At 44.3% G+C, this 278,014-nt stretch overlaps 5 protein-coding genes across 18 annotated transcripts; 1 reads left to right on the top strand and 4 right to left on the bottom strand.

The window, feature by feature from the left end:
* The first annotated feature begins 68,104 nt into the window (after nt 1-68,104).
* On the top strand, nt 68,105-70,013 carry LOC147898794 (F-box/kelch-repeat protein At5g15710-like). The gene has a single exon (XM_087379495.1). It carries the CDS (start codon nt 68,185-68,187, stop codon nt 69,358-69,360), a length of 1,176 nt encoding a protein of 391 aa, XP_087235621.1. The 5' UTR covers nt 68,105-68,184; the 3' UTR covers nt 69,361-70,013.
* Nucleotides 70,014-91,812: 21,799 nt separating this feature from the next.
* Nucleotides 91,813-218,212, bottom strand: LOC147898793 (Pseudouridine synthase family protein). 13 transcript variants are annotated; one of them, XM_087379778.1, is made up of 18 exons: nt 217,887-218,210; nt 217,717-217,758; nt 212,563-212,725; nt 212,334-212,387; nt 211,479-211,719; nt 204,716-204,776; nt 202,652-202,697; nt 191,692-191,802; nt 191,286-191,451; nt 185,118-185,217; nt 168,185-168,245; nt 167,950-168,080; nt 159,016-159,133; nt 127,457-127,580; nt 113,250-113,351; nt 113,081-113,155; nt 92,352-92,459; nt 91,813-92,163 (listed from the first exon to the last, which is right to left on the bottom strand). In XM_087379778.1, the coding sequence occupies exons 3-17, from the start codon at nt 212,653-212,655 to the stop codon at nt 92,398-92,400; spliced, it is 1,545 nt and encodes a 514-aa protein (XP_087235904.1). In that variant the 5' UTR covers nt 212,656-212,725; nt 217,717-217,758; nt 217,887-218,210; the 3' UTR covers nt 91,813-92,163; nt 92,352-92,397. The 13 variants fall into 13 exon arrangements, with proteins under 13 accessions (XP_087235904.1, XP_087235903.1, XP_087235906.1 ...); XM_087379777.1 differs by having other exon boundaries at nt 217,747-217,828; nt 217,944-218,210; XM_087379780.1 differs by having other exon boundaries at nt 217,747-217,828; nt 217,956-218,210.
* A 21,406-nt stretch (nt 218,213-239,618) lies between these two features.
* LOC147898792 (cytochrome P450 704C1-like) lies at nt 239,619-243,069 on the bottom strand. The gene is made up of 6 exons (XM_087378742.1): nt 242,493-243,069; nt 241,862-242,077; nt 241,489-241,779; nt 240,986-241,366; nt 240,662-240,862; nt 239,619-240,173 (listed from the first exon to the last, which is right to left on the bottom strand). The coding sequence occupies exons 1-6, from the start codon at nt 242,817-242,819 to the stop codon at nt 239,973-239,975; spliced, it is 1,617 nt and encodes a 538-aa protein (XP_087234868.1). The 5' UTR covers nt 242,820-243,069; the 3' UTR covers nt 239,619-239,972.
* Nucleotides 243,070-256,449: 13,380 nt separating this feature from the next.
* Nucleotides 256,450-259,936, bottom strand: LOC147898791 (cytochrome P450 704C1-like). Its single transcript, XM_087379910.1, has 6 exons — nt 259,324-259,936; nt 258,693-258,908; nt 258,320-258,610; nt 257,817-258,197; nt 257,493-257,693; nt 256,450-257,004 (listed from the first exon to the last, which is right to left on the bottom strand). Exons 1-6 carry the CDS (start codon nt 259,648-259,650, stop codon nt 256,804-256,806), a joined length of 1,617 nt encoding a protein of 538 aa, XP_087236036.1. The 5' UTR covers nt 259,651-259,936; the 3' UTR covers nt 256,450-256,803.
* Nucleotides 259,937-273,724: 13,788 nt separating this feature from the next.
* Nucleotides 273,725-276,271, bottom strand: LOC147898790 (cytochrome P450 704C1-like). 2 transcript variants are annotated; one of them, XM_087379434.1, is made up of 5 exons: nt 275,875-276,271; nt 275,244-275,459; nt 274,871-275,161; nt 274,368-274,748; nt 273,725-274,244 (listed from the first exon to the last, which is right to left on the bottom strand). In XM_087379434.1, the coding sequence occupies exons 1-5, from the start codon at nt 276,199-276,201 to the stop codon at nt 273,990-273,992; spliced, it is 1,470 nt and encodes a 489-aa protein (XP_087235560.1). In that variant the 5' UTR covers nt 276,202-276,271; the 3' UTR covers nt 273,725-273,989. The 2 variants fall into 2 exon arrangements, with proteins under 2 accessions (XP_087235560.1, XP_087235561.1); XM_087379435.1 differs by having other exon boundaries at nt 273,727-274,244; nt 275,244-275,454; nt 275,875-275,999.
* Nucleotides 276,272-278,014: the final 1,743 nt, after the last annotated feature.

Here is a 278,014-nt window from a genome sequence, read left to right as displayed (position 1 = left end):
AATTAAGATTTAGTGTAAACTACGATAAATGTGTATCCTTCAAGATGGAGAATATGAATGACTTGGATAGTGTCTTCATTTGGCTTGGTTGGTTTAAAAAAACTTTGCTAGCACTATTGTGCATGGATTGTGCTCACACAACTCAAGCACATGTGTGTGTGTGTGCATGTGCGCGTGCACATACATGCATACACCTCGCATACACATGACACAAATGCATGTCTAGGGATGATCAAGACAACTCAATCATCCCACTAGACTAGGAGGCTCTCAATCTAATCCCATTAATAACCTTAAGATCCTCAAGGACATGTTTAATGATCATTTAGCAACATATCAGTACTCATCTGACACTCCCCTCCTATGCTTGACATAGCATGAGGCTCATCTAATCATTTAGGATTGGTTATTTTAAAAAAACTTTGCTAGCACTATTGTGCATGCATTGTGCTCACACAACTCAAGCACACGTGTGTGTGTGTGTGTGTGTGTGTGTGTGTGTGCACACATGCATGTGCGCATATGTGCATACACACAACACAAATGCATGTCTAGGGATGATCAAGACAACTCAATCACCCCACATGACTAGCAACTTCTCAAGCTAATCCCATTAATAACCTTAAGATCCTCAAGGACATGTCTATTGATCATTTAGCACCATATCAGTACTCGTCTAATCATTTAGGGTGACCTATGATAGGTATACATCCAAAGGACATATATATTTCCCCCAGAGTCCTCGTGCAACCAAGATGGCCTTTTATAGAGAGCATTTTCTCCACCTTAGTGAGGGTAGCCTCGTCTTGCCACCAACATACCTATAAAATGACATTTCACATGCAACACGAGTTGCGATGTGTCAACTCTCTACCTCGTCTCATAGATTCCAAATTGAGGCAATACAAGATTGTAGCTACACGACATCTTAGACATGTGAGATCTTTGTGGCACAAAGGAAGTGGAGCATTTAGAAATACGACGCAACAGAGAGATCGTTTGACAACAACGATAGTACAATAACCAAAGAATAGACACAATAGAGCTGAATAAAAATTTTGTATCGCCAAATAAGATACAACTGATTGTGGGAGAGGAGAGCACACACAAAGGGATAAGGAGAAGGGGATTGCTTCTGGCCATGGAGGCACTTACAAAGCAAACATATCAATAATTCATGCCCATGCGCAATATGACCTGAGTTAATAACTGCAGAAACCACATCTGTCCTGGCATAACCAGCCAATGGATCATACCGGGCATCATTAACCAAGGTATCCTCCTCACTGTGCATAGCCTCATCCTCATCTGCAAGAGGCACTCCGCATCGTGGGAGCAAACTGTAACTGTCCATAGAAGATGCATCAACAATCTCCATAGGAGTATAAACCTGTGCAATACTTGAGACATCTAACCGTCTCTGACCAAAATCAGAAAGTAATTGTGGCTGTCCCTGAAGAAATGGAGGCCATACTAGAAATGGTAAAGGTACATTGAATAATATTTCATGCATTATGGTAAGCCTAACCATTTGTAATTAGATTTTATCCATAACTTCGTAGGAAATACATAGTGAGCAATCATGGAATGACAAAACCATGGATCTCCAAAACCACACAAATTAAATCTTGATTATTACGCATTCACATACAATGGTAGAAATGGTAAAGGTACATTGAATAATATTTCATGCATTATGGTAAGCTTAACCACTTGTAATTAGATTTTATTCATAACTTTGTAGGAAATACATAGTGAGCAACCTTGGAATGACAAAACCATGGATCTCAAAAACCAAACAAATTAAATCTTGATTATTACGTCTTACATGCCTCAGCCCAATAGCATTCGGTAAGACCTGGATATCATAGCATGCTACCAATCCTATCCAATAGAATCCGATTTATGCCTTCTGCCAAGGCATCATGAACAGAAAGACGAGGAGTGGTCAATACCCTTTTGATACCAAGTGTATCACATAGATGCTGAAATCTAGGAGAGGTAAACTCTGCATCACCATCAGTCATCAAGCTCAATAGCTTCTTTCCTGATTGATTTTCAGCATTACCCAAGAAGCGCTGAAATGTATCATATACATCATGCTTCTGACGAATCGGATATACCCATATGTACTTTGTAGCAGCATCAATAAATGTCACAAAGTAAGAGGCGCCACCTAGTGAAAATGTAGGCATAGGCCCACAAACTGCACTATGAACCAACTGCAATGGCTCAACATACCTCTCACTGCATGTCTTCCTCACAAAAGAGGATCCTGACTACTGACCATCATGACAATCATGACATAAAATCTGAGAGACATCCATAACAGGAATGTATCTCAATGTTATAAGGGCTTCCATACCTACAACAGACATATGTCCAAGTCTGGCATACCATAAACTAACTGATGGCTGCTTACTAATCATAAGCATCTGATCCTGAACACATGATACATGCAATGCATAAGAGAATCCAACCCGTGATCCCCTAGCCATAACCAAATTGCCTCTAGCAATCTTCCATGCATGATCACGTAAAGAGACATGATAACCTGCCTCAACCAATTGTCTAGTATTGATCTTGCTCATAGCAAGTCCTAGTATATGTCTAGCCCTTTGCAGAGCAAGAATAGAGTCACTAGGCATAACAAGGTGGATATCCCTGTAACCATAGACATCCATAGAATGATCACTGCCCATTAAACTGTCCCCTACAATGCATTCATGATATGCACTGAACCATGACCTATGAGGGGTCATATGACATGAAGCACATGGATCTAACATCCAATCAGCGAGAATGGGTACATTAGTGGCCAAGAAGGAGGTGTTAAAGGTGCATTCATCACTACTACTCTTCTAGCATTTTCTTAGCCATTTCCAGCAGTACTTTTCCATGTGGCCATACTTTCCACAATAGAAACATCTAACACAAGTCTGAGAGCTAGACTTGCTCTTGGAATTCCCCCTTAAACATGACTTGTTTCTACCAATTGATCTACCTCTGGAGTGCATATCAAGGCTGTATTTCAGCCCATCAGGGCATTTCAACCCATCATGCTATAACATAACACTATCATGGTCATATATCCGGCATATACGAGTATAGAACTCATATGCATGGCAATCTACACCCTGTACACCATCCTGTACCTGCAAGTAGACTGACTTCGAGAGTGATGACTGAATGATAAAGCATGCTTGCTCATCCATGTCATCCCAATCACTCTGTTTAATGCTATTAGGCTTGACACCTTTGCATTGAATGGGCTTATGCTGCCTCTTCTGCACTAACACATCATAAATCTACTCTTTTCAATACTGAAAGTTTGATCCATCCAACCTCTCAATATCAAAGAGGGCACTACCAGCTGTAGATGCCGAATCTGTGGCACAATAGCATACAAATAAAGAGCAATACAGTGCAGTAGGCAACCCAAATGACCAAAAGAAAATATAGTGCAGCCCAGAGCAATCAAGTCTCCAAATAAACTGGCTGATCCAATGCTCAAAAGCACTCAGCCATAAAGAGGCATAAACAGGAATATATGCAGCCCAGTAACCTGTCAATGCCTTGCAATCCAAGTAAGCAATGCACTAAACCAAATGAGCAATGGCAGTAGGAGCCTAGCTCAACTATCCATAAACATCAGTGCGGCATCCACCAATGCAAATCCATAATGCATCAAAATGGCATTTATTGCATCGCCAATGCATCATCTCAAGTGCGCAACCCTTTGGCATCAAAATCAAGCATTCACCACTTACCAAATGTGCCACAGTGACTTGCCAAAATGCCAATAATGCCCTTGGACTGAAGTGAGATCCCAATCACTTTATGTAATTTACTGTGAGTTCCCAATTCACTATTGTGCAAGAGAAATTCCTACAATACCTCACAACCACTTTGGGCAAGATAACACGCTGCCCCTATTTTTGAATAGCGATATCTTTTTACCGAAAGACCATATGCCAAAGCTATAAATAACAAACTTGTAGCTTGTAGAAAGATCTACAACTTGTCAGTTCATCTCAAGAGCCAATTCTTGTGGATTCTCAGATATTCTCACTTGAAAATAGCTTCTTGCACATTGGTCACAAATAGACAGTAGACTGCAACTTTTGTGGTTTTACAGAGGCTGTAACTCCTGTAGTATATACCGGATCAACTTGCTTCCAAAAGCAAAGTTAAAGTCTGTTCTGCGAACTACAACTTTTCAGTTCGGCACAAAGTGTAATTCCGCACCAAAGAAGAGTTATTCAATCCTAAAAATGATTGTTTTGTCATAAAAACAACAATAGCAGCTTCCTTGTATGCTCGTTGCCCTTTACAACACTCATCTGCTCCGGCAAAACAGCCCCAAAAATGGTCAAAATACATCCAAAAGATCACCCCGTATGTCAATTGCAACACCAACAAAATGGCAAGTACAATGCCCAACCAAATCAGCCCCAAGAATGCTCATAGATCAGTAGTAAAATAGCCCAAAAGCACTGGCAAAACAGCCCTGAAATGTGCTCCAAACAACGGCAAATCATTGACAATACGTCCTCAGTTGCTCAATGAACTGACATAAACACCACCATACATGTAGGTGTAAAACCGTCAAAATGTCCATTGAATCACTGTCAAAATGACCTCAAAGCATGTGTCCACAGTCAACAAAAGTATCTGCAATGGCCTTTGAATCACAGGAAATAGTGCCTATTTAGGTGTCCAACATGGACATAAGCACTAGAAAGATAGGCAACATGCCTCAAATGCACTGATTTGAGCACGAAGCTTTACCATGTAGGGTGACAACTACAACCTTTGATGACCGGCTCCTTACTATTATGCCATACAAGCGACTCCTACAAGCACTCCACATAAAACTGCAATCTCTACGACCTTGCTCACCCAAAGCATATTTCACGCCATCGTCTCAAGGGCACCTCCAGTGTCCACGGCTCCATCAGCCCTAACAAGTGCCTCAGACTTCAAATACTCTCCTGCTCATGAGCCATCTGCAGTAGCTGCATCTGCAAAGAGCTTCCCTACAGCCCTCCATGCAACACCTCACCTCCAATGATGAGCAAGCCTCACCTGCAAGGGGATCTATGGCCGCTCCACGGCTCCATAAGCTAGCAACACACAACATCATCGATGATCTTCATCGACAGTCTCCTTCCAACGCCAGGCAGGTGACTCCACAACCCTTCTCCTAAATGAGCTCAAGGGCTCACAGGCAATCTGAAATGCCACCACCAGCTGCTTAACAAGCTCTCGGATGGCTTCCGAACAAGCTTCGCAAAATGGCAAAGAAATATGCCCAAAACAAGACTTGAGGAGCTCCAAGAATGGCAATGTGCCTAAACCGAGATGCCTCCAAAACTCAACAAGATGCAATGTCGCTTGTTCGTGGCTTGATAGCCTTCATCCATGTGCTCTGATGAAAGTGATAGCTTGCGAAATGGTGAAGAAATGACCGTGCTGTGAGCAAAACTGTCATTGCCTTGCTATAGCAAAAGGCGCCTGGTCTGGGAGCTCTTTTCCTTCTCAAATAAGCAAATGGCTGCAAATCAGCTCAAGACCAACTGGAAAAGAGCTTGACAATTGATTTTAATGAGCTCCAAGCTCAAGAAACTAAGAAAAAACAAGCACACCCAAAGGCACCTCCGACACACGATTTTGTTTGTCAGTATTCTTCTTCTCAAAATCGATTTTGCTAAGGCTCAATTTGTACCCAAATCAGCCCTTGTGCAAAACTTGATTCATGTGCTCAAAGCTTCACAAGCTTCCTTCTTCTCCTCCTCATAGCTCCTCCAAGCTCCGATGCTCTTGTGCAGTAGCAGCACACCAACAAAGATAGTGCTCGTGAGCCAAGTTGCCTCTGAGCTCCGAAGCTCTATCATCCAACCAACAACGCCCGTGGATGGGTTCTGCAGGTTGCTGGAGCACTGGAAGATAACCCATAACGATTCTTGCAACTACGTTGTAGAGCAAATAGATCTAATGATGTCTACCAATAATCTCCCCGTGAATGAGAGAATCGAGCTCTCCAAAGCTCCTAGTAGATCTCTCGAAGCAGTGCCTGTACTCCTCACAGATCAAACGCCATGGGCTCTGATACCAGTTGTGGGAGAGGAGAGCACACACAAAGGGATAAGGAGACACCAAAAGTGGTGGAGCAAAAGCTACTCTAGCTTATTCCTCTATCATATATATATGAGTATACATGGGCACTGTACAAGTGGGCGGGCACACTGCCCTTTACCCCAACACTAATGGTGTTGTCCACCCATGTGCTCTCTAGTAGAGCTTCGATGGCGATCTAAACAAACTCTCAATGGAGAAGGACTTGAGGTAGCAGTATTGGCATTTGATGTTGAGGCTTGAGAAGTGGCCTCCTTATATTGCCCTTCGTAGCAGGCCGATTCCACCACACTAGTGGGCTAGTGGTGGCACATACATATTGACTTAGCACATTGTGTGACTAAGTGTGATAGTGGCATATGTTTGCTTGAATTTTGCCATCGGCCAAAGACCATTGACCACTAACCATCGACCACGTGCGCGTAAGCAAAGTCACACACAAATGCTCGTACACATGCAACAAAGGGCATCCATCACGGGTCGAGGCCTATTAGTAAACCTCAGACCTCGCCGCTAGGGGTGTTGCCCTTACACCCCCAAGATTAAGGGCACTGTCCCCGAACCCCTGAGAAGTACGTTGTTCCTTCTACCATAAAACGGTCACCATGAGACCTCATCTAGTGTCAAAACTAGGATCCTACCAATGTTTAGTGCTCACACCATGGCTTCTCATCATAATGGGGGCCTTACAAAGGGCACTATGGAACATTGGTGGTTACATATGAGAGGTGGGCATTGCACGTATACCAACACCCCCTTTCAATGTCCACATGAAGGTGAACTAGGTTCTTTGGCCCAATGCCAAGCTCATGAAGATGCTGAATAAGATGTTCCTTCCCTATAGCATTGATGAAGACGTCAACACAGTTCTTCTGAGTGCAACAGTACTCCAGATCAACGATCTCATCCTAGATCATCAGCTCCTGTACATAGTGTTACTGAATCTCGATGTGCTTTGTCCGAGCATGAAACATAGGGCTCTTAGAGATGGCCATGCAACTTTGGTTGTTGCGCCTTAGTGATGCAAGCCCTCTCTTTGGAACTCCTATGTTTGCAAAGATCCTTCGAAGCCAAACTGCCTCGCATGCAGTGAAACAAGCCACCTTGTACTCTGCTTCTATAGAAGAGAGGGCCATAGTGGGTTGCTTCTTGCTTACCCAATAAAAAATCCCAGATCCAAGTAAGAAGCAATATCCAGAAACTGACTTTCTGGAGTCAACGTCACCTGCCCAATCCAAGTCGCAGTAGCCAATCAAGGAATATCCCGATTCATAAGTGATGCCATAATCAAGAGTTACTTTGAGGTACTTAAGAACTCACATGCCTACATTCCAATGGTTCTCTTGGTGCTTAAGACACCAACTGCAAAACTGATGTCATGCCTGGTATTGTAAAGAAAAATCAGACTTCCCACTAGCCTTCAGTACTTCTTGATGTCGACCAATGGTGAGGCATCCTCTGTAAAAAGCCTTGCATTCACCTCCATGAGTGTGACCACATGCTTGCACTTAGTCATGCCAAATGCCTTCAAAATCTCTTGAGCATACTTTTGTTGAGAGATGAAGATTTTAACCGGCTCTTGCTAGATCTCAATCCCCAAACAATAGTGCATGAGCCCCAAATCTGCCATTTCAAATTCAGAGCTCAATAGCTGGCGTGTTTGCTGGATCATCTTGTCATGGTCACCTTTGATGACCATGATCATCCACATACAAGGTCACCTGTGATGACAAGATCATCCACATACAAGACTATAACAACTTGTTTTCCATCTTGCTTCATTACATATAGGCTAGCATCAGAAGCACTTCTCAGAATACCACAGTTTACGAAAAAATTATCTATCCTTTGATACCATGCTTGTGGGGCCTGTTTCAACGTGTACAATGCCTTCATTTTAACTTGCACACTTTATTATGTAAACGGGGCAACTTAAAACCTAGTCACTGAGCTACATACACCTCCTCCTTGAGATGCCCATTCAAGAATTCAGACTTAACATCCATTTGAAAAACTACCCATTTGTTATGAGCAGCGATAGCAAGTACCATACAGATAGTGGTCATTCTAGCCATGGGCACAAAAGTTTCACTTACATCAAAACCTTCCAGCTGTGAGAAGCCTTGTGCAACAAGACGAGCTTTATACTTTTCTAGACTACCATCAGCTTTATATTTGGCTTTCCATACCCACTTTGTACCAATTACCTTTCTATTCGTAGGTTGACTTACAAGTTTCCAAGTGTCATTCTTCATTACATTGTCATATTCTGACTGCATAGCCATCTTCCATTTTGGATCTGCCAGTGCCTCCTCCAAGTTTGCTGGCTCCTTGATTGTCTCTATAAACTCAACCATCAAGGCCATGTTATGAGATCAGCTGATCGGGGTTGCTCCTCTATTCTCTTTGATCTTTGAGGCCCATCTGGTTGTGGACTTTCTTGCACAAATTTTGGGTTTCTAATCATCAAAGAGTTGCTGCACCCACCTTGGTTGTGGTTTTTTTTGTGGCGTGATTGGTGCAACAAGCTAGATTTCTTGGTCGTCACTCTTAGAGAACACCTCCTCCTTGATAGTTTCTTCATACTTTTGGGTCAACAAAGGGCGAGTTATTTCTTCAGTTGATGATGAAGTGGATGGAATTGTATCCAACACTGAGTGTGGTCGCTCAACAAACACCACATCTCGGCTTACAATGATCTTTGTTGCCTCTACATCATAGAGTCAATAGGCCTTTGACTCCATGCTATATCCCAATAAGATACATTTCTTGCTCTTGCCATCTAGTTTGGTTCTCACTACATCCGAAATGTATGTATAACAGTCACATCCAAATGTATAAAAATGAGAAATTGAAGGTTTCTTACTCGAGTACGCCTCTTGTGGAGTCATCCCTTTGAGAACCTTTGTATAGCACCAATTGAGAATATAGACTGATGTATTTATTGCCTCAGCCCAAAATGTGTTGGGCAGTCCCTTTGCCTTCAACACGTAGCATCCCATCTCAATGATTGTTTAGTTCCAACATTCTACAACAATATTTTGTTGAGGTGTATGGGGAGCATTAAGTTGTCGCTTAATTCCATGCTCATTGCAATACTTGTCAAATTCCTTTGCCATGAAGTCTCCTCCTCGATTGGTCAAAAACTTCTTGACCTTCTTTTATGTTTCATTTGCTACAAACTTGTGTCACAATTTAAACTTTTTAAGAGCTTGAGCCTTATCCTGAAGGAAATACACCCACATCTTTATACTATAATCGTCGATTATCAGCATAAAGTAGAGAGATCCACCCAAAGTTGTAGTAGACACCTTACCACATAAAGTAGAGAGATCCACCCAAAATAGTAGTAGACATCTTACCACAGAGACCAGCATGTATAAGTTCTAGAGGTGCCTTTGCTCGATTTTTGGTCTCATGTGGAAATGGCTTCCTGGCTTGCTTGCCGATCAAACAAGCTTCACATGGGTCCCACTTATTTCTTTCATACCTGTCATGTGTCGGGTTGCACTGCTGTCCAATACCCATGAATTGTTGCTTGGTGAAGATTGAGCCATGGAGCACATCTCCTCAATAGCCATAAATAGCTCGAGCTCAACTTTAGCATTGTTGATAGTGTCCTTGCCCTTCCATGAAGCTTTCAACGTCCCATTCTTCTTATCGTATTGCTTCTTTTTCTACAATCTTTTGCAGCATGACCTTTCTTGTTGCAATAGTAACATGACCCTTGAAACTTCTTCTTCTTCGGCTTCTTCTTTTCTGAAGAATTGGCACTTCTCCCTTTGGTAATGATAGTGAAAGCAGCATCGCTCCCACCATCATGAATCTTCAGCCGCATCTCCTCCTCAAGTAGTAATGCACAAAATTCTTCAAAATTAAGTGCAAGAGTTTGAACTTGAGTGTTAAGTTCAGTTACCATACCGTTAAATTTATGTGGAAGAATTCGAATGCACCTCCGAGCTAGCTCTTCGCTAGTCATTGCAATGCCCATAGCAACCATTTGATCATGCAAATTCTTGATCCTCGTGATGAATATCTCAACAGTCTCCCCTTCTACACGCTTTTTGGTAGCAAGTTGATTTTCCAAATTTTGAATCTGAGTCTGATTGTAGGTCTCATACCGATTCTTCAAGATGTTCCAAGCCTTGGATGCATTGTTGGAACACTGAAAGGAAAGAGTAGAGTGGACACAAAATCAGAATACTTGCATATAGAATGAAGAAGAAAGAGGTCCTTAAGTAGGCACCTCATACAAGGTCACTGACATCACTGATGACCTCAAAGCTCCACAATCATCTCCTCAATCTGCTCCTAGATTCACTCAATCATCCTATGTGGCTTTTCCACCACCTAACTGTGCTTGTGGGCACCTAACTGTGCCTCTAGCACTCACACATAGAAACATAAGGTGTGCCTGAGGCATACACCTTGAGATATCCCAACAAACCCCCCCTCAAGGGAATGCCTCAGGCTATGTCAAGGATACATCTAGTCTCATAGTTTCTCATGCCATCTCATGGTGGTCAAGGATAAATCTATGGCTAGGTTCTCATGCTAGCAAGGGTTTCCTTGGGTGTAAGGTAAACAGAAAGGGATACAAACAAACCTTCCAATGGTTATCTCCCTTGCATGTACATGCACACAATGTCTGCAAGAGGTACCATGGAACAAAACATACACATGGCCTACATCATAAGGTGACCAGAGGTGTTTACAAAACACACACAACACAATAGTTTATTTTCATTCATTTTGGAGGACTATCCAGGCTGAGTACCTTGACATAAAAAGAGAGATCTGGAGCATACATAGAGATGATTTAAAATGCATAATCTTCATGGGATGCCTCATCTTGTGGAGGCAAATTCACTGTAAGTAGATTTGCATTTTCTGTCTTTGCTTTGTCTCTGCAAAACTTCTCACTATGGTTGTTTTTGCCACAGTGCTTGCATGGATTAACTTTGAAGCAGTCCTTTGAAAGGTGATTTGTCTTTCCACAGTGATTGCAAGGAGAATACTTGCCCTTCTGGAATTTCATAACATAAGCAGTGTCATTGCCTTTCCTTAACTCCATATGTCTTTCTTCTTCTTGGAGAGCTGAGATAATGCCTTCAAGGTTTGGATTGGGAAGATTCTTCAAAGTGCTAACAATGTGATCAAAACTTTCAGGCATACTCTTAAGTAGCACTGCCATAGCATCATCAGGGGTGATAGGAGAGTTGATAGAAGCTAACTGAGTCATAAGACTCCGCATATAGTTGACATGAGCAGCTAAAGTAGTATCACTTGCCATCTTTAATTCAAAGAAAGAGATTTTAAGTGATAGTTTAGATATGTGAGAGCTTGCACCAAAAATCAAGTCTAGCTTCTGCCATGCTTCCGATGGAGATTCCAAGTCAGATATATGATGTATGTAATCATCACCCAAAGCTAAAGCAATTATACCATATGCTTTTTCTTCTCTTACTGGATCCCTTGCCGATCGTGTCGGAGCTGAAGATTCTCCAGCATTTGAGGCCGTAGAGGAAGCGGTAGGAGTAGGTTTGACAAGTCCCCATAAGTTCTCCCGCATCAATGCAAATTTTACCTTCATTTGCCATGTATGGAAGCCCTTTCCATTGAACTTCTCAAGATTATATAAGGTAGCCATGAGAGGGTCTAACCCAGATATTGGGCAGTGTCTATCTCTCTTACAAGGCAAAAAGAACTGAAATACTTCCAAAGTATAGGCACTTGATGTAGCAAATAGTAGTGACTAGTTTTCAAACAATGATGCTACTTTTTGCATGCTTCATAGAAGTGGATGAAATAAACACTTTCCAATCACAACCAGGCCTAGCAAGTCAAAACAAAACTGAAGCAACACTTGTAGTGAAGTTATTGAAAACTTCAAAAGACCAGAAATGCTAGAGTAGCATTTTATGTAGCATCATTTTCAAAAGTATGTCAAAACTGTCAAAACTAGAGAGCTGAACTTGGAGGGCTCATATCACACTCTTCAAAGCAAAAGAAAGGGGGCTTTCTGAGGCAAAAGAAAGCTGGTATACCACAGTAGATCCTCTGGGAAGAAGAGGCGAAAATATGCGTCAGGTCACCTTCACCTTCTTGAACAAAGTCGACTGGTTTTTCTCTGTTTTCTCCTTCAATATGTAGCCATTGCTACTCAGATTTCAGCACAAGGTAGCTCTAGGTATAGAGAAGCTTGCCCTGAAAGGAATTAGACAAAGACAAAGCAGGCGCAGAGAACTTGTAGGAAGAAGAATCGATGATTTTCATGCAATGGCGACCAGCAGCGCATTTTATTCTTCAATTCCTTCCAGCCCGAAACTCGCCCCAACAAGAGGGATCTCCAGCAGAAAGGGCGTGGGAAATGGGTGAGAATCAGAGGAGAACAAGCTCAAGCAAATTTTTGGAAGAAGAGGGAGAGATGGTGAAGAAGAAGAAGAGGAAGAAGATGATGATGTGGCAAAAATGGGCTCAAGGGGGATCAAATGGCTCTGATACCATGTTGGAACACTGAAAGGAAAGAGTAGAGTGGACACAAAATCAGAATACTTGCATATAGAATGAAGAAGAAAGAGGTCCTTAAGTAGGCACCTCATACAAGGTCACTGACATCACTGATGACCTCAAAGCTCCACAATCATCTCCTCAATCTGCTCCTAGATTCACTCAATCATCCTATGTGGCTTTTCCACCACCTAACTGTGCTTGTGGGCACCTAACTGTGCCTCTAGCACTCACACATAGAAACATAAGGTGTGCCTGAGGCATACACCTTGAGATATCCCAACATGCATTAGATGTGTGTTGAATTAATGTGAGCACCGAATCAAATACACTTGTGATAATGGTGCAAAATGCTGCATTTTGTGCCACTTGCATGCTCAAAGAAGAGTAGCATCAGGAGGAATTATGTTGCTAGGATTTGCAAGATTGGTAGTGCCAACTGGTTCCGGATCACTTCCAAGAATGGTTTCCAGCAACTCATATGAGTCTAAAATTGGACTTCCAAAGAGTGTGGTTTGTACCATCAAGTTTGCCTTCCGTGAAGGCGGGTGGCCAAATCCGAATTGTTGGAGTAAGAGCAACATCAGCAGGAGTAGATCCTCTAGAAGTTCCACTAGGAGCACCCATCACACCAAGTGCTAAAGTTTTGCAACTCTTGCACTATTGCTACCCAAAGCACCTAATGCTCAAATACAATATAGACATATGACACAACAGAGAGATCATTTGACAACCACATGGGTACAATAACCAAAGAATAGACACAATAGAGCATAATGAAAATTTTGTATCACCAAATAAGATACAGTTGATGGTGTTGTCCACGTATGTGCTCTCTAGTAGAGTTTTGATGGCGCTTTAGCTAGACTCTAGATGGAGAAGGACTTGAGATAGGGGTATTGGCATTTGATGTTAAGGCTTGAGAAGTGGCCTTCTTATATAGCCCTTCGTAGTAGACCGATTCCACCACACTGGTGGGCTAGCAGTAGCACATGCATATTGACTTAACACATTGCATGACTAAGTGTGAGGATGGTGGCACATGTTTGCTTGAATTTTGCCATTCACCAAAGACCATTGACAATCGACCACGCGCGCGTAATCAAATTCACACACGAATGCTTGTGCGCATGCAACAGAGGCCTACCAATAGACTCGGAACCCCACTGCTGGGGCATTGCCCGCAAACCCCCAGGATCGAGGCCGCTGTCCTCAAACCCCCGAGGAGTACGTTGTTCCTTCTACCATCTCCTAACCATCAAAAGATCACCATGAGACCTCATCTAGTGTCAAAACAAGGATCCTACCAATGTCTAGTGCTCACACCATGGCTTCTTTGCATAATGGGGGCCTTACAAAAGGGCACTATGGAACATTGGTGGTTATAGATGAGAGGTGTCCATTGCACATATACCAATAGAGCATGTCCTAATGTCATGCCATATATACTATAAGATCCATGGGAAGATATCGCTATCAATACATATAGGTGCCCATACTAACTTTCTAAGACAAACCCTTGTTTGTGGACAAAGAATGCGTAATTACACAAAGAATGCACAATTACATGGGGGCACAAGGGTTAATCCCCAAGCTCCCATGGGAAAGTAGGCATTCACAAAAAGACATGAACTATGATGTGGCCCTCTCAATGATAAATCAACATTAATAGTACGTATTCAAGACAACCAAAACTAAGAGGAAGAAGACAATTGGTTGGAGCTAGGTAAGGATGAGGTTGCTCTTTCCACAAATAAATTGTTTATAGTAACGGATTTCATCAACATTTTCATGTTTGCATTAATGCATCATTCTTGAACATCAATCTCACTCACAAATAGTCTAAGAATAACATCATGACAATGGTCACAGGGAAAAATAACCAGTAAATGAGATAAATATACCATCGATATATTTTCCATTAGTATATGCATAATACTGGCCGTAGGATGGCTTTTATTAGTAGTAATATTTCATGGTTTCCTACCAATTTTCTACTTACTAAAGGCTTGTGAGAGCTGCACGTACTCTTCATGTGGCAAGATTGTATTCCATAGCTCCTGCACTGAGCATGTTTGGGTAAGGTGGACTACAATTGAGTCATAAGAGGATGAGGGTGAGGAAGAGTGTTCATTGTGTGATTGTTGCGAAGTGGTCGACTACTCCACTATCTAGCATATTGGGGTAACGGTTTCCGACAAATACAAGCCAATGAATATGATGGGCATCTACAACCTATTCTATTAATTAATTTGTTGTTTCTATTCATTTGCAAATTAACCTAAGCTCCTAAGCTATCAATTTGCATTTGTGAATTAATGTAAGTCCCTCCCTACCTCTTCGTCTATGCGCCTCCCTCCCTACCTCTGTGTTTTGCTGTTGCTCCTTCTCTCACCTCTCAGCCTCTCCTTCCCTCCACTCCCTCCCCTTCTAGCCTCTTCCTCCCTCCTCCACCTCGCTGCCTCCCTCCTCTCTCTCTCCTCCCACTCCTCCTCCCTCTCTTGCCTCTCAGCCTCTCCTTCCCTCCACTCCCTCCCCTTCTAGCCTCTTCCTCCCTCCTCCTCTAGCTTGCTTCCTCCCTCCTCCCTCTCTCCTCCCACTCCTCTCCTTTCCCCTTGCCTCCCACTCAGCCCCTCCTCTCTCCCCCTTCTCTTCCTCCTCAGAGAGAGAGATATACAACACTAAATTTATCACCTCTGTGTCGTCCCTCCTCCGCTCTCATCTTTGCCTCCTCTCCTTTGTTCTCAATGCCTCCTCTCCCTTCCCCCAGCTTCTAGTCCTCTCCTTTCCCCTTTCCTTCCATTTCACCCCCTTCCTCCCCTTCGCTTCCTCGTTGAGAGGCTTTTACAACCCCCGTCTTTGCCTACAATTTTATTGTCTCCCTTCCTCCTTTTATTGTCTAGGGTAGAGGCTTATGGATGCAGAGGATTCTCCAAGAAGCTCTTGAGTCCTTGGAATCTGTGCAGATTCTGGAAATCCGAGAAAGTTATCGAACTGCATGTCGCGTTACTTAGCTTAATTTTTTTGTGTATGCCTCCCCTGTAAACTACAAACAAATTAATTAATGACAGTTTTCTATCGATGGGGGGCCCTATTGGCAAGAGAGGTGATGAGATTGCAAATATTTCCCCCTGCTTTTTATTGGCTTTAAATCCTGGTGCAACTTATATGCACCACAATATGTATTCATGTAAGGCGTCATAGTATCTAAAGAGATTGGGTTGATATGTGCCTATGCTTCCGGCCTTTTTGTTTGAAAATCTATAAGTATGGAGACAAGAAATAGATAAAATCTTTTGAGCAGGCCATGAGGATAATAATCATGTCATGATTGCATTGAGAGCCTTGGAATCAAACACCCTAACCATTGGAAAAGCTTAGATGCACTTTTAGAGCATAGAGCAACCCTCATTTCTATAAAATTAGTAGATGCATCTAGATGAGCAAATGCTAGAAGACCCTTTAACATAAAAATTGAGGGAGCTTTGAAATTTCTTCTAAAAAGAATGGGAGAAAGCTCCTAGTTTGTTGCATAGTACTGGGTACCTCCTTGATCTAGGTGGTGCAACTGGAATCACAAAGCAATTCTTGGAGTCACGAATGACTTCCATAAGCTAGTTCCAACACATTATCCATACGATGCTACATTTATTAAGTATTGTTATGAGTTAGCTGAGTACAATGCAAATGAGGTTTTATTTTCATTTGCAACAACTGTGCAAGCACTAGCCAAAACTACACTTGCATGGAAATGGTGGATGATGAATGATGCTAGTTGTGAACTCCTATCCACTTGCCATGAGAATTTTGGCACAACCATGCTCCAACTCAGGTGCTAGAATGAATTCAAGCCACTACAAGTACATCCACAACGCTTTGAGTAACAACTCCTAGAAGATAAAGTAATAACTTTTATACACCTGTTGTAATAATATAAGGTTAGCTATCTTAGGAGATGTGGGATATGAGGTGTAACCTCCAAAATGGGCATGTGATGTCATTCCCAATTCCAACTCTTGTAAAGAGGTTCCTCCCATCATTGAAACTAGCATTGAAATCCAATTAAGTGATGAGGAGCAAGAGGTAGAAAGTGACACTACTGATGTAGACAACGAGGAGGACCTCATCGGCCTTCCAAACCACAGTGATCAAAGCAAGAAGATGATGACTTTGATAGTAATTTTTGTGAGTTCAGTAAATATTTGAATTCTTTTGACAAATGAGATAAATGTTTTGAAAGTTGAATTTAATTTTGGTCTTTTTTAGCTCATTTGTTTTGAAACATAAAACTTTAGGGTTTACTTTTCAAAAAAAGTCTTTTCATTGTATTCAATAATTAAAGAGATAGATGTTTTAATGAAGCATGTTTTTCGATACCAAATTGATCATATTGTACATGTTATCACTAAAGCCAAAGTTGTGACTTGCAAACAATAGTTTAAAGAGTGAATTGGCAATCCAATAATGATATTTTTGATGCACAAGGCTTGCTCTAGCGATGATATGCACTAGTGACTAGACTAATGGGTTGGTTAATGTCTATAATAGATTATTATGAAAGATTATCATTTCAGCCTTGAGGGATCATGAAAAAATCTCTTCAAAATCAACTAATGCAACTTACACATTTTTTGATTGTATCATGCATATTCTTGTGTATGGTGCTAGTAATATCTTAAGAGGTTGGATTATTAGAGGTGAGTGCTTCTATGTAGTGTGTGCGCATTGGTTCAATGTTAGCATGCATGTTTTGATGGTTTTCTCTAATGTCTTCATGTTTGCTTTAATGGGCTAACTTCAATGGGCTTGCTTTCATAAATAATTATATTAAACAAGGAATAAATCATGGATAAAGTTCAATATTTAGAACTCAAGACACATTATCTTGTATATATTCAAATGTTGGAAGATGCGGCTTTTTGGAGGACCTTCAAATCTAGACAAATCTATCAAATATTGCTTCCAAGCAAGCTGTGTAGTAGCGAATGGTTGTCAATTAATGTATTTTGAAGATGTTTATTTATTTATTTACATACCTTCATAAGATCTATATTATATGCAATCTTACAGATTCAATTTTTTTATAGAATAAGCAAAGAACAAAAGGACATAGACAAAATAGTAACCTGAGTATGTGTGTACATGCGCACACATGCTGGTGCCATTCTCCTAATCTTTGATGCATAATTAAAGTAGTCACTAAAAATCATTACAAGGATGTGAACTATATCTTCAAGCATTTTCTTACGTGGTGGGTGGGAGGGATCTCCCAAGTTTTGAGTGATGAGACATGTCTAGTTTCTTTTCAAGAGAAGATAAATTGGGCATGTCTCATTACTCATAACTGGGGAGAATGCTCCCAAGCACCACACTCCATAAATGCCTAAATATATAATAACATTTCTAATAGTGATGAAGAGCATTAAAGATGCAACACCAAGGGCATCGGAAGGCTCACATGGTGGGTTACCTTACTCTTCTCACATAATCTATATCACATTCATTAAGTTGTAGTTATGGTTGACCCTTTCCCCAAGACACTAGATATTAGAATAGTCAACCACGTCCACAACCACAATGGACACTCTCTCCCTTTCCCTCTTCTTGTAATGACTAAATTATGGTCCACCTTACCCCATGACACTAGGTGTAAGAGCTATAGACCACAATCTTGTCGAATGAAGAGCACTCATGGCTCTCACAGTTCATGATGTAATATTGTTATATATACCTTTATTTTGGTGATATATATGATCTTACCACTAGTAGAGATAATTGGATTTGCTGATATATTTGCTATTTATGCTAGTATAAGAACTAATACCATGTTTTTTCAAGTTACCAATGTGACACAATGTTATTTTCACTATATTTTGGGACAAAAATGATGATCGTGAATGACACCTTAATGCAAACATGAAAATGTCTATAAAACTCGATGTATGGTCTATCTTGCCTCTCATCTCCTCTAAAGCTTACATATGAAGGAACCAATAAGAAAAGGTACGGAGAAGCACACAACAAATGAAAAATTTATAAAAAAGTTAAAGGTTTGGGAAATAATTTTGATAAAGAAATGGTAGATGGTGATGCTTAAAGATGGACACAATATGAGTAGATAGGTGGATTGATGAGTTATGATTAGGAATTTGCACTTGTCCAAGACAAAATCGACAAAAAATGGGATGCTATTTTAAACATCCCATAAGGAAAATTGTATTTTTGTGTGTTTTATGCCAAGATTTGTCTCTCATTGATAAGTTAGTTTATTTGCATGTGGTTTATGCATGGATCATGAAACCTATCATGTGCTAAAAATGTTGAAGCTCTTGTATCATGCATGGGAGTATGTGGAGGAACTATGAAGCTTTGTAAAGACACACAACTTTCAAGAAATGAAAAAAAATTCCCGATAACATCTCCATGGGGGTGCAAAGACATGAAGGATTTTGTCCAATCATGGCAAAAATTTGTTAATTAGGCATTGGGATCTTTCAAAAACTATTATTTGAATATACCATAAATTTGGAAGTTGAGCCTAATGTGTGAAATTTGAGAGCACATGTTTGGAAAATGGCACATATCTTAGAAAAGATCTTGAGAAAGCCTTCCACAAATGATGAGGATGTACAATTGTATAAAGCTCTTGGGAAAGAGTTCACTAAATCCATGGTGGATGGATGGATTGAATCACAAATTATTAATTACATGGTGTGCTCAATCTCCACATGGTTCATTCAAAAATATGCTCATGCCATGCTTCGTTTGAAAATATGGTTCTTTGAATGTTTGGCATGCCCAACCATGTAGAAGTCACATTATAGAGCAAGAGGTGCATACTTCAAAAGTATGTGGCAAGGGGTGTTGAGAGTTCACGCTCAACATCATGTGATCATGTGTGCATAGCACCATCACGTGATCATATGTGCATAGCACTAACCTTATAGAGTGCTATAAAGGAAAGGGTTAGATCCCCTAACCCTAACCCTAAAAGGGTTTGTATATATTCTATTTTTTCAACTAATTCTAGTGTACAGTTAGTCATTTGTGGTGTGCTCTCTAGCTGTGCCCTCTCTCCTCATCTCCACTCTTCTCCTCTCCCCTCTTCATATTTTGTCATGGTATCAGAGCTCCCTTGTCTTCCGTTGAGACATTGAGATTCTTGAGAGTGTGAGAGAGATTGTGAGATTGAGAGTTCTCTTGAGTGATTGTGAGATCCTTCCCTTCACTTCCGTTGAGAGAAAATTCCGTCCGTTCATCTCCTTTGAGTGGTTCTTCATAGTGTGAGAGATTGCTGAGAGTGATTTCCATCTTTGAGAGCTTCAAAAGAGACATTTTTGAGTTTTGTAAGGTACTTTGATTGTGAGAGAGACACGGAGAGATCTTGTTCTTCTTTTTGAGAAGTTCTTGAAAGGTTTGAGGACTACTGAAGCCTGCAAACCTTCAAGAAGCATACTCCATCGAGTTCTAACTACGTTCCAGCAGCTTCCAACGACTGCATAACGACCAGCCATTCAGTGGAGCTCCTCAACTCCTCAAGGGACGAGCGCGACTAGGGGCCGAATGCCCAGATCGACGGACTGCATTCCAAGCTCCTCATCAGAAGCTCAAGAATCTCCACAGTATTCTTGCTGCCGTTTCTTGGAGTGTTTTTCTCATCGTGGGAGCTATGGCGGCTCAGTACCTTACGATCGGCACCCCTGAAGCTTGCGCTGCGGCAAGCCACGCCATGGCGCGGGCGACTGTGTCGTCCACGTTGTTGTAGAGCCACACGGAGCCGTCCGGTGCGTGAGGAATCACCAGCATGGAGAACACCATGCTGGAGCTCGCCGACGATTAGCTCCATCTTCACGGCGGGCACCTCTGCGGGGACCTCGGCGGTCACCACGACCTCTGTCGCCACGCCCCGCCGCCGCTAGCCTCACGCCTCGAATGGCTGTCTACAAGCCTACGCGGCTCCTCCATCGACTCTGACGCAGACTATCTACTACCTCGTGAGCCTCTACATACGGCAGCTCTACCTCAAAGCAGCCATCGCCATCTACTGCAACACGGGCGCCACCAACGAGCGGAGATCTCCAGAGGGCTCCATCGAAGAAGAAGACAGAATCTTTGAGATTCCGTCAGAATCTCAAAGATTCCGATCGTCGTTCTTTTGACACGTGGCACTTATCCACTCACCCTATCACAAGGGTCACCACACAAAGGTGTGGTCAATCAACTGACACGTGGCACTTATCCATTTGCCACATCATCTTATCTGACATGTCATCAGTGACACGTCACCAGGCCACGTCATCATTGCCACGTCAGCTGCCACGTCATCATTGCCACGTCATCACTGCCACGTCAGCTACCATGTCATCTCTGCCACGTCAACACTACCACGTCATCTCTGCCACGTCAGCACTGCCATGTCATCACTGCCACATCAGCACTGCCACGTCATCTGCCATGTCAGCACTGCCATGTCATCTGCCACGTCATCTGCCACATCATCTGGCCACGTCACCTGTGCCACGTCATCTGTGCCACGTCATCAGTGCCACATCATCAGGCCACGTCATTAGTGACACCTCAGCACTGCCACCTCAGCAGTCCAGTCAGCACTGACCCCTGCAGACACAGTCCCTTGCCAGGCACACTGTGCACACACTGCATGTGCACACTCCTGCCACCTCAGCACAGAGCTTCACTGGCACACCTCTTGCTAAGCACAGTGCCACATCATCACTGCATGTGACTCACAGTGACACATCATCATTGAGCACCATTTGCACTCCTTTTGCCCCTCCACCTAGATCAAGTCATATCTCTTGATCCAGGAAGAATTTGAGGGTACTCCAAAAAGAAAAGTCGCTCGATTTTTCGTGCTCTACACGCTCGTTACATCACGCGCACATTTCGGCGCAAGTTACACTCACATTTGAGCCTCGCCGGCAAAACCACTTCCTTCACGCACATTTGCCTCTACATCGACGCATCTGACCCAGCACTTAAAAAGAACAAAGGAAAAGGAATTATTTGCTGCTCTTTCATCGATCGACGGTTGGTTTAGATCTAGATCAGAGTAGACTAGATCGCCATAGAGGGGACGCTTTGAATTCCCCAAGTTGCCAATCTAAGCCATGCCCGAAATTCCCGACTAGTACCTACTCGGAGTCAATCCATACGCTCACATCCGTTTTCACATCATTACATTACCTGAAACCTTACGTTCATCAGTTCAGTGAGCAGACTTCAGAGTTCAGAGGCATTGCAGATTGATTCAGTGGGCAGATAGCACTTGATTTCACATACACATGCCACCATTGTAAAGCCTATTTGGCTATCTCACGGCATCGTGCACATCATTTTTCAGCCTTGTAAAGCCTCTTGGCTATTCCCGGCATCATTGCCACAAGCCTTGTAACACAGGTCAGATCTTATTTACTGCAGTTCTATCTTCACCGACGGTACAGAGATTTCACTTGGCATCTTCAGTGTATTTGCAGTTGATTCATACAGAGTTTTTTCAGGACACTTTTGAGTACATTGTTTGCACCATGTCGACTAGCAACCTCAATCTGGAGGCATCTGCTAAGTTAGACAACTCCAATTACGGTACATGGAAATACCGAATGGAGACCATTCTTGTGCTTCAGGACAAATGGGAGTATGTCGATGGATCCATACCTAGACCATTGGCCGATCCAGCCACCAGTAGCTCTGCTCCATCTGTTGTCACAGCACCAGCAATGGGATCTACATCGGGATCTACATCTACACAAACAGTTTCCGCACCAGTAGCAGATCCTGCCATTGCCCAAGCTCAAGCAGGCTCAAGCAGAATGGGATAAGAAAGACAAGTATGCCTATCACCTGATCAAGCAGAATGTGCAAGATGTCACGCTAGGACAGCTCAACACAGTCAAGACATCAAAAGAAGCATGGGATATGTTCGCAGCTCTCTACGAGTCCAAGAACACATCCAAGATTCTCACCCTGAGAAACCAGATCAACCAGAGTTTCCGCAACAGCAGTGAAACCGGTCATGCTTATGTACTCCGCATCAAAGACTACAGCAATCAACTTGCAGTAGCAGGAGAGACTATGAATCCCGCAGAAATGGTTCAAGTAATCCTGAATGGACTAGGAGAAGGATATGAGAATCTGGTCCAGAGTATTGCCATCCAACGGCAAATTCCAACACTTGAAGAACTTCAGTCAGTTCTACTTAGTGAAGAACTCAGGACTCAAGCCATTCAAGCACGTAAAGGTCATTCTAATGATCAGGCATTCACCGCTTCAGACAGAAGCAGAGGCAAAGGCAGAAACAGAGGTAGATCATATCAGAAAAGTGGTCATCATCATCAACAAAATCAAAATCAGAATCAGCATCAGCATCAGCAGCATCCTCAGCAACATCAAAATCAGCAAAGAGGAAATCATTCCAACCGAGGAAGATTCCAAGGACGAGGGAATGCATCCACCAATGTGTCAAACATTCAATGCAACTATTGTCACAAGTTTGGACACTATGAAAGAGATTGCCGCAAGAAGCAGTATGACTAAGGCGGTCAATCCAGCAATTCCAGAGGAAGAGGAAATCATCGTGGTGGACATTCTAGTCACAGTCATTTTGCAAATGAACATGGGAATATGTTTCTTGCAAGTGAGGAATTGCATCAGACTGATACAATGCACCTAGACCCTGATTTCAATCCCAAAGAGGATTTCAGTTATCAAGTCGACCAAGTGGAACAGGATCCTTGGTACATCGATAGCGGTGCATCATCTCATATGACAAATCATCAGGAATGGTTCACAGAAATGAAACCATTAGAAGGTCAAAAGAATGTCATCTACACAGCAGACATACAACGAATCCGGTTCAAGGGACAGGTGTTATCCCTATGAACAATTTCACTGGTACAAAAGGATTAGTCAAAGATGTGCTCTATGTTCCGAAGCTCAGCAAGAACCTTTTGTCAGTAGGTCAAATGACAGAACACAACTACAAAGTCATCTTCGACGGTGATGAATGCACTATCAGAGACAAATCCAAAAGAGGTCAGCTAGTAGCCAAAGGTGTTAAGGAAGGATGCTTATACAGGATGCTAGCTACAGTACCGGATAAGCATGCCATGTCAGCTCAAATGCAACAGATGCCACTATCTGCAAAATGGCACAAGAGATATGGTCATGTCAACTTCAAGTACTTGTTAGATCTCAGGAATCAAAATATGGCAATTGGGATTCCGAAGCTACAGTTTCTTGGAAAGGTTTGTGAAGCATGCTGCTTCGGCAAACAAAAGCGAACCAACTTTGTCAGAAGTACCTCTCGTGCACGAGGTATTCTTGATTTAATTCATACAGATGTATGGGGTTATGCCCAGACCCGCAGCATCAATGGTTCACTTTATTACTTGACCTTCATCGACGACTACAGCAGATATTGTTGGGTCTACTTTCTGAAAGAGAAATCTGAAGTGTTTGCCAGATTTCAAGAATTCAAAGCCATGGTAGAAAACCAAATAGGCAGAAAGATCAAGGTCATGAGATCAGACAGAGGAGGTGAATACATGTCTTCAGCCTTCATGAACTTTTGCAAAACTCACGGCATTCGAAGACAATTCACATGTGCAGATACTCCTCAGCAAAATGCAATAGCTGAAAGGAAGAATGGGACTTTAGCAGACAGTGCTAGAGCAATGCTTAGTGAAAAGCATCTTCCGAATCAGTATTGGGCAGAAGCAATAGCTACAACTAACTACTTGCTTAATCGGCTTCCTACCGAACCGATACAAGGTATGACTCCTTATGAAGCATTCACTGGACGCAAGCCACGCATTGGGCATCTCCGCATATTTGGTTGCATAGCATATGCCCACATACATGATGATCATCGCAGGAAATTGGATGCGAAGTCATGCAAATGCATCATGGTAGGCTACAGTGAAGAAAGCAAAGCATACAAATTGTATGATCCCATCAACCGCAAAGTCATTATCTCCAGAGATGTAATCTCCGATGAGGAATCAGAATGGAAAACCTCACCTACACAGGAGATAGAAGCATCGACTTCACAGTCAACTACAGAACAAGTTGATGAAGAAGAGCAAGAATTGCCAGCAACACCCCAATCAGTGCCACAGCAGCTCAGACGGTCTACTAGGGAAAGCAGACCACCAGCCAGATTGACATATGCTTAGAAAGGAAAAGCAATTCAGGTGGAAACCACCAACTATGCTCTTATGACTACCATCATGGCTACAGAAGAGCCAGTGTACTTCGAAGACGCAGTAGATAAGCCAGAATGGCAAACTGCTATGAATGAAGAAATGGATGCTTTGTATAAAAATAACACTTGGGAATTATGCGACCTTCCACCAGGAAAGAAGGCCATAGCCAACAAATGGGTATACAAAGTGAAGTACAATCCAGATGGCAGTATTCAGAGATACAAAGCCAGATTAGTTGCAAAAGGATTTGCACAACAATATGGCCAAAATTATGATGAGACTTATGCTCCAGTAGCAAAGATGGATTCCATACGGTTCTTGATATCACTAGCGACACTCAGTAAATGGAATGTGTATCAGCTCGATGTCAAGAATGCATTTCTCAATGGTTATCTAGACGAGGATGTCTACATGCAACAACCAGCCGGTTATGTTGAACCAGGAAAAGAGAACAAGGTTTGCCATCTCAAGAAAAGTCTCTACGGCTTAAAGCAAGCACCCAGAAGTTGGTACAGCAGAATTGACAAGTATTTTGCTGATCTGGGATACATGAAGTCCAATGCAGATCATACTCTCTACTACAAAGTTCAAGGGGAAGATATTACTATTGCACTTTTGTACGTAGATGATCTGATTGTGACCGGAAGCAAGGATAGCTTCATCAGAAAATTAAAACAAGACTTACCTACAGAGTTCGACATGAAAGATCTTGGACTTATGCACTATTGTCTTGGAATTGAGTTCTGGAGAGATTCCGATAGCACATTCATGAGTCAGCTCAAATATGTTGACAGTCTCCTGAAGAAGTTTCATATGGCAGATTGCAAGATTGCAGCCACTCCCATGGAACAGAGTTTCAGAAAAGCCTACAGTCAATGACAGATACTACAGGCAACTCATTGGATCTCTTATATATCTGACAATCACACGGCCAGATATTTGTTATGCAGTAAGCTCACTAGCACAGTTTATGGCAAATCCAAAACAGTCTCACTGGAATGCAGCCAAAAGAGTCTTGAGATACATCAGAGGTACAAGACAATTTGGGATAGAATACAGAGGAAGTCATCCACGGTTGCATGGATACTGTGACAGTGACTATGCTGGAGATCATGAGACCAGGAGATCGACACAGGGATATGCATTTTTCCTTAGTCAAGGTGCTATATCATGGTTGTCAAACAAACAGCCAACTGTTTCTTTGTCTTCGACTGAAGCAGAATATAGAGCACTCACTACAGGTGCATGTGAGGCTATATGGCTCAGAAGACTATTGTCAGAAACAGATTACTTTGATGAGTCAAAGCCAACAACAATATACTGTGATAATCAATCGGCTCAAGCATTGGCCAAAAATCCAGTATATCACTCCAGGACAAAGCACATTGATGTCAGAGAGCACTTCATCAGAGAAAGAGTGTTACTTGGTGACATCACACTGCAGCATTGTGATAGCAAAGAAAATGTTGCAGACATCTTTACCAAACCACTCGGTAAAGAGCTATTCGAGAAACACCGACTAGCTCTTGGTTTGATGCAGAGGAAGGACATTCCCATTAAAGGGGTGTGATGGAATGTAATGCTCAGTCCTTCTTCGATTCCCCAGAATCATCATCTTGAGGGAAGGCCTACTTCATGATGTTGATCTTGAGGGAAGGTGTTGAGAGTTCACGCTCAACATCATGTGATCATGTGTGCATAGCACCATCACGTGATCATATGTGCATAGCACTAACCTTATAGAGTGCTATAAAGGAAAGGGTTAGATCCCCTAACCCTAACCCTAAAAGGGTTTGTATATATTCTATTTTTTCAACTAATTCTAGTGTACAGTTAGTCATTTGTGGTGTGCTCTCTAGCTGTGCCCTCTCTCCTCATCTCCACTCTTCTTCTCTCCCCTCTTCATATTTTGTCAAGGGGTGGAAGTACTCAAAGTAATCCTCTTTGTGAAATGCTTGAGTAGTTCTATTGTGGAGTAACTAGTTCATTTGATGCAAGGGAAAAATATTTGTAAATAGAGTTAGCTCAAGCCATTCATCAAACTCAAATAAGGAAGATGCAGCTTTCTTGGAAATCTTTGGGAGTTGCCTAGAAGCACAAAGCATGGATAACAAAAAGAAGTCATCTTGTAAAGTGGTGGATCAAATGACATGTGAATTAACATTTCTCAGTGTTGATCTTAGATTTTTCCCCTAATTCAACATTTTTTCAATTTAGTTTTGGATGTAATACTTTTTTATGATGCTTTTAATGACAACCTCAATATTTTTATTCTTTTGAAGAATATATAATACTAACGATTAGATGATATCACTCATCAACCCAACGTTTGAGCAAGATAGCCTCTTTTGATATCATACAACTTCAATACTATGCATGTTTTAGCAATAATACACTTATTCTAGCAATAGTGTGGCCATAATCAGCAAAAGGTTAAGATAGCTTTAGTACACATTCATATAATTGAAAGGAGTTGTCAAGTGCATGGCCAAAGCCAAGGCCCTTGGAGAGGATGGACTATCAATGGAATTTTATGTGATTTTTAGGATCTCATTGGTCCCTTGTCCATTTGTGGAATAAATTACTGGTTGGAGAGGGGTCTTTTGGACGATAGGATCAACACAAGGATGGTTAAATTAATTACAAAGGGGGTACCAAGGAAGGGCCCCATAACGGAGCACCTCTAACCATGTTAAGCACTTGTTATAAGATATTTTCTAAGGCTCTAGCAATTATATTAAAAGATAAGATGCGAGTTTGGGTAAGGGAAGTGCAAAAAGGTTTCATAAAACAAAGGCATATCTTAAAAACCCTCTTGACTTTATGGGATGGTTTGGAGCTCATTGATGAGAAGGGGTAGGACCTTTGCTTTCTAAAGGTGGACTTTGATAAAGCTTATGATCCAATGGAATGGGGTTTCATCATTGGTTCATATTAGGATATGAGGACCTAGGTTCAGGAAATTTTTGAAATTCCCTCTCATACAATTGGTGGCTAAAGTAGAAGTCAATGGCTGGAATTATTTCCCCTTTGCCATCAAGAGATCAATTTATTAGGGTTGCCCCCTTTCCCTCCTATTGTTTGCAATAGTCATAGCCCAGGATGGCTTATTCAAAATAAGGTAGAAGATGATCTAATTAAGAGAATTCAACTAGAGGATGGGAGGCAAATTGTGAGTCAGCAGTTTCTTGATGAAACGGATCCAATACCCCAAAACAATGCTATTCTAGTGGGGAGTGCAATGTAATGCCTTCATAATATTGCTTTAGCAACATGGTCAAGGTATTTAGGGGACAAAAAGGAACCTAGCTAAGCTTTTGGTGAACAAGGGATGCAAAATAATTAAAGAGGGGGATTTTTTAAATCACTCAGCATACCCATGGGTCTTCATTATGTCATAAAGACACTGTGGGATTAGAATTTTCAAAGAATCAAGGACAAGATTCCAAGTGGCAAGGGTCGCAACACTTTGTGCTTAACCACTTTATTTATCCCTGAGTCATTTATTTTAAACCTTGTTGATATACAATAAAAAAGGGGGTGGGTCAGATTAAGGCACTTTTTAGAACCACCTTATGGGGAGAATAATTCGAACAAAGAAAGACATTGAAGGTCAAATGAGAGTCCTACACATTGCTAAAGAAAAAGGGTGGGCTGAGGTAAAGCTACTACGAAAAGATCCTCATCCAAGTTCATATGGGAATGGATGATTAAAGCATTGTAGGAAAAAGAATGTGTATGGGCTTCTTTGACCAAGAGAAAGTTAGCAAAGGTAAAAACATATGGTGCTAAAATTAGAAAAACTGCCCATAAGTGGTTGATTCTTTTGCAAGGAAACCATGTCTGAATACGGATTTTGAGCTATGGAGAGCAATATGGAAATTTGGGGATCTCTTTTCATTGGAAACGTTTTTTCTAAGAAAATAGGTACCTTTACAAATAAGAATTTTATATGGTTCTCTATCAAATATACAGGACTCGCCCCTAGAGACTTCTCCATTAAGGGTACCTTACACCTCAATAAAGAGGAGTAAGGTTGTGGTAGAATTGTGGAATATAAGCTCTCAGGCATGTATAACGGGTAGAGAAATTCAAAGGTAGTTTAAATTAAATTGTTTTGACATTCAATTATTGCAGGAAAGGATGAGTTTATGGGAGAAAACATATTCTTGGATGGGGGGAAAGCAATATAATTATTTAAAGAAATTTATATGGTAAGCACATAAAAACCTCTCCCTATTCTAATCTTGGAGTCAAGCTCCTTGGAGCTATTAAATAAGAGATGGCATAAGCAGGACCTAGCCAAGTTTGGATCCTATCTTTTGAAAAAGTGTGGGATAAAATAATACCCAAAAAACACTCATGCCTTCTAAGGTTAATCGTCCACAACATGATGTGAATGGATGTCTAGTAGAGCCCATATAATAGGACGAGGTGATGGTGAATGCAAAAAAGTGTCATATAACAATAGGAGGGCATTCCCAACCTTCTTTGCAAGTGTGGACTCTAGTCATAGAATTAATCAGCTCTTTTCTTTTTTATTATTATTCTTTGTTACTAGGAGACATACATTGCAAGATGAAGCACAATTGGAGTCTAGTGAAGTACTATAATTTGGAATAGATGGCTACAAATGAATGCTAATCTTTTTAGAGGTGAAGTTTTGTTTTGCCAACTTACTCTTTAATGGCAGATGACAATAGGAACATGGTGAGAGCCTTCATCTTTGTGATGTGTTGGTTCAATAGCTCCACTACAATCTCAAGAAGGATGCCCACATGGATTAGGAACACCTAGAGATGGCCAAAGATGTATGGAATCTCCTTGCAAATGTTCCTATGTCTAACCTAATGTTGTTACTAGTACTATTAACCTACCTCATGGTGGTGTTGGCAATGTTGCGACATTGGTGGGTTGTTATATTCATACCTATCTTATTTAATTTTTGGCTACCACTATTACTGATCTACATACTCCAATGCCTCCACTTGGTTTTGTTTTAGGGGAGGAATATACATATTTTTATAAACTCTATATTTTTCATGTCAACTTAATACAAGCCCTTAATTTAAATTAAAAAAAGGAAGAAGAAAATATTGATATAGTAAACATTGCTATATAAAGCTAAGCCCACCAAACCACTTTGATGATCTTTACAACCACCAAATATAATCTCTTCATGTCCTTGTAATCACAAAACTCTCCTTCCACTTATTGCATGCTTGAAACTCTTGCATGGCAAGGACAAGAAAATACAAAGAGTAGTGGTGTCAAGGACCAAACTAGGAGTATGAGAGGCTTCTTAAGCAACGATACAAAAGGGGAGAAGAATGCACACCCTTATTAAATACCTTGAAGAGGAGATAAGAAGGCGAGCATGAACATAGATTCTCTAAGAAAAGATTAGGAGGTACCATAGAGGCAAGCAATTAAATTACTTTAACACATGATGAAGCACAACAAGGAATATTGATAGAGACAACATGAGGAGAAGGAGAATCCTCATGTAAGAAACTACCTTAGAGGGGAATCCATTTAATATGGAGACATGGAAGCAACATTGAGAGGGATAGAGGCAACTCAAAATTCTTGCTAATCAAGCTATAAAGAAATTAACTTAGTTATGGCAAGTGCCATGGGTAACTAACTATCCACCCGAGTTCCCACAAGCTTAGTATAAGATCAAAGGAAAATTTATACCACTAAGAGTGGAAAACCAATGGTGCCCAATTGAGGAGGCAAAAGATCTAGAGAAAGAGGTAGTAGGAAAAGGAGTTAGAGGCAATATGATGGTGACTATGGAGGAGTAGGTGGAGGTGGTGATGGTGAAAATACTAAAAGGACAACACAAGAAATCAAGAATGAAGCATTATGGAGATTTGTAAGCACAAAAGAGTGTGAAGCGATTGATTATGAGAGCTCCATTCGCTTGTTTGGTAAGTATATAATTGACGAATTTAAAGATGGCCTCCAAATTTAATCCATTTCTATTTTTGTCTTGCAAGTGGGATCTGAAATGTCTATTATATCCCTCGTGGAGGATACAAAGTTGTGCATAGTGCATGCAAAAATGGTTCTCATCAAGCAAGGACATGCATCTTACAAGGTGCTTCAATGATTGTGAATTACATAATTACATAAAATTTTACATGATTAACTAGCATGACTTTGTAATCACATTAGCAACCATGAATCATGGTGTGTTTGATGATGACATGGTAATCTAGTAATATGTTGTTTGCATAAGCCTTTTAATGACGGATATGTTATACTACTAGTATATGAACATATTTACCATTGGTATAAGTGTTGTTATTAATGGTGTATGTTTTTAATCTAGTGGTATGGAAGATTATAATGCCTATATATTTTGTAAACAAGAAAGCAAAATGCTACCGGTACCTTCATTTGTGGAGAGCTTACTTTGTGAGTTCCTCTATTTGGTTTAGGGCTTCCATAATGGTTGACCACTCTTTGTCCAATCCTTGGATTGGGAGCGGCATGAAAGCCATTATGGAAACCTCTTAAATTTTGATGGATATGTGATTTTAGATGTTGTTAGTGCCATTGGTCTGTCTATCTTTGGTGGGGTACAAAAAGCATGTGATTGCACTTCTATTATTATTTGGGCGGGGTACCGAGAGCATGTGATTGCACTTCTATTATTATTTGTATGCAAATTTAAAATGACAAAATCATGTCGAGTGTCAGTTCTAGTCCTAGCCTCCAAAACCAAAGAGGGGAGATTTTTTTTTTAAAAGCTTCATCTTTTAGAGAGTGGATGAAGGGAAAGTTAAAGTAGTACTGCTCTTTATAGGAGCATAGAATTTTCCTTTCCCTTTTCCTTCCATTTCCCTCTATTTTGTCTTGTATTTTTATCCTTTCTCACTGGTAAATGTTGTGAGAGCATGCAAAAAATGCACGAAGAATATTGCATTTACACATGCTTGTACTGCAAACATGCACTTCACTATTTTTAAGTCTCTTGGCAAATGTTACTCAATGTTAAAAGCTTCAAAGCCTTCCACATGACACTTGAAATTGGAGATGCTTTAAAGACCCACTTCACGTAAGACCATGTCTCTTTAGGGAGTTTTGATGCAAGCAAGCCAATAAATGTGTTTCTTTTACTGCACACTAAAATCTCTTTGAATTAGGTTGACCAAGAAGTGGATTCAAGTATTCATGCCATCCATCACAAGCTCAAGGCATAGCAACTTAATAGACTTCTTTATAAACTTTAGACATTTGTTATCTATATACTTCTATGATACACAAATTATAATTGTTGGGGTAACTTATAAACTACCACGTGATCAAATTTTCTCTGGACTTACATCTAAAAATATGTTCCATTTGATCAAATTGAAGTCCTTTACTGGGATAATCTTTCTCCAAGAGTCCTATCTATAATGAAGATCCCCAATGTTGACCTACCTGCTCATAGTAGAAGATGCAAAAGATAACGAAGGACAACCTCTTCCAAACCATTAGAGCTAAAAAAAAAAACTGCCTCGTTCCAGGCTCAAACCAACAAAAGTATACATGACCTATCTTGAGCTTCAAATCCAAAAAACCAGGATTTGATACCAATGTAGTAATGCATAGAAAGAGGGTTGTTTGCCTTAATTCCACCTAGCCATGAATTCCACAATGCTCCTTCTATGGACTTCCTTTCATAGTGAATCTCTAGTCTCCTACCTTGAGATCTTCTTTCCTCATAGAGCTTCTTTGGAATTCTTCCTCATGCCTGATGCTTGCCATGTTAGCCTTGTTGTGCCATGTGTCCCCTAAGGGACCCTTCCAATAAAGTCCTACCATAGATTTCTCTTTGCACCTCTAGGGATGACCCTAGACCCAAACCCTTTAGGCCTCACTTATGTAGACATTATCCATCGCTCTGGTTTACCGCCTTGCCATAACCAATTGGAGTCGCCATGATTATGGATGATGTAACAATATTACTCCAAGAAAGGCACTACTATTACTCCCAGAAATGCATATGGGGTAATTGGCAATAAAACAGTGGAAAATGGCACTAGTGCCATTCTCCATAACTCTAATAAAGGCAAAGTTGGGGGGGAATAGCACTAATTTCCATTCTCTAGTACTCTAAGAAAGACATAGGGGATCATTTGGAATAGGGTAAGGGATCATTGGGAAGAATGGCACTAGTGCCATTCTACATTGGGTTACTATTCTCCCCATTGGGTATGAATGGTGCCATTATTCATAATCACAAGGGGAGAATTATAGTAGTTCCATTTTTCACTACAAGTAACAAAGAATATCATAAGCACCATTCTCTACTATGGGGTTATGTAGAATGCCACTAGCTCCATGAACTCCCCTATGGCTAGGGAGAGAATGGCACTAATTCTATTCTCCAACATGGGTAGTACCATTCTTCTACATGGGGTTATAGACAATGTTTCTACTATATTTCTCAATAACCTCAGGTTTCTGGAGAATGGAAGTAGTAACGTTCTTCTCCATGGGGTTACAAACAACTCACTACTATCTTTCTTAATGATGTCATGAGGGAGAATGGCACTACTATCATTTTTCATAGTTTGAGTTGGGTAGAATGGCACAATTTCCATTCTCCATAATCCCGTAGTCTTCATGAAGAGAGGATTAAGTTCCTACATCATTGGGAATGGAATGAGGGGTCATTATGAAGAATGGTATTATTATCATTCTCCATAATTCCATGGGAGAAATGGGAGATATGGGGCAAAAGTGAGAATCATGAGTTTTAGTCAAATCATTTGTTAATAGAATCTTTTGTCTTGTAACTAGGACCTTGTGAATTTCTATTTCTGATGTTGGGTTTTTTGTTTATATGATTTGTAGATATGATGAAGGCAAAGGGAAGCGTCAAGAAACTATTATATGTGGATTGTAATTCCAAAGGAATGGTACCTAGATTTTTCTAATAATGATCTCTAAAGCTCCATTGTATACACCTGTTTATGAATCTACATGAATCAATGTTTGATGATGTGAGACATGTTTCAATACTAGGCCAAGCCGAAGTTGTGGGCAAGGAAATTGTATCTTGCCTAAATGTTCATGCAACAAGTGGCATAGTTTACCAATAAGATCCCACATGTTATATACATGCAAAATGATATCCATAGAAGATTATAAAAAGACAACACTGGCTAAAAGATTGAGCATGATAATGTCCCATAGCTACAACAATGCACAAATTTTAGATGCTTTCCATATAGTAATCTAGAAGAAACATGGAGAATGACTATTGACAAATACCCTCTCTCTATTGATATATGATTGAGAGGCCCAATCCCATCCTCTTAGTCTCCTTCCTAATCATGGACCATCCCCACCTCTTACAGCAGCAAGCTTCTTTCATTCATGCAATGATGTTTTTGCTTAGACTTATAATTGTACTAGAAGAGGTGCTAAAGTGACATTGGATTGCACACTATCCCATCATAGGAAGGAACCATGTTAGTTAGAAGTTGGGCCTACAAATTCTAACCAAATTATGTAGAAGTAGTTAAAGTGGAACTAGAAAAGATGGAGAAATACCACATTTCTCACAAGTAAAACAGTGAGTTCTCTTGTCTGAGCAAAAACTAATCTTTCTCTGATTTTTTTAGATTCATCAATGCATGTAGTACCCAAAACCTGGTGTGGGGCTGAACCACTTGACATTGTTAGAAGCTTCTAGTAATAAGATCTTGAAAACAGGAGCTACGAGCTACTGCTCCCCATGACACTGTGCCTCCCTTGTTGCCCCGTTGCCCCCCTCTGCACTCCTCATCACCCCTTCTGCTCCCACTACCCTTCCTATGCCTACTGCTGCGCCTCCTCACTCATTGTCTTCCTGCTCACCTTCGTTGCCTCCCCACTCGCTTGCTGCCCCCCCCTCCACTTGTTGTGCCTCTTGTCACCCTGCTTCCCTTCACCTTTGCCTTCTCTACCTCCATCTCCTCCACCTCTTCCCCGGGCCACCTCCACTTCTTTTGCCTCTTGCACCCTTCTCCTCTCCCCTACTGGCTGCCCTCTCTGCCTCCTCTCTACCCTCTTGCCTCTCCTCCCCTCCTCTCCCCCCTCACCTTCTCGCCCTCCTTCCTCTCCCGCCCTCTGCCCTCCTTGCCCTCCTTCCTCCACTTCTGTCCCTACCCCCTCCTTCGCCCCGCCTTGTCTTCGCCTCCCCCCTGATGCTCTTTTTCCCCTTTTTCTTTTTCCCTCCTTGCAGCAGCGAGAGCACTTGTGCTTATGAAGGTGAAAGAAAAACCTTGGTGGTGACCCTTGGTCTAGCTAGAGGAGCTCTATGGCAGCACCCTCGAATCCCACAGCCGTCGTTAAGGTTCTTCTTTCTCGAGCTGACAAGCAACAGGTACAGTAGGCAGTTCAGTCCCTTCAAGCCAAGGCTCTTGTGGGCCTCAGGCCTACACAGAGACAGGTGCAAGAGTAGATCTAAGTGAGCTTGGCATTAGAAAAAGACCACATCTAGGAGGTCACCATCTATGGACGAGGCATTTTCCTCATACAGCTGAGCTCCCCTGACACTACCTTGACACTTGTGGAGCAAAGCCCCATAATCCTTAGCTCGCACCTTGTTTACCTCTTTCCTTGTTATCATGGGTTCATAGTGGAGGATATGGATACGGCACACCATGTTCCACGATTTTTGGTTACACTTCGCTTCCCAGGGCTCCCCAAGGAGTATCGAGCCATCCTCCCTTCCATTGGTTGGTCATTTAGCATAGTGCTTGAGTCCTCGCCAGAGACAGCTGCCTTCATTCTAGCAGATGATGGAGTCCCCATGATCAAACTGGTGGTTGAGAGCCCGTAGTCCCTCCTAGAGTAGATCCACCTCGAGACCCTAGAAGGGGGCACACTTCGCTAGAGGGTGGAGATCTCCAGGTTACCAAGCCAGTGTCTTTGGTGTAGACATATGGGTCACCTTGCCAGAGATTGCCCCTGTGGCCTCCCTCATGCACCTCGCCCCCTCCTCCACAAAGCAGGCAAAGTCAGTAGGCCCAAGTTCAGCGCCCTCTCAGGCAAGAGAAATAAGAGTCTCAGACCCCATGGGTTACCCCCTTTGCAGGGGACTGGACATAGGTTAAAAAGAAAAGGAAACCAAGCAAGCAGGCCTGCAAATGCCACAGGCAGAGGGTCAATCATAGAGAGAGGGACAGAGTTGACTGAGAGGCCTCGAAGGAGGAATAGAAGGAGCCACCTCCTTCGATGGTAGGGGCCATTGCCCACTCTGCCATTCCACCAGCTTCGGAGGTTCAGCCTTCGCACCCACCCTTGCTGTAGCAGTGAGCCCCAGGAGCTCCAGATGCGATGATGGCAGAAGCCACAGTCGCTAGTTTGATGAGGACCACGGAGGAGCCAATCCAAAGCCTTGGCGAGCTTGATTAGTAGGGGGGCCCTGATGTCATCCTTATCCCTCCTCCTCCTCCTCCTCCCCCTCCCCCCCCTAGACCCCTCCCCCTCCTCCTCTTCACTTCCCCCTCCCCCTTCAGGGTTCCCCCCGTCCCCTCCCCCCCCAGCCCCCCCTTCTACCCCCCTCCACATGTCCCCCGCACCCCTACCCCTCCCTCTACCACCGCCTCCCCCTCCACTTCAGCAGTAGGTTCTTTTGCTTCGACACCCCTACTAGTAGGAAAGGGAATGATGATGCCCCCTCCTGCTTCCTCATCAACAATAGCAAGTCCGTCCAGAGAGGGATCCTGAGGGACAAGGCTCATCCTCCCGATTTGAGGGATGAGGCTCATCCTCTAGGTCAGTAGCTCCCAACCTCTAGCCTGGGCATCCCCTATCGTGAGACTTCTGGAGGTTAGGACCCTAGAATTATCTGGAGATTCCGGACTCATATCCTCTACCATTGGAGGTAATGCTCATGGTCCTTTAGCCTCGAAAGGGGGGTTTGATCAGTGTAGTGGGATCTCAGACACACCCCATTTGGAGATTTCTGTTTGCCTCCACAGGGTTGGAGAAGTGGTCCCCGGAGGTGTTTGATGCTATTTTCGGAAATCACATTACACTCATGATGGATGAGTGGATGGGGCCACAGGGATAGACCTTTGGTACACCCATGGTGCAGAGGTGAACTTCTTACTGAGCTTCACTCATGAGGAGTCGGTGTTCAGTTTGGCGACACGAGTTATCAGATTGCTACTAGAGGCAAAGGTGGAGCAGGCACACTTTTGGCCCCTCCAAAAGTGTGCGGAGTTGTTCGGGGTAGAAGCCTCCTTCATGATGAAGTGGGCATGGTAGATTGGTATTGAGCTGGTTCCCATCGTACGGCACCACATAGATACTAAGTACTCACCCTCTAAACCCTTGGCAAAATCGCACAAGGAAATCTTTCTAAGATAGGCACCCACTCACAGGAGAGCCTTGTTCCCGATCGCTCCATCCTCATGAGTTGGACCTTAATGAGTTGGAATGTACACAGGCTCCACAGTCGTGTTCATAGCCAGCCGCAATACCTGATACTCCAATAGGAGTTGCAAAGGGTAGTGGTAGGGCAGGCAGTGGACATCCTTATGATTCAGGAGCACATGTTTTTAGCTACAGACATTAGACCATGCCATCACCTTCTCCCAAGGAGAGGTCTAGAGTTGTGGTCCCCTGCAGTAGGACAGAGCGGAGGGGTTTGCATCTTAGTTTCATAGACTTTGGCTTCAGAGGTCTACGATCAGGGTGAGCTCCAAGACGGGCAGTTTGGATGGGAGTTCGGACGAGAGAGTCTAGGATTGGGATTGTGAGCGTGTATGCCCCAGCGTGCAGGCAGCATCGCCCGGCCTTTTGGAGGAGGCTATCAGAGTGTCTTCTAGATGTAAACTCTTGGATTGTTGGAGGTGACTTTAACAACTTGGAGTTTGGGGAAGACAAGCAGGGCGGCGCCTCTTTCTCAGAGATGCCATCAGCAGAGCGTAGCACCTGGGAGTAGTTCATCTTCATGACCAATGGCAGAGACCCATGGAGAGAGCCAGATTTTAGCAGGACACCTGGTAGCCTTCTCTTCTCCTTTGGACAGAGGAGACACGATGGATTGCTAGAGAGATTAGACTATTTCTATGTTGGGGATTGGGCACTACACAAAGGCGGATCTATTGGGATTCTAGCAGGTACCACGATGTTAGACCACTCTCTAGTGGTACTTCACTTGGATCAGCCCTGTCGAGGTCTCCCCCAGAAGGGGGTCCACATTCTAGAGGACCTCCTGCAGGATGAGGAGGTTCAACAACAAGTCATGGCAGGGATCTGGGAGCAGTCACAGGTGGCACCATGTGAGAGCTTGGCTGGGTGGCCGATGCAATTTAGAGGAGCAGTGAGGAGCTATAGGCTCACACCCTTAGGTGGAGGAAGACCCTTCAGAAGCATGAGCGGGCTTTAAGGTGAGACCTCACCTCCATTGAGAGGCTTAGGGAGCAGGACCCAGTTTCTCAATGGCTTGGTGACAGATTCGAGAGCGCTCATCTCGAGCTTTAGGACATGGAGTTGGGGTGGGTTGAGTTCTCCTATCACTCCTCCCGGGCCCCGATGGGTGCAGTAGGGGGACAAGATGATGAAGCACAGTTCTTTCAGACCATTGGGCCTTGATCGATAGGCACATAGCTACAGCGTCTCTAGGACACGCAGGGCACCATGCACACTAACCCGCAGGAGATTCTAGACATGACTACTGGATTTTACAACGAGCTCTTTCAGACGAAGAGGATGACCCTAGCTAGTCGTGTGGTCCGAGAGCTAGTTTGGGATCATGTTTCGACAGTAGTATCGTAGGACTTATGTAGCAGGCTTGAGGAGCCTTTCATAGATGAGGAGCTCTAGGAAACTCTCAAGGTTCTCTCGACCCAGAAGTGCCTGGGTGAGGATGGCTTGACTCTGACCTTCTTCCAAAACTTCTGGGAGATTATCTCCATCCCTTTCCATTTAGCTTGCCAGGATATTTTTGACACATGCCTTCTCTCGCAATCCTTGAGCAGGGGGTGGATTTGTTTGATTTCGAAAGGGGAAATAGGGCAAATATCTGATAGTGGAGGCTGATCACCTTGCTTGATACTGCCTACAAGATCCTCGCCAAGGTCTTGAGTTTGCGGTTATGGCCCCATCTTACTGACATCATCAATGACACATAGACTGGGTTTGTCCAGGAGCGCAGCATCCTTGACAATATCTTCACGCTCTGGGAGGCAATGCATTGGTCCAGGGAGGATTCACAGCTGCTAGCCATTCTTCTCTTGGATTTTGAGAAGGCCTACGACAGGGTGGAGTGGTCTTTTTTAGAGGGCACTATGAGGAGATTGGGTTTCTTAGATAGATGGGTCAGAGGAGTTTCAGCACTATATGCAGGGGGCTCTAGTTAGATGCTCATCGGAGGACACACAAGCGAGTCCTTTCCTCTCTCTCGCTCGATCTGCTAGAACTGTCCACTCGCTCCCTTCCTCTTCTTGTTTGTGGCGAAGGCTTTGGGTTACTATTTGAGATCACAGGACGCAGGTCTTACAGGGTTGATGCTCCCAATTAGACAAGAGGAGGAGCTGCTTGACACGGCCTTGTATGTTGAGGGCACTACAGCGAGTCTAGAGAGAGTCAGAGGTGCCTTGGCTACCTACTGTGAGGCCTTGGGGGAATGGATCAATTGGATGAAATCCATAGGCTTCTTCACAGTCTTTAAGGAGACACAGGAGATCCGTGAGTGGAAGAGTGACTTTGGCTTTAGATGGATACCGTGGGGCCAGACAGCGAGATACCTTGGATGCTAGGTGGGTATTGACATCATAGTAGAGCAACAGATTGCCTTGATCCTTAAGAGTGTTCAGTGCAAGCTTCTCTATTAGAGCTCAACCGAACTCTCCCCTAAGGGAATCAAAGTATTTGGAATGAAAATTGGTTATCATAGGCATTTCATCCAAAAATAATCTAATGCTTGCTCTTCCACTCACCTACCTAGCGAGCCATTTTATCCCCTTCCAATGGTCCACCTCTAGATTGGTAGCATTTTTTGACCTCAAAAGCATCTCACAAAAGTACTCATACTCATTCCTCTTGGCTAGTTTGCAATTTTTCATGTCCACACATATGTAATTTAGACTTTAATAGGAGTTGTCCTCATGCAATAAAATAAAAAATTCCATGTGAGCCTAACAATCTCTTATGCTAGTCATCTTCCCAACAATGTTGAGAAGAGCTATGGCACCATAGAGTATGAAGGCTTGGCTATTGTCAATTTTCTATAGAAATTTAGCCACTACTTGTGCTGGGAGTTCACTTGATCACACCTCAAGTATCTGCTCAACAAGCACAATAATGTGACAGGTTGTGTTTGGCAATGGTTACTCCTCTTCTAAGAGTGTGACATTTGAAACTATCCTCCAACCAAGAAAACACCTTGCAATGGTGGATCAACTCTTCCACATCTTATCTATTTTAGATCCATCGATACATATTGATGATGACCTTCCCAACATTGACCTTTTAAAGGATGACATTGCCCCCATCTAGAATGGAAATGTAATTGCCTTGATTTCCCATACTTGGCATGTCTCCCAAAGACAAGAGATATCTACTCTATAAGAGTCAGCAGCCTTGGGTAGTAGGAGGGTAGCTCTACCAAGGTAATTTTGTGCATATTTGCTAGCCCTCATGAGGTTCTACATTTGTTTAAATATTCTCATGTGATGATGCCAGGTGGACATTAGCCATGCCACATTATAGCTAAATGCATATTCCACTCAGGCATTTTGTGGTCAATAAATTTCAAGTCAACGCATTGCATCCATGTCATATTGCATCTATGGCCTATGTGCGCACATTGCACCATATTTGCATTACATTTAAATGTTCACATATCATATGGTTTAAACCTTAGGGTTCTATGGCTACATCCAATTTGTTGTAATTTGACATAGAGCATATGCCTTTTTTCCCATATTAAGAGAGTAAGGTGTGTATATAGTTAAGGTCTTCTTCTTCTTCTTATGTTTGAGAAACACACATGCTTGAATTGTTTCTTATTCATGAGAGGCATTAGGTTTTACTTATTCAAATAGAATTTGGTTGAGGCTCCTTTGTACATACTCTAGCATCAAGAGAGTAGCATAAGATGTGCTTTGAGTTGCATACCTTTCTTCTCTCTAGGGAATCCTCAATATTGATGAGATTACTTATCCATTTTCATGTGACATGTCCCTCTTCCTTTATCTTATCAAGATAAAAGATGAGTAGAGCCTTAGGGTGCAAAATCTTGTGTGCTGTGAGCAATGAGTAAGTCTTGTGCTCGCTAGGTTGTCATGAGACATGTTGAGAGTGGTGTTGATTTGAAAAGAAGTGAAAGAGAGAGGTGAGTCCACTTCACTTTAGATAATTTCCCTTGTATTTTTTTAAATAATATTTTTAGGAACACGATGTAACGAATCACTTAACATTGGTTCCCTTGTCAATCAGTTTGCAAGGAGATAGCAAGTTAAGGAAGACTAGTTTGTGAGCAAGGAGTAAATGTAGTAGAATTCATAGCAAGAATAACTTTAAGAGATGGATGAGAGACAATTGTTGGTGCCACTCTGATGGTGTATCACCTGTAATGACAAAAGTGATCTTAGTGATGATTAAGGAGTATCTTGGACTTCAATCTTGGGTACATTGACATATCCTCATCGGTCACATTTTTCCCATTGGGCCATATTGCCTTATTTCCTTATATTTTCTGCTCACATTCTGAGGACAAAATGTGCTTTAGAAGTAGGGGCATGACAACCCATTTAAGGCTCGATGCATTGGCCATCCATTTTGAATTGTAGCTAGCGCTTATGTGCAAACATTGCACCACATTTGTATTACATTTAGATGCGAAAGTATCATATGGTTTAGACCTTAGGGAAGGAGGACGATAGACATATCTACATCCCATTATTTGTAATCCACATGAGTCTCTTTATTCGACCTACACTAGAGGATAGCCTCTTTTTCCTATACAAAGAGAGCAAGGTGTGAGGAGCCTTCATTCCTCTAGCCCTACTTTTGAATCTACTATTGTATGCCATTATATGCCATGAGTGTGTATATAGTTAGGATCATCACCTTCTCATTGCTTTATCGAATAGGCTTGCTTGAGTTCTTTTTTATTCTTGAGAGGCATTAGGTTTTAGTTATGCTAGTCATACTTGGTTGAGCTCCTCCTTGCATAGTCTAGTATTGATAGAGTGGTGTAAGATGTGCTTGGAGTAGCATGCCTTTCTTCTACTTGACAATGATGAAGGTACTTATCTAGTTTTGAGTGGCATGTCCCACCCGCTTTGTCTTATCAAGCCACAACATGAGTAGAGTCTTAGAGCACAAAATCTTGTGTACCGTGAGCAATGTGTAGGCCTTATTCTTGTTAGGTCCTGCTTAACATTGGTGGCCAGTCATGTTCATGCAAAGCAAGGCCTATGTCAAGGCTTGTGACACCTACTATAGGTTTGGGCACAAGACCACTTGCCAATCCAACTATCTGCCACACAATTCCCTTGCTTGGTATTTACGGTGTGAAGTGGGTTGAGATAGGGGAAAAAAAGGATAAAACATTGGGTGGGAGGGACTCTAAGGGCTAGCAACAATGAAGTATGGATGTCTTAGGGTCAAGCAAGGATGAACTATGGATGACTTAGGGTCAAGGATGACGTATGGATGTCTTAGGGTCAAGCAAAATGCTAACCAATGGCTAGTTATGATCAAAACACCTAATATTTGATTGAATGTCAATAATAGCCAGGATTTGGTCTCTACAAATATTCCTAAAGTTTAGTTATTATAGATTGAGAAATTTAGTGGAGTAATTTATGAGTGGGAACATCTATGTGAGTCGCTAGATAGTTCTCATTGTAATCATCATTATTGGTATCAAGACATGTTGTCTTTACTCAAGGAATGTAGTTTTCACACTACCCCCACAAATGATGTAGATGTTGATATGAATGAATGCCTAGATAATATAAAAAGGCAACTAGAGGTCCTTATAGATGATAAAGGTTGAATGGGATGGGGATTGAGGACTACTAAAGAGTCATCAAGAAACACTCCTCCATGACATATGTGATGTCATCAAATGTATGAACAACACCTTGGAGAAGTTACAAGGTCATTTTCAATAGCACAAGATGAGGAGATATTTTTTTCATATTGTTCATTTTGTCAGAATTTTAAAATACCTTTGTTAACCAATCAATGCATTGACCATTTACAAGTCCAAGGCACAATATAAGACTTCTCAGCACTTTGATGATGATCGTAAAATGCTTGCGACTTGCAAATAGGAGCGTTTCTCAATCATCAATTTCATCATGTGAAAACAGGCAAGGAAACCATTTCCTAGACATGTTCAAGAGAATCTCCTTGTGACATGTGGTAGTAGCCTTACCCTAAGGTTATCACCACTCAACCTTGGATGGTCAAGACACTGCCACATAGTAGTTTTATCCATAGTGCCACATATGCAAGGCCATGTAAGCACACCTTATCTACCACCTTAGCCATGAGTGCCATGTCAACAGTCTTCCATGCTTACCACGTCAGTAGCCCAGTGAGGTTGCGACATCATCAACTCATCTTATCTGCCACATCACCCCTACCAGCTCAGCAAGCCATGTCATCAGCCATGTCAACATAGACACGTCATCTGCCACATCATTTGGCCATGTCACCTGTGCCACGTCAATAGTCCATGTCATCTACCATGTCATCATTGCCATGTCACCTTGTTGACATCATCATCTGTGCCACCTCAGCTATCCAGTCAGCACTGACCTCTGTAGGCACACACAGTGCTCCACAATCACTTCATGTGACCACTCCTACCACCTCAACACAGGGCTCCACTGGCACATCTCTTGCTAGGCACAGTGCCACATCATCAGTACATGTGACTCACAGTGACACATCATCATTGAGCACATTTGCACTCCTTTTGGCCCTCCACCTAGATCAAGTCGTATCTCTTGATCCAGGAAGAATTTAAGGGCGCTCCAAAAAGGAAAGTCGCTCGTTTTTTTATGCTCTACATGCTCGTGACATCACGCGCATATTTTGGCACAAGTTACACTCACATTTGAGCCTCGTCGACAAAATCACTTCCTTCATGCACATTTGCCTCTACATCAATGCATTTGACCCAGCACTTAAAAAGAACAAAAGAAAAGGAATTATTTGCTGTTCTTTCATCGATCGATGGTTGGTTTAGATCTAGATCAGAGTAGACTAGATCGCCATAGAGGGGACGCTTTGAATTTTTCCAAGTTGCCAATCTAAGCCATGCCCAAAATTCCCGACTAGTACCTACTCGGAGTTAGTCCATATGCTCACATACAGTTTCACATCATTACATTACTTGAAACCTTACGTTCATCAGTTGACTAGATTGCCATAGAGGGGATGCTTTGAATTTTCCCAAGTTGCCAATCTAAGCCATGCCCAAAATTCCCGACTAGTACCTACTCGGAGTCAGTCCATATGCTCACATACAGTTTCACATCATTACATTACTTGAAACCTTACGTTCATCAGTTCAATGAGTAGACTTCAGAGTTTAGAGGCATTGTAGATTGTTTCAGTGGGCAGATAGCATTTGATTTTACACACACATGCCACCATTGTAAAGCCTATTCAGCTATCTCACGGCATCGTGCACATCATTTCAACCTTGTAAAGCCTCTTGGCTATTCCCGGCATCATTGCCACAAGCCTTGCAATACAGATCAGATTTTATATATTACAGTTCTGTCTTCACTGACGATATAGAGATTTCACTTGACATAGTCAGTGGATTTGCAGTTGATTCATACAGAGATTTTCACAATACTTTTGAGTACATTTCTTGCACCATGTCTACAACTAGCAACCTCAATCTGGAGGCATCTGCTAAGTTAGACAACTCCAATTACGGTACCTGGAAATACCGAATGGAGACCATTCTTGTACTTCAGGACAAATGGGAGTATGCCGATGGGTCTACACCTAGACCATTGGACAATCTAGCCACAAGTAGCTCTACTCCATTTGTTGTCATAGCATTAGCAACGGGATCTACATCTACACAAATAATTTTCGCACCAGTAGTAGATCATGCCATTGCCCAAGCTCAAGCAGAATGGGATAAGAAAGACAAGTATGCCTATCACACGATCAAGCACAATGTGCAAGATGTCATGTTAGGATAGCTCAACATAGTCAAGACATCAAAAGAAGCATGGGATATGTTCGCAGCTCTCTACGAGTCCAAGAACACATCCAGGATTCTCACCTTGAGAAACCAAATCAACCAGAGTTTTCGCAACAACAGTGAAACTGGTCATGCTTATGTACTCCGCATAAAAGACTACAACAATCAACTTACAGCAGCAGGAGAGACTATGAACCCCACAGAAATGGTTCAAGTCATTCTGAATGGACTAGGAGAGGGATACGAGAATCTAGTCTAGAGTATTGCCATCCAACGGCAAATTCCGACACTAGAAGAACTTCAGTCAGTCAAGCTATTCAAGCACGTAAAGGTCATTCTAATGATCAGGCATTCATAGCTTCAGACATAAGCAGAGGCAAAGGAAGAGGCAGAGGTAGATCATATCAGAGAAGTGGTCTTCATCAGCAACAAAATCAACATCAGAATCAGCATTAGCATCAACATCATCCTTAGCAACATCAGAATCAACAAAAAGGAAATCATTCCAACCGAGGAAGATTTCAAGGACGAGGGAATGCATCCACCAAGTGCCAAACATTCAGTGCAACTACTGTCACAAGTTTGGACACTATGAAAGAGATTGCCGCAAGAAGTAGTACGACCAAGGCGATCAATCCAGCAGTAATCGAGGAAATTCCCGAGGTAGAGGAAATCATCATGGTGGACATTCTAGTCACAGTCATTTTGCAAATGAACATGGAAATATGTTTCTTGCAAGTGAGAAATTGCATCAGACTGATACAGTGTACCTAGACATTGATTTCAATCCCAAAGAGGATTTCAGCTATCAAGTCGACCAAGTGGAACAGGATCCTTGGTACATCGACAGCGGTGCATCATCTCACATGACAAATGATTAGGAATGGTTCATTGAGATGAAACCATTAGAAGGACAGAAAAATGTCATCTACATAGCAAACAATACACCAAATCCAGTTCAAGGGACAGGTGTTACCCCCATGAACAATTTCACTATACGAAAAGATTAGTGAAAGATGTGCTCTATGTTCTGAAGCTTAGCAAGAACCTTTTGTCAGTAGGTCAAATGACAGAACACAATTACAAAGTCATCTTCGACGGTGATGAATGCACTATCAGAGACAAATCTAAAAGATGTCAGCTAGTAGCAAAAGGTGTCAAGGAAGGACGCTTATACAGAATGCTAGCTATAGTACCAGATAAGCATGCCATGTCAGCTTAACCACAACAGATGCCACTATCCGCAAAATGGCACAAGAGATATGGTCATGTCAATTTCAAGTACTTGTTAGATCTCAAGAATCAGAACATGGCAATTGGGATTCTGAAGCTACAGTTTCTTAGAGAAGTTTGTGAAGCATGCTGCTTGGGCAAACAAAAGCGAACCAACTTTGTTAGAAGTACCCCTCATGCATGAGGTATTCTTGATTTGATACATACAGATGTATGGGGTTATGCCCAGACCCGCACCATCAATGGTTCACTTTACTACTTGACCTTCATCGATGACTACAGCAGATATTGTTGGGTCTACTTTCTGAAAGAGAAATTTGAAGTGTTTTCCAGATTTCAAGAATTCAAAGCCATGGTAGAAAACCAAACAGGCAGAAAGATCAAGGTTATGAGATCAGATAGAGGAGGTGAATACATGTCTTCAGCATTCATGAACTTTTGCAAAAATCACAGCATACGAAGACAATTCACATGTGCAGATACTCCTCAGCAGAATGCAAGAGATGAAAGGAAGAATGGGACTTTAGCAGATAGTGCTAGAGCAATGCTTAGTGAAAAGCATCTTCCAAATCAGTATTGGGCAAAAGCAATAGCTACAGTAAACTATTTGCTTAATCGGCTTCCTACCAAAAAGATACAGGGTATAACTCCTTATGAAGCATTCACTGGACACAAGCCACACATTGGGCATCTCCGCATATTTGGTTGCATAGCATATGCCCACATACATGATGATCATCGCAAAAAATTGGATGCAAAGTCACGCAAATGCATCATGGTTGGCTACAGTGAAGAAAGCAAATCATACAAATTGTATGATCCCATCAACCGCAAAGTCATTATCTCCAGAGATGTAATCTTTGATGAGGAATCAGAATGGAAAGCCTCACCTACACAGGAGATAGAAGCATCGACTTCACAGCCATCTATAGAACAGGTTGATGAAGAAGAGCAAGAATTGCCAGCAACACCCCAAGCAAAGCCACATCAGCTTAGACAGTCTATAGGGAAAGCAGACCTCCATCCAGATTGACATATGCTCAGAAAGGCAGAGCAATTCAGGTGGAAACCACCAAAGATGCTCTTATGACTACCATCATGGCTACAGAAGAGCCAGTGTACTTCGAAGACGCAGTAGACAAGCTAGAATGGCAAACTGCTATGAATGAAGAAATGGATGCTTTGTATAAGAATAATATTTGGGTATTATGTGACCTTCCACCAGGAAAAAAGGCCATAGCAAACAAATGGGTATACAAAGTGAAGTACAATCTAGATGGAAGTATTCAGAGATACAAAGCTACACTAGTTGCAAAAGGATTTGCACAACAATATGGTCAAGACTATGATGAGACTTATGCTCCAGTAGCAAAGATGGATTCCATACAGTTCTTGATATCACTAGCGACACTCAGCAAATGGAATGTGTATCGGCTCGATGTCAAGAATGTGTTTCTCAATGGTTACCTAGATGAGGAAGTCTACATGCAACAACCAGCAAGTTATGTTGAACCAGGAAAGGAGAATAAGGCTTTCCATCTCAAGAAAAGTTTGTATGGCTTAAAAAAAGCACCCAGAAGTTGGTATAGCAGAATCGACAAGTATTTTGCTAATCTGGGATACATGAAGTCCAATGCAGATCATACTTTGTACTACAAAGTTCAAGGGGAAGACATTACTATTGCACTTTTGTACATAGATGATCTGATTGTGACAGGAAGCAAGGATAGCTTCATCAAAAAACTGAAACAAGAATTATCTGCAGAGTTCGACATGAAAGATCTTGGACTTATGCACTATTGTCTTCGAATTGAGTTCTGGAGAGATTCAGATAGCACATTCATGAGTCAGCTCAAGTATGTTGACAGTCTCTTGAAGAAGTTTCATATGGCAGATTGCAAGATTGTAGCCACTCCCATGGAACAAAGTTTGAAACTTACTAAAGATTTAAAAAAGCCTACAGTCAATGACAGATACTACAGGTAGCTCATCGAATCTCTTATATATCTGATAATCACACAGCCAGATATTTGTTATGCAGTAAGCTCACTAGCATAGTTTATGGCAAATCCAAAACAGTGTCACTGGAATGTAGCCAAAAGAGTCTTGATATACATCAGAGGTACAAGACAGTTTGGGATAGAATACAGAGGAAGTCATCCACGGTTGCATGGATACTGTGACAGTGACTATGTTAGAGATCATGAGACCAAGAGATCGACACGGGGATATGCATTTTTCCTTGGTCAAGGTGCTATATCATGGTTGTCGAACAAACAGCCAACTGTTTCTTTGTCTTCGACTGTGAAGCAGAATATAGAGCACTCACTACAGGTGCATGTAAGGCTATATGGCTCAGAAGACTATTGTCAGAAATAGATTACTTTGATGAGTCAAAGTGAACAACAATATACTATGATAATCAATCGGCTCAAGCATTGGCCAAAAATCCAGTATATCACTCCAGGACAAAGCACATTGATGTTAGAGAGCACTTCATCAGAGAAAGAGTGCTACTTGGTGACATCACATTGCAGCATTGTGATAGCAAAGAAAAGGTTGCAGATATCTTTACCAAACCACCCGGTAAAGAGCTATTCGAGAAACACCAACTAGCTCTTGGTTTGACACAGAGAAAGGACATTCCCATTAAAGGGGTGTGATGGAATGTAATGCTAAGTCCTTCTTCGATTCCCCAGAATCATCATCTTGAGGGAAGGCCTCTTTCATGGTGTTGATCTTGAGGGAAGGTGTTGAGAGTTCACGCTCAACATCATGTGATCATGTGCGCATAGCACCATCACGTGATCATATGTGCATAGCACTAACCTTATAGAGTGCTATAAAGGAAAGGGTTAGATCCCCTAACCCTAACCCTAAATGGGTTTGTATATATTCTATTTTTTAAACTAAATGTAGTGTACAATTAGTCATTTGTGGTGTGCTCTCTAGCTGTGCCCTCTCTCCTCATCTCCACTCTTCTCCTCTCCCCTCTTCATATTTTGTCAATCCAAAGGAATTATAATGAACCCTATGTCATAATACTGAAATAATTAAAAGGCATGAGGACCCTGCCATATGCATTTAGTACATGTACTTGCTCTTCATACAATTCCTTCATGACCCATATCAAAGTATGGTTAGTGTAAAAATGGTTGCAACAAACATATAAATGCAAGACCATTAAATAAGATAATTCCACACCAATGGCTACTACCTTAGGGTTAAATCTATGCTCTAAGTCACAAGTTGAGAACTAGTAACAAAAGTTAGTTTTTAATGAACCCAAGTGTGTTTCTATAAATAACTTAATCAAAATCATGAAGGTTGCTTAATAGGCATTCCCATTAATGCAATGTACTAAAGGTCCATGAATATTACAAATTATTAGCTAAGGATATTTCCATCCTAAGGGGTGCTTTGCTACTCTGTAGATTGAACTATAAGATATACTCCTTCCCAGCATCCCTTGGACTTATCGGTCCTTTCTAGAGTTCTCCTCATTTATAAGATTAAAAAAATTCAAAACTGTGTAGTGCTAACTTATACATGCACTAAAGGCAAAGGGTTTTTCCTTTAGACAACTTTTTATGTGCTATGCCCATGTGCCACTTAATTGCATTCTAGAGTTAGACACTACACCAAGCTAAATGCATTTTCACCAAGTACTAATCCCACTACATTACAAGTGCGCCCCATGCTTCTGATAGATTTTCTTTTACATATTGAAACCAATTTTCTCCTTTGGGTGTCTAATTATCCCATGTTCCAAGTGGGTAAGGCTTGGGGTCATCCCTTATTTCAATATATTACCTACACCCATTGGGCATCCAGCTCTTAGTATATAAGGCTGCCTTCTAAAATTTCACAAGTAATTCTATTTCAACTCCCTTCCAAAAAAATAATTTTTATATTTAGGGGGTATGTCGTCTTAATAGCACCATTACATTAGAAGGGGATCCATAGCTAAGATGGTCCATTTTTAAAGATGGTATCCTATTGCTTGTAGTGCCAAGATAGTCCTCTTACAAAAAGCCCTTCTAGTAGTGCCAAGGAATTATAATTCTCCACCCACTCACGATGTTCATCATATTACCATGGGTCTGTATAAATTATTCCCATCAATACATATTAATCCAAGGAAAGATGACCCTATGTAAGTGGATGGGTGTGGGTGTGGGTGTGCGTGCTTGCATGTGTGTGTGTGTGTGTGTGTGTAATGCAATGTAAGATGAGTTGAATGAGTGGAGGGGAATGAAATCACCCCGAATCATGTCATGTAGGCTTTGTGAAGCCCTCTTTCTTCTTTTCACATTATTGTTCTCTCTACAAAGTTGGCCTTCTACATTCTAGGAGGGGGGGAGAGAGAGAGAGAGAGAGAGAGAGAGAGAGAGAGATCCCTATAAGATAAGACAAGGTAAAGTAACAATGAGCCACAATACACTACTTGGAAAAAGATCCTAGGGGAGAGCAGAAGGCAAGCATTTGAAAAGGGGTGCTTTTTAGACCTTCCTTGTCCCTTTCATAATCTTCCCCTTTGTTAAGGCTATAAATTTAGAGCTCTACCCCCATTGCCATTGTCATAGCTCTTCTTTTCTCATCACAATGAGTCCTTCCCCACCAACATAGCCAATTTTGACTTTCAAGTCAACCTATTTTTGTGCTCTAATGTTTTTTTTCTTTGCAAAGGAAAGGAAACTTCTGTTAATGCTTGAGAAAAACCCCACATAAATCAGCTTGCCAAAATAGGGCTAATGATGGTAAATACAAGGAGAGAAGTCTGGCTGTCCCAATCCAGCCCGCAAAAAATCCCAGCTCACTACCTAGGGACTATCGAAAACATGCGCTAATAGCCAAGATGGAGGCCTATACATCCAGTGGATATCTCCCATTAAAAAGTGTAAAATATGCTTATAGCCAAGCCTTGCAAAAATGCTCCTGCCTCTCGGTGGCACCTCATGAGCCAAGGACACTGTGTTGCCATAGAGTGAAGATGATGTCTTGACAAATGGCTACCAGTGTAGCCATTGGTGGAAATGTATTGCCCTCTTGACTACAACAGGTGACCCAGATGTTCCACAATGATGTTGGCCACTATCTCCCACATGCTATCCTCTAGTAATGACTGTGGACAACGGTATGGCATCAAGAAACTCCATCCAAAAGACCTACTCACCATGATTCCTATATGTCGGTGATACCAGATCAATAGCAAAAGCGTGGTGTCCCTCCATGAATCACGCCACCATCCCCAACTGCACTGGCCTAGTACCACTCTCTTGGGTCCCACTGGATGTCCCTAAGAGGCTTGCCCTCCCACAATCAGAGCCACCAAACTGCTCCCTTTGGGCTGGCTATGATTGTTTGGCCAGATTAATATGCCATACTCTACCCAAGCATCCAAGCACCGTGATCCTCTACCACTCTATGTCCTCTAGGGTTGCCAGCTCATCCGCATCTCTCTCTTACTCAATCTGAAGAATGCCACCCAATCCCACCCTATAAAACCTATGGTGAATCAAGGCCAAGTGCTCTCTAAAGAAATGGACCTTGTGATTTACTTCCATCCGTGAGGACTGAATGTCCCAACAGTGATGCGCAACCCCTCCCACCACGACTTTGGGATTGTTAAGTCCATCTCGGCTATGCATATTTCTGTGCCTCACAGATAAGAGAGTGAGTGTGCTTTGGCCTTTGTATCCCTGGAGAGCCGGCTCCAAGACCCAAAGGATCTCATTAGGCCACTGTCCCACTTTGCCCATCCGATGTGCATCCTCTGACTGAGCATCCGGCCATTTGCGTCTCTGACCTTCAGGTGCCAGAGAATAGGCTGCCTCTCGAACTCCTCCCTACAGGAAGGGCTAGCTTAGATGAGTCCTCCTAGAACACTATGCCCACACCCTCATCAAGCTCCTCATGAAGGGGGATCCTCCCCTATGAGCTGTGCCTCTGAGAAAATCCACTTGTAAGTCTGTTGCCACTGTCCAACTGCCTAGGGGGTGTTCTTGAGAAGTTCCTTTATAGGAGCAGCTTCCGGGGCTCTATGCCAGGTGTGAGACCCCAAACCACTAGCTTGCCCAAGAGGTCCCAACATTGCATCTCCAAGTCTATTATACCCAATCCCCCCAAGACTGTGGAAGGATCAATGTCTACCATGCCACTCTAGCCCTGGTGTTTTGAGTGCCATCCGAACCAGCCAAGAGAAAGTTGCACACTAGTCTATTGAGATGACCCATGTAATCCTTGTGGAAGCACCAATAGAATGCAATGTACCAAGACATAGCGAGTAAGACCTAGTTGACAACAAGAGCTCCACCTGCAAGGGAGAGTTTGGCCGAGCTCCAATATAGGAGTTTGCACTGAACGCTCTCTAGTATAGGAAAAATTTGTTGCTATGGCATAATATTCAACCCCATTGGACACCCTAGGTATCTCGATGTCTATCTACATGGCATCCACCTAAAGCTGAGACTTGTTTTCTTTCAAACCACTTAATAGGCTCTCAAAACCACTTCGCAAAGCCAAAGTGACTTTTCCAAAGGTTCCTCCAAGGTCTCTGCACACTCGCTTGCAAATCTCCAGAACCTCCTCCATGCCTATGAAGAAACTTACGGATTTGGTCCACTTGATTTGTGCACCTAAGGCCTCGTAGTAAACGGTCAGATCCCACCATGGACCTCTCCACAAACAAAGCTATGTAATCTGCAAACTCTGAGTCCAATAGCTCATCGTTTTGTCGAATCGGAAGTTGTATGCTTGAAAGACCGGTGGCTTGAGAGTGTAGAAAGTAACCCATGGCCTCTGCCACAAAGAGGAAGAGGAATGGGGGCAAGAGGGCAACCCTATTGGACCGAATGGGATAAAGGAAATAGGAGAGTGTCTAACATCTGCACCTACGGGGCCTGATGTTGTGGTGGAGATTGCATGTTAGCCTGCTCGGCATTCATGGGATCTAGTGCTGATGTGGGGACCCTCACTATCTACGCAAGGGGAGCCTGTAGATGAGTTTGTTGTTTGCTCCTCTTGCGAGGGGGGGAGCCTACAAGTGAGTCCGTTGTTTGCTCCTCCTACGAGGGGGGAGGTTGACTCTTGCTCCAATCGCTCTTTTCCTTGTGTCTGGCTCTCTATCTCGATTCTTTCAAGTTTGTTTGGCTGGTTTCTTCTTACCAACTACTAGGATCCACTTGCCCTCGGAGGGCATCACCCAAGGTGTTTATGACTCCTGAATCCAGAGCTCGAAATCAATAGGGATCTGAGAAATTATGATTTTTGACATCTCAGAAGTAGGAGATCTTCGATGTTATGGAGGTAGGAGCGATTCCTATGTTGAGAGTTCACGCTCAACATCATGTGATCACATGTGCATAGCACCATCATGTGATCATATGTGCATAGCACTAACCCAATAGAGTGCTATAAAGGAAAGGGTTAGATCCCCTAACCCTAACCATAAATGGGTTTGTATATATTCTACATTTTCAACTAAATCTAGTGTACAGTTAGTCATTTGTGGTGTGCTCTCTAACTGTGCCCTCTCTCCTCATCTGCACTCTTCCCCTCTCCCCTCTTCATATTTTGTCAGGGTATCAGAGCATGGTTCTGCCTTCCGCTAAGGTGCCATCCTTCTTGCGAGAGTGAGATAGTGATTGAGAGATTGAGATCGAGTTTTCTCTTCCATGAGAGAAATTTTCGTTCGTGTGAGAATTCCGTCCATGAGAGATTCAGAGATTTTCGTTAATCTCCTTCCATTCGATTCATTATTTCCTTGAGAGTTGGTGAGAAGGATAGGGAGAGTTCTTCATTGAGAGAAATTTATTGAGTGTGAGAGGTTGAATTTCTGCTCCTTTTTTGAGGGATTTAGTGAGTTTGTAGTTTGAGTGTTTTGGTGGAAGTTTCATTCTCTGTGTTCTAGTTTGAGTCCTTCTCAACAATAGCCAAGGTGGCTTTGGCACCACCCAACAAGTCTCCAGCTACTCTGCTTCTATCTACATCAAGCTCCTAACAAAAGCAATGGCCAGGATCTGCTGTCTATCTATGAGCAAAGCCTCAATGAGCGTTCAATGCTTCTAGCAACATAAGGTGACTTACACCTCCTATAGCAAGCATATTGCAGCAAAAGCTATCTACTCTCGGCTTCCACACAATGGCACCTACGCAGCCAGCAAGATAGTCGACCCTGCGATGGTGCATCCTATAGCAACTTCAAGCTATGAACTACCTCTCCAATAGTGCCATCTAGTCTACAAGAGTAGCTCTCATCGACTCCTTCAGCTCGTGTGGCGGCTCCAAGAGCTCTACGCTCAGCCGCCTCCAAGACTCCAAGGCCAGCACCATCTTCAACAAGGCCTTCATCTCCTGCTTCAAATTCTAATGGGCTGCCTCCATTGACGGACCTCCTTACCTCATTCTAGCACCCAAGTCTCACGGGCTATTCCCTACATAGCATCTATTCACCTTCTAAGGAGCAACGAATTGCTACCATATGCGACTCCAGTCAACAATATCTGCTACTATGAGCTCCTCCGCCTACCTTCAGCGCTCTCTAGCGACATCCGCCAACTGGAAACCACCTTCAATGATTAGCCTAGCCTAGCAACTGATTCTACAGTGCCCCAATGCCCATTGTTGCTCAACAACGGAGCGTCCCACCGACGGACTCCTGCTCTCCAAAGCAAACGACCAACTGCCTAGCATTGCAAACCCAGAGCAGCACACCCTCTACAAAGCACTTCCTCTCCATCGAAGCCTCCAACGCAATGGGCAAAGCTCCAACAGCACAGTCCATCGACCTTCGACTTGCAAATGCACGCTCCTCGCAATGCTACATCCAAGCTACAACAAAGCTCCTACATAGCTATGCCACGGCAATGAGCTACGTCCACCCGTGATGGAATCTTCCAGATTTTGTCACAATCTATGAAGATTTTAGCCTATCCAAAGCTTGGACCATAGGCTCCCACATGGAGTCTTATCCACTTGCCACATCATCAGGCACCTCGATGTGCCACGTGTACCTATCTTATCCTTTGCCACATCATGCAAGGTGACACATCAGTAGCCCTGTGAGGCTACCACATCATCATTTGCCAGCTCAGGTGCCATGTCAGTGATCTGACACGTAATCTTGCCATGTCATCAAGTTTAGGTCAACAGGCCACATCATTAGGCCACCTCAATTGTTGCCACATCACCTGTGCCATGTCATCAGTGACATATCATCATTGCCACATCATCATTACTACGTTAGCATTACCATGTCATCACTTTGACCAGTGAATAGTCAACTACCACCTCATCAGTCAACAGTTGACCAGTAACCATTGCCACATCAAGATCCCAATCAGCTGCAACATCATTAGTGCCATGTGGCACACTGACCCTCTGCAAGCACCCACAGTGCTTCATAGTCATTGCATGTGACCACTCCTGCCACCTCAGTAGAGGGCTCCACAGGCACACCTTTTGCTAGGGACAATGCCACATCATCACTGCATGTGACCCATAGTGACACGTCATCATTGAGCACCATTTGCACTCCTTTTGCCCCTCCACCTAGATCAAATCATATCTCTTAATCCAGGAAGAATTTGAGGGCGCTCCAAAAAGGAAAGTCGCTCATTTTTTCATGCTCTATGCGCTCGTCACATCATGCACACCTTCCAATCCAAGTTACACTCACTTTTGAGCCTCTCCGACAAATCCACTTCCTACATGCACATTTGCATCTACATCGACGCATCTGACCCAACACTTAAAAAGAACAAAAGAAAAGGAATTATTTCCTGTTCTTTCATCGATCGACAGTTGGTATAGATCTAGATCAGAGGAGACTAGATCGCCATAGAGGGGATGCTTTGAATTTCCCCAAGTTGCCAATCTAAGCCATGCCCAAAATTCTCAACTAGTACCTGCTCGGAGTCAATCCATATGCTCACATATAGTTTCACATCATTACATTACCTGAAACCATATGTTCATCAGTTCAGTGAGCAGACTTCAGAGAGTTGAGGCATTTTTGATTGTTCAGTGGGCAAATAGCATTTGATTTCACACACATGCCATCATTGTAAAGCCTATTCGGCTATCTCACGGCATTGTGCACATCATTTCAGCCTTGTAAAGCCTCTTGGCTATTCCCGCCATCATTTGCCACAAGCCTTGTAACACAGATCAGATTTTATACATTGCAATTCTTCACCGACAGTTCAGAGATTTCACTTGCCATAGTCAATGTTTTGTAGTTGATTTATACATAGATTTTCGCGACACTTTGAGTACATTTTTTGCACCATGTCTCCGACTAGCAACCTCAATCTAGAGGCATCTGCTAAGCTAGACAACTCCAATTACGGTACATGGAAATACTGAATGGAAACCATTCTTGTACTTCAGGACAAATGGGAGTATGTCGATGGGTCTACACCTAGACCATTGGATGATCCAGCCATTAGTAGCTTTACTCCACCTGTTGTCACAACACGAACATCAGGATCTACAGCTACACAAACAATTTTCACACCTGTAGCAGATCCTGCCATTGCTCGAGCTTAGGTAGAAAATGGGATAAGAAAGACAAGTACACCTATCATCTGATCAAGTAGAATGTGCAAGATGTCATGTTAGGACAGCTCAACACAGTCAAGACATTGAAAGAAGCATGGGATATGTTCGCAGCTCTCTACAACTCAAAGAACACATCTAGGATTCTCACACTAAGAAACCAAATCAACCAGAGTTTTCACAACATCAGCAAAACCGGTCATGCTTATGTACTTCAGATAAACGACTACAACAATCAACTCATAGCAGCATGAGAGACTATGAACCCCATAGAAATTGCTCAAGTAATCCTGAATGGACTAGGACAAGGATACAAGAATCTAGTCTAGAGTATTGCCATCCAACGGCAAATTTTGACACTGGAAGAACTTTAGTCAGAGTCCTACTTGGTGAAGAACTCAGGATGCAAGCCATTCAAGCGTGAAAAAGGTCATTCTAATGATCAAGCATTCACAGCTTTAGACAGAAGTAGAGGCAGAGGTAGATCATTCCAGCAAAGTGGTAATCATCAGCAACAACCAGGTCATCATCATCAAAGTTAGCATCAGAATCAGCATCAGCATCATCCTCAGCAACATCAAAATCAACAGAGGAAATCATTCCAATCAAGGAAGATTTCAAGGATGAGGGAATGCATCCACCAATGTGTCAAACATCCAGTGCAACTATTGTCACAAAGTTTGGACACTATGAAAGAGATTGCCACTGCAAGAAGCAGTATGACCAAGGCGATCAATCCAATAACAATCAAGGGAATTTTTGCGACAAAGGAAATCATCGTGGTGGACATTCTAGTCACAGTCATTATGTTTCTTGGAAGTGAGGAAATGCAACAGACTGATACAGAGTGTACCCAGACACTGATTACAATCCCAAAGAGGATCTCAGCTCTATCAAGTCAACCAAGCGGAATAGGATCCTTGGTAGATCAATAGCGGTGCATCATCTCACATGATAAATCATTAGGAGTGGTTCATAGAGATGAAACCAGTGGAAGATCAGAAAAACGTCATCTACACATCAGACACAATACACCGAATCTAGTTCAAGGGACAGGTGTTATCCTTATGAACAATTTCACTGGTACGAAAGGATTGGTGAAAGATGTGCTCTATGTTCTGAAGCTCAGCAAGAACCTTTTGTCAGTAGGTCAAATGACGGAACACAATTACAAAGTCATCTTCGACGGTGATGGATGCACTATCAGAGACAAATCCAAAAGATGTCAGCTAGTAGCAAAAGGTGTCAAGGAAGGACGCTTATACATAATGCTAGCTACACTACCAGAAAAGCATGCCATGTCAGCTCAACCACAATAGATGCCACTATCTACAAAATGGCACAAGAGATATAGTCATGTCAACTTCAAGTACTTGTTAGATCTAAGGAATCAGAATATGGCAATTGGGATTCCTAAGCTACAATTTCTTGGAAAAGTTTGCGAAGCATGCTGCTTCAGCAAACAAAAGCAAACCAAGTTTGGCAAAAGTACCTCTCGTGCATGAGGTATTCTTGATTTAATACATACAGATGTATGGGGTTATGCCCAGACCTGCACCATCAATGGTTCACTTTACTACTTGACTTTCATCGACGCCTACAACAGATATTGTTCGGTCTACTTTCTGAAAGAGAAATCTGAAGTGTTTTCCAAATTTCAAGAATTCAAAGCCATGGTAGAAAACTAGACAGGTAGAAAGATCGAAGTCATGAGATCAGACAGAGGAGGTGAATACATGTCTTCAACATTCATGAACTTTTGCAGAAGTCACGGCATTCGAAGACAATTCACATGTGCAGATACTCCTCAGCAAAATGCAAGAGCTGAAAAGAAGAATGGGACTTTAGCAGACAGTTTTAGAGCAATGCTTAGTAAGAAGCATCTTTCGAATCAATGATTGGGCAGAAGCAATAGCCACTGTGAACTATTTGCTTAATTGGCTTCTTACCAAACCGATACAGGGTATGACTCCTTATGAAGCATTCACTAGACATAAGCCACACATTGGGCATCTTCGCATATTTGGTTGCATAGCATATGCCCACATACATGATGATCATCGCAGAAAATTGGATACGAAGTCATGCAAATGCATCATGGTTGGCTACAAAGAAGAAGGCAAAGCATACAAATTGTATGATCCCATCAACCGCAAGGTCATTATCTCCAGAGATGTAATCTTTGATGAGGAATCAGAATGGAAAACCTTACCTACATAGGAGATAGAAGCATTGACTTCACAGTCAGCTACAAGCCAGACTAGTTGCAAAAGGATTTGTACAGCAATATGGTCAGAGGCTTATGCTCCAGTAGCAAAGATGGATTCCATACCGTTCTTGATATCACTAGCAACACTTAGCAGATTGAATGTGTATCAGCTCGATGTCAAGATGCATTTCTCAATGGTTACCTAGATGAGGAAGTCTACATGCAACAACCAGCAAGTTATGTTGAACCAGGAAAAGAAAATAAGTTTTGCCATCTCAAAAAGAGTCTCTACGGCTTAAAGCAAGCACCCAGAGAGTATGATCTGCATCGGACTTCATGTATCCTAGATCAGCAAAATACTTGTCGATTCTGCTGATCTAGGATACATGAAGTCCGATGCAGATCATACTCTCTACTACAAAGTTTAAGGGGAAGACATTACTATTGTACTTTTGTACGTAGATGATTTGATCGTGACTGGAAGCAAGGATAGCTTCATCAAAAAACTAAAACAAGACTTATCTGCAGAGTTCGACATGAAAGATCTTGGACTTATGCACTATTGTCTTGGAATTGAGTTCTGGAGAGATTCAGATAGCACATTCATGAGTCAGCTCAAATATGTTGATAGTCTCCGGAAGAAGTTTCATATGGCAGATTGCAAGATTGCAGCCACTCCCATGAAACAGAGTTTGAAACTTACTAAAGATTCAGAAAAGCCTACAATCAATGACAAGTACTATAGGCAGCTCATTGGATCTGACTCACATGGCTAGATATTTGTTATGTAGTAAGCTCACTAGCACAGTTTATGGTAAATTCTAAGCAGTCTCACAGGAATGCAGCCAAAGGAGTCTTGAGATACATCAGAGGTACAAGATAGTTTGGGATAGAATACAGAGGAAGTCATCCACGGTTGCATAAATACTATGACAGTGACTATGCTGGAGATCATGAGACTAAGAGATCGACACAAGGATATGCAACTTTCCTTGGTCAAGGTGCTATATCATGGTTGTCAAACAAACAGCCAACTGTTTCTTTGTCTTCGACTGAAGCAAAATATAGTGCACTCACTACAGGTGCATGTGAGGCTATATGGCTCAGAAGACTATTGCCGGAAACAGATTACTTTGATGAGTCAAAGGCAACAACAATATACTGTGATAATCAATCGGCTCAAGCATTGGCCAAGAATCTAGTATATCACTCCAGGACAAAGTACATTGATGTCAGAGAGCACTTCATCAGAGAAAGAGTGTTACTTGGTGACATCACACTGTAGCATTGTGATAGCAAAGAGAATGTTGCAGACATCTTTACCAAACCACTTGGTAAAGAGCTTTTTGAAGCTCTTGGTTTGACGTAGAGGAAGGACATTGCCATTAAAGGGGTGTGATGGAATGTAATGTTCAGTCCTTCTTCAATTCCCCAGAATCATCATCTTGAGGGAAGGCTTACTTCATGATGTTGATCTTGAGGGAAGGTGTTGAGAGTTCACGCTCAACATCATGTGATCATGTGTGCATAGCACCATCATGTGATCATATGTGCATAGCACTAACCCAATAGAGTGCTATATAAAGGAAAGGGTTAGATCCCCTAACCCTAACCATAAATGGGTTTGTATATATTCTACATTTTCAACTAAATCTAGTGTACAGTTAGTCATTTGTGGTGTGCTCTCTAGCTGTGCCCTCTCTCCTCATCTCCACTCTTCTCCTCTCCCCTCTTCATATTTTGTCATCCTATTCCTCTCCCCATTGATAAGTGATGGACCTAGCATGCACCTGCCAAAGACATTTGTATTCAATCCTCTTTTGACAGATTCAAATATTCAGTGGGATACTAACCATTTTATACATGAGAATCTAGTCATTGAATATTCGTGGTAAACAATGGGTTGAAATAAAAAACAATACATCTAGAATCTTGCCTTTCTCTTCGTTGAGAAAAAGATTCAACAAATTGCAATAATCTATACGCATATGATACTACTTTATTCGACGTTTTGGGGGACGTAGTCCGTGGAGGTTCTACCACTCCCTTGAATCATGCAGATTATTGAATTATTATCACGGATATGGATTCGATGCCCCTTTTGTAGCAGCAAATCATATTGCTGTGTCGGTTAGGGAGAAGGCACATACCCACCCATTGCGATTAACAGGTTTGGTGGGGAATTGGGCATCTAGGAGAGATCTCATTGATAAACATGTAGAAGCCTGCTCGATGCCCGTGCTGGAAGTGTTGCCTCTGATTAAGGACATTCGGGTCTCGAGGGTGAAGGGGAAAACATTGTTTAAAACGGCTGAATGCCAATCATATCTCAATTATATTTGTGATTTCCATCCCAATGGGGCAGATCAAATATTGTCTCGACCAAAAGGGGTTGTGCCAAGGGAAATTCCAAATAGAGAATTATTCAGTCTGCTCTCCGATTTCTATCCGAATCCCGATGGTGGGGGGTAGAGGAATGCCCAGCAAATGCAATAGGATATTCTGCTTGATTTTACGATGATTCGAAACCAAAACTGCAATTTTCTTGTATGTGTACCCTTTCTAAGGAAACCCTTTCACGAAGCCTCCCAAAACTCTCACTTTTGAATGTGAATCTGAAAATTATCACACTTCTCCGAAAGAGAGAGAGTCAATTATGAGTCGTATATTGAAAATCAAACCAAATTTGTTTCTCAAGTGGCTTGGTTTCCAAGATTCATCGATTCTCAGAATCCGACTAGATTACTGTGCCCAAGGGGCTCCCATAACTGGTTTGTTTGGGTAAAGCCGCCCTCTCTCTCTTGGCTCACCACCGGTGCCAGGACAGCTTCCTTACTCAATTCTCTTGACACATATTTACCCGCAAGAGCCAAAGGATTATCCCCTGGTGGATTTTGTGAGAAATCACCAATTCTGTTTGGTTTCCTCCCCACCCTACCATCGCTGCAGGGATCTAGACCAAGCAGTGGAGGCGCTAATTGAAGAGGCAGAGCAATTGGGGGGTGAGATGCATCAAGATAAATTTTTACACTTGCATTGTGAATTCTCCTTCGTTTTTCAACCGACTAGGAAGATGATGTGTCTCTTCTGGGGTTTAAAACTTGGATATAAAAACACTTCCTACGAGGTGTTTTGGGGAATGCTTCCTACAGTCAAACTGATCCTTAAGGCTCCATTTAATTCCATCCATCCGCGAGTCACATGCAGTTTCACCCCTTCAAACATATGGTTTTCAAAATGCATCCACTTCCTCTGCATTTGATATGATGCAGAGAAACAACCGTCAGAGTAAGAGAATGATCCAGGGGAAGCGGAAGCCAAAGTTGTAACAAGTTAAGCTCCCATACAAGTACTATTTCTCAATTGGGGCTTCCTAGGAGCTCGCTGGACCCTCTCCTCATGCGTCTCTCTCTACTGACTTTGTCGAACTTGTGGGGGAGGGGGAGAAGGCCGTGTCTGCCCTCTAGGACAATTATGAGCTAGGTGCCCCATCTGTTTGCAGGCGTAAGCACTGTCCAGGAAGCCCAAAGATCTCCACCTTCTGCCGAAGTGATCCCCCATCCAGAGTCTTGAGGAGAATCATCTCTGGGAGGGACTTTGGGTTATCCACAGCTAGCTTGAGTGTGGGGACCCCATCATTTGCAACTACTAAAGCTACTATAATCGGAGGGGACTCCAACGCTATGCCAAAGCCGCCCCTGTAGAAGGAAGAATGGATCGGTACTCTCTCTCGAGCCCCAAAAATTTGAGTGTCACTGAAAAATGAGGTATATGATGTGTCAAATCGATATCCTCCATTGTAAAGCCATGGTACCAGGGGATAAGATAGACCAAGAGTGGCCCCAAGAAGATCGGACTTTGCTCCACAAGGGCCTGTGTGGTGTCTAGGGAGCTCAGTTGGAGCAGGTACTCACCCCTCCCATAGATATTGACCTCTTGAATGTGGTCACCTTCTAGGGCTAAACTTGCCTGAAGCCACTCTCGAATATGCCTCCTCGAGCATGTCAAACCAACTATCTGGCCTACCAATGCTCTATCCTGAAGAGATTGAACTGCGTACTGAACCTGTTGCTTGTCCAAGGGGGAGAGACAAATCTTCACAGCTCTGGGAGTTGAGGATGCTGCCATTAGAGCTCCTTTGGGAAAACCAAGAGGTCACTAGCAAGACTCTATTCCCACCAATGCAAGGTCAAACTTGAGGTGATGGGTCTACAAAGAGGTTGAACTTGCAGCTAGACGGGCAACGAAAAGGGGGATGTAAGCCACCCTCTACTACCATCTTTGACAAAACAAAAGGAGGGCCTCACCTTGTTCTGCAGCTGGTCGACCCTAGCGACGGGGTGGCGTAGAGCCACCTCTTCTTAGTGGTTTGGGCTGCCCAAATGAAGGGGAACACTTCATGTGTAGGTTGGAATGCAGATGCCCAGGGGATCTTATGGGAAGTACGGGACCTTGCAAGTAGAACGGGTGGCACAAGGAGCAATGGTGGGATCAGAGCCATCAGTTTGAGCCACTACAACAAGCCATCGAGTGGCGGGTAGTCAAGCCTAGTGAGTGCAGGCTGGTCAAACATCACGAGTCATTAGTGGAAGGGAGGAGACGACCAATGTGGGCAATGCAGGTATCTTGGACTTGACTTGGTTAGGTTGGGAGTTGGACTAGAGGGGATGAGCTGAAAAGAGAGGCGGAGGTGATGCATGGAGGAAGAAGAGATGGGGAGAAAAGAAAAGGCAGAAGGAGAGGGAGGAGAGGTGTAGATGAGGTGTGGCGAGGGAGAAGGTGAGGCGTGGAGGAGGCGGAGCTATGGAAGAGGGGGGGAGAGCAAGATGAGCATGAGACGCCCATGTCCATGCTCTAATGTTTTATCAAAAACTTATCTACCTTTTAGTCCTAGTAAGCTTTCAAATTAACTGCCCGTGTGAGCTTTTAAAGGGTTGATGCAAAATAGGTGGTCTTTGTGTTGGCTAAGCAAAAGATATACAAGCTTTTTTCTAGTTTGAATAAAATGAGTAGATTGTAAGTAGAACTTTTATTGCTGATTGAAGGCTTGTCTTTTGCAAAGTCAATACACTTTAATCCAAATCTTACTCAATAAGTAGCTATGCTCAACTTTCAACTAATATGACTATTTTTAATCTTGTGTTCTAGAGTTTTGATCATGGTTTCTCCAAATTAAATAGTGCCTATTATTAAAACGATGTTGATTGATGTCTCTTTTGTGATCTACCACACCGACACCTTAACTTGTGGATTGTCTTGCTCAAGTTCGTATGCCTTATTTTTCAAATTCATGTAAGCTCGTAAGCTAAGCAACAAGAATGACTCCTTATGTTTTATTTTTATTATTGGCTTGTAGCCAGATTTTATGGGCTGAATTTGATACACTCTTAATAAGTTAAAACTATTTTGTGAATGCACCTTCCACCATCTGTTACCCTTAAGCCTTAATTTGTGAATAGTCCTCATCATGTACCTTATTTTTCAAATTCTTGTAAGCTTATAGGCTAAGAAAGAAGAATGACTCCTTATGGTTTGTTTTTTATAATAACTTAGAGGCAATCTTTAGCTTTGATTGTATTGGTTAAAGTTACTCATTATGTATAATTTTTAGATGATTGATCTTGGAAACATACTTCTTGATTGGTAATAGTATGGAGTAGTTTTCACGAAGAGCTACTTGATGTCAAAATGAAATTTTACTATAGAAGTCATGGAGTGTGAGCTATAGACAATAATGGAAATATCTATTGCATGAAGGCATATAATTTTTTATATGTTATTTGATTGTTGTTCACTCGCTACACATGATAACATGTCCTTAATTGTTTTTTCTAGGTAACATGTTGGATATGTATATGATTTGTTTTTCCTTTCTTTGCTAGTAGTATGCATGTGCTTCCAATTCCAAAAAGCTTTACACCTTGTTTCCAAGTTCTTTGTTAAAAAAGTGCCTTTGTAATGGGAAATTTGGTTGACTCCTTCAATTTATTTTAACTATTACTTGGCAATGTCTAGGTCATACATTTCCATTTACCATAGCAACATACATGGGATAGTATAAAATACTACAATTCTTAAAAATCTATATGTAATTAATGATTAGACTATGTTTTTCTAGCTGGATACAAGATATGGAGCGACCATTGTGCATCCTCCCTTTCTTCCTTTTTGTTTTGTACATGTAGACTTTTAGCTTGGATTCTTTACTTTTTGTTTTGTATATCCAAACTTTTAGCTTGGGCTCTTTACTTTTTGTTTCTCTAGATTCCTCTAGTTTGAAAATCAATGGAAGAAGAATAACTTTTTCACTTGCTTTCCCTTCTAAAAATGTAAAACTTATAGTACTATTAGCAAACTTGAACTACAATTTCTTTTTTGTGGTTGGGACTCCCACCTTATTATTGGTTGAAGTAATCTACGTTGTCCCTTGTAAAGGTTGACAAGGTTTTCTCCACTAATGCACAACTTTTGGAGTTCTCTCTCTCTCTCTCTCTCACACACACACACACACACACACACACACACACACACACACACACACACACACACACACACACACACACACACACACATGCGCACGCGCGCACTCACGCATGCACATGGGGGTGCCCACATGTACTCATGCACACAATGTTAGTTCAAAAGTTGTAAATGCATGCCATTCCTCACATGCACTTTGTTTCCATCATTTACCTATTCATGTTCTAGGAATGATATTTTTCATGTACTTCAAAGTTGGGTGTATTTGTTTAATATTCCTCTTGCCCTTTCTCTATTTAGTTATTCGCAACTTGGCCCATAAACCAAAATGAATTAAGGTTCTATTTTTGATGGATGACTTTTACAGAACAAAGCTTCATGTCATTTCTCAAAGCATCATTTTAATGCCACGAAAGACAATGGATGCTCGGCTTAAATTAAGCTCTCACAAGTATGTTCAATTCAAGAATACCAATGGTGGATCATCTATAATGCTATAATCAGCTACAATAAACTTGGTGATGTTACAATAGCAAAAGCAAAAGCAACATGTGCTTGGATGGAGCTTGGATGATGGTGGAACAAGGTAGCATAATATTAGTAGTTGAAGTCTTGAGGTGTTGAGGAGCCAAAGGATGGGTAGAGAATGAGGAGGCAAAGGATGGGTAGAGAATCATCATCAAGGAGAAGAAAGGTGAACAAGTTTTAGAACCTTGTAATGATAAAAAAAATTAGCAAAAGGCTCTTATGTGTGTATGCTATGCACACATGCTCACACAAGAGAGATATGACACACATAAGAGAGAGAGCATGCACGTGCACACACACACACACACGAGAGAGAGAGAGAGAGAGAGAGAGAGAGAGAGAGAGAGAGAGAGCAATTTTTTTAGGGCAAAACCACTGATTCAATTAATTAATGCACACACACACAGAGTCGGGAAGAGAGAATCATGGTAATTTAATCATTTCTTATTTTGTTCTTAATAGAAGACAAATTTTTCATGAAAATACTTTTAGGGAAATACCTCCTTTATAAAATTTTACCTATTGGTCATTTTCACATTGTAGAGTTCACACTCCTAGGTATCCCTAGGAGTGTGAACACTATAATGAAAATATTTTTTAATGAAAATATTTTTACGGCAATACCTCTTTTATATAGGTTTGTCTGTTGGTCATTTTCACACTATAGTGTTCACACTCCTAGGTATCCCTACTTTCCACAACCTTTCCCTTTGTCTTCCCAAGCATCCTCCCACACTCATGGCTTTGCCTAGAGAAGCCTTTGACCACTAGATTTCATCAACTGAGTCCCACAATTTAGTGGAAGATTTAAACAAGCTTATAAGCCATTCCATCTCAAATTGACCTTGAGATATTTCCTTTTTGCTGATTATCTTTCTCTCTAATTTTTCAATAGACTTATCCATGGGAAATCTGGTAGCTCCCCTCACCAATGGGTTTCATTGGATGTGTTGAGCTCTATTGATCAAAGCGACCAATATCCCTAGGAGTGTGAACTCTACAATAAAAATATTTTTTAATGAAAATATTTTTACGGCAATACCTCTTTTATATAGGTTTGTCTGTTGGTCATTTTCACACTATAGTGTTCACACTCCTAGGTATCCCTACTTTCCACAACCTTTCCCTTTGTCTTCCCAAGCATCCTCCCACACTCATGGCTTTGCCTAGAGAAGCCTTTGACCACTAGATTTCATCAACTGAGTCCCACAATTTAGTGGAAGATTTAAACAAGCTTATAAGCCATTCCATCTCAAATTGACCTTGAGATATTTCCTTTTTGCTGATTATCTTTCTCTCTAATTTTTCAATAGACTTATCCATGGGAAATCTGGTAGCTCCCCTCACCAATGGGTTTCATTGGATGTGTTGAGCTCTATTGATCAAAGCGACCAATTCAAGATGTTTGAGAAGAGTTCTTGGATTTGTAGAGGTCTTTGTTTGGGTCAAAGTGTTGTATGCGGAGCTTGATCTTTTTTCAGAGGTTGTTTTTTGCTATTCTTTGGACCCAAGTGTGCTTATACCCGTTGCATGAAGGGTCATGCATGCCAACAAATTTGCAAATTGTCCAAATCAATCGGCGAATTGCTTTAGTTTTGACAAAGGGAAGTTTAGCCTCTCCTTGTGAGGAGGGGCTTTCCTAGAGAAGCAACTTCCCTGACCCTATTAAATGGGCTGTAGCCAATCAAACCTCATTCACATGGACTCCAGCCACCAACGATGCCTCAGGTAAGAGCTCAAATGCTAGCCTACACCCTGTCGGCACATCCAAAGAATTTTCATTTTTCTGCAAAGAGTCCAAAACAAAATCAACCCTTATCCACCCGTATTGGGCGAGAGTGAGATCCATTCTGAGTTCATGGAAGAAAACTCTCGGGGAGAGGGGACGCTCAAGTGACCTACAAGCACATGAAGGAGTCATGTTAATCTTAATCTTAATAAATAATAATGAGTCACAAGGACAAGATTACTAGGCGACCCCTGAAAAGGGGTGTCCATTGGGAGGATTGCCATATCATCATCATCGTCTTCGTAGTCCTCAAATGGCCAGAGCCAGAGCACCTTCTCCATCGCCATAGCCACACCTTCCAAGCCTTTCAAATCTCATCGCCATGAGAGACCGCCCTCCTCCCTCCTCCTCCTCCTCCTCAGACCTCCTCACCTCCTCTGTCTGGACCAAACTCCCCAATGACCTCTTCTCCCGTATCGTCTCCTGGCTCCCCATCCATTCCATCGTCCGTAGCCGCTCCGTCTGCCGTGACTGGAACTCCATGATCACCTGTCCTTCCTTCCTCCACCTCCAACAACGCCTCCCCCCCCGTGAACAGCCTTGGTTGTTCATGTGCTCTTCCTTCAATTGCCGGGACAATTGCTGCGCTTACAACCCCAGTCTCAACAGATGGCACAGCATTCCCCTCACTTTTCTGCCCCTCCACCTGCGTTTCCCTCTCATTGCCTCCGGCGGCCTCCTTTTTGTCAGAGGGGTGGTCAGAGATTCCAATGCCAGTGCTGGGCATTTGGCTGTTTGCAATCCGGTGACTAAAGCCTGGAGGGAGCTTCCTCCTATGACCCGTGGTCGCCTGAATTCGTTAGTGGGTGTCATCGAGGATCAGCAGTCTCGGAGCTTCAAGGTTGTGGTTGCAGGGGGTACGTCGGAGTGTGGGGGAGACTATGAATGCACGACTGAGGTCTACGATTCTCTTACAGATTCGTGGCACATAACAGGGATTGTGCCTCGAGAATACACTGTGAAAATTACTGTGTGGACGTCCAAGACCGTTTTCTGCAATGGAGTTTTGTATTGTCTCACATCGGCGAGACCATACAATATAATGGCCTACGATATGAAGAAAGGAGTTTGGGAAGAAGTGCGGATTCCCCAACCCGAAGTTTTGTTTTGTTCCTTCCTGATACAAAGGAGGGGAAAGCTTTTACTTGTTGGTGGAGTCGGCTCGGAAAGGGATTGTCAGCGGGTACACATCTGGGAATTAGGTCATGATTGGCAGACTGAACCGGAAAAACAGAAATGGGTGGAAATCGAGCGGATGCCGGGCGAGCACTTCCCAAGATTTTTCAAGGGGAGGACGGATTTTGATCTCAAGTGTGCTGGGAGCGGTGACCTCTTATATTTTTTCAAGGATTCTCATTCGGAAATGTTGCTATGCGACTTCTCGCAAAGTCCGATCGCATGGAGATGGCTGCCTAACTGCCCTCTGAGTGCGCGGTTCTTGAAGTTTTCAGTTAGGGGTCTGTTCATTGAGCCCAGGTTGGATGCCGCTGTCTACTAGGTGTAACTGTGACCTTAACTGGCTTAGGTCGAGCTGAGGTTGAATTCGCACAAATTCTTTCGAGAACCATTAACGATTGGAGTATCGTTTATGCCGATTAAATTATGCCACGCGATGGTATGTGACCCAAGTTGAATTCAAATAACATTTTTTCATTCGATATGTGACACAAGTTCAATCCAAATAACACTTTTGTTATTCGTCCACAAGCATTGCAAGCCATTGTCAAATCTGGGCTGTGGAGTTAGCACAGCAAAACTGGAGTTAGCAGTAGAGCTCGTCGTTGCTGAATGTATAGCACAAGGTCGCACTGGACGCTCTCGACTCTGCCCACCTGCACAAGATTAGAGCATAAAGATTGTTTCGCCTTCAAGTGTAAGGAAAGGCGACTCATATCTAAGAATTGTCTTTTTTTTTAAATGCACTTTCAGCAGATCAATACGAAGCAGGGATGGAGCCCAGGAACGTGGTAGAAAGCTTCGTTGCATGAAGATGCGACGCGAGCCTCTTGTTCCCCACACATTCATAAGGGAGTGTCCTGTGTTGTGACCGTTATGAACTAGCTGGGGAAAAGAGAGTGAGAGTAGACCCTGGCTTAAAAAGCTTCACTAGACATTCGCATTGCAACTCAGCACACCACGATTTCAAGAAAGAAATAATGAGCTTGGTTTCATGCTGAGCGTGCCCATTTTTCTGACGGATGCGTATCTTATTACTTAACGTCGTTTATTTGATCAGAGTTTTAGGCGTACTTCTTGAAATTGCTTGGAAAGAACATAGCCTAAGCCCCACATACTAGAGTTCGCTGTCACAGTCTGGCGGCTTCGTATTTGCTATCCTTGCTTTCAGGCTTTATTTACAGGTATTGGGATCTCAGGTTCTCCCTCCTTCAGCCATCGTACTTCGATCCATCTCTTTGCCTTGGAATCGAGAGTACCTGATCCAAAGGGCAGTATATACACTCAAAGATTCTGGATCTTTGGCATGCATTTGACGTTTATGGATTTCTGCCTGTCTTTTTCTTTTCTGAAAGGCTGCAGTGGTTAGAGTGGAGAGTAGACGTTCTCTCTATTGTGATATGTCCTTTTGCCCTATCAGCTAGATTGTCTAGCATTTTTTGCTTAGATATAGTTTTCACAAGCAGTTGTAGCTTGAATGAAGAGTTTTTATCAGCTTTCTCCTTTAGTGCTAGCCTTTGTCATGGATGAGTCTGCCCTTCACCTTGGGAATGCTGACAGAAACTCAGTACGAAGACCTTTGTTGCATGAAGGCCAACTCAAGTATGTGTGGGTGTGTGGATTTGTACGTGTGAGAACGTATTTTATACTATGGTGGGTGCTAATGATGTCGGTGCTAGTCCCCAGTATGTATAAGCGACTTTGGTTTTCAACCTTGTGAGTGACTGTTATTCGATTGAAACTGCACACTATGTTGTGTTTTAAGAGGATGAATTTGGGCATGTTCCTGGATTCATCTAGAATTATGTTCCTGCTGTATTAGCAGACATGCAAATTTCAATTTGTAAAGTTTTTGTCCATGTTGCGACTTGCTGAATATTGGGATAAATTTGATCTATTTCAAGTTGGCATTGCCCTATAATGTGGACTACTTTTTTATTCCTTCGTCACGGCTGAGTCTGCCGGTAGCTCGGGAGTGCTGACAGAAATTCAGTACAAAGACCTTGGCATAAATGGATTCTTAAGTATGTGTGAGTGTGTGAGTCTGTATGTGTGAGAACATACTATGGTCTACACAACACTGTTGGGAGCTGATGACATCGGTGGAGATGTAATAGTAGCTATCCGTGATGAGTTTATGTTTTTCAACCATGTGAGTGGTCGTAATAGATTGAAACTGCACTATATGTTGTGTTTCTAGATGAGTTTGGGCATGTTCCTGGATCAGCTTCGAGGATCCCGGAGCCTGTTCCTGCTCCAGATCTGAGTGAACTAGGAGACAGTTTCAGATTGGGGGGATCCAGGTTTGGATCCAGGGACCAAGCAGAACAGGCTGATCTGTGGAAGGGCTTGATTTCCAGCCTCACAAAAGGCCACATCCAAGGGTACTTCGATAGTTTAGCCTTGAAGCAGCCCTCACCCATTGAGCACCATCTACAGGTGCACACCTAGCGCCAGTAGGTGAGTACACTTGTGCAGCAGGGTGCACGTTGCAGTCAGAGGAACTTGCATTACATATGGTCACTAAAGCTCACTCACTAAGGAGCACACAGCTTAGGAACAGTGCATGTGCTCACCAAAGCAGCATTGCTGCAGCTTTTGGAGCTCTCTGTAAGAAGGGTTTGGCTCAGTTTGTGCAGTTAACCTTGAGGTGCTTTGGTTCTATTGTTGTTTGCTCTCCAGAATGGTGCTTTTGAGTTCTCTCTTGTGGACACACAAGACTTGAAGCTGGCCTTTTAGGTCCTAAAGATTCTTCCTCCTTATCAATCCCTGCGTGGAGAAACTAACTAGGTGTCTAGGTTTCTTCCATCACTCAATGGCCACACCTAACTCAGGAGGGCTCTTTCAAGTCTGAGCATGAGGTTTGGAAAAGGGAGAGGGGCTAATAATTGAACAATGCAAAATATGGGAGTGTTGGATGTACTTTGGAAGAGGAAAAATCTGAACTCCTCTACCTCTCCTTTTATGGGTCTCTCTCTCTTGCATGCTGTGTCCATTGTGTGAAGGTCACTACAAGCAAACTCATAAATTATGACAAATTTATTTAGAATATGCTGTACATGGTGATGATGATCTTTGGATTGTGTTGGTTCCTAGACTCATCTAGTAGCATATACGAAAACGGCCTATGGTTTCTGCTTGTTTCTTGTGGGTCTTTTAATCGAAGATCCACATAGGCTATCGACGTACATTTTCTTACTAAGTACGTTTCGTTCCTATTGTGAAGCTGCATGGCTTCAGAGGTTACTTGGTGACATTTGCACTCCCAACAAAATTTGGATTCTACATGTTGTTGGTTAAATTTTCTTCCAGATAGTGTGTTCAAAACTCTAGGAGACTCTTCATTCCAACAAAGCATTGGTATTCACATGGGCACTAATTGTGTTATTTTCTTAGTTATGCAGCGATTTATCTCTTTTGAGACTTTTCTGATTTTTCTTCATAAAGGTTAGGAGGTTCATAGATGACTTCCTTATACCAAACGTTCCAAACTTCAAATATTTTATGTACAAAGATCCAAATTCTTTTGGTGTACAGCTAGTGGAAGCTATTATAGTTTCTTAGATCTTAGCATTATCCAATCTTCTTTAGGTTTAGAAGTTGATATGATGATAGATGACAACAATCTGAGTATGCTGTTTTGAATATCATATGAATACCTCACATTGACTCAAACATCTATGGAATGGGTAAATATGGAATGATTACTTGCAGTTTTTTACGTTCTCGTGTCTTTGCATAAGTAGGAGTGCCATTATCTTTCAATTAGTAATTTAATCCTATTACTCCTCTGAAAGCTCTATAATACAACACAAGGAATGAAAAAACTCCACTGTTTACGTTGTAGTCGTTATATCTTTGGAATTCAGCTCTGAGCATGTGGGGAGCTTCAAAGCCCATTCTCTTCTCAGTTCTTACGTCTGTACTATTTTGGAGGTCATCTGCTCTCAGGTACCTATTTTGTTTGATATCTCCTCATCTTCTCATTTTATTATTATTTCTTTAAATTAAAGCAAAATGTCATTACAAAATAAAATAAACTAATAGAATAATGAATTGTGGTGTTGTGTGCGCGTTGATCTTCCATTTGTCTTTTAATATTTGGGTTGGTTTCTGTTTTCAATAATTATCCTAACTCTCTCTCTCTCTCTCTCTCTCTCTCTCTCTCTCTCTGGCTTTTCTTTTTCTTCTTTTTTGTTTTGGCCTTTACCCCAGAGATTCTCTCGAATGTGGCACATCCTCCCTTATTGTCCATCACTACGCCCGCCTTATTTTTTATTCATTAGTCTTCTCTTGCTTCCTTCTCTACGACTTCCAGTCCTTCTACTACCTCGTCTCTTGCCTCACACCTCCTGTCCTAGCGTGGTTCCTCAGTCTTCCCATATTAGAGCCGGACGTGGGCATGACGTCTGGAGCACCTTCACTAAGCAGCAGGCTCTGTCTCCAGCTTCTGCTTCAGCCCACAATTGACTTTATGCATGCTACACAGACAAACAATGGTGTTGGAGTATGGTAACGGGAAGCACCTTGGAGGCCACCCTTGCAGCGATCCCATGAGCGATGCATGGCTTCTCATAACGAAAGCAAAGCCTGACTGCGATGTAGCCTCTCAGCAACAGACCCATGCAAGCATGTGACTGAACAGAGGTTAGAGTATCCGCATGGATCCTGAGGCAGCAAGCCTTATAGCGTCCGGGTCTCCTTTACCCCTGCAACGTGATGTGCAGCCTCCATTGTCTTCCTGTGGTTCGCCAAAGTCTTTCACAATATGTGGCATCTTGGTAAATGCATGAAGCTGGTAGCTACGCTCTCATCGCTTAATAGCATCCCATTGGCAGGAGGGGATGCAACGGGCAAAGCGAGCTACCTCATTTCTCTCTAGCCTGTATCTTACTTATGTGCCAAAGCGTGTACTGAACTGAAAGCTACACAAACATATGTGCTTGCATCTGTGAGTGTGTGAGATAGAATGCCGGATACGGTTGCAACTGGTCTCCCTGCCAACTATTGTTACAAAAAGCTGAGAAGACAACTGTAGAATCTAGATGAAGGGATGTCCCCTCCCTTGAGACTCTAGCCTGTATCTTACTTATGTGCCAAAGCGTGTAGTGAACTGAAAGCTACACAAACACATGTGCTTGCATCTGTGAGTGTCCGAGATAGAATGCCGGATACGGTTGCAACTGGTCTCCCTGCCAGCTGTTGTTAAAAAATTTTGAGAAGACAACTGTAGAATCTAGATGAAACATCCCCCTCCCTTAGGTAGAGATGGAGGGAGACAGGCTGCTCCTCTCCCTATTTGAGGCTCAAAGGGCCTGCTGGCCCGGCTGAGGCTGCTGGAGCTGAACTGAAGGTTGCAGAGTTTTGATGCAGGATGCCACGGACTGAAGGAAGGTGCTATGTCCATAACTAGACTAACTAGGGCCTAACCAAGATGGACTGCCAACCTATGATCTTGGATTTAGCATAGAGTTTGGATTAACCTTAAGGTTGAGACTAGAGCTAGTGCGCATGATGTTAGTCTAACAAACACATGGCTATTCCAAGATCAGCAGAGCGAATTAGGGAAAAGTGTGCTTTTAAGTAAAGCTAAAGTTTAGGGCAAATTGCTAAAGATAGCCAGTGCTGAGTGGAGCCCCTTCTGGACGTAGACCTGTGGCAAGGAGCGTGCGGTATGGGATGCATGTTTTGACCTTGAGGCTTGCCAACATCCCCACAATGGTCTAGACCTCCGGGAGACATGGCTGGGAGCTGAGTTGCTAGCTCGAACCCTATGGGTTATTTTACAGGATTGTCCCATGATTTCGAGAACTGTGGCTTGGAGTTGTAACCCACCAGGGTTTAGACATTTACTTGACCTGGTTGGGGGCGTTTCATTTGGTATGACAGCCAGCTTCGAGCTTGTAGAGTTCCCTTGCTTAGGGAAAGTGCAAATTCCCTCCGGTGTGCTTATCCTTGTGAAGGATACACATGTTCCTGGCAGAAATAGCTAGAAGAGGATGGAGAAAATCCTAGTTGATCAAGCAAAGAGGTGAGCGAGACTCTTTACCTGTGCCAAATCCAGGTTTCAGCCTTGGAGCAGCATGGGTTGGCGTTGGAGGGAATTTCAAAATCACAATCTTCTAGTATGAGAACAAGTCTCAGCTTGTTGTACGGAGTTCTATACGCTGAGAGTTATTCTGAGCGTTGCACGCAATCTATGGTAGCTATAAACATACCAGGAGATGATTGCAGTTCTAAGATTCCATTTAAAGCCAATCCATGCTGCTCCCAGACCTCAAAAAACGTCTAAACCAGGCGAGGTACAACTCCAAGTCGAGAGTCCTCAGAACCACCCCATGGTGGTTGAGCTAGCAGCCCACCTCCAAACGTAGGCTCAATACAGTATTTCGAGCCACCATCTAGTTTGAGGTCTAGGCCACCGCGAGAGCTAGCTAGTTGGCTTGTCTCATGCCCACTCTTCGCACATGGAGGAATGCATCTGCAAGACATTTAACTATTCACATAAATCAAATCCACGTGCAAAAACATAATGATACTTGTTAAGCCGAAATATACTTACAAGTAATTTTTGTCCAAGGCAACTTATCATGCATGACTACTCGCCTTACCATCTCCAACCGTTGGACATGAACATGGTGCTTCATCCATGTGAGGCAAGCAACTTTCATTTCAAGTAAATAATAACAATGTTCCATTTGGAAATAACATTCAAATAAAATTCCATTAAGAACATATAATAAATAAGAGCAATCAACCTTAAAGTACAATTCAAGTACTTGCAATAGGACAGGTGAGGTACTTGCAACCTTATAATGCAATTGAGGTACTTAAAATCGGTCAAATGAGAGCCACCCATCCACTACTATTGGCTAAGCTAGTACCTACTACAAACAACCCACTTAGGGGCTTAGCACATGGGAAAAAATAGGATGGGAATGGGAAAAGGTGGTCCCAAGTGGTCCCATGCATATTTCTATCCTATTCCCATCCTACCATGTGCTAACAAAAAAAGAACTAGGGATGGGTTTATGAGGAAGAGGACACATGGCATCATTTCATGTGTTTAAGAGGTGGGGACCTTGTGGGGACAAGGACACATGTCATCCTTCCATGTTTTTGAATCCCTAAAAAAGGGGAACCCATTCTGGCTGCTAGGGTCTAGAGGTCATGGTCCAGGATGGGAGAAAAAGTGGCTACTCCCATTCTAAGGGGCTTAGCACATGGGAAGAAATAGGATGGGAATGGGAAAAGGTGGTCCCAAGTGGTCCCATGCATATTTCTATCCTATTCCCATCCTACCATGTGCTAACAAAAAAAGAACTAGGGATGGGTTTATGAGGAAGAGGACACATGGCATCATTTCATGTGTTTAAGAGGTGGGGACCTTGTGGGGACAAGGACACATGTCATCCTTCCATGTTTTTGAATCCCTAAAAAAGGGGAACCCATTCTGGCTGCTAGGGTCTAGAGGTCATGGTCCAGGATGGGAGAAAAGGTGGCTACTCCCATTCTAAGGGGCTTAGCACATGGGAAGAAATAGGATGGGAATGGGAAAAGGTGGTCCCAAGTGGTCCCATGCATGTTTCTATCCTATTCCCATCCCTCCATGTGCTAACAAAATTACTCATTGCTTTCAATGTAGGGACCTTATCATCATTCTCTAATATCAATCCTGTAGGAAAATTCGAAAGCATGAAATTTGAATCCCACTTGAATTTCTTACCCATCCTCATGAGACCATGACCATTGGAAGCCATTGACAAGAAGTCATCATGTATTTTTTAGTACATTGAATTCTTTGTGCCAAATGCAAAGTCAATTCCATGGAGATACATACAATCTCCAATTAAACATCCATACATAGCATTGAACCTAGGACCCACTCTGATGTCTTGGATTGGTAGAGAACTATACATATAATGGGTGATGAACTTTGGTACTTTGTTTTTTTAAAATAAAAGGGACAGCATAATTCATGATAATATTATCAAATATACTATGGAGAAACGATAAAAGATAGTGCCAAAGCATGCATACCAACATCTTATAAGATGTCCTTGATCTTCTCTTGTGTAGGACTATCCAAAACAATTGCTACAATTGTTGGGAAGCAGATATTAACATGTCCAAGGAAAATAACTAACTTTGATAACGACTTCCATGCAAACAAAAACACATTCTACTTGCTTTTCCGCCCAATGCCTTTGGTTGCCATTGAGATCTTCCATGCTTTAGAGCTTCTATGTAGCCTCAATCTTTTCCTTAGAGACAAGTTGCATAAAATTCTCTCTCTCTCTAGTCAACACTTGTTTAATGGTGAAGTCTATCCACCATGGGCAGTTGGCGAGCTTTGATGCATGATTAATGGATACATGCAAAATGTATGATTTACAATTTTTGTCTACCCCTTGCATTATTTGGGCGTATCGAAGATCCTTTTCTCTTTCACGAAATGAGAGAGGTTTGAGAACAATCTTACAAACAACATTATAATCAACTAACACATCAATAGCCTAACAAGTGCAAATGTCTAACACATGTGCACTTCTTAAAAAATTTGCCTACTAGTCTCTTGGTAGGCAACCAATCTCTTGTTGGAGACTACTTTTGCCTACTAGTCTCTTGGAAGCCAACTCCTTTCTAAAGCTCTAGCCCCAAAAAACCATTAAGTCCCAATCTTGAGAATCATTGGAGTGTCACATTGCTTCTAATTAAGAACAAATTCTCATCATACAAAGGCTCTAGGTGCATCCCCAATATGGGTTAGTTATTGATGCCAAAAGAACAATCCTACAAATTCGCATGCTTGCATAAGCATGTATCTTATCACATAGTAGAAAGCCACATGAGGTTAATTGTTAATTAATTATTAAGGATAGTGTAAATTGCACTCTTCTAAAATGACTATAAGAGTATAGGGATAATTCATAATCCTAACCCTTTCCCTAAGGCTAAATATGTATACATTCATCATCATGTTCAATTCAAAATGGTGTATAGTTAGTCATCTCTTATGCACTCCACTCTTTTAAGGTCGATGCTATGTTGGTGAAGTGGATAAGACAAAGAGAGTGTGAGTGAGGTAAGGTTTGAGGAGAAGGGGAGGATGGAAGACTGAAAAGAGAGGTAAGGATTGCGACAGAGGTTGGACAAATGTGTAGTTGTTAGGAAATGTGATGGGGTCAAAGTTCAATTCAATATTGTACGAGCGTGCAATCTGTAGCTATTATGGAGAGATATTTGAGTTGGTACTTCGTAATTAGCATGAAGAATTTCCATTCTCCATCATCCAACACTTGCATGTGTGAATCACCTTCACCATCACCCATTTCTTGCATGTGTAAATCACCATCGTCCAACACTTGCATGTGTAAGTCGCCATCACCATCGTCCAACACTTGCAAGTGTAGATCAATATCATCCACACAAAATTGCTCATAACGTTGAGTTGACTCCCATCTCATTTGTATGATTAATTGAAATTGTTTGATGTCTTTGCTTTTCTTGTGCTATCATTTAATTGCTTTAAAGGTTGCTTTTAGGTACCCTCATTTTCTTTAAAGATGTTCATGTATATAACCACCACCACGAGCAAATATCATATGTAATGCAATTTACACAAATGGTATAGGTTGATATCATTTGTAACATATGTACATAGTTACTGTGTATGACTATCTTGTTGATAGGTAGGGGTGTTGCCAATTAATGGTGTGAAAAGGTGTCACAACAACATGATGTGATATTAATGAGTGGGCAATTGTCCATATCATGAGATATGAGTAGTTGCTATTATGGATACTATGAAGAGCCATGTATGGCTGTGAAGTTGCTTCGTATAAAGAACCAAATCTTACTACCATTCTTCAATAAAGGTGAATCATGCATCTAAATAAATCCTATTACATAAAACCAAGAGAACATTTTATGTAGACGGTTGGGTCCACCACATGATATCTTCGATTTGTGATTTGCAAAGTGAAAATGATCCAGCACTTATTGTGTATCTTGTTCCTAAATCTACAATTTGTTATTTTCCACAGTTACTCAAGCTCTTGTTCTTTCTTTGTTTGTTGTCCATGAAAACATGCCTACAACTATGTTAATGTGATATGCAAAAGAGCAAACATTATGTAATCGCTATGCTGTCCCTCCATTGAAAGTATATACTAAGGATTTGAAGGAGCACTTTCATCTCATGAATGGGAGTGTCGATCTGGCCAGGAGATATTTGCTATGACATCCCTCTATTGGAAGTATCTATCAATAACCTAAAGTAGCACTTTCATCTCGTGGTGGATGGGAATATCAATCTTTACTAAGAGATAGGAGTGGATGAAACTGCTATTTGAGATCTACTGGTGGGCTTCAAAATGGATGGCAAACAACACTTGTCTTTCAAAGTTAAAATAGCGGCAAGGAGAGGTACTCATACTAGCTTGCAAAGTGTAGGAGAGATTGCTGTTACTTCACTTCTTGAGAAGATGCCTTAGAATAATTCTCTCCATGTTCTACACCCCGTGGGTGGAGAGAGTTAGTGAACTCCCTCATAGCTATAATGGCTATGTTGTCTTTGAGTTCCCTCTGATGCCCAAGGGTTCTTCAATGGCTAGAATGGACCAAAATGTGGATGGGCATGCTTGGACAAAGTACTCAACTTGTACACATGAATTTTTTAGTGTAGTTGTCATGATGAGTAGATGTTCAAGCTACCTAAGATGTTATAATGTTGACTAGTCGTATCTAGAGCAAATAGGTGCATTCAATGACATAGAATGGAAGGTAAATCTCAGAAGGCCTCCAATGCTAGGTCTAACAAGACTAATTACTATGAAAAGAAAAAGGAACTGAATAAGTCCAAAATGGTCCATCAGCAAGGTAGTCATCAGCTAGGGTACATAAAAGTCCCAACAAGCAGAACGATGGGTATGAGAAGGTAGCTATTTTATAATTCCATTGAGCCATGTTGTCTGTAGAGAAATAGCCATCCATGATGCGATTTGGGAGATTAGGAGAATTGAAGCCCATATTGTTGTCACACGCTCTAGTAGAAGATTTGGGGCTATGACGAATAAATTGTGGAGAACTGCAAGCCATGATATTGCCTCACCACTATAGGATATTAAAGGTGGGGAAGCTAATGACTTTTGTCATGAATTTTGGAACGTGTGTTTTGTGGTGTTTGTTAATTGTCCCTTTTGGGGATTCAAAGGAACTCTTTAGGGATTGTGAGGGGAAGTCCGTTGCGGTTGAGGTCTCTATGTGTGCCTTCATATTTAGCATACTAAGTCTTTCTGTATTGACTGACTTGTAGAATAGAGGAAAATTTGACCAATTAGAGATTCAAGACAGCCATCCTCCAAATTCTTCTCTAGGGGAAGCCATGACTTTGGGAGGGGAATGTAGTATGGTTGGAAGGTAAAAATAATAGATATCTTGCAAGCAAGGATAGTTGAGGAAGGATTGGATTGAAGAGTTGAAGTATGGAATGAGGAAATGGATAATGGTCAAAAGATTATAAACCCAAAAGATAAAAGTAATTTGAAACCCAAAAATTTTGAAAAAATAAAGGACATCCCAAAAAAAACTATGGGACATCAAAAGCATCTGCATCTCTCTCTCTCTCTCTCTCTCTCTCTCTCTCTCTCTCTTTCTCTCTCCCGCACACACACGCGCGTGCGCGCACGTGCTCACGCACACACACAAACACATTTTTTGTGAAAAGTAGTATCTCATTTGAAAAAGAAATGTACATTCATGCGTGCCCCAAAGTGGAGCAGCTACTACTAAAAACTAAAAATAGTGATAAACACTTCCAACTAAGCTAGAGAAAGATATCCAATAGAATGCGCATCTTGTAGAACTGTGGAGGGAGGAACAAAGGAATGATAAAAATTCACCAAAAAGTGCCCATACAGTCAAAGGTTATGAGCATGATATAATGACCACAAAGCCCAATAGCAACACTAGTAAAAGAATTGAACATATCTGGTGTAGAGGCATCTATTTCAAACAACCAAAACTTCCTACCTATAGAAATCGTGGGAAAACAAGCATGAAGATAAGCCCCCCGTCTGGGAAGAAAATCACAACAACTATTAGGGTAGGTTCAAAGTAGAACCTAGATGCAAGACTGACTCCCTCGTCTGCGAAATTGCAAATTGATGTGCCTCTTGGTGTTCTTGTTCCACCTCAAAATGGGTGGATTCCTACATTCATCAAGAAAATCCCATGTCTACAATGCCTAAACTTTGAAGATGCAATGCATTTTATAGTATTGGTCCTTGACCAATCTATAGCATAGGATCCATTCTCTCTCAGCCTATGGATTCAAAATATTAGTAATCGGTATCTAGCAGAGTCTTTTTGTTGTTGGTTGCCCCACATCCCTTATCGTTCAAGATTTTCCTATTTAAAGTCAGATATCTCATTGGGACTTTTAGGCACCACCTCCCTTGTCAACACTTTCAAGTACCCCATCCACTAGGCTACAAGCAATGTTTATTGCCTTATACGAGGGGCACACGAGGGGCACCCAATGGAAATTGTCTTAGCTTCATAATCATTATTTATTTCAACCTTAGGTCCATTTTTGGTTCTCTTTGGTTAGGTTGATTACTTGGCTACCTTTTTGTGCTCAGACTTTGGCGATTCATTATTGTAAAAAGCTTAGGTGCTCCCGCATTTTGGGACTCTTGCCTCTTGAGTTGGCCACATGTTTGTTCGATTCGGGCTTTTGATGTCCAAGCTCCTAGGGCTGTTTTGGTGGTTTTTGCCCCACAATGTTTTGAATTTGGATGATTAGAGATCCATCTTTGCTTGAAGCACTACAACTCAGCCCTTGAGGTCCACATTTTCTTTCATGATATGGTTCGGGTGCTTGATTATCACCTTGGCTTTGTGTTTTCTCCTTTGGATCACTTGCTTGGCCTTGGAACCAATTTTTTCTTTGATCCCTCCTCTTACCACAAAACAGATTTCTTGCGAAAGGCATTCTTTCACTTTTGCCACATCCCCTTCCATTGCATCATGTAAGGCTATGCTAAGCCTTTTAATTTTTGCTTATTCCTGGTACAATATAAATTACATCATGCCAAGAGATTGAAAATTCTCTTTTTCCTATGCCATCACATTGATGGCTTGCTGCAAGAGTGTTCCATATGAATGGTGATATGTTTTTAGTTCCCCCTTGGTGGAAAAAGTGAGGTCCATTCAAGGTATCATTGGTGGTGGATCGTCATAGGGTACCCACAACTTGGGATGTATATTGTTGAGTGGGGTTCCACTTATTTTTGTGTGGAAGACCTCTCTTCCATGATTGGTTGTCTTCCCTTATCAATCTCTCTTTTGACTTTTCCTCTCTTTGATGGGGTGGCACTTTATCTTTCTTTGGGTTGGTTAGCTCTCCTAGCTTTAGGTCCGATTCATTGAACAGAGGGTCTAGGACATTGTTTAATTTGTTTAGTTCCTTTCATGGAATGCCTTTACAATGCATCTGTGAGTAGGCATAGCTTTGACATGCCTTTTCTTACCTAGCTTGAGCTTCTCCACTTGGTAGCATTGCCCAAAAAAACATTGTTGCTGTAGCCGCTTCAGCGCCGCATCATGTACCAACTACCTTGGAACACACATCGAATGTCTCTAGTTGGATGTGCTCCTATTGACAGCCAATTAGAGACTACCAAGCAAGTGTCCACAGGAGCATTGAGTACGAGGGGGTCCCAATCCCCTCACCTCCTAGCCATGCATGCCTCCCTAGTCTCCCAAAAAGGCCGGTGGGATAACTGATGAGGGTCCAAGGGTCCTTCATATGCAAGGAACCCACAGTGGTGATTATGCTTATGGGAATAATACCCCCAAATCCACGTGTCATATTTGCAAGACCTCCTTTTAATTAACCATGCTCCACACCCAAACAAGGGGTGGTCACCACCTCCAACAACTTTGACAAGGATCAAAAGTAGTTGTTGTTAGATTTCAATTGCTTCACTTTACTTGGGAATCTTTGGCCTTGAAGCAAAGCTCCATCCAAGAAAAGCTCATCGTATCTGGCATTCGCTAGGTTTTCTAGATCCTTGTCTTCATTGGGAGGTCTGAATGCAAATGTCACCTCTACTTTGCTAATTGAAATTCGCTTTCCTACAACTCATAAGGACTTTATTGATTATTCATATATATATCAATCACATCCTTTTCCATGGTGTAGCCCATGACTTGTTTTAAAGGAAGTTCCTAGAACTCATAGGTGTCCATTTTGTCCAGCCAATTTATAGATGTTGGGGACAGTTCCTTTGGTGGGAGCTAAATGTCGATTGTCTTGCTCTTCTCCATCATTTTTTTTCTTTGGTGCCAGTGATTTGTCAATCTTTGTTGCCAATGCCTTCATCATGAAAGGGACACCCACAAAGTAGTTAGTCTTGTAAGAAAATAATATGTTTGTGCTCAATAGATAATAGGATCTCGTATGCAAGAGAGAAAAGCAAATAGTATGGAGAATAAAAAAATTGATTACTGCAAAACTGATACAATAGATGGCTCTGCCTCCCAGCCGTGTGCTTCTGTGAGAGAAGCTTCGATGGCGTGCTGGAAACAGTAGAGGATGGAGGCTGGATGCTAAGGAATCAGGGTTGTTGTAGGCAGTAATGAAATGGGCTTCAGAGGCTTGCTCTTATATAGCCACCAGTCGTAGTTGGTTAGACCCAATTGAGTGACCGACCCAGTCCGCCCAAAACGGTCAACTGGGGGTCGGCCTGAAATAGGCCACCGACCACACGTTCGGCCCAAAGCCATCCGGGATCATCTGAGGCTCCAAACGGGCCCCGCAACCCAAGAGTGGGCTGCCCTGGGAAATGCTCAGTCTACCCTCAGTGCGGTCAGTCATGGGATGCCTTCCCGCACTTGCATGTAGCCTAGTTGGGAGTGTGCCAACTCCGTCCAGCCATCAGGCCACACATGGCCCCCATTTGGTGTCCAAACCAGGACCTACCGGATAACTGAGCTACTCAAATGCCTTCTCCTCATATGGGAGGCTTACAAGTAGAGTTAGCTGGTTCTCGCGTAGTTACACGAGAGTGGAGCATTGATATCTAACACCCCCCCTTAAAGTCCACCCACAAGAACTTACTTTTTCGGCCCAATGCCAAGTCGATGAAGATGCCTCTCCAGCAAGTCTCTTCCAAGAGCCTTCGTGAACATGTCCGCAGCATTCTGTGTAGTCGAACAGTACACCAAGTTGACCTCTCCATCCATGATGAGCTCGCGTACAAAGTGATATTGAATCTCAATGTGTTCTGTGCGAGCGTGGAACACAGGGTTCTTTGCAATTGCCATGCAACTTTTATTGTCACATGATAACTGCGTAGGCTTGTTATGCACTACATCCATGTCCCCTAAAATCCTCCTCAACCACACTGCCTCGCAAGAAGCAAAGCATGCTGATTTGTACTCAGCCTCCATAGAAGAAAGAGCAACTGTGGGTTGCTTCTTGCTGACCCATGACACAGCTCCATATCCAAGTGAGAAACAATAACCTGTCACTAATCTCCTGCTGTCCACGTCTCCTGCCCAATCCGAGTCACAGAATCTGGTCAAGATGTTGTCCTTGGTATAGGTGATGCCATAATCAAGTGTGCCTTTGACGTATTTCAGCACCCGCATCCTTGCCCTCCAATGGTTCTCCCGGGGCTTAGTGGAAAACCTACTTAGTACACCAGTCGCAAAACTGATGTCCGGTCGCGTGTTGCACAAGTAAATCAAACTGCCCACAAGCCTTCTATACTTTGCTTCGTCCACCAGTGGTGATGAGTCCTCGTTTGAGAGCTTCACATCAACCTCCATAGGGGTACTAACTGTCTTGCACTCAGCCATGCCAAATGCCTTCAGTATCTCTCCAGCATACTTCAGCTGTGAAATGAAGATTTGCTTTGGCTCTTGCCAATCTTCAATCCCCAAACAAAAATGCATCAGTCGGAGGTCTGTCATTTCAAACTCTCTTCCTAGCAAATGCTTTGTCTGCGAGATCTTCTCTTCATGGTTCCCTGTTATGACAAAGTCGTCCACATAAAGGACCACGATCATACACCTGCCTCCTTCTCTGAAGATATACAAATTTGCATCAGATGGGCTCCATCTGACTTGATATCTGGCACATAAAGAACATTGGACAACTTTTGACTTGAGAGCAATCGTACCTTTTCCTTTTGCTGGACATTTTGCAACATTGCCGACTGCTACCAGGATGTCATTCCCTACCGGTTGTAGAGAGGTATACTAATCCTTCTGACTGGTCATGTGGCGCGATGCACCACTGTCAATAATCCAAGGTTCATCCGCAGGTACATGAATTGCCTCCGTGCAAATCTCCTCAATTGCTACGAACAGCTCTACTGGTACTGCCTGCACGCTGTTGCTGGACTCTTTCTTTGCTCCGTTCTTCTCATCTGCAATCTTCTTTCAACACTCATTCAGCTTGTGCCCTGCCTTGTTGCAATAGAAGCACTTGATCTTCTTCTTTCTCTTTTTATCATCACAAGAAGATGGGTTACCAGAGTCCTTACCCTTACCTTTCTTTGATTCAGCATAGAAAGCTGAATCTTCTCCAGTCTTGTCTTTTGACGCATCTCCTCCTCCAGAAGCATTGTGCTGAAATCCTCAAAGTTGAGGGGCGGATTTCTGTTCTGCGTATTCAACGCTGTAACAAGACTGTCGTACTTTGGTGGGAGAATCCGTATGCAGCTTCGTGCTAGATTCTCGCTGGTGATGGTGATGCCAATCGCAGTCATCTGATCGTGCAGATTCTTCACCTTGGTGATGAACTTCTCTGCCGTTTCAGACTCAGACAGTTTCTCGTTCGCAAGTTGAGTTTCCAAATTCTGAATCCGTGTCTGATTCGTGATCTCGTACTGATTTTTCAAGACCATCAATGCCTCCTCCGCTGTGGTGACATGTTGAATTAATGCCATGACAGAATCACTTACACTGCAGACAATAGAACACAGTGCATCTGCATTTCTTCTTGTCCACGTGAGAATCTCATCCGCAGTTGGTACTATCTGTTGTGCTGCATTGGCTGGATTCAGTCTCAGAACCGGCTTCAAGTCCACCCCAGTAGCAGTATCCCAAAGCTCGTATGCGCTTAGGATGGTCTTCATTTTGAACTTCCAGAGTGGATAGTTAGTGCCGTCCAACTTTCCGCTTTCGCTGAACGGTGGGATTCGCAGTCTTACGGGCTGGGCCATCTCTCACAATCTGCTTGCAAACAGAAACACACTACCAAATCTTCTTGCTAGAGCCCAAGCTTTGATACCATGTAAGAAAATAATACAACGTCTGTGCTCAACAGATAACAGGATCTTGTACGCAAGAGAGAAAAACAGATAGTATGGAGAATCAAAAATTTGATTACTATAAAACTGATACAATAGATGGCGTTGCCTCCCAGCGGATGTACACACTTTCCGAGCAAAAACCTATGAGCAGAAAAGTCCGAGCGATAATTTTTGACACCAACCATGCTTGTATATTTCTCAAAGGAATATACAATTCCTCTTAATTTCTCATTTATGGAACCATATACTTACTTACTTTTCATTATAACACTTATTTTAGAGAACATCATCTATATATAAACAAATAGTGAACACTTCAGAAACTCCTATAAATACCTCCCTACCATACTCTGTTTTGATGATTATGGTAATTAAATCAATTTAAAAGAGTTTCCCTAATCTTTAGCAATCCCATATTTGAAGCTCCCATATAACAATGTATACCATATTCCTTGGATGAGTAGGAAAAAGATATTGGAAACTCATACTTGAGGCCATTATAATCGATCATAAATTAATATCTAATACATTATCAAATATGGGAAGGCAAGGAATGAATTTTTAAAATATTCCCAATTCTCCAAACCTAAGTACTTTTAAGGAAATGTGGTCTCTATTAAACTCCTTCCTACCAAAATATGAATTAGGGAGAAGTTGTAACTCTCATATACATCTTGAAATTTTTACTTTTTATCTTTTATAACTATGAAAAGTATAATTTTAAGCCTACCATTGCATAGATCATGAAATTTTGAACGTTCTTTTTACAGCTCCTCAATCTGAGATAAGGAGCAAAAGTTATAACTCCTTCTGCGTAGGCTCTCCAAGGGTATTCTGCCAACGGAATAGGGTTGGGGGGCAAGCTCTTCAAACCATATTTCTCTGGAAAAATACACATAGAGGGTCTATTAAAAAAGTATTATATTATTTTCTTAGGTTATTTTGAGGAACTATAAAGAGGATATTTGCTCAAATTTTCATGATCCAACCAATGGTGAAAGGAAAAGAAAGGATTTTTGAAAGTGATAAAATAAGTCACCACTTGGACATTATATATGTATATTATACAAAGGTATATTTATATCTATATCTATTTATTAGTAGTTTATATTTACTTACATATTCCTTGAAATAATTTGGATTTTTTTGCTCCCAAAAAATGACTTGAGCCTATATATTTTGACCCCTCCTACCTTTTGTCCGCTCGTTGCTCGGGGGTTTTTGCTCAGAAAATGGAAACCCCCCCTCCCAGTCGTGCGCTCCTGTGAGAGAAGCTTCGATGGCGTGCTGGAAACAGTAGAGGACGGAGGCTGGATGCTAAGGAATCAAGGTTGCTGTAGCCAGTGATGAAATGGACTTCACGGGCTTGCTCTTATATAGCCACCAGTCGTAGTCGGTTAGACCCGATTGGGTGACCGACCCAATCCACCCAAAATGGTCGACTGGGGGTTGGCGGTCCCGAAATAGGCCATCGACCACACGATAGAACCGGTTCGGCCCAGAGCCATCCGGGATCATCTGAGGCTCCAAACGGGCCCCGTAACCCGAGAGTGGGCTGCCCCGGGAAATGCTCTGTCTACCCTCAGTGCGGTCAGTCATGGGATGCCTTCCCGCACTTGTATGTAGCCTAGTTGGCAATGTGCCAACTCCGTCCAGCCATCAGGCCACACATGGCCCCCATCTGGTGTCCAAACCAGGACCTATCGGATAACCGAGCTACTCAAATGCCTTCTCCTCATATGGGGGCTTACAAGTAGAGTTAGCTGGTTCTTTCATAGTTACACGAGAGTGAAGCATTGATATCCAACAAGTCTAGGCCTTCACTTTCTTTCTAAAACATTAACTACTATGAATTTGAAAATTCTACACAAAGATAGAGCAATTACAAGTAGACGTGGATTTTGGGAGGCTAGGAAGGAGCGTAAAGCAAAAGTAAGAGCAATTGTGAGAGCTTAAATAGTGAAGAGCTTAAATAGTGAAGAGCTTGGGTTATCCTTTGCCCCTTCCAGTGTTTTCTTCATCATGATTGCATTCTGTCTTCTTAGCAAAGGTGAATGATGATGTCATATTCAATCTTCTGATCAATGTAAGGAGTTTTAGTATGTCATTTTGTATATCCGCTCGTTTGAGCGACCCTTTTAGAAAGGGTAATTTTGTAACAAACAATGTTGTATACGTTCGACATGTATATGCTTTTGTTGCTCGATCATTTCATTTGAGCGATTTTGTATCACCCTTTTCGCAAGGGAAATTTTATAATAAAAAACTTTTTTTTGTAATTACAAAAAAAAAAAAAAACATTAGTGGGGCAATCCATGATTATGCTCATGTGCCATTAGCCCTAGTCTGAGGTAAAACGACAACAAATTGAATCTATTAGGTTGCTTTTTGCAGGTCCCTCCACTATAACAAATTGTTCTTTTGGCCAAAGCTTCTTGATCTTCATTCTATTGACTAGTTTTGTCAAGATTTGTGTCCACTTACATACCCATGACCCGAACTTGGTTTTTTTAATGTGCTTTGATATTGGCTTATATCTTAGCCTCCATTTTATTTAATTCATTTGTAACATGCCTAGCTAGTTTATAACTCTTTCACACTTTTCAAGTTGAATTTCCACTCCTTATTACATCTAATGAATCCATGGGAGAGAGAGAGAGAGAGAGAGAGAGAGAGAGAGAGAGAGAGAGAGAGAGAGAGAGAGAGATTTGTTTTGCTGATATCCTATCAATCCAAGACACGTCATGATACATCATTAGTGAGAGTGCATGTGTGTATGCAAGCGTGGTGGTGGATGTGCACATGAGAGAGAGAGAGAGAGAGAGAGAGAGAGAGAGAGAGAGAGAGAGAGAGTTTACTGAAAGGATGGAGCCTCTAATCGGACATCATCACCCACAATGATGAATACATCATAATCCAATTGAATCATATCAAGCCTAATCTAAGGTGGAAGCTCAAGGGGGGAATGAGGCCATGATGACAAGAAGCCTGTGATGGAGTGCTCATAGTGGTCTGTGCACATGACCCGCTATGGTCTCCTGGCAACTACCCTACGTCTGGTAAGTGCTAGTGGAACCCCCGTTGGTCGTGCCCCCCATCGAGTGAACATATAGGAAATATCCCTAATCATGATCTCTGCATCAACCTGCTGTCAATTCCATTATGTCACTGACTCTAGATCTCGGCCTCACCAATTACCGTGACCTACTAGTCTATACGAAATAGCTAGAAAAACTCTGTAATCATGCTCTAGGTAGAGTCTAGCTGTGTGCCTTGACCCCGTCTCTGTATCCTAAGCGAGTGTTCTCTATGTCTGACAATCTCACTATTGAAGGAAGCGATGTATCTCTGATCGAGGTAAGAGAGGAAGATGGAGAGGGATCCAAAACCATCTCTGAATAGACAGTGATAACATCCTCGAAACTCATAATATACAAGACACCTAAAGGTGAAATGCTTCTCTAACTCGATCTCATGGCTATTCAATATGGAGTTGATATGATGAGACATAGAACTGTCCGATCGATATCCTCCACGAATATGGAAGGTAGATCTGAGTGTATCCTAGTGGGCCTCTCGCAAATCCATAGAGCTGTGCCTGTAGAAATTGAGCTTCATTTGGAAGCTCGCTAGGTGCCAACTAAGTCCTGGATATGTGTAGCAGTAAGAGGTCCTCTCGAATGATCCGATTGACCTTGTGATATGTTAGTAGCGCTGAAGGAACCTCCATCTATACCAGAATGGGAGTAGTCTATCTATGTGGAGCCCCAAGCTCTCAAACCACCTACATGTGTGAGCATAGCAACATCTCTAAATACCCTTATCTGCTAAAGTCATGCACAAAGATAGAGCCATCCATAATATTCTACATACCTGCTAGGTGAACCAAGGAATAAAAAAGAAGAGACTTGGTTCTAGGATCCTAGAGGTACGAGTGGAAGCATTGCCCCTCTAGTTGAGCAAGTGCGGCATATCCCCTGCTCAATCAGGCCTACATCACCAATCACATCATAAAAATTGAGCCAATGAAGAGAATGCTCAAGTACATGTATGATGAGAGAGAGAGAGAGAGAGAGAGAGAGAGAGAGAGAGAGATTTGTTTTGCTAACATCCTATCATGCCAAGAAACGTCATGACACATCGTTAGCAAGAGAAGACATGTGTGTGCAAGCATGTGGTCGACGCACACACGCACGCACGCACGCACACACACACATAGAGACTTTACAAGGATCAAGCTATCAAGTCCAATAATGCACCTCATGCTCACAACGTTGGAAAAGTAAAGGTTCTCATTGATGAAACACTAATGAATCATATTAGATCTAAATAACGAAAACCATTATTTTTCAACTTTAAATGAAAATCCACAGAGATGTTCAACATAATAAAGGTTATACTTTTAACATTAAATGGTCAACATTCTTATGAAAACTATTTTCACAAACTATATTAAACATAAAAAATTGTAAGAAAAAGCTTTATGACCTAAAGTTAAAATGTCCAAATCTCTTTAAACTTTCACTAGGAATGAATAAGACTAGGATTTTGAAATTTAGAGAAGAAATTACATTTCTTGAATCAAATTTCTTTAGCTTATTATATGATAGTTCTATATACTTTAAATCGATTACAAACCCACACATTGAAACACATCAATCATTAAGTTTCCCTAATTGCGTGCTCTATAAGAAGCTATAAGAACTTGTGGTAAATGGATTCAAATTAACCAAATTCCCAATATTTCAGCATGCTTTGAAATTGATATAGAATGCATAAGTGCTTTCTTTTAACAAATAGGATCATATTTTGAAATAAAATTTATTTCCAATCCTTAAACATAAGATTTTTTGCTTTTTAAGTAGTTATTTATATAACTAAATGGGCTTTGCTCGATGAACCATTTGAATAAGAACATTTGAGGATATTCCAATTTTAAAAATTGGTTAGTATTAAGGTATTTTGCTTAAGATGAAAATGTCACTTTAACTGCTTCTATTCAAATGTCTCATAGTGGTTTAGTTCTCGAATTATTTTAAATATTTCCAATCCTTAAACATAAGATTTTTTCCTTTTTAAGTAGTTACTTATATAATAAATGGGCTTTGCTAGATGAACTGTTCGAATAAGAACATTTGAGGATATCCAATTTAATAAACTTGTTAGTATTAAGATATTTTGCTTAAGATGAAAATTTCACTTTAATTGCTTCTATTCAAATGTCTCACAGTGGCTTAGTTCTTGAATTATTTTAAATATTCTTGAGCTTTTTCATGTTCCTTTAAATTATTTCACAAGAAATAAGAAAGCTTAGAAATCATGAGTTCCTTAATTGTATAACTATTGTCCTTTGAGTAATCTATTGTAAGTGAGGAGGAATTGTATCTCAAAGGGTAAACTTATAAATGAGATTGAATCACTCCCATTCGAAGGGGTATGGATTAATTCAACAGTTTGAAATGTTGGATACATCTTTTTGTTGCATTGCACCACAGTGTGACTTAGTTCAAATTATTCAAGTAGTCATTATATGTTCAACCAAAACATGATAACGAGATACATGGATTTGATCTATCAACTCATTAGGGTTGTTGGAGTCACTGTACAAAGCACCTCCATATTCTTCATATAATACACTGACTTCACTACAATTAGAATCACTAATGCATTATTCAATCATGTATGCAATTGAGCAATGTCTTAGCAAATAAAAACTAAGAGAGTAGGTTGCTCACTTTGCCATGATAGCTGGAGACATCTTTTCCTTGCATTGCACCACATTCTGATTTAGTTATCTGCAATCAAAAGAAATACATGGATTTGCTCTATCAACTCATTGGGATTCTCAAATCACTATACCAAGCACATCCATATTCTTCATATGATACATTGACTTCACTACAATTAGAACCCCTAATGCATTATTCAATCATGAATTGAGTAATATGTTAGCGAATAAAAACTAAGAGAGTAGGTTGCTCACTTCCAAGATCTTAAGATTTTAAAATTACCACAAATCTTCATGTCCTTCATGACCGTGAAACTTTGAGATTTTGATTCTGTAGTTTAGAGCATCGTTCCTCGTAGCTTGCTATGTAAACAAGATAGAAGAATTTAAGTCTATATTAGAATTTGAATAAATTTAAGGAACTAATAAGCTTAAAGTGGAAAGAAACAAAGTAAAAAACCACAATTAATTTTGTAGGCACATTGTCCACATGCTACAAGAAATTCACTTTTCTTGTTAAGGAAATATTTCTTTTGGATTTTCTTGAGAAAATATCCTTTATTACAAACTTTCTTTATTTTAAATAGTCAAGCAAAATAAAATTTCAAAACCAAAACTTTTAGTAAAAGAATCAAAATTTTAATTCCTTAATATTATTAAACTTTGGCCTATGATAAAGGACATTTGATCGCATTGAGAGTTGAGGTGTGGGTGCCCAAGGTAATTCCCCCTTATCAATAATGTTAACCTTTGCGCAAGGAAGCCTTAACGCCTGTGAATTGTGAGAAAGTCCCCCTTCATGGATGCATTACCTTTGAGAGGTACTAAATGAAGGCAAAAAGAAGAGGCCCCTTCATACCAATTTTTACCCTCATCACTAATCTATCTCATTCTTCAAGGTGTCATATAGTAATTCTCTGACTATGAGTGTTGTTATGGCCCATGATAAAATTAAATGGAAATTTCAAACTGAAATTTGCTACAACCAGAATTTCATCGTGTTATTTGCACCTATCTTGAAATCCCAAACTTAATTTCCCAACACCTCTATAAATCTCTTTTTAGCTCAAAAAGATGTCTCTCTAAATGTAAAGACATGGACAAATGAATTCATGAGCACTAGATAAACATGACCTTACCTTTACTTAAGTACTTTCCCTACATGTTTCTACCTCAAACTTGTCATGGGCAAAACAACTCAGCATCTTGCTAAAGGAGAAAAGGAAAGAATGGTAGTGGCAATATTGGCCAATACAAAAAAAGGATAAAGGAAAACCTCTCAAGGAATGTGAGATTCAACACTTCACTCCCTCTTGATACTCCTTCAATTATATGGAAAGGAAAACCTCTCAAGGAATGTGAGATTCAACACTTCACTCCCTCTTGATTCTCCTTCAATTATATGGATGTTGCCTTCTTGCCCTCAAAATTTTCTCCCCTCGCCAAGAAAAGAACCGCCTTATTAAACCTTTAGAGTATCCCATAAGTGGGCACAAACAGGGAGAGGGCTATACAACTAGCAGATACCTCAACCCATGAGAATATTGCTCATAACTTTCCTAGTTCACCTTGGTACTCTCTTCTTCCTTCTCAAAGTATGTGCCCTCCCTCCTTTAATGGTGTCAAAGGTTGATTTGGACTTTGTACCTCCACCTTTCCTATGTTTACGTCTCCTCTTTCCCATCATTGAGCTATCCTTTTGTACCTTTACCTTCCCTCGGCATGCAGTTCTTTTCTCCTCTTTCCTCCCCCTTGACTCGCATTCCCTAATATACAGCTCCATTCTTGCATTATGACATCACAATACATTAAGGCTATCCACAATAGTCTTGGAGGCACAATATAGCCACAATTACCCATATTAGATTGTGTCATCGGAAGTGACCTGCAACCACAAGTGCAGTGCAACCATAAACAATAATAACACACCGACAAATATTCCTTGATTCACACACAATAAACAATCAAAATGTGATGCCCGTCCATGTTGATGCCAAAAACTCTAGCCTCTTTAGGTTTCTCCACAATTTTTGGAGATCACCCTAGATAGTTTGGACACTCATCAAATCATTCATTCCTCCTCAATTATCACATGTTGATAGTTATAGCAAGATACCTTTAAAATAAAGAAAATTAAACATGCAGACTTGTATTAAAGAGGTGGCTAAACCCAAAAATCCAGATACAAAATTGGCCGACTGTTAGGGCAAACTGACCGCAGCCTACACTAGAACCCAGTAAGATTTATATCATGGAATGCACACCGACTAGACAAGATCCCACCAAGGGGTCCCTTTTCTGTACAATCGAGGCCAAGTCAAACATGACAACATTAGCCCCCACAAGGATCGTCTGCACCCTCACTCCAGCGCCCAGATTATTGTGAAACACTTTCTGATTTCTAGCAGGCCATGTTGACAGAAAAACAGCCGCCCTCAAGTACAGCAAACAGCTCATTAGAGTAGAAGGCATCCGCTCCAAATCCCCTAGCAAAACGGATTTCCAATTCACCCGAAATTTAGACTGCAAACCCACATTCCTTACTGCCATTTGCAATCTCGACCACACCTCTCTAACAACCTGGCATTCCCAAAAGAGGGCTCGCACTTGCTCAACTGCATGATCACACAGAGCACAAACCGGAGAAATGCTCATCCAACGGGCACATATGCAGAATCTTCCAAAGAAGGAAACTGATTTTTCCCGGCATCCTAACCCTCCAGATTTCCCTACACCTCCTCTCCCACCACTTCGGGCTTCTTTTTAAATTCCATTTGCCATTCAAAGTACCCAAAAGCTCATGAGACACCAATTGACAGTAAATAGCTTTAGCTGAGATCTTTCAAAGATTAACCCCTCCCACAGCCCATTGATTATGAATCCAAGCAGGGGAAGGGAAAGGGTTGGAAGGCCATTCCTGAGGAACATCCCCCACCAACCTGGCAAGGAGGTTGGCCTCATTACTAGTTAGCTTGAAAAACTCTTTAACCTCAGCAAGAGCTTCCAGAAACCCCCCCTGACATCCCAAAGATCAAGCCAACAGCGTACCCCCTGCCTTTGTAGGGCTCTCACCCTATTCAAGTCATGAACAGCCACCGGTTTATCCCCAACCAACCGAGCCCATCCCCACCATATATTCTGTAACAGACTCACATCCCCCCGCAATCCCGGCCGACCCTTCCAAACCACAATATCACCCAATTGCTTCCAAGACTCAACCAAACCTGAAACTCGAATGTTTGATCTTAAGCGGAAACCAGGACAGCAATTTGTAAGGCCCACCCATCTACCCACACCTTTACCACCACCTCTTTCCACAAACCAAGTGACTACCTCAACCCATGGAGCATGGCATTCCAATACCCGTGATAATCATTTACACAGGAGAGAACAATTTCTGAGGCCAACATCCGTCGGACCAAGGCCACTGTGTAGCTTAGATGCCTGTCTGAGGGGGGGGGTTTCCTAACACTTCCGGAAGTATTACCGGAGGCCTAGGGCCACTGGTGCGAGAAGCGAGTAAGACGTGCCATAAGTGTCACTGATGGTACGTAGGTGAGTGCTTGTCGATGGTGTCAACTATGTGCAAGCGGTAGATGGTGTCAACTATGTGCAAGCGGTACCAGTGCTGAAGTGATGTGACCAAGAAGAAGACCAAAGCGGAACAACATCATGAAAGCCATCCCTCGACATGAACAGCAAGGAACTTCAACCACATGACACAGGTCCGTTGTACCATGGTCAAAGTCAATCAGAGGGAAGTATTGGCACAATGGTACGCGGGATACACCTGTTGGTGCACATGGGAAGCAGTCCAACAGTTAAGAGGCATAGGTGGTGCACCAACCCTCTCAACCAACTAGTGTCAGGAGCGCAGGAGAACACATGGAGCACGGGATTCACTGACCCAGGACAGGCTGGAGTGTTGCGGAAGCCATCAAGGACAGAGGGCCCACAAACGGTGGAATGGCTAAGGATGGCCAAGGGTGCAAGAAGGCAACCAATAGGAAGAAGGTGTGGAGATTGGTAGCGGGGGGTGGAGCAGAGGAGGAGAAGGTGAAGAGGGGGAAAGGGGAAAGGAGAGGGACATTCTGGCAGGGACGAGAGGCGGGAGTGAAGGAGTGAGAGGCTAGAGTCAAGAGCTCGCCTCGTGTGTATCTTCGGGGAATGTATCAGTCATCTTGCTTTCTAATGAGTTATGCTACTTCCCATCTCTGCTCGCTACTCTAAAATCTCTTTTCGTTGTGTTCTCCTCCCCTCCTCTCCCTTCACCTGGTGAGTCGAGGTTGAGGTTTGGCACTCTTCAGTCATGTATTGCTTCCGTCATGTCCATGTCAAGTCCATGTCATGTCCAAGTCATGTCCAAGTCATGTCCATGTCAAGTCATGTCATGTCCAAGTCATGTCCATGTCAAGTCATGTCCATGTCAAGTCCAAGATGTGAACACATGTGAACACGCTGCGACTAGGTATGACCAAGGTCTAACAACTTGGCATGTTGCTGAGGTGACCATGACGTGACCCAAGTGTGACTCTTGGTGGGTCGCCATAAACTTTGAGTACAACAGATCCCCCGCCACTATCATTCACCGTCCCGGTGAATGACCTAGGATCTTGTGAGAGAAAGTTAGGTGTAAATTACAAATAAGAAAGTGACCTTGGGGTTGACATCCCAAAACTGAAAAGAAAGGGCTCATGGCCTTACAACTGTAAAACTGAAAAAAAGAAACTGGCTCATGGCCATACAACTGTAAAACTAAAAAAAAGAAACTGGCTCATGGCCATACAACTCCAAACTCCTTATTTACATGAGAATCCAAATGTACAGAGTTGCAAAAAGATATGCCGAACTAAAAGATCCAGGAGCTACTGCTTGCTGGATGAAAGTCAGGGAGGGGGAGGGGGTGGGTGTGGTGGGTGTGCTGAGGTTCCGGGGCTGGTCCTTGCCTCTTCCTCGACTGTGTCCATGAGGTTGCGGATGTCCTCATATTTGGATTTATACCTGTGGTAGCCAGACCTGTAATGTTCACATCGAGATTTGAGAGCAGCATTTTCATCTTGCAGCCCATGGAAGTTGTCCTGCAACTTGGAATGTGAAACTTGGAGATGGTCTTTTGCCTCGCGAATCTGCTTCATTTGACTCCGCACCACGTCCACCTGTTGATCCACAATATGCTTATCGGCAGCCAGTGAGGTGTATCTGTCCTGTAGGGCGGCAAGCTCCCGCTGAATTTGAGCCTGTTGGGCTGAATGGTGGTCCTCCAAAACTTTCTTGGTGGCTGTCCACTCTGCCTCCTTTGCTACAAGACTTTGCTGAAACTCGTCGTGCTGAGTTTTCCACCCAGCTTCCCTTGCCTGTAGAATTGCTCCCCACTCCGTTTTTTTCATTTGCAATGTTGTATCCCATTCTTTATGCATGCTGGCTACCTGCTTCTCATGTTCCAAGCGGAGGTGTTGCTTCTGTGACAGAAGCTTGCAAACCTGACCCGTAGTATTAAAGAGGGAGGCACCCATCTGAATGAAGCTGTCATCTATAATGCGTTGAGCCATATGAAGGGACCTTTTAACCCATGCATACCTGTCCCGATAGGTCATTCGGTCAGCCATGTCAATAAGTTCGCCATATTCCTCGAAGGCCGCTTTCATCCCCTCTTGCTCTAGGTCCTCGAGAGCTGCCACTGGAGCCAGTGTGTCGATGTCTAGGTAACAGCTTGGAGCTTGGGATACCTTCTTGTTGGAAGCGATTGTCTCTTGCAAGGGAAGTGTGAAAATTTGGTCCAAGTCCTCCTCCTCCATGCAAACAGGAGACCGCTTCCGCTTTAATGCATACAGCAGCCCGTTTGTGTTCCTGGCTCTGTTCCTCTATCTGGGCCTCATGGGTGAATAGATCTCCCGAGGAGGTTGCGAAGTAGGTATCCAACATATCATTTTGAGGAAGTGGAGGACAATCCGCTGGAAAAGGTATCTTACCCCCAGCAAAAATAACCTCGCCAGGTCGAGTTTCCAGTAAGTCCTGTCCAGCAGCCTCCATACTTGGTTCAGGGGTCAGTCGTCGAGACACCCGGGGTGGGGTCTTCGCATCACCAGTGGCTCCCAAAGTAAGATTCAAGTTCAATAACCTGTGTCGTTCTGATGCCTCTCCATCAAGAGATTCCAGGGCAGAGGTGCCTGCTGCCGTAACGGTGCCTGCTGCCGTACCTTCTGTCGAGGGATCCCCCTGAGTTGGGGGCTTAATGTGCATATCTTTGCACCCTACTGACCCTGATGAGATGATCGGAGGGGAAATGGTCATGACTGCGGGTGAGGTAAGTGGTAATGTCCTGCCATGGTGGGTGAGACCTGAGGAGGGCAGGGGAGTGACCGGAAGAACATCATCAGGGAAATCACAATCTGCCTCGAAGGGGATGGATGGAGAGGCGACTCCTGCATGAGCAACTGATGGCAAAGCTCCAGAGGCTGGCCCAAGAGGGAATGGCTCAGAAACCTGTGCTACAGATGTGGGTGGAGCAAGAGTGGGAATGGAGACTGGAGATGCAGATGTGGAGGGAGCAAGAGTGGGAATGGGGACTGGAGATGCAGATGTGGAGGGAGCAAGAGTGGGAATGGGGACTGGAGATGCAGATGTGGGGGGAGCAAGAGTGGGAATGGGGACTGGAGAGGAAGAGAGTACAGAGACTGGTGCAGCAGAGGCCGAGGATGCTGGGGCCGCACGAAGGGCCAGTGGAGATGATCTCAAGTGGGGGATCATAGGAGCGGAGGGTGGGCGGTGAGGAGAGGATGAAGTATGTGAAGGTGGAGGAAAAAGTGCAGGCGTTGCAGCCCGCCACTGGTGCAAGAGGTAGGTGAGGTGAGGTCCACAAGTACATGTGTGTGTGCTTCGGCGTGTGCGATTTCGAACAGTGGCCCGGAATGTTGAATAAAAGAGGGATGCAAAATCATACTGAGTGATGGTGAAGAGAGCATTAAGAGCAGGACGGATACCTTTCGTGATGTAGTAATGCCCGGGTACTGAATAGAAGCGAGTGAAGAAGTAGCGTGTGATCACTGCTTCTCTGCTTCCACCTTCCAAAACCTTTTTGCAATCATATCCCCTCCTGTTGGGTTTGCACTGTGAAAGGAATGACAGGAGATGTGGTGAATCGTCGGAAGGAGGCTGAATAGGGAGAGCAGGGAGCCCCATGTACTGTGAGACCAAATTGGGTGTGAGAAGCTGCCTGGAGCCCATGAACTCAAAAGTGTCTGTGACATAGTCGTAAGATCTGATGAATCCTGTACACAGTTCCACATCCACCGGAGGGAAGATGACCTTGTCGAACTCAGTTAGACTGAGGGTCTGGATCTCGGAAGATGACAATACGGAGGATAGTTTGAGGTTCGGATCCAGAAGAGGTTTAAACATAACCCGAACGTGGGAGAGGGGAGGGGTGGTTACCGAAGGGCTCTGTATCTCCGTTGGCCCACCCGACCCTTCTGAATGTGGTCTCCGTGCAGAGGGGGTGTAATCTGAGCCCCCATGGTCAGAAGAGGAGGCACTGGAGCTCTGGGAGTGGAAAAGAACCCCCCGCTGCTGTCTTGATTGCGGTGGCTCACCATCCGAGATGATAGTGATCTCCGGACCAAGATGGGAATGTATCACTGATGAAGTCGGTCCTGCTAATGAAGTCGGCCCTACCGATGAAGTTGGCCTTGCTGATGAAAGTAGCTCTGCTGATGAAGTCGGCCTAGCTGATGTAGTCAGCCCTGCTGAGGCTGTAGGCAGGGGTGAGGTCATGTGCACTGCAGAGGCTGCCTGAGACGTCATGGCGGTATAGAAAGGAATGAAGAGCTTATCTCTGAGCAACCTTGGCTTATACTTAGACTTCTTCTCGAGCATGAAGAAGAACAAGAGGTAAAGTGTAAGCTAATGACGAAGCAGGAAAGGAAGCTGATGACGAAGCAGGAAGGTGAGTGATGACAAGGCAAGAAAGGAAGCAGGAAGGGAAGGGGAGCTGGTGACGAGGTAGGGGAGCTGCTGTCGAGGGCTTGAAGCAGGAAGGGAAGGGGAGCTGGTGACGAGGTAGGGGGGCTATTGTCGAGGCGTTGGCAAGCCCGCTGAGATAGAACGAGAGAGTGGGGTAGGTGGTGACAAGAGGGGGAGCTGATGGTGATGAGAAGGGAAGCTGATGGAGAAGCACGAAAGCTAGAAAGGAAGCAGGAAAGGAAGGGGCGTTAATGACGAGGCAAGAAGGAAGTTGGCCAGATGATAATCGAGAAGGGGAGTCGATGAGGAGGTCTAGAGAGGAAGCTGGCGAGGTGCTAGTGAGGAGGGGAGCTGGCCAGGTGATAACGAGAAGGGGAGTCGATGACGAGGTCCAGAGAGGAAGCTGGCGAGGTGCTAGTGAGGAGGGGAGCTGGCCAGGTGATAACGAGAAGGGGATCCGATGACGAGGTCCAGAGAGGAAGCTGGCGAGGTGCTAGTGAGGAGGGGAGCTGGCCAGGTGATAACAAGAAGGGGGAAGGAGAATTGCGATGAAGGGAGGGCTGCAGAGAAGGCGTTGGAGGGAAGGCTGCAGGGCTGTTGCAGGATGGCGATGGAGGGAGAGCTGTAAGGTGGCGATGGAGGGAGAGCTGTAGGGTGGCGATGGAGGGAGAGCTGTAGGGTGGCGATGGAGGGAGAGCCGTAGGGTGGCGATGGAGGGAGAGCCTGCAGGAGAAGGCTGTAGGAGGATTGCGATGGAGGGAGGCTGCAGGAGGAGGAGGCTGCAAGAGGCTGCAGCAGGAGGGTTGCGATGCTGTAGGAGATATGCGATGGAGGGAGAAGGAGAGAGGCTGCAGGAGAAAGCGCTGGAGGGAGGCTGCAGGAGAAGGAGGGATGCAGGAGAAGGCGTTGGAGGGGAGGCTGCAGGCTGCAGCAGGAGGGTTGCGATGACAGTCTGCAGGAAATATGCGATGGAGGGAGAAGGAGGGAGGCTGCAGGAAATATGCGATGGAGGGAGAAGGAGGGAGGCTGCAGGAGAAAGCGCTGGAGGGAGGCTGCAGGAGAAGGAGGGAGGCTGTTGCGATGACAGTCTGCAGGAGATATGCGATGGAGGGAGAAGGAGGGAGGCTGCAGGAGAAAGCGCTGGAGGGAGGCTGCAGGAGGAGGAGGGAGGCTGCAGGAGAAGGCGTTGGAGGGGAGGCTGCAGGAGAAGGAGGGATGCAGGAGAAGGCGTTGGAGGGGAGGCTGCAGGCTGCAAGCAGGAGGGTTGCGATGCAAGTCTGCAGGAGATATGCGATGGAGGGAAAGGAAGAAGGCTGCAGGAGAAGGCGTTGGAGGGAGGCTGCAGGAGAAGGAGGGAGGCTGCAGGAGAAGGCGTTGGAGGGGAGGCTGCGTATGATTTCGTTGTCTGGAGGGGGGGACAGCCATAAATACATAACCAAGAGATCCAACTTTAGAAAAGTAAGCCAAAAATAGCATGAGTGGGCTGCAAGATGCGGTGGAGGAGGTGGATGAGCTGATCCCAAGGATCCACGCTGAGTTTAGCCAGATGCTAAATATAGCAGTGGTTGGAATTAGGAGAGTTTAGCCAGATGCTAAATATAGCACTGGTTGGAATTGGGAGAGTTTAGCCAGATGCTAAATATAGCACTGGTTGGAATTGGGAGATAAAGGACAGACGCTGAATTTGGTGGCTAAATATAGCCTTGGTGGGAGGGGGTAGGTGAGAGAAAAAGCGGTGTGGGCAAGAGGAAATATTTGAATGAACACGGTGGGAAAATTGGAGTTTGAATTTTACTCTCTCTCTTGTATAGGATATTGGATCAGGGTGTTATAGAGGTGAATGAGGCTGAATGAGGCTGAAGGAGGGATGAACCAAGGGTGAACCAAGGATGAACAAGGGGTGACCTTGGTGTGCCTATAGGTGACTGAGGGTGAAAGCGGCAAGAGGTGACCTAGGGTGAACAGGGGAGGAACAAGGGGTGACATAAGGAGGAGCATAGGTGACAGAGAGTGAGCTTGGGGGGTGACATAGGAATGAACAAGGGTGAACTAGGAGTGCACAGAGGTGACCTAGGAGTGAACATAGGTGACCGAGGAGTGAACATGGGTGACAGAGAGGTGAACATGGGGAGTTGACATAGGAGTGAACAGGGGTGACCTAGAGGTGAACAGGGGTGACCTAGGAGTGAACATGGGTGACAGAGAGGTCAACATGGGGAGTTGACATAGGAGTGAACAGGAGTTAACATAGGAGTGAACAGGGGTGACCTGGGAGTGAACATGGGTGACAGAGAGGTGAACATGGGAGTTGACATAGGAGTGAACAGGGGTGACCTGGAGGTGACCTAGGAGTGAACATGGATGACAGAGAGGTGAACATGGGGAGTTGACATAGGAGTGAACAGGGGTTGACATAGGAGTGAACAGGGGTGACCTGGGAGTGAACATGGGTGACAGAGAGGTGAACATGGGGAGTTGACATAGGAGTGAACAGGGGTGACCTGGAGGTGAACAGGGGTGACCTAGGAGTGAACATGGGTGACAGAGAGGTGAACATGGAGAGTTGACATAGGAGTGAACAGGGGTGACTTGGAGGTGAACATGGGTGACAGAGAGGTGAACCTGAGTGACAGAGAGGTGAAGAAGGATTAAGGAGGAGGGTGTGTCAGAGAAGGCAAGGGCTATCTCCGCCTTGCCAGAGAAGGAAAACTCAGTTTTTTTTTAATTGGTCTCTCACCAAAGAGTGCAACGGGGTTGAGAGTAGAAGCTTGACAGGGTTAGGAAAGGGAATACATTGTTGTGGTTTGAATAAATAAAAATTCAACTAATAGGAATGGAAATCCTTATCCAAAGAGAGAGTCAATGTGGATGATACTTCTTTACCCGTGAGCCATTTACAGGTGCTGGTAACTTCTTGCCCTCCAAGGTGGCCAAATAAACCCCTCCACTGGGAATAATCCTTGTGATAAAGAAGGGCCCTGTCCAACCACTGACAAATTTGGGTTTATGCTTCAGGAACTTACTGGAATATAACAAGACTAAGCTGCCAACTTGGAATTCCCTCTTCCTGAGATTTCTGTCATGCCATGCCTTCTACCTTCTTTGCCAGACTTCCTGAGCTAGGATCGCTTCACGACGATGTTCATCCAAGGCTTCAAGATCCCATAATCTCTCAAGTGTGCATGCCTCCAAGTCATCATCCATCTCTGCCATGACCCTAGTGGTCTTCATGTGGAACTCATAGGGCATAACCGCCTCCAAGCCGTAAACTAGCTGGAAGGGTGAATATCCAGTGCTAGCCTTGTATGCGGTTCTGTAAGCAAAAAGAGCAGCTGGTAGTAGAATATCCCAATCTGCCAAGGGAAGGCATAACCGAGCCACAATATGAGACATGGTCCGATTGGAGCTCTCGGCCAAACCATTGGCTCGAGGGTAGTATGAACTAGAGGTCTTGTGAACAATTTGCAGTTGGGTGATGAGGTCAGCGATGACATCATTGAGAAAGTGGGTACCTCTGTCACTCATCAATTCCACAGGACATCCAAACCTAGAAATGATTTGATCATACAAGAATGAGGCCACAACTTGAGCAGTGCAGGTCTTCGCGGCCTTAGCCTCCACCCATTTAGTGCCATAATCAGTAGCAATCAGAGCATACTTGTTCCCTCTTCGAGTTGCAGGAGAGATGGGTCCAACAAAATCCAATCCCCATCTATAGAAGGGGGGTACAGGGCTGGATGGCTGAAGGGGAAGGTACTCCCGTCGGGTAGGCTTCGGCCCCCCTCTTTGACATGAGTCACAGCGGCGCACATAAGCATAGCAGTCTTGGAATAGCTTTGGCCACCACAACCCAGAGCGCATTATCTTTCTAGCAGTGGCCTCTGGTGCCATATGACCTCCCCCCATTCCTGAGTGAGCCTCCTGAAGGATGTCTTGTGTTTCATGTGGGAGCACACACCTCCTCAAAATGTGGTCCTTCCCCAACTTGTACAGCTGACCCGCGATCAGTTTGAAAGGAGCAGCCTGAAGAATCTGCCTCCGCTTTTGTGCTGGAGTTAACCCTTTGGAGAACTCCCCTGTAGACAACAATTGTACAATGTTTGCATACCATGGGGGAAAGCTATCCACAGCAAACAGGCAGTCATCTTTTGGTACTGTGGCATCGACACGGAAGAGGCCCGCATCTGGAAGGTCATCATCAACTCCTATGGCTGCTTCACCTGAAGAGATCCTTGACAAGTGGTCTGCTGGTTGATGTAATCGGCCTGCTCTCACTAGGATGTCAAAGTCAAACTCTTGAAATAGAAGAATCCACCTACTCACTCTCCCCCCAAGCGTTGGTTTGTTCAGTAAGTACTTGAGAGCTTGATGATCAGTAATGATGATAAACTTACTGCCCAAGAGATAGTGCCGATACTTTGTCATGGCATAGACCATGCCCAAGCCTTCGCGTTCAGTGGTGCTATAGTTTCTTTCTGCTCCATTGAGTTGTCTGCTTGCAAAGTACACAGGTAGGTCGAGTTTGTGCTCTTCATCTGGTTGGGCCAATATCGCCCCAATGGCCAGCCCACTTGCATCTACATGCACATGAAAAATGACATCCCATTGAGGTTGCCGCAAGATGGGTGCCTTTACTAGACGATCCTTGAGGTTGTCAAACGCCAGTTGTTGAGGTGCCGACCAGTTGAAGGACTGCTCCTGCCGAAGGAGTTCCGTCAACGCCACCGCTATGTCGGCATAGGACCTGATGAATCTTCTATAATAACCCACATGTCCCAAAAAAGACTTGACTTCTCTGGGTGTGCGAGGAATAGGCAAGGTCAATATCACTTCCACCTTTGCTGGGTCCGTGGTCATTCCCTTAGCTGAGACGATGTGGCCAAGGAGGACCCCTCGCAAGGCGAGGAAGAAGCATTTGTCCGGATTCAAGCACAACCTAGCTTCTCTGCACTTATCAAAAACCCACCTCAACTTACTCATGTGATCAGTCTGAATAGCAGGTTCGAGGTGAGAAGCATTCTTACCATTGAACACAGAGAAGTCATCCAAGAATACCTCAAGGAACTTTCCGATGTTCTCTTGGAAGAGTTTGGTGACAAGACGTTGAAACGTGGCCGGTGCATTGCATAGACCAAAAGGCATCATCCGGTAAGCATAAGTTCCCCATTGGGTGACGAAGGTAGTCTTTAACTGATCTTGCTCTCGCACCCGAACCTGCTTATGCCCACTGTATCCATCCATGAAGGAGTAGAGAGCATGACCAGCTACGGTTTCTAGCACCCTGTCAGTGAAGGGGAGAGGAAACCTGTCCCGACGTGTGGCGGTATTCAAACTCCTATAGTCGACACAAACTCGGAGTTTTCCAGTCTCTCTTTTGGGTACCACTACGATGCCACTAAGCCATTCGGAGTAGTCAACAGGGTAGATCAACCCTGCTTGCTCCATCTTTTGAATATCAGCATGGACAGCCTTGCCATAGTTAGGATTCATGCGATATGGTCCCCTGATCACCGGCTCTGCTTCCGGATATAGATCGATGCGATGTTCCATGAACTCAGTGGGTACTCCCTTTAAATCCTTATATGACCAGGCAAAGACATCAACATACTCTTGAAAAAAATCAGACAATGCAGCAAGGAGATAGTCATGTTCCCAGACCCAACTGGCTACCTTAAGATGTCGCGGTTGGTCTTCTGTCCCTATGTTCAGATACCTCCAATCCCTGGCATGGTCAACCTGAGGTATGCTTCCTGATGCGGAGTTGTTCGGTTCTTCTACTCCCACTGCCGAGTGCGCAGGAGAATCATCTAGAGAAAAATTCCCCACTACTTCCATCCAAGAGCTCGGATAGGACGGTTGGGTGTGTTCTGGAAATGGTTGAAATGTAGAGGCAACAGTTGGGCCCATTCTCTTCTTTCCTTTTTGTGCTTGCTTGAGCATTCCTCTATATGGTAGTCCAACCACCTCGTATGTAGTGTCATGAACCTCCTGTGTCGTTGGGGAGTCAGCTTCTGACATATATAAGTCGAGTAGAACAAGGTCCGCGACATCTTCTTCTCCCTGTATGCTGTGGGCTTGCCTTGAAGGTTTGAAGTTCCAGACTCCAGTGTGAATGTGGACGGCTCCTTCAAATTGTCTAGCCTCTTGACCCCTCCTAGGTTGGTCAGATTGCATAATGGATTCAATAACCCTTCCAAGAGTCATTTCCGGTACCTCCTGCCTTTGAGTGACATCAGTAAGTAGGTGATCATCCTCTTCTTCTGCAGATCCATGAGTGTATTCTCCAATACCATCATTGTGCTCAGCCAGCCTATGATCTATGTGGTCCTCTTCTTCTTCCATAGATTCATAAGTGTTCTCTTCAGGTCCATCATTATGCTCCGCTCGCTCATCATCTTCTTGCATAGGATCCTCTTCCTCCTCTGTTGTGACCCCATGGTCATTTTCTTGGTGTGAGGCATCCATGTCGTGTGCATCCATTGCTTCCATTGCTGCTTCATGGTCTTGTCTTTGAGTCACCCTGGTGGCCTCCCCACCACTTGGTCTGGTACTTGCGGACATCATTCGCTGATACATGTGGGGATTATTAAGAAGGCCAAAAGGCATCCGTTCATACATGAGATCAGCCAAACCAGGTGGGGAAGAGGCTTCCTGGCTCACCTCTTGCGCATTCCGTGAAGTACCAAAATGGGCTTCAGGATCCTCTTCTGGACACAACTCCACCATGTTGATGGCTAAGGATCCCAGGGCCCCCATCCAATCCAAGATGACAGCTTCTTCCTCATCTGGTCTAGCATGTTCCAACAAGTACGTCAAGCTCTCACCAACATCTCGTGCCGCTGTTACATCGGTTTCACCTTGGAAGGGTGAGTCCTCCACATAGGCCAACTCTTCTTCCTGTAGGGGCCAATCCCCAAGTGCCCATCACTCCTCTTCCACCCCTTCTTCTTCTTCAAAATCCTCTTCCCCAAGTTCCAGGTCGGTGGCGGGCCCTTCTAGTAACCATGTCTATTTCTAAGGATGTGGATCCCAAAGGTAGTCGAACTTCATCACTTGACCAATCTTGAATGGCCTTTGCTGAGCGTAACCATGGTCTACCAAGAAGTAGAGGATAAGTCTGCTCACCCTCTGTCATATTAAGTACAACAAAATCGGACAGGAATGTAACTCCCCCAATCTTCATGTGAACACCTTTTACAGCCCCCATAGGCTTCACCTTGCGTTGATCCGCCATGCGTACTTGGAAATGTACGTCAGTTGTCAATTTCAAACCCAGTTGTTGAAGAGTACCTCTCGGCATGATGTTTACTGCTGCCCCACCATCCAAGAAAACATCTTTCAGCTCCACCCCATTGATCTCCACTGCGAGCTTGGGACTTTGTTCACATGTGAGGGCAGCATAGGCTGAGCAATTGTCTAGTGTTACTCCATCTTGAACTGTTACTGTCTCTGGTGTGGGTCCGCCCTGAACAGATCCCCTTTGGCGCCCTCCTGGCATGCGATTCACAAATGCAATAGTCTGATGCTTGATATGTGGAGACAATTGACAGAGTTGTCGTAAGGTGATATTGGTCCTAAAATCCATCAAGTCATCCATCAAAGAATAGGGCTGGACAGTAGCAGCAATCTTTTGTGCCTTCATCCGCCGAGCTTCTGGCCGAGGGTCGAAGCTTACACGAGGGAGAGGAGGTGCCTCTGGATTCTCAGTCAATATTTCCTGTGGTGACTCTCCCATCACCCATTTCCCCTTTTCTTTGGCACTACTAGGCTTCACCCCTTTTTCCTTCTCTTGCTTCATTGTGCTTCCCGAGTGGAAGGTGGATGGGCCTGCCTGCGACTCTTCACGTTTTTGCCCTGAAGTTGTCACTTCTGTTGCAAACCTCGCTATTTTGGACTTGCGGGAAGGAAACTGAGGTGTGACTCCTTCATCTTCAGAACTAGATTGAAGATCTTTGGTGACACTCCTGATCACCTCCTCATACCTTGAAGGCATAGATTGCTCACTTGGAGCTGAGGTAGTTTTAGAGCTATTGATAGGTCTTGATGGCTGTGGGGCCCCTCGGGTCCTTTCTAATCCAGTTACAGAATCCAGTTACAGGAGAGGACAAGGGCGATGTAGTCTTGTGCCCACTGTCCACCTTGGAGGAAGGAGGTGGGGATGCTCTTCTAGTGACTGAGCTGGTGTTAGTTGGTGATGAGGCCTCCGATATTGATGTTGAATCATCCTTACTACTGTCACCCTTCATTTGTGACCTAGTCACAGCTCCCAACACTGCACCAATCAAATGGGGTTTGTCACCCTCCCCCGCCACTACTACATCAACCATGTTGACTTGCGATGTTAATTCCCTTCTGCCATTGGGACAATCTCTGGTGTAGTGGTCATTTGTGTTGCACTGTGTACAAGAGGGTCCCCCAAATGGTTGTGTACAATATCTTGGTAGTGGCCATACTCGCCACATCTATAGCACATGATGGGCCTGCGAAAGTTGGTACCTCTGCCTCCACGTCCACCTCGGAACCCACCCCGTCGACCGCGAACATAAGGGGGTCCATATCCACCCCCTGACATAGGTGGTTGATACTGTGCATAGTAGGGCGGAGGGTAGAAGTATGGAGCCCCAAATTCACTAGGAGTAGGAGCTTGGAGCAAAGGAGGATTAGGAGGATTAGGAAGTAGTGGAGGTGGAATGATAGGGTGGGTGGGTGGTTCAGGTGCCTTCACAGGGGCTGAAGCTAGGGGTACTGGCCCTGAAGTGGTCGGTGCAGCTTTGTTGATTGTAGCCACCAGTGGCTCCCCAATTGGATACTCCGGCAGAAGCTTCCTCAACCCCTTAAGATACCTACACTCGGAGGCATCATGTCCATGAATTTCACAAAATGTGCAAAAGGAGGTTGGGGTGGGTACCTTACGCTTCGATGGACATTCCCAGTAGCCATGGCCAGAACCCTTGCAGTCCGTGCACCAGAGACCACTTCTTATTTGAGCTTCAAAGGGTGACGGTCCATCCACTTTTGTTCTGTCTTTCAGACCTTCTTTGATTTCTTCTAATTCCTTCTTGAGTTGCTGCCATGCCTGTGAGCCCTCTTCTCTCGGAAGTTGGGCGGTCTGAGCGGGTGTTGAGGCGAAACTTAACTGGGACCGTTCCATCTTCACCGCTTCCCTCAGAAATTCTTGTAGTGAGGCATGCTCAGGAAGTTTGTCAACCAACCTTATAGCAATGGTGGAGGGTAAGGCCTTCAAAAACCACCCCTTCATGACGGCGTCATTGGGTGGCACCGACATCTTTGCCGCCAAGACCCTCATCCTTGTGTACATCTCAGAGATGTCTCTCCAGGCTTCATGGTGTCAGTGGATAACTCTTGGACAATCATGTGTTCGAATTTTTCCAACTTGAAAGTGCGTAAGAATTCCTCCCTTAGGTCTGTCCACGTCTGGAAGTGGTCCGGAGGAAATTGATTGTACCATACATCCGTAGCATCCTCCAATGACGAGGGAAAGATGTGAAGGAACGCATGCTCATTCTCCACACCTTTAGCTCTACATGCTGTGAGGAACTTCCTCACATGAGCTTCCGCATCTTCATGGAGGTGGCCTTTGAACTTTTGAGTCTTCACGTGGACCTTATTGAGTAGCTCGAGAAGTCTCGCTCTGTCTGGAGGACTGAGAACGGCCGTCCCCACCCGAGAGGTTGGAGAGGGGGCCATCCCCACCCGAGAGGTTGGAGAGGATGCAAGAGTTGGAGGGAGTCCCGATGGGGCTGTAATGAGTGTTGGTGCTCCCGAGGAGGAGACCACCCCGACAACCCCTCCTGTGGAGGACCACAATGGAGAAGTCACTACTGATGTAGTCATAGAGGAAGTGTACCCAGATGGTAGGGCCCAATGGAAGTACCTCTCAATATTGTCAATGGTCCCTCTAATGCCTCTATGTCCATAATATGGACTCGCATGTAACTCACTCATGACTAGATACCGAAATGTTTTGGGTACACATATGGCACGTCCCAGAAATAAGTATCCATCCACGATGGAATAAGCCTCTAAACCCCCGACCTTAGAGAAATGAGACTTTTCTTCTACTAACTGCTTTTCAGATGCAAATTCTAAGTACGCTGAAAGGTGTTTTTTCATTACATTGCCAATGGCGGAAGTAGATACAACAGGAATAGATTCTCCCTTCAGCATACCATCTAGAACATGTGTTTTGCCACGGTGAGTGATTGTGATAGTTTTATTCTTCGTATCCAAAACAGCTCCAACTCGAAAGTGCCAGGGTATTCCCAGTAACATCACAACCATTCAACAGCATAATGTAGAACTCTTCCATGTCCACATAGCTCTGAATGTCCATTCTCAGCTTGCCTATCACTGGAGTAACTGATTGGCTGAGCCAAGCCATGTCTGCATCACACGAGGGACCCATCTCTTCTGCCCTTTTTCCCAACTTTCCAGCCAGCTCGGGAGAAATGAAGTTGGCTTTGGCTCCCAGATCGAAAAAAATCAAAGCCATTTGGTCTCTTATCTTGCCTCATGTCCGACATAACTCTGTAGCATCCGTATTCTGGCATCAAAGCCGTTTGGTCTCTTATCTTGCCCTATGCCTGACATAACTCTGTAGCTTACAATCAAGTCTGGCAAAAGACCAGCAATGGGTTTAGGCTTCTTATTCTTCTGATCATTCCTCTTCTCTTCATTATGCTCACCCTGCTCAGTAGCAGGGAACTTCCTCTTCTTGTGTGGGCATTCGAAAGCCCTGTGGCCCTCCTCCTTGCAAATCTAGCACTTGTTAGCATCATAAAGAATCTGTTTTTCTTCATCTGACATACGAGTACGAGACGATACTTGCCTGTGTCCTGCAACAAACTTTGCTTTCATAGGCTGCGAGGATTTTCTGAACTTATTAGGAGATTCCAGCTTGCTGCCCTTTGACTTTGATGCCCTCAGAAACCTTCCCTTGCATGAGTGCATAAGCTGTAGCAACATTCTCAATCAACTGGGACATGTTGGAGACCTTTGTCTTTGTGCAGTAATTCGAATCTCCTTTGGCAACCCACAGCAATACCTTTCAATTTGCTCAGACAACGGTACATGCCTGTAAGAATTCACTGGCAACAAGGCTTCCCAAAACTTCTTATTGTAGTCTTCCAAATTTCTGCAATTCACCGCATCTAGCTTATACCAAGCGGTCATGATATCCACTTCGCAAGTAGTGGTTAACCATGCGGCTGAGAACACCTGTTTGAATTCAACCCATGTGGTAGGTGCTCTGCCCCGCAAAAGTAAATTGGTCCACCATTGGAGTGCATTGCCCTTCAAGAAGGTGGCTGCCTTTTGAACTCTGGAAGACTCCGTAAAGTTGTCCACCTGAATAGGGGGCATCAATTTGTTGCACGAGTGCCGTACAATCGCCTCGAAAGTCGTGCCAACAGCCCGTACAGCTATACGGACTGCCCGTACAACTGCCTAGGGAGGTGTGCCTATGGCCGTACAGCCTTGGGTTGCATGCAAGAGCTAGAGCAAGAGTCAGAGCAGCAGAAAGCAGGTGCAAGAGGTAGCAGAAACAGGCAGGGAGAGCAAGAACAAGCAACGAATTCAACTCCAAGAGCCTCTGCAAACTGAGGATGCTCCAAAACGGTGAGGGAGAGAGATGGTAGGTTAGGGGAAGCACATGCATTTGCATGCATGCCACTTGGCCCTTCATTAAAGTCCTAACCACCATACCAAGGACAACGTTGGTTGTCCTTGGACCCAACTTTAAAACCCCTATAAGATGCCTATGCCTTGTCCCTAGGACCTGGTGGGTGCACATAGGAATCGCCCCTAGGGACTTCTAGGAAGTTTGCACTTCCTCTAGCCAGCCCCTCACAGCCAAACCATTACTAGAGTTAACCATAGTTAACCCCGGGTTGAGTTACAATAAACTTTACATCACTTTTCACGTCCTCGTGACAGGGGTAGCAAAGAGGGAGGGGGAGGGAGGGGGAGGAGCTGCACTTGCCTATGATTTAGCCGGGTACCTTCCTATATTAGCTCTTACGCACTTGTAAAAATGAGGACAAAAATGCTGAATTAAAAAGTGTCTAGGCTTCTACCCTCCTTTGTTGCACCATCTTTTGCTATTCAATACCTCTATTTTCTGCACATGATTTAGAGGGTCCCCGGATACTCTTGCTTTCCAAATCATGCATTGATGTAGTCCTGCGTAGGAAGTGCCTACGTGGGTTAGGACATACCCTAGAGAGATTTTATTTGAATAACCATTACTGCTGAAAAAGGATAAATAATTGATCCAACTTTAAGGTGAGCATAACATACCTAATTTACCTCTCCCATCAGTTGTACGGAGTTGGAGCGCTTAATTGAGACAACAATGTACGTGCACTTCTTTGTCATTTTGTTTATTGCATCAAGTTGAAATAAAGTAAGAAAAGGCTCAATTTTTGTCACATGGGTTAGCTTAGAGGATCTTCGTCATGATTTACATCCAAAGAGTGCTGTAAACCGTAGGATACAATTAGTTCCAAGAGCTGTCCTTACACCAAAGTTTCTTACAGTTTAAGTGAAATGGAAGGGCAGAAAATGGAAAGGCAATTAATTGAGTATCTAATAATAACAAAATTAAGTACCTTGAATTAGGGCTGGATAGTCTATTCACAAATGCACAGACCTATCTTTCTTGTTTATAGAAAGAATTGGGGCAGCCCAAGGTGACCTCTTCAACTGAATCTTCCCTTTCTTACTTAACTGCGTAACTTCAATTGATATACTCCAAGGAAGGTTTATATTACTGATTTGCATAAATGCCATTCTCAAATATATGGAATTGATAAGTACTTGGTATAGTGCTTGGTTTGAATTAGTCACAGAGTCCCACATATTAACTAATATTTGAAGTACCAAGTTTGGTAGGGTGTAATCATTTGTGCAAAGTCTCAGAACCAGAAATTATTATTAATATAATAAAATCCTTGATGAGTTAATACAGCATATAATATGGAATACAAACTTAGACTATTACTTACGTTCTGTGGGACGACAAGAAAGTGGAATGTGAAGGATCTTCTTTTGAAGGCCTTTCTTGGGAAGATCCGAAACACCTGCAATAATACATGCAATGCATATGTTTTTATGGAGAAGGATGTCTAACTCACACCTTAAATAGATGTATTAGATGTGTCCAACGTAACTCACTGCAAATGGGAAGTTGGTCATGTGCCTCCTTGAGCATGGCAGCAGCAAGGAGATGTTCCTTCAATTGTTTTTCAAGGTGCATGTAGAGAAGCCTTGCTGAACCTATAGTACAAAAGAATGCAAATCTTTTAATTTCAAAGAAAAACAAATTTCTCCCAGAATTGTATTGCATACATGCTTATGTTCTTAACAAAAAGAAGTGCTCTATTCAGATATCCATGCAAACATAGACACACAGAATGTGAAAAACCCAACTGTACAAGCACAATTCCCTGAAATTCTGCAAGTCCTTTCATTAAAAATATGCCAAGCATCTTTGCAAGGACGTAAAAGTGACTAAAAAGAGAGCAAAAGATGTTGAATCTTTCCTATTTTCTCTCCCCTCCAAAAAAAAAGAGTTGAATCTCGCATGTTAACGTTGTAGCAGTGATAGTGCAAGTACACTAAAAGTAGAGAAGCATGCTTTTGTCAAGCTCATAAGAGGATGGACAATGACAAATGACCTAAGGCATAAATGAGAAGAGACAATCCTAAACATCCTTCCAAGGAAGCTATACGCCATAGAAGTCAGTCATGTCCCTCACCTAGCCTCAAAATCCAGATGCTTCACCGACACACTCCCTACTCTTTCAATAGGGACTCCCTACATGCATACACCGAACATCTTGCAAGCCACCTATCTCCTTTCCTATTCATCTAGTGTGATCTCATGCCTGGTTGATTGTGGTTTATTGTCCCTATTGCATATGATTTAAAATTCCATTGGCTCTTGGATATGGGTAGATGCCTTTCTCCCATAAAATCAGAGTTTAAAAAAAAAAACTCTCTCCCAATCTTAGTGCAATGATCACATCCTTGCTGCATGACCACCCCCTACCCCATCTTTTCTTAACCACTTCCCTCTTATGCCTTCATATTTGGTCATCTCTAAAGCAACTTTCTTTTATCCTAATTCCCATAAAACTCTATCTGTTACTCTTATTACGCCAGTGATTGATCACTCTCATCCCCCAATCCCCCATTCACAGCAGGAGCGCCTTGCTGCTGCAGCAACAGCTCAGCAACGGTCATTGTTGGATCAGAGAGCAGAGCATGCCTTTCATGCCAGAGAGTCATTTTGGACTCAGACGAGAGGTAGGGTCAACAAGCAGTTCTTCTCTACTCTTGGCCCCAAACATAGTAAGGAGAGCGTTTCACATCTTGTTGACTCAGACGGGGTTTTATAGACACGATCAGATACCGTCTTGCAAGTAGCCACAGGTTTCTATGCCTCCTTTCTTACAGCAGATCCTGACACACATGACAAAGATGATGGTCGAGTTGTTATTTGGTAGCACTTACCTATGTTGGTGACTGGAGATATGATAGTCTCACTTGATGCACCATTCACCAACATAGAGTTCAGGACTGCTCTCTCTGCCCTTCACAAGGGCAAGTGCCCTCGTTCAAATGGGCTTACGCCCTCTTTCTTTATTGGGGTGTGATGAGCTTATATGAGTCAGTCAAAGGTAGGGTCTGCAGGCGGTCTATCAGATTGGGTCGAGAGCACCATTGGGGTGAAGTAGGGCTGCCCTCTCTCATCGACTCTCATTGGACTCTACATTGATGACATCACATCTTTCATAGATCGCCTAGGTAGCGAGGGTTCATTACTAGGTGACCTCCTCATACAAATATTGTTATGTTGATGATATAGTCCTTATATCCTCTTCGGCAGAGGAGCTGCAAAGAGATCTGAGGCATTAGAGGTTTTTTGCAGACAGAGAGAGATCTGATGGTCAACCTTGGGAGAACTAAGGTTATGATCTTCAACACCTCACGAGTAGTGACTCACCGACTTAGTTTCACCTATCGTGGTGAGCCAGTGGAGATAGTGCAGTCGTACACATATTTGGGATCAATCTTCAAAGGACCCATCTTCACGATGAAACATGCAGCCCAGGCACGGCTCACACAAGGGCGCAGTGCTTTGGCTAGACTAGAGCGATAGTGTTTCCAGGTGCACTTCCAAGATCCACCGACGAAGGGCTGGCTTTTTGACACACTGGTGCGACCAACTATCATGTATGCAGCACCTTTCTGGGGGTGCGATCTTCTGAGAACAGACTAGAGGAGCTTCGAGTGGCTACAGGTGACAATGGGATCCAAGATGATCCAATGTAGGCCCTCAGTTCCACATGAGATAGTACAGGTAGAGTTCGCCATGACACCTCTCCAAGTTGATGCCATCTTTCAAACAGTGACTTTCATCCACAAAGTCTAGGACTTACCCCACTGGAGACTTTCGAGGTTGGCCCTAGAGTCATCCAGACGACTCGCAGAGAATGGGGCAGAGACATGGTATGCACGCATATCTACATGGCTTGCCAGGCACGGTATCCAGATGGACATGCTTCCCCCCTTCCAGTATAGCATGGATCACCTCCTGAGTCTTTTTTCGCGAGATGAGATTAACTGTATCATACGGTCAGCTTCACACATCCCAGACTTGGGGGCAGGACCATGAGCTCCCCACCAAGAACTTGTTTTATCGCGACCACTTCCTGAGAGTATCAGAGGAGGGATTCATCATCAGACCCCATTATCTCAAGGATAGACGAGTCTCCCATGCACTGAGGGCCATTGGTCAGATGCGGGTTTCGTCCCATCAGCTCAGGATCGAGGCAAGGAGAGCAACGGGTATACCCAGAGAGCAGCGGGTATACTCGCTATGTATGTTGGGGGCGATTTAGACAGAGGAGCATTTTCTTTGTGATTGCCCAACCTACTACGAGATTCGGGGACGCTACCACCGTCTCTACCTAGAGGGGAATGGCTTCGGTCCTTTGTCACGACTGATCCATTTCCATGACCATGTCTGTATCGGGCTTTATCTGATGGAGATGCAGTGACGCAGGGAGACGCTTCTACGACAAATCAAAGAGCAGTAGGGGATGGTCAGACCACTGTAGGAAATAGAGGGTGACCGGGCACAGCGACACGTCACAGACTTCTATACATTTGAGTCAGCCCTCGGACACACTGGAGTGGAGGAGCAGCAGCTAGCCGATATGAGAGCAATCTGGATGAGCAGCCGACACAGTACCACCGAGAGAGGGGCGCAAAGACCACATGCGCGATAGAGAGCCCCCAAAGTACACTCTATTGAGGTCTGACCTATCACAGCTTTCCTCAAGGGAGACCGACAAAGACGGGGGGGTCACTCTAGACATAGCCCAAAGAGTCCAGAGAGCGAGGAGACCACGTCCCCCACCACAGCGTGAGATAGCTCGATAGACACAGATACGAGACATCTTCGCAGCCCACCAGAGAGCCATCACTATACCAAGCTTCGGTTTTGTCCTAGCGCCTGGATAGATTGATTGATCTGGCCCACTATGCAGTTGTAGTTGACTTTTTCTATGATTATGATTTTGTTAGCATAGATTATCCTAGCGTACCCTTTGCTTCAGTCCACTGAGGCTTGTATGCATTCACTTTTTGTGTACTTTGTCCCATAGTCCCGTGAGGCCTCCCGTGGACGTTAATATATCTTTCTTTCTTCCTTCCTTCTCTACCATGTGCCTTCATGTGCCATTGACATGTTTGAGTATTTGGACTCCCGTCATATTCTCATGCCCACTCTCATGTCCACCTACTTGCGTCTTCCCGCCCTCCCCATCTAACCATGATACGGTGAGTCAAAGCACCTCACTGCATTTCTCACACAATGTAAATGGCATAAGTGTCATGTCCATAACTAGACTAACTAGGGCCAAACCAAGATTGAACTATCTAGGGTCAAGGCCATGCTAACCTATGATCTTGGATTGGATCTAGAATCAAGACGCAATCTAACATAGGATTTGGATTAACCTAGGGTGGACACTAGAGCTAGCATGGATGAGGTTTAGACCCAGTGGATTGGGCTAGTCTAAGAAATGCATGGCTATTTGCGTGGATTTTAGTAAAATAAAGCTACTTTATGCATCAAGCCTAAAGTTAGCGCTAATTGGTAAAGATAGCCAATGCTAGACCTATGAGCCACGGGCTCAATATTTGGGGCCCTCTAGATGTTGACTTGTTAGATTAGGAGTGGCAGATATGAGAAGAACCATGTGATGTAAGATGAATCTTATGGAAAAGGCGGAGGCTCGTTCTACTCGCGATGATTTACAAGCTCCATTGCCCCCACCCTCAGCCTCCCTCACCATTCAACCTCCCCCTTTGTCTGCTTTCCCATCTCCCTCTACCTTTTTCTTTGCCCCTCCTTCCACTTCTTTCCCCCTCCTCTCTACACCTTTTGTGGCCTTCCCCCTTTTCCCTTTCACCTCCCCCCCCTTCCCCCTCGGTTCATCACCTCTCCATTGCCTTTTCTAAATCTCGTGCTAATTCGTGACAATTCTTGTTGGCTAGTGGAGCTTAGATGCTGGTGCCATGTCCTCCCTATGAGAGGCCCTGAGGTTTGGTCCCCTGCAGTGGGGGATTTTGCATTTCAGCATCCTAGACATTGGCCTCGAATATGTTGACTTGGGTGGGCTTATTACAGGGCGAGTAGTATGGATTGTCTTACGGATGGGTGACTCCACGATAGAGATCCCAAACATTTACGCCCCTACTTGCAGTCAGCATCACCCTCCCTTCTGGAGACGGCTTACAGAGTGTTGGAGGTGACTTTGACAATCTAGAATTCGAGAAGTTCTTGTCTTGGCCATGTCGGCAGGGAGTGCCAGTCAGATGCTTATTGGAGGTCATATGAGGGAGACCTTTGCACTTTCCAAATCAATACGAGCGTAGCTAAGGCCTCATCAGTCTCTCTGGATCTCCCACCATCTCGAGCTGAAGAAGGCTCCAAGACCCACTTTGTAGTGTTTGGAGCAATACGAACTGAGGGGTCTATGCAAAAACTGGATCCTAAGGGGCAATCCAATCCTAGAGAACTACCCATACCATCGTGTTGGGGGGGTTGCAAGGCTTTGTGCAACTCCTTCTCCCATTCTTTTGGAATTGTAGAGTCGATCTCCAACATCCAATGCCTACCCCCCTTAAGGAGAGAGGGCTCAAACTCATGCCTCTGCGACTGTGCCCCGAAAGAACTAGCTAGGCCACTATCAAGGTGCATCCTCTGCCTAGATTTGCCAACGCCTGTAATTTTAGCCTTTCTATGAAACCCTTCAATTCATCATGGCTCGCCGTCCACTGGAACAATCTACTATTATTCCATCGATTCCCCAATGGATACATCAATTTCGAACATCAAGGAAGAAAGCATATCGTACACCACCCCGGACTGCCCACCCCACTTATTGTTGTTTCTAAGATATCACACTAATACATGTCTCGAAATTTCGATCGATATTCGTTCCGCTTATTATCCATCTCAAGAACGTAGATCCAAAGTAGTTTATAATTCACCAAGCATTTAATATAACTTATGCATTCGTGCCCAAATAGCATGAGACCCTCCTGATCTCGAAGCTCCGAATGCCATAGGATGGGCTGACGCTCAAACTCCTGCGGCATTGCGGGCTGGCCCAAATAAGACCTACGGACAAATGCTATCAGACTCTATGAAGACTCCTCATCAAGGGGGAGTCCTTCCCCATGAGGAGAGCCTTTGAAAAGATCCATCTATGGGGCTGCTGCCACGGAGCTGCCAGTGTGAGGTGTGTTCATGAAAAGCCCTCACTGAAGTAGGAGCTTCTAGGGCTCCATGCCTAGGGTAAGGACACATGCCACCAACTTTCCCAAGAAGGCTCTACTCAGCATCTTTGGATCTGTGATGCCAAGTCCTCCCTCCACTTGTGGTAGAATCATCGTTTGCCAAGCGACCCAGGCTATAATGTTTCTTGTTTCACCAAACATGCCCATAGAAATTCGCAGCACCTGAGCTGACCCATGCAATCCCTGTGAAAACACTAGTACGAATAAACATGCTCATAGACATTTGCACACTAAGTGCCTGAGCTGACCCGTGCAACCCATGTGAAAACACCAGTACGAGGCTATATACAATGGCGTAGCCAAGAGGACAAGAGCTCTCTATGTAAGAGAGAGTTTGGCCGAGCTCCAGTACAAGAGTTGTCGTCACACACCCTCGAGCACAGGTGCGAGTTGTTGCTCTATTGAAACATCATGCCCATCTAGCAGCCTAAGTATCTCGATGTCTGCCCCTACGGAATCCAGCGGGGCAGAAGCTGCTGGGGCTCCCCAATCCAAGACCTCCTAAATCTCCTCAGCCGCTGTTAGGAACAATTGATTTGGTCCAATTGATCTTGGCCCATAGGCCAAGCAATATTTCTCACGGCTCCCTTGACTCCCTCTAGACTCTTTGCTGTGCCCTCCATAGAGAGTGTCATCTCATTTGCAAACTCTTAAAGTGCAATAGGTCCTCCTCTTGGCAGATTAAAAGCCACAGTCCTGTGAGGTTGCTGCCTGAGAACATGGATGGGAGAACAAGGGGACAATGATTAGTGGTAGTGAACTCTTTGGACCACTGAAGTGTGTGGATTTGTTAGATTAGATACCTTTCACGTGGAGCAACCATTAAGTGGGGAGTAATCATAGAAAAGCCCGATTGGATAGGTTTTATTTATCTAGAAGTGTGGGCCTAGAAAATAGCCTAGAGAGACTGCCACAAAGAGAAAGAGGAAGGGAGCGGGAAGCCTTAGAGGGCTGGCCTGTTCCAATACGCAAGGCATGATGGCATCTTTCATTATGAGAGAGCTGGCCTGTTCCAATACGCAGTTTAAGAGAGTGGTTTTGGCCAGCACGAGTAGAGCACTCAGACAAGGTGGAGGAGGTGCCCTTCTTCTCGTATACGACTCCGTTTGGTTGGTGACTGCAATTGGAGGGTGTCGCCTGGAGCCCCTCAAGAAAGCATCACTGGATTATGGACCAGCTGCTGCAGGCCACATAAGATTTTGTACTTCTTGATGGTGGCTCATGGAGGTTTGCCTATTGGTCCATGGTTGTGGACCAGATGCACATAGATGTAGATGCCACCACTGCATGGACAAAGATTTGGAGACAGTCTCGCATTGTCTCTGGGTATGCCAACCGTGCTGAATTACAGTAAATTCTCCTTCAATAGGAGTCCAAATAACATCACTCTAGAATCCCTTAGCAAAAGCCTAAGCAGGCCAAGATAGAAGATCTCCATAAAATTTATTTTTAGAGAGAAAAACTTATCAAATACCATGACCTGAGTTGGAAATCATCATGTAATCAGTACCAACCACCACGCAAGCTCTACTCTATGGCCAAGATCATAAAAATCCAATAGAAATCATATTAATTACCACCATGGAACCAATCACCCAATCTCACGTGCCACATATGAAGATAGAAGAACCAAGCTAACTCTACAAGAAAAAGTGCAAGCAGATAACACCCCACATAGTCCACAGTTAAATCTAATCTATGAAAAGATGTGCTAGGCCAAATCGCAGATTATTCGGAAGAGTTTAGGAGCAAGTCGTTAGCATGGGAAATTTCTTAGGCCACAAATCTACAAATCGTCAGCGAGAAACTCTATGGGTTATGAAGAATCATACTTGTGATGCCCAATACAAGCTCAGGCATTGAATAAGAGGCTTTTTGTGAAGATAGCTAGCGACAATAGATGAGCTCAATGAAGCCATCCTCAATACAACCCCAAATGTAATGATGATTTTCAATGTACTTCATGCAAGCATGAATGACAAGATTATTTGCAAAATGGCAATGCAACTCTAACTGTCACAATACTATGGCCGCATCATACTATGAGTGATACAGATCGTGCATTAACTTCGTTAACCACATGCATTCCATAGTGGTTGTACTTGCTGCCTTAAACTCTGCTTCACTGGATAAAAGAAAGACTCTCGCTTGCTTGCAAGCTGATCCCAATGAGAAACAATAGCTAGATGTGGACCATCTATCATCAATGTCCCAGAATTTGTGTATCCATGAAGGACAAAGTCATAGTCATGAGCATAATGCAAACCAAAGGTGGGTGTACCACATACATAGAACCCTTTTAGCTCCATGCCAATGTGTGACTGTTGGACAATGCATAAACTGACTCCGCAACCTTGTAGCATAGGCAATGTATGGCTTCATAGGACACAAATAAATGAGGCTGCCTACCAGCTGTCTATGAATATTGTGAGCTTGAGGCCGTTCACAAGTCGAGTTAGCTATTGAGTTGCTCTTTTCCGTCTTAAATTTCTGCAAGGACCCCATGCATATCCCTTCCTTGGTTTGCCAAAAGTGAATACATAAACCCAAATCTATCATATCAAATGTGATAGACAGCATAGCTTGCACTCCACAATTTTCTCATTATTGTTGCTTGGGATTAGAATGTCATCAACATACAGTACAAGGATGATCAAATCAGACCCTACTTGCAAAACATAAAGATTGGAGTGTTCAAAAATCCTTTGGACAAGAGAAACTGATGTAATTTTGATACCATGCATCTGGTGCTTGTTTGCACCCCCATAATGTGCTTCTTAAGCCTGCACACTTTGTGCTCGTGTTCCCAAACTTCAAATCCTTGGGGCTGCTGCATATAGAACTCCTCTTTGAGATCCCCATTCAAAACCAAATTTAGCATCCATCTGGTGAACTAGCCACCCATAAAGTGAAGCTAAGGAAAATACACTGGTAGGTGTTTTGGCTACCAGACCAAAGGTTTGCTTATGGTCAATTTCCTCTTCCTATGAATACCCTTGAAAATAAGATGAGCTTTGTAATTTTCCAACGTGCCGTCTAAAGATTCATTTGTACCCAAAATGTTCTTCCCAATGCGAGAATCCACCAAGTCCCATGTGGCATTCTTTTCAAATCTCATATTTCACTTACTGGGCCCCAAGTGTTTTATGAGGGTGAGCCTTCTTCTTGGGCACTCTTGATCTACTGACAGGTGATAGAGCCCTACTCTCTTCAAGATGTACCACATATTCCTTTCAGAGCTTCACATGTTTCAGTGGACACCTCTTGGGAGATTTTGGCTAGCATTTCCTCTTGGCACATTTGGAGAGCCAGATGCACACAGGCCTTGGATGACACCCAGATACACCCATCACAGGTGTTCACGGGTATTTGGAGTGACACGGTTCACACTTTGATAGCCGTATGGGCTAGCATGCAGGGCCCTTCACGGGCAGCCTCTTCTAGGAGGACTGTATTTCTTCGAGTTTGGAGGGGTTCTCCCTTTTTCTCGGAGGTTGCTACCGGATTGAGATGGCACTATCAGCCCCAATCCTTTCTTTTTGGCTCTTGAGCTTTTCATGCATTGCATGGTGTATCCCGTTGGATGGACAAAAGCAGTAGAGCCTAATCCGCCTTCATAGCCACCCTCATCCACGTTTAAAACACAATCACAAGGCAAAAGGCATTCATTCAACATCAATGTCTCTACTCATCCAATTCATACACTGGCTCCATTTTCCCAGAAGCCAGACAACCTCAAAAAAAACCCAGTGGACCACATAGCATCAACACAAGCTCTCCTACTGACTGAGATCAAGCTCAGAAAATACATAGAGGACCCATGAAACATAAAACTCCAGAAAATGACAACTTCAGGATTGCATAACAACCATGCTCACATTTCCCCTGACAAAGTCCATGAAGAACAACCCCGGATCTCTTTGACTTCAAATAGCTAACTGCCTTGTATGCTCAAACTACCACCCTCTAAGAGAACCCACACCAATAGACACATAAGCACTGCACCTTTGGACTGCAACTACAAGCCTTTTACTACCCATAGTTCCCATCGGTATCCTTAAAGCTGAGGTGAGCTAAGTTCAAGCATCACAGCTTGCCATCCTCGAGCTCTTAACAGCCAAGGTCTCTACAAGACTCCAGCAAGAGCAACAGCAAAGGTCTCTACAAGACTCCAGCAAGAGCAACAGCCATAACCCATCACGTGAACACAGTCACCACTGCCGCCTTCCTTGCATACAAATCTGTCTTTTTCCATGTGACCACCTCCTCTATCAAAAAGCCTCCAGCCCGATCAGTCTTCTCTCTTGGACCTGATGTACACACCCTCCTCACAGTCGCGTTGGCCTTCCAAGTAGCTCTCTTTTCCGTAGTCCTCCTGCTCATACATGACCTCCGCTATCCTCCATGAACCTCTAGACCTAGCTCCTTCAATCCAAAAAGCTCCCAGCCATGCAATGGACGTCCTTCCAACCGAAACACAGCTCGCCATAGTGGAGCTCTTCAACTATCGAGATCCCCACAGAACCATGCAGGCCCCCTTCCTTTCGCATCCTCCTCCAAGCTCACGTCTTCCTCCTGCAGTCGCTCCACGTAACTCCCTCCTTCTCCTCTGATGGTGCCCTCTTAGCGACCCCCAAACCCGATAGGCATTGCTGTAGCCTCCTTCCTTTGGTCCTCACGAAGCTAGCCAACACCGTGGCTTCATTCGTCCTCACGGAGCACCCAGAGAGCATCTGCGCCAGGGCATGCAATCGGAGATTTACCCCTCCGTCACATACGTATCCTTCCCCGTCTACTCCCTGTCGCTCACAGCCTCTCGAACATCTTGTAGCCCTCCAGCTCCCAGAACCTACGACCACCTCTAAACAATCATGGAGTTCCTGCAATCGAGTCGCCTCCAATAACTCAAGCTCCTACAACTTGTTGCTACAAGATCACCTGCTCCATCGCTCACTAACTCCAGCACTCCATCCCTCTCTCCAAAAGCCTCAGCCCACGCCCATATGGTGGAATACGACCTGCAGTAGCGACGCTCTCTGCCAGCCCAAGGCCTCTCTGCGTATGTGACTTCCAGCAAGCCTCCCTCTCTGTCGTCTGAGATCCTTCGAGTGCCCACGATCCCTTCATGAACTCACAGTTCCGCTCCCCCAGCTAGACCGTCGGATACTCCTCCTTCCCCCCTCTGCGCTTCGTTCGCCGTCACCTTCATCAAGAAGAGCCTCCCTTCACGTGAAGCTTCTAGACCAGATCTCCCCTTCATCACGTAGCCACGTGCATGCATGCTCCTTTCCAAATCAATTTAACCACCTCAACAATGGTATTTTACCACTCTCAAAGATATTCCCTTAAATTCATACACCAAGGCACTTAAGCACATATTCATTGACTATGTGCACACAAATACATGCCACCAGTCATTTAGCATTTAATTGCCCACCGACCATTCACATATGATGAGCACAATCCCGACCCTCGATACCATGAAGTGCTCGAAAGCTGCTTACACAAAATCTGATTGAACGCCAGCAAGCACACACACAAGTTGAACATCACACATGTACATATGTACAAGACAAGTTTGGGGTTTTCAAAATTCTTCACACACCGTATTCCCGTATGGAGCTTGCTCTAACGGTTTTCTTTAATACTTAATAGAAGTCTCTTTTTTGCAAAAAGAAATAAATCTCATATTTCATGGCCTTTTGCAATGAGGATGATCCTTTTTCCATGAGGGATTGAAGTTCAATTTCCGCATCCATAACAGTGCTCATTAATGCATAGTTGACCTCTTGATTGGCTTTGCCTTGTGGATGCCCTTGTCCTTCCCATAGAAAGTTGACCTGGAATGTCCTGAAGGGTCAATCTTGCCCGGTGGTGGTTTGCTGGCTGTCCCACCTTCACTTTGTGTTTCACGAAGTTTGTACATGATGGGCTCAGAAGCCAATGGTTGCTGTTCATCGCAATAATTTTATGCTCGTCTGAAACATTTGAGATGGGAGACTCTACCTCATCAAGCTTTGAGCTTTGCTTTTATAAAACTGAAGCATATGCCACTGATCAAAAAAGTCTGAAGAATGTTAGCCTTGTACCCATAAAATGCCTGAAATGGAGTGATGTTGACCAATACCGGCATCTTTTTTAAAAGTGTATGTGGCTGTAATTACAGCCTTGTTTATAACAAATTCTTATCTCCATAAGTAAACTATCCTTCTCTCTGCAACCCCATTTTGTTGTGGAGTGTCATGCACTAACATTTGATGCTTGATCCCATGTTTCTTCAAATATTATAGCAGTAGACATATACTCCGCCCCTTTATCACTTTTCAGTGCTTTGATATGGGAACTAGTTTGATTCTCAACCCAAGCCTTGAATTCAAGAAACCGGTGAAACACCTTAGATTTTTCTTTCATGAGAAAGATACATGTGAACTGAAACAAAATACCGCTATGGGTGAAAATGCTTATAGGACCACAAACATCATTGTGCCAAGTTGCAACCTTTGTGTAGCTCTCACCGAGCAATCTTTGGGAAAAGGCAGCCAAAGCAACTTTCCAAGCACACATCCTTCATAAAATCTAAAACAGGCTGCTGTAATTTAAGCATCCCCTCAACCATGTTATGATTGAACGAATATGCCAAACTTCTATGACGGACATGACCAAACCGAGCATGCCAAAGTGCAATTATTGAAGACTCTGAGATAGCCAAAGCATGCAGGGATAAAGGTTCTGCATTAAGCTTGTAAAGACCCCTTTCATGTGTGCCGGTCGCAACCACCTCATAACCCTTTTTTGGATTTTTTATTCTGCATTGAACATCTTGAGAACTCCACCAACATATGTTGGTCATGAGCAATGGCTGGAATAGAATTAAGATTCTTTCTCAAATCTAGAATATACCACGCATCACGTATGTATTTTTGCCTTGCCATTGGCCAATACAATGGGAATATCACCAACCTCTGTGATGTCTTAGGAAACTTGTTGGCACATGTAACCTGCCTTCTAAGAACATCTTTGATGCTTCACCACTCCATGCGAGGAGTCATGTGGTTGGAAGCGCCACTACCTAAAAACCAAATATCGTTGACTGAAAATGAGGCATCAAGTAAAGGACTTTTATGTCCAACCTACATGGGTGTCCCTCCTGCAAGAATCTCATCAATTGTGGCAAAGACAAAATCCTTATCGTCTTGCACACAATGAGCCCACAGTTGCGAATTGGTGTTCTCATTGGTTAGGTGCAACAAAATTACTGCTAGAATTGCCCTGTCTCTTTCTTTAATTTTCAATTCTCTGTTGACATTCTGCAATAAAGTGACCAGGCGGCTGCTTGCAATAATTGCATATACCATTTTTACATTTCCATCCTTGCTATGGGAAACTAATGCTTGCTCACCATACTTGCAAGCATGGGAAATTTTGGAAACCCTTCCTCTTACAATAACAAACCCACCAGCGCATCAAATGAGACTGGAGCGGCGAGCCACCTCAGGGGGATACTCCATGAAGTAACAAACGCTCATATGAAGGGGCCATGCTGTTGAGACATTGAGACCAATTTTGTCTCTTCAATGGGCTCGCCAATATATCAAAGTAATCCCTCAAATCTGCAATATTTAGCACACCCTCCATCATGGATTGACCATCTTGCATTTTGAGCTCTTTAAGTTGATTGGCCAAAGCAATGACCCTTGCCTGATTCTTAACATGATACATGCATGTCAATATATCCCTAGCATCCTTTGCATGTGTGCACAACTGGATATTTTTAATAATATGCCTCTCCGGACATTCCTCTGATCAAATCCTCCATGGAAGAAGGGGATGAACTGGAAGAAGAGACATGATTGCTTGCCTTGCTGGCAATAGTAAGAGCAAGAGTTCTTTCATCATCCCCGAAACTATATCCAGCAAAACTTTCCCAACCAAAATATATTAGCTTACTCTCTCCAGGCTAAAAGAAATCCAAAGCTCTGATACCAATTGTAGGTGGAGAACTCCATAGCACTAAAAGTGTATTTCACAACAACTCAACTGAGGTAGAATGAAAGTAAAAAGGATGGGCTATATATTGAACCCATAAACAAGAAAAATAATAAACTTTAGCTAATTATACTAACACTAGACCACATAACCATACCATTGCATATGCTCCTACAGATGCAGGGTGCTAGAGCATGTACATGTGGCTAGCAAGAGGCAGAAGCGAGCCAAGAAACATGAAGCATGAGATGAGAAATAAATATATACGGTTTATTACTGGTGGCTGCAGTGAGGAGTTAATCATGGCAGGCATCCTGCATGGACTGTGTCGTGACAATGACATAAGTGAACCCCAAAATGCAAGGTTGCATAAAGTCGATGATTTTGTTTGATCGAAGGGCTATTGAAAAGGGAGGGATCCAAGTGGGGGGCCTAATGCCAATATTTATTCTCTTACAATTTGTGATGCTAATTGACCTGCGGAAGCAGAGAAAAAACATCGGAAGACAGGAGTTTACTTGGAGAGCAAGAAAATGATAGACCCTCGAACTCGCAGGATTGCAAAACAAGACTTGTATGTGGAGCCATAACATATTGTGGCTTTCTCACTGTTTTCTGTACATTGAGTAATTCCTCCACTGCCTGCATGATATTGAAAATATTCACTGTCATAAGCTCAAATAACAAGCAAAGTAGCCAATCAACTGTGCACACTGGTCACTATCATATGATAACATCAACAAAACAACCCTAAATAATGTCAGTGCACTCTATATATAACCTCTTCCAGATCCTTTTATTAGAGATAAAAAGTTCAATGGAAGAAATAAGAACAAAACTCATTCAGCTGTACAACTGCAAAAGATCCCACTCATAACAAACAGTGGCAATTCAAAATCAAGCTGCATCAAGCGCTTCAAACACAATGCATCCACTGTGTTGTCCCAAATGGTTTTGAGAATGAAACTCATCAGAAAACGAGAAGGTTTCTCAAGATCCAATACATGCATCAATCCATACTGTGAATGAATGTGACAATATCAGAGTGCAAAGCAATTCCCAGATGTAGTCTCACACATAGGGACCAAAAAATGCATTTTGTCAAGTCAACAGCGACGAGAAGTTTCTGGCAGAAACATCTCTATGAAACATGCAAAACGTGGCACTTCCAGAGGAAACAATTTTCTCCCTTTTGACTTTTTTAAAAAAGAAATTGGTATAGTTTTATTGGGGGGTTGATTCTTTGTTTATGTATGTGTATGTGTGTGCACTGAGTACTATAGTCTATGCATGTGCCCTATTTCTTGTATGTATATATGTTTTTGGTTTGTTTAATCATATGTATGTGTGCGCACAATGCACTATACTCTGTCTGTATGTGCAATGTGTGTGCACTGTGTACATAGTCTATGTATATGCACTACTTTTTGTATGTGTAAGTGGTTTTTGAATTTTTATCGTGTGTGTGTGTGTGTGCGCGCACACACACTGCATTTTAGTGTGCCGGGATGAAAGATAACAGAGGCAAGATTTCTCATCTTGTGGGCTTGAGTCCTCCCCACTGACATGCATCATATTTTCTGATGTAGGAGTAGCAATCTTAAAAAATCTTGGGCCAGTTCTTGATTATTCTAGGGGTTTCGTAGAAGCTAGATGTATGCCGCTCACACCAGCATGCACATCCTGAGGCGGAAGCATAATGTACACATACCATGAATCGTCCTCAGCTCATGCAATTGCCCAGTCAGTTTTTTTTTCCCAAGAAAACGACTTCCATTGAGTATGAAAAAAGCCCCAAGAGCAGGGTTTTCAAGGCAAGAATACACCATGCGTAGCACGCAAAAAAACCACACAGGGTCAAGCCCTGGTCAACAAACACCCGGGGTTTACGCTGAAAGTGCCACCTCAAACCTGTAGTGACCTCTGAGAAAAGGACATCCTCTTGACTCCCTGAGAAAAAGGTCCTCCTGCAAAAGCAGCCCCGGATGACCCTTCAAGACTCAACGGTTGACAAGATGACATCAAAGTGTGTAGAGTGTCTGTTCAAATACCGGCCATGGTGTGAGAAGAATGGACTTGGGAACCACAAAGTGCTGGATCTCTAGATAAGCCACGATCAATGCTTGCTATGATCTCCCAGCAAGTGTGCCATATCAGCTCAGTACTTTGGCAACAGCCAGTTCATCACATCAGTGATACACTTGGCGAATTGCTCTCTCGATTGGATAAAAGACAATTGCATACATCATTTCAAAATCCATCACTGGTGCTTTCATCTTTGACATGGAGCATATCATGTCCTTGGACGCATTTTCCACTATCACTAGTTCAGACAAGCACTTCAAACATCAGTAGACTACAATATCAGTTAGGTTATGCTACTTTGCATACTACTGGGATTTAGTTATCCATTGGAACAATATATAGAGAGCATAATATTACTATGTATACAAACAATGATATCCTTGCTAGGTTGGCATTGGGTGTATGCTTTCAGCATTCTTCTCTTCAAGTCGTCAAATGAGAACTGTTTAGGCCCTTGTCTAGACAAAGGATCCTCTTTTAGTAAACAAAATACACATGAATGCCATAGCGACATCAGCACACAATAGGATGGACGTCATCTATGCAGTCCGGAGCAGTATCATGTATGGTCAAGATGATGACTAGGTGGACAGAGGAGATCATGCGCACTTTATTACCAACCTTTTTTGGCCTATACATTGATGAGCTCAAGAGCTCAAGTCCTTCATCATGACACTAGGCAGAGCAGGCTCTCCTTTAGCTGGATCTCTGATCCCAATTCTACTATTTGGTTCTACTCTCCTCATCAGTAGAGGGCCTCCAGCAACCTTGGATGCAATTCATACTTCTTGAGAGACACAGGATCTACGGTCACCCTTGGTAAAACCAAGCTCATGATTTTCAACACATCTTGAGCAGCCACACATCGAGAGCAGTTCACCTTCAACAGGGTAACGGTTGAGATTGTTGCATCTTATACATACCTAGAAGTCCTCTTTTCTGGCCCAATCTTCACAATGAGACTAGCTATGCAGGCCGATTTGAGCTGCACTTGCGAAACTTAAGTGTCAATGCTTTTGATCACCATTTTAAAGACCCAGAACCAAGTCTGTCGTATTCAACTCTCTCATTCGTGCAGTTGTGATGTATGGCATTCCCTTTTGGAGGGCAGATCTATCTCTGAGATAGATTGGTACTTGTTCCTCCTCTCAGGCCCGTAGCGCTGCCGTAAAATATTTCATACAGCTCATACACCCCTCTGCTCCAACTGTACACCCTCTTAAACAAGACACGGAGAGAGCAGGGGTTGGAGGGGGGGGCACGGGGGGGCAATGCCTATTTTCTTCATTCAACTTGAGTTGGGCTGAGCCCTTGGCCCAACTCAAAGGTTAGTCCCACCTGGGGGTACCTCAGAAGGGCAAACATGGAGCAGATGGAATTTCCCCAAATGAAGGTCTTTGCTGCTTTGACCCAACAGGCAAATATTCATACTCTGCCATTACCTCCCCTCCTACAGCAATCCCCTTTGAGAATAGACACCAAAGACATTACAACAGGCCTATAAGCATTTCAAGATTGTAGGAGCAGATCTTTCAGCTACAACAACAAACTAGAGAGGTCAAGCTTTGACTTGAGGCAGTAATGGAGAAGAAATTCCATAATATGGAAAGTACCACAACTTGTTTATACTGTTCAAGAAATGATCAACACTGAAATGAAGTCAATGAAAGAAGAGATGATAGCAGAATTGGATATCGTGGTTAACAAAGTCGACCTTTATGAGGAGATCACAAAACGTAAGGCAAGATCTAACATTGCCATCTCCTCCTGTACCACAATTTGTTTCTACTGTTCAAGAAATGATCAACACTGAAACGAAGTCAATGAAAGAAGAGATGATAGAAGATTTGGACAACGTGGTTATCAAAGTCGACCCTTATGAGGAGATCACAAAACGTAAGTCACGATCTAACATTGCTTTGATCTTGCTTATTGGGGGACTGCGAAATGGATGGTAAAATGAAGAAGGCTATACAAAAAAAAAAATCAACAGCCTCGTAGAGAAAATACCTAGTGTTGAATGGGACTTTGATGAATATGTGAGGTCAATCAGAAGAGGTCTTACATGCTCAAATTGTTTGTAAAAAAAGATGAAGTTTCTAAGGTTAACTCACAAATTAAAAGGCACTCAGATTTGGATCTCAAAAGAGCTCACTTAGAATCAACTTGAACAAAGATACTTGGAACTCACCAAAGTAAAGGAAGCTAGGGAGAAGGGCAAATGGGTTGTTTACAGAGAAGGGGAAGCACTTCTCAGGGAATTGAAATCTACTCTCAGTCTTACAATGATGTAAATGAAAGCCATATTCTGTTAGCATTAGAAAATAGCTATGCTTTACACTAATAGTGGAGATGCCCATGGAGATGCTTCATGCACTCTCATTTGGGGATCAAGTGTAAAAGCTGCTCATCGGTCCCACAGGTCTTTTGAGTCTTCTGCGGATGTTAATAGGATGAGTGCACATAGTGGTCAGAAAATGGCAGTCTTGAATTGTAATGGCACCCTCTGGTCTAACCCAGGAGGTTTCTTGGAGACATACACTGACAGGGACACACATGAGAGCCCAGAGAGAGGGCTGCCCACGGTGACACCATAGGAGGGAACTGAGGCGGGATAGTGGAGTGCGAGGCTCTAGGGGCGCGGCTGTCCTCTTCAAATCAGCCCTCGGGCCACTCCTCTCAGTGGTAAGGAAGGAGGAGCATGCACGGCACATGTGGATTAGGATTCAGCTATGAGAGGCACGTCCCATCTTCATTGTAGTGTGCTACTTCCTCCCGGATACATCATCCTATGCATGTGAGATTACTACAGAGGGGAACAGCCCATATGAGAGTATACACACGATGATATCACAGAGTTCTCTAGACAGGGTGACACTCTCCTCCTTGGTGACTTCAATGCATGCACAAGGGACAGCCAGGTGGGGCTACTTGACATTGCATCTGACTCCCTCATAGTACCAGAGTTAGATGCAGCCGAGCTTGGGATAGTGAGACACTCAGCAGATGCACCACATGTGACAGGATATGGGAGATACCTACTTGAGATGGAAGCAGTTCATGATTTGATCATATATAATGGTATGTAGAGATGGCCATCATCCGGTGGGCTCACTTGTTTCCCACGTGGAGGGGAGACAAGCATAGTGGACTACCTGATAGGCTCCCTTGCCTTCGTACCTCAGATCCACGACTTAATTGTTACAACCAACCGCCCCCCCCCCCCCGGTGCTGACCACTCATACTTGTCATTCTGTATCTCCACTACCAAGCTAGCCACAGAGAGAGTACTCTAGGCACCCACTCGGATCCACGTTCACTTTGATTGGGCTCTCAATCCGGTTTACGTGAGTCTCTTAGCTCGACAGCTTCCGACCCTACATGGAGCTGAGGTAGACCTTGCTTAGGTTTCAGCCACCTTGACTTCAGCAGTCCACGAGGCTGCCATCGTATCGTTCCCCACAACTCGACCCACACATGCCCCTGTTGGGAAGATGCCTCAGAACCCTTGGTATGATGATGAATGTAAAGAGATGAGAGCTCACCTCACACACGAGCAAGCCCTAGGAAACCTGACCTCATCTAAGGCGCACCGTATCTCATGTCGAATGACACAACATAAGAAGCGGACCTTTCTCACCCGCAGGATGCATGAGCTGGTCGGATCGTTTCGAGGGGGGAGACCCAACTATCGGCTGGGGACTCCTATTAGAGAGGAAGTGGCCCATCCCCGTCATAAACCCGGAGATTTGGCACAGATATACATGCTCCTTATACGACATCCCAGGTAAGATGCCACCAGATATGTCCTCTTTGCCCAGACCCACAACTTGTCACTTGTTCACTACATAGGAAGGTGAGGGATGCCCTCCTCCGTCTGTAGAACCGGAGAACACCAGACCACGAGGGGCTACGTACAAAGCACTTCGCACATGGATAGGAGGTCTTAGCCCCAGTTCTAGCGCAATTGTTCAACCATGCAGTATGCCACGGTTTCCCACCTACTTGGAGCACTACCACCATTGTACCGATGCATAAGGCGGGAGACCCCATGGATATCGAGAACTACCGCACTCTCATGATTGGCCACACTCTGGCTAAGATTTATGGATCGGTACTAGGGAGGGCGATCAGTAGCCATACAGAGGGCCATGGACAACAGGCTCTTGGACAAGCAGGCTTCTAGAGACAGCACTCCACACTGGACCACATATTTTACCCTGAGAGCCATCATTGAGGAGGCAAAGTCAAGGTGCCAGAAGATCTACACTTGCTTCGTGGAATTTTAGAAGGCCTTTGACACAATCCCATGCTCTCACTTGATCAGGCGACTACAGGAGCTATATCTCCCAGAGGTCATGATTTGGGGAGTCATGAGTCTATATGAGTCCATCAGAGGGCGATCACCATGACACCTCTCTAGGTGGACGCCCTCTTCCAAACCATGACTTTCTTACACAGAGTTTGGACCCTATCCCAGTGGAGACTTCCGAGACTAGCACTGGAGTCATCCCGACGACTAGCAGAGAGAGGCTTTGATACAGCATGGTATGCGCGGGTGTCCACATGGTTTGACAGGCACAGCATCCAGATGGATAGGCTCCCCCCCTTTCAGTACAGCATGGATGCACCACTTGAGCTCATTCCACATGATGAGATTAACCGTATCATACGGTTAGACCTTCTTCAGCTCCATACATCTCGAGCATGGGGGGAAGACCAGGAGTTCCCCACTAAGACCCAGTTCTATCATGACCACCTTCTAAGGCTATCGAAGCATGGTCTCATCACTAGGCCCTAGTACCTGGAGGATAGGAGAGTCTCACACGCATTGCGGATTGTTATCGGACACATAAAAGTCTCGTCCCACCAATTGAGGATTGAGGTAGGGAGAGCTGCCGGCATACCTAGAGAGCTGGTAGTCTATAGACTATGCACAATGGGGGAGGTCAAGACAAAGGAGCATTTTCTATGCATCTGTCCAGCCTGCTATGAGATCCAAGGGCGATACCAGTGTCTCTTTCAAGAGGGGCTTGGCTTCGGACCACTCACATGGCTGATACATTTCCTCGACCAGGTTGCATTGAGCTCTACCTGATTGAGATGCGGAGACACAGAGATTTCCTTTTGGTAGGCTAGAGAGCAGCTACAGATTATGCCTCAAGACCTCGAGCCAAACCGAGCGTAGACGCATCACTGATTTTAATGCATCCAAGCCAGCACCAAATGAGACCGAGGGGGAGGAGCTCAAGGAGACGAGAGCACTATCGATCAGCAGTGAGACCCGTCACCAAGATGTGGCTGGGCGAGAGATGCGGAGACCACACAGCACGTGGGGCGACTAGAGCATGCACGATTGAGGTCCGGCCTATCTCAGCCCTCCTCAGAGGGGACCACCAGAGAGGAGGCATTACTCTCGATGTAGCCCATCGAATACAGAGATCCATGAGACCGCACCCCTTGCCACCGCGGGAGACAGCCCAGCAGGCGCAGATACGTGAGCTCTTTACATCACATCAGAGTGCCATCAAGGAGCCTGGTTATATAGAACTTGCACATGTACTTGGAGCTCTGGCTCTAAGCAGCACCTGATTGCTCTTTTATTACTAATTTGTACTAGTTTTGGTATTTTTAGCGCTCAGCAAGGGCCTTAGTGAGCCCTTTGCTTCAGCCCACAGTGGCTTGTATGAGTTACATATATTTTGTACTTTGTCTGATAAACCCGCTAACCTCTCCCGCTAGCCCCTCCGCTCAGTCTCTACCCCTCTACTAGCCTCCTCTGCTCAGCCTCTCCACTAGCCTCTTCAGCTAGCCCCTCCGCTAAGCCTCTCCGCCTCAGCCAACCCTCACCTGCTCTGCCTCCCCTCCGCTCAGCCTCTCCGCCTCAGCCCCCCCTCACCCACTCAGCCTTTAGCTAGCATCCAGCTCAAGAAATATAGTTGTTCGTTTCCAGCAGTATGACAAAGCTCCAAAGCTGAGTACAAGCTTCACGTTCAGGCCACCTTCGAGCTTGGTAGTCTTCATGCTTCACATCCTGAGGCTATATAGCTTCACGCTTCACTTCCTGAGGCTCTACACGCTTCACACTTCTGAAGCCTCTCTCTCTCTCTCTCTCTCTCTCTCTCTCTCTCTCTCTCTCTCTCTCTCCACTCGCTCCTCCGCCCGCTGGCGCTACTGCTGCTCCCGCTGCTGCTACTGCTGCGCCTCCCATTGATGCTGCGCGTTGCCCCTCCCGCTAGCAGCCTCCCTCCACCTAGGCTCCTTGCCTAGGCCTAGGACCTCCGTCCCTCTCCGCCTCAGCCTCCTTGCTCCTTGCTCTACCCCTCCCGCCTAGGTCTCTCCACCTAGGCTCGCCCCTCCCTCTTACGCCGCCTCAACCTCTCCACCTCTAACTGCCACCTCCAACTACACCCCCTCGTCCTGGGCATGCCTCCCGCCATGGGGGGGGGGGAGCTGGTGCTCCCACTCCGGGCACTAAGACTTGCACCAAAGAAGACACAAATCAGTCCAAGAGAAATGGGGAACAAAGCCAAGAAAGACGACAACAACAACAAAAAGCAAACGACACAACTGAAACTTGAGAATGTGAACACACGTTACAACCGAAGTGGACTCGGGGTAGACAGCAAAGCAAAGGCGGGACCCACCTCAGCCTCAACTTCAGCCTCTATCTCTACTTCGACTTCAGCCCCCGCTACAGTTTCAGTTTCAGTTCTAGCCTCAGCCCCCTCTTTCTCTACTTCGACTTCAGCCCCCGCTTCAGTCTCAGCTCCAGTTCCAGTCTCGGCTCCCTTTGCATCCTCACTTTCGACTTCAGCTTACACTTCAGCATTAGTTTCAGCTACAGCCCCCACATCCCCAGCTACAGCTTCATCCACTATCAGTGACATACTAATGCCCGTGGCGCCGGTTGCTTCCTTCCCTTCCTCTCTTGTTACAGCTCTTGCACCACTTATGACACCTACTTCAGAGGTGTCACACACTGCTCCGCATCACGCTTCACTCTCCCCTCTCCCTCTCAGTCAGCCCACGCTCCCACATCCCATTGGAACTGCCTCATCCATTCCACTGTCGTCTCCGTTCCTCACCCAGTTCACCTAGTCACCGTCTAGCTTCTGGACTCAGCCCCACACTTTCATGCCACAGCCATCACAATTTCAGCTAGGACACGGGTGGGCCGATACACTAGAGTCCTAGGAGACCTTGCTCATGGAGATACATAGTTTCCATGAGTGCGAGATGGAGCTGACCCGCTTCGCACAGGAGTAGGTCCACTTCAACCAGGAGCAAAACCGCATCATATAGGAGCAGGCTCGGGCCATCTGGGAGCAGACTGATCTCATTCAGGGACTCAGATAGGATATCCTGTAGCTCCGGCAGGAATGAGGACCTCATCCCTCTATAGGTTGAGAAGAGACGCTCTTTGCTGCAACAACGGGATCGGGTCCGGAAGGAGGGGAAGTGGGCAGTGGTACAAGAGGGACGACTTCTTATAGGCCCCCGTAGGACACCTGTCCCCTCCCCTACATAGGGAAGCGGGGTCTATGAGACTCACATATCCAAGACCCTATCCTACACCATTTGTAGCTGTAATGCTACCTTATGGTCAGAACCAAGGAACTTCTCGGAGTCCTATACAGGTCACCACATAGTCTTTTAAACAGAGACACATCAGAGTCCAGGAGCGCCCACTTCCAGTAGTCAGCGGATATACATGGGAGTTTGCCTACAGAGATGAGACGAGGGATACAAGGGGAGTTCGAGGTTCAGGTGGAGTTGTAGTCCTTTTCAGATCCACACTTTTGGGGACCATTTCAGTAGAGCAGAGAGATGTCCATTCCAAGTTTCTTTGGATCCGGATTCGGGGGTGGATCCGGATTCGGCACATGGACAGACGAGATCTATTTGTTGCACTTTGCTACTCCCCCCCGAGACCTCCCACTTTGCCAGAGATATCCGAGGTGAGGATGAGACATACCCATTTGCTGCTCTTTATCAGTCCATCGTTGACTTCTCTAGTCGTGGAGAAGTCCTCCTAGTGGGGGACTTCAACGCAAGGATAGGCGCCCGTCAAGTACCATTCGTCAACTTCAAGGATGATTCTACTCTACTTCCAGACATTGACCTTGAGGAGGCAGGTATGCTACAGGTTTTGGCTGACAGACGAGGTTCATTCACATCTTATGGGCAGGCCCTATTAGACCTCAGCACAATGCATGATCTCATTATCTATAATGGTCTTGACAGATGGCCCGCCTCAGGTGGTTTCACGTGCTTTTCACATGGGGGAGGCTCCAGCGTTGTTGATTACATCATGGGATCCCCTGCATTCACATCTCGCATCACTGACTTCACTGTAGCACCTCTCCCTCCAGGGGCTAATCATACCTATCTTTTCTTTAGCATCTCCACTCCCCACTGAGTTCTTACTCCACCTACCACCACGATATACACTTTGACCGTGATCACTCACCTACTTACTCTGGCCATCTGTACATACTTCTCGCTTATATTGACTTCATACCCCTTTTAGAGAATCGTGCTGCCCTGGTCACCCACTCACTACAAGAGGCTGCCCTTCACGCTTTCCCCCACACCACCAGCTCCACCCGCCCACCACCCCCTGGGACCGTATCATGTAATAGTTGGTACGATGATGAATGTAAGGCTTTACGCCATCATCTTAGATTCAAAACAAAAAACAGTCTTCCGAGCGCACCAAATACGCTACGCGAGTACTATAGACTGGTACGGAGGAAGAAACTAGACTTCGTTCGTCGAAACGAGAAGGAGCCACTGAACATTTTATTTATTTAGTAACAACTCTAAGGACTTCTGGCGGAGATTTCTAGGACGGTCCCCCTCACCACTCACTGACACTCAGATCTGGTTTGATTATGCACGCACACTTTATGACATCCCAAATCAATCAGTCCCTAACCTCTCACACATGCCACACCCCACATCCTGCACCCTCTTCACTAGAGGAGGGGTAAAGGATGCCGTAATGAAACTTCATAATGGCCGAGCGAAGGATCATGAGGGGCTATGCACCGAGTTCATTGCATATGGGATTAACCTCCTAGCCCCGATCTTAGCAAAGCTCTTTAATGAAGCTGTTTGTTTGGGGTTTCCACGCACCTGGACCATTAACACTATCTAATAGGCAGGGGATCCCATGAGCCCGGAGAATTACAAGACCATTATGATTGGACATGTCATGTCTAAGGTTTATGCATCAGTACTTGATTCCGAGGTTAGCAGATTTGCAGAGTGTCGAGGACTTAGAGCAGCAGGACAAGCCGGATTCCGGCGTGATCATGGTACCATGGACCACATTCTCATCCTCAGATGTATCATCGAGGAGGCGAGGGCACGGAAGTAGAGGGTTTATTGTTGCTTTGTGGATTTTTGCAAGGCATTTGACACGGTTCCGAGAGCTCGCCTCATACGGCGCCTACACACTGGAGTTGCTCTTCAGAGTGTCTTCCAGCAGCAATAGGGGTGGCCGACTGTAAATATGAAGGCGGAATCTGAAAAACAACCTCAACCAAACCAGAAATCATGAAAAACAGTGTGGCGGTTGGTTCTAACAGTTCTTTGAAGTCAAAATGACCTTGGAGAAGCGTCGAAATGAGGTGGCGCCTGCCCCAACAGCAGCTAGGATCCTGAACACTTGAAGAAGAGTGGTCATCCAGCCCAAAACACAGTCTTCATGACAAAAAACGGGAGGAAAACAGTTCGAAAATTGAGGAAGACAAGTCGCCCAACAGTCGCCTCTTCCTCTCCAAAGTAGATCAGCTCCAAAGTCTTCAGTGGCAGCTCCAATGTCGATGTAGATCAGCTCATGGAGAGGCTAAGGGTGAGGAGAGACTTGAGTTATGACCAGGAGATCATTTGGGCTGTCATGGCACTTTACAAGAGAGTTTTAGCCAGAGTCCCCGGGCAAGATCTGGGTGGACAGACGAGATCATGAGCACTATCAAGGTCAAACAAGGGTGTCCTTTATCGCCTACCTTGTTTGGCCTCTACATTGACGAGCTTGAGACAGTGATGCAAACACGGGGGGGGGGGGGGTAGGTTGCTCTCTTGCGGGCACGTTGATCCGGATATTACTCTACGTAGATGGTGTGGCTCTCTTGCCTTCCTCAGCAAAGGGGCTCCAGAGACACCTTGACGCACTATAGATCTTTTGTGAGTCTCATGATTTGAAGGTCAACCTGGGTAAAACCAAGGTCATGATCTTCAATACATCTCGAGACATCATGCACCAGGAGCAATTCACATTTGATGGCTCACCTGTTGAGATAGTTTCATCATACACATATCTTGGGGTTATCTTTTCCGGACCCATCTTCACTATGAGACCCGCAATGCAGGCACGCTTGAGCAGAGGGTATGCTTCATTGGCCAGACTAGAGAGGCAGTGCTTCCGCTCGCACTTTCAGGATCCACGTACCAAGGAGTTGCTTTTTGACTCCTTGGTTCGCCCAGTGGGGATGTATGGCAGCCCATGTTGGGAGCCAGACTTGTCAGATATAGAGTGGGCCCGTGTGGAGCAGCTACAGGTTCTCATATCATCAAGGATGATTTGTGGTAAGCCATCCGTTCCTCACCAGATCATTCAGGATGAGTTTGGGTCACCCCCTTTACAGCTAGATGCTGCATTTCAGGTCATCACGTATCTATACCGAGTCAAGGAGTATGGGGATTACACCTCTGGGCGTAGCAGGCTACCATGGATAGCTCTATCCTCTTCTATGGCACTTGTAGCAAGTGGGGACCAGAGGTGCTGGTATGCACGCACAAAGAGATGGTTTAAGCGACTAGGGCTCCACATGGATAGACTACCTCCCTTCCAATACAGCATGGATACTCCATTTTCTCCCCTCCTATCACACAAGGTCAACTAAGTTATCCGTGAGGATCTATTACAGCTACACACATTCAGGACCTGGTTGGGACCGAGTGAGCTCCCAGTGAAGCTTAGCTTCTACAGAGATCACTTCTTACATATCACAGCGGAGGGTTTCATTGACCCACCAGGATACACGCAGAATCATCTACCCCACTCGCTGAGGATCTCTCTTGGGCAGTTCCGAGTCTCTTACACACAAACTTCGTATCGAGAGCGGGAGAGCAGAGCGACTACCTAGGGAGAGGCGTATATGCACATTGTGTGACATGCAGGAGGTTGAGACAAAGGAGCATTTCATCTTCAGGTGTCCCGTTTACTATGAGATCCGAGGGCGTTTCTAATGCCTCTTCAAACTCAGCTATGGGATTTTGGCCCGTTTCCTCTCCTACCCAGACCAGCGGTGTTTTGTAGGTTTCATTCATGAGGAACTTAGACACCGCGAGAGGATACTCCGAGCACGGAGACAAGAGCAGACTTCTTCCTTGGTTGATCCCTCTCAGAGCTCTATCACGGAGTTCTTCCAGCCAGATCACATGGACTCCCATGAGACGAGGCCTCGACATGACCATGACCCGGAGCCTGTGACCCGACAGCTCAAACAGAGGGTTAACACACAAATCACACTTGGGGACATCCCCTCCTTGTTTAGAGTCGAAGCCCGACCGATGGGGGTCACAGCCCTGGTTAGACGCAGAGCTACGACCAGGAGACGTGCCAGGACTGCACCTTTGAGTGGCCGACAGCACTCTATTGCTGACTTCATGCCTCCATTGCCTCATCCATCCCGATGTCTTGCTGCTGCTGCTGATGATGATGATGATGATGATGATGCTGAGATTGATATATAGTCGACCATCGACATGACTATGTTGTACTTAGAACTTAGTATTGCCATTCTGCATTTTTTGCATTTTGCATTGGTATGGATGCTCGTTTAGTAGCTCCACTACCACAGCTCGTTTGTATCAGGTTTTTCACAGTCTCATAGACCCATCGGTCTTGCGAAGACTTTAATAAACTCTCTCTCTCTCTCTCTCTCTCTCTCTCTCTCTCTCCCCCCCCCCCCGCGGTCCGTACCGTCCCATCTGCACCTTTCCGTCCGTATAGCCCGTCAGCCCTTTGCCTCAGCCAACAGCAAACACACAAACCCTAACCCCGAGTTGGGCTAAACTCCCAACCCAATCCGGGGGTAAGGTTCAGTTAGGGGATTCAACAGACAGCAAATTATGGACTGGCCTACCCTCTCCTCCAAGTCCCCCTCAACTCCTTCAACCTCCATCAAGACTCGGTACTCTACAGTTGCACCCATGACACCCTCTCCTTATGCACGGCATTACCAACAAGAAGGCTCAAATGCGACCCATCCTTGAGCAATAGGATCAGATTTTTTATCTGTAGCAAGCAATGAGAGAGCTACGATTTGAACTGGCAGGAGTAAAGGCTCGACTTCACATTCTAGAAGGGCCTGGTAAGCAAGCAGCAATTGATGAGGCTGTAAAATCTTATAAGGATTCCCCCCCTATCCTCTCTACAGTCAAAGATCTTGTTCATATTGAAGTACAAACTGCTAAGAAGGAAGTGATTGTGGAAGTGGACACAAAGCCAGTAAGTCTCATATTCAAGCAGAGATTAAAGAACACGAAGCTAGAAGTGATAATGCGCTGGAGATTAGAATAGGGGGACTCCCAGAAGATTAGTACAAAGAGGAGGACACATATAGTAGTGAAATATTGACAAAGATCAAAGCAAGCTTGCCCAACATTGAACGGGTGGATGATGATGAGTAGGATGATGACGACTCCACGCCAACTTCTATTATGCACTATAAAGGTCATGCAATTCTTACACTGAAGTCAAAAGATATGCGGATCAAGCTCCTTCGACAATCTTACAAGCAAAAGGGTACCAAAGTATGGATAGCAGACAAGCTCAACTCAAGACTAAGGCAACTGAATTAGTCAGGGCTGCTAGAAAGGATGGGAAATGGGCAGTTTACCATGAAGGCGTAGCTCTAATCAGAGAGTTCAAATCAAAACCAAAAGACTCTCAGTCTTAAACTGATCTACGGCTGTTTACTCTTTCATACTATTATGTAGGTACTCTAAAATAATGTGGGTTGCTTTTGCACTCCTTGGGACCTGCCATGTGCCCTCCCTAAAGTAGATGTACTAGAGGGTTTCTTGCTGTCCCATAGACCTTTTGGTCTCCAGCGGACGATAATAGACTCTCTCTCTCTCTCTCTCTCTCTCTCTCTCTCTCCCCCGTTCGTCGCTCAGCTCTCCCACTCGTTGCTCAGCCAATCGTTTGTCCCATCGTCACCCATCACCGTTGCCTTAGCCGACGCCTACCTCGCCTTTGTTAGAATTATTGTTATAATTTAGCAGTGACCAATGTAATGTAATAAGTAGGTTAGGGACACTTTTCCCTCACTTAGAGGTTTTTCCCCCTCACCACAATTAGTTCACTAACTACGGTTAGTGAAGGATAAGGTTTTGTCACTTAGACAAAACCTATCAATCTATTCAGTTGTAATACACTCATCTTATTGCAACTATCATTTTCAGCTCTCTCACTCTCCTGCTCCTACTCTCACACTTTGCTCTCTCCATATTCCCACATTTGGTATCAGAGCAGGTTGACCCTGCTCCCTGCTCCTTGCCCGAAAGCTTCAGCCCGCTCCTTGTCCGTACAGTCCGTACATTGTACGGATTGCTTCCGTGCAACCTTCGTCAGGAGTCCGTACATTTCTGCGCCTGCTCCGTACAGCTACTTCCTCAGCTCCCGTCCGTACTGCACGCGCCGTTCTGCCGTACGCCGTACAACTGACAGTAGCGCCGTACGCCGGACAGAGTCTCAGCTCCCGCCTGTACTGTACTTTCTGCATCGCCATACAACCGTCGTACAACCTGCGTTGACTGATTCCATACCAGCCCGTACTATACCTACACCGTACCTGTCTGTACCAGCTCTTTGTCCGTACTACTGTCCTTGGTTGCCTTCCGTACAAGACGTACGGACTGTTCCGTACAGTCTTCGTACCTTCCGTACATTCAACGTACAGCTTGGCCGTACATTCCGTACTGTTTTGCCGTACAACCTGCAACACACAGCTTGTCTGTACAGTACGGCCATCCATACCTTTGTCGTACAGTCACCGTAGAGGCCATACATCCATATGTCAAATGTACTATTAGTTTCGTACTAAAAGTTTCGTACATTTGCATTTGGCCTTCTGAGCAGGTTTCATTCCTGCAGGCATTCTTGAAGTTGGTCGTCTGGCAGATATTTCTTTACAGATAGCCATTGTTTGGCGTAGTTCTTGTAGAAAATTTGGGGCATTTTGTATTCGCGGGCAGACATTGCAAACACTTTGCAGGTGTTGAAGAAATTCGGAGCTGCACTTGAAGCAAGCATTGCAGACAGATCTGCAGATTTGGTCTGAAATTTGGGGCTTTTGCTCGGAAATTGCAGATTTGGGGCTTTTAGTAAATTTGCCCCTTTCTGGTTGCAATTTCAAGCCAGAAATTGGGGCTTTTGTGTTGGGAGAGCAATTTGACAGGTTTCAGTTCACACTGCCTTTCTGTGAGTGTTTTGAAGCACTTGTGGTAGGTTTTGGGAGAGATTGGATGCTCTAGTAGATTTCTGACAGAGACATTACAGAGATTTGAGTTGCATTTTTAGCCAGTGTTTGGCTGTTTTGTTTTGGGATTTGTGCACTCCATTCCCAGCAAGGGAATTCAGATTTGCATTTGCTGTATTTTCTTTCTCAGACATGGCCCAGCAAAATCAGAATGATTTCGGTTTCAGTGGTCTCTCACAAGAGGATAAGCTGGATGGTACCAACTACTCCCTCTGGAGTTTTATGGTACGCAATATTCTGATTTCTCATAATTTATGGGACTATGTAAATGGGGATGAGTTCCAGCCAGCAAATGTGGCACCTAATACCCCTCCCCGACAAGGAGGAGGCAGAGGTCATGCACAGGGTACAGCTGCAGCACAAGTTATTGGTGCAGTTATACCTACCACTCCAAAGCAGAAGAGATGGGATTCACGTGATGCTTTAGCTTTGTCGTGTATTTCTCTTTCAATGAAAGGATTCATCATTCCGCATATCCGGTCGTGTAAGACCTCAAAGGCAGCATGTAATATTTTGGAGAGCATGTATGCAGCTCGGAATGATGCCACGGTGTCTTTTTTTAAAAGAGAATTGTCTCATACACATATGGAAGAGGGTGACTCCATGTCTGTGCACCTCACAAAGCTACAGGATTTACGAGAGCAGTTGCTGAATATTGATGAGATCATTCATGATTAAGGGATGATTACCACTACTCTGAATTCTCTTCCTGAGTCTTATCTTAGCTTTCATACCTCGCTGAATTTGTCGTTGAGGGGGGGTGCAAATCCTCTCAATTTTCAGGAGTTGATAGGACTTCTGCTGCAGGAAGAGCAGACCAGGAAAAACATGGCTTCACGAGCAGGTGAACATGCCATGCTTTCAAAATTCAAGCCTAAAGTAAAGGGACAGGCAAAGACTTCAGCAAATCAGCCTTCCAGTGGTTCAGGACAGCCTTCTCAAAAGGCTAAGGGTGATGCAGGTAAGCCCAAGAAGAAGAAAATATGTCATTACTGCAAAAAGCCAGGTCACTACATTGGAGAATGCAAGAAAAGGCTTCCAAAAGAAAAGAAAAACAACTCCGGTATGGCTGTCTCAAATTCAGCTCCTCATGCATCTGACAATGAGCAAGCTACAGCCAACTTTGTGGAGCACGACTATGCCTTCTTGTCTTGCATTTCAGACTCTCAGTTGGCTGCTCGGGATAGTACAGCCACTTGTAATGATGGATGACACTTTTGCTTTTCTAACATGCAGTTATGATTCTTCCAACGATGCATCAGCTTTCAGTGTCAATTAGACACAAAATACATGGTATTTTGACAGCGGTGCCTCAAAGCACATCACTTCCAGGAAGTGTCTCTTCACATCTCTGCATCCACCACCCGTTGGTAAAAAGGTCACATGTGCCAACAACTCCTCCTATTCAGTTCGTGGTACAGGAGAAGTTGAACTTACAGCCATTGATGGTGAAGGTACGGAACGAAGAGAGAGAGAGAGAGAGTGCAGGTACAAGACGAGTCAATTGTTGAGTAGTCACGTCAAATCTTACATAACTTGAAAACACACAAGTACAAAGTACTTGTACCTAGACCTAGGACTAAGTGTCCTATGTGGCCTAGAAGGCACTAACACTATAAGTGCCTACACTTATCCCTACAAGGCACATACCATGGCCTATAGGGCATCACTAGAACCACCAGAAGATGGCCTACAAACCCCCCTCCATGGGATGGGCTGAAGTACTCTGGAAACGTCTCAGAATACCTGGTAGTTTCTGGTCATGGTGGCACATGTTCATCCAAAAGGATATAGCCACCTATGAATGTACAAGGAATGTCAGATCATCTAACAAAGGGAACCAAGTGTCAAGCCTGTCGGAAGACTTCGAACTTGGGACGAGGAAGTGCCTTTGTAAACATATCTGCGATGTTGTCCTCTGTGGGAAGATAGAACAACTCTGTCTCCTGCTAACAACCGCTCCCGAACATAATGATAGTGAACTTCAATATGCTTGGTACGCGCATGAAACACTGGGTTACGCGCAATGGCCAAAACACTCTGGCTGTCAGAGTAGACAATAGTGGAGGATGTCTGGCAAATACCAAGATCTTTAAGTAACTGTCGAAGCCAAACACACTCTACTGTAGCGGTGAAAGCTGCCCTGTACTCAGCCTCACAGCTAGATGTGGCAATCGTTGGTTGCTCTTGTTGAGCCAAGAAATACATGAATTGCCAAGCAAAAAACAATTGCCAGTATGTGACACTCTGGTGTCGGAACATCCTGCCCAGTCACTATCCGTGTAAGCATCCATGGTAAGTGAACCCTAATCACCGTAGAAGAGGGCTAAATCCTAAGTGCCTCTGAGATATCTGAAGACTCTCTTCACTGCCTGCCAATGCTGTGAACTGGGCATGTGCATGAATCTGCTGAGCTGAGATACTGCATACTGCAAGTCAGGTCTGGTGTGACATAAATAAATAAGGCATCCGACAGCCTGCTGATAAAGAGTGATATCACATGGTGGGCTCCCATCATGAGCTGAGAATTTGAAGCCAAGGTCCACTAGAGTAGAGATTGCCTTGCAATCCTCAAACTGAAAACGATCAAGGAGCTGTCCAATATACTTGGACTGAGACATCATGATACCCCCCTCAACATGAGCAAACTGAATGCCCAAATAATAATGGAGCCGTCCCATGTCTGACATGTCAAAAATCTGCTGCAAATCAGCCTTGAAAGCTGCAATTTGCTGAGTATCTGGGCCCGTGATAAGCATATCATCCACATATAAAATCAGCACTAAAAAATCAGATCCACTCCCATGGAAATAAAGAGTGGGTTCTATGGGACTATTCTGAAAACCAAGGGATAGTAAGTGTGCATGAATTTTGGCATACCATGCCCTGGGTGCCTGCTTCAAACCATAAAGGGCTTTTCTAAGCCGGCATACCTTATTTTCAGAATTAACAACCTCAAAGCCAGGAGGTTGTGTGACATAGACTTCTTCCTGCAGATCCCCATGAAGAAAAGCGGTCTTGATGTCAAGTTGGTGCACTTGCCAATGATGATGGGCTGCAATGGCAATGACACATCGAATGGTAGTAATCCTGGATGTGGGAGCAAATGTCTCCTCAAAGTCAATGCCTTGTTGTTGGGCATACCCTTTTGCAACAAGACTGGCTTTGTATCGATCTGTGCTGCCATCAGATTTCCTTTTTAATTTGTAGACCCACCGCGTTCCAACGGCATGCTTGCCAGGTGGGAGATCTACTAATTCCCATGTGTCATTTTTGGCAATAGATTGTAACTCAGCTTTCATTGCATCCATCCACTCTTTGCTGTCAAAAGCATCTTTATGGCACAAAGGCTCTTCATTGCAAGCTGTAGCAAGGAGTGCAAACTTAAGAAAGTGACCATGCTGTCTATTCCATGATCTTGTCCAGGCAGCAAAAGGCTGATCTTGTTTGCTGTCCCTCAATGTATCAAGAAGCCATCTGGGAACTTGCCTTTGCTGTCTATTGACAGCTCTTTCTTCAATGACTGCATCATGAGTAATGGGATCATTTTGTGCTGGAAGAGAAACCTGCAAATCAGCATGAGGTTGGGGCTGATTACTGCTTAGTGGAGGGCCTGCAGGAGGCTCATGTTGCTGCTCAAAATCCTCCTCTGATGATGGCAGAGGTAACCAAGATTCAAAGGCATCAAACATGTCAACATCTGGCTTTGCTTTGCAGTCCACAAGAGGAGAAGCTGAATATTCAGCAAAGATCACATCTCTACTGACAATAATCTTCCCAATATTTGGTTGATATAACCGATACCCTCTGCTCTGTTCGCTGTAACCAATGAATATGCATTTGATTGCCTTTTCATCAAGCTTATGTCTCAGCTGAGATGGTACATGAACATATGCAAGAGACCCAAAAACTTTCATGTGTGAAAGTGAAGGCTTCTTGCCTTTCCATGCTTCATAAGGTGTAATAGTCTTTAATGCCCGTGTAGGTGATCAATTCAGCACATAGTTGGCACACATTACTGCATCAAGCCAAAATTTATTGGGCAAAGACTTGGCCTTAAGCATGCATCTGGCCATCTCCATTGTGGACCTGTTTTTCCTTTCAGAAACAGGATTCTGCTGAGGAGTGTAAGGAGTAGTGCGTGAGTGAATAATGCCCCGTGACGATAGAAATGCATCAAACTCCTTTGACATATACTCACCCCCCCTATCTGTGTTGAGGGTGACAAGCTTGTTTCTTGATTCATTCTCAACCATATTCAGCCATCTCTGAAAGCATAAGAAAACTTCAGATTTGGCCTTCAAAGGATATACCCAGCAATACCTTGTGAAATCATCAATGAGAGTCATGAAATACTTGTATCCTCCAATGGCATTTGTCCTCATTGGGCCAGTGGTGTCCTTTTAAGGATATACCCAGCAATACCTTGTGAAATCATCAATGAGAGTCATGAAATACTTGTATCCTCCGATGGCATTTGTCCTCATTGGGCCACAGTCATCACTGTGTACTAGCTCCAATTTCCTTTGTGAGAGTTTTGGACAATTCTTTTGAAAAGGAAGTCGATGCATCTTACCCAAAAGACAACCCTCACACACATGTTTGGAAACTGTGTGAGTCTGAGGTACACCATTTGCCATCTGCTATGAATGTAGCTTTGCAAGAGCTCTATAATTGAGATGGCCCATTCTCTCATGCCAAAGATGAGTTTCAGCAAGCTGTGAATCTGAAATAGCCAATGCTTCAATAGAAAGTGCAGCTGGATGATGATCAAGGTGATAAAGCCCTTTTTGCAAAGTGCCGGTGAGAACTATGGCATTGTCATCACGAAGATCATATACTAGGCATCTGTAGCCATCAAAAATTACTCTGAAACCTGAAGTAGCGATTGCTGAAATTGAAATCAAGTTGACTTCGATGCCAGGTACAGAAAGAACATTTGTCAGAGTGATAGGATGGCTGGAAATGGATGTGAGCTGCACATCTCCAATTCCTTTTACAGAATATGAAGCATGTAACAGTCCCCCCTTGAGGTGCATCAGCTAGAGAATGAAACAATTGTCTGCAAGATGTGACATGCTTGGAAGCACCACTATCAAAGTACCAGGACTGAGCATCATTAGCAGTAAAGACTGCATCAACTTTGGAGGGATCAAATGAGCAATGGACAGCCCATGCCCAATCATACTGAAGAGCATGTGCATGTGAAGCCTCTGCTGGCTCATGGGATTCAATAGCATGTGAGGCATTAACTGTCAATCCTGCTTTCTTTTTCTCCGAAGCAATGCGCTTCGTGCATTCTGAAATGTCATGTCCAGGCTTGCGACAATAGTTGCATCTTTTCTTCTTTCCCTTATCTGCTGTATTTTTAGATGCATGGGAGGAATTGCAGCTGCTATGCGTAGAGGAATTGCAGCTGCTATGAGCAGATTTTGGCTTGCCCATAGGCTTGGAAGCCTTGCCTCTTCCTGTCTGTTGTGAAGCAAATGCATGATCAGGAATAATGGCTTGTCTGTTAGCTCTACTTTGCTCTTCCTAAAAAAGCAAAGTAACTAGCTGGTCAAAAGAATAGTGGTCTGGATTACCCATGGCCACTAATCGAAGGGTTGTAGCAAACCCTTGATATGTATCTGGCAGTCCATTCAATGTGGTACTGACAAGCTATGAATTTGGCACCACCTCATCAATGTTGGCAAGCTGTTCCATGAGGTCCTTGCCCTTTGTCAAATATGCATCCATTGACTCACCTTCATTCATATTCACTTCCTGTAATTGCCTTCTCAAATATGCAACACGAGCTTCATTGCGTATCTGATAGAGAGAAGCCAATTTATCCCAAGCATCCTTTGCTGTCCTGCAAGACCGGATGTGTGGAATAATGATTCTCTTGCATGATAAAGCAATGCATGAATGTGCATTTGCATCTCTTGCATCCCATCTTGACTATTCTTGAGTTGGAAGAGCAGCAGCAGGAGTGCTAGAGGAAGAGACATCAGGAGGAGTATCCCCTGCAGAAGAACCAGCAGTAGAAACAACCACTGTAGCATTGGCTGGCCTCATATCAGCCCCAGAAACAATATTCCACAAATGCTTTGCAACAAGAATATGTTTCATGAGATAAGACCACATCGGATAGTTGGTACCATCCAACTTATCATCTTCACAAAGAACTCCAAATAAATCTTCATTGTTCCCAGCCATAGTAAGTGTGATACCCTGAAAAAGACCTGAAAACCCAAAAGCCTCAAGGCTATCACTGCAAAAAGCTGGCTGTCCCAAAAATGACAGCAAATTTCTGACCCAAATCAAAGGGCAAATGCAGATCTGACCCAAATGTGACTGTGACAGGCAATGTTCACTGCAAAAAAACAGCAAATTTGGCAAAAGCCCCAAATTTATTGAGGGCAAATAGGCCAAAAAGAGGGCAAATGTGGAAAAGCCCCAAATTTTGCAAATGTGACCCAATGTATGATAATCTGACCCAATGTCTTACAAATCTGACTCAATATCCTGCAAAAAAAGACTCAATGTCTTGCAAATGTGACTCAATGCACTGCAATCAAGCTATATGGACAGCTCAAGTACAACGTACGGCTGTACTATCAGCTTAAGTACTGTTGTACGGCTGTACGGACGTACGGTGTACCACTGAAGGTATGGAGATCTGCGTAGGACTTGTACTGCAGGTAAGGTACGGAGATCTGCGTAGGACTTGTACTGCAGGTAAGGTACGGGGATCTGCGTAGAACTTGTACTGCAGGTACGGGTCTGTACGGGCAACGCAAGTACGGATCGCGTGTACAACGCAAGTTGTACACGTACAATCAACGGATATTGTACACGGTACAATATCCGTTGGTTGTACGGACGTCCGTACTGTTGTACGGGCAGTACGGACCAGAGGCACAAGAAGCGAAGCTCTGCTCTGATACCACTGAAGGTACGGAACGAAGAGAGAGAGAGAGAGAGAGTGCAAGTACAAGACGAGTCGATTGTTGAGTAGTCACGTCAAATCTTAGATAACTTGAAAACACACAAGTACAAAGTACTTGTACCTAGACCTAGGACTAAGTGTCCTAGGTGTCACATAGGACTAAGTGTCCTATGTGGCCTAGAAGGCACTAACACTATAAGTGCCTACACTTATGCCTACAAGGCACATACCATGGCCTATAGGGCATCACTAGAACCACCAGAAGATGGCCTACAGATGGCTCAACATTCAGAATTTCTGATGTCTTGTATGTGCTTGGTATCACAAAAAATCTACTTTCAGTGTCCACTCTTAACAGAGCTGGATTTCAGGTCATTTTTGAAGATGACAAGTGTGCAGTCCATGACAGAGAGCATGACTATGCCTTGAGATTGTTTGGCACTTTGTTACGTGGTCTTTTTCAGCTTGACATGTATGAGAAAAGACCAGCACATGCTCTTGCAGTTTCCACTCCTACTGCTGCTATGCAGAATGCGGAGTTATGGCATGCCAGATATGGACACATGCATTATGGCAGCTTGATGATGCTTCAAAAACATGCCATGGTTGATGCATTGCCTCCTCTTGAAACACCTCCTCCACATGCCTGTGAAGGGTGCATTCTTGGTAAAATGCACAGATCTCCTTTTAAGAAGGATGGATCAGTAAAAGCTATTCGAAAATTACAACTTATCCATAGTGATGTCTGTGGTCCCATGAGGACTCCATCATTGGGTGGTCATCTTTACTTTGTCACTTTTATAGATGACTACTCCAACTACACTTGGGTTTATGGGCTGAAACGCAAATCAGAAGTGTTTATGGTTTTCAAACACTTTGCAGCCATGGTTGAGAATGAATCCGGACTCAAGATACAGACATTACGCACAGATAGAGGAGGGGAGTACTTGTCTGCAGATTTTGATGCTTTTTTGAAAGACAAGGGCATTGTACATCAGCTTACAGTGAGGCTAACTCCTCAGCAAAATGGCAAAGCTGAGAGGAAAAATCGTACTCTTATGGAGATGGACAGATGTATGCTAAAAAGCAAAAAATTGCCTCACAAATTTTGGCTTGGAGGTCTCATGTGTGCCAATTATGTTTTGAATCGGACACCCACAAAAGCTTTGAAGACCAAGACTCCCTATGAAGTTTGGCAAGGGAGAAAACCTTCTGTGGATCATTTCCGTGTCTTTGGATGCCTTGCATATGCTCATGTGCCCGTTGAGTTTCGGCATAAGTTGTCTGATAAGGCAATCAAATGCATTTTTGTTGGGTACAGTGCAGAGAGCAAGGGCTACCGTCTCTACAATCCTGTCACACGCAAGATTATTGTCAGTAGAGATGTTATATTTTCAGAAAATTCAGCTCACACTCAAGCTGAATTTGATTTGCCTTCTTCTTCCGATGATGTCTTTGAGGGGTTACTACCCATTGCCTTGGGTTCTCCTGCTGATATATCTGATGCAAATCAGAATTTGCAGATACCTCAACATGCTCCAATTCAGCCACAGGATGTCTTACCACCTCCACAAGCAGTGGAAGAGGTTGTTCAACAAGAAATTGCAGATATACATGGAGCAAAAATAGTCCCAAATTGGCTGTTACAAACTCTCAGGGAGAGTAAAATTGATGCTCCATTACCTGGCAGAACTCGGAGTGCAGTAAGGCATGGGGGAGGTGCTCTTTCAGTTGAATCAGCTTATGCAGGTACTCTTCTTGATGAGGAGGAACCTGAGACATTTGAAGAGGCACAGGATAATGTGCATTGGATGAATGCCATGCACGATGAGTTGCAGTCCATTCAGAAAAATCAGACATGGGAAGTTGTCGATTTGCCACCAGATAAACAAGGGGTTCTACAGATCGCCAATTATGGACTGGCCTACCCTCTCCTTTGTTGGGAATATTGCAGCAAAAATGGCAATCAGCTGAAAAAAGGGCTAAGTATGAGTACTATTGTATGCATGTCAATCCCATTTATTGGGACACCTACTCCGAGGAAGAAAATGCACAAAAATACATAACTATGCCCATACCTGCAAATGCAAGGAGAAGCACTGCACTCATCCGCACCCAATCACACTCTGGAGATAGAGAAAGGTGCTTGGGGAGATGTCTCAAGGGAACAAAGATTTTGCAAGCTGTGTGACCAAGAACAAGTAGAGACAGAAGCACATGTCCTCCTTACATGCACACGGTATGCCTGCATAAGGAGGGACTTTAATAATATTACAGAGGAACACGACACCCTAGCAAGCTTGCTCTCACATAGCCATATAGCCACTCTGGGTAAGTATATTGCCAAGGTTCTTAAATATCGTGAATGTTGTATTACTCAATGTATTTCAAAATAATTGTTCTCCCCCCCTTCCATAAAAGGAAGGAGACACTTGTATCGTGACTTTTATGGGTCCCATGGGTCGGTATTTCGGCCCCCAAAGGACGGTAATACATTCTTCTTCTTCTTCTTCTTCTCTCTCAGTTTAATCTGTGAACAATGAACAATCTCATGACGACACGGAGCTATGTAAAGGCCCTCGAAAGTGCAATGATAGCCTAAATGGCAGGTTCACCACCCACGAATACTTCGGAGGTTCTGACTCACCACAGGAGGGAGATGAGAGGAGATAGTGGAATACGAGGGTCAGGAGGTGCAGCTGTCCTTTTCAAAGCACATCTGAGACCACTTGTATCGGTGGTCTGTAAAGAGAACCATGCACGACACATGTGGGTGCGAGTTCAGCTAGCAGATACAAGCCCGATCTTCATTGCAATGTGTTACTTTCCCCCAGACACATACCTTATGCACGAGGGGTCACCACTAAAGGGCACAGCCCATATGAGACTATTCATGATGACATCACAAAGCTCTCTAGACAGGGGGACACTCTCCTCCTTGGTGACTTCGATGCACATACTGGGAATAGACAGGTTGGCCTGTTAGATTTCGATGAGAATTCCCTCATAGTACCGGAGATGGATGCAGCAGAGCTAGGGATCCTAAGGCAGTCGGCAGATGCAGATGCACCAGTTACAGCATATGGGAGGTATCTACTCGAGTTGGGGGCTATCCATGACTTGATCATATATAACGGTCTATGGAGCTGGCCATCATCTGGTGGGCTCACTTGTTTCCCACATGGCGGGGGGAGAAGTGCTATGGACTACCTACTTGGCCCACTAGCCTTTGCCCCACGGATACATGATTTTACTGTGCCTCCTCCTCCACTTGGGGCCGACCACTCATACCTTGCCTTCTGTATATCGGTCGCCATGCCAACCATGAGGAAGGCCCCCTGCCACTCACTCACATTTAGATCCATTTTGACCGTGCTCTTGACTCAGTGTGTGTGAGCCACCTGGCCTCTGATCTTCCAGTATTACTTGGAGAGGGTATGGACCTTGCACATGCATCAGATACCCTTGTCTCAACGATACAAGATGTTGCCACCGTGTCCTTCCCCACAACACGATCTTCACGTGTCCCAAATGGGAAGATGCCCCAAAAACCATGGATCGACAATGAGTGTAGAGAAATGAGAGCCCACCTTACACGTGAGCGAGCACTGGGACACTTGACTTCATCGGAGGCACAACGGAACTCACGCCAAATGACACGGCATAAGAAGCGGGCTTTCCTCACACACAAGATGGATGAGGTGATCAGATCCTTTCACAAAGAAGATCCTACTACGGGATGGAGGCTCTTGTCGCAAGGGAAGTCAGGAGGGCTTCTTTCTTCAGGGAATGGAAGGATTCTCCTTTCTTCTCTAAGACTACTACAGGGTTGAGGTGGCACTTCGGAGTGAAACAAGGCTGCCCCATCTCACCAACTCTTTTCGGGCTTTATATCGACGAGATCGCTTCTTTTGTCGACCGCCTAGGTGGAGAGGGTTCGCTTCTAGCTCACTTGATGGTGCAGATATTGTTGTACGTAGATGACATAGTCCTCATATCATCCTCAGCAAAGGGACTACAAAAACATCTAGAGGCTCTAGAGATGTTCTGCATAGAGAGAAACTTGGTAGTTAACCTTGGGAAAACCAAGGTTATGATCTTCAACACCTCGCAAGCAGTGTCTTGTCGCCATAGCTTCACTGACCCATACAAGTACGGCACGACTCACACAAGGACGGGGTGCTCTGGCCTGCCTACAGAGGCGATGCTTCTAGGCACACTTCCTAGACCGTCCGACGAAGGGTTGGCTTTTCGACACGCTTGTGAGACCGACTGCCATGTATGCAGCACCTTCCTGGGGGAGTGATATTTCAGCGACTGAGTGGAGGAGATTTGAGAGGCTACAAGTGATTATGGGATGCAGGATGATTCAAAGTAAGCCCTCAGTCCCCCATCAAATGATATAGGCAGATATTTTAGCGACAGAGTAGAGGAGATTTGAGAGGCTACAGGTGATTATGGGATCCAGGATGATTCGATGTAACCCTCAATCCCCCATCAGATTATATAGGCAGAGTTCGCCATGAGCCCTCTCCAAATTGATGCCATCTTTCAGACAGTAACGTTCCTCCACAGAGTCTGGGCTTTACCCTAGTGGAGACTACCGAGGTTAGCATTAGAGTCCTCAAGGCGACTAGCAGAGAGCAGTGTTGATACAGCATGGTATGCACGGGTATCCACATGGTTTGGTAGTCACATCCAGATGGACAGACTTCCCCTTTCAGTACAGCTTCGATGCACCACCCGAGATGATCCCACGAGATGAGAACCATATCATACAGTTGGACCTTCTCCAGCTCCATACATCGAGGGCTTGGGGGGGAGAGGAGCTCCCCACCAAGATCCAATTCTACCATGACCACTTCCTGAGGGTCTCGGAGCATGGTCTTGTCATCAGACCTCAGTACCTCAAGGACAGGAAAATCCCACATACATTGAGAATCGCCATCGGTCAGTTGCGAGTCTCGTCACATCAGTTTAGGATTGAGGCAAGGAGAGATGCGGGCATTCATACCCAGAGAGAAGAGGACTTGTACACTATGCCAGATGGAGAAGATCGAGACAGAGAAGCACTTTCTGTGTGTCTGCCCAGTCTATTATGAGATATGAGGATAATATCACTGCCTCTTCCAGGAGAGGCATGGCTTTGGTTCACTTACACGGTTGATCCATTTTCCTGATCAGGTCTGTGTTGGGCTCTATCTGATTGAGATGCGACGACAGAGAGATATACTGATGCGATAGACCAGAGAGCAATAGGGATTGAGGCCACAGGTCACTGAGATCGACAGAGCACAAACACTTGTTACAAATTTCTATGCATCTAAGTCAGCTGCCGGCAAGGCTGAGGGAGAGGAGCTTGATGAGATGAGAGCATCATGGACTAGCAGTGGGAGTCTCCACCATGATGCTACCAGACGAGAGACATGCGCTCCACATGCGACACAGAGAGAGCTACGCACGATCGAGGTCCTTTCGATCTTAGCCCTCCTCAAAGGTGACTGCCAGAGACGAGGAGTCACCCTTGATGGAGCCCTCCAGATACAGAGATCGAGGAGACCACGCCCTCCACCACATCGAGAGACAGCTCGACAGACACAGATATGAGAGCTTCTCACATCTGATCAGAGAGCCACTAGGTTACCTGGATATATGGAAATTGGGCATGTACTAGGAGAGTTAGCTCTGAGCACCTGACACTCTCCTGATATTTTGCTACTTCTACTATTTTGTTCAATAGCTTAGCACTTTAGCTGTCAGCAAGGGCCTTAGTGAGCCCTTTGCTTCAGCCCTTAGTGGCTTGTATGCATTAACTTTTGTCTTTGCATTTGTCTCATAGGCTCGCACGGCCTCCCGCACACGTTAATACATCTCTCTCTCTCTCTCTCTCTCTCTCTCTCTCTCTCTCTCTCTCTCTGCTTTGTTGTTTGCTCTTTGAACACAAACGAAATCTTGTGATCATCACCAAGAAAATTTTTGGGGGATAGGTCTCATAGTATATATCAAGACGCATCAAAGCCCAAAGAGGGGGTTACCCTCTATACAAAGGTACACATTGTTGTCCGCATACCAATCAGATACCTACACCGGTGGGATAATAAAAACCTACGTGTACTCGGGGATGCATTCTCACATGCTCAAAGATCACTATGAAACCGGCAGCCCAAGCATGCTTGACTAGAGAGCATGCACCACTAGAAAGACTGGAGCAAATATTTTCAAGCACACCTTCAGCACATAAATATGAATCCTCCTTTTTGACTCGCTAGTCTAACAAGCATGGAACCAGACACATTGGACATTGGTTTCCCCCTTTTGTTATTTAGGGAAACAAGAGCATATTATGATCATCAATTCGTTTTAGGGTTTCAAGGCTGATCAGCAATTCGTTTTACGGTTTCAAAGCTGAATACAGATTCGTTTTAGGATATTTTGTTCGGTGTCAGTGGTATCAGAGCGAAGGTTCACCACTTTCCTTGGTGGTGACAATCCAAGAACAGGAGAACTTTGTGGAAGAGTGACTAATCTGCACAGATAGATTAAGTTGTTGATTCTGCAGTCCAGCCTTGATCTATTTCGTCTCTTGAGTACATCATGGCCGACCCTAGAAAGCTCGAGAGTTGTGACTTTGGATCCTTTCCAATCGCAAGGCAACTGAGTGATGCAAGTTTTGATTTCAATCATAGTGCCTGTAGAGTCGGGTTCCAGTGTTGTTGATATATGGTTTGATCCAGAAATATATATGCCAAAGCTATACATTACTATTTTTTAAGATGGGACTGACCCGGATATTAGACAACAGATTCCCCCTTTTGTTATTTAGGGAAACAAAAGAAACATATATTTGGAGCATATTATGCTCAAGTATTGTGATTATATACAAGGCTGATCACCAATTTGTTTTAGGGTTTCAAGGCTGATCAACTCGTTTTAGGGTTTCAAGGCTGATCACCAATTCGTTTTAGGGTTTCAAAGCGAATACAAATTCATTTTAGGGTTTCTAGTCCGGTTTCAAGCATCTCTATATGCAAGAGCTTTTTGGGTGGTACACCTGAATGGGCAAGCTTCGAGAGGTTTGACGTCATGATGCTCTCTCTCTCTTGATCTGGGGCGAGAGTTGCACTCCACAGGATATTAAGGTGCATAGATCATAGCTCGACACACCGAGTCCTTGCTTCATATTATTACATACCTTGATTGAGCCTGACAATATGGCTGAGGACTGACAAAGACTTACCATGGACAGCTCTCTCATCATCCATGCAACTCACAGCCAAGGGAGATGAGTTGTGTTGGTATGGATGGCAAAAGAAAGATGCTACCATGGAGGACTCTCTCATTAGTCATGCAACTCCCAATCAAGGGAGATGAGCAGTGTTGCTAGCACATGTCATCAAATGTTTTCATTCACATGGTATACCTATCAGTCATTTAACTCCATAGCAGTAGTCCACAGATGCTGCTTTCTTGCACCTGATAGAGCTAGAGATGTGCACACAGGTCACTAGATGTTATGTCTATTGATCACCTCAGTACTCCTTAGCTACTCCTTTCTTGCACCTGACAGAACTCCCTATAATCTGTCATATCTACCTTGGAGTGTATGCACAATGTCAAGCCAGATACAAGTGACTGTCTCCACGACAGAAGTCCTCTGCTGATCAATGGCGCGGCTGCATCTGGCTGTCTATATATACCACACAATGATGCTGGTAATGAACTCCCATCTGTGGCAATGACCAGGAATCCACTCTGTCGCCGTGTAGTCTGGGATGTGCATAGGTGTGATCTCCTGTCTTGTGAGGCCTATAGCAATGCTCCCCTGAAAATTCTCATAGCCACAAGGTGGTCCTCTGTCCATCACCCAGGCAGCTGTGCCCCAGGTCACCACCATCTCTCCCTGTATGCCAGCAAAGACCAATCTCAAGGCTCCCCTCCAGACCTCCTGCCCAGATCACTGTTTGATTCCCTGATGATGACTTTCAGGCCACTGTTTGATTCCATTCCCTAGGTTGAATAAGATCTCATAGATAAAGAGAAATATTCCCTTACACTAGCAAATGTTTAGAGCATAGAGCATTTTGTCCATCCTTTGCCTTTATATAAATGTCAGAGAAGCGGATGACATTTCATCCAACCTTGACAAATTATGTATGTATAAAACCTTAGACCTACTCAATGAATGGAAATTTTGAAATCCAGGCGAGTGGTCCTGTCCCAAGCACATGATGTCTCAGAAAGAGGACATACCAGTATCACTGGCCTCCCTTTTTATAGTATGAATGATTTTGAGCTTACTGAGCATGAAGGAAAATCGTTTTGACAGTACAGAGCTCACCTCTTTGTGTATAGCATTATGACATGTAAGCTTAAAGTCTCTTGGCCCAAAAACAGAAGAAAAATAAGACACAGAGCTCAATAGCTTTTCAACAAGTATACCAATCATCGGCACATGTGTGACATCAACCAGGTTTGCATCCAGCATATAACAGAAACGTACCAATGGAGTCTCATTTCGCTCGCCAATCATTAACAAAACTGCTACCATACAGCGCACTTGATGCCATAAAAATGCAGTCCCCTTCACTTGAAACATCCAAACCTCATATCCAGCCCATCTGTAATGTTTCAAAACTATGCCACGTCATGAGTCAACATCATACCAAAACCTCTCTTGTCATTATTTTTTATGTTTGCAAAAACAAACATTGGTTTCAGATTCAAAAATACTTGTAAAAAGCAGTTGTCTTTGTCAAAATTTATTGGGATGGTTTTCAGGATCTCCAAAATACGCTGCAAAATGTTTTAACCCATTAGGATGATTCAGAGGATTTGCAAGAAGTGGAAGACAGGAAGTAAACCACAGAGAAGTCAAATATTACCAGTATGAGTAATCACTTGCAAGACATTATCGAAGGACAAATTCACATTTGTTCAATTCTTTTAACAGCATATACGATAAACAAAATTCCATTTCTAAGTTCCTAATCGGTGTTATTAGAATCAAAGAAAGAGCATGGAGTTAGTTGCATGACACAAAGCCTGAAAGAAAAATTTCACAGCTTAACATAGGCAGTTGTCTCCAAACTACAATTACTAACAGACTTGACTCCAGAGAAAAGGAATGATAAACATATAAACAGAAACTGTGAGGAAGTGTTAACTTTCCCTTCAATTTTACTATCTGCCATCACAACTGGAACTGTGAGAAAGAGTTTTTTTTTTTTGGGCAGAAAAAGGAGCTTCTATTAATGCTTTGAAAAAACACCCTGCAAGTAAGCTTCCAATAGAGCTGCTGAAGGTGAATACAAAAGAGGAAACCCGCTATTAGCCAAGCAGGGTTCCGTAGGGACCAGCTCACTGCCTGGGACCCAAATGTGCCATGCAGTAGTGCTAGCCACAGTCTCCCAAATGCTGTCCTCTGCAGCAACAATTGCGCGGGCTCGTGAAGGGGGGACTGCGTCCTCGATCTCAATCCAAGAGACCACCTGGCCTCTAATCCTGTATGCAGGTGAAACTGGCTCAATGGAGAAAGCATGGCCCCCCTCTGTGAGCCAGGCCACCCGTCCCACTGCCTCCTCTGTGTACTAGCAACAATCTGTGCCCAAATCCTCTATGCCACTGCACAGCCCCAAAGACAGAGTGGTATATATAGTCTCAAGCACTCCCTCTGTACAGCAGTGACGGCGGCCATCCACTGGCATCTGCTCCAGCCAAGGGCTGATGGGATGGCCTCCGTGTGCCGCCATCCATAATAAGTACGAGATCTTCTGTGGTCTGAGGCTGGACCACAGACGTGGCCAGAAGCGGGAGATGACCTCCCGTGGGACACCATGCTCTAACCAGTGGTGCGCTCTCGAGGAAGTCCAGGCCGCTGCCTCCAGCTGCATACTGCGTCCTATGTGGGTCATGTAGGAAAAGAAGGATACCTCCTCCACCATGTCTGAAAGCCCTACACGCGCCGGCCAAAACCACTCTCCCGGGTCCCACTGAAGGCCATAGAGGGGTCGCCCCTCCCAGATCCTGAGACGCCAAACTGCTCCCTCTGGCCCTGAAAGGATTGCAACCGGATCAATGTGCCACTCCCTACCAAAACAGCCCACTACCCTGATCCTCTGCCAGGAGCTCATCCTTCTGGTGTATGTCCGTCTCGGGCTGTAGGCGGCCTCTTGGCCCTACTCTGTAGAACATGTGGCAGGGGGCCCCAAGAGACTCCCGAAAAAAGAACACTCTGAGGGGGACACCTATCAGCGAGAACTGGCCAGATCAACAATCGGGGGTCCAAGGACTACGTAGTGACTCCCACCATGAGTTTGGAATCGCTGCATCAATCTCTGTCATCCTGGTGGCCGCCCCTCTTAGGTCAGCCAATGCCTGTGTCCTGCCCTCTAGAGCTCGCGGTAGCTATCTCCAGGCTCCGAAGAACCTCACAGGGCACACTATCCCATTGTGCTCACCCTAGCATGCGACCCTCTACATCTCTCATCTCTGGGTGCCAAATGAGGGGCTGTCTCTCAAACTCTTCCCTGCATGAGGGGCTAGCGTGAATAAGACCCGCAGACAATCTCCACCACACCCTAAAGACTCCACATTAGCGGGGAGCGTTTTCCTGTGAGAGGGGCCTCCGAGAAGATCCATCTATGGGACTGTTGCCACTATCCGCCTGTGAGGGGGTGTTCCTGATGATACCTCTTTGGAGAAGTAGCTTCCAGGGTTCTATGCCTAGGGTGAGCCCATGGATCACTAGCTTTCCCAAAAGGGCTCCGCTTTGCATCTCCGGATCAATGATACCCAACCCTCCTCGTGCCTATCGTAGAATAATTGCCTGCCACGCAACTCTGGCTCTGAGGTATTCTGTGTGCCGTCTGATCCCGCCCAAAGAAAGTTACAAACCAATCATCTGAGAGCTACCCCATGCATCCTCTATGACAGCACCAATAGGAGGCTATAAACCAGCCAGCAGCAAGGATCTGGTTGATGATCAGCGCTCTGCCTGCTAAGGAGAGTTTGGCGAAGCTTCAATATAAAAGCTTACATCGGACACTCTTTAGCATTGGGGCTATCTAGTGCTCTACGGAGATGTCAATCTCACCTGACATCCTAGGTATTCGTTGTCTGCCTGCACGGAATCAACCGGAAGCCGAAGGCCGCCCCCCAATGTGAGACCTCCTGAACCTCCTCCATGCCTGTGAAATAGCCAACAGACTTGGTCCAGTTGATCTTCGCCCAAGAGGCCTCATAGTACGTGGCCAAGGCTTCCCTCATTGCCTCTAGGCTCGCTACAGAAGGCTGTCCCCCAATGTCAGACCTCCTGAACCTCCTTCGTGCATGTGAAAAAGCCAACAGATTTGGTCTGAATGATCCTCGTCCCAGAGGCCACCGTACATGGCCAAGGATTTCTTGACCACCTATAGGCTCGCCACAAAACCCTTTACATACAAAGTTGTGTCATTTGCAAACTCTGAGTCCATAAGCTCCTCCAGCTAATCGAAAGTCGCATCCTTATAAGGCCAGTGGCCTGGGAACGGAGAAAGTAGCGCAGTGCCTCAACAACGAAGAGGAAGAGGAAGGGGGCCGGGGGACAACCCTATCCAACCGCACCGAAAGAGAAAAAGCCTATCCCGCATGCCCTCCAATGACCACCTGGCTAGAACTCTCTGCGTATAGAGATGAGACCCCTATGATCCATCTCCCTAGTAGAGCCCATATGCTGCACAATGCCCTCTACGAAAGACCAATCCACCCGATCATACGGCTTCTCAAAGTCCAAGAGAAGGATAGCAAGAGGACACGCCTCATCTCCAGCCCCATCGACAGCCTCCCAAAACGTGTGAGCACGTGTGGTGGTGGATTAGGAGCTGCAGCCCATCCAAAGCTACTACAAATTGGATCTACTTCGTGCAGCCATGGCAATGCGTCATGGCTGCCATTTAGGGTGGGTGGAAGACTTGAGAAACTCATGAAGCACATGCTTGCCTATAAATTCAAAAGCTCCCACAAGCATCACATCCAATTGCTCCTCCATTTTCTTTGGAACTTAAACCACAGTGCTCCCGCTTCCGAGTCCTTGCTTTCCTTCTACCGTGGAATAGAGGCTGCCCTTCGTGACTCCGATAGTGCAAGTGGGCTGTACTTTAAGTTGCTTTTCTTTGTGTTTCTTTGAGTTGCATGGCAAACTGAAGTACGAGGAGTCTTTCCACAAAGCTATGTCCCTTCTTAGATGCTGAGTTGTCTGAAGGGCAGACAAAGTTTCCTAGCTTGCTTAGAATTCTCCTCCAACACCAATTTCTTTTAGCTCTGTCTGGAAGAGCAACCGCAATCACCTTCCCATCTAGAACTGGAGTAGGGTGTAAGAGGCACACCATTCTCCTGTTGATGCTTCTCGCCATTCTCCAGTTCATGTGCGACTTGAATTGGCTTCTCATAGTAGAGCTGGCCTTGCAACAATGTGAGGGCCTGCTTGGGAAGCACCGCATCCTTAATCATAGTAGGCTTGCTACATACGAAGAATATGAAGTGATGCAAGCGCAACCATGACCTTGGTGGCCTATCACTGAAGCCCTGCACATGAAGAAGACTCAAAAGACTCCTATAGCTTGGATCTCCTATTTGCGAATCTAATTTCTTGCAGCCAAGCCATGCCTCCTGACAAGAGACTTCCACAAATGATTGCGGCTTTCGATGCCATGCCATAGTTTGCTACAGCAGGAGGCCAATGCTAAATCATGGCCATAGTTTGTTGTAGCAGTAGGCCAATGCTAATTTGTGGCCATCGAGATGAAAGAAGATGACTTCCACAGCTACATCGTCATATAATGGACACTCGAATCTCTTTTGCCTCCGCCATTGCTGTGGCTGATGCGCTCCTTCCTGCATTCTATCTCGCCCAGGATAGGATTGCATATGTGAAGCATCCATTGTAGACAACCCCTGCAAAAGCTTTGACCACACGACGTGGTGGATGACTTGAAGCATATATGTAGGCAGACTCTGTACAAAAGCTCTTCCCTCAAAGTTGTCGCATGGTTAAAGTAGACTATCTTGCAAGAGTTCTCATGGAAGGAGCATTGGTCTTCTTCACAGAAAGGAATGATTCGTTTCAAAGCCTTCCGGTCTCCAAAGTGTTGAGGCAAGGCTTCCTTAATAGGAAAAATCCAAGACAAACAGAAGACTCGCACAACAAAAAGAGATACAAAGCTGTATATCTCCCAATCGGGGCAGCATCTATTTTCAAGAAGCTTTGACCAAAGATAAGGCAATTTGACATGAGAACAATACAGCTAGGATGCAAGGACTACTTCAACAACAATGGCCACAACAAAGAAATGCCAAATTCATCTCGAGACAAGTTCGATCTTGCAATTGATGAAACCATAGAAATCACAAATTGCAATAAATTTCAAGAACTTCATACCCAAGGATTTACTTATAGACTACGTACATAAATCCAACTGTGTGATAATTTGATGTAGATTCTCCATATATTTGTAGAGTTTGTATATGCATGCTATGCGTTCCATGTATATTCCATGTGATTAGCAATGAGGTAAATGCAGAATAGCAATGTGTTTCATGTATATTCCATGTAATTGGCAATGAACTGCAAGTGGTAATAGCAACTGGTGTGGGTTAAAGTTTGTGCGGTTTGATTGCAAGTGACACGTATAATTCATATAACAAGGGTTGCTAGGAATATGTAAGCGTCCTTTGAGTTATTTTTGGGAAAGTCTAGTTGAATGCTACAATAGTTGGAGTGCCCATTTATTAGTGTTTTGCTTTGACTTGTTGTTTGTTCTGTCAGCAAACAAACATGGTTCGAGTGGAAGCCCCAAACCCATTCGGTAAGCCGTGCCGGAGCGCTGCAAATTGTTTTTGCACTTATTTTATCGAAGATTTGCCTCATCTTAGATACTTGCCCAAAAAAGAGAGATTCTATTTTCATGGTGATGAGGCTACTTGGGGTGAGGAGACGGTGCCATACTTAAATGCTATGGCTATTATTTGTGTTCCATGGGCATCATAAAGTGGATTGATGTACATTACTTCGTACATGGATTGGCAAGTACCTTTCTTGGTACATTGCCAAAGTTTATTTGTTGGCTATGTGCCAAAAGAGAAGCTTAGAATTTTTTATGGTGTGGAGCGCGTGCCGAGATCCTAGGCTTCCAAAACTGAAATTGCTACTTAGTGTTAATAGAGTTCACCGAAATACTTTATTATTCTAACTTGTAACATTTACTTTACTGGTAGTTAGATATGATCTATTTAATTAGCATTTGAATCTTACGTTCATAATGTTGTTGCAAATACTAAAAGATGAACGGTGCCTGCAAATTCGAAAGTTGTTATAAGCAATGACGTAGATTCTATTGAATGGCTTGTTACTAGATACGCATTGACTTGGGATGACTTAAAAGGAGGCGTCTGTGATTTATGTAAGCTTTTGCCTGGAGCTGGGGGAATTTGTAAAGGCCTTGGTGGATGTTTCCCCAAATTAACACCTATTATTGCTGAGAAGTTGGTTGAATAGGACACAATATATTATCGTTGAAAAACCTAGTACCGGGACATACCTATTACCGCAAAGAAACCTAAGTTTTTCCTTAGGCAAATATGGCACAAGTTCATTTTGCACCCTAAGAAAATTTGTGCTCCCCATCCTGCATAGCTGTCACTAACATCTATTGATGCAACAACTCCAAGACGGCACACAGCGGCCATTACATTCAAGTGTCGCTTACCTATACTAGTATCCCATTCAAATGCACCGCATTGGAAGTAAAGAATCTCCTTGGCTCGATCGTATTTTAAACAAGGGAAGCCTTCAACCAACTTCTTACCAATAATATGCGTTAATCCAAGGAAACATCCACCAAGGCCTTCACAAATTCCCTCGGCTCTACGAAAAAGCTTAGATAAATCACAGACACCTCCTTTTAAGTCATCCCAAGTCAATGGGTCTCTAGTAACAGGCCATTCAATAGAATCTGCTTCATCGCTTATAACAACATTCGAATTACCAGGCAAGACCCCACATCCATTCATCTTTCTATATTTGCAACAACATTAAGAATGTAAGATTAAATGCTAATTGAATAGATCATATCTAACTATTACAAGTTAGAATAAAGTATATATTACTGAATGAGTGATTTTTTGCGCTCAAAAGACATTCTATAATAGTATATCTTTTGCTTTTAAAAAGAGCATAGCAAAAAGAGGTTCTTTCTTATTAAAGAGCATAGCAAAAAGATGTTTACTTCATGTTACATAAAGGCTTCCTCAGAGCCGAGCTCTATTACCACTAAGTAGCAATTTCAGTTCTGGAAGCCTAGGATCGGCACACACTCCACACCATTAAAAAATCTAAGCTTCTCTTTTGGCACGTAGCCAACAAATAAATTTTGGCAAATTACCAAGAAAGGTACTTGCCAACCCATGTACGAGTAATGTACGTCAATCCACTTTACAATGCCCAAGCCATTTCAAGTCGCACAAGAACTGGAGAATGGTGAGAAGCATCAACAGGAGAATGGCACAAGAACTGGAGAATGGTGAGAAGCATCAACACTGCTCTAGTTCTAGATGGGAAGCTGATTGCCATTACAGAGCTAAAAGCAATTGGTGTTGGAGGAGAATTCTAAGCAAGCTAGGAAACTTTGTCTACCCATCGGACAACTCAACATCTAAAAAGGGACATAGCTTTGTGGAAAGACTCCTTGTATTTCAGTTTGCCGTGCAACTCAATTAAAGTACAGCCCACTTGCACTATCGGAGTCACAAAGGGCAGCCTCTATTCCATGGTAGAAGGAAAGCAAGGATTGGGAAGCGGGAGCATTGTGGTTTAACTTGCAAAGAAAATCAGTTGCATGTGATGTTCAACCATCTGATCCAAGATTTCCATCCATCCGACTTGATCCAATGATATGTGCAGCAAAGCACAGTTTCATCTATCCAATGATTGCATGAAATGACAAAGCTTACGCATGAGCCCTTTGCATGAAGATTTTGCATGAGTTGCTCTAATCTGAGTTTATCCTTTGCAAATAAGCCTCTACATTTGAGCTGTACAAGGATGAGTCCAACAGGACTTGGTCCGGGTTTCCCGAGAAGGCGCTGGAAGAGGAGAAGGGAGTGCTTGCTGCGCATGAGCCAGAGCTCGTGCAAGAGCTGAGGAAGCTCCTGTACTCTCCTGATTTGCAGCTTGCTGAACAATTCCTTGAAGCTGATAAATTTGTAGTAACCATGCTTCTCGACTTTATAACGGTGGAAGTCGAGTAGGTTGCACTATTTCGCAAGGAGTGTTGCATACCTGCTAAAATTGTAGATTTTTTGCTGCAATGTGATGGTATCTTCTTATCGTACAGGGTCCTCTAGTTCTATGGAAGGAATTAATAGCTTGCCTCTTCCAAAGGTTTGAAGCCGACTGAAAGCAAAGTTGCCTTGTCTGAAGGTTTGAAGCCTTCTTCAAAGCAAGGTAGCGCTGAGTATAATGTAATTGAAGAGTTTAAAGGGGATTAACCTGCAGGCAACAAGTCTGAGAAGGACATCTATCTGTAGTGTTTTTGGGCCTGTGAATAATTTCGATTTGGTGTCAAGCCTTTTTGTGGAGATCAAATACTAGTCTGGTTATTATGCACAGATCTAGAGCAGCTACGGGAGGTATACGCGGGCTACAAGGATGTTCTTAAGAAAATCCCCAGCACGGAGTACTTTGTAGAAGAGGATCGTGTGTTATCCATCCTAGGCTTGCTGCAGGCTCAACAACATACGATGCATGACATGTTTCATGCTCTAGAACTGTGTTGTGCATGCAAAAATAAAGCAGCATGCATATTCTTGAATCTTAAGTTATATACTTTGATAATTCGATCGAGCTTAAGCACGAGAATTCCGATGGGATCATGACTCATGAGGGGAAAATCAAGATGAGAGCCTGAATCTTTAGACTCTAATCTACAACTGTTGCCTACAGACGAACATGATTGCGCACAGACTTAATTTAAAAAGTGATTTATCCGAAAACAAAACGTGGGACATCCGGCTTTTTCTGTGTGAGGCACTCAACCTAAAGTGTAACCCAAACTGTGGTTACGTAACACATTGACTCAACTACTAACTATGGTTAGGGGTTTAAAACCTTCTACAAGGGAAAAAGTGCCCATAGCCTTTCAATCTAATACTCACCATACAATAATATTTCCAAGAAGTATGTATGTATGTATGCATGGATGTATGCATACATGCATGCTTATAGATACCTACATACGGCAATCAAGGAAGATGCTAAAAAGTTAAATAAAAAGAAACAAAATAGAGGTTTAGTAGTAACAATAGCATAGTCACGCAAGCTTAGACAACTTCATGTGTAGTAGTGATACCCAATTACGACATTCCCAATGAATCTGAAAGCCGATGAAATTGAGAAGGCTACCTATCCTTGCAGGGTACTATGTCAAACGCTATGATTTTACGCTTGAAGTTGTGGACATTCTCAGCATCCATTTTGCAAAAATTTCTGAAGTCGTGCTCCCCCTCAAACATGCATGCAGCAACTCTCATAGCCTGCACACAACATGCATTCTGATTCAACCTTCCAGAATGGTGGTTTTTTCTTCAACGCAGTCATATCAAGCAGAAGGAGGACTAAAATTGCATGATTAGCGTACCTCAATGTCAAGGCCATCATTTATGAAGAAATACTTGTATTCTCTTGACACACAACTAAATCTGAACACCCAATTGCATACATAAGTAGCTGTACATAAATCTTATTTATATATTTATTATCCAACCTTATCACATAACATTTTCCAGCAAGCATGTTAAGGGGTAGAATGTTTGGGCAAACAATCTCTCTCTCTCTCTCTCTCGCCTATGCACACATCAGAGAAAATTTTGATGATAGCAGAGACAAAATAACAGCCAGCCAAAAAGAGAGGAGGTTACCTAAAGGAACTCTTGGAACACCACACCAAAGTAGTCAGACTAGCTATTTCAACAAGTACTCACAACATAGCAAGTTGTGTAAAAGTTTCCTTGTACTAGATGTAAAAGACCACTATTAGTTAACAGTACTCACGAGTCCCATAGATCTTGAAGGGTCTCAAGTGGACTTTAATACAATCATATCATATCATCTATCTCTCTCTCAGCCCGTCCATCATAGCCTCCCTGCTCCATCCGTCGTAAACTCCCTCAGCCCGTCGTCATTCCCCCCTCAGCCCGTCCGTCTCTCTCATCCCGTCCGTCGTCGCTCAGCCCTCACTTTCCTAGCCGCCTAGCCTCTCCGCTCAGCTCACAGCTCATCCGCTCCACTCAGCCCCTCAACCCTCACCCGCACCGCTCAGCCCTCACCCACTAGCCGTCTAGCCTCTCCGCCTACCTACCTCTCAGCTCTTGTCTAATCTCTCTGCCTGCCTACCTCTCATTTACCAATGAACTAACCTTGAACTAGGCTGAGACCCGTGGCTCGGGGGTTAGGTTAGCTTGGGGTCCTGCAAAGATGGCCAGAATGGAGTGGCCTAGCCTCTCCTTGAAATCCAAATCCCCCCCTCTCTACACCAACAACTCCACCTAATGAAGTACAGTACTCTACAGTTGCAGCTAAGATGCCTTCTCCATATGCACATACATACTACGAAGGAGGATTAAATCAGCCTATCATTGGTCACCATGAGCAGATCTTTTACTTACAGCAAGAGGTTCGTGACTTAAAGATGGAATTGGCAGCAGCTGTGATAGCTAAACTCCAGTTTTTCAAAGGGCCCGACAAGCAAGCAATCATAGATGAAGTTATGGTTGAGTTGCCTTCTGATTGAAAAGGGGGTAGAGAGGGTGGCATTCATTCTCTGGAGAGAGCAGCCTGGGATGCCTTCTTGTTTTGTTTCAGTGGCAGAGATGCTTGGATTGATGATGCCTTTCACAATCAGACTCAGTCTCTCTTGTTTCCGTGGTCGAATAGAAGACAGCGGATGCCTATACACGCACTCATTGATAGATTCTATGTTGATGATTGGGCTCTAGACAGAGGTGGGTCAGTATGCATTGCCACTAATGTTTCTACTTCATACCACTTTCCAGTAGTCCTCATGATTTCTGAGCCGGCACGCTTTGCTAGCATTAGGATTCGAGATGCCTTTTATGTCGAGGAGGATCTCACACAGGCAGCTTTGCAGATATGGATGTCACATATGCAAGGTGGAGTCTTCTTCACTTATGGTTGAAGCCCTAACTGGTGTTAACAACTTTTATCGCCAGGACGAGAGATTCTTAGACGAGAGATTGGTATTCGCCAACAGTTGGCAGCCCTGCAGAGGGAAGAGCAGAAAAAGCCCACAAATGCTTGGATTCAGGAGCGCCTAGCTGCTCTGCATCAAGGGCTCAATTGCAGATATTGCTTGATCAGAAAGCAGAGTATGCCTTTCATGCCCAGGAATCATTCTAGACTCAGATGGAAGGTAGAGTCAATAAACACTTCTTCTCTACTCTTGGCCCTAGACATAATAGAGAGTGTTTCGCAGCTTATTAACTCAGACGGGATATTGTGCATAGCTTCATATTATTATGCCTCCCTTCTCATAGGAGATCTTGATACTCATACTACAAATGATGCTAGACATTATTTGGTAGACTATTCCCGTGTTTCGTAGCTTATTGACTTAGACGGGATTTTGCAGATAGATCTAGATGTCATATTACACATAGCTTCAGATTATTATGCCTCCCTTGTCACAGCAAATCCTAATACTCAGACTGCAAATGATACTAGACATGTTATTGCAAACTATTCCCGTCTTGGTGACACCGAATATGCGAGTCTCGCTAGATGCAACCTTCACCAACATAGAGTTCAGGACGGTCCTCTTGGCCCTTCACAAGGGCAATAACCTAGGTTCAGATGGACTATCTCCCTCGTTCTTTATTGCTTTTTGGGATATGATTGGGGATCACATTACCTCATCCTTGTAGGGCATTTGAGATGCCTGGCTCACTTACGGAGGGTCTCATTCATCTTATCCCAAAGGGAGGTTGCATAAATTTAGTGTCCCAATGGAGGCCTATCACACTCTTGGACACGTGTTACAAGATTTTGGTCAAAGCAATAAGCCTGCGATTGCAGCCCTTGCTTCCCAACCTTATTCATGACACACAAACTGGTTTTGTGTATGGCAAAAGCATCTTTGATAATATTTTCTCATTGTGGGAGGCTTCATAGTGTAGCCATGCACAGTGGCCAAAGGCTTGCCATTCTACTCCTAGACTTTGAGAAAGCTTATGACCAGATTGGGGATTTCTGGAGGGAAACCTTCTTCTTGGCTTTACAAATGCATGGATCATAGGGCTTTCCTCTTTATACAGATCAGCCCACAGCCAGATGCTTATTGGTGGTATAAGGGGACAGAGTTTTGAGATCTCCAGATCAGTCCACCAGGGATGTCATCTTGCTTCCTTTCTCTTGCTAGAGCTGTATCTATATTAGATCTCGAGCTGATATTTTTGGACTAAGACTTCCTTTGAGACAGGAAGTTGAGCTTCTGGATAGTGAGCTGGCAGATGACATTGCTGTTTTTTTGAATCCCACGCTCACTTATTCAGGATAGTATTGAATTTATTATGCAATACTGTGGGGGCGCATATTAATTGCCATAATCCAATGGCTTTTGAATCAGTCAGAGGACACTCCGGTTTGGGAAAGTGATATAGGATTATAGGATTCACTTGGATTGAGAGGGGTGTCTCTGTCAGATACTTGGGATGCCAGGTTGGCTTGGGCATCTCTCCGACATAACAGTTTGCTCCGGTGTTGGAGAGTATAAGGAGAAAGCTCCTTTTTTAGGGCTCTGCAAAGCTTGACCTTGCCTCCAGCAATGTCATGGTCAAACCAGGTCCTTTTGGCCACGGCATGGTTAGTGTTTTCTTGCTGGTGTCCTTCAAGGAATTACATCACTTATCTTAAGAGACCAATAAGACATTTTATATGGAGTGGACTTGATGGCACAGAGGATGTTACAGCCAGAGTTGCTTGGGAGACTCTCATTCTCCCCACTTCGGAAGGGGTCTCAATATAATTGATCCAGATTTACAGTGTAGGTGCCTTGCTCTGCAAGATGATTGTGAGGGGACTTATGCCTGGATAGGAGCCGTGGAAGGACATTTTTATTCGCAGCATGCAGTCATGCACACCGACTTCGGAAGGAGACTAGATGGATCTTCACTCCAACCCGTCTTAGATCTCCTTCCTCTCCTCTCATGGCAGCTATCCTGAAAGGGGCCAGCTTCACGAGTACTCTTCAAATCCCCTCTTCCTCTCATGAAGAGATTAATAGGCAACCACTCATGTGAAACGATAGCATTTTGGATAAGTATGGTAGACCATTGGGTGCCTCTCATTACATGTATTGGTCTAGTTGGGAGAGGGGACCTGCCTCCACTGTGGGTGCTTGGAAATCTTTCAAAAAGCTTCCAGAGGATAGGAAAGCTCAGATGATTAGTCATCTTAGAGGGGGTGGAAGCAGAATTCAGCAGATCAATGCAGCCTTGCCAATGGATTGGATGGAGATAGATGGCATGCCTATCACTTGCTCCATTTGGATAGCCGCATTCTCTAGCACGGGCAATCCACTTCAGGTTATTGCAGTTCAAGATGTACATGAGGATGCCCTAGTTTTTTATGTGCTTGTCTTTCTATTGAGTAACTGGTTCTTGAAAAATAACACATCCCCAAAGCATTCTAAGAGCTATGAACTTCATGGGATACCTCGTGTGCCAAACTCAATCATTACAAACCGTGTCTTCATCTAGATCATCACGTACTCGGTGACTTGTCATTGAGATCATCATCTAGGATTTCAGTTCACTTCTTGGCGAGTCTTCTATTGGTTGAGCTTTCAAGATCTATAGAATCAACCATATTTGGGCCGAAGAATCTCGGTCTAGTTGCTGGTCCAAGAGTAGTTCTAACAAAGATATTCTTGGAAAGGATTGCTGGATGAGCTTGTCCCTAATCGATGTTTGCTGCTTGCGTACAACTCTCAAAAGATTGAGCCGATTTTGCACACGAATCTCTACTTGGCACGGAGAAAATTGTAAGCTGTTGTTTAGTCATCCTGTTGGCTCTTTCCTATCGCTTTCGTAGGAAAAGCAAAGTTCTCAGAATGCAGGGTTCCGAGGCTTTTTGTCACCTACAGATATATTGGGGTTGTCATTTGTAGTATACGTGTAGCTTAGGACCTTGAGTCATGTTTCGGTGAGAGACATAGGCTTAAGTATGGTAAGCAAACATAGTGTATGCATGTGTAAAAGAAACGTGTATCATCATGGTTGAGGTAATGAAGACTTTCGTCTTCATTGCAGGGTTCAGAGGCTTTTTGTCACTTATAAATATATTGGGGTTGTCATTTGTAGTATACGTGTAGCTTAGGACCTCGAGTCGTGTTCCGGTGAGAGACGTAGGCTTAAGTGTGGTAAGCAAACATAGTGTATGCATGTGTAAAAGGAACGTGTATCATCATGGTTGAGGTAATGAAGGCTTTTGTCTTCATTGGGGGTTGCAGGGTTTAAAAGGAGTTTAAGGGTTAGAAGGAGGTTCCAAGGTTTAGAAGAGGTTCCAGGGTTAAAAGGAGTTCCAAGGTTTAGAAGGAGGTTCCAGAGTTTAGAAGAGGTTCCAAGGTTTAGAGTAGAGTACATGGTGGAGAACTCGTCTCCCTTGTAGATCATGGAGATTAAGGATTGAGGAACTAAGGGTTTAGGGGGAGCATAGGAGTGGGAGAGAAAGAAGGTGTAAGAGCATGGGGGAAAGAAGAGAGAGGAGGGAGGAGGAGGAGGAGAAGGAGGAGGAGGAGGGAGGAGGAGAGAGGAGGAGGAGGAGGGAGGAGAAGGGAGGAGGAGGAGGGAGGAGGAGAGGGAGAGGATGGGTTGCAAGGTTGGAGGAGAGGGGAGGAGGAGTTGCAAGGTTAGGACATGCTTTTGGGACGTGGAGTGAAGGAAGTATGGACACTTAAGACAATTGCTTGGAATACCAAAGTGAAACTCAACACAATGCCCCAAAGAGTGTGGGCTTCATTCCATTATGGGGTATTTATACAAGTTGGAGAGCTTCTCTCTCTGCATGTAGGAATTGTAAGACATTCTCTCTCTACATGTAGAACTCGCATGTAGGAGTTGCATGTAGAACTTGCATGTAGAACTCGCATGTAGGACTCGCTTATAGAACTCGCATGTAGGACTATATAGAACTCGCATGTAGAACTCGCATGTAGGAGTCGTATGTAGAACTTACATGTGGGAGTTGCATGTAGGAGTTGCACGTAGAACTCGCATGTACCTACATGTAAAACTCGCATGTAGGAGTCGTATGTAGAACTTGCATGTAGGAGTTGCACGTAGAACTCGCATGTAGGAGTTGCATATACCTAGATGAATCCAGGAACATTCCCAAACTCATCCTCTAAAAACACAACATAGTGCAGTTTCAATCTCATGATAGTCACTCACAAGGTTGAAGACCATAAACTCCATCATGCATAGCAGGGACTAGCTACTATGACATCCCCACTGACGTCATCAGCGCCCAACAGTGGGTGTAGACCATAGTATAAAAATATGCTCTCACACATACAAATCCACACACCCACACATACTTGAGCATCCATTTATACAAAGTCTTCGTACTGAGTTTCTGTCGGCACTCCGGAGGTGAAGGCAGACTCAGCCATGATGAAGGCTAGCACTAAAGGAGAAGGCTAATCAAAAGGTAGTCCAAAATCTCTTCATTCAAGCTACAACTGCTTGTAAAGTCTAAACATTTTCATTTTAGTCTCTTCCCAACGAGCATCTAAATCTAAATCTAGCTGATAGGGCAACACACCATTTAGGAGTTGCATGTAGAACTCGAATGTAGAACTTGCATGTTCTAGCATGTAGAACTCGTATGTAGAACTTGCATGTAGAACATGCAAGTTGGATTTCTAAGAGGGATTATTTCTAGCCTTATGCAAGTACAAGCGGAGCTTTGCCGCTACTCTACACACACATTCTGTTCTACCTAAGTCCATGTTGGCACAGAGACAACACATCCCAAAAGAACTGTAAGCTCCAAGTTGAAGAGCCAAAAAACATTAATCGTTAACTATAGATGGTGGATCTATCAAGCTGAACAGGAAATAATCAGAATTCGGGCAAGATGAAAGAAAAATCTTGCCCTCAAATCGATGATATCTCTAGAAATTCGATAGGGAATTTGGACTGAATGCTTCTTGGGGCACGGAATCTGCCAAGAGTTTGGAACTGAATTTGTTGCTTCCTTGCTTGTTCATCAAGGGTGCCTTTTCTCTAAATTGCTTTCGAGATCTGATCGGACTATTTGGGCTGGGAAAGAGTCAAGGCTCTCATTCTGTTAGCAAGTCCTCAACTGGATTGTTTCACTGACAAACACAGGCTGGTTGTTGCTTCAAAATCAAGAAAGATACTCCCAATTGATCGCCAATTCTTTCACTGATCTCAGTTGTTTGATATGCACTTGGAATCAACCCATCAAGCTCGGATCACCACCAAGATAGAAGATGATGAAGCCATGCTCTGATACCACTGAAACCTTTCTCAAGCGGAAACACAACTTCAATATTCAGTTTGCAAAAACCATTTTGAATACTAGTAGGAAACTTTGTTCAACAAGGAAAACTTAAAGATGAAGCTGGAACTTGAATCACAATAAAGGTTTACAAAGCTTGCTCACAAGGGAGCTTGATTCTAATACAACTTGGATTCTCATCAAGATTGCTCTCTAATTCATAAACTTGGCACGCAGTCAAAAAGCTTGGGTTTCCCCAAAGAAGCTGGGGCTTGCTTTTAGCCAAAATAGGCCATTTTTTCCTAGAAAGCAATAGCTTACTCATACAAATTGGTGATTTCCTTGCTTTTACCCTTGTGGGCTGTCTTTTAGGCTGCTCGCCCATTTGCCGTGTGGTTTCTCCCCAAAATTGGGCACTCGCTTCTCTTGTGGGACCTACTTTTTGTGCTTTTACCTTAAAACAAGGGTCTTTTTGCACTCTCCAAGGTCCTGCCACAATATCCAACGCACGTTAGCCCATTAAAGTCTAGCTAATGCATGCATTCTAATGTTTGGACTAATTCTAGTTCCTTGTGGTCATCCCACAGTGCTTACTAACCAATGTAAAAAAAAGAAAAGTAAACTTGTTCTAGTCAACTTTCTTTGACTGGAATCAATGATAAAAATATTTCTCTTTCTTTCTTTAGAGAAGTATGATTTCATGGCAAACTATCCACCCAGCCCGGAATCATCTTATTTCTCATGTTGTTGATTTCTCTTGCCTCACTTGTAGGCTGGTGGTTCTAGTGATGCCCTATAGGCCATGGTATGTGCCTTGTAGGCATAAGTGTAGGCACTTATAGTGTTAGTGCCTTTTAGGCCACATAGGACACTTAGTCCTATGTGACACCTAGGACACTTAGTCCTAGGTCTAGGTACAAGTACTTTGTACTTGTGTATTTTCATTTTATCTAAGTTTTGACGTGACTACTCAACAATCCGCTCGTCTTGTACCTGCACTCTCTCTCCCCCTCCCGTAGCCTCTGCGCCACCTCTCCCTCCCGTAGCCACTTCTCCCTCCCGTAGCACAGCCCCACCCCCTCCGGTAACCTCTGGGCCTGCTGCCCCGTGGTCTGAGGGCCCTTGTCTGCTGCAAGCCTTGGCTTGCCACTGGCCTTGCGCAGGCCTGCGCACCCCTACAGCAATGTTGAACAAGATCTGCCTCCCCTGGAAATCGTGCACTTGAACAAGTCCTACAATGGCCCACAAACCCAAACAGTCTCCGAAGCCAATTGTGGGAGAGATCACAATGCGTATCTCCAGGAGTGGATTAGCAATTGACAGCCAACCAGCCCTGAAAACATCGGGTGCAATGGACACCAATGCAGTTCTTTCTCCCGCAGCCATCATTTCTACTCCAACCACTGCCTCCCCCACCACTGTACCACTCAGCCTGCCCCCCACAGGAGAGGGTCACAGTCCCTCACCCCCCACACAGCTCCCTTCTGTCTCCACCACTCTTATGTCCCCCCTTCCCCTCACCCAGCAGCCTTTCTCCACTCCTCTGCCATATACAGCCAGCCTATCGCCCACGCCCCCACAGCCATACGCCATGTCCCAGTTCGCACCCTCCCCGATCCCACCTGAGACGATAGATTACATCTTTACGGAGCTACATCGACTATGGGATCATACCGTAGCACAAGATCAGCTTATTTAGAGCATGCGCCAGGAGATCACTCACCTCCGTCAGGAGGTTGTCTCTCTCACTGCTACAGTCACAGCGGCCTCGCGCACTACACCAGAGGTGTGGAGGAGCGGATCGCTACCATCCAGACTACTATTGCAGAGACTACCAGATGGGTGGACGTTGCGAGACGGGCACCCAAAGCAGCAGTCTCAGCCACCATCGCCGAGCAGGAACAGAGGGCCAGTAAGGCTCTCAACATCCGAGTACGAGGTATCCCCCGCGCAGATTAACTCACCCCCTTAGCGGACGCGACTGCTTTTGTGACCTCTACCCTCGGCCTCGTCGAGCATGGGATCGAGCATGCATGGCGCACAGGACGGGACCCCACGCGCCCACAGCCACTCATCATCCGATTCAGGGATGTTCAGGCTTGACTTGCAGCACTCAGGCAGCGTGCTACACTACGAGACCACCCTACTATCTTCATGGATGAGGATCTCACACCTATGTAGGTGGAAGAGCGACGCACCCTGCTTCAGCAGCGAGATGTAGCCCGTCAGGAGGGGAAGTGGGCTGTCGTCCGAGATGGCCGCCTATTAGTTGGCCCCCGCCGCCGAGCCCCACCAGGTACTCCAGACACGGTAGCAGACTCCCCCCCCAAATAGGGAGACATGGTCTATGAGATTCAAACTCAGCACACAGTACCCTTGGCATGCACCATATGGAACTGTAATGGTACCCTATGGTCTGACCCTGGGAACTTCTCAGAGTCATACACTGGACGCGACATCGTTTTCTATACAAAGACACATGAGAGCCCCGAGCGCCCTCTCCCCTCGGTCAGTGGCTATACCTGGGAGTCAGTATTCCGTGAGGAGACCAGATATACTGGGGGGGTCCGAGGGTCAAGCGGAGTTGCAGTACTCCTTCGTTCAGCGCTCACGAGCTTGACATCCGTGGTTAGACGGGATGTCCATGCCCGTTACCTATGGCTCCGATTCCGACGCCCCTCCACACGCGACCTCTTTATTGCAGTCTGCTACTTTCCTTCTGAGACGTCACATTTCGCACGCTTCGTGAGGATACGAGGGTATCCCCCTATCTAGATCTCTACTCAGACATTGTGGAGTTCTCCAGACGCGGAGAGGTCCTCCTAGTTGGGGATTTCAACGCAAGGACAGGTGCACGTCAGACATCACTCCTGGACTTCCACTCAGATCCGGTCCTATTACCTGAGATGGACACAGAGGACTCGGGCTTCCCCCGCTCCTCGGCTGACAGTCGCACTCCCGTTACTGGGTATGGGCAGGCTCTTTTGGACCTTGGACGTATACATGATCTGGTCATCTACAATGGACTAGACCGGTGGCCTGCCTCCTCTGGTTTCACATGTTTCCCACATGGCGGAGGAGCGAGTGTCGTCGACTACATTCTGGGATCTCCTGCTTTAGCCCCACAGATCACTGACTTCCGCACTGCACCCTTACCTCCAGGAGCCGATCACACTTACCTGTTCTTTCATATACTTGCGTCCCGAGCCCCTCCCAGCCATACCCCGCACTACACTACCTATCATGATATACACTTCGATCATAACCTCTCACCTGATTACTCAGCCCACCTAGCCTCCCTCCTCAGACACATAGATACCATACTCTCTCTAGATCACCGAGCCACCCTTATCACCCACTCCCTTCACAATGCAGCCCGCCACATCTTTCCTTCCACTACTCGGTCCACCCGCCCTCCACCCCCTGGCTCCACCCCTTGCAACAGCTGGTATGATGACGAGTGCAAAGCATTATGCCGCACACTCACACTCACGACCCAGCGAAACGCTAGGGCCAACCCACGTCTCACCAGGGATTATCGTCGACTAGTCCGTCGCAAGAAGCTAGCCTTCCTGCGCCAGAATGAGGATACGCTACTGAACATTCTGTTTAGTAGCAACTCCAAGGATTTCTGGAGGAAATTCCTAGAACGCCGATCCCCCTCCCCCCTCACGGACACTTCCCTCTGGCACACCTACGCACACACACTATATGATATCCCTGATCAACCTCCTCCCGACCTCTCAGCCACCCCCCGCCCCAATTCTTGTTTCCTCTTCACAACCCAGGGAGTCACCCACGCAGCGCATAAGCTTCATAACGGTCGAGCTAAGGATCATGAGGGCCTATGCACAGAGTTTGTTGCCTATGGCATCAAAACTCTAGCCCCCATCCTGGCAACACTGTTCAATGAAGCTGTCTGCCACGGGTTCCCCAGAGCCTGGACCCTGAACACTATCACACCCATCCACAAAGCAAGAGATCCCATGGATCCAGGGAATTACAGGACCATCATGGTTGGACATGTTATGTCCAAGATCTATGCATCAGTGTTAGATGGCAAGGTCAGTGCTCGCGTAGAGGTACAGGGGCTCAAGGCATCCGGACAGGCCGGCTTCAGGGCGGATCACTCGACTTACGATCACATTTTTACACTTAGAGGGATCATTGAGGAGGCCAGACACAGGAGACAGAGAGTATATTGTTGCTTTGTGGATTTTCGCAAGGCATTCGACACCGTTTCCCACGCCCGACTCATCAGACGTCTGCAGGAGTTAGGCTACGACTCGGTGATTATCTGGGCAGTAGTAGATCTATGAGCGGGTGACGGGGCAGGTCAGGATTGGCACCGGCTGGACCCCAGAGATCACGAGCACTATCGGAGTCAAACAAGGATGTCCCTTGTCACCGACTCTATTTGGCCTCTACATCGACGAGCTCAAGACCACCATCAGGACACTCGGAGGTGCAGGCTGCTCTCTTGCGGAGGCTGTCATCCAGATTCTCCTATACGCAGACGATGTAGTACTACTATCCTCTTCTACTACTGGTCTTCAGTGACACCTGGATGGACTTCAGGTCTTCTGTGATACACATGACTTGAAGGTCAACCTTGGGAAAACCAAGGTGATGATCTTCAACACTTCCAGACCCGCTATGCACCGAGAGCAGTTCCTCTTCGCTGGCGACCTTGTTGAGATAATTGACTCTTACACATACTTGGGCGTTGTCTTCTCAGGCCCGATCTTCACGATGCGCCCGGCCATGCAGGCCAGGATCAGCCGGGGATACGCCGCTCTTGCCAGGCTGGAGTGACAGTGCTACCACTCCCACTTCCAGGACCCGCGGACCAAGTCTCTCCTTTTTTTATTCTTTGGTCCGCCTAGCAGGCATGTACGGTAGCCCTTGGTGGGGAGTCGACCTTTCAGACACAGAGTGGGCTCGAGTTGAGTGCCTACAGATACTGATGTTTGCTCGGATGATCCGTAGCAAACCATCGGTACCACACCAGATTATTCTAGCAGAGTTCGGCGCCTCACCCCTACAGCTTGATGCGGCTTTTCAGACTATCACCTATCTCCACAGAGTCAGGGATTTCAGCTCCTCCACTGACGGTCGCCTCCGCCTATCTTGGTTAGCCCTATCCTCCTCTATGGCCTTATCCGCTGATGGGGACCAGCGATGCTGGTATAGTCGTCTTTCCAGTTGGTTCACCCGACTGGGCCTCGACTTAGACCGGTTGCCTCCTTTTCAGTACAACCTCGACGCTCCACCATCTCCCCTCTCCCCCACTGATCAGGAGGTCAACTGGCTCATTCGAGCGGATCTGCTCCAGCTCCACACCTGGCGGACATGGTTTCTTCACTCCGAGCTCCTGTAAAGCTCGACTTCTACCGCCGACACTGCCTCCAGATCTCACAGGAGGGCTTCATCACACCTCCGGGTTACACACAGCTTCATCTACCACATGCGCTCCGGATCTCCCTCGGTCAGTTTAGGGTCTCGTCACACCGATTACGGATCGAGAGCGGACGCACAGAGGGTATCCCAAGAGAGGACCGCCTTTGCCCACTTTGCGACTTGCAGGAGATCGAGTCGGAGGAGCACTTTGCTTTCAGATGTCCTATCTATTATGCCATTCGAGGCCGATACCACTGTTTATTGTAGGGCTGCCTACGACACAAGGAGGGTATGATTCTATCCTTGTGGTGGTTGATCGTCTAACCAAGATGGCTCACTTCATTCCAACTAGAGAGTCTGTTAGTGCCTCGCAAGTGGCGGATTTGTTCATTAGACATATATTTCGTCTGCATGGATTGCCTAGATCCATAGTGTCAAACAGAGATGTCAGATTTACCGGTCATTTTTGGACAGCGGTATTTGAGACACTAAGGACTGAGTTGGGAATGAGTAGTGGGGATCATCCTGAAACGGATGGTCAGACAGAGAGAGTCAACCAGACTTTAGAGAATATGCTGAGGACATATGTATCATTGAGGCAACATACGTGGGACAAGTGGTTGCCATTGTTAGAGTTTGCCTACAATGATAGAAAACATTCTTCTACGGAGTTTAGTCTGTTTGAATTGAATTATGGTTATAGACCAACAAATCCAACTACAGTAGGAATACCTCAGAGAGTGCCTAGTGCCGCGAACTTTGTGGTTCAGATGTGGGAGATGCTAGCACTTGCGAGAGCTAATATCCGCCAGGCTATGGATAGAGCCAAGGCGTATGCGGATGAAAACCGGTCTATAAGAGAATTTAAGGAAGGAGAAAAAGTTTTTCTCAGAGTTCCTTCGCACTCGAAGTCGTTAACTTCAGGAGAGTGTGCTAAGTTATCACCTCGATACTGTGGGCCGTGGTTAATTCTAAAGAGAATACCCAAGGTAGCCTATAAATTAGAATTGCCACAGGGTTGCAAGGTACACCCAGTTTTTCATGTTTCTCGTTTAAAGAAATTTTTGCATACACGTGACTCACTAATCGAAGGTGTGGTTTTGTTTTAGGAGATAGAGGATAATGCAAGGCGCAAACCAACAAGAATCCTGGACCGAGGAACAATGCAAATACGAAATCGGAAGATACCCACGGTGTTGGTTGCATGGCATGGTCTGCCTCTATCAGAAGCTACCTGGGAATCCATATACCAGTTGCGGAGAGTGTTCCCAGACTTTATCATCGAGGACGCTGATGTCTGAAGAGGGAAGGAATGTTACACTCTAGCCGAGGTAGCATGACCTCGGAAGAATCAGTCGACATTTCCCTTAAAGGATCTATGTTTGTAATATATTTGTTTGCGCTTCATGTAAATGATCGAGAGGGAATTAATGTCAAGGTCCTAGGTGAGGGTTGATAGCACCAGACTAGGTGGATCTAAGGCTAAGGGCCTAATGCAAGAAATGTGCCTAGGGGAAATTGGAATTAAAGTATCCCAAGAGAGGGGTGAAAAGATGCATTAGGAAAGGCCCTATGATGATGACATGTCGCATCTAGATCCATCTAGGGAGATGGGGCTTGTTGGAGTTAGTGTGAGAAAGGAGAATGAGCTTTTACGTGATTTTGTTGATTTCGACTTCTCTGTCAGCTCTCACGCTCTAAATCCAGTGTCTGGTCAAGTGAAAATGTTTTTGGGGTCATGTAAAATCAAGTCATGAAGGGTTTTTTTTTTAATTTTCCTGAGTCAATGTGGTCTTGCATGCTATGGGAATTTGATATGTTTTGGTGCCCACGTCAAGGGGCTTTTCATGTGTGTGTACGGGGGTGCATGCAAGCTTTAATGTGCATGCTAATGTGTGTGGGAATTGTGTGACTAAAGGTCCAAAATGTGCATTTAATGTGCCTTGGGGGGATATTTGCATTTTTTTAATGGGAGAAAGGTAACGTGGCATATGAAAGAGAAGGAGAGGCCTTTGGCTGGGGGTACGCGACAGTGTGGTAATTCTCAAAGGAGCTTGGTGAAGGGGGCCGCAACACTGAGCTCGCAGGGAAGACGTGAGCTCGGGATGGTGGGGGCGGCTGCGTGGAGAGAGATGGCATGAAGCTCACGGACTGGGAGCTTCAGGACCTGGTTGGGGGATCTCTACAAGGAAGCTGGAGAGTCGTGGAGGAGGCTGCTGGTCAGAGGTACTGCTGATGGTGTGAAGGATTCACGACGAGGTGAAGCTATGAAGTGGCCGATGTGGAGGACTTCCTGGTCTTGGGTGGTGGGATCATGATTGCAGAATCTTGGAGTAGATGGGCTCTAGATTCTCTGCGAGAGTAGATAATTTTGTGTAGTGCAGGAGCATATATTAGCACAGAATGTAGCTGCAGTGTTTGAACACGTGAAGGTGACGATGAACGGGGTGTGATGATCTGAAAAAAAGCACAGGGCTGATGGACGATTAGCTGAGCGGAGAGCTAATGGGCTGATTGATATGAAGTGCGAGTCACTTATTTTTTTTGGGCTGTGGGTTTGTTACCTTTAATCATGCACAAGTGTGCAGGCTGCGTGGGCAGGTTGGGAGTTGTCGCTGCTGGAAGCACTCGTGATATGGCTGCTTACAATTCTGAGTATGACGTCCAGCTTGTGTGCAGATGCAATAGTGACTGAACGGAAGTCATGATAGGGACTTTGATCGTTGAGGTTCCATGAATCTATAGGTGGAGGGGATGACTCAATGGATAAGCATTCTTGGGGGTCCTTTGTGCATGAGGATTCTGTACGAGGAGCATAAGTATGAGCTGTTTATCATATACAAACTGCTGAAAGGAGGTGTTGTAGATACATCATGTGTGGTTGATCTGTCGTACAAAGAACGACTGTGTGTATGAACAACTCTTGGTTGACACAGAGCTACAAGAAGTCAAAGCCTTCTTTCCCCTCTTTCAAAGAGTCTGTGTATTCTAGTCAGATTGTGTGGGAGATTGACTTGTTATTTGTGTGCTCTGGGTATCTGCTCTGGAACCTGGTTCATAAGCTCATCATCTACGAGCCCACATTGCAGCTGATCCCTATGAAGTCTCAACTATCTGACGTTGTGAAGTACATAATTCCTGGTTGTTTTTCCTTTTTTTTTCCTTATCATCGGAATGTCGGGTTTAGGTCCAGAACGGGTTCCGAGTACCCCGGAATGGGGTTCCCCAACAACACCCCGGATGGAACGTTCTAGACAAGTTCCGGGGGCTTCCAAGGTTCCCTCTTTGCTAGAACGGGGTTCCCCGCGTTCCGGGTGAGGGAACGGCGTTCCCTGGTAGCTATGCATGAGACCCCACATTAGATGGGACCATCCCCAAGGGCTACTCCTAGACTTCAAGCCACCATTCATCCTAATGATACCCCAAAGAATGCTCCACCGCTAAGAAAATGACTCCTTAGTCCCAATCCATACATGAAAGAAAATCTAAGCATGGTTATAACAGTCTAGAATACTAAATCATTTCCTTCAACAAACTGCCACCGCATGTGTTCTTGAGTTGTCTCAAAGCCCCCTATAGTTTCAAGTTTCGAGCATTGGCTTACCTTTTCCACAATTCCCATCGGCTAATCCAAATGTGTTGCTTTGTCCTTAGAGATGGGCTCAATAATGACACAACATTCTCAATGTATTTAACCCATACTGTGAATCTCTAAGGTACATACAATGTGAGCAAAGGAAAGAAATGAAAATACCCCTCCTTGTTATGACCAAAACCACTCTTGTTATGACCAAAACTTGGATTTATGTGGATGATGATATAGCTAATTCACAAAGGATGGATTGCCTCAAATATTGATTTAAGTACAATTCCGTAGGCGGACTAAAATGAATCAAATGAATTGTATCCTTCACATGTTACTGGCCTTCATTAGACTAACACAGTGGTTGATTGAATGGCAAAGGAGCTCCCCTATCCTCCCCCTTCATTTTCTATGCGGGAACACCTACCTGCAAATGTAACAGAGAATCCACACAGATTTTAATAGATGCCAATACTTAGCAATTTAGTGTTTGTATTGTCGTTCCTATCGAGAGATACTTTTTAACTTTTTACCACAACTATGTGCATGTGTCATTTCGGAATCTCTCTCTAGCATCGAATGGTATTTCCTTTATAGAAACTCTCCTTCCGCCTGCTACTTTTCCGTTATCTAGTAACTTTGATACGGATTTTTCCCTTCCTATAGAGACATACTCTTTAATGCAACTGTGTACATGTGCAGTTTTGGAATATCTCCTAGCAACAAGTGTTTTTTTTTTTTTGAAAGTTTCATTCACCGTGATTTTTTTCTTATACCTAGCAATTTTGATACGGCTTTTCAATATTTTAGCAGTACTTCTTGATTGTTAAAAACGCACTCTAATGTTTTTAAATTAAATTTATGTAAATCCATGTTATAAAGCCTTGGGTCTTTCATACATATGGGTGTAGCTTTCCAAATGCTCTAAGATTTCAAGTGTTCCTAGAAAACACATTAATCTTTACTAATTTGAAAAGTAATAAATCATCATTTAGGCACAACATAAAACTAGGAAAAACCAAGAAACTGAGAAAAATGTATTGTTTACCTAGCATGAAAGTTGTAGGGAACATTACACCACCCAAGCACGCGAATATCCAAAGGCAAAGCTCGATTCAATACTCCAACATAATCTATTTCTTTTCCATCTACAATTGGAGTGTTTAAAAAGGATAGTTAGTCAAGTGCAAAATTTCAGTTATCACGACGCTAATTGAACTCTTGCTCAAATCTCTACATTTGAGATCCATCAAAATCCTACATCTTTCAAGAACCCTGTTGTTGCTTCAATACAATTCTACAAGGTTGAACATGCATTCATCTCAATGTTAAGCCTACAATTCATTAGTAGATCTTAGATTTCACAAAGAAATAAAATCAACACGATTAGTGTGAAAAAAGGGCTAGCTTCATAGTCATGGTGGTGTAACATGATCCATACTGTTTTACATCTTTTGAATCTTTCCCAAATGCTGAGGTAAACTCAGGTGGCACACAAGATCATGTGGGATATTACTCTCGTTCTCTCTTGTAAGTGACATGGATCAACAACATAAACTTGTCCAAGTCGAATCCTCAGCAAGCCAATGGCTATCCTCATATCCACTTGGTTGAGGCAGAGTTTGGAGCTATCCAATTTCCCCACCTGGGTGGACCCTCGGAGAAAGCTTAGGGGGATCCAATAATCTATTTTCACTCCACATGATATCATACTTGCAGAGTTTGCAGCAAGACCTCTACACATGATACCTTATTGCAGATATCATATAATACAACCACGCTAGATAATGTGGCCTCATAGACACGGACATTGTCAACGTAATGGGCTGTTTTGAAAGCAATGAATCAGAGAGTGAAACGCCATCTCTTGGAGAGCAACTCTTTTTGCCAGCCATGATGAAGAACGTATCCGGTGTGGGGAAAGAGCAGTCATAGGAATGCAAGAGGGGGAGAGATCAGCCAGGCAGAAGGTGGGCGATCATTTTCTTCTGGGCAATTGAGCAATCATTTTCTTCAGAGGAATTGAGCAATCTACAAGTGCAGCTCATTCTATTTCTACCCATACAACAGTCTGGTTTTACCCTGCTGTAGCTTTATGCTTCAGCTCTTCCTCTGCATCATGAGCTGCACTTGTGAAAATTGCCTGAACCAATGCACAAATCCTTAAAAGGAATCCCAGATTTGAAAATAGAACACTAGATGAAATCATAACAGGGAATGATATTACAGCTGTTCTCAATTCCCTGCCATTGTTCTCACCTCATTTGAAATTTAGTGAAGCTTCTTTTTTCTCTGGCTTATGAAGGTATACTACTTGGAAATGGAAGAAACTCAATCCACGCACAGGAGAGCAGAGATAATTGTCACTGGAGCATCATGCAGCAGAAATCCACCAGACGACAGCACAAAAGGTTTTCTACGCCAGGGATGTAGTATATTACAGGAAAGGAAGGAGAGAGGCAAAGAATTCCACCAGCAGGAACACAAACTGTATTGTAGTAACTGTTGCTCCACCAATTTGTGACTTGGAGAGGTGATGGTGAGGGGAGTTGAGGCGGTGTAGGAGCATTCCTAGAGGTAGGCGACTCCTTTGGTGAGTGTAAGAGATCAAGAAGATTCCTATTGTCCAAACCAACTCATTCAAGGAGAGAAGCAACTGCAAGCAATTTCCAGCCCGTGAAAATAGGCGGTAAGCTTTGTGAGAAGAAAGTGCAGCCATTTTTTGAGAGCGGCAAACTTGGAGAAAACCCCCTCGTTGAGATATAGAAGTCCCTGCATTGTTTGGCTGCTCATATCTCATCCAAAACTAAGAACTACATCAGAAATATGAAGGTATGAACTGCTGCAGGATCGCCAGTGTTAAAGCGTAATGAAGACCCTCTAAGATGAAGAGATATAAAGAGACATTTCTTGAGCAAAAGGAAGACACGAGAAAGTCTGAGAGATCAAAAAATGCCAAGTATCATTTCTTGCTTGTGTTGTGTTTCTTTCCTCCCAAAATATATGTAATATAAAACTCCAAGATGGAAGACCAACCGTTAGTCTTGGGAGTGGAAAACTCCAATTAGGTCCACAACCCTTCATATTCCCAACGGCATAAATGTGCCCTTAAACGTGGCCACTCTCTAACTTTAGTATCCTATTTCATCTTCAACAGGCTTCCATCACCCTTTGTCTTCTGCCTTCCCAATTACTATCCGCAGCACCAAGTCTTTTCCCATTTTGTACAGCGTATCACCTAACAACCTATAAGGCTTAGGCTTTCATAAGCACTCTCTAATGTTCCTAATATGCAGAAATGAACAAATTATCAAATGCTGTCTTTGAAAGTTTTTCTGAATCTTTGGGATACACCCAGCCACAAAAGAGTTTGATTTCTTTTTCGTTTGGGTTCATTACTGGGTGCTCTAGACTCTGTGGAAGGATAGAAATCATAGAGTCTTTGGTGATCCCATGTTTTCAATTTTTACTTTCTTTAGGCGCTCTCTGCAGCAATCTTTCTATGATTGCTTGCAAACAAAGTGCAAAGTCGTCTGCCATGAATTATATAATAGGCATTGAGTTGTGCGTAAATCATAAAATAGCCATGGAGTTGTCTACATGAATTATAAATAGCCATGGACAACTCTGCCATTTTTGTCTTCCACATAGAAGGAGCATCACTTCTCAGACCCACTTCATGCATAGTTTGCTCACTAATGACATTGATTGCAGCTGCCTATAATTTACTAAGGTATAGATATATTTTCCTTCACATCATGCGGATCAGCTATAAGATCATGATCTCTCACACCCTGACCCAAGATGAAGTCTACCAAACCAAGCTTCCATCTAGATGGCTTCATCGTCTTCTTTCTTTGTTCATAGACCTTCCCCCCATGAGCATCATCGGGTCCAGTGCTCATCCTATCCTCAGCCCATGCTTCTGAGCATATACTTCCAATTCCTGGACTTCTTCATAGTGGCTTCTTGCTCAGCATCCCCGAAGATACAAACTCATCATCCTCTTTCTTGCCGGTCAACTATGGGCAATCATACTTCACATGCCCCCTTCCATTATATTGTGTGATCTTGTGAAACCATTGGTTCCATCCTGGGCATCCTGACTGACCAAATGCAGTTTAGGCCATCATTTTCTCTAGGTTCTTTTCTATCTGGCTCCCAGTCAGGGGTGGCATGGTGGCTGCATCAACCATTGCCAAGGCAGCACCTGCGACAACCAATGTCATAGGCATGGGCACCGCATGCTCTGCCTCCAATTATATCTTCCTCTCTTTGGCCAAGTGGTGCCTGCAAAGACGATGTATAAGTCTGGGGATCTTTTCCTGCAACCTTTTGCCTCAAACAAGACTCCAAACTTGCAAGGAAACGATTCATCTTGAGGTAACACTGGTGGCCTTGATGGCCCTCAACAATCACCACCTGTGCAATTGCGCTTCATACCTCCCCCACACAAGACTCAAAGAGAGCCTCAAAGCTTTTGATATACTCCCCCTCAAACTGAATTAGATAATCCACTAAGCACTTGCACCAGTACTGCATTTGGTGATTCTATTGTCCCAAAGATTCCTTATCATTCATAGCCCCCCTTATCATTCTTCACTACCTCTGGCAAAGTCTTGTGCTAGAATAATTCCATCCCTCTAAAAAGTCCGAAAGAAACTATGCCCAGGAAGCCTCAGACCCCTGAACATGTAGCTCGCACACATGAACGACCTCAAGTAAGCTTCCACATCCTCACCCTCGTGTCCTCGAAGAATCGGCACCTCCAACATCTTACTCTTTACAATAGCAATCCTGCAAACCGAAAGAAAGCCCCCTCAAAAACACCAACCAAATATCTTTACAGTCTCAACTCCAAGTAAGCAAAGACTCGTCAACCAAGGCTGCCTCACCAAAAAAAGAACCCTCAAGTCTCAAACACCCTTGCAAACAACCCAACCAAATAACTCCGTAATGCTTCAACAAAACACACAAAACTCCATTTAGCTCAATTGACTGCATGCGAAGACTGCCCATACAATTGCCCATAATCAAGGGAAAGACCTGCGCCAAAAGCCCCTTCTATGCTTTCCCGATGTCCAGCTGCTCAATGTGTTGACTTCGCTTGACCCTTTTTTGGGGAGACTTACAGTAGCCTTCCCATTTCAATCGTCGCCGGTCCTTGCACTATGAAATTCAATTGGGCATTGACGTGCATACTCCAAAAGGGAGTGGGGGATAACCACTTCCATTTACACCCCGCCCATTTCTAGCCTGCATTGATGCGATGCCTTCGTCGCCGACCTTGTGGCCAGAATACCAAGCCAACACATAACCTGCAATCAACTTAGCACAAAACCCCACACTTCAATGACATTCTTGGTGGTCTGTGCTCGGCACCAACAGCACCCCGAGTCAATGTAGATGCCTGCAATTAATCAACTCTATCACCCATCGTCTGTTCAACCCTTTGATTCCTCCAACCCACAAGCAAATAAAATAGCTATCTGGTGCACACAACTCCAGCGTACCTACTCCCACGTATGACTCCCTTTATCCCTACATGGCCATAACTACACTCTTCATATCATCTTCCCTGCCCACTACCCACAATTCTCTACACAACCAAAAAAATTCCCCTTCTTCCATGAACTCAAATGTTTCACGCTCACCGCACCAGATATTGGAAGGTCTTTTCAATTCAGTGCAGAAACATGTTCACTGTCCATGGAAAGCAAGGGTGCCGTCCAAAACTGTACACCCCTTTTCATTGAAACCTGTCCTCCCTGTAATTTTTTCCTCCTCGCCAACTCCTTCAGCATCCCCCTCATCTCCCATTCGTTGCCTCTCTCTCTAGAATTTTCCTCGATGCCTCATCCCGCTAGATCTTTCCTTTTTTCACCCTTATTTACATTAGATCTATTTTTATCTCCTAACCACTCCACGCCGACAAAAATATGACCACCCCAACACACTTTTAATTACATCACTCCTCCCAAAAACCTCCAATCTTCCAGATCTTAACTGTATCCTGAAGCTTAAGAGGTCTTCCATGTTCCTCTAGACTCCATGGCAAAGAGGGGTTACAACGTCCCACACTAAAACACCAATTTGCATGAACTAAGATTTAATGTAACAATGGTATGTGGCAGTTGGCTGACCTGCAACCAGGGCCGTGTGGCAGGCAGGTCAGCTGACATGCAGTCAGCCCCTTCTTCCAAGTTAACTATTTCCAGCCCACTTGGGGGCTATATAAGGTTTCTGTTGCCTGGCCCCACTATACATTCCTCACTTGATCTTTCCCACTCCATCCAACACAATCACGAGGTTTTTTTTTTCCAGTGAAAATAAACTTCTAGCCTCCATAAAGGAGCTGAAGACGGTAAATACAATGAGAAGGGTGTTAGAAAAACACAGCCTATTCCCAAGGCACCGGCTCACTTCCTAGGTTGCCTCAAGAACAGGGGCTAACAGCCATGGAGGTGGTCTATACATCCAACGGATATCACCCACGGAGAAAGTGTAAAAAATCCCTGCAGGCCAAGCCTTGCAGAAACGGTCCCACCTTTCGGCGGTCCCTCTCGATCCTAGAGTACTGCTCACCCAGGTAGCACGCAGCGTGAAGAGGGGCGGGAGCGAGAAGGTCGTACAGCATCATAGTCCTCTATCCAGGAGACCTGCTGGCCATGGATCCTATAAGCTGGCGATACAAGGTCGATGGAAAAAGCATGCCCTCCTGCTGTGAGCATGCTACCATCCCCCAAGTGAAGTCCCTCTGCATCTATTGAGTACTAGCAACTATCCGAAAGGCCGCAAGCCAGATCCTCTGCACTGCTGCACAGCCCCACAAGTAGTGGGGGATCGTCTCCAACACGCCCTCTGCGTATAACTGAGGTTGTGTCCACCGAAGGGTACAAAACAACCTTTTGAGAGTTATGGGCCAATCTTGCACAAGCCCACCAATAAGATTGTCTACCTCGAATTTCCAGATCCTAAAGCCTTCCATACTGTATGGCACTGGAGTGAGAATTAGAAGAGCTAGATGTGAGGGTAACTCTAGTGCCTCTGTATGTGAGGAGCATAGGTTTCTCAGGATCTAGCAAACTTATTCTTGTGCTTTTCTAGAGAAAGAACTCATGTGACTTAGAAGAAGAATCTAGCTATCTGCAATGATTATCAGAAATTCCATGTCTGTGTGCCAAAGCTTATTTAACATAACTATTGGGAATAATACCTTGTGCTGTTGCAAAGTGTGCCTCTTGAGAGCGGCTTGCTTTTGCGGCTGCAACCCTATCCTCTCCAGCAGTATTGGATGTGTAGCCATCACCATTTTGTCCGGGAACAAGACAGCCAAGTGAATCTGGATCCTTCTGACAAGAACGCAGCAGGAGAGCAATCACCTGCATGTGAAATAATCATGGCTAAGAAGTCAGCCACAAAATACTCAACTGTGATTGAATAGTCAATCAAGGACAACTTTCTTAATGGTTCTCCATTACAAAGATTGTGCCTTGAGAGGAGATATTGTTAGAGAGTTAGTAGTAACGTTGACTGAGATCCCATGTCTCCCAATATTAGTTCTACATGCAAAAATCTGATCAAAGTTGCTAACAATATCCTGCTCGAGAACAGAGACATACCTGGCCATTAGCCGACACACCTTTGTCTGTCCGACCACACCTTGAATACCTTTCTTCCACTCTCCCCCTCATTAAAAGCTTTGTCTTCTCTAGAGCACCAAACAGTTCTGACTGAAAAATTATCATAAACAAAACGATAAATCAGCACAGTAAAAATGATAAAATGATTGGAAACCTGCAAAGAACAAATGTACAAAGGCAAGGAAAGGATTATTCTAATTCATGGTGCAAATGATCAACCTCACTTTCTAGCTTCCGATTTCCCTTATTATGTGTGGATAAACACCTGCAAATAGATATTAACATTCATGGTGTTTGATCCTATCAACCAGCAATAATAATCGGCGATACTGTTCCTTTGAGCCCCTTCTATTGCATGCTCTTTGACTTTAAGAATAAGCTGAACAGTACACTTGTACCAAGAAATAGAACCTCATTAAGCAACGACCACCTCTGGATGTTCGTAGGTATCGGGTTGGCATGGCTCAATAAGAAAAACTTAGGGCTTTCTGGGTTCACAGACTCAGGTGAGCGATTGATGAGATTTGGCCCACTTTTGATCAAGTTTCTCACTGGGTTATTTCATGGATCACTTGAGTAAATAAAGGCAACATGGGATGCATGCAGTTAAGGAAAATTGATTCATGATCATCATCATTCACAAGAAAGTGTGGTCCCTCCCAATTACAGGAAAGTAGCCCCTCCCAATTACTATGAGAGTCAAAGTTGCATTACAATTAAAGAATATTGTATGCTTGCATGTAACACAGCGAAAACTATCATCGTTATATTCAGGTTTATAGGAAGGACTGCTTCATTTAACTCAAGGCTTACCTATTGTTTTTTTTATGACAATACTGCAGATACCCTCACCATTGTCCATAATTGGTGGATTATTGCGGAATACATATCTTCATGTCTCTCTTGTCCATTCTCATTGTCTCTTCCATACTTTCAGCCTGTTGCTGTTGCTTCCTTGTTCTCCTCATCAAACCATTTGGTGCATGGAAAAGGCTCCCCTATAAGGTTTCATGCCCCAATTTCAATACATCATGCCCGACAACCTATTAATATGTATGGAAATATTTCCTAAATCCAAGTGGGAGGGAGGTGTACGCTGCACTATTTCGGTAGGCATCGACCAGTTGTGCCTGCAAGGCAGCCTTTTAATAGTTCAAATTCGCTTTGCCTCTGCAAATGATATGATATGATGTTCAAAGTGAATATCCCATTCACAGGAAAGTGTGGCCCCTCCCGATTACTATAACAGAAAAGCTTGCATTACAATTCAGAAAGTCATTCCTAAGGATATTGTATGCTTGACCTTCATCATGCACCCCCTCCTAATTACTGTGACAGTCAAAGTTGCATTAGACTTCAACTGTAAAGGATATTGCATACAAGCAGTAAAAATTATCCTCACTACATTCAAGTTTATATGAAGGATGGTTTCATTGTTGTCCATTTGATGACAATACAGTGGATACATTTACTTTGTCCATAGTTGGTGGTTTATTGTGGAATACATATCTTCGTGCTTTGCTTGTCCATTCTTATTGTGTCTTCTATACTTTCAGCATTGTTCCCGTTCAGTGTTGCTTCCGTACTCTCCTCATCAAACCATTTGTTGCATGGAAAAGGCTCCCCCACAAAGTGTCATACCCCATTTCAAAACATCATTCAAGGCATCCTATTAATGTGTATGGAAAATTTTCCTACTTCTGTGTGAGAGAGAGGTGTATGTTGCGCTATTTAGCTAGGTATTGGCCAATTGTGCCTACGAGGCAGATTTTTAATAGTTCAAATGGAACCTGAGATCTGCAAATGATATGCTATGATGTTCCATATGAGCACCCCTTGCAATTTTTGTCATTGAAAGTCAATGGTCTTATGGTCTTATGTGCAAAGAAGTTTAGAACAACCATTTACAGAGTTCTAATTGATTTAGGATACTTTAATTAAATTGCAATTGATCACATGACTCACATTGAGAGCCCCTGCCTAAAGGCTTTTGTACGACACTCGAGTACGAGCAAACAGAGCAAAGTAAAATATAGGCACTGGCTCAACAAAGGTGAGCATGCTATTTATTCAAAAAAGGATGAGTTTTCCATAGGAGCACTCCATGTATACAAAAAAAGACAGTCATGAATTCTCCTTCAGTTAAACAAAAGCTCCATAAGGCTTGTAGGGGCTTAAGCACAAATAAAGAGAAGATAGGCACTTGGAAAGAGGTAAAGGTCCAGGACAGCAGCTCCAAAAGTCCTTCCTTTAATCAAACTAGAGTATTCTTGCCTTGAAATTTCATGTAGAGGCTGAGAACTCAGGACAGCAGAATCCAGAGTAGTACATACTACAGGGTCTCCAGCTTCTTTCCGTTAGATAGGGTGAAAGACGACCCAAAAACTGAGTGCAGAGAAGCTTTCAAGAAAACTCTTTACATTGTCCCATAGAAATCTCAATGACACAATGTAATGCTAGACATGGCAAGTGTAGCAGCTCCATTTGTAAAAGAACCAAAATTGATAGAAAACTCAGGAAAATGGGCAGAAAATAGGTTAAAATTCATATCAAATTAGTAGAACTAGTTGTCTTTCAGTAGAACAACCTTAGGCAGCCATTTGGAGAAGGTAGGATGACGAAACTGCTCTTTCTCAGAGTAGATATATATATCTAGATGTCTGATGAATGCCCAAACTCATCCTTAAAAACACAACACGTAGTACAGTTTCATACTCATGATAGTCACTCATAAGATTGAAAACCATAAGCTGCATCACGAATAGCAGAGGCTAGCTACTATGAGATGCCCACCAACGTCATCAAGGTCCAACGTTGGGTGTAGAACGTAGTATGAACATATGCTCTTACACATACACTCCCACAAATACTTGAGCATCCATTTATACAAAGTTCTTCGTACTTAGTTTTTGTCGGCACTCCGGAGGTGAAGGGCAAACTCAACCATGACAAAGGCTAGCACTCAAGGAGAAGGCTAATCAAAAAAGTAGTCCACATTTTCTTCATTCAAGGGACAGCTACTTCTGAAGGCTATACGATTTATTTTAGTCTCTCCCAAACAAGCATCTAAGCAAAAAAAACCTGAGACAATCGAGCTCATAGGGCAATGCACCACTTAAAATAGAAAAAATTAACGCAATATCAACAAGACACAACTTGGATGAAGACTTCACATGGTGGAAATTTGCATGTCCGCTAATACAGAGGAAACATATATCTAAATGAATCAAAGGGCATGCCCAAACTCATCCTCTAAAAAAACACCGCACAGTGCAGTTTCAATCTCTTGATAGTCACTCATAAGATTGAAAACCATAAACTCCATCATGCATAGTAGGGGCTAGCTACTATGACATCCCCACACACGTCATCAGCGCCCAACGGTGGGTGTAGACCATAGTATAAACATATGCTCTTACACATAAAAATCCACACATCTACACATACTTGAGCATCCATTTATACAAAGGTCTTTGTATTGAGTTTCTGTCGACACTCAAGAGGTGAAGAACAAACTCGGCCATGATAAAGGCAGTAAAGCAGGCGGCTAATCAAAAAGTAGTCCATATTATCTTCTTTCAAGGTAAAACTATTTGTGAAAACTATACGATTTCATTTTAGTCTCTCCCTAATGAGCATCTAAGCAAAAAAAATGCTTAGAAAATCTAGTTGATAGAGCACTGCACCACTCAAGATACAAAGAATTTATTGAAGTATCAGCAAGCTGCAAAATGGACGAAAAATGCACAAGGGTGAAATTTGCATGTCTGCTAATATTACAAAAACAACATATCTAGATAAATCCGAGAACATGCCCAAATTGATCCTCTAAAAAACACAACACATAGTGCAGTTTCAATCTCATGATAGTCATTCGTAAGGTTGAGAACCATAAACTCCATCCAACATAGTAGGCACTAGCTACTATGACATCCCCACCTACTTCATCAACGCGCAACGGTGGGCATAGACTAGAGCGTAAACGTATGCTTACACATAGAAATCCACACACCAACAATACTTGAGCATCCACTTATATGAAGGCCTTTGTATTGAGTCTTTTGTCACACTTTGGATGCAAAGTGTGAAGGGCAAACTCAGCCATGGCAAAGGCTAGCACTAAAGTAGAAGGCTAATCAAAAAGTAGTCCACATTCTCCTCATTCAAGGTGCAACTACTTGTGAAGACTGTACAATTTCACTTCAGTCTCTCCCAAACGAGCATCTAAGCGAAAATTGCTTAGACAATCTAGCTGATATGGCAACGCAGCACTTAAGATAGAAAGAATTTATTGCAATATCGGCAAGCTGCAACATGGACGAAAACGTCACAAGGTGAAAATTGCATGTCTACTAATACGGCAAAAACATATATCAAGACGAACCCAACAATATGCTCAAACTCATCCTCTAAAAATACAACACAGTGTGCAGTTTATCTCAAGATAGTGACTCATAAGGTTGAAAACCATAAACTCCATTAGCCATAGCAGAGACTAGCTACTATGACATCCCCACCCACATCATTAGCACCAGACGGTTGGTGTAGACCATAGTATGAACCTATGCTCTTACACATATAATCCAATACATCCACACATACTCAAGCATCCATTTCTACAAAGGTCTTCGTATTGAATTTAGGTCGGCACTCTGCAGGTGAAGAGCAAACTCAGCCGTGACTAAGTCTAGCACTAAAGGAGAAGGCTAATCAAAAAGTAGTCCACATTTGCATACGACTGCTTGTGAAGACTATAAGGTTTCCTAAACAAGGCTATACTATAACTCCTAACTTTAGGGTCCATTTTAGCAATAATAGCAGTAAAATCAGAAATTGTAGCAAAGGTTAGGGTTAGATCTCTCTTACAGGAAGAGGACATGAGATCCAACAACTCTCATGTGGCTAGCAAGCTGAAAGCTTGAATGTGTCCTTGGCATTAGCAGTTGGTAGGCTAATGCTTAGGAACAATGAAAGAAATGAGTATACTTTGCATTAGTGTAGAATGAGTGAAGAGTACAGCTAAGTCCCTTTATATATTTTTGGGAAATTGGGCCAGCACACATATGCTATGAGATTAGTACATCAGGCTGCCACGTGGCAAGCCTACAATTAAACCTAGAACCTCTATTAAAAGTACAAGAGAATACTAGAGTATTTACAATGAATGGGACCTTTTTTAAGCAAGCCTACAATTAAACCTAGAACCTCTATTAAAAGTACAAGAGAATACTAGAGTATTTACAATGCATGGGACCCCATTTTAAGGGTAACTGGGCCCATTTAAGTGGCTGACTGCTAACCCTAGAGTTTCCTGCTGTTACAATCCCCTCCTACTTACAAGAATTTTGTCCTCAAAATGCATTCTAATGATACAACTGACTGAAAAGAATAGAGCATAGGTACTCTGGCCTGCCATGAGTAGGGAACCCTTCAGCTCAGCTCAATAAATCTGGAAACTGCTGCAAAATGCTCTCAGACTGCCATGTGGAATCCTCCTCTGGTAAGCCCTTCCACTTGATGTAGTACTCCAGCAAGACCTTGGTCCTAAGGATTTTATCCCGATAATCCAATATCCTTTCTGGAATATACTCTATTTGGCCAGATTCATCCGTTGGACGCAACTCTGTTGCAACAGGATTTTATGTCATGGAATACATCATGAATATTGGTGGTAAGGGCCAGCTCCAATTTGTAGGCTCGGTCACCAATCCTCCAGATGATTCTGTAAGGACCATAGAACCTGTGGGCCAACTTGGTGTTGGTGTTCCCATTTAGTGAGGCATACCTGTGTGTATGTGCAGTCTGAGATATACCCACTCTCCCTCCTTAAATTCCAAATGTCTTCTTTTATGATCTGCATACTCCTTCTTTCTAGATTGTGCCCTGAGGAGATTATCCTTGGCCAGCTGTGGGATTGCTTGCATTCTGTCCACTTCATCCTGCATATGCTGATTGAGAAGGATTTGATCTCTAATGGTAGAAAGGAATTGGAGTTGGCATCCATATAAAGCCTCGAATGGAGAGATGCCAATAGAGGTTGGCTTTGTGGAGTTATAGCAAAATTCTGCCAGGCAAAACCATCTATCCCAAGACTTCTGTGTCTCAAAAACAAAAGTGCCTCAAGGACTCTTCCACCCACTTATTAACCCTTACTGATTGACCATCTGATTGGGGGTGATATATGCTATGCTAGGTGTCAATTTTGTCCCTATTTGTGAGAAGAGCGCCTTCCAAAAACCACTCATGAACTTGGGGAATCCCTGTCAATTATCTCCTGTGGGAGAACATACAAATTAAATATATTCTCCACAAACTGGTTGGCAACTTGTGACAAGGTATAAGTGGTTTTGGTAGGGATGAAGTGGGCTGTCTTGGTCATCCTATCCACCACCACACTCAGGAATGGGTAAGGGATGCAAAAGACCTGCAGGTAGAGTGTTCTCAGTCTAGTTTTGTTGGCAGTGCTCACAGCTCCTGACATTACATCCTTCCACAACCCGTTCCAATAGAAGCTGTGTATCACCTTCTCATAGGTCTTTCCTAGCCCCATGTGTCCTGCCATAGGAGAGCTATGCATCTCAGCAAAAACCAGATTCTTAAAGGAGAAATGAGGAACCAAGTAAACTCTGTTCAAGTTCCAAAGGAGTCCATTCTTCAGGGCAAACTGAGGGTAGTCCATGCAATGTGGGTCCTGAAGGGCTATAAAGATAGCTGCAGATTCAAGATACTCAAAATACCCCTCTTGAATGTCATGAATCCAATCCTTGTAGATATTAGAGACTGCATGGCACTAACATGACCATAGTCTTGATAGAGCATCAGCTAACACATTCTCTTTCCCCTTTTTATAATCAATGTCAAAGTCATATCCTTGAATGAACTCTCCAACCATCCTCTTTGCCTAGGAGTAAGAGTACTTTGAGATAAAAATACATCAATGACATATGGTCTGTCCTTACCTTAAAATGGCTACCATACAAATAGTGATGCCATTTCTTGATAGCATGAATGATAACAAGCATCTCCTTATCATGGGTGGGGCAGATAGACTCCTTTTTCACTCAGTTTTCTGCTCTCATAGGCAATTACTCCATGGCCTTGCTTGAGAACAGCTCCAATGCCCTTTCCACTTGCATCTGCTTCTACTAGGAATGGCTTTGAAAAATCAGGGCATGTCAAGATTCGGGCTGACATAAGTGCTTGCTTGAGGTCATTAAAGGCTGATTGAGCAGCACGGTCCCGTGCAAAAGCTCCCTTTTTTAGCAAATGCTATTTTAGCATAATGCTTGATGAATCTTTTGTAGAATGGTGTCATGCCTAGAAAGCCTCTTAGCTGGGGGAGTGTGGAAGGGATTGACCACTGTTTGATCACTTCAACCTTGGATAGGTCCACTTAAATACCTTCAGGAGAGATAATATGGCCTAGATACTCCGCTTTTTGTGCCATGAAAGAGCACTTGGAGGGCTTGGCATAAAGTTGATGCATCTTGAGAACCTCCAGCACCTTGGCAACATGCTGTAGATGCTCCTCTTTGCTCCTGTCATATATAAGAATGTCATCAAAGAAAACAAACTTGGAGAGATAGGGCCCTAGAATCAAGTTCATGAAGTATTGGAAGGTAGCTCGGGCATTTATGAGCCCAAAATGCATCACCATGAACTCATAGTGTCCTCCTTCTGTCCTGAAAGCTGTTTTGTATTCATCATCCTCCTTAATCCTTATCTGACGGTAACCTGACCTTAGGTCGATCTTGGAGTAGTATTTAGAACCCTTAAGCTCTAACAATAAGCCATCCACACTTGGAATAGGAAGCCTGTTTTGATGGTTACTTTATTGAGCTCTCTGTAATCAATACACATTCTGAAGGTACCATCTTTCTTCTTCACTAGTAAGACAAGGGATGCAAATGGGGACTGATTAGGGGTGATGAAACCATTGTCCATTCATCAGCTCTTACATCTGAGTGGCCACTTCAGCCTGTAAGGTGCCTTCTTGATAGGTCTGGTTCCTTCATCTAGATAGATGGCATGATCCACTTTCTTTTAGGGGGTAGACCAGGAGGGGTTCTCTGAATATATCTTTATATTGCTGTAACAATTTCAACATGTCCACATCATTAACTTTGAAGTCCTTACCAGGTTCCTGAGTGCTTCCAGCTTCTAGTTTCAAAGCATATAGGCTAACCTCTCTTGAGGAGTCTCCTTACTTGCTTAGCTGTCACCATCTGTAATTTCTGAGAGTGACTTCCAGACAGACAAACCTCCTTGCCCATGTCTAGGAAAGTCATGGTCATGTCCTGCAAAATCATAGTAAACTTACCTAAAGTCTTGAGCCAGTCACAGCCAAGTATAATGTCAATAGGTCCCTGATTCAAGGCAAAGAGATCAATAGTACATGAATACTCTGAGGAGAGATTAACTGCAACTTCAGGACAGATTCTCTTACTAGTTGTAAAAGTGCCATCAGCTACTTCAACCCTCAAACTACGTGGTAGACCATCCACTGGCAGCTCCAACGAGTGGATAGATATACCATTTACAAAACTATGAGTGCTTCCACTATCCACTTACACATAGGCATCTCTGCCCATGACCTGCCCCTTAATTCTGAAGGTGGTGGGACTGTTATACCCTCTAGAGCATCAGTGGATATGGTGTATACTTCTGACTGGGTGTGCAAAGAAAGCTCTTCATCACTGGCAGTCCCATTGCCCTCAGCTTCTCTGCAGAATTCATAGCAATGCGTGGTATTCTCAAGATTCCAGGTCCTTGAGCCATTCATTGCTCTCAGTTCACTATGATTGAAGCCCCCCGGGTTGAACACATATTCTCATCCTCCACCTCACCATCTCTGAGAACTTCCTGCCCACAATCCTGAAACTCATCTGCACCCTCAGAGTCATCCTTAGATTCTAAAACCTCTATAATCATACTCAATTTACCTGGGGCTGATTTAGCTTTGCATACCTTGTTGTGATCCACACTCCACTTCTCACCACATTTAAAACGAAGTCCTTTCTTCCTCCTGCAGGACTTGGGTTATGGTCAGGAGATTATCTGGGCAGTCATGAGAGAGTCTCGGGCAGAGTTCGGGCAGGATCTGAGTGGACTGCAGAGATTTTGAGTACAATTGGGGTCAAACAAGGGTGTCCTCTTTTGCCTACCTTGTTTGGCCTCTACATTGATGAGCTTGAGGGTGTCATGCAGACATTAGGGGGGGTTGACACTTAGATGCTCTGCAGTCTTTTTGTGAGTCGCATGACTTGAAGGTCAACCTTGGCAAGACCAAGGTCACGATCTTCAACACCTCTCGGGCTGTGATGCATTGGGAGCAGTTCACTTTTGACAGGTCACAGTTGAGATTGTCCCCTCCTACACTTACTTGGAGGTTGTCTTTTCTGAACCTATTTTCACCATGAGACCGGCGATGCAGGCTCATTTGAGTCAAGGGTACGCGTCACTGGCGAGGTTGGAGAGGCAGTGCTTTCGCTTGCATTTTCAGGACCCTCACACCAAACGCTTGCTCTTTGACTCCTTGTTACGCCCTGCAGGGATGTATGGGGGGCCATGTTGGGGTGATTGTCTGACGCTGAGTGGGGCTCATGTAGAGACTTGGAGGTTGTCTTTTTTGGACCTATTATCACCATGAGACCGGCAATGCAGGCTCCTTTGAGTCGAGGGTACGCGTCACTGGCGAGGTTGGAGAGGCAGTGCTTTCGCTTGCATTTTCAGGACCCTTAGACCAAACACTTGCTCTTTGACTCCTTGTTACGCCCTGCAGGGATGTATGGAGGGCCATGTTGGGGGCCTGATTTGTCGGACGCTGAGTGGGGCTCGTGTAGAGCGGCTACAGGTTCTTATGCTATCACGGATGATCCGGGGTAAGCCATCAGTCCCTCACCAGATCATTCAGGCGGAGTTTGGATCCACACCACTACAGCTTGATGCTGTGTTTCAGGTCATTACCTCAAACAAACTATTGGTCCATTCTTGACTCTTGAAATTGAGAATGATAGCTCCCATGCACGATTGGGTCTACTCTCCTAATGGCTTATTAGCTGTTCCACATTGCCCTCCTGCATCATGCATACCCCACTCTAATACGAAATCCTTATCCTCAAGCAAGCATGATAGACCTTTATATTGTGTTTAAGAAGCATTTGAAAATTTAAATTAAGATACTTATTTTCTGGGATAATCTATGAATTGGCTTAGAATAGGAACTCAACAGGTTAAGTGAGTCCAGGAATAGGCCTAGAGGGGTGAGGAATCAAGTGTAAGCTGAGGGACAAGCCCTCCCGATGAAACCAGAATAGCAAACCATAAGAGGCATAGAACATCATTTGCATAGCAAGCAACCCTCGAGAGTGCCTTGTCAATTCCAGAATATTCTGACTTGGGTAGTGACTACATCAGAATTCTTCCAGCCTCAAAACTAGGCGGCGAAGCTAAAGACTGTTAGAGACCATAAAGAAGGAACATGGAAATGCAGGCTTGCGAATTGAATCTTAGTAGGAGATACAATCCAAGTTTGCAGTGTAAAATTTTACGTCTCCCAAAGTAAAATAAAAATACAGTTGGATTTGATTGTCAACAGCTATTGACTATAACTTTCATCATCCATAACTACAGTTTATAGAGATTTCTAATTTGAAGCTTGTAGGAAAAACAATACAGCTTCTGTACATTAAACCCTTATCCCTTTCCAAAACTAAAAAGTACAACTGTATTTGATTCTCTCAATCTTTGAGTAAGAATACTACACGCCATAAGTAAAGCAAATAGACTTCCAAAAACTATTGTTCATAGACTGAGAGTTCATAGATTTATGTTTTGCTAGCACGATAAATTTCAAAACATTGACTAGACTTGTGCTAGAAAGAATTAAAAGTTTCAAGCAATCTTTCTTCAATGACCTATAGGATCAGCTCAGAAATACCTCCACTGTTTTTTGAGTGCTCGCTTCTGATGCAAACCCATGGTACCTGCAACGTTTAATGACACAGAGCTGATGTTAGCTCATTGCTTGCTTAACTAATTATGAGGAATTCACTTTATGCTGCAAAATGCATAGTTCCAAAAAGTAAAGACTGCAGTTTCTCCAGCACACAGCTTTAGCAGTACATGAGGTCGTTCTCTAAAAAGCCATTTAGTTGAGCAGCCACTCTGAAAAATATAATGCCAAAATGTGGGCCCTTGATGCTGCTGTACCTAGCACTAGTTTTCCATGCAATTATTCAAGTCTCAATCCCCTTCCAGGCACAGAGGCCTTAGACGGATCTCAGGCCCATCCCTCACACAACCTGACCAGTATTTGGGCTGACACCGTTCACACACTGATGGCCAGTTGGGCAAGCATGCAGGGTTCTTCCCGGGCAGCCTCAGTCAGGAGGGTTATATTCCTTAGGGAATGGAGGGGTGCCCCCTTTTTCTTAGAGACTACAGCAGGGTTGAGGTGGCACTTTCAGCCTCAACCTTGGTTTCTTTCCAGCTCATTTTGAGTTTTCTGTTCCCTATTTTAGGGAAGTTTCCTCGTGTACAGCATGATGTATTTCCTCTGTGAGCTTGCTCACGCGGGTAATTTTCATTCTAAATAGAAGTCTCTTTCAAGGGAAAAAAAAAAAGATCTCCTTTGGGAAAAAGAATCTGTTTATGTGAAAACAAGTGTCAAGCATAGCATCAAGAGATCCCAACACATACATTCACACATGCACAAGCACACGCACACATGCAAGACGCACATGCACCTGTAGACACACACATATATGTACATATATGTGATATCACTTTGCAAGGAGAATTAAACTAAAGAATCTGGCTGCCATTCCACTAATTCTCCACGAAAAACTCTCTTGCTAATCCTATGGTTTGCCATAGGGACTCCACCTGGTTAGAGGATACCATTTTATCTCAAGTAAACTGCTAGATGGTTTATCTCAAGTAAACTGCTAGATGGTTCGATGAGTCTTTTGACGGCTAAATCGATATTGAAAAGGTCGGTTGTCCTTGATTATTATATTAATTGTCAATTCATTATGCATTTTATGTACTACATGCTATAATCATCCTACTGCATTGGCATTCACAAGTGGAAGCATGTCATTTCAACACACTTGTATCCACTAAATATTGATAAGTTTTCTGAGTACTCCATCTCTCTATTCTCTCCCTAGAGGCAATGTGCAGGTTCATACATAACAATGCTAGCACCAGAGAGCAATGCTATGCAAATGCAGCCCTTAAATAGTTTTGCACCACAAGCATTGAGCAAGGAAATGGTTGGATGGATTCATCACTAAAACTAAAATATCAGCACAAATCACAAGCTGCACCTTTGACCCGAAAAAAAACCCAAACAAGACCTGAAAATTCAACAATATGGTACAAGATTTAGTGATAAATGCTTGGGTATACTCCAAACTCAACATTATAAACTCCTCCACCCATTTAAAGTATGTGTGCAGCCTCCTATTCCAGAGTGTCCACTCACAAAGCTTACTCGATCAACCTCTCTATGCATAGAGAAGACTAAACAGCTTCAACCTGTCAACTTTCTCATGCATCATATATAAAACATTTAAAGCCATATTATATTTGTGGATGGAGTATAACCAAAAGCACTCTTTCCTTATGTGACTGAAAAACCTAAACACTAAAGTACTTGTGGAGAGGCTGAGAAACCTAAGCAAGACACAGGAATTGCACTCCATTTGATCATCTATATGTATCACTTCATTCTATCACTCCTCCAATCTCCAGTCTGAGAAACTAAGGTTCAGTTCAAGCCATGAAATAAGGAATTCATGATAACTTTTCATCACAAAGGCAATACACATACAAGTATTCAATAAAATTTTCAGTCAATACAATCAGAATCCCAGTTATGCTCAGTTATTGAATATTCTAGCTTCTGCAACTAATGCATCTACATTATTTATTCTAGTTACGTTTGGTTATTATCTACATTATTTATTATTCAGCTTACAAGAATTTCAAACCATACCTGGCACCCGAATACATGATCTTTAAAGCAACATGTCTCCTCGAATGATTAGAAATATAGCCTGCATAAGAAGACATGGATATGAGGCAAATCAGAAATGGCACGTTTCTTTTGACTAATTATAGTCATTGTATCCACTTATACAGCTTCGTTTTCACTGAGAAACACTGACCAAAATTACCAACATCTACAGGTAAGAGCTCAGCACAACAAAATAATAATGTCGAAAAAATCATTGAAATCCTGTCAAAATAGCTCTTTTGCTGCATCCTCATTAGTGCCATTGTGAGAAACTGAGCATAACTAGGATCCAATACCTCTAGAATTCACTAGAAAGACTAGGCATCAATAGGAGAAAAAAATGATCCATTCACAAGACATTCCAATAGGGAGAGACATGGCATATGCATATGAAACTAGAAAGACCCTGGCTAAGCCATTTAGGGATGTAACAATAGCCATTTCAAGCTCTCTGCCTGCTCTATGCTCTTGCATGCACCTCCAACGCTTCTTGACCTTGCAAAACGTTTTTGCTCATAACTCCCTTATCTTAGCTCCAAATTCTGATCTCTCTGCTCCAGTGCATGCATGCTGCAGAGTCCTATCCTCGTACATGCAAATCGCTGCTCCTGTGCATGCCTGCTGCAGAGTCCTATCCTCGTACATGCAAATCGCTGCTCCTGTGCATGCCTGCTGCAGAGTCCTATCCTCGTACATGCAAATCGCTGCCAAGACTTGCTGTTTGCCTGGTCCAGTTTCAGTCCTGCCTGCTCCAATCGACCTCACTGAAAATTGTTTCCAAGAGGCCTTTTGGTCAACACCTAGGAAGGTGGAATAATCACTTGAGTAGGAATCCGATCATGCTATCCACAACTTGCACAAGAGAAGGAAGCACAATATGGAAACCCTAGAGCAAGGTATCTACCAACAGAGGATACACTGTCATAACACAATACATATGGAAGGGAGCTAGCCACTCATCACCTAGCCATAGGTTTTGAAGACATGCGGGCCTAAAGTTAGCCCACCATAGATAGTTTCCCTACCAGTGAGCCCCCTGTGTCCCATGCCACAAGAGCTTGCACCCATCAAGTTTACACTTAGCAAAGTATGTTACCCAAGAACTCATCAACAATGAGCGCTTATTTTATAAGGCTGGCTCTGCCATAATTAGCACATATGCCTAAATACAAGGGTTATGCTATAGATGGCCTCCTCTTCAGAGAACAGCCATGCTTTTGCTGACATAACCATACTTTTCCAAATAAAGCCCTCCTAAGGGAACTAGACCTAATCCAATGCTAGCTCTAGTCTAAACCATGGGTTGTTGCCAGCACCTGATTAGACTATGCTTATATCCCGAGATCAATATGAGAAGGTCCAGCCTCAGAATGTTCAACCTCCCTCCAAGCCCGTTTCCCCCCTCTCCGCCGCCTCCTAGCTTGTTCTTCCTCTGCCCATTCCTACTCCATCCTCCCCTTCTTTCCTCCTGCTTGTTCTTCCTCTGCCCCTTCGCGCTCTCCTCAATCAGACCATGCTTGTATCCCTGCATCATTATCAGGAGGTAAAACCTCAGAAAGTTCAACTTCCCTCCGAGCCTCTCCAATTTTCCCCCTCTCTACCTCATGGCTTTTTCTTCCTCTGCCCGTTCCCACTCTCCTCCTACTCCCTTCTGTCCTCCATTTGTGCCTGTCTTCTTCTAGGCATTTAACGAGAAAAATCACCCCGCTTCAGTCCTACCCATTTGGGTAACGGGTCTACCCGAAGCAGCCCATCCTTTCCCCCCTTTCCTCTTCCTCTGTTTTTAAAATCTCATAGACCCTTCAGTCTTTCAAAGACTTTAATAAACTTTCTTACTTTTTAATTTCTCACAGTCCCCTCTCGTACTCGTTCGCTTTCTTCGTCTCCCCGCCCCTTCTCTCCTTTTTCCCCTTTTCCCCACCCCCGTTGCCTTTTCTCCCTTCTTTTCCAAAAAAACAATTTTCAGCTAAAGGATCAATTCAACTTAGAATTTGGACCCAGGACTCCACATGGTCACCATGTTGGCTTGGCCAAGGGAACTCAAATGGTAGCATCCTCACTTTCTCCTAAGGAAAAGAAACAAATTAACACATAGCCGCACTCAAGACGGATTGGAGTTTCTGCGAATGGGAGAGATGGCCATTACAAAGATTGGAGTGCAACCCAGGCAAGTTGCAACTGGTGGGGGCTGCTCATGTGAGAAGGAAGCGGAGGGTCGAGTAGGCAACTTTGAAGGGCAAAGATGGGAAAGTTTGTGGAAAAGGTCTGAATGAGTGGCTTGGTTGTTGTAGTGGTAGAGGGTGCTCAAGTGGTACAGATAGGCACCAGGTTGACGAGGACTGTAGTTGGCTGGTGAGGACGATCTTCCCCTTTCCGAGTTGTGCATTTTTTGCCAAGTGGGGGAAGCCTTGGCCAAATGGCCAAAAAATGCATTGTAGACATTGATCGATTTGCTTGCAACCTCCACCTCATAGTGGAGCTCTCCTCCTACGGTTTGCGAAGGAAGGGAATCCGAGTCCTCTACTATAAGACAAACCTTTTGCACTCCATCATCCATAACTATCCAAGCTGCTGAAATGGGGTAGTCGAGGTGGAGGGAATAGGTGATGGCGGGGAATGTGCGGTTGGGGGGTCCTTCCTGTAGTCGGCTGGCAAGGGTGGTCTTTCCCTTTCTAAGCTAGGGTGTATTCTTTGAAGTGGGGAAGTCTTGGCGAGCGGCCAAAAAATGCATCACTGGGTAGCGTGCAAGTTCCAAGAGGTACCTATTCATCACGACAGCCCTATCCTTCCCTTGAGTTGGACCATGGTGAACTCGAATGTGCATAGGTTTCACGATCATGGGAGACAACAACCCAGAGGATGATCCTCCAGCAAGAAATGCAGTGACCCTAGTTTAGCTCGGTGGACATTCTCATGCTACAAGAGCACATGTTCTCAATAGCATATATTTGACATAGGTGATGCCTCCTCTTACCGTATGCTCGGAGATTTGTTACCCTATTGGGACGGAGCGAGGATAACAACTTGGAGTTTGGCTAGGAAGAGCCTCCTTTTAACTCATCACCTTAAGATCAAGATGTTGAATGTGTATGCTTTTGCTTGTAGACAGTAGAGAGGACCCTTCTAGCGATAGCTCACACATTGCTTGCCAAATGTGGACTCTTGGGTTGTTCGAGGAGATATGAACAAATTGGAGTTTGGCTAAGAAGAGCCTCCTTTTAAGAGGTAGCCATGGTTTGGGAGCATTTAACCTTTTCTATCAAAGGCAAGGATCCAAGAGCAAAAGTTAACCAGGTTGCAAGGGAGCCTTAGCTGTTCCTTTGGCTAGAGCCAACATGATGATCTGCTAGACAAACTCAACAACTTTAAATTGGAGTTTAGGCTAGTCAAGAGGAGGTTCCACAAGGATTCTGGTAGGTACCACCATGTCGTACGACTCCCACATCGCACTTTGCCTAGAGCAGTCAAAACATAGTCAGAATCGTAGACTACCTCTATTAAGAGGAGGTTCGGCATGTTCCTCCCTTCCCAAAAGTTACTCGGCACAATGGATGGCAAAAGGCGGAAGCCATTCAAAGGAATACTACAGCAATAATGGAATAAGCCCTCACTCAATGGCAATCTATTCCAAGAGAAGGAGCAAGACCTCACTTCTATTGAGAGAATGAGGAACCTAAGGGGTCCATTGAAAAATATGTAACCCTAAGACATGCATGCAACAAGAGAGGTTTTTAACCACCACTTTTAACATAACGATTACATAAGGGGTTTATTTATTCACAGTCATTTGAAAAAGTTCAAACTTCCTAATGTAAAAAGATTAACGTAAAAAGGTTTATTTCTTCACATTAAGAAAATTTCCAAGGCACATAGATCCAACGCCTTCATGAAGAGGAGGGCTAGAAGCATATTTACCCTGAGATGACCATGTCCTTCCATACCTAATTCTAGGCTGAGGACCCCATGCCGTATATAGAGGCCACACACAAGGAGATTTTGGCCCAAGTTCCATTAGTGGTTTTTTCAGCCCATGAAAAATCAGCCGGAGGTTCAATTCATAGACAACTAGATGCTTGAGGTTAAAGGCCCTCCTGTTGGATGGACTTTCCCAGAAGATCATTTAGTCAAGATTGATGCCCCTCCCATTCTCTCATAGGTGGATATACCTTATTTCCAAGGGGAGACTCCCCCCCCCTGGACGTAGACTACAAGATCTTAGCTAAGGTCTTGAGTCTACATCTGTGCCATTTCTCCGATACCTTTTTTGACACGTTAGATAGGTTTTGTTTAAGAGTGACGCATCCTGAACATCTTCACCGCTCCGGCGGTCATCAAGAGTCTGAACCTCATCCTCCTAGTTTTGAAAGGCCTATGAGAGGGTAGGTCTTCTAGCATGAGGAGACTGGACTTCTTAGTACAGTGGATCAGAGGTTCCACCTGTACGTAGGCAGCTCTCATTGACAATTACTCATCATAGGTCAAACAACGGAGATCGTTTATTTATTACCTCACCTCTTTTGCTCCTTTTTGTTAAGGAGGCTGCGGGATACTTTAGGCAGGTCTGGGATGTGTCTCCCAATCTAATAGAAATAATTACTGGAACCAGATTTCAGTGACAATACAAGCCACCCTTTCTATGCAGGCATCGGCTGCTAGTCTAGAGATGGTGAAACTACTCTTCTTGTTTAGCCTGGTGAGACCCTTGGCTTTAAGTGGATCGCTAAATGTCTAGCTGCATGCTATAAATGGCGTAACACTAAGGATTGACATATCTACTGAGTAGCAAGTGACTCCAGCCCTTGAGATCGTTCACCATAAGCTTTTGTTTTGGAGCCTCACTAAACTCTCCCATGTAGGTAAGGCTCCGTTGTACTCTTGGTCTCAGTCACAGACTCCCACCAAGAGTCACACCTAGATCACATAATGGTCACCTGAGCAGCATGCCAAGGTTGTTAGACCTTGGTCACACCTAGTCGCACCGTGTTCACATGTGTTCACATCTTGGTCACTCTGGAGCGACCAGTACATGACTTGGACATGACTTGGACATGGCTTGACAGTACATGACTTGGACATGACTTGTATAAGACCTAGACATGACTTGGATATGACGGGAGCAGTACATGACGGAGGAGTACCAAACCTCAACCTCGACCGACCATAGTCAAAGTTGATCAGAGTGAAGTACTGGTGCACTGGACCGTAGTAGTTAACAGAGTGCACAGGTGCATAGGCGGTACACCTATTGGTGCACATGGGAAGTAGTCCAGCAAGAGGTATAGGTGGTGCACCAACCCTCGCAACCAACTAGTGTCAAGAGCACATGAAATAGACAGGAGTACACATGGAGCACTGGATTCACTGACTCAAAACAGGCTAGAGAGTTGCAGAAGCCATCAAGGACGAAGTGGCCAACAAACGGCAGAACGGCTAAGGATGTAGGAATACATCCAATAGGAAGAAGGGAAGGGGATTTCTAGTGAAGGGGAGCAGATGAGGTGAAGGTGAAGAGGGGGAAACGGGAGGCAAGGGGAGACATTCTAGCAAAGGCGGAGGGCGTGAGTGAGAGAGAGAGGCTGGAGTCAAGAGCTCGCCTCGTGTGTATCTTCTCCTGGTGTATCAGTCATCTGGTGTAACTTTCATGAGTGTATGATTCATTCCTTCTAATGAACTATGCTTCTTCCCATCTCTGCTAGCTCCTCTAAGATCTCTTCCCGTTGTGTTCTCCTCCCCTCCTCTCCCTTCACCTGGTATAACGGACCCTATGTCATGTGGTTGGAGTTCTGTTCCATTCATATTGAGGGTTGGCTTTTGTGACTTTGTCCCACCTTGGTCTTCTTCTTGCTCACATCACTCCTGCACTTGAACCGCTCGCACATCGTCGACACCATCAACTGGCACTCGCCCCACGCACCATCCGTGACACCCATGGCACGTCCTGCTTGCTTCTTGCACCAGTGGCCCTAGGCCTCCGGTAATACTTCCAGAAGTGTTAGGAACCCCCCCGCCCCTCAGACAGGCTCTGGTGGCTGAACTGGTGTTGTTGGCCACATTGCATTGCATTGGTACTTCCACAGAAGGTACAGTGTACAGCTCAAACAAATGGTTTGGAACTTTCTAGGCAGGATCTGACGTTACAAGGGACACCAAAGCTCATGTTGCTTGGCAAGCAGTTATCCTCCCTGAATTCGAGGGAGGATTGTCCAATTACTATGAATCAAAAGTAGCATGTCATGAAGAAAATGGCATAATTGGTCCTTGTGACCTCCAATTATTTGTCAATTGCCGATCTCTTAGAATTCTGCACCTAGTTTTCTCAAATTTAAAGCCCAAAACGAGTTGTGCGAGTTTTTTATTCAAATATTCCAATCTTTGTACTTTCCTGTTGTTGGAGCAAAGAAAATCCTAAGTATGAAGTGAAATAAGTAAACACTTTTCCTTTACTCTCCAAGAACACTTACAAATTTTATGACTCGTATGCCTCAAAGCAACTGATACCTGAAATCTTCCTATCTTACTAAGTTCCTACCAACTAGTCTTATGTGTACTTGAACATTAACCAGTCTTATTAAGTATCCCCAAGCTCATAGAGCATAGATTTCATGGCTGGGAAGTCTTACCAAAGGCACAGCCAAGGCTCAACAAAGTCTTGAAAGCAGCCGCAATACATTTTAGTCAGACAAACATGATTCGGTGCTGACACAAAATGCAATAAAGGCACAGCAAAGTCAAATCAAAGCACCTTTTTTCATTTTCGCCATAGTCGTTGTAGGCAACAATATCATTTCTGGAGTAGCTGTTCTACTTTGGTCTGTGTGAACAGCTAATAAGGGTAAATCATTATGCAAATCCTTTGAAATGCCTGATGCTTTGCCTTCTTGTTGGCTAGTTCTCTCATCTGAAGCTTCAAACAGATTGCCAGCTTGCATTTCACCAAGGTCCATCCTCTTGTCCTCTGTTGAAATCCAGTTTTCACCATCTATCTGTAGACATCATTGACAAACACACAATTGACCCCTCCTGAAGTTACAAAGGCTTTGTCACAATGTTCATCAAGCCAAACATGAGGACTGGAATAAGTTCCTTGTCTCTCTTTCAGCCCTAGTTAGAAAAGTTCATAATCCAGGTTACCCTGTAAATGTCTTCTAGACTTATTTCCCACACTATTTGTTCAAATACGCATCATTTTCAACAAAAGACTTGTCAAAGCTTTTATATCATAGGTATTAACTTCCTTGAAACATGTTCAGAGGCAGCAGAAGACCAGTTATGCAATTCATACTACGATACTAGAATCATTATAACTAAAAACAGATTGCAGCAAAAATGCAGGTATATGGCACCAGATTTCATGCAATCCAAACATGTCGCAGCTCTTACACTTCTAACTCTTTGGAATCAAAGTCACTAACTCAAAGAATCTGGAGAACCCAAGCTCAAAAACTTGCTCAAAACACATGGCAGGGTTCTCAATCAGCACCTCAGTGAGAATCAAAGCCTCTACTGAAAGGACCATTCACATTCAACCTTAAAGGCATCTCCCGAGGAAAGACATATCAATGGGACGCAGACTTTCCTCAAGAAAAATGTAGTATACCTTCTCAGATTTGCACAAGGAGTCCCGCAGGGCAAGATTTTGTGATTCGAGCAGCTGACATGAAGAAAAACAGAATCCCCAAAGGTAAGCTCAATATCTTGTTGTCTCTTTGTCTGTCAGGCTGTCATTAGGGTGACAGTGTTTGAGATCTAAATTCTTCACGCCTGTCTTTTAGACATTACTCCCAAAGGGGACTATTGCTGATTGAAACAAAAGTCCAAAAGCATACCTGTATTTTACCATAAAGTGAAGCAATCAATGCTTCTAATTCCTGGATTTTCTTCTTTGCAGCTATCAATTCAGATCCTTTCTCAAAGTCCATTGTCTGTGTACCCTGTTACGGCAACTTCACAATTGCTCCCATCTCTATGAATCGAATCAGTCTCCCATCACTGCAACACACCCAAAGGAACTTTGGACCAAGGAAACACTAAAAAGTACCTAGATAGCAAAGTATTAGACAGCCATGATATATTTTAAATTAAGATAAGGGCATGCTTTGAAAGTATTAGATCATCCATTTCTGTAACCTTCACATCGGCAACCGTATATGTAAAACCTGTTTTTTTTAATTTCCAACCTCGTGTGACATGCAGGAGCTCGAGATGCCCCAGATACCATGAGATCCATGGCAAATGCCAATTCTTTTAAGCAAGGGTTCCAGGAATCGATTCTTTGACTACTGGACCAACGATGTGCCACAGCTTTCATGTCAGTTATGACACTCATGGATCAGTAGCAGATTAGGACCCCAAACAGCAGAGGATCACAGAGGCCACACTGAGCGGTTATTACAGAGCAGAGACCCCAGACAGCATAGTTTTTTACATGAAAAGAGCCCACACTGAGCAGTTATTGCAGGGCAGAGACCCCAAGCCCACTCTTCAAAGCCACCACAGCAGTAGAACATCTCCAAGCCAGCAAGCAGGTGTCCCACATAAGGTACTGTTTCACCTCATCACAGAATCAAGCTGCTTCACAGCACCCACGGGTGCACCCCACGAAGCAGAGCAAAGCGACAATGACACATCTCAAAAATGCTACAAAAGGCATTGCGACTCTAGATGGGATCCTAGCCATGGTTGTGTGCATCTTAGATCACTTATGACAAATCACATGCGGGGCCCAGCTACTTCAAATTGCATGATGCACCATCTAGATTGGTGACTCTTTCCTCCATCCACAATGTATCCACAGCTTTTTCTCTTGTTACACTACATATATAGAGGTGTGCAAGACACCTCTAGTTCCCCTATGGAAAGTTCTAAATCTAGTGTTTTTCAGCTTTTAGTCTCATAGGACATTTTGGTCTTTCGCAGACATTGGTAAAGCTCTCTCTCTCTCTCTCTCTCTCTCTCTCTCATCAGTTCTCACCTTTGCCCCTCCGGCAATGTTGGGATCTTTTGTCACCCGTCTTTTTCGTACAGTCAAGAACTTGAAAATTCTTGACCCCTCCACATCGGAGGAGATTTTTGTACTGATGATTAGGTCCCATGGGTCATTTTTGGCCCCCCGAGGACGATAATAAATTCTACTTCTACTTCTACTCCTCATACACCTTGTAGGCCCATCTAACCCCATCGGCTCCAGCCCTGTCTAGTCTCTCTCGCTCCAACCCGTCAGCCCCAAATGGTCTCGCAAGCCCTAGCCGCCACCGCCGCCTAGGTCATCGTCCTCGAACTAACCCTAACCAGGCCCAAGCTGCCACCCACAGGTTTTCGCACAAAACAGGTCAAGGGGAGGCACAGTAACAACCCATCCCAGCCCCAAGCTGAGCTGAGCCCCTGGCTCAATCTAGGGTGTTAGAGACATCTTAAGGGCCCCCGATTTACTCATTGGCCAACATGGAGCTCCCAAAGGTGAGACTTTTGCCACAACCCCTAGCAGTAAACCCTCCTACTCTGATATCGCAGCAATGCCCAGCCCATATACATTTGCATTACAAGCGAAGGATTGGATTAGATTCACAGGAACATATATATTTTCTACAACAGGAAAAAAGGAACCTCCGACTCATGGTTGCAGCCCTCGGGAAAAGGTAAAGGAGATGGAGAACAATGGCAAGAAAGAAATCATATAGGAAGTCCTATAGATACATAGTGAAGCAGCGCCTGCACCATAGTTGGTGACCAAAGTCCAAGACAGGATTACCAATCAGGTCAAGTCTATGAAGGAGGAAATCTCAGCAACAATGGACAGCAGGCACTTGGGCAGGCAGGTTTTCGAAAACAGCACTCCACCCTGGACCACATTTTCACCCTGAGGGCTATTATTGAGGAGGCGAAGTCAAGGCATCAGAAAGCCTACACTTGCTTCGTAGACTTTCGTAAGGCATTTGATACTATCCCACGCTCTCACCTAATCAGGACGTTACGGGAGTTGCAACTCCCAAAGATCATGATTTGGGGGGTCATGAGTCTGTATGAGTCCGTTAGAGGGAGGGTACGTGCCCCATGAGGCCTACAAACTGGGTTGAGAGCACTATCGGAGTAAAACAAGGTTGCCCCCTATCACCGACTCTTTTCGGGCTCTATATCGATGAGATCACTTCTTTTGTCGATCACCTAGGTGAAGACGGTTCGCTTCTAGCTGACCTCATGGTGCAAATATTGTTGTACGCCGATGACATAGTCCTCATATCATCCTCAACAGAGGGACTATTGAAACATCTAGAGGCTCTAGAGATGTTCTGCAGAGAGAGAGACTTGACAGTTAACCTTGGGAAAACCAAGGTTATGATCTTCAATACCTCGCGAGCAGTGTCCTGTCGCCAAAGCTTCACATACCATGGCGAGCCTATGGAGATAGTGCGGTCTTACACATATTTGGGGATAGTGTTCACTGGACCAGGTTTCATGATGATCCATGAGGGTATAGCACGACTCACACGAGGACAAGGTGCTCTGGCTCGACTAGAGAGGCGATGCTTCCAGGCACCCTTCCAGGACCCTCCGACAAAGGGTTGGCTTTTTGACACGTTGGTGAGACCGATTGCCATGTATGCAGCACCTGTCAAGGGAAGTGATATTCAGCAACAGTGTGGCGGAGATTTGAAAGGTTACAGGTAACTATGGGATCCAGGATGATTCGGAGTAAACCCTCAGTTCCCCATCAGATTATACAGGCAAAGTTCGCCATGACCCCTCTCCAGGTTGATGCCATCTTTCAGACAATGACGTTCCTCCACAGAGTCTGGGCCTTACCCCAGTGGAGATTACCAAGGTTAGCATTAGAGTCCTCCTGCCGACTAGCAGAGAGCAGTGTTGAGATGGCATGGTATGCACAGATATCCACGTGGTTTGGTAGTCACGGTATTCAAATGGACAGACTTCCCCCCTTTCATCAGTACAGTCTAGATGCACCACCCGAGATGATCCCATAAGATGAGATCAACCGTATTATACGGTTGGACCTCTTCCAGGTCCATACATCTAGGACTTGGGGCCCCACGGAGGAGCATTTTCTATGTGTCTGCCCAGCCTATTATGAGATCCGAGGACTATATCACTGCCTCTTTCAGGAGGGACATGGCTTTGGTCCACTTACATGACTGATCCATTTTCACGATTAGGTTTGTGTTGGGCTCTATCTGATTGAGATGCGATGATAGAGAGACACACTGATGCGACAGACCAAGGAGCAGCAAGGACTAATGCCACACGCCACCCAGATTGACAGATCACAGACTTTTGTTACAGACTTCTATGCATTTGAGTCAGCTGCCGGTGAGAGGAGCTTGATGAGATGAGAGCATCATGGATTAGCAGTGGGAGTGTCCACCACGATGCTGCCAAACGAGGGAAAGACACTCCACGTGCGACACGGAGAGGGAGCACAGCACGCACGATCAAGGTTCTGTCTATCTTAGCCCTCCTCAAAGGTGACCGCCAGAGACGAGGTATCAACCTTGACTTAGCCCACCGGATCCAGAGATCGAGGAGACCACGCCCTCCCCCATGTCGAGAGACAGCTCGACAGACACAGCATACAAGAGCTCCTCACATCTCATCAGAGAACCACTAGGTTACGTGGATATACGGAACCTAGGAGTGCTAGCTCTGAGCACCTGATATTTTCTCTGTTCTTTTGCTTTTGCTATTGTAGTATTTGGACACTTGATTCACTAGTTTAGCATTTTAGCACTTTAACTTTCAGCAAGGGTCTTAGTGAACCCTTTGCTTCAGCCCTCTGTGGCTTGTATGAGTTACTTTTTGCCTTGTGCTTTGTCTCATAGGCCCGTAAGGCCTCTTGCAGACGTTAATACATCTCTCTCTCTCTCTCTCCCTCTCTCTCTCTCTCTCATATATTGACCACCTACCACCGTACCAATACTCACTAGGTGCCCCTTTCTTGCACCTAACAAAACAAGAGATCCATCAGATCATTTGTGCCGACCTATGCTGGACATCCCCATACCCACACACAACCAAGATGGTTTTCTACAAAGAGCATTTCCTTCATCTTGATGATGATGGATTTAATCAAACGCCATGGTACTCAATCCACCCGTTCCCTACACTACGGATCAAGATGGTTTTCTACAAAGAGCATTTCCTTCATCTTGATGATGATGGATTTAATCAAACGCCATGGTACTCAATCCACCCGTTCCCTACACTACGGCCAGCTTTTAGGGCATCATCTCATAGCCTCCAAATGAAGGCACGCCACGAGATTGCAGCCACACGACATCCTAGAGATCTGAGATTCTGCACCCTAATGCTACATGGCCCCTCACAACAAGAGATCACGCGCACCACCTACAGTATCCCAAAAGTAAGCTCCAGGGGGCGGACATCCCAATACGTGAAAAAATAGAAGATGCCTATAGGCCAAGCCTTGCAAAAACGCTCACACCTTTTGACGATTTTCTTTACCTTGATCCCAAATAGCTCAAGGAGTATAGATGATATAATGCCAAATATTGATGAGGGTGGCCGCAGTTTTGCTGCCCCCATCACAAGACTGCATTACGATACAAGTCAAACATGGTTGTCCTTTGTCACCATTTTTTGCCTCTGTATTGCCGAGCTGTCCATGTTGATTGGCACTCTTGGGGAAAAGGTTTCATCCCAGGCTAGGATGGGAGAGAGTTGAAAAAGAGTCAGATGCTATTCTAAAACCCCTACCCTTACAGTCTTAAGCGATTTAACCAATCACCGTTCAACTGAATATGGGCAGGCACCAAAGTAGCTGGTCCACCTGGACAATTTGGAGTGTGTCGTATCTCTGCAAAGCTAATTCAAGGATGCCTTTGAGATGAGGAGGCAAATCGGTATGAGACCAGCCCTATAAGATCACATGAGGGTCCCTCAAAACCACTCAGCATTGAACCAGCACGCTTTGAAAATGAAACAACGGCTATTAAACGCAGTGGGCCTACCTCTTCGTGTGACTACTTGTGACGTCATACCCTATGATGCCCCTGCATGTCCAGGAATAAGAGCGTCCATGAGCACTGATCCGCTTGAGAACCGAAGCTCGCCTGCCTTTAACTGTAATCACTTGGACATTGAGCAAGATAAATTGGAAGCAAAAATTGTTTGCTCTTACTTTTGATGTCTAACCGGCAATTCACATCCGGCCTGTATGGAAGTGAGATCTGCTTACATGGCAGCTTACACTGGTGACAAGTGGAGCTTTTGTTGCTGCTAGACTGCTAGACTGTTGTTTAACTACTTAATATATTAATCGAGTAGGCTCTTTATATTGCAAACTCCACGGTAGCCGCACTTGCCTACCGAGGTTGCAACTCGCGATCAAAGCCTACTGGCAGTTGCCCGTCGATAGGGGCAAAAAGGGTGGGTAAGCGGGTGCGTGAGTTTTTGGCCCTTGGAGGCCTAAGTAAAGCCGATGGCATTGAGAAGCTCATTTTTTTGAGGGATTTGAGCCACTTGGTAGAAATCTAAAGTCTCTTCTCTCTCCACATTTTTAGCCCCCTCCTCTCCTCTTCTCTCTTTCTCTCTCCACCCCTCCCTCCGAGTCCGGACTCCCTCTCTTCCTTTCTCTCTCTTTCTTCCTCCTCTTGGGAAGGCCTATTGAACGATACATATCATTCATCTTGTTTTCTCCTTTTTTACTAAGCTCTTTATAGTTTAAAGCGTCAATGTTTTTCTTCTGTGAGTATGTGAGGAGTGAAAGTAGAACACCTAGGTCTCTTTTATTTTAGGTAGCCTCTTCATGACTCCCCTCTACAGTGAGTAGAAAATCTACCAAATTCAACAAAACCAAGTAGTGTACAATCACTTTTGCTCCGGTAAGGTCACCATGAGTGCAAAGATGCTCGAAAGCTATAAGAACACTAAGGAGGTGGTGTCCACATCTATATGTACATTTCCCCATTTAATCTGGTGGCCATGATGCAGATGTAGACCCACCAATAAAAAGCAATGATGCAAACACATGCCCATCAATTAGGGGCTCTCATCATGAGGGTAGCTTCAAGAAGCCTATTCCACATAAAAGTAGTAGCATTGGAAGGTTGAAGAAGAATGGAACTGTCCAAAAGTGAAGCAAAAGAATAGGTCCCCCTATTCGAAAAGAATTCAAAAATGTATTAATTAGTGGAAAAGGTTAGAGAGGAGGGGTGGAAAGGAAAGGGGAGGGTAATGGGGACGTTAGGAGAGGAGGCCCTCCCCTCTTATTAATGAGGGTGAAAATTTTTAATCTTTATGCTCTAATTTTATAAAAATCTTCATTTAGCCTCATGGTAAGACCTTGTGAGTGACTTTTAAAGGGTTTGACTTCAAGTCCCCCTTCACATGAATTTTGAAACTCTCTCTTTGACCTTAGCTTCGTTGGGGTACTCCAACTTTTCACCTCACAAATCAATTGAATTTCTTAATTGAAAAGTAATGGTCTTTTCAATTATCCTTCTTTGTAGCTTAAGTTATATGCATGGGAATAATTTGTTGAGATTAAGGCCTTGAGAATAGGTCGATGGGAAGTATAGATGAGCACACTAATGCAGGAAATAGGTCCCCCCATCTTAGAAACTTTGTAAAGTCTATTAACTAGAAAGAAGGGAGCAGGGGGGAGGAAGGGGGGTTCATATGCTTAATGTGTGCTTGCTAACCATGCCAATTTGTCTTATTTTTCCAGTCTTTAAGGAATTGCTATGCTTGGAGCTTGTTGAATCCTCGCTTCTCATTACAAAGTGAATTCCTTCCTCTTGCTTCTGATATGTCTGCTTCAATGCTATATTCTTTGCTTTGTTACTTCATATTAATGTTGGAAAGCTGGAGCATCGCGTCCTCTTTGCTTTGTTACTCTAAATCAATGTCGGAAAGTCAGAGCACTGCATTGTCATTGGATAGGATTTCCAATTGGTTTTGCATGGCAAGTGCATGTTCCTTCAACACAGAAATGGACATTAGGTCTAAGGCATTGTACTGGGTCAAAGAACCAAGTTTTGTACACGCTTGTGATACCGATTGAAAGAACCAATTTTTGCAACTAACTTCATTCGAACGTCAAAGATATATTGGGATCTCGTTGAAGATGCTTCAATTATGTACTCCTTGCCCTCTCTCAATATGCCCTGGTAAGAAAGTTTGTCTACCTGACAATCATTTTTCAATCATGCATTCTAATTGGGAAGCAATAATCCCTCTTTTGTATTTTACATGGCAATCTTTGTGAGTTATTGCATTAGCAGAGTTCCCTTTTTGCACAAGGGACACATAAACAAGACCACCTACAGAATTAGTGAAGCTGAGCTACAATCCACTCTATAAAAAATTAATGTGTTAGAAGGGGATTTGGAAAAGATCTTTTAGTCTGCGTATAATCGATTATTATGAAAAATATAGCCCCCAAATCCTTTAAAATGGAATAAGGGCATTGAAGCCAATTTTTTGTAAAGAAAATCACTCGTAGCGATAGCAATAAAGAAAATAACTCATAGAAGGAAATCACTCGTAGAAGGAAATCACTTGTAGCAATAGCAATAAAGAAAATGGCAAATCTTTGCTTTTCTTTATCGAAGGTGCAACCTTTTGTTAAAAGTCTATAGATTTGAAGCATTGTGTCTAACTACTCAAACTTAGAGAAGTCATCTAATATTGAAGTTTGATTTGTGCTAATCGATTTCTTTCACATATATGATTGAGTCGAGATGAGGCTGAGTGATGGGTTAATGCACTACCTTGTAAAAAATAGAACTGTATACACAGTGGTTAATACAATTGCTAATACAGTGGTATATGATGTAGAGAGCATTGTTTTAAATTTACAAAAGTTGTAGGCGATGAAGGAAATTCACTCACATGAGCAATTAAGGGTACTTGATTGCTCATGAGGATGTTCTAGCTTGGATGTGTTTAGGGCTATGCCCGCCCCTTCCTTCTATGTATGGGTTTGAGTGTATAAGGGTGGAAAAACATGATCTTTTTTTTCCTTTTTTTTTCTCGTCAATAACATTGATTTTCTTTTCTTTTTCCTTTTTTTTTCTTTTTCCAACAGCATCGCTTGCCTACACTCGAGGTGTTGGGAATGAGGAAAATTGGCCATTATGTCAATAACATCACTTCCCTACACATGAGGTGCTGGATATAGTATGTTCGTGTCTCTGATGACCATGGTATTTTGCATGAGACTTAACCTCACCAACTTTAAGCCCTACGCAAAGTATAATGCCCATTAAATCTCATTCATATGCTTAGGCACACATTTCTCCTTGTTTCTCATTACTCATCTTGCATGAGTGATTAAAAAACATGCATTGGGGTGTGTATATTGTATGTGCATGTCTTCAATGGGCACGGTACTTTGCACATGCCTTAATATCACCAACATTGAAATCATCATGCCCATCAAATCTCATTTGCATGGTTGGTGGGCACACATTTTTCCTTGTTTCTAGCCATGCATCACGCATGAGAAATAAAAATATGCATCGGGGCATGTATATCATATTTGCATGTCTTTGATTGGAATGGTACTTTGCATGGGCCCTAATCTCATCCACTTTCAGGCTTGTGCAAAGTATCATGCCCATTGGATCTCATTTTGCATGCTTGGACTCACATTATCCTTTTTCTCGCCATGCGTCATGCATGAGTGATAAAAAACATGCAACAAGATGTGTATATCATATCTACATGATACTTTTCCCAAGTCTTAATTTCACCCACTTTAGGGACCGTGCAAAGTATCATTCCAATTGATCTCATTTACGTGGGGGATTTGTTGAAAATCGCACATTATATCAATAACATCAATTGCTACATTGACATCAAATATTTTCTATATTCCACATCAACCAATGGAACTCTTCCAGCCTATAGAAATAACTATATTCGCCATCATCCAATGGACTCTTTGGAGTAGCCTGATGAGAAATCGCATAGGGAAACAATTGACGCTAGGTATTACCCCCATCATGGGATGTTGAAGCCTCATTAGTTTTATTTTGTAGATTTTTGGGAAAAAGAAAAAGATTGATTCATTTTGTAGTATTTCGTTTTATTTTGTAGAGCTTTGAGATCAATATGTAACAACTTAAAATGCAATTTTATTTGGCAAAGTAATCAAGACAACCCTACATGGCTTTCTAAGTATGCCTTCAATTGGGTCATGAGAGGAAGTGATGTAGAGTTTTGGAGTACTCAAATGGATTTACATTCTTTGAACCTACACTTAAAGATCAAATTGAAGGCAAGCTCCAAAGTTGGAGGGGTAAGAAGAAGGAATGGGATGCTTTAACAAATTTTCTCAAAACATGTTTAATGATCATCTATAGTTTATGGCAAAGTGTATGATACTTCATTATTGTCATTTAAATTATGTGTTAAAAATGACCCTTTGGGGCAAGAAGGTAAAGATTACACATCATGCTATGGCAATCCATCTCAACTGTTAGAGAACATGGTGACTTTGGAGCCTTTTCTTTGCAAAAGAAATCAATCTACTCAATAGTTGATTCATTATCAAGACTACCTTGGAGCTTGGCCCCTTGGGTAGAATTCATTGAATGGCCAACATTAACAAATTTTTTGGTCAATGGGATGGCTTGACTAGGATTGTCAAGTTGTTTTCTCAAAGATCTAGTCCATACTTTAAAAATAAACAGATGGAAATATATAAGCAGGCTTTTAATTCAAAATGTGAAATTTTCCATACATAAGGGATACTCATTTCATCGCAAAATTTACATAAGGGGTCTAAATATTTATTCTATAGGTAGGGTTTTCTTAAATACCCCTAGAATAGTGAATGACTCGAGGTGTTTGGGGAGCCAATTTTTTAACACTAATGGTGATCTAGCTTTGCTAGTATTAAACCAAATGAGAGTAATAATAAGGGAGTAGATCATTGGGGCGATAGGAGGGACCACCACTATCTCTTGGCTCCCTCTACAAGAGATTAGTTGTATTAATAGGTGTAAGTAGTTAATCATGACTACATTAGAAGAAAATGGCCAACCAACATTGCTCCCATAGACATGCTATGTAAAATTTTGATTATTGGTTGGTACAAAAATCAATAGAAGAGAATATCCCATTCTAATGATGTCATCAAATCTAAATAATAGACAATACCCCTTGCATTGAGATCCATATTCTCTTTCATCATGGATACCCACTCATGTATGCATATCCAAAATCCTTACTCAAGATTTGTGATCATTTATAAGCATTTGTGAATCTCTTATACTCATTTTCCACTTTGATCATGGAACCTTTGCTCAACAACTTATTCCAAGAAGGAGATTCTCTTTACACTCTCTCAATTTCCTAGTTCCCTCTCTACTCAAATCTAGAGTTGCAATGAAGATTAGCTAGCTTGCCTAGTAGTAATAATGTTTCATATGGGTAAATAATATAGAGTTGAAATAGTTAGTTTATTAAATGGTCTAAATGATAAGTACATTATCTATATTGTTCGTGGTGTGTGATGGATTAGATTAGTACCCTTGTAACCCAATAAGTGATAATGCTTGTTAAGGTGTTGATCCCTCAGTAATTCTTCTCTTCCTAATTTTCCTAACAGTCTTCAATAGATTTTGTGCATTAAGAGGTACTTGATTTGCGTAGCCCACGAGTGAAACCCTTCCCCAATGAACTTCTCAATAGTTAATGTCTATACCAACAAGCATGTGGTAAGTAATTACTCTCCTCATTGCAATGGATCTCTAGATCCAATGAGCTATGTCAAGAGTGATGCCTTGTCTCTGGCAATCCCCTCTCATGAGAGCTGAGATAGGCTACGAACCTTGACAGTATGTGGTCTGGCCACTCTTCATGTTGTGTGTGGTCTCTATGTCCCTCACTCAATAGCATTGTGTCGCGTCTCTTTGCTAATCCATACTTTGCTCATATCAACTAGCTCCTCCTCTTCCACCTTGATGTGTTCTGGAGTTGACTCAAATGCATACAAATCTATGACATGCCTCTGTGCGCTCATTTTGCCTCAATAACCTATGGCACTGTCGCCTCCTATTACTCTACGCTCTGTCATAATAGTGTCTCTTTGTGATGTCGCATCTCAATTATATGGAGCCCAGACTTGGTCATGGAAGTAAATCAATCATGAGAGTGGAACAAATCTATGCTACTCCTGAAAGAGGCAGTAATATTGTCCCCGCATCTCACAATAGGCCCGACAGTTACATAGAAAATGCTCCTTTGTCTTGACCTCCCCCAAATTGCAAAAATCTACTGCTCTCTAGGTATACCTCCAGCTCTCACTACCTCAATCTTCAACTAATGGATGCGAGACCCGTATCTGTCCAATGGCAATCCACAGTGCATGTGAGACTACTCTATCCTCGAAGTACTGGGGTCTGATGAGGAGTCCATCCTCCAATACTCTCAAGAAATTGTCGTGATAGAATGGGATCTTGGTGGGGAACTCCTGCCCCCCCCATTCTGTGATGTCACCACCCAAATTATACTCTCTAGAATTTGCATCTCATGTAGCCTTCTAATCAGGCGAGATCATGGGAGGCCTTCCAAAATTCTACAAAAAATTGTAAACTTTTTGACGTCTTGACCTCGCCTCCTCGATGATAGCCCTTATGGTGAAGATGTGGTCTAGTATGGAGTGCTATCTTTAAAATCCTGCCTACCCTAGAGCCTGTTGCCCATGACCCTTTGTGTAGCCACTAATCTGCCTCTCTAGTATTGATCCAAAAATATTGGCCAAAGTGTGGTAAACCATAAGAGTGCACTGTGCAGGTATGAGTGATTAACACCAAGTGCGAGAGAAGGCACAACTAAGAGTGTGTCGGTGAGGCAAACGCTAAGGGATCCATCAGGCACTCCATTGTACTTGTCCCCTCAGCATGTGGGAACCAAGTGAGCCCACTAGATGAGAGAGAGAGAGAGAGAGAGAGAGAGAGAGAGAGAGAGAGAGAGAGAGAGAGAGAGAGAGATGGGAACGTGCTTTGATTGCAGAGCATTCATTGGAGCCGTGTGTAGGCTTCCCCTTTGGCCCATATTCAACTACTAGAAAGGCATATTTCTTGCATTCTTTTGGGTATTTTATAGTGGACGATGTGGCAGATTATTGGGGTTCCACGCTCTCTTTTCCTCATGCCAAGTGATAGTTTTGTTTGGGTTTGTATCATAGGTCTATTTGGTGCATTCTCACTACCATGTTGCAACCTTGTCAACTTGTCCCTTGCCTCTTTACTACTCTTCCTTTGGTGGATTGGAAGCTTGATCACGGACTTTGGGGCTATTCTCCTTTCTTGTTTGCATATCTTTTTTTCCAAGAAATGTTATCATATATTACTTCCATAGCTGTGGATCCAAGAGCATGGGAATCATTAGATAATCAAGCTCTGAGGACACAATTGGAACAATAGTTGGAGGTAAGGTTAAACCCCTTGAATGAACAAACAAAGGGATTCAATGAACTGGAGGTCTGAGACCAAAGCAAAATGTGGGATGAGGTGACTCATTTGTCAATGTATGTGTTATCGGGACAAAACTAAAGTAAGGAGACAAAGTGGAGGAAGCTGTGTGTTGAGTCAAATGGTGCAGCCACAATGTTAGCAAGAAGTCAACTTCATACATAGGGTAAAGGGGCCAATTTGTGTACCCCTATCTTTTCATAGTGTGTGGGGTTGCACCTAATTTTGGACTTGTGTACTCTCCAAAAAAAAAAAAATACTTACTTTAGGAAAATTTTCAAAAAATAGCAAACTTTAAAACTTGCTGTGTGGAATACCAAAGGTTGGCTATCGGGCGTGGGGTTGTTGCCAGGGGGAGAGAGGGGAATAAGGGGGGTGAGGAGGTAGTTGGGAGGGAGAGAAGATTTGGGGGGGAGATGAGGGGATGAGGGGGAGGGCATGGCTACAGCCATGGGAGGTGGGAGGGCGGGATGAGATTAGGGGTGGTGGTGGGGCACGAGTGTGGCCACAAGAGGTGGGAGGGGAGGAGGGGGATAACGGGTGTGGGAGGGGGTGGGGAAAAGGATAAGGTAGGGATGAGGGTGGAAGGGGGGAGAGGGGGCTAAGGTGGGAGAAGAGAGAAGGGGATAAGGGGGGGTCGGGGGTGGGTGAGCGAGGAAGGATAAGGTGGGAAGTGGTAGGGGAGAAATGCATAAGTGAGAGGTGGGAGGAGAGAGAGAGGATGATAAGGGAGGTTAGGGAGGGAGAGGGAGGGAGAGAGGGGGGTATGGGTCGAGAAGGAGAGGGGGGGGTGAGGGAGAGAGGGGGGATGAGAGAGGGGGGGATGAGTCCAGTTGGGGATAAGGGGGGTGAGGGAGGGGGAGTGGGGGAAAGGGAGGGGGGGAGGAGAGGTGGGGGGATGAGGGAGGGAGAGAGGGGGGGATGAGGGGGTAAGGGAGGGATAGAGGGGGGATGAGGGAGGGAGAGAGGGGGGGGATGAGGGGGTAAGGGAGGGATAGAGGGGGGATGAGGGAGGGAGAGAGGGGGGGATGAGGGGGTAAGGGATGGATAGCAGGGGGATGAGGGAGGGAGAGAGGGGGGGATGAGGGGGTGAGGGAGGGGGGGGGGATGAGGGGGTAAGGGAGGGAAGGAGGGGGATGAGGGAGAGGGAAGGGGTGCGAAGGGAGGATGGAAGGGAGGGAGGGGGGATGGGAGAGAGGGGGGATGGGGATGGATGAGGAAGAGACGAGGGAAGAGAGTCGTATGCTCCTTCATTGGAGACTACTAGGAGAAAACTCCTTTTTATAGTTTAGATAGACTTGGTCTTGCATCCAAAGTGGTAGTTATTAACTAAGTATTGCTAGCCACGTCCTACTTAAATTGTTATTGCTGGTGAAGGGGGGGAGTGGGGGTAAGGGAGGGTGGGAGTTGTGGGGGGAGGAGAGGTGGGGGGATGAGGGAGGGGGGGATGAGGGGGTAAGGGAGGGAAAGAGAGTGTGTACGAGGAGCAAGTTTTTCAAGCGAGTTTTTTTTGGCAACCCACTATTTCTTATTCCACCTATTCCAGTTAGTCCTCTCTCTCTCTCTCTCTCTCTCTCTCTCTCTCTCTCTCTCTTTGTGCAAGTGCATATAACTCCCCCCCTCCCTCTCTCTCTCTCTCTCTCTCTCTCTCTCTCTCTCTCTCTCTCTCTCTCTCTCTCTCTCTCTCTCTCTCTCTGGTCTTTAGCAATTATACACGGCATGTGCTTTGTAAACTCAGAAGCCTTGCATTGTATTTTTGCATGATGGGTTTTGCAATCGTTGGCAAATTAACAATGATGGCTTAGGGTTTGTGCTCTAGTTTTGTGTAAGAAGAAGAAACCATTAAGAACAACAATACTTCTACGAAAGAAGAACAAGCAAGGCATTCAAGTCCATGCTAATCACACATTTTTTTGGTGAATCGAACCCAACATTACAAAGGACACAATACTCCAGATTTCTCCATGATATTGGTGTATGATACATAATTATGCCTGGAATTATGTTCCAAGGAAAAAAGCAAATAAATAGTTCTGCTACATATTTGGGGTTCTAGAAAATGTTCTCATGTTGCCGAAATGACTTGCAAATTGTCATCTGAAAGCATGGGTTGGTGTATGAACATGATTGCATTGGCATCCATCCCAAACACGTGGAGGTACACAAAATACAAATGCTTGCATGCAAGGAATGCCTTCCCCTCCGTCACTCGATCCATGAAATCCTGACAATTGCATGTTGGGTTCTTGGCAACGTCGACATTATAACTTTCCCCCATCACTCTAGAGTTTTCAGTCTCTATGAAAACTTCATGTTTTAAGGCTTTCAATACTGTGTGGTAGTAGTGGAAAAGATCAAGGAACATACTCTGAGCAATATGGGAGGAGAATCATATCAACCACATCTAAATTACAAAAATGAAACCACTTGGAAATGCTTTTGGTTGATGTCTTATTATCTTTTAGCTTGAAAGATATAGCTAGATCAATTATATACATAGAGTGTTGAAGGCTCCAGTGGATCTGACTCTTCAAAAAACTACAAAAAACAACTTCACTTAGCTTATGAAAAAGTGAATGCTACAAAGACATAAACACAATTGACATAGAAAGATATACTTACACCTGTGATCTCAAATAGTAGCCCAAAGCCTCTACCACAAACAAGAAGAGGAAGGGAGTGAGTGGGCAACCTTGGTGGACTAAGCGAGAGAGAGGAAGGGCCTCACCTGTGTGTCCCTCGATAAACATCTGGCTAGAGCTCCCTGCATATAGCACTAAAACTCCTTTGACCCATCTATCTGAGAAACCCAATCTCCTCATAGTGCCCTCCAAGAAAGACCACTCGACCTTGTCGTAGGCCTTCTCAAAATCCGAGAGAAGGATGGCCAACGGCTGTGACTCCTCCTTGGACCAATCCACTACCTCCCAGAATGTAAAGATGCTATGCTCTTGGACATGCTCTTGGACAAACCCAGTCTGTGTGTCATGGATGATGTCAGTAAGATGGGGCCATAACTGCAAACTCAAGACCTTGGTGAGGATCTTGTATGCAGTATCAAGCAGAGTGATTAGCCTCCACTGTCGGATGTCTGACCTATCTCCCCCTTTCGAGATCAAACAAATCCAAGGGCATGAGCTTGCTCCCAAATCCTTGCCATGACCTGCTGTATCTCCTCGTCCTGTAGGAGGTGTCGAAGATCACACTGCATTGATCAAACCCCCCTTTTGGGGCTGAAGGACCATGAGTGTTACCTCTAATGGTAGAGGATAAGCTTCCAGAATCTCCAGATAGTTCCAGGGTCCTAACCTCCAAAAGTCCCACAGTAAGGGATGCCTAGGTTGGAGGTTGGGAGCCGCTGACTGGGAAGATGAGTCTCATCCCTTAGGATCCCTCCCTGAATGGACTTAAGCAGAAGGGGACGTCATCATTCCCCTGCCAACTGGTAGGGGTGTCGAAGTGGAAGAACCTACTGCTGAAGTGGAGAGGGGGGTAGCAGAAGAGGGAGTGGTAGGGGCGTGGGGGATAGGAGGGAGGCATGGTGAGGGCGACTATAGGAGGGGGGGCTGAGGGGGGGAAGGGGGAGGGGGGAACCCTAGAGGGGGAGGGGGAAGTGAGGAGGAAGACGGGGAAGGATCGAAGGGGGAGGGGGAGGAGGAGGGACAAGGACCATAGGGCCCCCCTACTAATTAGGCTCGCCAAGGCTCTAGATCATCTCCTCTGCCACTATGCCCATCAGGTGTGCACACATTTGAATAACACACCCAGAGTGTGTTTTTTAGCGGTTGTGTATGACAGTAAAAAATGTGATTTGTGAGAGGGGTTATGCACACACACACACGCAGAGGTGTCACAAGCGGAATAGGTGAAACAAAATGTGGTGGTTGCCAAAAAACTCGCTCAAAAAACTCGCTTCTTGCCCATCCCCAGGGAAAGAGGGGGATGAGGGAGAGGGAGGGGGTGAGAAGGGAGGATGGAAGGGAGGGAGGGGGGATGGGAGAGAGGGGGGATGGGGGATGGGGAGGGATGAGGAAGAGAGGAGGGAAGGGAGTCGTATTTTTGCCCATTTACACACAAGACTCTCAAACCTATCTCCTTTTACTCTTTAGAAAAATACAAGTTTGTATTGTGGAGCATTCTGGATGGAGAAGAAAGAAATGCCGTGGATTTTGATTATGAACGAGGATCATCATCATGATATGGACCCAAAGTTCAACATAGTAATCAATCTTAATATATCCTTGGAGCTTGCTAGAGGCGGTGCAAACTCTCCCTGAATTCAAGAAGTACTGGAACCGGTTTCAAATCGACATTCCCAAACCATATATTCTTGGCCTTGCACCATGTAACCGTAAAGTTGCACCTTGTAACACTTTTGGATTATTGTTGTGTTCTCAACTCTTTTCACGATGCATCTCTTCTCTCCCACCACTTCCCAACATGTGGTATCGGATCTCTAAGTTCTAGAAAACCCTTTAGCCCCCTAGTTGCCACATCATCATCTTCTTCCCATCTCTCTCCATCTTTTCTTCCCTCTTCTGCCCCGATTTTTGCTTAAGCTTGTTCTCCCTCATTTCTGCACCATTTCTTAAGCCCTTTCAGGTAAAGTTTCCCATTGATAGGGTGCACATTTGGCTCAAAGGAATTAGAGAAATATCCTCTTTGCTGCACGTGCTAACACTTTCTCTGCCCAACGACCTCACGTTAAATTCTCCCTGTTGGAGACAAATTTTTTTGTTAGGAAACCCTTTGAGGAGGATGCTGATGAATTTTGAGCACCAATGCTCTGGCAGATGAGGAGAAATCAACAAAAAACTCCTCGGGCTTGCCTAAGCTCTCCTGGTTGACATTGCATCATTCTGCACCTGTCCTTGCTGGTGGCTTTAGGTTGTATACAAGCTGCACTTTGGCTTCAAAATGCCTACTTTTGACTCCCTATACATGTAGTGCAATCTTTCATCTCCATTGGTGCTTGTATCTATTTTCAAAAGCCTCATAAGGCATTGATGAGAGTCATGACTTCCACAATATAGCCATAGGGTGATTCTTAATGAGTGTGCACAACCTTGCAACTCATTTATGTAGAAGCGTCTTCCCAAAGCCTTCCATAGGCATAAAGCCTTATATAGGCACAAACCCAGGCATTTCTTCAAGCAACAAAGCTTACATCTTTGCTTCTATCTATAACCACACACAACCCACATACAAGAGGTTGGCAACAATAAGACATCCAAGGTCAAGCAAGCAACTGCAAGAAAACAACTCAATTGGTTACACTGCAAATCCACAATCAATCAAGCACACAACATTAAAGCAAAGAAGCGCTACACAACACACGGCAATGCTCCACATAGTCATGTGTGCAACACACAAGAACCCATGCATACACAACCGAAACAGAGAACACACAAAATGTACCCACAACCAAGAATTAGTACTTTACTCTCATGCAAACCTCAGCACAAAGTAGCGTATTGGAGTTCAACCCACAAGAAAAGCCATGCAATCACATAAACAATAAACAACCACAAACATACACTTTTGACCACAATGCAATGTACTAAGAAAATATTGTAGGCATACACAACTTCACATGCAAATGCAACACGACAAACACAAACAAATCAAATAGAGCAACTAAACACAGACAAAAGTCGAGTTACGGTATGGTTCCACAACCTCATATTTATCCCCTATAAAGGATTCATGAGTCACTTTTGAAGATCTTTCTTTCTACTTAAGGCCTTATGACATGGGAGGGGTTTTATGGGAAATTGTATTTCTCATATGCTGAAAGGGTTTTTTTTGGGAATTTGGTGGGGAATTCAACCTATGTGGCAGGTTGTAATTTCCCATGTTTCCCCCAAGCATTTGACCTTGGCATATTTGTAGGAAAAGAGTGAGAGCCTTGTCCTTATGACATGCAAAGATGTCCACATCATAGGAAAGTCTAGAAATGGTGGGAAAATTTACTTTTTCCCATGTTTCCAATTTCCCACCATATCAGTACCCTAGACTTCAAAAACTTTTTCCTTCCCTTTATCATATTTTGTGTTCCTCCTTTTCTTTTCTCCCATCCTTCTTGGAAGAGACATCTTGAGTCAGCTTTCTAGGTGTCGCCGTTGCCCCTCAAAGTTTTGTGTATGTCAATGTTTCTTTTCCTCAATCTGTGAGGGCAACCTTGAATAAATTCTAAATCCATCTTCTCTTTGGACATTTTCAAATAACCTTGTCTCCCGAACCAATAGATATAACATCGTTGTTCTGGTCGTTCACATTTTTTCTTTCCCTTGTCCAAGGAATGCAAGCTTAGTTAACTAGCACCATCCATATGCTTCATGATTATATGTTCTTCAAATTGGCGCTCAAATCTAGTAACCATCTAGTGGTATTTTCAAGATTCCCTTCTATACATTTTAGTATTCTTGAATTGAAACATTACCTAGTGTATTACAAAGAGGTTGTATTTTTATGAAATAAATGATGCAAATGATTCTTTTGCAAACAAAAATAATGATAGAAAAATTATTACCACGTCTTTTGTTTGAGAATGATATTTTCAAAGCTTTGTGTGCATAGAAGAATGCACATACCATCCAAAGTCATCGATGTCTAGTTGTTGGGGAACTTGAGATGATGCAGTCCAAATACAAAGAAACTTGTAGGATTCCAATAGATTGTTGAAGAGATCTCAGAATTTATAGAGAGAGGAACAGTTCTTGAATTAAATTCAAAAGGAGCCTAAGATATGAAATGGAATAACAAGGAATATACATGTTGCGATCAACACAATAGCACAATATAGAAAGAGATGCTTTTGCTAGATGACAAATGTGATCCAATACACCTTGAGACGTTGTAGGTGCTAAATATGTGAAAGATGGATGCTCCACTAGTTTCCATTGGGATCCTCAAGCAACACTACTCTTCAAGAAACTTTCTATCCACCTCAATCCCTTAAAACATACACGTTTTAAAACATCAACACTCTTTCTCAAATTTGAGGTGGGTCTTTCCTCCATGGCTATAGTGATGGGATATGGCAATCACTTACACACACGCGATCCTTTCCCTAACAATGGCCTCTCCCAATCCGGACTCTCACCTCTTGACCCTTCTCCACTCTATCTTCCAATCCATCAGCAAAGTAGTGACACAGGTGACACAAGGTAACACTCTAAGTTTGTTGAGCAGCGTTACCGTCATGGTTGTGTGAGCTTTTGTGAAAGCAAAAAAGAGGCTACATGAACACGGACGTCTAAATGGGTATAGAGCAGACTCTACTCTACAGACTCAAAGCAAAATTAGCTGACTGCTCTGAACAAGGTGAGTTGCTAGCTGCTAGACCCAGGAGATAACTATGGATAAAAGTATGTTGCTCACCTCCCTTTTAATGGAAATTTGGAATGGTACGCATTGTGCTATTGGGTATGCGACTTGCTCAATGTTGGAGGCATTCCAAATGTTTGCAAATCTTGGTTAGCAGATGACTTGGGAAAATCAAAGCCCCACGAGCAACTGTTGTATGCATTTGACTTGCGCAAGAGAATGATTTGTGTTTTGATTTTGAAGCTAGGATCCACGTACAATGTGTGATGATGGAACATGATTGGATTCTGATGATGGGAATGGCTGTTGGAGTGTGAATTACAGTTAGACAATGAAACATGGTTCCTTGATTGGGCTCCTCACAAGGCAGATGGTGTGCAACACGAGAGCCTCAATATCCAAACCATTGCTTACTATGAGCCGGTAGCAGACCATTGAGGTGCCAAGAATACAACCAGTGCATGCTCAACACCAATGATGACAATGGAAGAGAGAAGTGCCCTCTTTTGAAAGCAACCACAATGGCCATTGCAAATTTTTCCTTCAGTATGCATACAAAGGTATCATACGCTCTGAACTGGTGTAAAAAAAAAGCATTGAAATTCAAAAGCGTCTCTCTCTCTCTCTCTCTCTCTCTCTCGCCTGTTTGATTACCCTTTCGGACACGATTCCTCACAAGACTATGCCCCAACGGTCATCATTGCAGACTCAAAGGCTCTGCAAAAAGACTCAGAATGTTTCTATTTTTCATTGTGGCTTACCTGTTAGATATCAATGCTCCACCCTCGTGTAACTATGTGGGAACCAGCTAACTCTACTTGTAAGCTTCCCATATGAGGAGAAGGCATTTGAGTAGCTTGGTTATCTGGTAGGTCTTGGTTTGGACACCAAATGGGGGCCATGTGTGGCCTAATGGCTGGACGGCTTCAGATAGAGTTGGCACACCGCCAACTAGGCTACATGCAAGTGCGGGAAGGCATCCCATGACTGACCGCACTGAGGGTAGAAGGAGCATTTCCTAGGGCAGCCCACTCTCGGGTTGCGGGGCCCGTTTGGAGCCCCAGATGATCCCGGATGGCTGTGGGCTGAACGGTGTCCGTAGGTCAGGTGCTCTAATCTGCACCACGGTTCTATCAGTGGTCGGTGGCCTATTTCGGGACTGACCTCCAGTCGACCAATTTGGGCGGACTGGGTCGGTCTCCCAATTGAGCCCAACCGACTACGACTGGTGGCTATATAAGAGCAAGCCCGTAAAGCCCATTTCATCACTGGCTATAGCAACCCTGATTCCTTAGCATCCAGCCTCTGTCCTCTATTGTTTCCAGCACGCCATCGAAGCTTCTCTCACAGGAGCGCACGGCTGGGAGGCAGCGCCATCTATTGTATCAGTTTTACAGTAATCAAATTTTTGATTCTCCATACTATCTGCTTTTCTCTCTTGTGTATGAGATCTTGTTATCTGTTGAGCACAGACGTTGTATTGTTTTCTTACATTGTATCAGAGCCTGGACTCTAGCAAGAAGATTTAGTAGTGTGTTTCTATTTGCGAGAAGATTGTGAGAGATGGCCCAGCCCGCAAGACTACGAATCCCACCGTTCGGCGAAAGCGGAAAGTTGGACGGCACTAACTATCCACTTTGAAAGTTCAAGATGAAGACCATCCTAAGCACATACGAGCTTTGGGATACTGCTACTGGGGTGGACGTGAAGCCGGTTGCAAGACCGGATCCAGCCAATGCAGGACATTAGATAGTACCAACTGCGGATGAGATTCTCGCGTGGACAAGAAGAAATGCAGATGCATTGTGTTCTATTGTCTGCAGTGTAAGTGACTCCGTCATGGCATTAATTCAACATGTCACCATAGCAGAGGAGGTATGGATGGTCTTGAAAAATCAGTACCAGACCAGAATCAGACGCGGATTCAGAAACTGGAGACTCAACTCGCGAACGAGAAATTTTCTGAGTCTGAGTGGCAGAGAAGTTCATCACCAGGGTGAAGAATCTGCGCGATCAGATGACTGCGATTGGCATCATCATCACCAGCGAGAATCTAGCACGAAGATGCATACGAATTCTCCCACCAAAGTACGACGGTCTTGTTACGACGCTGAATACGCAGAACATAAATCTACCCCTCAACTTTAAGGATTTCAACGCGATGCTTCTGGAGGAGGAGACGTGTCAAAAGACGAGGACTGGAGAAGATTCAACTTTCTATGTTGGATCAAAGAAAGATAAGGGTAAGGACTCTGGTAACCCATCTTCTTCTTATGATAAAAAGAGAAACAAGAAGATCAAGTGCTTCTATTGCAACAAGGCAGGGCACAAGCAGAATGAGTGCCAAAAGAAGATTGCAGATGAGAAGAACGGAGTAAAGAAAGAGTCCAGCAACAGCATGCAGGCAGTACCAGTAGAGCTATTCGTAGCAATTGAGGAGATTTGCACGGAGGCAGTTCATGGACCTGCAGATGAATCTTGGATTATTGATAGTGGTGCATCGCGCCACATGACCAGTTGAAAGGATTGGTATACCTCTCTACAGCCAGTACGGAATGACATCCTGGTAGCAGTCGGCAATGATGCAAAATGTCCAGCAAAAGGAAAAGGTATGATTGCTCTCAAGTCAGATGGAGTTGTAAAATAGTTGTCCGATGTTCTTTATGTGCCAGATATCAAGAGGAACTTGTTGACCGTTTCTGCGATCACGGATAGGGACCTCAAAGTTCAATTCGATAAGAATGGCACACAGAGTTTGGATCTTCAAGGGAAGGTCGTTGGTAAAGGTACACGACGCAACAACATCTACGAACTCTCAACTTTCAATGCTCGAGCTGATGTGAAGAACACTAAGCTGTGGCATGAGAGGTTTGGTCATCTAAACCTTAGTTCTTTAAAGGAGATGCATAAAAGTGGAATGATTGCAAACCTACCAGAAATTACAGATCTGCCCGCCGATGTATGTGAAGCTTGCATGATGGGCAAGTAACATCGGCAACCCTTTCCTAAAGAGGCCAACAGGGCAAAGGCTCCTCTAGAGCTCGTTCACACGGACCTCTGCGGAAAGATGGAGACGGGCTTTGGGTGGTTCCTACTACTTCATGATGCTGATCGACGACTACAGTAGAAGGATATAAATATACTTCCTGAAGACTAAAGACGAGGCTTTTAGTAAGTTCAAGGAATGGCACATAATGGTCGAGAAAGAAATGGGGAGGAAGGTGAAGAAGTTGAGATCAGACAGAGGTGGTGAGTTCACATCAAGTGAGTTCGAAAGTTACTGCAAAAGTCACAGGATCAAGAGGCAGAAACCCCCGCCACATTCATCACATTAAAATGGAGTAGTAGAGCGCAAGATGCGCGTCATCTGCGAAATGGGTAGGAGTATGATGAAAGGGAAAGATTTGCCAAAGACTTTTTGGGCTGAAGCATGTAACACGACAGTTTACATTCTGAATCGTTAGCTACACGAAGGCTGTGAATGGGATGACTCCACTGCAGGCCTTTTCTGGTAAGAAACCTTCAGCTGCACATTTTAGAGTTTTTGAATGATTGTTTTGTGCATGTCCTTGATGCTAACAGGACCAAATGGGAATCGAAGAGCCGGAAGTGTATTTTCTTGGGCTACAATGAAGAGGCGAAGGGTTATCGTCTCTATAACCCTGTTACCAAGAAGGTAATAGTAAGTCGCGATGTGGTCTTCTTAGAACAGCCGTATCAATTGGAGGAGGATGCTTCCTTCCCAGACAAGCAGGACCAAGATATCCATCTAGTACAACCACCAACAGTAGACCGAACTCCCCCAACGGTGCTTGGGAGGATTCAAGATAAAGAAAAGGAAGAAGAGCTTGCAGAACCACAACGGCAACGGCCATTCCCGAAGTGGGTAAAGCAACTTTTGGATGGCAGAGAACCTCCAGCCATTAAGGAACAATCTGAACACCGTCTATCCAAGAGATTAGAGGAGCAAAGAAGGGCGCACAAACACTTGGTCAACTACGCTTTGATGACAGAGGTGATCCGTGCTAACGAACCTTAGTATCTTGAAGAGGCACAGGGTGATGATAGGTGGACGGAGGCTATGCAGTCGGAGTATGGCTCCATAATGAAGAACAACACTTGGGACATTGTGGATCGACCACCAAAACGCAAGGTAATCGGCACCAAGTGGGCATACAAGACCAAGTACAAGTCCGACGGCACGTTGGATAAGTACAAGGCTCGGCTCGTGGCAAAAGGATTCGCACAGGTACATGGTTTTGATTATCATGATACCTTTGCTCCCACAGCTCGACTAACCACAATTCGCAGTGTTTTGGCTTTAGCAGCCCAGGGAAGTTGGCCCGTGTTTCAGATGGATGTAAAATCCGCCTTTTTGAATGGAGATCTCAAGGAGGAGGTATACGTGGAACAACCACCAGGTTTTGTGATCCTTGGTTCAGAAGGTAAAGTCTGTAAACTAAAGAAGGCACTTTACGGGCTGAAACAGGCCCCATGAGCGTGGTACCAGCGGATTGATGCCTACTTTCTGTAAAAAACGGGTTTAGAAGGAGCCCATCTGATGCAAATTTGTATATCTTCAGAGAAGGAGGCAGGTGTATGATCGTGGTCCTTTATGTGGACGACCTTGTCATAACAGGGAACCATGAAGAGAAGATCTTGTAGACAAAGCATTTGCTAGGAAGAGAGTTTGAAATGACAGACCTCGGGCTGATGCATTTCTGTTTGGGGATTGAAGTTTGGCAAGAGCCAAAACAGATCTTCATCTCACAGCTGAAGTATGCTGGAGAGATACTGAAGGCATTTGGCATGGCTGAGTGCAAGACAGTTGGCACCCCTATGGAGGTTGACGTGAAGCTCTCAAACGAGGATTCATCACCACTGGTAGACAAAGTGAAGTACAGAAGGCTTGTGGGCAGTTGAGATTACTTGTGCAACACGCGATCGGACATCAGCTTTGCGACTAGTGTACTAAGCAGGTTTTCCAATAAGCCCCGGGAGAACCATTGGAGGGCAGGGATGTGGGTGCTAAAATACATCAAAGGCATGCTTGATTATGGCATCATCTATACCAAGGGCAACATCTTGACCGGATTCTGTGACTCGGATTGGGCAGGAGACGTGGACAGTAGGAGGTCAGTGGCAGGTTACTGTTTCTTACTTGGATCTGGAGCTATGTCATGGGTCAGCAAGAAGCAACCCACAGTTGCTCTTTCTTCTACCGAGGCTGAGTACAAATCAGCATGTTTTGCTTCTTGTGAGGCAGTGTGGTTGAGGAGGATTTTAGGGGACATGGGTGCAGTGCAGAACAAGCCTACGCAGTTATCATGTGACAATCAGAGTTGCATGGCGATTGCAAAGAACCCTGTGTTCCACGCTCGCACAAAACACATTGAGATTCAATATCACTTTGTACGCGAGCTCATCATGGATGGAGAGGTTGACTTAGTGTACTGTCCGACTACAGAGAATGCTGCGGACATCTTCACGAAGGCTCTTGGAAGAGACTTGCTGGAGAGGTATCTTCATCGACTTGGCATTGGGCCGAAAAAGTAAGTTCACTTGCGGGTGGACATTGAGGGGGGGTGTTAGATATCAATGCTCCAATCTCGTGTAACTACGCAAGAACCAGCTAACTCTACTTATAAGCCCCTCATATGAGGAGAAGGCATTTGAGTAGCTTGGTTATCCGGTACCTGGTTTGGACACTAGATGGGAGCCATGTGTGGCCTGATGGCTGGACGGCTTTAGATAGAGTTGGCACACTACCAACTAGACTACATGCAAGTGCGGGAAGGCATCCCATGACTGACCGCACTGAGGGTAGACGGAGCATTTCTCGGGGCAGTCCACTCTCGGATTGCGGGGCCCGTTTGGAGCCCCAGATGATCCCGGATGGATGTGGGCCGAACGGCGACCATAGGTCAGTTGCTCTAATCTACGCCACGGTTCTATTGTGTGGTCGGTGACCTATTTCGGAACCGACCTCCAGTCGGCGTTTGGGCGGACTGGGTCGGTCTCCTAATTGAGACTAACCGACTACGACTGGTGGCTATATAAGAGCAAGCCCGTGAAGCCAATTTCATCACTGGCTACAGCAACCCTGATTCCTTAGCATCCAGCCTCCATCCTCTACTGTTTCCAGCACGCCATCAAAGCTTCTCTCATAGGAGCGCATGGCTGGGAGGCAGCGCCATCTATTGTATCAGTTTTACAGTAATTAAATTTTTGATTCTTCATACTATCTGCTTTTCTCTCTTGCATATGAGATCCTATTATCTGTTGAGCACAGACGTTGTATTGTTTTCTTATATTACCACGATTTCACACCAGTAGGATCAAAACCAGAGGCATAGTTATCACTTTCTCATAGCATTTCCATAGGCTAAGATCTAATTGAACCAGATGTGCTAAGGTTGAAATCTAAACAAACCGTGTTGCAAACGAAATAAGCAAGCCGTATGGTAGTAACTTAGGGGCTTAGCACATGGGAAGAAATAGGATGGGAATGGGAAAAGGTGGTCCAAGGTGGTCCCATGCATATTTGTATCCTATTCCCATTCCACCATGTACTAACAAAAAAAGAACTAGGGATGGGTTTACGAGGAAGAGGACACATGGCATCATTTCATGTGTTTAGGAGGTGGGGACCACGTGGGGACAAGGATACATGTCATCCTTCCATGTTTTTGAATCCCTAAAAAAAGGGAACCCATTCTGGCTGCCAGGGTGTAGAGGCCATGGTCTAAGATGGGAGAAAAAGTGGCTATTCTCATTCTAAATCCATCCTAGGATGGGAGTAATGATGACAAAAAGATTCCCATCCTAAACCCATGATAGCCCCATCCATGTGCTAAGGCCCTTAGTAGATGTGGCTGAACTCAAACTTGGACTGGTGCAAATAGAACTACAAAAGAAATGCTTTAGATGATTTACCCACCGGAAGATTACATTGTAGGTTTTCCATCCCCGCTCCATTTAGGGTGATTTATCAACGTGACTCTTTCAGTTGGCTCTCACACAAAAAATCTTAACATGAGCTTGTACAAGGATGATAAGACTACAGGTATATAGCAGGTAAAGTATTTAGGGTGAGATGCGAGAGAATGCCCATTTACACACGAGACTCTCAAACCTATCTCCTTTTACTGTTTAGCAGAGAGAATGTGGCCCGACACACTGCTGAAAAATACAAGTTTGTGCTGTGGAGCATTCTGGATGGAAAATTCAAAAGAAAGAAATGCCCTGGATTTTGATTATGAACCAGGATCGTCATTATGATGTGGACCTAAAGTTCAACATAATAATCAATCTTAATATATCCTTGGAGCTTGCTAGAGGCGTTGCAAACTCTCCCTGAATTCCCAAACCATGTATTCTTGGCCTTGCAGCTTGTAACCCTGAAGTTGCTGCGTGTAGACCTCCTCTTCAAGGTACGCATTGAAAAAACGTCAGTTTGCAGTGTGCATTGGAGATCTTGGAAGAACTCTTACCTTGAGTCCACTTTTGTCCATGTGGAGAGTGAGCATGACCCTGTACCGGACTTGGTGTCCTGGTACCAACTGAAACTTAAAGAATCGCAGCAAAATGGCAGCAGTAACTTTCATTTGCAAAAATGCGAAATCTTTGCCCAAGCACATTCGCGGCCCAGCCTGCACAAACATAACCAATCTAGTTATACCCAAGTTTTCATGGATGACAATATGATGAGTGAGATGAATGATAATGCCGTTGTAACATCTAGGTTTAGTGGTATCAACGATGAAGATCAGAAAGCATACTGGGTTCAGTTTTACTTGTGGGATCACAGAGAGAATTATGCTGTGGAACTCCATCGGAAAGCTCATCATGATTTCTCTCAAGAAATAAACACCCGAGTGATATATGAAGCATCCATCTAATGACTAAGCTACTTTCAATGTCATAATCAAAGAATATAACAAAGGTAATGTGATCAGTGGTTCACAAAAGCAGAACGGATGTTCTGATGCTGATCCTCGGGTGCAATATGTCTACAATTATGATTCAGAGCTCAGGTTATGGAAACTGCAAAACTGATGAGGTCTTTAATAGAAAGATGTTGAGCTTAAGTGTTTATCAATCGCATCCTTACTGCAAGCTTGAGCTGGATCGACTTTACCAGAAAAGCCGTGAGCTTGAACGGAGATTCCTGCTGACAAACACCATCGTTGATAAAGCGTTCGGGATGGAATTCCAAGGCGTTTTCTCCCCATAGCCACGGCATTCGCCCCATTGCGTAAGCTGAGACGACGATAGAATCACCCTTCCTCACCTTCGTCCCATCAGGGAACGTGTCCGCTGCCACTGCTGTCTTGGAGTCCTGCAACCAAATCACATAGTCAGAACTGTTTCCCAAGTCCTTGTCAGTATTCTGATTCCCCAATTCTGCAAGGATCGATTAAGTGTTCGCTTTCCCAAGCTTCCTGCTTGGTAAAATACTCACATTGGGCACCGCAGGATAGAGCCTCAGCGTCTCTTGTAAACACGCCTGCAAGTAATGCATCTTGCTGATCTTCTCGTAAGTTAAAAGCTTAGCAAAACGCTGAATTTCTTCGTTGGAAGGGAGGTCCCCATCTCCGCCATCATCCCTACACGCTGTCGCAGCGGCAGCTTCGGACTCTACCTGGTATATCTCTTCAACCAGCTTCTCTTCAACGAGATGGTTTCCACAAAGCGAGTACAAAAGCCAGCAAAGGGTAATCGCTGTGGTGTCTCGGCCTGCAATCATAAAGTTGATGATGATATCCCGTATCTTCCGATCTGTGTATTCTTGGGGGTCACTCGTGCTAAGAGCTAGAAATCTAGATAGAAGATCCGCTTTCACCTGGCAATCAGACAGTACAGAACTTGAAGATACGTTACTAGAAGGTTGGACAGACACTAACACGCCAAACTGGCACTTGCAGACGGAGAAACTACAACCAGTAAAGAGCCATTAGATGCTACCGTTTTTTGCTCCGATTCTCTCAATTCTCGCCTTCTTTGCTCAATGAGGCCTGCTACAATGCTGTCTAGCGTGGCTACGTCCTTGGCAAACATCGCTTCATTCCCAACCTGCAGCCAGCGTTTTAGTTTCCAAAGTGGGTCGATGTAGCGATGGAACACCATGGAATTGCAATTGTCGAAAGCTTTGGCAAAAGTCTCTTGTGCGGGAGAAGGACTTTGCCGCAGAGAACCGATGTCCACCCCAAAACCAATTTTGCAGACGGAGTCGAAGGTCAGCCGCAGAGCCATATCCTAGAAAAAATGGCGGTGTCTGAGTAAAGAAAATCCATAGATCCGCTCTGCTTCGAAGTCAGAATTCATGAAGTTTTATTACCTGCATGTCGACAGATTTCCCAGCTCGTGCTTCTAAAACAAGGAGACTCGCTAGCTTTGTGGCCTGTTCGCGGAATGCTAATTCGCTCAACTCTCTAAGAGCTCTCGATGCAAATTCATAGCTGGCTACCTTCCGCTGTTGCTTCCATTGCACGCCGTCCACGCTAAAAATCCCGTCTCCAAGAAATTCTTGCTGCTTCTCGTAACTAAAACTGCCCTGATGATCATTTTTCAAGGTGGTCAAGCATCATAGCTCAAATCCACTATAAAGGGTCACAGCTCTACTTTTTCATAGCTGTTAAATAATCATTTGTCAAGATTTCCAAGCAGCAGCATCCAATCCAGGTTGGATTGGATAACATCTGAAATTATCAAATCACTGGGATGGCTGATTGACAATCATTTGACAGGCTTGCCAAAGATGATAGCTGAATTTTGTCAATCAACATCATGGCTAATGGAGAGCCATTTTGTCAAGATTGTCAATCAGCAGCATAATCCATGGAGGATTGGACCGTAGCTAAAATTTAAAAAAATTTCTTTGTCAGACCTGGAAGCTAAAAAGCCACGAATTACTCACGACCTCTGATGGTCGTCGAAAAGAAAGAAAGGAAGGATTTGCAAGTGCGCACCTTGATGTAATTGTCAAAATGGGTTTTGAGCATGTGCTCAACATTAGCAGGATCTGCGGTGTAGTAGTAGTCGAAGCCAATGTAAGCGACACGGAAAGTTCTGAATTTGAGGCAGTAATGGGTGATATAATCATGGAAGTGGGGGAGGTTAAAGGCATGGGAGAGGGCAGCACCGAGGAGGGGGAAAGAGGGGGGGCCGGGGGCGAGGTGGCGATGGCGCCAGCGATGGAGGGCGATGCAGAAGGCGAGGGAGGCAAGGAGGTAAGCTGAGATTTGGAGAGCAGAAGAGAGGAGGAGGAGGAGCTGGGGGGTGTTGGAAGAAGCCATAGCCCAATTCAACTGATCTAGCAATTGGGTTTCTCTCAGATTACTTAAGAAGTAATCTCAGATCAGAAGAGAGGGCAGAAGAGAGGAGGAGGAGGAGGAGGAGGGGGGGGTGTTGGAACAAGCCATAGCCCAAGTCATCTGATCTAGCAATTGGGTTTCTCTCAGATTACTTACTAATGCCTTAAGAAGTAATCTCAGATATGGAGAGCAGAACAGAGAGCAGGAGAAGGAGGGCTTTGGAAGAAGCCATAGCCCATGTCGTCTCTCTGATTACTTATATTATGCACAGTTTGACTCACACAGCATAACAAAACATAGGATTTGGAGGTTACCTATAACTCACACAGCTTAAACAATATAGGATTTTTCTCCACACACATAGAATTTTCCGCCACCTCGTGGGTCACCCCCGTTCATAACAATGTTTCATGAGTTTCATAACCATTGCATAAGAAAGGCCGAAGCTTAAAAATATATTCGTGGGAACCCCCTCCTCAAGCTTAGCTTTGGCCATGAACATTTCAGGCTTGTTGTGCAACACAACGCATTTGCTCCTCTCCACCTATTTTCACCACTAACTTCACCAAAATCCTTGAATGGACTTGTATAATTTGCCCTCCTCGTAGAAATAGAGACTTGGCAATACTCTTTAAGAAAATCATTTGGGTAGCCCCACAATCCTACCCAAGAGCAATCACTAACGGATTCAAACCAGGTCCCCCCAATTTGGGGTCTAACAATGGTACTTACTTAGGCCTTGCCACCCCTTCCGAGTTAGCTTCTTTGTACGCTGCTTCCAAGCATGAACCAGTCCCACCACCAGGTCAGACCCGACAATTTTAACAAAGAAATCCAAAATTAGCCTGTCCTACCAGGCCCGATCGGGCCACGAACCTGCAACTTTGTTCTTTGATTTTTTTGATGAAGTATCTCACAATTGCCATCTAGCTGTCCAAGGGGCTTGCTCCTCTATCACGTGCACACCCACGGCATAAAATTCGAGGTGTCATTCAACGATCTCCGATTCCACACACTATTAGTTGGCTAGGCATCCATCCCAAACACTTGGAGGTACACAAAATACAAATGCTTGCATGAAAGGAGTGCCTTCCCCTCCGTCACTCAATCCATGAAATCCTGACAACTACATGTTGGGTTCTTGGCAACGTCGACATTATAACTTTCCCCCATCACTCTAGAGTTTTCAGTCTCTATGAAAACTTCATGTTTCAAGGCTTTCAATACTGTGTGGTCCTTTACTGTTGCTTCTAGAGCAAGGGTGGAATTGATCCTTGTAGTGCAGCTTTGGAGACTCCCGGTCGATATCTTGGTGCAAATGCATTCGAATGACACTCTATTGGTGCCTTGTGTAGAACAAATCCTTGTCTCTAGGGATTGTATCTCATTCTCAGTGAGATTTGTTCCACGAGCTATTGGCCATATGTGCGGAACTCTGGCCGGGGAATTTTTGATCGAGGAGCATATATTCTTGGTATGGCCCACATGGTCATTGCAAAACCACATGTATTGCCTTCGCCAACCTGCTTGATTGCTTGGTTGCCCTTGCGAGGTGGACCACTCAATCATCCCCCAAAAGGATGGAGCTGGCATTCCTACTACTATGTTCTTGATATTTTTCTTACACTTCCCCTGTCATGCCCCTAGCCATCCTTGACATTGTACTCTGCTACGCGGTGGAATCCTTCTAATTGCCCATACGGTATTGTGAACTTCAGTCTTCACCACCTTCTCCAAAGATGTATCGACCATCATGGGCTCCGTTTCCACTTGTTCCACTGCACTTTCAAAGTTGAGCGATCTTGTTCCTTTATGATTACGAGCCATTGTTATGTTGTCGCCCCTAAATTAAAGCTCTTCATGCATAGGAGTGCCGCTTATGACACCCTCCACCATCCTCGACGTTGTTGCAGGGGTTGGGCTTTTCCCTTGTTGAGCTCGCCTTGCAAGTTTCTCTTTACTAGGATTGGCACCATGGTACTTCCATCCAATGAATGCGTGTCTCTTGGTGCTTTGCAACAACACATTGGCCAAGTCACTGACACACGCATCGTACATATTCAACATCCCCTTGAATCCTTTGGCAGCCAGCCAAGTTGCATGTACAGACTCAGCAAGATTTGTCGTGGTGGGCACGTGCGATATGTCCTCTGCGTCCTATCAAGAGTGAAGTACAGTGAGTGGTTTGTTTGCAAAATTTGGTGGGAAAATAAAATTTTGTATTTGTGAATGGATACTCACACCAACAAAGTGCTTCTGCCAACGTGGATATCGAACATGCCACTAGCTCAGCCAACCATCCAGCATAGGGATGCTCGAATCAGAAACCTTCCCTATGGCCCACTAAGCACGAATGTACCTTTGTTGTGTGGTTGCATCCTCCTCTATTGATGCACACCTCCACAATTGGCACAGGCATTTGTGCTCGTCTTGGAAGCTCCTATGCACGTATTGGGAGGTGTGTATTTGTAAGCTTTGCTCCCAATGGAAAAGGCAAGACCTTTCCTGGCCATGCATCACATTCTTTGGTCCATTATTGAAGACTGTTCGTACTGCCCTCTAGTTCAGACCCGCCTCATCTGCCATGAAGCCTTTAAATTCCGTAGTGGGGTGCCCACACTTCTCCATTTAGCTTTAACCAAAAAATGAAATGAGCCTCAATGTCCTCCTCTTTCATCTTGCACATAGCAATAGTCACCAATTCTTGGATGCTGCATCATACAACTAAAGTTAGGCATAAGCATCATCCTTTCAGAGCTGGAGGGAATGTAGGAATACTAGCATTTGCCTTACCTCAGATCATATACATGAGTAGCCATTGTTGTCCACCCACATAATACGTGTGCGGCGCATGTGGTTCACCAGATCTACCCCCGAAGCAAGCCTTGTTGTCGACATCTTGAAGATAAAGCATCTACTTTCATCATCGACCACTTCAATAGGGAAGAGGCTCCCAAGGAAAAATCTATAAGCACATCTTTGCTTCAGCTTCAAGAGTCTGGACTGCATGCCTTCATCACTTTCAGCACGAGCACCACGTACCATATGCTTGAACTCAAGCCAGGTTGTCCATTCGACTACGCATTATGTTCCTTCTAAGAATGTAAAGAAAACACATTTGCGTGTAGTTGCCATTGGGTTAAACTAGCCCTGTATGGTTTACCTGTGCCTTTGGACAAGAGGCTCCAACTCCTCAAGCATTGCCATCGACGCATTATCCGTAAGGGAGACTCCCGGTTCACAGATGAGGGCACTTGAGACTCTTTTTTTTGCGACTACCATTTGTAGGTGTCTGGGATCTGCTGCACTAAAGTCCCTACACCATCTCTTTAATCGTGCATCTAAGGTCTTTTACGTGAGCTCTACAGGTGCTTCTTTGCACCTCGTGATTATGCGTGCCCACGTGGAAAAAGAGTCTCGTCATTTCAGGCCCCGCCATCACATAGTATGCCACACATTTGCATTGCTTCAAAAGAATGGGGGACCTTTTGCAAAAGAAACAAGCCAAGGTTCCCAAGCCAGTAGCAGACATTCCAATAGCCGAAATGTTATTGTTCATTTTTCCTACATCAGACGAGAGAAGAGAAGCAACACGATCCATGCAAATCAATATTCCATTGTTGAGGCACTTGTAACTATGAGTTTCTTGAACACAGCTAGGGGTGAGGAGGTCCGAGAGAGGCATCTTGATGTTGCATGTGAGATGTCTACGCGCATGGAAGGATAGGCGTCTGGGAGGATAGGAGGCCCTTCTCATAAAGATCGAGGAGGATAGGCATCTGCATTAAGAAACATGATGCTAGAAGTGGATGTTTTTTTGCTCACAGGTAGTGCACTCAGAAACCACAATATGCGTGCAGGGAAAGAGTTGAACGGGGTGTTTTTGCATAGGAGGCTAAAGACTCAAGGTGCCTTGCCGACCAAGGCGTTAGAGCTGTGGAGCCAGTGGGTCATGTTAAGACCTGGTGTGGCCGAGTTCCTACATGAGGCGGGGAGGCAGTTTGATGTGACTATTTGGAGCTCGATACAACAGGACAATCTACAGAGATTGTTGGTCCTACTAAAGGGAGAATGTCACCAAGCCAACTCCTGTCGGAGTATTAGGTACTACGATTGGCTATGAACACGGTTGTGGAGCCCGTGTACGTTCCAACTCACTATGGTCTAGCTCATGAGGACGGGGGAGTCGGGAACAAGGCTCTCCTGTGAGTGGGTGCCTGTCCCAAATGACTACTTTGTGTGATTTTGGCGGGGGTTTAGAGGGCGAGTAGTCAATATCTGTGTGATGCTGTACTAGTGTGGATATTGGCTTAAGACCGATTTTCCGTGCCCACTTCATCATGAAGGAGGCTTCCACCCCGAATAGCTCTGCACACTTCTGGAGAGGCCAAAAGTATGCCTGCTCCACCTTTGCCTCCAGTGGCAATCTGATAACTCCTGTCGCCAAGCCACACACCATCTCCTCGCATGTAAAGCTCAACTAAAAGTTCACCTCTACACCATGGACGCACCAAAGGTCTAGTCCATGTGGCCCCATCCACTCATCCATCATGAGTGTAATCTGATTCCCCAAAATAGCATCGAACACCTCTAGGGACCATTTCTCCAACCCTGTGGAGGCAAACACAAATCTCCAAACGGGGTGTGTCGAAGATAACACTGCATTGATCAAATCCCCCTTTCGGGGCTGAAGGACCATGAGTGTTACCTCCAATGGTAGAGGATAAGAGTCCAGAATCTCCAGATAGTTCGAGGGTCCTAACATCCAAAAGTCCCACGGTAAGGGACGCCCAGGTTGGAGGTTGGGAGCCGCTGACTGGGAAGACGAGTCTCGTCCCTCAAGATCCCTCCCTGAATGGACCTGATGCTGCGATGAGGAAGCAGAAGGGGGTATCATCGTTCCCTTGCCAGCTGGTAGGGGTGTTGAAGCGGAAGAACCTGTTGCTAAAGTGGAGAGGGGGGTAGCAGAAGAGGGAGCGGTAGGGGCGCGAGGGAGAGAGGGAGGGAGGCGAGTGGTGAGGGTGACTATAGGAGGGGGGGCTGAGGGGGGGAGGGGCCGGGGGGAACCCTAGAGGGGGAGGGGGAAGTGAGGAGGAAGAGGAGGAAGGGTCTAGGGGGGGAGGGGGAGGAGGAGGGATAAGGACCATAGGGCCCCCTATTGATCAGGCTCGCCGGGGCTCTAGATCATCTCCTCTGCGGCCCCCACTGGGCTAGCGTTTGCAACTTCTGCCATCATCGCATCTGGAGCTCCTGAGGCTCACTGCTGCTGCTGCAAGGGTGGATTCGGAGGCTGAACCTCTGAAGCTGGAGGACCATCTAGATGGGCAGTGGCCCCTGTCGCTGGAGGAGGTGGCTCCTGCTGTTCCTCCTTCGGGGCCTTTTGATCAATCCTGTCCCTCTCTTTGCGATTGGCCCTCTGCCTGCAGCGCTTGTGGGCCTTCTTACTTATTTTTCTTTTTCTTTTTAACTTGGGTCCAGTCGCCTTCTGAGGGGGTAATCCAAGGGGTCTAAGACTTCTGCTGCTCTTGCCTGAGAGGCCGCTGGGCTTGGACCCTGCATACTCTGTCTACTCTATGGAAGGGGGGGGGAGAGGCGCACGAGAAAGGCCATGAGGGCAATTTCTGACGAGGTGACCCATCTGTCTACACCGAAGACACTGGCCTGGTAACCCAGAAATATCCACCCTCTGGTGAAGTGTGCCCCCTTCAAGGGTCTCAAGAAGGATCAACTCTGGGAGGGACTCTAGGCTCTCAACCACCAGTTTGATCCTGTAGACTCCATCATCAGCTAAAACTGAGGCGGCCGACTCTGGCGGGGACTCGAGCACTATGCCAAATGCCCGACCAATGGAAGGGAGGATGGCTCGATACTCCTTGGGGAACCCTAAGAAGTGAAGTGTAACCGGGAAACGTGGAACATGGTGTGTTGTATCCATGTCCTCCACTTTGAACCAATGATACCAGGGAAAGAGGTAAACAAGATGTGGGCCGAGGAGCATGGGGATCTGCTCCACAAGTGTCAAGGCAGTGTCGGGGGAGCTCATCTGGATGAGGAAAATGCCTCGTCCATAGGTGGTGACCTCCTGGATGTGGTCTCCTTCTAATGCCAAGCTCGTCTTGATCCACTCTCGCACCTGTCTCCGTGTAGGTGTGAGGCCGACAATTATGCCCACAAGCGCCTTGTCCTAGAGGAACTGAATTGCCTGTGCTGTACTTGTTGCTTGTCAGGTGGGGCAAGAAGAACCTTAACGGCCGTGGGATTTGGGGGTGCTGCCATAGAGCTCCTTTGGCCATACGGGTCACCACCAAGGTTTTCTTTCACCTAACAAAGCGTAAATGCTCTCGCCGCAGGGAGGAAGAAGAGAAAGGGGAGAAAAGCGTTAGAGGGGGAGGCAGAGACGAGGCGGGGTAAGGACGAAAGAGGAGAGAGGAAGGCAAGGAGGACGGAAGGCAGAGAAGGAGGGGGGGATGAGAAGGTGAGGAGGGAGAGAAGGAGAGGGCAAGAGGCGAGGAGGAGGTAGGAGAAGGAAACCGGTCAAGGGGGGAGGAGAGGAGGAGGCGGAGAAGGCGGAGGGGTATTACGAAAACTCAACTTAAACATGCTCACAAATTCAAGATTTACCAAAACCATAGAAACCAAGAACCAGGAAACAAGTGGGGGAGAGAAGAGAAAGAGAGAGCAACATTGCATGGGGTCCAATCTGCCCCCCCTAGATGGTGGCTCTTGCTTCCCATCCAAAGTATTTATAATTGTAATTACAAAAAGCAAAGAGCCAATAATAGTACATCCAAAAGCATCCCTTGTCTATAATTAGAGGTATTGCTCACCATAGCTCCACGAGCTTAAAATATCACAAGGCTTAATATGCCCTCATCCATAATTAATAAAATAAATTTGCCCACGGCTTAAAAATTCATTACTTTACAATATGGCCCATGGCCTTTGATAGCCATTAGATACTTCGATCAACCCAAATCATGTTCACCATCTCTGTTCCTTGTTATGCGACTCATCATCTGTACTCAAGTTGCCAATTGTGTTAGTTGTTACAATCAATCGATGAATCATCACACCAACTAATCCCAACACAGTTGTACGCTTGATATACAGACATCAAAATACAAACCTTACGACCAATTGCAATAACACCAATAACACTAGCAACATTAGTATTAACATGGAATCACCCACAATACTAACCATCTAGTCTGGCAAAAACATAGGTAGTTAGGCATCCCCAACTAAACCCCACAAAGCATCCACTAGGACCCCCGCCGCATCCGATGCGCTCCTATGGAATACTTTGCCATAGTCACACTTGAGTAAAATAAAATAAGTCCCATAGCAAAAAATATTAGAAAAACAATTCTGTAACAAGGGGGAGGAGGTGCGGGCAGCAGGAGGCGGCAAGAGGTAGAGAAGGCGGAGGGGGGAGGTGGTAGAGGCGACGGAAGGAGGTGGGAAGGGGCAGCGAGGGAGGCAGGAGGACTAGCGGGGAGGGGAGATGGAGGGGGAGTAGGGAAGCAGAGAGGGGAGGCCAGGGGTGCAGCGCAGGGAGACGAGGCGAGAGAGGCAGGGAGGGTAGGCGAGGGGAGACGGAAAGGGGGAGGTGGAGAGGTAGTGAAGGAGGTCGAGGGAGGAGGCAGCAAGGGAGAGCGAGGTGGAGGAGGCAGAAGGGGCTACGGGAAGGAGGAGATGGCGAGAGGGGGGCAACGGGAGCAGCTAGGTGCAACTGCACTTTATGTGGGTGGCCCCTTTGTAGGTCCTTTGCACTGTACTTCTTCAACTTCCATTTGAGAGAGAGGTCTTAGAGGGAGGTGTTATGCACACACACACACAGAGGTGTCACAGGCGGAATAGGTGGAACAAAATGTGGTGGTTGCCAAAAAAAACTCGCTCGAAAAACTCGCTTCTTGCCCATCCCCAGGGAAAGAGGGGGATGAGGGAGAGGGAGGGGGTGAGAAGGGAGGATGGAAGGGAGGGAGGGGGGATGGGAGAGAGGGGGGATGGGGAGGTATGAGGAAGAGCGGAGGAAAGGGATTCGTATTTTTGACCATTTACACGCGAGACTCTCAAACCTATCTCCTTTTACTCTTTAGCGAAGAATGTGGCCCGACACACTGCTGAAAAATACACGTTTGTATTGTGGAGCATTCTGGATGAGGAAGAAAGAAATGTCGTGGATTTTGATTATGAATGAGGATCATCATCGTGATATGGATCCAAAGTTCGACATAGTAATCAATCTTAATATATCCTTGGAGCTTGCTAGAGGTGGTGCAAACTCTCCCTGAATTCAAGTACTGGAACCGGTTTCAAATCGACATTCCCAAACCATGTATTCTTGGCCTTGCACCATGTAACCGTAAAGTTGCACCTTGTAACACTTTTGGATTATTGTTGTGTTCTCAACTCTTTTCATGATGCATCTCTTCTCTCCCACCACTTCCCAACATGTGGTATCGGATCTCTAGGTTCTAGAAAACCCTTTAGCCCCCTAGTTGCCACATCATCATCTTCTTCCCATCTCTCTCCTTCATCTTTTCTTCCCTCTTCTGCCCTGACTTTTGCTTAAGCTTGTTCTCCCTCATTTCTGCACCATTTCTTAAGCCCTTTCAGGTAAAGTTTCCCATTGATAGGGTGCACCTCTGGCTCGGAGGAATTAGAGAAATATCCTCTTTGCTACCCGTGCCGACACTTTCTCTGCCCAACAACCTCACGTCAAATTCTCCCTATTGGAGACAAATTTTGTTGTTGGGAAACCATTTGAGGAAGATGCTGATGAATTTTGAGCACCAATGCTCCAGTGGATGAGGAGAAATCAACAAAAAACCCCTCAGGCTTGCTAAGCTCTCCTGGTTGACATTGCACCATTTTGCACCTGTCCTTACTGGTGGCTTTGGGTTGTATACAAGCTGCACTTTGGCTTCAAAATGCCTACTTTTGACTCCCTATACATGCAGTGCAATCTTTCATCTTCATTGGTGCTTGTATCTATTTTCAAAAGCCTCATAAGGCATTGATGAGAGTCATGACTTCCACAATATAGCCATAGGGTGATTCTTAATGAGTGTGCACAACCTTGCAACTCATTTATGTAGAAGCATCTTCCCAAAGCCTTCCATAGGCATAAAGCCTTATATAGGCACAAACCCAAGCATTGCTTCAAGCAACAAAGCTTACATCTTTGCTTCTATCTATAACCACACACAACCCACATACAAGAGGTTGGCAACAATAAGACATCCAAGGTGAAGCAAGCAACCACGTTTATAGCTTTACTCAGGAGTCAGGGACAAATAGGTGACACACAAACAGTTCACCAAACAAATACAACCTGGCACATAGTGTGCAAGAAAACAACTCAATTGGTTACATTGCAAATGCACAATCAATCAAGCACACAACATTAAAGCAAAGAAGCACTACACAACCACACGGCAATGCTCCACATAGTCATGTGTGCAACACACAAGAACCCATGCATACACAACCGAAACAGAGAACACACAAAATGTACCCATAACCAAGAATTAGTACTTCACTCATGCAAACCTCAGCACAAAGTAGCGTATTGGAGTTCAACCCACAAGAAAAGCCATGCAATCACATAAACAATAAACAACCACAAACATACACTTTTGACCACGATGCAATGTACTAAGAAAATATTGTAGGCATACACAACTTCACATGCAAATGCAACACGACAAACACAAACAAATCAAATAGAGCAACTAAACATAGACAAAAGTCGAGTTACGGTATGGTTCCATAACCTCATATTTATCCCCTATAAAGGATTCATGAGTCACTTTTGAAGATCTTTCTTTCTACTTAAGGCCTTATGACATGGGAGGGGTTTTGTGGGAAATTGTATTTCTCATATGCTGAAAGGGTTTTTTTTGGGAATTTGCTGGGAAATTCATCCCATGTGGCAGGTTGTAATTTCCCATGTTTCCCCCAAGCATTTGACCTTGGCATATTTGTGGGAAAAGAGTGAGAGCCTCGTCCTTATGACATGCAAAGATGTCCACATCATAGGAAAGTCTAGAAATGGTGGGAAATATTACTTTCTCCCATGTTTCCAATTTCCCACCATATCAGTACCCTAGACTTCAAAACTTTTTCCTTCCCTTTATCATATTTTGTGTTCCTCCTTTTCTTTTCTCCCATTCTTCTTGGAAGTGAAATCTTGAGTCAACTTTCTAGGTGTCGCTGTTGCCCCTCAAAGTTTTGTGTGTGTCAATGTTTCTTTTCCTCAATCTGTGAGGGCAACCTTAAATAAATTCTAAATCCATCTTCTCTTTGGACATTTTCAAATAATCTCGTCTCCCCAACTGGTAGATATAACATCGTTGTTCTAGCCGTTCACATTTTTTCTTTCCCTTGTCCAAGGAATGCAAACTTAGTTAACTAGCACCATCCATATGCTTCATGATTATATGTTCTTCAAATTGGCGCTCAAATCTAGTAACCATCTAGTGGTATTTTCAAGACTCCCTTCTATACATTTTAGTATTCTTGAATTGAAACATTACCTAGTGTATTACAAAGAGGTTGTATTTTTATGAAATAAATGATGCAAATGATTCTTTTGCAAACAAAAATAATGATAGAAAAATTCTTACCACATCTTTTGTTTGAGAATGAGATTTTCAAAGCTTTGTGTGCATAGAAGAATGCACATACCGTCCAAAGTCATCTATGTCTAGTTGTTGGGGAACTTGAGATGATGCAGTCCAAATACAAAGAAACTTGTAGGATTCCAATAGATTGTTGAAGAGATCTTAGAATTTATAGAGAGAGGAACAATTCTTGAATTAAATTCAAAAGGAACCTAAGATATGAAATGGAATAACAAGGAATATACATGTTGCGATCAACACAGCAGCACAATATAGAAAGAGATGCTTTTGCTAGATGACAAATGTGTGATCCAATACACCTTGAGACATTGTAGGTGCTGAATATGTGAAAGATGGATGCTCCACTACTTTCCATTGGGATCCTCGAGCAACACTACTCTTCGAGAAACTTTCTATCCACCTCAATCCCTTAAAACATACACGTTTTAAAACATCAACACTCTTTCTCAAATTTGAGGTGGGAAAATTGAAAATTGCATTGACACATCAAGATATGTACCTCTAGTTAAATAATGATGTTGCCATCCACAAGCGAACGCTGAAACAACAAATTAAAAGAGCCAATGACATAGCTAGTGCATTTACGAGGGTAATCACTAAATGTAAGTAGACACCATCACCAAGTGTCTCTCAAAAGGGACGCTTTGAGAAACCCACTTTGTGAACCTTTAAACGTTTACAGATACTATATTAGCATCTATGATAGGTGCATCCAAAACCACAATCTTTGATACAATAGGAAATGAAAGGCATAGCTTGATCAACAAGAGCTAAGATGCACTATTGACAATCGACTAGAAATACACAACATCAATCTTTTTCTCTGAGTAAGGAGAGCTTTGGGGGAGGACGATTGGAAGATCCTTGGTCGTTGGATTATTGACATTCAATACCCACCATTGGATCATGATTGCGCGGGTTGCACCAAACGACATCGCGATCATAGACTAACTAACACATGGGAAGTGGGGACCAAAGAGTGACGGTTACGAACGGCTTGCACACGCTCTCTCTCTCTCCCCCTCTCTCCCTCTCTCTCTCTCTCTTCTTCTCCCCCTACGTCGCGCCCCCTTTCTTCGTCTATCGCATTCTTTCCTCCTTTCAATTCCTTTCCTCCATGGCTATAGTTATGGGATATGGCCATCACTAACACACACGCGATCCTTTCCCTAACAATGGCCTCTCCCAATCCGACTCTCACCTCTTGACCCTTCTCCACTCTGTCTTCCAATCCATCAGCAAAGGCAGCGACACAGGTGACACAAGGTAACAGGACTCTAAGTCTGTTGAGCAACGTTACCGTCATGGTTGTGTGAGCTTTCGTGAAAGCAAAAAAGAGGCTGAATGAACATGGACGTCTAAATGGGTATAGAGCAGACTCGACTCTACAGACTCAAAGCAAAATTAGCCGACTACTTTGAACAAGGTGAGTCGCTAGCTGCTAGACCTAGGAGATAACTATGGATAAAAGTATGATGCTCACCTCCCTTTTAATGGAAATTTGGAATGGTACACATTATGCTATCGGGTATGCGACTCGCTCTATGTTGGAGGCATTCCAAATGTTTGCGAATCTTGGTTAGCAGATGACTTGGGAAAATCAAAGCCCCACGAGCAACTGTTGTATGCATTTGACTTGCGCAAGAGAATGATTTGTGTTTTGATTTTGAAGCTAGGATCCACGTACAATGTGTGATGATGGAACATGATTGGATTCTGACGATGGGAATGGCTATTGGAGCGTGAATTACAGTTAAACAATGAAACATGGTTCCTTGATTGGGCTCCTCACAAGGCAGATGGTGTGCAACACGAGAGCCTCAATATCCAAACCATTGCTTACGATGAGCCGGTAGCAGACCATTGAGGTGCCAAGGATACAACCAGTGCAAGCTCAACACCAATGATGACAATGGGAGAGAGAAGTGCCCCTCTTTTGAAAGCAACCACAATGGCCATTGCAAATATTTCCTTCAGTATGCAGACAAAGGTATCAGAGGCTCTGAACTGGTGTAAAAAAAAAGCATTGAAATTCAAAAGCGGCTCTCTCTCTCTCTCTCTCGCCTGTTTGATTACCCTTTCGGACACGATTCCTCACAAGACTATGCCCCAACGCTCATCATTGTAGACTCAAAGGCTCCGCAAAAAGACTCAGAATGTTTCTATTTTTCATTGGGGCTTGCCACGGTTTCACACTAGTATGTTCAAAACTAGAGGCGTAGTTATCACTTTCTCATAGCATTTCCATAGGCTAAGATCTAATTGAACCAGATGTGCTAAGTTTGAAATCTAAACAAACCGTGTTCCAAACGAAATAAGCAAGCCGTATGGCAGTAACTTAGGGGCTTAGCACATGGGAAGAAATAGGATGGGAATGGAAAAAGGTGGTTCAAGGTGGTCCCATGCATATTTCTATCCTATTCCCATCCCACCATGTACTAACAAAAAAAGAACTAGGGATGGGTTTACGAGGAAGAGGACACATGGCATCATTTCATGTGTTTAGGAGGTGGGGACCACGTGGGGACAAGGATACATGTCATCCTTCCATGTTTTTGAATCCCTAAAAAAAGGGAACCCATTCTGGCTGCCAGGGTGTAGAGGCCATGGTCTAAGATGGGAGAAAAAGTGGCTATTCTCATTCTAAATCCATCCTAGGATGGGAGTAATGATGACAAAAAGATTCCCATCCTAAACCCATGATAGCCCCATCCATGTGCTAAGGCCCTTAGTAGATGTGGCTGAACTCAAACTTAGACTGGTGCAAATAGAACTACAAAAGAAATGCTTTAGATGATTTACCCACCGGAAGATTACATTGTAGGTTTTCCATCCCCGCTCCATTTAGGGTGATTTATCAACGTGACTCTTTGCGTTGGCTCTCACACAAAAAATCTTAACATGAGCTTGTACAAGGATGATAAGACTACAGGTATATAGCAGGTAAAGTATTTAGGGTGAGATGCGAGAGAATGCCCATTTACACACGAGACTCTCAAACCTATCTCCTTTTACTGTTTAGCAGAGAGAATGTGGCCCGACACACTGCTGAAAAATACAAGTTTGTGCTGTGGAGCATTCTGGATGGAAAATTCAAAAGAAAGAAATGCCCTGGATTTTGATTATGAACCAGGATCGTCATTATGATGTGGACCTAAAGTTCAACATAATAATCAATCTTAATATATCCTTGGAGCTTGCTAGAGGCGTTGCAAACTCTCCCTGAATTCCCAAACCATGTATTCTTGGCCTTGCAGCTTGTAACCCTGAAGTTGCTGCGTGTAGACCTCCTCTTCAAGGTACGCATTGAAAAAACGTCAGTTTGCAGTGTGCATTGGAGATCTTGGAAGAACTCTTACCTTGAGTCCACTTTTGTCCATGTGGAGAGTGAGCATGACCCTGTACCGGACTTGGTGTCCTGGTACCAACTGAAACTTAAAGAATCGCAGCAAAATGGCAGCAGTAACTTTCATTTGCAAAAATGCGAAATCTTTGCCCAAGCACATTCGCGGCCCAGCCTGCACAAACATAACCAATCTAGTTATACCCAAGTTTTCATGGATGACAATATGATGAGTGAGATGAATGATAATGCCGTTGTAACATCTAGGTTTAGTGGTATCAACGATGAAGATCAGAAAGCATACTGGGTTCAGTTTTACTTGTGGGATCACAGAGAGAATTATGCTGTGGAACTCCATCGGAAAGCTCATCATGATTTCTCTCAAGAAATAAACACCCGAGTGATATATGAAGCATCCATCTAATGACTAAGCTACTTTCAATGTCATAATCAAAGAATATAACAAAGGTAATGTGATCAGTGGTTCACAAAAGCAGAACGGATGTTCTGATGCTGATCCTCGGGTGCAATATGTCTACAATTATGATTCAGAGCTCAGGTTATGGAAACTGCAAAACTGATGAGGTCTTTAATAGAAAGATGTTGAGCTTAAGTGTTTATCAATCGCATCCTTACTGCAAGCTTGAGCTGGATCGACTTTACCAGAAAAGCCGTGAGCTTGAACGGAGATTCCTGCTGACAAACACCATCGTTGATAAAGCGTTCGGGATGGAATTCCAAGGCGTTTTCTCCCCATAGCCACGGCATTCGCCCCATTGCGTAAGCTGAGACGACGATAGAATCACCCTTCCTCACCTTCGTCCCATCAGGGAACGTGTCCGCTGCCACTGCTGTCTTGGAGTCCTGCAACCAAATCACATAGTCAGAACTGTTTCCCAAGTCCTTGTCAGTATTCTGATTCCCCAATTCTGCAAGGATCGATTAAGTGTTCGCTTTCCCAAGCTTCCTGCTTGGTAAAATACTCACATTGGGCACCGCAGGATAGAGCCTCAGCGTCTCTTGTAAACACGCCTGCAAGTAATGCATCTTGCTGATCTTCTCGTAAGTTAAAAGCTTAGCAAAACGCTGAATTTCTTCGTTGGAAGGGAGGTCCCCATCTCCGCCATCATCCCTACACGCTGTCGCAGCGGCAGCTTCGGACTCTACCTGGTATATCTCTTCAACCAGCTTCTCTTCAACGAGATGGTTTCCACAAAGCGAGTACAAAAGCCAGCAAAGGGTAATCGCTGTGGTGTCTCGGCCTGCAATCATAAAGTTGATGATGATATCCCGTATCTTCCGATCTGTGTATTCTTGGGGGTCACTCGTGCTAAGAGCTAGAAATCTAGATAGAAGATCCGCTTTCACCTGGCAATCAGACAGTACAGAACTTGAAGATACGTTACTAGAAGGTTGGACAGACACTAACACGCCAAACTGGCACTTGCAGACGGAGAAACTACAACCAGTAAAGAGCCATTAGATGCTACCGTTTTTTGCTCCGATTCTCTCAATTCTCGCCTTCTTTGCTCAATGAGGCCTGCTACAATGCTGTCTAGCGTGGCTACGTCCTTGGCAAACATCGCTTCATTCCCAACCTGCAGCCAGCGTTTTAGTTTCCAAAGTGGGTCGATGTAGCGATGGAACACCATGGAATTGCAATTGTCGAAAGCTTTGGCAAAAGTCTCTTGTGCGGGAGAAGGACTTTGCCGCAGAGAACCGATGTCCACCCCAAAACCAATTTTGCAGACGGAGTCGAAGGTCAGCCGCAGAGCCATATCCTAGAAAAAATGGCGGTGTCTGAGTAAAGAAAATCCATAGATCCGCTCTGCTTCGAAGTCAGAATTCATGAAGTTTTATTACCTGCATGTCGACAGATTTCCCAGCTCGTGCTTCTAAAACAAGGAGACTCGCTAGCTTTGTGGCCTGTTCGCGGAATGCTAATTCGCTCAACTCTCTAAGAGCTCTCGATGCAAATTCATAGCTGGCTACCTTCCGCTGTTGCTTCCATTGCACGCCGTCCACGCTAAAAATCCCGTCTCCAAGAAATTCTTGCTGCTTCTCGTAACTAAAACTGCCCTGATGATCATTTTTCAAGGTGGTCAAGCATCATAGCTCAAATCCACTATAAAGGGTCACAGCTCTACTTTTTCATAGCTGTTAAATAATCATTTGTCAAGATTTCCAAGCAGCAGCATCCAATCCAGGTTGGATTGGATAACATCTGAAATTATCAAATCACTGGGATGGCTGATTGACAATCATTTGACAGGCTTGCCAAAGATGATAGCTGAATTTTGTCAATCAACATCATGGCTAATGGAGAGCCATTTTGTCAAGATTGTCAATCAGCAGCATAATCCATGGAGGATTGGACCGTAGCTAAAATTTAAAAAAATTTCTTTGTCAGACCTGGAAGCTAAAAAGCCACGAATTACTCACGACCTCTGATGGTCGTCGAAAAGAAAGAAAGGAAGGATTTGCAAGTGCGCACCTTGATGTAATTGTCAAAATGGGTTTTGAGCATGTGCTCAACATTAGCAGGATCTGCGGTGTAGTAGTAGTCGAAGCCAATGTAAGCGACACGGAAAGTTCTGAATTTGAGGCAGTAATGGGTGATATAATCATGGAAGTGGGGGAGGTTAAAGGCATGGGAGAGGGCAGCACCGAGGAGGGGGAAAGAGGGGGGGCCGGGGGCGAGGTGGCGATGGCGCCAGCGATGGAGGGCGATGCAGAAGGCGAGGGAGGCAAGGAGGTAAGCTGAGATTTGGAGAGCAGAAGAGAGGAGGAGGAGGAGCTGGGGGGTGTTGGAAGAAGCCATAGCCCAATTCAACTGATCTAGCAATTGGGTTTCTCTCAGATTACTTAAGAAGTAATCTCAGATCAGAAGAGAGGGCAGAAGAGAGGAGGAGGAGGAGGAGGAGGGGGGGGTGTTGGAACAAGCCATAGCCCAAGTCATCTGATCTAGCAATTGGGTTTCTCTCAGATTACTTACTAATGCCTTAAGAAGTAATCTCAGATATGGAGAGCAGAACAGAGAGCAGGAGAAGGAGGGCTTTGGAAGAAGCCATAGCCCATGTCGTCTCTCTGATTACTTATATTATGCACAGTTTGACTCACACAGCATAACAAAACATAGGATTTGGAGGTTACCTATAACTCACACAGCTTAAACAATATAGGATTTTTCTCCACACACATAGAATTTTCCGCCACCTCGTGGGTCACCCCCGTTCATAACAATGTTTCATGAGTTTCATAACCATTGCATAAGAAAGGCCGAAGCTTAAAAATATATTCGTGGGAACCCCCTCCTCAAGCTTAGCTTTGGCCATGAACATTTCAGGCTTGTTGTGCAACACAACGCATTTGCTCCTCTCCACCTATTTTCACCACTAACTTCACCAAAATCCTTGAATGGACTTGTATAATTTGCCCTCCTCGTAGAAATAGAGACTTGGCAATACTCTTTAAGAAAATCATTTGGGTAGCCCCACAATCCTACCCAAGAGCAATCACTAACGGATTCAAACCAGGTCCCCCCAATTTGGGGTCTAACAATGGTACTTACTTAGGCCTTGCCACCCCTTCCGAGTTAGCTTCTTTGTACGCTGCTTCCAAGCATGAACCAGTCCCACCACCAGGTCAGACCCGACAATTTTAACAAAGAAATCCAAAATTAGCCTGTCCTACCAGGCCCGATCGGGCCACGAACCTGCAACTTTGTTCTTTGATTTTTTTGATGAAGTATCTCACAATTGCCATCTAGCTGTCCAAGGGGCTTGCTCCTCTATCACGTGCACACCCACGGCATAAAATTCGAGGTGTCATTCAACGATCTCCGATTCCACACACTATTAGTTGGCTAGGCATCCATCCCAAACACTTGGAGGTACACAAAATACAAATGCTTGCATGAAAGGAGTGCCTTCCCCTCCGTCACTCAATCCATGAAATCCTGACAACTACATGTTGGGTTCTTGGCAACGTCGACATTATAACTTTCCCCCATCACTCTAGAGTTTTCAGTCTCTATGAAAACTTCATGTTTCAAGGCTTTCAATACTGTGTGGTCCTTTACTGTTGCTTCTAGAGCAAGGGTGGAATTGATCCTTGTAGTGCAGCTTTGGAGACTCCCGGTCGATATCTTGGTGCAAATGCATTCGAATGACACTCTATTGGTGCCTTGTGTAGAACAAATCCTTGTCTCTAGGGATTGTATCTCATTCTCAGTGAGATTTGTTCCACGAGCTATTGGCCATATGTGCGGAACTCTGGCCGGGGAATTTTTGATCGAGGAGCATATATTCTTGGTATGGCCCACATGGTCATTGCAAAACCACATGTATTGCCTTCGCCAACCTGCTTGATTGCTTGGTTGCCCTTGCGAGGTGGACCACTCAATCATCCCCCAAAAGGATGGAGCTGGCATTCCTACTACTATGTTCTTGATATTTTTCTTACACTTCCCCTGTCATGCCCCTAGCCATCCTTGACATTGTACTCTGCTACGCGGTGGAATCCTTCTAATTGCCCATACGGTATTGTGAACTTCAGTCTTCACCACCTTCTCCAAAGATGTATCGACCATCATGGGCTCCGTTTCCACTTGTTCCACTGCACTTTCAAAGTTGAGCGATCTTGTTCCTTTATGATTACGAGCCATTGTTATGTTGTCGCCCCTAAATTAAAGCTCTTCATGCATAGGAGTGCCGCTTATGACACCCTCCACCATCCTCGACGTTGTTGCAGGGGTTGGGCTTTTCCCTTGTTGAGCTCGCCTTGCAAGTTTCTCTTTACTAGGATTGGCACCATGGTACTTCCATCCAATGAATGCGTGTCTCTTGGTGCTTTGCAACAACACATTGGCCAAGTCACTGACACACGCATCGTACATATTCAACATCCCCTTGAATCCTTTGGCAGCCAGCCAAGTTGCATGTACAGACTCAGCAAGATTTGTCGTGGTGGGCACGTGCGATATGTCCTCTGCGTCCTATCAAGAGTGAAGTACAGTGAGTGGTTTGTTTGCAAAATTTGGTGGGAAAATAAAATTTTGTATTTGTGAATGGATACTCACACCAACAAAGTGCTTCTGCCAACGTGGATATCGAACATGCCACTAGCTCAGCCAACCATCCAGCATAGGGATGCTCGAATCAGAAACCTTCCCTATGGCCCACTAAGCACGAATGTACCTTTGTTGTGTGGTTGCATCCTCCTCTATTGATGCACACCTCCACAATTGGCACAGGCATTTGTGCTCGTCTTGGAAGCTCCTATGCACGTATTGGGAGGTGTGTATTTGTAAGCTTTGCTCCCAATGGAAAAGGCAAGACCTTTCCTGGCCATGCATCACATTCTTTGGTCCATTATTGAAGACTGTTCGTACTGCCCTCTAGTTCAGACCCGCCTCATCTGCCATGAAGCCTTTAAATTCCGTAGTGGGGTGCCCACACTTCTCCATTTAGCTTTAACCAAAAAATGAAATGAGCCTCAATGTCCTCCTCTTTCATCTTGCACATAGCAATAGTCACCAATTCTTGGATGCTGCATCATACAACTAAAGTTAGGCATAAGCATCATCCTTTCAGAGCTGGAGGGAATGTAGGAATACTAGCATTTGCCTTACCTCAGATCATATACATGAGTAGCCATTGTTGTCCACCCACATAATACGTGTGCGGCGCATGTGGTTCACCAGATCTACCCCCGAAGCAAGCCTTGTTGTCGACATCTTGAAGATAAAGCATCTACTTTCATCATCGACCACTTCAATAGGGAAGAGGCTCCCAAGGAAAAATCTATAAGCACATCTTTGCTTCAGCTTCAAGAGTCTGGACTGCATGCCTTCATCACTTTCAGCACGAGCACCACGTACCATATGCTTGAACTCAAGCCAGGTTGTCCATTCGACTACGCATTATGTTCCTTCTAAGAATGTAAAGAAAACACATTTGCGTGTAGTTGCCATTGGGTTAAACTAGCCCTGTATGGTTTACCTGTGCCTTTGGACAAGAGGCTCCAACTCCTCAAGCATTGCCATCGACGCATTATCCGTAAGGGAGACTCCCGGTTCACAGATGAGGGCACTTGAGACTCTTTTTTTTGCGACTACCATTTGTAGGTGTCTGGGATCTGCTGCACTAAAGTCCCTACACCATCTCTTTAATCGTGCATCTAAGGTCTTTTACGTGAGCTCTACAGGTGCTTCTTTGCACCTCGTGATTATGCGTGCCCACGTGGAAAAAGAGTCTCGTCATTTCAGGCCCCGCCATCACATAGTATGCCACACATTTGCATTGCTTCAAAAGAATGGGGGACCTTTTGCAAAAGAAACAAGCCAAGGTTCCCAAGCCAGTAGCAGACATTCCAATAGCCGAAATGTTATTGTTCATTTTTCCTACATCAGACGAGAGAAGAGAAGCAACACGATCCATGCAAATCAATATTCCATTGTTGAGGCACTTGTAACTATGAGTTTCTTGAACACAGCTAGGGGTGAGGAGGTCCGAGAGAGGCATCTTGATGTTGCATGTGAGATGTCTACGCGCATGGAAGGATAGGCGTCTGGGAGGATAGGAGGCCCTTCTCATAAAGATCGAGGAGGATAGGCATCTGCATTAAGAAACATGATGCTAGAAGTGGATGTTTTTTTGCTCACAGGTAGTGCACTCAGAAACCACAATATGCGTGCAGGGAAAGAGTTGAACGGGGTGTTTTTGCATAGGAGGCTAAAGACTCAAGGTGCCTTGCCGACCAAGGCGTTAGAGCTGTGGAGCCAGTGGGTCATGTTAAGACCTGGTGTGGCCGAGTTCCTACATGAGGCGGGGAGGCAGTTTGATGTGACTATTTGGAGCTCGATACAACAGGACAATCTACAGAGATTGTTGGTCCTACTAAAGGGAGAATGTCACCAAGCCAACTCCTGTCGGAGTATTAGGTACTACGATTGGCTATGAACACGGTTGTGGAGCCCGTGTACGTTCCAACTCACTATGGTCTAGCTCATGAGGACGGGGGAGTCGGGAACAAGGCTCTCCTGTGAGTGGGTGCCTGTCCCAAATGACTACTTTGTGTGATTTTGGCGGGGGTTTAGAGGGCGAGTAGTCAATATCTGTGTGATGCTGTACTAGTGTGGATATTGGCTTAAGACCGATTTTCCGTGCCCACTTCATCATGAAGGAGGCTTCCACCCCGAATAGCTCTGCACACTTCTGGAGAGGCCAAAAGTATGCCTGCTCCACCTTTGCCTCCAGTGGCAATCTGATAACTCCTGTCGCCAAGCCACACACCATCTCCTCGCATGTAAAGCTCAACTAAAAGTTCACCTCTACACCATGGACGCACCAAAGGTCTAGTCCATGTGGCCCCATCCACTCATCCATCATGAGTGTAATCTGATTCCCCAAAATAGCATCGAACACCTCTAGGGACCATTTCTCCAACCCTGTGGAGGCAAACACAAATCTCCAAACGGGGTGTGTCGAAGATAACACTGCATTGATCAAATCCCCCTTTCGGGGCTGAAGGACCATGAGTGTTACCTCCAATGGTAGAGGATAAGAGTCCAGAATCTCCAGATAGTTCGAGGGTCCTAACATCCAAAAGTCCCACGGTAAGGGACGCCCAGGTTGGAGGTTGGGAGCCGCTGACTGGGAAGACGAGTCTCGTCCCTCAAGATCCCTCCCTGAATGGACCTGATGCTGCGATGAGGAAGCAGAAGGGGGTATCATCGTTCCCTTGCCAGCTGGTAGGGGTGTTGAAGCGGAAGAACCTGTTGCTAAAGTGGAGAGGGGGGTAGCAGAAGAGGGAGCGGTAGGGGCGCGAGGGAGAGAGGGAGGGAGGCGAGTGGTGAGGGTGACTATAGGAGGGGGGGCTGAGGGGGGGAGGGGCCGGGGGGAACCCTAGAGGGGGAGGGGGAAGTGAGGAGGAAGAGGAGGAAGGGTCTAGGGGGGGAGGGGGAGGAGGAGGGATAAGGACCATAGGGCCCCCTATTGATCAGGCTCGCCGGGGCTCTAGATCATCTCCTCTGCGGCCCCCACTGGGCTAGCGTTTGCAACTTCTGCCATCATCGCATCTGGAGCTCCTGAGGCTCACTGCTGCTGCTGCAAGGGTGGATTCGGAGGCTGAACCTCTGAAGCTGGAGGACCATCTAGATGGGCAGTGGCCCCTGTCGCTGGAGGAGGTGGCTCCTGCTGTTCCTCCTTCGGGGCCTTTTGATCAATCCTGTCCCTCTCTTTGCGATTGGCCCTCTGCCTGCAGCGCTTGTGGGCCTTCTTACTTATTTTTCTTTTTCTTTTTAACTTGGGTCCAGTCGCCTTCTGAGGGGGTAATCCAAGGGGTCTAAGACTTCTGCTGCTCTTGCCTGAGAGGCCGCTGGGCTTGGACCCTGCATACTCTGTCTACTCTATGGAAGGGGGGGGGAGAGGCGCACGAGAAAGGCCATGAGGGCAATTTCTGACGAGGTGACCCATCTGTCTACACCGAAGACACTGGCCTGGTAACCCAGAAATATCCACCCTCTGGTGAAGTGTGCCCCCTTCAAGGGTCTCAAGAAGGATCAACTCTGGGAGGGACTCTAGGCTCTCAACCACCAGTTTGATCCTGTAGACTCCATCATCAGCTAAAACTGAGGCGGCCGACTCTGGCGGGGACTCGAGCACTATGCCAAATGCCCGACCAATGGAAGGGAGGATGGCTCGATACTCCTTGGGGAACCCTAAGAAGTGAAGTGTAACCGGGAAACGTGGAACATGGTGTGTTGTATCCATGTCCTCCACTTTGAACCAATGATACCAGGGAAAGAGGTAAACAAGATGTGGGCCGAGGAGCATGGGGATCTGCTCCACAAGTGTCAAGGCAGTGTCGGGGGAGCTCATCTGGATGAGGAAAATGCCTCGTCCATAGGTGGTGACCTCCTGGATGTGGTCTCCTTCTAATGCCAAGCTCGTCTTGATCCACTCTCGCACCTGTCTCCGTGTAGGTGTGAGGCCGACAATTATGCCCACAAGCGCCTTGTCCTAGAGGAACTGAATTGCCTGTGCTGTACTTGTTGCTTGTCAGGTGGGGCAAGAAGAACCTTAACGGCCGTGGGATTTGGGGGTGCTGCCATAGAGCTCCTTTGGCCATACGGGTCACCACCAAGGTTTTCTTTCACCTAACAAAGCGTAAATGCTCTCGCCGCAGGGAGGAAGAAGAGAAAGGGGAGAAAAGCGTTAGAGGGGGAGGCAGAGACGAGGCGGGGTAAGGACGAAAGAGGAGAGAGGAAGGCAAGGAGGACGGAAGGCAGAGAAGGAGGGGGGGATGAGAAGGTGAGGAGGGAGAGAAGGAGAGGGCAAGAGGCGAGGAGGAGGTAGGAGAAGGAAACCGGTCAAGGGGGGAGGAGAGGAGGAGGCGGAGAAGGCGGAGGGGTATTACGAAAACTCAACTTAAACATGCTCACAAATTCAAGATTTACCAAAACCATAGAAACCAAGAACCAGGAAACAAGTGGGGGAGAGAAGAGAAAGAGAGAGCAACATTGCATGGGGTCCAATCTGCCCCCCCTAGATGGTGGCTCTTGCTTCCCATCCAAAGTATTTATAATTGTAATTACAAAAAGCAAAGAGCCAATAATAGTACATCCAAAAGCATCCCTTGTCTATAATTAGAGGTATTGCTCACCATAGCTCCACGAGCTTAAAATATCACAAGGCTTAATATGCCCTCATCCATAATTAATAAAATAAATTTGCCCACGGCTTAAAAATTCATTACTTTACAATATGGCCCATGGCCTTTGATAGCCATTAGATACTTCGATCAACCCAAATCATGTTCACCATCTCTGTTCCTTGTTATGCGACTCATCATCTGTACTCAAGTTGCCAATTGTGTTAGTTGTTACAATCAATCGATGAATCATCACACCAACTAATCCCAACACAGTTGTACGCTTGATATACAGACATCAAAATACAAACCTTACGACCAATTGCAATAACACCAATAACACTAGCAACATTAGTATTAACATGGAATCACCCACAATACTAACCATCTAGTCTGGCAAAAACATAGGTAGTTAGGCATCCCCAACTAAACCCCACAAAGCATCCACTAGGACCCCCGCCGCATCCGATGCGCTCCTATGGAATACTTTGCCATAGTCACACTTGAGTAAAATAAAATAAGTCCCATAGCAAAAAATATTAGAAAAACAATTCTGTAACAAGGGGGAGGAGGTGCGGGCAGCAGGAGGCGGCAAGAGGTAGAGAAGGCGGAGGGGGGAGGTGGTAGAGGCGACGGAAGGAGGTGGGAAGGGGCAGCGAGGGAGGCAGGAGGACTAGCGGGGAGGGGAGATGGAGGGGGAGTAGGGAAGCAGAGAGGGGAGGCCAGGGGTGCAGCGCAGGGAGACGAGGCGAGAGAGGCAGGGAGGGTAGGCGAGGGGAGACGGAAAGGGGGAGGTGGAGAGGTAGTGAAGGAGGTCGAGGGAGGAGGCAGCAAGGGAGAGCGAGGTGGAGGAGGCAGAAGGGGCTACGGGAAGGAGGAGATGGCGAGAGGGGGGCAACGGGAGCAGCTAGGTGCAACTGCACTTTATGTGGGTGGCCCCTTTGTAGGTCCTTTGCACTGTACTTCTTCAACTTCCATTTGAGAGAGAGGTCTTAGAGGGAGGTGTTATGCACACACACACACAGAGGTGTCACAGGCGGAATAGGTGGAACAAAATGTGGTGGTTGCCAAAAAAAACTCGCTCGAAAAACTCGCTTCTTGCCCATCCCCAGGGAAAGAGGGGGATGAGGGAGAGGGAGGGGGTGAGAAGGGAGGATGGAAGGGAGGGAGGGGGGATGGGAGAGAGGGGGGATGGGGAGGTATGAGGAAGAGCGGAGGAAAGGGATTCGTATTTTTGACCATTTACACGCGAGACTCTCAAACCTATCTCCTTTTACTCTTTAGCGAAGAATGTGGCCCGACACACTGCTGAAAAATACACGTTTGTATTGTGGAGCATTCTGGATGAGGAAGAAAGAAATGTCGTGGATTTTGATTATGAATGAGGATCATCATCGTGATATGGATCCAAAGTTCGACATAGTAATCAATCTTAATATATCCTTGGAGCTTGCTAGAGGTGGTGCAAACTCTCCCTGAATTCAAGTACTGGAACCGGTTTCAAATCGACATTCCCAAACCATGTATTCTTGGCCTTGCACCATGTAACCGTAAAGTTGCACCTTGTAACACTTTTGGATTATTGTTGTGTTCTCAACTCTTTTCATGATGCATCTCTTCTCTCCCACCACTTCCCAACATGTGGTATCGGATCTCTAGGTTCTAGAAAACCCTTTAGCCCCCTAGTTGCCACATCATCATCTTCTTCCCATCTCTCTCCTTCATCTTTTCTTCCCTCTTCTGCCCTGACTTTTGCTTAAGCTTGTTCTCCCTCATTTCTGCACCATTTCTTAAGCCCTTTCAGGTAAAGTTTCCCATTGATAGGGTGCACCTCTGGCTCGGAGGAATTAGAGAAATATCCTCTTTGCTACCCGTGCCGACACTTTCTCTGCCCAACAACCTCACGTCAAATTCTCCCTATTGGAGACAAATTTTGTTGTTGGGAAACCATTTGAGGAAGATGCTGATGAATTTTGAGCACCAATGCTCCAGTGGATGAGGAGAAATCAACAAAAAACCCCTCAGGCTTGCTAAGCTCTCCTGGTTGACATTGCACCATTTTGCACCTGTCCTTACTGGTGGCTTTGGGTTGTATACAAGCTGCACTTTGGCTTCAAAATGCCTACTTTTGACTCCCTATACATGCAGTGCAATCTTTCATCTTCATTGGTGCTTGTATCTATTTTCAAAAGCCTCATAAGGCATTGATGAGAGTCATGACTTCCACAATATAGCCATAGGGTGATTCTTAATGAGTGTGCACAACCTTGCAACTCATTTATGTAGAAGCATCTTCCCAAAGCCTTCCATAGGCATAAAGCCTTATATAGGCACAAACCCAAGCATTGCTTCAAGCAACAAAGCTTACATCTTTGCTTCTATCTATAACCACACACAACCCACATACAAGAGGTTGGCAACAATAAGACATCCAAGGTGAAGCAAGCAACCACGTTTATAGCTTTACTCAGGAGTCAGGGACAAATAGGTGACACACAAACAGTTCACCAAACAAATACAACCTGGCACATAGTGTGCAAGAAAACAACTCAATTGGTTACATTGCAAATGCACAATCAATCAAGCACACAACATTAAAGCAAAGAAGCACTACACAACCACACGGCAATGCTCCACATAGTCATGTGTGCAACACACAAGAACCCATGCATACACAACCGAAACAGAGAACACACAAAATGTACCCATAACCAAGAATTAGTACTTCACTCATGCAAACCTCAGCACAAAGTAGCGTATTGGAGTTCAACCCACAAGAAAAGCCATGCAATCACATAAACAATAAACAACCACAAACATACACTTTTGACCACGATGCAATGTACTAAGAAAATATTGTAGGCATACACAACTTCACATGCAAATGCAACACGACAAACACAAACAAATCAAATAGAGCAACTAAACATAGACAAAAGTCGAGTTACGGTATGGTTCCATAACCTCATATTTATCCCCTATAAAGGATTCATGAGTCACTTTTGAAGATCTTTCTTTCTACTTAAGGCCTTATGACATGGGAGGGGTTTTGTGGGAAATTGTATTTCTCATATGCTGAAAGGGTTTTTTTTGGGAATTTGCTGGGAAATTCATCCCATGTGGCAGGTTGTAATTTCCCATGTTTCCCCCAAGCATTTGACCTTGGCATATTTGTGGGAAAAGAGTGAGAGCCTCGTCCTTATGACATGCAAAGATGTCCACATCATAGGAAAGTCTAGAAATGGTGGGAAATATTACTTTCTCCCATGTTTCCAATTTCCCACCATATCAGTACCCTAGACTTCAAAACTTTTTCCTTCCCTTTATCATATTTTGTGTTCCTCCTTTTCTTTTCTCCCATTCTTCTTGGAAGTGAAATCTTGAGTCAACTTTCTAGGTGTCGCTGTTGCCCCTCAAAGTTTTGTGTGTGTCAATGTTTCTTTTCCTCAATCTGTGAGGGCAACCTTAAATAAATTCTAAATCCATCTTCTCTTTGGACATTTTCAAATAATCTCGTCTCCCCAACTGGTAGATATAACATCGTTGTTCTAGCCGTTCACATTTTTTCTTTCCCTTGTCCAAGGAATGCAAACTTAGTTAACTAGCACCATCCATATGCTTCATGATTATATGTTCTTCAAATTGGCGCTCAAATCTAGTAACCATCTAGTGGTATTTTCAAGACTCCCTTCTATACATTTTAGTATTCTTGAATTGAAACATTACCTAGTGTATTACAAAGAGGTTGTATTTTTATGAAATAAATGATGCAAATGATTCTTTTGCAAACAAAAATAATGATAGAAAAATTCTTACCACATCTTTTGTTTGAGAATGAGATTTTCAAAGCTTTGTGTGCATAGAAGAATGCACATACCGTCCAAAGTCATCTATGTCTAGTTGTTGGGGAACTTGAGATGATGCAGTCCAAATACAAAGAAACTTGTAGGATTCCAATAGATTGTTGAAGAGATCTTAGAATTTATAGAGAGAGGAACAATTCTTGAATTAAATTCAAAAGGAACCTAAGATATGAAATGGAATAACAAGGAATATACATGTTGCGATCAACACAGCAGCACAATATAGAAAGAGATGCTTTTGCTAGATGACAAATGTGTGATCCAATACACCTTGAGACATTGTAGGTGCTGAATATGTGAAAGATGGATGCTCCACTACTTTCCATTGGGATCCTCGAGCAACACTACTCTTCGAGAAACTTTCTATCCACCTCAATCCCTTAAAACATACACGTTTTAAAACATCAACACTCTTTCTCAAATTTGAGGTGGGAAAATTGAAAATTGCATTGACACATCAAGATATGTACCTCTAGTTAAATAATGATGTTGCCATCCACAAGCGAACGCTGAAACAACAAATTAAAAGAGCCAATGACATAGCTAGTGCATTTACGAGGGTAATCACTAAATGTAAGTAGACACCATCACCAAGTGTCTCTCAAAAGGGACGCTTTGAGAAACCCACTTTGTGAACCTTTAAACGTTTACAGATACTATATTAGCATCTATGATAGGTGCATCCAAAACCACAATCTTTGATACAATAGGAAATGAAAGGCATAGCTTGATCAACAAGAGCTAAGATGCACTATTGACAATCGACTAGAAATACACAACATCAATCTTTTTCTCTGAGTAAGGAGAGCTTTGGGGGAGGACGATTGGAAGATCCTTGGTCGTTGGATTATTGACATTCAATACCCACCATTGGATCATGATTGCGCGGGTTGCACCAAACGACATCGCGATCATAGACTAACTAACACATGGGAAGTGGGGACCAAAGAGTGACGGTTACGAACGGCTTGCACACGCTCTCTCTCTCTCCCCCTCTCTCCCTCTCTCTCTCTCTCTTCTTCTCCCCCTACGTCGCGCCCCCTTTCTTCGTCTATCGCATTCTTTCCTCCTTTCAATTCCTTTCCTCCATGGCTATAGTTATGGGATATGGCCATCACTAACACACACGCGATCCTTTCCCTAACAATGGCCTCTCCCAATCCGACTCTCACCTCTTGACCCTTCTCCACTCTGTCTTCCAATCCATCAGCAAAGGCAGCGACACAGGTGACACAAGGTAACAGGACTCTAAGTCTGTTGAGCAACGTTACCGTCATGGTTGTGTGAGCTTTCGTGAAAGCAAAAAAGAGGCTGAATGAACATGGACGTCTAAATGGGTATAGAGCAGACTCGACTCTACAGACTCAAAGCAAAATTAGCCGACTACTTTGAACAAGGTGAGTCGCTAGCTGCTAGACCTAGGAGATAACTATGGATAAAAGTATGATGCTCACCTCCCTTTTAATGGAAATTTGGAATGGTACACATTATGCTATCGGGTATGCGACTCGCTCTATGTTGGAGGCATTCCAAATGTTTGCGAATCTTGGTTAGCAGATGACTTGGGAAAATCAAAGCCCCACGAGCAACTGTTGTATGCATTTGACTTGCGCAAGAGAATGATTTGTGTTTTGATTTTGAAGCTAGGATCCACGTACAATGTGTGATGATGGAACATGATTGGATTCTGACGATGGGAATGGCTATTGGAGCGTGAATTACAGTTAAACAATGAAACATGGTTCCTTGATTGGGCTCCTCACAAGGCAGATGGTGTGCAACACGAGAGCCTCAATATCCAAACCATTGCTTACGATGAGCCGGTAGCAGACCATTGAGGTGCCAAGGATACAACCAGTGCAAGCTCAACACCAATGATGACAATGGGAGAGAGAAGTGCCCCTCTTTTGAAAGCAACCACAATGGCCATTGCAAATATTTCCTTCAGTATGCAGACAAAGGTATCAGAGGCTCTGAACTGGTGTAAAAAAAAAGCATTGAAATTCAAAAGCGGCTCTCTCTCTCTCTCTCTCGCCTGTTTGATTACCCTTTCGGACACGATTCCTCACAAGACTATGCCCCAACGCTCATCATTGTAGACTCAAAGGCTCCGCAAAAAGACTCAGAATGTTTCTATTTTTCATTGGGGCTTGCCACGGTTTCACACTAGTATGTTCAAAACTAGAGGCGTAGTTATCACTTTCTCATAGCATTTCCATAGGCTAAGATCTAATTGAACCAGATGTGCTAAGTTTGAAATCTAAACAAACCGTGTTCCAAACGAAATAAGCAAGCCGTATGGCAGTAACTTAGGGGCTTAGCACATGGGAAGAAATAGGATGGGAATGGAAAAAGGTGGTTCAAGGTGGTCCCATGCATATTTCTATCCTATTCCCATCCCACCATGTACTAACAAAAAAAGAACTAGGGATGGGTTTACGAGGAAGAGGACACATGGCATCATTTCATGTGTTTAGGAGGTGGGGACCACGTGGGGACAAGGATACATGTCATCCTTCCATGTTTTTGAATCCCTAAAAAAAGGGAACCCATTCTGGCTGCCAGGGTGTAGAGGCCATGGTCTAAGATGGGAGAAAAAGTGGCTATTCTCATTCTAAATCCATCCTAGGATGGGAGTAATGATGACAAAAAGATTCCCATCCTAAACCCATGATAGCCCCATCCATGTGCTAAGGCCCTTAGTAGATGTGGCTGAACTCAAACTTAGACTGGTGCAAATAGAACTACAAAAGAAATGCTTTAGATGATTTACCCACCGGAAGATTACATTGTAGGTTTTCCATCCCCGCTCCATTTAGGGTGATTTATCAACGTGACTCTTTGCGTTGGCTCTCACACAAAAAATCTTAACATGAGCTTGTACAAGGATGATAAGACTACAGGTATATAGCAGGTAAAGTATTTAGGGTGAGATGCGAGAGAATGCCCATTTACACACGAGACTCTCAAACCTATCTCCTTTTACTGTTTAGCAGAGAGAATGTGGCCCGACACACTGCTGAAAAATACAAGTTTGTGCTGTGGAGCATTCTGGATGGAAAATTTAAAAGAAAGAAATGCCCTGGATTTTGATTATGAACCAGGATCGTCATTATGATGTGGACCTAAAGTTCAACATAATAATCAATCTTAATATATCCTTGGAGCTTGCTAGAGGCGTTGCAAACTCTCCCTGAATTCCCAAACCATGTATTCTTGGCCTTGCAGCTTGTAACCCTGAAGTTGCTGCGTGTAGACCTCCTCTTCAAGGTATCCATTGAAAAAACGTCAGTTCGCAGTGTGCATTGGAGATCTTGGAAGAACTTTTACGATGAAGATCAGAAAGCATACTGGGATCACAGAGAGAATTATGCTGTGGAACTCCATCGGAAAGCTCATCATGATTTCTCTCAAGAAATAAACACCCGAGTGATATATGAAGCATCCATCTAATGACTAAGCTACTTTCAATGTCATAATCAAAGAATATAACAAAGGTAATGTGATCAGTGGTTCACAAAAGCAGAACGGATGTTCTGATGCTGATCCTCGGGTGCAATATGTCTACAATTATGCTTCAGAGCTCAGGTTATGGAAACTGCAAAACTGATGAGGTCTTTAATAGAAAGATGTTGAGCTTGACTTAAGTGTTTATCAATCGCATCCTTACTGCAAGCTTGAGCTGGATCGACTTTACCAGAAAAGCCGTGAGCTTGAACGGAGATTCCTGCTGACAAACACCATCGTTGATAAAGCGTTCGGGATGGAATTCCAAGGCGTTTTCTCCCCATAGCCACGGCATTCGCCCCATTGCGTAAGCTGAGACGACGATAGAATCACCCTTCCTCACCTTCGTCCCATCAGGGAACGTGTCCGCTGCCACTGCTGTCTTGGAGTCCTGCAACCAAATCACATAGTCAGAACTGTTTCCCAAGTCCTTGTCAGTATTCTGATTCCCCAATTCTGCAAGGATCGATTAAGTGTTCGCTTTCCCAAGCTTCCTGCTTGGTAAAATACTCACATTGGGCACCGCAGGATAGAGCCTCAGCGTCTCTTGTAAACACGCCTGCAAGTAATGCATCTTGCTGATCTTCTCGTAAGTTAAAAGCTTAGCAAAACGCTGAATTTCTTCGTTGGAAGGGAGGTCCCCATCTCCGCCATCATCCCTACACGCTGTCGCAGCGGCAGCTTCGGACTCTACCTGGTATATCTCTTCAACCAGCTTCTCTTCAACGAGATGGTTTCCACAAAGCGAGTACAAAAGCCAGCAAAGGGTAATCGCTGTGGTGTCTCGGCCTGCAATCATAAAGTTGATGATGATATCCCGTATCTTCCGATCTGTGTATTCTTGGGGGTCACTCGTGCTAAGAGCTAGAAATCTGGATAGAAGATCCGCTTTCACCTGGCAATCAGACAGTACAAAACTTGGAGATACGTTACTAGAAGGTTGGACAGACACTAACACACCAAACTGGCACTTGCAGACGGAGAAACTACAACCAGTAAAGAGCCATTAGATGCTACCGTTTTTTGCTCCGATTCTCTCAATTCTCGCCTTCTTTGCTCAATGAGGCCTGCTACAATGCTGTCTAGCGTGGCTACATCCTTGGCAAACATCGCTTCATTCCCAACCTGCAGCCAGCGTTTTAGTTTCCAAAGTGGGTCGATGTAGCGATGGAACACCATGGAATTGCAATTGTCGAAAGCTTTGGCAAAAGTCTCTTGTGCGGGAGAAGGACTTTGCCGCAGAGAACCGATGTCCACCCCAAAACCAATTTTGCAGACGGAGTCGAAGGTCAGCCGCAGAGCCATATCCTAGAAAAAATGGCGGTGTCTGAGTAAAGAAAATCCATAGATCCGCTCTGCTTCGAATTCAGAATTCATGAAGTTTTATTACCTGCATGTCGACAGATTTCCCAGCTCGTGCTTCTAAAACAAGGAGACTCGCTAGCTTTGTGGCCTGTTCGCGGAATGCTAATTCGCTCAACTCTCTAAGAGCTCTCGATGCAAATTCATAGCTGGCTACCTTCCGCTGTTGCTTCCATTGCACGCCGTCCACGCTAAAAATCCCGTCTCCAAGAAATTCTTGCTGCTTCTCGTAACCAAAACTGCCCTGATGATCATTTTTCAAGATGGTCAAGCATCATAGCTCAAATCCACTATAAAGGGTCACAGCTCTACTTTTTCATAGCTGTTAAATAATCATTTGTCAAGACTTCCAAGCAGCAGCATCCAATCCAGGTTGGATTGGATAACATCTGAAATTATCAAATCACTGGGATGGCTGATTGACAATCATTTGACAGGCTTGCCAAAGATGATAGCTGAATTTTGTCAATCAACATCATGGCTAATGGAGAGCCATTTTGTCAAGATTGTCAATCAGCAGCATAATCCATGGAGGATTGGACCGTAGCTAAAATTTAAAAAAATTTCTTTGTCAGACCTGGAAGCTAAAAAGCCACGAATTACTCACGACCTCTGATGGTCGTCGAAAAGAAAGAAAGGAAGGATTTGCAAGTGCGCACCTTGATGTAATTGTCAAAATGGGTTTTGAGCATGTGCTCAACATTAGCAGGATCTGCGGTGTAGTAGTAGTCGAAGCCAATGTAAGCGACACGAAAGGTTCTGAATTTGAGGCAGTAATGGGTGATATAATCATGGAAGTGGGGGAGGTTAAAGGCATGGGAGAGGGCAGCACCGAGGAGGGGGAAAGAGGGGGGGCCGGGGGCGAGGTGGCGGTGGCGCCAGCGATGGAGGGCGATGCAGAAGGCGAGGGAGGCAAGGAGGTAAGCTGAGATTTGGAGAGCAGAAGAGAGGAGGAGGAGGAGCTGGGGGGTGTTGGAAGAAGCCATAGCCCAATTCAACTGATCTAGCAATTGGGTTTCTCTCAGATTACTTAAGAAGTAATCTCAGATCAGAAGAGAGAGCAGAAGAAAGGCAGAAGCTTATAAATATATTCGTGGGAACCCATGTGGCTCGATGTGCCCAACATTTAATGCTGGTTGTGCAACACAACGCATTTGCTCCTCTCCACCTATTTTCACGACTGGGTAGCCCCACAATCCTACCCAAGAGCAATCACTAACGGATTCAAACCAGGTCCCCCCACTTTGGGGTCTAACAACGGTACTTACTTAGGCCTTGCCACCCCTTCCAAGTTAGCTTCTTTGTACACTGCTCACAATATCTATGGTCCAAAATATCAAAAAAGAATATTAGTACAAAAATGTACATATTCATTCATGATGATGGGGTAGCACAAATATACTCATAAGGCCATCCCAATATTTGGTTGAGTTGATGGAAAAAAGACCAATCAAATGTTTTCTCATAATTGCATGGGCCCCTCTACATACAACTTGAACCATTTCACGTCTAATATGAACATGTTGTATTCTTGAAAGTTCACTTTCATGATTTCTTGTATGCTTCCATTGTAATCTATCAGACTTTCCACTCTGTGGGTATCACTAGCTCAACTTTCTTGGGAAAAGTTTGCCATGGCTCTATGATCAAATATGTTACAATTTAGATCAACCTTCTCTATGTGAAAGGGATGCCCATGTGACCACATTGCATTGAATGAAGTACATCGAGCAAGAATTCAAAAGTAAAATTTATACTCATGTGACCACATTGCATTGAATGAAGTATAATGAACATAAAATCAAAAAAGTAGAATTTCAAAGAATGAATTCAAAAGATTTTTTCGAATTATGACAACCATAAATGGAGGAGAACACTACTTACGTGAAGATCATGGCCCTTGGATATTTCTTGTTCCCTACTTCTGATAATCTCTCCCGTATGACAAACTTGAGTAATGGCATCTTAGAGTGAGCCATTGGTTTTGGTCTTGCTTGGTAATGGACATAAATGTTTTGGATACCTAGCCCTCTATTGCTTCTTCAAGAAGCTATTGTATCTAAGACTTCCTCATGTTTTCTTTTTTCCTCTTCGTATATTTCAATCCATTTCTCCATTCCCTCACAATTATAGAGACAAAATGTGTTCAATTTTGACTCCAAGGAAATTCTTCCCTTGCCTTCAACTCTTGGATGATCCCTTCATCCCTTATTCCACGTTTCCTTTAACTCTTGGATCATATCTATCATCCCAACATTGAGGTACTAAGTGATTCCATTACACGAGACGCTCTGTGAAATAAAATTTTTATTCTAGTAGCCATCAACCTTTCAAACTTTAATAAAATACTCCAAGAAGAACATCCATTGACTATGCACTTTCCTGTATATGCTAGTTGATCTACTAGATGGACAGCTAGATGTAGTCAAATATCAAGAGTGCTTTTTGGAAATTCTTTCTCAATCAAACATACTACTTTGATGGCCTAAATTCTCCTTGGTTTGAATTATGACGTTGCAATCTCCTTTGGTGGATTGAATTCTCATTGGGCTGATTGTTGAATTTGCAATCTCTTTTGATGAAATCCACCTAAAATATCCTCAAGATATTTTGAATGCATGCATAGTTATGAATATGGAAGAAAACAAATGCACTTCAATGGTGGATCATGATTTTGAGATTGAAACCTCATAAAAGAGCATCATGTGTTGATGGCACTCTTGACCTCCTACATTAGGTAATCCCCAAAGTGCTATTGGAAGCAACTACCATTGTAAGGAAAACACTTTATTATATGTG

Source organism: Dipteris shenzhenensis, chromosome 9 (genome assembly GCF_047967505.1).
Source record: "Dipteris shenzhenensis isolate YYH24624 ecotype China chromosome 9, Dip_SZ_1.0, whole genome shotgun sequence".
Taxonomy (NCBI): Eukaryota; Viridiplantae; Streptophyta; class Polypodiopsida; order Gleicheniales; family Dipteridaceae; genus Dipteris; species Dipteris shenzhenensis.
The sequence above is the reverse complement of the archived record's forward strand: the minus strand, read 5'-3'. Positions and strand labels throughout refer to the sequence as shown.

Bases quoted from the DNA above. Each gene is read 5' to 3' on its own strand.
- LOC147898792 (XM_087378742.1), bottom strand. From the start codon at position 242,819: ATGGCTTCTTCCAACACCCCCCAGCTCCTCCTCCTCCTCTCTTCTGCT. The intron at 241,780-241,861 runs GTAATAAAACTT...CATTTTTTCTAG, and splicing joins GGAAATCTGTCGACATGCAG to GATATGGCTCTGCGGCTGAC. The intron at 240,863-240,985 runs GTGAGTATTTTA...ATTTGGTTGCAG, and splicing joins TCTATCCTGCGGTGCCCAAT to GACTCCAAGACAGCAGTGGC.
- LOC147898790 (XM_087379434.1), bottom strand. From the start codon at position 276,201: ATGGCTTCTTCCAACACCCCCCAGCTCCTCCTCCTCCTCTCTTCTGCT. The intron at 274,749-274,870 runs GTAGCATCTAAT...TCTGATTGCCAG, and splicing joins GAGAATCGGAGCAAAAAACG to GTGAAAGCGGATCTTCTATC. The intron at 274,245-274,367 runs GTGAGTATTTTA...ATTTGGTTGCAG, and splicing joins TCTATCCTGCGGTGCCCAAT to GACTCCAAGACAGCAGTGGC.
- LOC147898793 (XM_087379776.1), bottom strand. From the start codon at position 212,655: ATGGACTTTGAGAAAGGATCTGAATTGATAGCTGCAAAGAAGAAAATC. The intron at 159,134-167,949 runs GTAGCCTTCTCA...GAAACATTACAG, and splicing joins ATAGTACCCTGCAAGGATAG to ATGGGCTGGATATGAGGTTT. The intron at 92,460-113,080 runs GTAAGTAATAGT...TTGTTTACATAG, and splicing joins TTCTTGTCGTCCCACAGAAC to CAAGCTACGAGGAACGATGC.
- LOC147898794 (XM_087379495.1), top strand. From the start codon at position 68,185: ATGAGAGACCGCCCTCCTCCCTCCTCCTCCTCCTCCTCAGACCTCCTC.
- LOC147898791 (XM_087379910.1), bottom strand. From the start codon at position 259,650: ATGGCTTCTTCCAACACCCCCCAGCTCCTCCTCCTCCTCTCTTCTGCT. The intron at 258,611-258,692 runs GTAATAAAACTT...CATTTTTTCTAG, and splicing joins GGAAATCTGTCGACATGCAG to GATATGGCTCTGCGGCTGAC. The intron at 257,005-257,492 runs GTAAAGTCGATC...ATGTTTGTGCAG, and splicing joins TCAAGCTCACGGCTTTTCTG to GCTGGGCCGCGAATGTGCTT.